General features: G+C 52.2%; 3 protein-coding genes across 13 annotated transcripts; 2 read left to right on the top strand and 1 right to left on the bottom strand.

Moving 5' to 3' along the window:
• Positions 1 to 61,407: 61,407 nt before the first annotated feature.
• On the top strand, positions 61,408 to 207,588 carry KSR1 (kinase suppressor of ras 1). 8 transcript variants are annotated; one of them, XM_027625717.1, is made up of 20 exons: positions 61,408 to 62,006; positions 140,527 to 140,667; positions 163,841 to 163,988; positions 168,087 to 168,546; positions 171,388 to 171,392; positions 173,924 to 173,984; positions 176,128 to 176,211; positions 177,742 to 177,803; positions 177,904 to 178,010; positions 181,033 to 181,201; positions 183,137 to 183,178; positions 184,929 to 184,983; positions 185,831 to 185,879; positions 186,926 to 187,305; positions 189,497 to 189,593; positions 192,576 to 192,709; positions 193,395 to 193,526; positions 194,682 to 194,817; positions 199,811 to 199,944; positions 205,015 to 207,588. In XM_027625717.1, exons 1-20 carry the CDS (start codon positions 61,776 to 61,778, stop codon positions 205,016 to 205,018), a joined length of 2,631 nt encoding a protein of 876 aa, XP_027481518.1. In that variant the 5' UTR covers positions 61,408 to 61,775; the 3' UTR covers positions 205,019 to 207,588. The 8 variants fall into 8 exon arrangements, with proteins under 8 accessions (XP_027481518.1, XP_027481515.1, XP_027481517.1 ...); XM_027625714.1 differs by having other exon boundaries at positions 204,642 to 207,588; XM_027625716.2 differs by having other exon boundaries at positions 203,352 to 207,588.
• Positions 207,589 to 216,751: 9,163 nt separating this feature from the next.
• LGALS9 (galectin 9) lies at positions 216,752 to 232,850 on the top strand. 2 transcript variants are annotated; one of them, XM_027568201.2, is made up of 11 exons: positions 216,752 to 216,919; positions 221,317 to 221,408; positions 223,822 to 224,023; positions 225,101 to 225,211; positions 226,393 to 226,488; positions 228,278 to 228,313; positions 228,893 to 228,943; positions 229,548 to 229,589; positions 230,249 to 230,337; positions 230,457 to 230,619; positions 232,030 to 232,850. In XM_027568201.2, the coding sequence occupies exons 1-11, from the start codon at positions 216,881 to 216,883 to the stop codon at positions 232,174 to 232,176; spliced, it is 1,068 nt and encodes a 355-aa protein (XP_027424002.1). In that variant the 5' UTR covers positions 216,752 to 216,880; the 3' UTR covers positions 232,177 to 232,850. The 2 variants fall into 2 exon arrangements, with proteins under 2 accessions (XP_027424002.1, XP_027424003.1); XM_027568202.2 differs by lacking the exon at positions 226,393 to 226,488 and having other exon boundaries at positions 216,754 to 216,919.
• A 1,659-nt stretch (positions 232,851 to 234,509) lies between these two features.
• On the bottom strand, positions 234,510 to 272,847 carry NOS2 (nitric oxide synthase 2). 3 transcript variants are annotated; one of them, XM_027567746.2, is made up of 27 exons: positions 272,674 to 272,847; positions 271,164 to 271,337; positions 264,032 to 264,116; positions 263,169 to 263,291; positions 261,546 to 261,694; positions 257,721 to 257,883; positions 256,858 to 256,949; positions 255,762 to 255,903; positions 255,529 to 255,668; positions 254,017 to 254,191; positions 253,822 to 253,923; positions 250,392 to 250,586; positions 249,304 to 249,386; positions 248,774 to 248,918; positions 247,798 to 247,902; positions 246,842 to 246,891; positions 246,265 to 246,439; positions 245,103 to 245,235; positions 244,034 to 244,112; positions 243,048 to 243,229; positions 240,743 to 240,906; positions 239,609 to 239,816; positions 237,761 to 237,848; positions 237,213 to 237,334; positions 236,804 to 236,952; positions 235,700 to 235,894; positions 234,510 to 235,110 (listed from the first exon to the last, which is right to left on the bottom strand). In XM_027567746.2, the coding sequence occupies exons 2-27, from the start codon at positions 271,271 to 271,273 to the stop codon at positions 234,991 to 234,993; spliced, it is 3,474 nt and encodes a 1,157-aa protein (XP_027423547.2). In that variant the 5' UTR covers positions 271,274 to 271,337; positions 272,674 to 272,847; the 3' UTR covers positions 234,510 to 234,990. The 3 variants fall into 3 exon arrangements, with proteins under 3 accessions (XP_027423547.2, XP_027423548.2, XP_027423549.2); XM_027567747.2 differs by lacking the exons at positions 271,164 to 271,337; positions 272,674 to 272,847 and adding an exon at positions 266,756 to 266,890; XM_027567748.2 differs by lacking the exons at positions 271,164 to 271,337; positions 272,674 to 272,847 and adding an exon at positions 265,520 to 265,614.
• Positions 272,848 to 282,099: the final 9,252 nt, after the last annotated feature.

The raw sequence follows: 282,099 nt of genomic DNA, 5'->3' as shown, positions 1-282,099 counted from the left end.
GGGGCTCACAGATCTCTTGCCCTCTGTCATTCTTCTTCAGACCAGGGGACCCCCACTCCTGGTTCTGGAAGGAGGTTCCTCCTCTCCCCACTGCTTCTGGCCAAGATGCCCTGAACCCTTGCTTGAGTCCTCTTTTCTCCCTTTATCACCTCCAGAAACCATCTCAGTTCTTCTGAGGGCTTAGGCTCTTCAAAAGCTTCATTTATTAAACATTTTTAATTAAGGGCGCCTGGGTGGCTCAGTCGTTCGGCGCCTGCCTTCGGCTCAGGTCATGATCCCAGGGTCCTGGGATCGAGCCCCGCGTCGGGCTCCCTGCTCCGCGGGAAGCCTGCTTCTCCCTCTCCCACTCCCCCTGCTTGTGTTCCCTCTCTCGCTGTCTCTGTCTCTCTCTCTCTCAAATAAATAAAATCTAAAAAAAATTTTTTGCTATTGATTGATTAAAGTATAGTTGATACTTAAAAGAGCTTTAGGTGACTTCTGCTTCCTTCCTCTTCCTCGACCCTCTGCTTCAAGCCTCAAAACTGCCTGAATGAGGGAAAGGGAATGGAACAGACAGGAAAATGAATGTTGGTGAGTAGACCAAAATAATGCCTAGCCACATGCACTGGCCCATTTAATCTCACCACAATCTCCCGATGTTACCCTCCTTTTATCGACAGGGAAACTAAGGCTTAATAATATCACATAACTGGGGAGCCTGGGTGGCTCAGTCCATTTAAGTGTCTGACTCTTCATTTCAGCTGGGGTAATGATCTCAGGGTTGTGAGATGGAGCCCTGCGTCGGGCTCTGTGCTCAGTGGGGAGTCTGCTTGAGATTCTCTCTCCCTTTGCCCCCCCCCCCCCCGCCCCGTTCTCTCTCTCTAAAATAAATAAATAAATCTTAAAAAAAATAATAACATCACATAACTAACAAGTGTCCTTCCCACATGCAAAACCAAACCACTGTATAAAATGGGTGTGCCCTGGGTGGGTGAACTAGACTCCCCACTTTTTCTTGTTAGTATGAAAGAATGCTGTATTCAGACAGAATCTTCCACGAGAAACCTGGAAGTGTGTTTCTGCTCCAGTTGCAGGCGCCCCTGGGCACTTCTGTGAGGTCCCAGGCCCAGGAGCACATTCAAAGGCCCCTGGTCTGCCTGTGGACCTCCAGGCCCGCTCTAAGCCAACCCCCACCCCCACCCCCCACCTCCCTCAGACCTGGATGTGACACTTCTTGGTGCCCCGTCTTGTGGATTGCCTTGGAAGATACTGGCTTCACATCACACACAGCGCGGCTCATCTTGTGAGGCGGCAGGGCCCCACTCCTGGATGCCCTGTCACGGCCAGATCCCTGGCTTCCGATAGGGTTTGGAGGCCAGCCTACCCCCTGCTGCCCAACCTCTCCCCTGCATCCAACGCAATCAGCCTGGCTGCATGGGGCCAATTGCTTTAAATAAATGTTAATCCTGCTCTGAGCTAGATTGGCAGGGCCTTTGGGAAGGGCTAGAAGGAACAGGGTTACAATTGTCACACACACCCCACCCAGAGCCATATATTTTTTTTTTTTCTCTTGGGCCAATCTTTTCATTGAGACTGCTGCCGTTTCATCCCCTTTTATTCATAAAAGTGATGTTTCAGGAGACGTTGCTGGCCCCCGGGCTTCCGTGGCTGGTCAGTCTGTCCTTCATTTATGTAAACATATATTATTAATATAATATTGTACATTTTGATATATAGCCATGTAGTAAAAGCATATATGGGCAGACAAGAAGGATCTACAGTAACTTGAGAGTAGGGGTTATCTAAACAGGGGAAGAGGAGAAGAGCTTTCGATTTATCAGAGTTTTTTCCTGTTTGTCTTTTTTTAAAAGAAATACGGAAATTGCAAAAAAAAAAAAGAAATTGGAGCAAATATGGCATGATGTTAATATTCGTTAAATCTTTGTAGGCAAGTACGTGGGTGTCTGTCATAGTATTTTTTGGTACCTTTTTATTGAAAATATTTCATCATTAACTTTGATTAAAACTGATTGAAGAGAGCACCTAAGTGACCACTCACCCTTTCTTTGACTCTCATCTCCCACCCACTCACGGGCCAAACCTTTACTGAGGGCTCACCCTACTTGATTATGTGCAGAGGGCACAGAATGACAGAACTGAGTGGTTTCCCACCCTCGAGGAGCCCACTGTCCATTAGAGCAATAAACGTGTGAATTAAAAGAAACAAATGACCAAACCTCCACAGTATGGCAAATGTTTTCCTGGAGGTATGAGGTACAGCGGGAGCAAATGTAAGGAAGCCTGACCTACTCTAGAGGAGGAGAGGGAACAGGCAGTCAGAAGCTGCCGTGGGGACTTTTTTAAAAATTTTAATTTAAAGATTTTATTTATTTATCTGAGAGAGAGAGAGAGAGCGCCGCGCGCGCATGAGCAGGGGGGAGGGGCAGAGGGAGAAGCAGACTCCCTGTTGAGCAGGGAGCCCGATGCAGGACTCAATCCCAGGACCCTGGGATCATGACCCAAGCCGAAGGCAGAGGCTTAACTGTCTGAGCCACCCAGGCGCCCCCTTTTAAAAAAATTTTAATTGTGGTTAAATATACAACCTAACATTTATCATCTCAAACATTTTTAACTGTACAGTTCAGGGAATTAAGTACATCCACACTGTTTTGCAGCTATCACCCCCATCCCTCCGTAGAACTCTTCATCTTGAAAAACTGAAACTCTATACCCATTGAGTAATAACTCCCATGCCCCCCTTCCCCGCTTCAACCCTGGCAACTCTTCTGTCTCTGTGAGTTTACTACTCTAGGTACCTCATGTAAGTGGAAATGTATCGTATTTGTCCTTTGGTAACTGATTTATTTCACTTAGCACAATGTTTTCAAGGTTCATCCATGTAGTAGCCCATGTCAGAATTTCCTTCCTTTTTAAGGCTGAATAATATTCCAGTGTATGGTTACCCATTCATCTGTTGATGGGCACCGGAAACACTTGTTTCCACATTTTGGCTACTGCGGAAAATGATGCTATGAACATGGGTGTACAAGCATCTCTTTGAGTTTCTGCTTTCGATTCTTTCTGGTCTATTGCTGGATAATATGGTAATTCTATTTTTAATTTTTTGAGAACTGCCATACTGTTTTTGAGGGCTGCCACGCCATTTTACACTCCCACCGATGGTGCACAAGGGTTCCAATTTCTCCACATCCTTATCAACACTTGTTTTTTTCATTCTTTTTAATATTTACTTATTTAAGCAATCTCTACACCCAATGTGAGGCTGAGATCAAGAGTTGCCTGCTCATGGGGCGCCTGGGTGGCTCAGATGTTAAGCATCTGTCTTCGGTTCAGGTCATGATCCCAGGGTCCTGGGATCGAGCCCCGCATCAGGCTCCTGCCTCGGCGAGGAGCCTGCTTCTCCCTCTCCCTCTGCCTCCCTCCCTGCTTGTGCTCTCTCTCTCTCTCTCTCTCTATCTCTGCGTCTCAGGTGAATAAATAAAATCTTAAAAAAAAAGAAAAAGAGTTGCCTGCTCTTCCGATAGAGCCAGCCGGGCGCCCCTGGCTTTTGTTTTCATTTTTTTGACAGTAGCCATCCAAATGGGTGAGGTGGTATCTCATTGTGGTTTTGATTTGTATTCCCTTAATGAGTAGTGATAGTGAGCATATTTTTACGTGCTTATTGGCCATTCATAGACCTTCTTTGGAGAAATGCCTATTCAAGTTCTTTGCTCATTTTTAAATCGTGTTGTGTGTGGGTTTTTTTGCTGAGTTGTAGGAGTTCTTTACCTATTCTGGATATTAACCCCTTATCAGATATATGATTTCAAAATATCTACTCCTTTTATGTGGGTTGCTTTTTCTGTTGATTGTGCCCTTTGATGCACACCACGGAGATTTTAAAGGGTGGTGGAAGTCAGCCTGTTAGGGCAGCAGTGGAGTGAGGGGAAGGTGTTCCAGGCACAGGAAACAGGCTGTGCAAACACACAGGGGAAAGAAAATGTAAGCAAAATGCAAGTAGTCGAGTCTTGCTAGAACATGTGCAGAGGGGGTAAGAAGCGGGGAGAGGTGAGGCTGGAGCATGCCCAATCACAGTAGGCCAGCTAAGCAGCTAGGACTGTGTTCTACCGTACTGCTAGGTTCAAGGAGTGCTCCCAGGACCCCTGCCTCAACAGCACCCAGGGGGAGCTTGTTAAATATGCACATTCATGTTGCCCCAACTCTGACCTACCTCTGGAGTGGGGCCCGCACAAGGCCCTGGGATTTTTCTGACATTCAGTCAAGTTTGAGCACTGTGCAGAGGGCAATGGGGAGCCCCCGAGGGGTCGGGCTAGGGCGCTGGAAAGGCTGTTCTTCAGGTTGGGGCGCCCCGCCCCGTCCTCCTGCCAGGCCCCGCCCCGTCCCGTCTGCGCCTGCGCCGGCCGGCTGCGCTCACTCGCCCACCTCCGTGGAGCCGGGGTCGCTGAGTGGTAGCGTTGCAGCAGCCAGTCCCGCATTCCTCTCACTTCCCGCCATTGTCCCTGGTTCCTGTGGCCGCGTCTCCGCACTCGCCCCGGCCGCCCCTTGGCCCCGAGGAGTGGTGACTCATATCCGTTCTCCGCGGTGACATAAGCCTCCGCGCTGCGTGGCCCGCCCTCCCCGGCCGGCTCGGGGCGCGGGCGCCGCGCGGCCCTTCTCGGCCTGCAGGGGGCGCCAGAGCCCGCAGCGCCTTCCCCCCGGCGCCCGCACCCGCCGCACCGCGCCCGTAGCCAGCACCCTGCCGGCGCGGAGGCAGGGGGCCCGGGGAAGGCCTCTGACCCTGCTCTTCCCCACCACCTCTCCGGCTCGCGGGAGCCAGACGCTGACGGTCACGGACGGGGAAACGGAGACCTGGGGCAGGGGTGTGCCTTGAGCAAGCGGCGCAGCCGGCACTGTCCGCCCCCCAGGCTCCTGGGTTTCCCACAGACCCGCAGGTGTTACTTTTATTCCCCTCGCCTCACCAGGTGCCCCTCACCCCGACCTGCGCTCCCCAGCTCCTCTGCACACGGTGCTGGCAACCCTGGACCCATATGCTCCCCTCTGCTTTCCCTTCCAGGTTCCAGAGAGGCAGGGAAACTCACTCCAGTCCGGGTATTTGAGGTTATTTCACAAGACCCAAGGCCAAACAAGGGCGCCTTCCTTTGGGAAACACAGAAGGAGTCATGCGAAGGCCACACAGTCAGCTGGGGCGCGCATCACACCCGTCCCACCTCACACCGCTTCACTTCCTTCCATGCGGAATGCGACCTGCCGGGCCCAGCATCTGTCATGGTGAAAGGACTCAGTAAGTGGTGGTTCTTGCTGTTACTCAGCAAGTTGCCTACCTCTTGGTGCCTCAGTTTCCTGGAATTAGATGAGCTCATACATGGAATGTGCTCGTAGCAGTGCGTGGGGGCCTGATAAGCACCTACAGCCTTCCAGAACGTGGCCTCCAGGAAGGCAGGGTCTCCTCCATTCTTTCTTTGTGCACTGCTGTATCTCTAGCACCTAGAGCAGTATCTGGTACAAAGTAGGAGCCCAGTAAACACTTGTCGAATGAATGAATGAAGGAATGTTAGCTATTATTACTGCCTAAGCTGATTTTACTTTAGGATTTAGACCTGTAAGGGCAGGTCTGGAGGAACCGAGGCGAAGACTCTTGAGAGTCTATTTGCACAAGGGATAGAGGGCTCGCTGGGAAGAAGTCATCCTAAGGAAAGAGAGTTGAAGGGGATAAGAGAGGTTTGTAGACAGGGCGAGAAAAGGGTGATTCAGAGGAGAAGATCCTTGGTGCTCACACCTGAGTCCCAGAGGCACTGCATAAAGGAGTGGACGGTTTCATGAACATGCCAGAAGGAACATCAGCACTGTCAATGGTGGCTTCTTGAAAGTTTGGCTTTATACTTCCTATGGACACTGAGGATTTGGTTTTTTAAAAAAGTCAGCATTTTTAATGTGGGTGGTTTAGTTCTGGGAAGCATACCTCCCAAGGCAGAGCACCTGTGAGACACCTGCAGGGCATTCCCAGGAACATCTGCAGGAACTGTTGGGGACAGAGCCAGAGAAAGCTGATTACTGTTACATGTGGCCAAATTTCTGTCAATAGACTGATGGGGGTTTGGAGGGCTTGGGCCAGCACAGCTTGGAAGGGTAGCCCTGTCAGGGCTGTCTTAGTGGGGAGTGGGCGTGCTATCTGTGGAAGTGTTCAAGCAGGGGTTGAACTACCTCTCTGGGGGTTAACATAATGGGCATCCACCATCGGATGAGAGCTTAGACTAGGTGGACCTTAAGGTTGCTGCTCTGAAGCAGAAATAGTGAAGCAGAGGGGTGCCTGGATAGATCAGCATGAGACTCTTGATCTCAGGGTTGTGAGTTCAAGCCCCATGTTGGGCGTGAAGCCCATGCTGGGCGTGAAGCCCATGTTGGGCATGGAGCATACTTAAAAAAAAAAAAGAGGAAGGAAAGAAAGAGAAAAAAAGAAAGAGAAAAGAAAAGAAAAGAAAAAAGCAGAGGGCATTTCTGAGACCACCCAGTACTGGTTCTGCCACCATGATGCCTTGGGAATAGATGCTCATGGGGAATGGCGTTTGCCATGAATTATTCCTGGCTGATTTACGTCCTGAGGAGCAGGATGGCTCTGACCTAAGCTTGCCCTTCCACCTCATGACCTGGCTGCCCTTGATGAGACAGTGAAGTGTAGTGGAGGGAGCCTCCAAGAGTCTGGAGTCGCCAGATCTGGGTTCAAATCCCACCTCCACCACTTCCTCAGCAAATCCTCTTACTTCTCTGAAACTCAATTTCTTCAGCTATAAACTGAGAATGAAAATATTTACTACTCAGAGTTGCTGCAAGATGATGTGTTCACAATGTCTAGCACGTAGTAAGAGCTTAAAGAACCTCCATTCTCTCTGTCTTGCTTCAGCCCAGGGGCCAGGCTTTGCCCTCTTGGAGAGAGATGAGATCATTCTTGAAAAGAATGTTGAATGTTGAAAGGGTCAAGTGGGATCTTGGGCAACTCCCTTAACTTGCCCAGTCCCAGTCGATTCCCTTTTAAAATGGGGAAAGTGGGAAGGGGTTTCTTCAACTACAGCTGGCAAGTCCTGTAGCCTTTCCTGGATGTGGAAGAACATTGCAAACCGCGAACGCTCAAGGTCACATCTTAGCTTTTGCTCTCCAAACCAGTTGAGTGTTTCCACCCCTGAGCCCCACCTCTATTTCTAGCACGCCAGCGGTGGTGGGAGGTGGTGGGCTCTGACATCTCCCCAAACTCATTAGAACCCCTGCTCCCTCTCCCATTGGCTTGTTTTGTGACACTGAGAAGTCTCTGAGTCACAGTTTTCTAACCTCGGAACGAGGACAATGACAGTGGCTTTGCAGGGTTGCTGGGAGAGTTGAATAGTGAGCGCTATGTAAATGTTTACTAAATCACTAGAAATGTGGATGGATTAAAACAGACCTGTGTAAATAGATAGACGCATAAACAGATATGGAGACTGCAGCTAGATCAAGCCTTCCCTTCCTAAACCTCCTGAAAACTTCTCTGCCAAACTCCGCCCCTCCCAGTTCTGGCCCCCACTTCCTCTGACCACACCAGTGAATTCAAGGCTTGGGGACTATGAAGGATGGTTCTCCTTCACAGAGAAGTGGAAGACATTGAAAACCACCCATCCAACTGTCATCACTGCAGACCCCTCCTTTGTGGTAGCATCTTTTAAGACGTTTACATGCAAAAACTCCTATTTGTGTTCTTTTTTTTTTAAAGATTTTATTTACTTATTTGAGAGAGAGAGAATGAGAGAGAGAGCACACGAGAGGGGGGAGGGTCAGAGAGAGAAGCAGACTCCCCGCCGAGAAGGGAGCCCGATGCGGGACTCGATCCCGGGACTCCAGGATCATGACCCGAGCCGAAGGCAGTCGCCCAACCAACTGAGCCACCCAGGCGCCCTATTTGTGTTCTTTTAACAGCCCGGAAGAGGTGATAGGAATAACTGTCAGTCACTTAATTTCATGAAAGGGAACCAGAGAGACATGGAAAGTGCTGGAGTTTCCCCTTTGAAGCCCCAATCAGCCAGCCTGGAGCCGCGAGTTCCCATCATAATAATCACCACTACTTAATGGGTGGCCCCTAAGTGCCAAGGACTCACACAGCTTATCTAGGGTCAGGGGTCCCCTTAGGTCAGTGTGAAACCACCATGTGACAGCTGAGGAAACGGGAGTCAGCCAGTGAAGTGACTCAGGGACACAGAGCCAGAACTGCTGAACGGGGATTCCAGACCCAGGTCTAAGGATGCCAAAGCCATTGCCAGTGGACTCTGGTGCCCTGACACTCTCCACTGGGGGAGCGAGGCCTGGTGCTTCTCCTGGGCAGGGTTCAGGCCAGACACCATGACCAGATGGGGAACAAGGGCCACCGGGACCCGCGTGCTCATCTTCACCAAACCTGACTGTGCCTGAGCTCTGCCTCTTGCACCCTCCGAGGCTCGCAGACCTGTACCAAAGGAGCAGAACCACTCTCTATAAAGGGATTTGCAAGGGACACCTGGGGGGCTCAGTCAGTTAAGCATCTGCCTTCAGCTCAGGTCATGATTCCAGGGTCCTGGGATCGAGCCCCGCATTGGCCTCCCCGCTCGGCGGGGAGTCTGCTTTTTTCTCTGCCCTTTTTGTGGAGATGCTGAGCATACAGCCTCCCCGGGAGTCTGAGAAGCTGCAGGAGGATCCCAAGAAGTGAGAACGGTGGCAGGCTGGGCAGCTGCCCTCCCCCCACCCCCAATCAGGGTCAGTCAGCAAATAAGAGAGAATATGTAAGCTACAGAAGGACCTGCCCTGCCTTCCTGGGCATTAAAAAAAAAAAAAAAGTTTGTATTAGGTATCTATTGCTGTGTAACAAATTACCCCCAAACCTAGTAGGTTAAAACAACATAAATTTATTATGTGACACAGTTTCTGTGGGTCAGGAATGTGGCAGTGAGTCCACTGGGTGATGCTGTCTCCGTCTCTCATGAGGTTACAGTCAAGGTGTCAGCTGGGACTGCAGTCAGCTGAAGGCTTGGCCGGGGCTGGAAGACCGACTTCCACGGTGGGCCGCTCTCATGGCGGTCCCCTGGAGCCCTCAGCTCCTTGCCCTGTGGACCTCTCCACTGGGCTGCTTGAGTGACCTCATGACATGTCAGCGTACAGCTCCCAGGGCAGGCGACCCAAGAGAGAGTGAGGCCGAAGCCATGGTCATCAGGAACCACTATGTTTACAATCTCTTAGTTGTCGCTCAGCTCCATCCTGTGTGAGAGAGGCCCTTGTAAGTGCGTGAATACCAGGAAGTGGGGGGCGTTGGGGGTCTCTTGGAAGCTGGCTACCACAAGGGACGCCGGGGTGCTACTGGATTCAAGAGGTCCCAGGAGCTTTACCAGGGTGCCCTGCCTTCCCAACCAGGTGGAGACCTCTTCAAGTTCACAGACAGCCTTCCACCTCCTGACTCTTCCCCAGAGTCCCAACAACACGCTGCCTCAGCATCCCCACTGGGAAACCCAAGCGGCATCCCCAACTACTCCGCCCAACGCGGAACTTCCGAATTTCCCCAGACCTTCTCGCATCCTTCTTCCCATCTCAGAGGTGGCAGCTCTGTCCTTCTGGTACTCAGTCCCGAACTCGGATATCATGACTCCTCTTCCCTTTGTCTCATTTGGCACGGCCCATCCACCAGCAAATTCTGCTGGCTCTGCTTGCTAACAGATGTGGGGGCCACCTGCGTCTCACCACCTCTGCTGCTGCCCCCTGGGCTGCACCCCATTCTCTCCTGCCCAGGTTACTGTCATTGCCTCCCAACCAGTGAGCCTGCCCCTGCCTCGTAGAGTCTGTCTCGCTGCATGGCAGCCAGAGCGATCCTGTTAAAAGCAGGTAAGGTCATGTCACTCCTTTGCTCAGACTCCTGCAGTGGCCCCCACTGACTCAGAGTAGAAGCCAGTCTCTGCAGTGGCCTGCAAGGCCCTGCACCACCTGACCCCCAGCTCTCCCACCTTCATGCCCTCGCCAACCTCACCTGTCCCCTCCGCCCCTCACCCCTGTGCTCCAGCCACACTGGCCTCTGCCACACATCAGACCCACTCCCCTTTAGCGCCTCTGCTGTTCCCTTCATCTGGGACCCTTCCCTCAGAAGCGGCCAGGACTAGTTCTTCAGGTGTCACCTTCTCAGTGGGGTCTTGCCTTATCCCTCCCATTTAACCCAGAAACCCTCACACCTCCTACACGCCCCACCTATCTTCCCTGATTTATGTTCTTCCGCTGTACTCCACATTTCCCCATCTGTTGCCTGACTTAGTTGTTTATCTGTTCACTGTCTGTTTCCCCCTTTGGAATGTCAGCTGGATAAGGGCTGAGACTGCTGTCTGTTTTGATCACTGTTGTGTCCACAGAGCCTACAGCAGTGGCTGGCAGGTTTTCAGAAAGTACCTGAATAAATAGCAGATCCTCAAGGATATGGTTGTCTTAGACCATTCTCCAGTTGCTTAGGGTTCCGGCTACAGTGGTTCTGACACTTGCCATGGTGAAACCTTGGGCAAGTCACTTCTCTGCCCCTTGGTTTTCCCCTCTGTAAAAGAGGGATAATAAAAACAAATATCCCAAGATACCGTTATGTGAATGCCATGAGCTTAGGGACCAGCCCAATGCTTGGCATATAGTAGCTCTTCCCAGAGAAGAAGGTGCCTTGTTCTGCATACTCTAAAAGTCTTCCTGTCCTGGTCATGGGACATCTGGGCCTCCAGGGCTCTTGGCCTCTGGGATTTTCCAGAACCGGATCAAGATCTCTTATGATTGCCAGTATTTTTCCACTGTGAAAAACCAATCTCTCTGAATTCTGCCCCTGAGAGTCACGGGAAGTTGTGAAAAGGCTCACGGCGCAGCCCTGTCCACTGAGAGATCCTGTCAGGAGAGAGAGGAACTCAGAGGACACTTCACCTCATGGGACCGCAGATCTTGAGCAATGCCCTCATCACCCACACACTAAATTACAGAAGTCACTCATTATATCTGGAGATACCTTGGAGGAAAGTTTGTCCAGAGTCCGCAGACTGGCAGCCAAGTGCTAGAGGGGACTCAGGGACCAGATTGTTCTGTCAGGCCTGCACCACATTTTGAACACAACAAAATCTGAATACCTGTGGGCAGGTCAGGAGAGTCAATGTCTGCAGACCCTGCCGCTCCCTACTGCCTCACACCCAGCCAGATTTGCATATTTGCTTTGTTTGCCTGGATCCCCCGAGCAGGCCGCCTGTGCACTTCACAGGCAAGACTGTAAGACACTGACTCCTTGGAAAATCATCTCAGCCTCTTGCTACTAGGATCGTTTCGGATTCCTATTTAGCCAGCAGTTAAGAGCACAGTCGTCCGTATCACCCAAAACCGTGGAGTCATTTCCAGGCCCTTCCTTTTTGATTCTTGACCTGCCCCCCCCCCCCCATTTTTCCTACTCACCTCCTAATCCTATCTACTTAGCTCTAAGAGGATGGGAGCCAGGCTGACTGCGCTCTTGTCCAGGACACCCTCCCTCTGTAATCTGCCCCATTGGCACTTGCTGAAGGTCCCTTGTCCTGCATCACCTCCATTGAGAGTTCCCTGTCCTGAGCCCCAACCATCCTAATCTGGCCACGCTGTCTGGATGGACACCTATCAGGGCACCTTTCCCTCTGGGTTGCACTGATTTCTTTTAGGATCTGCTTCCTCCACTGGACCATGAACTCCTTGAGGGCAGGGATTGTAAATTACTTAGCTTTGTGTACTTAGGGCTCGGCTGATGTGGGTACTCCATAAATGGGTCCTGAAACTGTAATAGAAGAAAGAATGAATAAATGAAGGAAGGCAGGAAAGCGGGAGAGAAAGTAGGAAGGAAGAGACTGATTCATTAATTTGCTCTTCGCCTTCCACACATTTGCTCAGCAGGGTTCTGCTGCTGGAAACGCCAAGCCCTGTCCGCTTGGATGTGTCCACCACACTTAAGAGGAATCGTGGGGGCATCTGGCTGGCTCACTCGGTAGAGCACGCGACTCTTGATTTCAGCCTTGTGAGTTCAAGCCCCACATTGGGCATAGAGCTTACTTTGGGGGGGAAAAAGACACAATTTTTTTTTTTTTTAAACTAACAACTTAAAAAGAGGAACCCTGGGCCTGGGCCAGCTGTACATGACAGTCACCACACCCCACCCCTGGCCACCATGTAACACCCAGCTTCTGCTCCTTCTGGGATTTTTGTTGTTGTTGTTTTTGTTGCAAATTTTATGATCTAACATATATGCCAAAAAAGACAAATAGTGTACATTTGGGTGAATTTTCAAAGTGAACACATCCATGTAAGCAGCACCCAGATCAAGAAAGAAAATGTAAATAACCCTGTTGCCAGTCACTACTCTCCCCGGGGGTAGTGACTTTTGTCACCACGAGTTTTCCTGCCTTTTAATTTCTATAAATATGATAATATAATATATGCTCTTTTGAGTCTGACTTCTTTTACTTAATGCTGTGTTTATGAGATTTATTGAGGTTGTGGTTTATTCATCCTCCTTGCTATATAAAATTTCATGATATAATACTCCACAATTTATTTATTCATTCTGCTGCTGATGGACATTTGGGTTGTTTCCAGGTTTGGGTTATTCAGACTAGTGCTTTTTTTTTTTTTTTTTAACGGAGGGGTGGGGGGCAAGGAGGGGCAGAAGGGGAGAGAAAGTCTTTTTTTTTTATTTTAAGATTTTATTTACTTGTTTGAGAGAGTGAGTGAGAGAGAGAAAGAGCACAAGCAGGGGGGAGGGGCAGAGGGAAAGGGAGAAGCAGACTCTCCGCCGAGCAGGAAGTCCGATTTGGGACTCAATCCTAGGACCCTGGGATCATGACTGGAGCTGAAGGCAGACACTTAACCAACTGAGCCACCCAGGTGTCCTGGAGAGAAAGAACCTTAAGCAGACCTCACACCCAGCATGGAGCCCAACACGGGGCTTGACCTCACAACCCTGAGATCATGACCTGGGCCAAATACCAAGAGTAGGCCGTTTAACCAACTGAGCCACCGAGGTGCCCCCAGACTGGTGTTTTCATGAGCATTCTTTTTTTTTTTTTTTACGATTTTATTTATTTATTTGACGGAGAGAGACAGCGAGAGCAGGAACACAAGCAAGGGGAGTGGGAGGGGGAGAAGCAGGCCTCCCGCTGAGCAGGGAGCCCGACGCGGGACTCGATCCCAGGACCCTGGGATCATGACCTGAGCTGAAGGCAGACGCCCAATGACTGAGCCACCCAGGCGCCCTTCATGAGCATTCTTGTACACATCCTGGGGAGCATGTACACACCTCATCTGTCTGGGTGGGAGTAGCTAAGTTGTAGGCGAGACGTATACTCTATTTTTGCAGAGACTTGCCACTTTTTGTTTTTAAGATTTTATTTATTTATTTGAGAGAGAGAGAGATCACGAGCAGGGGGGAGGGGTAGAGGGAGAAGCAGACTCCCCGCTGAGCAAGGAGCCCAAGGCGGGACTCAATCCCAGGACCCTGGGATCATGACCTGAGCCGAAGGCAGACACCCAACTGACTGAGTCACCCAGGTGCCCCGAGACTTGCCACTTTCCAAAGTAGCTGCGACCATTTCACTCCCAGCAGCAGCATGTGAGAGTTCTAGTTGCTCCACATTCTCACGGCTGCTTGGCATTATCTGTCTGTCTGTGTCCAGATATTCTGGTGGGTGGATTCTTTTGTTTTGACCACACATTCCATCTCACTGGCAATGTGCTCTGGCTCCCTGAATTTGGGGTGGGTTCTGGAGAACCAGCTCCTCTGGTCCTTGGCTCTCTCCCTGCAGTTTGGATCTATAGCTTGTGTCCACCCCTGCAGGTCTGTAACAGGCCTCTCAACTGTGTCGGAGGACTCCCTTCCATGAGGAGCACTCCACCCTCCGATGACAGTACCCTGCAGTGTGGACCACCAGGAATGAGGATGGGAAGGGAGAAGAAAGGCATATGGATGCTCTTCTTCGAAGGCCATACAGGCCCTTCTCAAGACCACAACTCACTTAGCTGGCCACCTGTGGGCAGGTGTCATACTCAAAACAGAGCGGGCATAACAAATAACTGAATAGGGGCACCCGGCTGGCTCCGTGGGAAGAGCACGTGACTCTTGATCTCAGGGTCAGGAGTTCAAGCCCCACATTGTGCATAAAGCTTACTCTAAAAAAATTAAATATAAGAAGTAAAATTGTAAAACTCATAGAAGAAAACATAGGGTAAATGTGTATGACCCTGGGTTTGTCATTGGTTAGATATGACTACAAAAGCACAATCAAAGGAAACAGTAGGTAAACTGGATGTCATCACAATCAAAAACTTTTGTTTTTCAAAGGACACTATCAAGAGAATAAAAACAACACAGAGAATGGGAGAAAATATTTGCAAATCATTTATCTGATAACAGGCTTGTATCTAGAATATATAAAGAATGCTTAGGGACACCTGGGTAGCTCAGTCGGTTAGGCATCTGCCCTCAGTGAAGGTCATGGGCTCAGGCTCCTGGGATTAAGCCCCGCATCAGGCTCCCTGCTTAGTGGGGAGTCTGCTTCACCCTCTCCCTCTGCCCCTCCCCCCACTCCTGCACGCTCTCTCTCTCTCAAATAAATAAATAAAATCTTAAAAAAAAACAAAAATAAAGAACTCTTAGAACTCAATAATAAAAAGACAGCCCAATTAAAAATGGGAAATAGACCTGAATGGCCATGTCTCCAAGGAAGATATAAAAAGAGCCAAGAAGCACATAAAAGATGCTGGACACCATTAGTCATCAGGGAAATGCAAATCAAAACCACAATGAGATATTACTTCACACCCACTAGGATGGCTCTAATGGAAAAGACAGACAATAAGAGGTGTTGCTAAGGATTTGAAGAAATCGGAGCCCCCCCTATACTTCTAGCGGGAATATAAAATGGTGCAGCCACTTTGGGCAATGATGCGGCACTTCCTCAAAGAGTGAAACACAGGGTTACCATTTGATCCAGCAATTTCACTCCTAGGTATCTACCCAAGAGAAATGGAAACATGGCCATTCAGAAACCTCTACATGACTGTTCGTAGCAGCAGTGTTCATAATAGCCAAAAGATAGAAACAACTCAAATGTCCATCAACTGATGAATGGATAAGCAAAATGTGGTATATCCATACAATGGGATATTGTTCTTATGAAATACTGAAACATGCCACCACATGGATGAATCTTGCAAACATCATGCTTCAGTGAAAGAAACTGGTCACAAAAGAACACGTACACTCCATGTATATGAAATGTCCCGAATCAGCAAATGTATAGAGACTGAAAACAGAATAGTGGTTACCTAGGGCTGTGGGAGATGGCAGGAGTGACGGTGACACCCATTGAGTAATAAGTACTAAAAACCATTTGAGGGGCACCTGGGTGGCTCAGTCGTTAAGCGTCTGCCTTCGGCTCAGGTCATGGTCCCAGGCTCCTGGGATCGAGCCCCGCATCAGGCTCCCTGCTCCGTGGGAAGCCTGCTTCTCCCTCTCCCACTCCCCCTCCCCCTGCTCGTGTTCCCTCTCTCGCTGTCAAATAAATAAATAAAATCTTAAAAAAATTAATTAAAAAAACATTTGGGGGATGGGAAGACTGTTCTAAAATTGTGGTGGCGGCAGCACAACTCTGTGAATATACTAAAATCCATTGAATTGTAGACTTGAACATGTTGAAGTGTATGGTATGTGAATTAGATCTCAATAAAGCTGTTATAAAAAATAATTAAAAAGTCATTGAAATCTTCACTGTTGTTCCTTGGGAAAATGCTGAAAGGGAAGGTATGGGTTAAATGGGTAGTTGCCCCGCCCCGCCCAATCACCAAGATATGTCTGCATTCTAAGCCCCAGAACCTGTGAATATGACCTGATTTGGAAAAAGGGTCTTTGCAGATGTAATTAAGCATCTAAAGAGGAGATCATTCTGGATTATCCAGGTGGGCCCTAAATCCAACAGCAAGTGTCCTTATAAGAGAGTCACAGAGGAGAGATCTGTAGGGAGAAGGCAGGGCTGCGTGGAGACAGTGATTTTTGGGGAGATGCAGCCACCAGCCAAGGGACCCCCGGAGAGCCCAGAGGCTGGGAGAGGCAAGCATTCTCCCCTGGAGCCTTCAGAGCACCCCGCCGGCACCTTGATTTCGGACTTCTGGCCTCCACAACTGTGGCAGAATGAATTTTGGTCTTTTTAAGCCATCAAGTTTGTGATGATCTGGTAGAGCCACCCTAGGAATCAAGCACAGGGAATTACTCGAATCATGCATCACTAAAGGCCCACTTCCTCAAGTGTCTCTGTCCTTCTGTCTTTCTATCTTTCTGTTCTTGCATGAGGGGCGCGGGCTGCCATTCTCCCTCTTGCCTCCCTCCCAACTCCAGTGCCTTCCGTGGCAAGCCACCTGGGGCTGCAGCACGTCCCCTGTCCACCCGGAAAGCCCCGGAGCTGGAGCTCTCCTGAGTGGTGGCGGGAAGAGGAGAGCGTGAATGCGCACCCCGCCTTTCCCCATCCAGACCTTCCCAGGGAATAGCCACACAGTTCTCCCAACCGCTCTTTGATTTCTCCCCACCCCTCTTCGCCAACGTCCTCCCCATCACTATTTGGCCTTTGAAACAACCCGGGAACCAGCCCACTTCTCTCTGTCCCTTTGCCTCTCCTTTGGGTTCAGGCCCCCAGCATCTCCCCCTGGACCACATGTCAGGTGTCCTGCCCCCCTCAAACCCTCTGTCTCAAGTCCACTCGGGCCACTCTAACAAAATGCTATGGTCCTGGTTCATGGAGGACCATACCCTCACTGCACACTCTCACTCTCAGGGGTGAAAGGGGCGGAGGCACGAATCCCAGAGCCCTCGGGACCTCGTCACCCCGCTAAGGCTCCACCTCCTGATACCATCACCTTGGGGGTTAGGATTCCATCATTTGGATTTGGGGGAGAGACACAAACACGGGGTCTATAGCCCCACCCTCCACACTTCAGCCCCAGACAGTGTTCCAGCAGCCCAAGTCGGAGCATGCTATGCCCCAGCTTAGACCCGCCCCCTCAGTGTCTCCCTCTGCTCTAAGCCTGTCTCCAAAGTCTTCAGCCCGGCTTGGGGGACCTCCTCTTCCTCCTCCTCCAGCATCCTCAGTGCCCCACTGCCAAGCACGCTCCCCTCAATCTCCTTGCTCTTGCACGAGTTGTTTCCTCCTCCTTGAGCGCTCGGCCACCCCCGCCCCCCAGCCCCCACACTAGCTCCTCCTCAGCCTTGGGCCCCAGCCAACACTTCCTCAGAGGAGCCTTGTCCAATCCTCTAAGTTTGGCTTAGAGGCCATGAGTGGCTCCTGCTCTGCATGCCCCCAGCACTGATATTCATCTCCAAGCTCGCCCATCATACACCTATCATACCCTCCATGGCGTTCTCTGGGCCATTCTCGTTCATCACTGGACCTCCACTGCCCAGCCCCGGAACCAGGCAGCTCGTATCAGCAGATACTGCTAACTTCATTCTTCAGTGAATTGGGAGAGCTGGGGAGGGGACTGTTGGCTCACTATACAAATTCAGAAGAAGGGCAATATGGAACAAGAAAAGAGAAGACTGGGGTGCCTGGGTGGTTCAGTCGGTTAAGCGGCTGCCTTCGGCTCGGGTCATGATCCCAGGGTCCTGGGATCGAGCCCCGTATCGGGCTCCCCGCTCGGCGGGAAGCCTGCTGCTCCCCCTCCTCCCCCTCCTCCCCGCTTGTGTTCTCTCTCGCTGTCTCTGTAAGTGTCTCTCTCTCAAATAAATAAATAAAATTAAAAAACCAAAAACAAAAGTCTTTAAAAATAAAAAAAGGTAAGATTGCCTGTGCTGAGATCATAATATAAACTAAAATTTATTAAGAATCTTATAAGCTTGGGGCGCCTGGGTGGCTCAGTCGTTAAGCGTCTGCCTTCGGCTCAGGTCATGATCCCGGGGTCCTGGGATCGAGCCCCACATCGGTCTCCTTGCTCGGTGGGGAGTCTGCTTCTCCCTCTGCCACTCCCCCTGCTTGTGTTCCCTCTCTCGCTCTCTCTCTCTCTGTCAAATAAATAAATAAAATCTTTAAAAAAAAAAAAGAAAAGAAACTTATAAGCTTTAGGAGCTTTTAAACACATTTAGTCATTCCACAAACATCTGAGCACCCGCTGTGGGTCAGATACTAAGAACATGCGTGTGGATAAAACAGTGCGGGTCCTGGGGCGCCTGGGTGACTCGGACGGTTGAGGGAGCTAGAGAGGCTGCTGACACACGTTGAGCAACTTTAGGAGAGGTAGGCCCAAGGCACCGAGAGGTGAAGCAACACCCAAGGCCGCACTGTTACTACCTGACAGAGCTGAGGCTTGAATCCTGGCCTGCCCGGTTTCAAGTAGCTCTTTTTTACACAGCCATCCTGCCCCAGGGATCGCCTTAGACAAGGAGCCTGGAGTCCCCACGCAGGGGCCTTTCTTTTCAATCATAAGGCAGTGAGGCTGTTCTGTCCACAGACGAGGCTTTGGTTGGCGGCTCTGTAAATGGAAACACTGCCCTTTGCTCTGGGAGACTTCCTCTAGCTCTTTTAAGAAAAATTCCTCTGCCTTCCAGTCCTTCCAGCCCTTGCCAAGGACCCTTCAGCCCTAGACTGAATTACTGCTTGATAGACGAGGTCAATTTGGCAGCAGCTGGGACCCAGAGTCTCACAGAGCCGTGCAGTGACCAGCCCAGGGTTCACGGTCAGTGGCCAGGCTAGGTCGGGAAGCTGCTGGCGCCTTTCCTGGGCTCCCTCCTCTGCCTGCCTGCCATCCCTCCGGCTGGCTGGAGGGCAGACAGAACAGACAGGAAGAGCGCAAGACAGTCTGGTGGCCAAGCCACACACCGGCTCCTGTCTGGGCCTCTGTCCCTGTGTGTCAGGCAGCCAGGCCTTCTCCGCAGGGCCCCGCCACCTCCCCATCGCACCCAGAGGATGCTCCTTCCCATGCCGTGTCTGCTCAGCATCCACCTGCTGAATTATTGTCTAGCACGTTCGGTAGGGGGCTTTCTTTTAGAGTTCTTTGACCCTATTTTAGCACGTGTCTGGGAGTGAGGTCCCCACACACAGCACCAAGTAATTCGGACACTGTGTACCTGGAAATGACATCAGATCCCACAGATCAAGGGCTCAGTCCGACACAACTGCTTCCCCCATCTCCTCAGACACCAGTCACAAGCCCCAGGCTGTCAACGTGCACTGCAGACTCATTTGCTAGAGTGGCTCACAGAGCCCAGGGAAACACCTAGTTTCATTTATCAGTTCACTAACGGATATGATAAAGGATACTAGACATAGAGATACCTGGGGCAAAGTCCTGAACAAAGGAGCTTCTGTCCTTGTGGAGCTTGGGGCCCTGCTCAATGGCACAGGAAAATGGCCTGGTTCCCCAAGCTTTCTGAAACGAAGGAAAAGGACCCACAAGTTGTCCTTTTGGGGTTTTATGGAGGCTTCACGACGTAGTCATGATTGACTAAGTCATTGGCCTTTGGTTGATTCAACCTCCCCAGAGGTCAGGTGGGGGGTGGGGCTGAAGGTTCTGATCCTTTAGTCACAGGGTCGGTCTTCCTGCTCAGCGGCTCCCACCCTCGGGTGGGTCCAAAAGTCACCTTCATTAATAACAAGTCACCCATGTCACCTTCACAGTTCTGGAGCATTTTCAGGACTCGTGAAGACCAAATATGTCTGAGAAATATATGAGTCGGCTGAATGACCAAATATGTGTTTCTTAGAAATCATTAGATCTCAGGGGTGTTGTGGGTTGAATTGTGTCTCCCCAAAAGACATGTCCTTGTCCCGACCCCTGGCATCTGTGAATGTGACTTCACTTGGAAATCGGATTTGTGCTGATATATTGGATTAGTTTGGACCCTCCATCCAGCAACTGGCCCCCTTACAAGAAGAGGGAAATTTGGCCACAGAGACATGCACAGAGGGAAGACACACGGGGAGGGCCACGTGAAAATGGGGGCAGAGACTGGAGAGATGCAGCCACAAGCCAAGGATTGCCAACAATCACCAGAAGCTGGGAAGAGACAAAGTGGACTTGCAGAGAGAACAGGGCCCTGCTGTCACCTTGATTTTGGATGTTTAGCCTCTGAAACAGTGAGAGAATAAATTTTTGGTGTTTTAAGCCACAAAGTTTGTGAAAATTTGTTACGGCAGCCCTAGGAAATGAATAGGGGGTCAGAGAGAGAGCTGACAAAAGTGTGCTGGTAGCACGGAACCACAGAAAGACCTAGACAACCAGAGGTTCGCTTCTTAGCTGTGTGAATACGTGCAGGTTACCCCCCTACTCCGAGCCTGAATTTGTATGTAGAGGCAGTCAGCAAATTTTAGGAGTTAGCTAGAGTCCTTGGCCCAAAGAGAAGATGGGGCTGGGGGTGGAGAGAGGATGAAGATGAACACTGTCTTTTTTTTTTTTTTAAGATTTTATTTATTTATTAGGGAGAGAGAAAGCATACACAAGCTGGGGGAGGGGCAGAGGGAGAAACAAACTCCCCGCTGAGCAGGGAGCCCTGACTCAGGGTTCGATCCCAGGACCCTGAGATCATGACCCAAGCCGGAGGCAGACGCTAAACCAACAGAACCACCGGGGCGCCCCCAAGATGAACAATGTCTTTATTTATTTATTTATTTATTTATTTATTTACTTTTGAACACTGTCTTTAAACACTGGAAGGCTTCATGAGGATAAGGCACTCAGTCTATTCTGTGTGCTAAAGACCTCGGGAGTGAAGAGAAACTGAAAAAGAGAACATCCCATCAAGGAGACCCCCTGCTAGTGGCAGGCGTTGCGGGGAAGGGTAGCGAACTCCCTGGGACTAGAGAAGACCGCCAAGAAACTGAAAACCTGTCAGTGAGAAAGTCCCCACTGGCCAGAGGGACACTTTGCTGTGACAGGGCCAGGATTTAACCCCAAAGCCCCTTTTCTTAACGGATGTGGGAAACAAAGGCAGAAGGAAATGTAGATAAAATGAAATGTCCTTATAGGGGCGCCTGGGTGGCTCAGTCGTTAAGCGTCTGCCTTCGGTTCAGGTCATGATCCCAGGGTCCTGGGATGGAGCCCCGCATTGGGCTCCCTGCTCTGCGGGAAGCCTGCTTCTCCCTCTCCCACTCCCCCTGCTTGTGTTCCTGCTCTCGCTGTGTCTCTCTCTGTCAAATAAATAAATAAAATCTTAAAAAAAAAAAACGAAATATCCTTATAACCTGCAAATTGATTATTTGTTCCCCATTGTCAGTGTCTACCTGGGGCACTGGTGGGGAAATCTGAAGTGGGCGGTGTTATGTCCGGGGGTTGTCCTTGACCTTGAGGGTAGAAGGAGCCATGGCGCCCTAGGCATTGAGGATGCTATGAGAACAGGTATACGGGCTGCAGCCAAGGTGGTGCAGAAACAGGAGGGGAGGGGGGGAACACAGATGAGGTGAGGTGCTCCAGGAAGGCTGGAGGCGGATAAAAGCTGAGAGGGCGAAGAAAGAGGTCCCCCAGTCCTACAGCCTGTCAGGTCAGACAAATGAGCAGATGCAGGTTTTTTCCACCAACAAGTGGAATTAGGCGGTCCATGTCAGGCTGGAGAAGACAGGGAATTTCCCCCAAACAAAGGGAATTTCGGCAGCTGCTTGGGAATATTCCTTAAAGTCCCCGTCCCAAAGTAGACTAATCGCAGTTGGCTCAAATTATAGCCATTAACCCGGGAAATGAGGGAGAAGCCCCCATATCTGTTAGAAGGAACAGTGAGAGAGGCAGTGTCCCCTTCGTCAAGGAGGGCCTGGGTTTATTCGGAGGAGGCCTATTTAGATAATTATCATCCAATATATCAGAAGGGAGATTACTGGTCTGGTTACAGACCAAACACATTCTGCAAGAGGCCCTTAGGTCCAGGTCCTGATTTAGAGCCCTGGAGGCCTGGATGGTCCTAGGGTACCTCCGTCTGTTTGCCCTGTTTCCGGGAAAAGAGATCTAATTGATGGATCCGACTGAGGCTGTGCAGGGCCTTTCTTAAATTTTGCAATCTGAATTGTTTCCAGAGGTAAAAGGAATCCCAAGGGAGAATCCTTGGGAAATCCCATGGTCCTGGGGAACTGAAGACAAGGTCCATTACCAAAAATCCCCCCTGACTCCCAGGTGACATCCCACGGAGGTTATGTCAGAGGTTCTGGGTGTTAAAAGCCACCAGAGCTTGCCTCATATGAAAATTGCTATTAGGGGTGCCTGGGTGGCTCAGTGGGTCAAGCATCTGTTTGAAACAAAGAGAGGGCATCAAGTTTCTGGGTCTTATTACCATTCCGGCCATGGTATGAACTTCCAGCCAAAAGGCAGGCTTTCTCCTCCTCTTAGAGTAACCCCGGGCTAGAGGATTGCAGCCTGAGCAATCGGCATGAAAATGTTCCAATAAGACCGTACTCTTTGATCTGAGCCAAAGGCAGACACTTAATCGACTGAGCCACCCAGGCGCCCCACAATAAGGTATTTTGAGAGAGAGACCGCATTCACGTAACTTTTATCACAGTATATTTTTTATAATTGTTCTATCCCGTTATTAGTTATTGTCAATCTCTCACTGTGGCTAATTTAGAAGTTGAACTTTATCATTGGCATGTATGTATAGGAAAAAACAGTATGTCTAAGTTTTGGTCATATCTACAGTTTCGGGCATCCACTGGAGGTCTTGGAACTTGCCCCCTACAGATAAGGCGGGGCTGCTGTATTATGTTATTTTGATTACTGTAGCTTTATTATTTTTTTAACGCTTCAAGTTTTTATTTAAATTCTGGTGACTACTGTAACTTTATACTAAGTCTCTTCTTTTAAAGATTTTATTTTTAAGTAATCTCTACACTCAGTGTGGGGCTCGAACTCACAACCCCAAGATCAAGAGTCGCACGCTCCACAGACGGAGCCAGCCAGGAGCCCCTATAATACATCCTGAAGTCCGGCAGAGTCTGTCTGACTTCTGCGGTGCTTTTTTGGGAAGGGTGTTAATTATTGATTCAATTTCTTTCCTAGATCTAGACCTCTTCAGATGTTCGATTTCTTCTTGTGTGAGTTTTGGTACTTTGTATCTTTCAAGGAATTGGTCCATTTCATCTAAGTTATCATGTTTTATTTTCCTTTTAATGTCAGTGGGGTCAATATTCATGATTCTTGTTTCATTTCTGCTATTAGTATGCTTATTAGTGCCCCTTTTTCCTGAGCCTGGCTGGGAACATATCATTTTTGTTGATCTTTTCAAAGAACAAGCTTTGGGTTTTGTTTATTTTTTTCTACTTATTTCCTCGTTTTCAGTTTCATTGGTTTCTGCTCTAATTTTTATTTTTCTTCAGCTTGCTTTAGGTTTGCCTTGCCCTTCTTTCTCCAGTTCCTTAAGGTGGAAACACTGATTTTAGATCTTTCTTTTCTTGTAATATCTGCATTCAGTGCTATAAATTTCCCTCCAAGCACTGCTTTTGCTGTGTCCAACAAATTTTGATACTTTGATAATTGCCATTTTCTTTCTTTCTTTTTTTTTTTTCAAGATTTATTCATTTGAGGGGTGCCTGGGTGGCTCAGTCGGTTAAGCGTCTGACTTCAGCTCAGGTCATGATCCCAGTGTCCTGCATCGGACTCCCTGCTCCGAGGGAAGCCTGCTTCTCCCTCTCCCACTCCCCCTGCTGGTGTTCCCTCTCTCACTGTCAAATAAATAAATTCTTAAAAAAGAAGATTTATTTATTAGAGAGAGAGCGCGCGCAGAGGGAGAAGGAGAAGCAGAAGCAGACTCTCTGCTGAGCAGGGAGCCTGATGTGGGGCTCGATCCCAGGACCCCGGGATCATGACCCGAGTTGAAGTCAGACACTTAACTGACTGAGCCACCCAGGCGCCCTGATAATTGCCACTTTCATGGAGTTCAAAATTTAAAAAAAAAATTTCTCCCAAGGCTTCTTCTTTGACTTACGTGTTATTTAGAAGTGTGTTGTCTCCTCTCCAAATACTTTGGAATTTTACAGCTATCTTTTTGTTACTGGTTTCTACTTTAATTCCACTGAGGTCTGTGAGCATAACTCTAGAGGAACAGAGTTATATATCCTGGACATTGCGCCTGTTATGTTATGAGGACTCTGGGTTCTGTGATATTCTCAAAATGTGTTGAATTTTTGTTTTATTGGGCAATTAACTTCAAACCCTGCTCTTAGATGGCAGCCCAAATCTCAGTTTAGCTTTGGGTTTGTTTTTGTTTGTTTGTTTGTTTAAATTTTTCCTCAGCTGCAGTTGCTTCCATGCATACGTGGTTCAGAGGTTTAACCACACCTATCCACAGGATCTGGGGTTGGGTCTCTCCCTCTGTGCGTCTCTTCTGTCTGGAGTTGCTCCTTCTACTTCCCAGTAGCTGTGGTTCATCTGAATTTGTCCTCTGGTCCCTTAGGTCATAAAGACTGCAGGTTTTCTATCTGTGCTATGATAACTGTAACCTGCTCTCAAGTTCAGAAATAAAAAATGGGTAACTTCCTCCTCGTCATTCCCTAATGCTCCAGAGTCTACTTGCCTTTATTCATTTTCCAGGACCTTGAGGGTGTGTGTGTGTGTGTGTGTGTGTGTGTGTGGTCAAGAGTTGTTATCTGTGGGAGGGTCAGTTCAGTAAGATCTTAACTGATTATCCCGGAAGAAAAACTCCCCAAACCAACTCATGGAGAGGTAACATGGCCACCCAGCCAGCAAATTGAAGAACTGGCATTCAAACCCAGGCCTAACCAGCTCCAGCCCCTGCATGTACTTTGCATTATTCGGATCTGTCTTCTATTCCCCCAACTGAGAATCCCAGAACTTCTGATTGTTCAGGTGACAATGGTGGGGTCTTGCAGAGTCTCTGACTTTCCCTTTGCACAAAATCTATCAAAATCAAGAAGGGGATTTTACTTATTGTCTTTTTGTTTGTTTGTTTGCACAATCCCTGTCCTGAGAAAGGGTGGTGACCCAAATACGTCAGCTTTGAAGTTAGAGATATCTGTGTTCTGATCCTGCCCCTAACGCCCGGGTGACCTTGGGCAGGTCACTCCAGTTTCCTCATCTGTACAATGGGGGAAACAATGGTATTGACCTCAAAAGTTTGTGATAAAGATTAAATGAGATACTTCACATCAAGCTCCAAGTACAGTGCCTGACACGTCGTAAGCACTCATTAGATGAGACGGTCGGTTAGGGGTTCTTCCTAACTGGGGTCAATTGGGCTGCTCTGCGAGGTATTTTCTGGAGAGAGGAGGCAACAGGTCCCTGAGCTCAGGACCACACAGAGAAGACTCTGCCGACATCCCTGACATCTCAGCCTGAGTGGCACAGGGCCTGGAGATGGGAGGCGGGGACATGTTTGTGGGGAAAGGCCTAGAAAGAGTGAGCTCCCACCTGAGATGCGCAGCAGGCCCGGGAGGTCAGGCCAGCTCCCCGAGCTCTGCTTTCTGAAACACTGGTATTTTCACTCTGGTGAAAAGCCCAGTTCTCATCACAGGCTGAGCCTTGTGAGCAGAGGGGTGGGGACAGGCGTCGGGGGGCCCAGGAGGAGGGGGCTGTGAGCATGGCCACCACAGAAGGGCGATGAGGAGGAGGTTTCTGTTCTATTCCTCTCCAGTGGGCTGGAACGGTGTCTGGAAGGAACACAAAGAGAGAGGCAGGGAAGGCCGTGAAGGAGGAAGGGAAGGGACAGAGGGTGGGAGTGGGGGCTGGTGAGTGGGACTGGGAAGGCACGGAGAGAGGGCTGTTGTGGGGACGACAGGGGTGGCACTCAGTTCTGCTCTGGGCCTGGAAGCAGGCCAGCAGGCAGCCGCCAGCTCAGCGTGGCCAGCCCCTCTTGGGGAGCTGGCGCTGCATTGCGGCGGGGAGAGAAAGCAGGGCGGGGTGCTGGGGTGGGAGGGTGTGTCTCTGCCCACCCACCCCTTCCTCGCTAAGGAAACGTCCAGGCAGTGAGCACTGACCCTGCTACGCCCTTTGACCCATCTAACTTATTTAACTGGAAAAAAACCTGCCTGCCCAGACAGACTTGGGGATCATGAAGCTCAGAGAGGGCAAATGCGCCAAGGTCACCCAGCTTGTCGGTAGCAGAGCTGGGAAGCTCCTTGCCTTACCCCAGCTGCCTCTACCATCCCCAGCTGGGGCTTGGCCAGGGCTGCAGAGGAGCAGGGATAACAGACCCAGGGCCTCTCAGTCTTGTTCTGCTGCCCAAATCTGGGGGGCTCTTCCTGAAAGCTATCCTCTCTCATCATTCATTCATTCATGAGCATCCGAGGTGGTGTGCTGGACCCTGGGGAGACCACACCGAACAAGCTACATACGGTCCTTTCCTCCCAAAGCTCACAGGCTAGTGGGGTTCCTAAGGAGACTCCTAAGGAGTGATTTGGAGTAAATTTTAAATCCAGTACCCCCTCCCCCAGCTTCCACACACACACACACACACACACACACACACACACACACATCAACACACACCCGCCTGCTTTCACACACGCACAGAGTCTCTCAGCTGAGAACACGTTCTCCTGGGAGCCTCCAGGGTTCCTCACGCAGGCACTTGCTGCCCCGTCCACCCCTTGTCCCCACAGGCCTGAGTTTCTGTGGTCGATCCAGCTCAGTCTGGAAGCGATGCTGCCCTTGACTAACAGACCAGCTCCAAGTCAGACAATGTAAGTGGGGAGCCCCCGGTCAGCTGGACCTGAAGCCAAAGCTCTCTTCCTCAGGTTGATCCCCCTTCTCAAGGGCAAACCCTGGGAAAAGCATGAAGAGCAGTGGATTCCGATTTTTCCAGGCTGGGGGCAAGCCAGGGTTCAGCATTAGGAGAGAGGTAAAAGGAAGAGAGACACAGTGATTGCAGCCAGGCACCGTTCTGCAGGAGCTCCTCAAACCCTTCCTCAGCCCTGATGGGGACTCTGTGGTGGCATTCTCTTTGTATTTTACGGGGTAAGGAATGGAGACTCAGAGAGGTTAAGTAACTTGTCCAAGGACACACAGCTAGGAAGTAGTAGATCTGGGACTCCTGGCCCTTCACTACAATGCGGTGGCTTCTGGTCCTGTGGCCACCTCCTCTGTGCTGCAGACAGCACAGTGTCCTCCCCCTCTCCCTCACCCCTCCCACCTCCCCCCCCCCCCCCCCCCCCCGGCTCCAGCTACTGGACTTCGCTTCTTACCTCCTTCTCCACCTCACAGCAAGCGGTCAGAGCCATCTTCCTCCATAGTGCTGGGGAAGTTTTGAAAGAGAAGCATAGCCCCTTGAGACCACAACAGACCAGGACCCCATGGCCCAGGTGACTCTCAAACAGAGTCATTTACTGGGATACATGAAATGTCCTCTCATCGAGCCGTGTCATCCAAGCTACAGAGATGCTGGGCCAGAGCCAGTGGGGAGAGAAAGAAAGCTAAAGAGAGGGTTTGAAATGAAATGTTCTGATGGGGGCCAGGGCCTCTGGGGCTGCCCACATGGTGGGAGGCCAGACTCCTCACTGCCCATTCAGCCCCACCATGGCCGCTCTAAGCCTGGGTTATAAATAGCTGGGAATATATATGTTGGGCAGGGAGAGCAGAGTCTAGCTAGTTCCTGGGCTGAGAAACAGGGACTGGGGGTGAGGGGACAGTGGCTGGTCTGGAATCAGACTTAAGGTTTGCTGGAAAGATCTGTCTCCTCCAGCAGCAGCTGTGAGAGATCTGGGTCTTGAGCTGCCCCGGGGTGGAGACTGCCACAGGGCCCTGGGATTCACACACACCCCGCTTTGGGTATCCGGGGGTGCCTAAGTCCTTCCTAGGTGACCATGGACCCTTCACCAGGGCCAGGGTGCTCTGAGGTCTCTGCCAACGGGGAGGAAACTCACATGCATTGAGCGCCTACTAGGTGGCAGGCACTGGGCACATCATGATGTCATCAGCGAGATAAATGCATGAATAGCAACCACTTCTTGAGTAGCTGCTACCTCAGCAAGCCCATTGTGCACTTTACGTACAATGATATTGTTATGCTCTGACTGTTCATGTCAATAACACAATAATGCAATAACAGTAACACAAAAACAGAATGACACACAGTAACTACAATAACAGTAACTACAATTTATTTTTTTTCAAGATTTATTTATTTCAGAGAGAGAGAGCACGAGCAGAAAGGGCAGAGGATGAGAGAGAGAGAATCTCAAGCAGACTCCATGCGGCGTGTGGAGCCCAATCCCACAATCATGATATTACAACCTGCGCCAAAACCAAGATTTGGATGCTTAACTGACTGAGCCACCCAGGCACCCCAGTAACTACAATTTCTTGAGCACATTTCATGCTTCAGGCTTTGGCTCAGGCTTTACAGATCGTCATCATCATCATCAGGCTGCTATTTGTTGTCAACTCACGGCTGTTGTGTTCGGCATCTACTAAAGATTCGTTAATTAAATTTATTTGAGAGACAGAGAGAGCACAAGCGGGGGGAGGGGCGGAGGGAGAGGAAGGAGCAGACTCTCCCCTGAGCCAGGAGCCCGACATGGGGCTCGATCCCAGGACCCTGAGATCATGACCTGAGCCGAAGGCAGATGCTGAACCATCTGAGCCACCCAGGCGCCCCGATTAAAGATTCTTATTTGTCTCGAGTAACCTAATCCTTATATCTGCCTTGTGAGGTAGTTACTCCTTTTTTTTTTTTAAATGTCCAGTGCATGTATTAACTGCCTCATTTTGAACTTGAAGAGATACGTGGGAAGATGGTACCTGGCTGGTCATGAGATGGGAAAACAGCAAGATTCCTTGAGGTAGGTATTGTTACCCCCATTTTACAGATGAGGAAACTGAAACACACAGATTAAATGACTTGCTCAAAGTCACCTGGCTAGGAAGTGGCAGATGGAGATTTGAATGCAGGTTTCTCACTCCAAAGCTTAGCTCTTCCCACAGCACATCTCTGTCCAAGGGAGCAGATGTGGAGAAATGCTTGTTGGGTGAATGAATGAATGAATGAATGAACATGAATGAATGAATGAATGAATGAATGAATGAACATGTGTCTGCCTGAGATGATGGGTGGAATTTCCACGCCCTGAGAGGTGAAGCCGGTTGCTCAAGGTCACAGAGCCAGACGGCAGCAAAATGGGTGAGGAGTCCTGGCTCTGGTCTCTCAGTGTGGGCTTCCCTCCCAAACCTTCTTGCTTCTTGGAGTAGAAACAGCCTCTTTTTGGCAACCGTTTGGCCCTTACTCATGTCTGACATAACAGTAGATTCCAATTTCCAGGCCAACTCGTTTCCCACCCTTTAGGGAGCCTGGCAGAGGCCCAGGGCTGGGCGCTGCCCCTCCCCACGCAAGCAGTCGAGGCTAACTGGCCAGCCAGTCACTGGAGGGTCATTTTCTTATCTCCCCCTTTCCTCCAGGTTCTTCCCGCTGGAGGGCCCAGAGTTCCTGCTGGGTGCGGAGGTGTCCCCTGGGGGGCCTCAAGACTGGCTGGGCACCACCTCCCCGCCGAAACTTCCCCATGTCTGCCACTGGGGGGCTGTGCAGGGGTGTGAGGACAGCTCTGCAGCCTTGGGCAAACCAGAGGCCCTTCTCTGGGTCCAGTTTTACTCCTCCGCCAAGAGGGGGGGGATCCGCTGAGTTGCCTTCCAGGTCTCACTCCACTTCCTGGGCTCTCCGGTGATGAGCCGGCGGGGCACCTTCTGCAGCTCACTCTTGCCTGGGAGAAGGGAGCAGGGAAGGAGCCCGGGCCGCCTGCCCGGCTCCCTGAAGGGTGGGAAATGAGTCGGCAAGGAAACTAGAATTTGCTGTTAATCCAAGCACGAGGAAGGGCAAGACGGTTGCCAGAAAGAGGCTGTTTCTACTCCCAGCAGCAAGAAGGCTGGGAGGGAAGCCCGCACCGAGAGACCGGAGCCAGGACTCCTCACCCATTTTGCTGCGGCCCACCTCCCGCTCCATCTCCCACTTCCTCGTCTCCCTTCTCTCGGACACACTTTTCCAAAGAGCGTCTACACGCCCTGCTGTCATCTCATTTACCCTTTCGCTCTTGCAGGGGAGTTCCCTCCCCTGCTCTCCTGTCCCTGATCTCAGCCTGCATCCCCCACGACCGTGACCGTGACTGTTCTGCTCTGTAGCAGCTGACCTATCTGACCACTACCCGACACACCCTCCGTCTTCCTCTCGTCTCCAGCCCTTCCCACTCACTCTCCAACACGGGTTTTCTCCCAGACGTGCTTCAACTCTCCGGCCTTCCCACCCGCCCCCAGCCTCTCCTTCCCTCCCAGGGCTTCACCAGGACTCCCAAGACTGCATTCAGCAAACGCCACTCTTCCGAGCCCCTGGATCCCTAAGCGCCCTGACCTCCCACCACTTCCTCAGGGGGGCCCGCAGCCCCTCGGACACAAGACGCCATAGCCCATCATCTCATCCTCTCTCTCCCTAACCCAACCACCTTCCACAGGCGCCGCCCTTCGCCTGGTTGCTGGGGCAGAAGGGTCCGTCGCATTCAGATGTCCCCCCGCGGCTGCCCAGCCCCTCTCCCACACTCTCCTAGTCCACCTCCAGAGCCTCTTCTACAGCCTAAATGGCTCTCCGCTGCAGCGGCCCCACACTGCTCAGTTCCGGCCCTCATTTTCTCTCACCAGACCCTTTCTCCACAGAGTGGCCCGAGAGACTGCTTTAAACACAAATCCGATCATGACACCATCTGCTTGAAGCTCTGCATGGCTCCCCATGGCTCTCGGGAACAGTGCACACCCCTTAGCCTTGTAGACCCACGACTGAGCCCTTCTCTGCCCCTCCATCTCCTTCCCCTTCCAACTCTCCCCTATATAATTTGTCTTCAGTGATGTGTTTTATTTATCTATCTATCTATTTATTTATTTATAGAGAGGGAGAGGGGGGCGGGGCAGAGGGAGAGAGAGACTCCTATGCAGGCTCCACGCCCAGAACGGAGCCATAGGAGGGGCTCGGTTTCACGACCCTGAGACCATGACCTGAGCTGAAATCAAGAGTCGGACGCTTTACAGGCTGACCCACCCAGGCGCCCCTGTCTTCAAGATTTGACAAATGGTTTTATTAAAGTGTAATTTATATGTAATAAAAGTCACTCATTCTAGGTGTAGAGCTTGATGAATGTGGGTGATTGAGTACGGTTATGTGCGCGTCGCTGTTACCCTGAAGGTCCCCTCGGGTCCCTTTGCAGCCCCTCTCCCAGACCCAGGCAGCCGTGGATTTACATCATGTCATTATCGCTTTGTCCTCTCCAGAATTTTACATAAACGAAATGATGCCGTTCGTAATCAATCTGTGTTTGACTTCCTACATTCAGGGATCTGTATATACTACTGCATGTGTTAACATGTCATTCTTTTTATGGCTGAGCAGGATTCCTTCGTATGAATATACTACAACTGGTTTATCCGTTCATCTGTCAGTGGACATTTGCTCCATCATTTCTGGCTAATATGAATAATGACGCTGTGAACGTCACTGTACTAGTCTTTGTAGAGACCTGTTTCCATTTCTCTTGGGTAAATACCTAGGAGTGAGATGGCTGGGGCGCATGGTGAGGGTGTGTTTAATTTTATAGGGCGCTTTCATACTGCTCTCCGAAGTGGCCAGAGTATTTTACGTTCCCACCCACAGCATATGAGTGCTCCAGCCCCCCCGCCTCCTCTCTGACATTGGATACGGTTAGTTCTGTCTCACATTAGCCGTTCTAATGGGTGTGCAGTGGCACACCATCTCCTGATGACTGCTCATGCTCACGGACTTCTCGTCTGTGTTCTGGCTGTTCTTGGAGTGTGCCTGTTAAAGTCTTTTGCCCATTTCTTAAACAGATTTTATTTTTAAGTAATCTCTACACCCAACATGGGGCTCGAACCTACAACCCTGAGATCAAGAGTCTCATATTCTACCGACTGAGCCAGCCAGGCGCCCCTTGCCTGTTTTTTATGGGGCTCTTGCTCTTGCACGTTTTTCTTTTCCTCTTCCTTTTTTTGGTTTCCTTTCTTTGAGTCTTAACAGATCTTATTTTTTAAATATTTTATTTGTTTACTTATTTATTTGAGAGCGAGAGAGAGAGAGAGCCCTAGCAAGGGGAGGGGCAGAGGGAAAGAGAGAGAGAGAGAGAGAGAATCTCAAGCAGACTCCACACTGAGCACAGAGCCTGCTGCGGGGCTCCATCTCACGACCCTGAGAGCATGACCTAAGCTGAAATCAGGAGTCAGACGCTTAACTGACTGAGCCACCCAGGCGCCCTCCTGACAGGTCTCTATCTATGCTTTATATATGCAGTTCTGGCAGGTATGTTTTGTAAATATTTCTTCCGGCTCTGTCACCTTAGTGGCTTTTAAACTGCAGATTATGATCCATTACTGAGTTAGGAAATCATTTAGTGGGTCAGGACTATCCTATATTTTTTGAATAAAGTAGAATAAAATAGTCACTTACAGAAGGCGCTGCACACAGTAAGGCTAAGTATTGCTTCACACACTTCCAGTTGTATGCGTGTGTGTAAAACCGGGTCATGAAGTAAAATGAATTCCTTCCCATGGTCATAAATGTTTGCAAGCCTCTGCTCTAGCTCCATAAGTACTCAAACTATGTATGTTTAATGACCAAAGAAGCAAATGAACGGACTGGCCGTAGCCTCGGAAGGTTTCCCAATCTGCTGAATTTCTCAAATCATGGCATTTTCAGTGCCTCCAGCAGCAGCTGCAGGAAGGGGCTGAAACACTTTTCATAGCCAACTTCCTTTTAGTTGAGACATTCCTCTCCCCCGCCCCCCGCCCCCGTTGACAGCTTCTTTTCAGTCAGTCACTGTTTTCCCAAGTGTACACCTGATGCAAAAATCCCTGTGACTGGGCGCCTGGGTGGCTCAGTCGTTAAGCAGCTGCCTTCTGCTCAGGTCACGATCCCAGGGTCCCACATCGGGCTCCCTGCTCCGCGGGAAGCCTGCTTCTCCCTCTCCCACTCCCCCTGCTTGTGTTCCTGCTCTCGCTGTGTTTGTCTCTGTCAAATAAATAAATAAAATCGTTAAAAAAAAAAAAATCCCTGGGATTTCTCTGTGTGGAGAAGTGAGGGATGACTGGGAAGCGGTAGGTCAAGTAAAGGTAAATGATTGCCTTTATTGCAGGACTTCTCAGAGCCTTTAATTTGCTAAGGGACATTGTGGATCTCCAAGAGGGAGACAAAGCTGGCATCATTCCCCAGGTTTATTTGAATACAAAATCTTTCCTCAGTCAAATGTGGAAATAACTCAAATGTCCATCAACTAATGAATACATAATCAAAACGTGGCACATCCACACAATGGAATATTTTTCAGCCAGAGAAAGGAATGAAGCACTGACATATGTTACCACATAGCTGAACTTTGCAAACAGTATGCTCTGAAGAAGCCAGACACAAAAATAGCACCAATTGTATGATTCCGTGTTTATGAAATGCCCAGAATAGGCCAATCTATAGGGACAGAAAGTAGATCAGTGGTTGCCTAGGGCTGAGGGAAGTGAGGAATTCGAGGGCAATAGCTGAAGGGCAGAATTTCTTCTAGAAATGATGAAAATGTTCTAGAATCAATTGTGGTGATGGTTACACAACTCTGAATATACTGAAAACCATTGAATTGTACACTTTTTTAAAAAAGATTTTATTTATTTATTTGAGAGAGAGAGAGCACATGAGAGGGGGAAGGGTCAGAGGGAGAAGCAGATTCCCTGCTGAGCAGGGAGTCCGATGTGGGACTCGATCCCGGGACTCCAGGATCATGACCTGAGCCGAAGGCAGTCGCTTAATCAACTGAGCCACCCAGGCACCCCCACTTTATTTTTTTTTTAAGATTTTATTTATTTATTTGAGAGAGAGAGCATGAGAGAGAGAGAGAGAGAGCATGAGCAGGGGAGAGGGGCAGAGGGCGAGAGAGAAGCAGGCTCCCCAACAAGCCCAACTCAGGGCTCTATCGCAGGACCCCAGGACCATGACCCAAGCCGAAGGCAGTCACCTAACTGACTGAGCCACCCAGGCGCCCCGAATTGTACACTTTAAATGTGTGGATTGTAAGGTATATAAATTATATCTGTACAAACCTATTACAAAAAAACAGGTTGCTTTTTGAAGAGCTCGTGTTTTAAAGAATTTACTTGGGAAACAAAGATCCAAGACAAGCCAACTGGGTCCCCCTGGTGGCCTGGAGGACATGGTTCACCTGTGATTCTTGAACTTCCCCCCACCCCCCGCCCCAACTTAAGGAAGTCAATGTGATTTTCTTTGCCAAGAGAGCCAGAGTCAGAGTACTGTCCTGCACAGTTATATTCCCTCCTGATGGCACAGGGACAGAGTCAGGACTGGGTAAGTGTGGAGCACGTTTTTATCCCCCATTCTGACCTGTGCAGAGAGGACAGGCCCTTGGGTGCTCATTTACCAGCTTCTCTTGGGAGCCTCCGTCTGTGCTGTGCTGGTCCCATGGGCGCCCTCTGTCCTGAGAGGGAAGCCAGCCCAAAATAGCACAGGCTGGGACACCAGTTGGGAAACCAGATGGGAAAGTCTGGGGCTTGGGAAGGAGCAGATCAGGGTTTCATTCCCTGTTCTGCTGCCTCTGTGTGTGACCTTGAGTGCAGTGTGCAGTCTCGGCTTTCCCTTTACTACTTGGGAAAAGAAGAAATGAGTTTCTGCTCTTCTTCTTCAACAAGGCTTCTGGAGGAATCCAAGCCGGAGATTGTTAAGGTTGGAAGGGACGTCGATGCTTGAATCTGCTAGCTACTCTTCCCACCAAGCCGACCTGCTTGAAGCCTTCCAGTGCCAAGGAGCTCTCTACCTTCCGTTTCACTACTCAGTAGCTGGGGCTGGCAGACACCCTTCCTTATATTGGACTGACTTCTACCAGCTCCTTCCACTAGCCTTCATTCTCTCCCAAGGACATCATGGAATGTGACTCATGCCTCTGCTATGATGCCCAGCAGAGCCCACCTCACTGGGCCTTCTGACCTCCCTAGGTGCCAGGAGGCCACTCCCCATCCAGAGCAAGCTTGCACCTCCCTGTCTTATGCAGGGTCAATACCCTGCACCATTCTAGCCCCAGCCCGCCAGCCAGTCCCTCGCCTCCCTGTCCCCCAGGCTGTCCCTCGCCTCCCTGGCCTAAGCCCTCTGTCCCAGCCTCCCATGGCCTCTCAGACCTGCTACTAAATGACCCCTTCGCCCACTCCCCTTCCCAGATGCACTTTCTCCTTGCTGCTCGGGTGCACCCTCTTCTGATCTCTGCAAGGACCCCACAGCAGCCCCCTGGCCCCTGGAGGCCCCTTCCCACCGCACCTCTGCAGAGGGGGCCCAACACCCTGGACTGCTCACCAAGGCTTTGGAGATAGTGACTGTGCTCATCTGTCTTGCGTTCCCATCCAGTGGTGAACCCCAAGTCCATCTACCTCCTCCACACTGCCCACCCTCTCCAGGAGTGCAACTCCTTGAGCTGACCCCAGACCTCCAGCATGGCCTGACCAGGTCAGCTTGACCACAGCAGGGCCGGGCAGAGCAGAGGAGCACTACTTGTCTCTCCTTCTGGAAGCCACCTTCTGTTAATGTCCAGATGACTAAGGTCACAGGGAAATCCCTTGGCATCTAGGAATGCCATCCTCCCAGTCTGCCTTGTTCTTCCATGCCTTGATGGGTATGAAGTGTCATCAGATGAACTCTCCAAGATGACGGCTCCCTTCCTTGCTGGGTGACCCCACCAGGTCCTCCCTTGCTCCCCAGCTCCCCAGGCCTTCATTTTCTCCTCTGTATGATGGGAAGCTGGGCTCTGTCACTGGCAAGCCTCTCTGGCTCTTTGGGGCAGCTGGTGCCCAGGTCATCCTCACCCCTACACTGGACATCCTACTGGTTCGGGGGTCCCAGGCCACCGCCATCCCTTGTGTCACTGACCAGAAGCAGCCCCATCTCGCACACGGCTGCTGTCTCAGTGAGTCACTGCACCACGGCGTGTTTATTAGGATGGTGGGAGCTCATTTTGCCAACTTTGGAACCACGGGAGCCGGCTAAGTTTAGAACAAGCCTTGAGCGTGAGGACGCCGTGTTCCTTCTCCTTCTGGCAAAACACGAGACTTGAGCTATTCTTTTCATCTTCATTCTCCCAGACAAGTCCTAGGCTTTATTTACCACTAGATCTGTCTTCTCCCAACACAAACTCCTCTGTAATTAAGGGGGAAAACACCCCCGTTCATCCTAAGGTTGAAAAACATCAGATCACTGGAATGTTTCAAGGAATATAACAAAGGTTCTGAAAAATAGGATGCTTTTCTACCGAAAGCAGATGCAAATCTACTTTCTGTGGATGGGCTTCATGAGATGCAGGGAACCCCCTATATTCTTATGTGAATGTGCTTTTACCTGGGCAAAGGGTCCATAGCTTTTATCTGATTCCCAAAGGCTTCGTGACTCGTGTTCAAAACCACAAATCTCAGATTTAGAAAAAGATGGCTTCCTGGCACCTGCATCATAGAGTCCTCCCCAGCTTTGGGGTTTCCATGATTAGATATTGGACGACTCCTCGGGATCTGCACTGGGAGTGGAACCCTGGAGCCTGAGTCAGGTTGGACATGCCTCAGCAGCACTGCTGGGAGGAGAAGCCTAGGTGGAGGGGAGTGACGTCATGCCTTCCGTCTGGAGGGGAGTGACGTCATGCCTTCCGTCTGGAGGGGAGTGACGTCATCAGGGGAAGCTGGGGAATAAGTCAGAAGGGTCAGGGTGAGCTCTTCGGGATTAAAAGGGTGATGAGAGGAAGCAACAAGAGACCAGCTGGGATGTAGTCCCAGCTAAGTCAGACACGGAGATGGTCCAGTCTTAGCATTTAAAGGGCCGCGCAGTGTTGGTCTGTCCACGCACCTTCATTTGCCCCACTCAGTGATTGCCATTGTCCATCCTGGAGAATGAGCGCTTGAGACTTTATGGCCCACATTTATCCTTCTGTTTGTTGCCTTAATCAAACGAACTCCTTCCTGTCACTTGATCCCACTGTCCTCAACTCATATGTCCTGCAAACATAAGGTACATGGCCTTGACATGACAATTCATGTGAAGGCAATTTCCTGTGTAATTGGGAAGGTAAGTCTGCTATCAAAAGAAAACAAGCGGGGTGCGTGGGTGGCTCAGTCGGTTAAGCGTCTGCCTTTGGCTCAGGTCATGGTCCCAGGGTCCTGGGATCGATCCCCAGGTCGGGCTCCCTGTTTAGTGGGGATTCTGCTTCTGCTTCTGCCTCTACCCCTCCTCTCCGCTCATGCTTTCTCTGTGGCTCTCTCATTCTCTCCCTCACAAATAAATAAATAAAATCTTTAAAAAAAAGAAAACAAATGATACATTCAGGTGTTAAAAATGCCCGTGACCCTCGCTTATCTACACCACCACTGCATCCTCTACATGCCTCTCTCCGCCCCCGCCAAGCTAGGGGAGAGTTATATGTATCCTGCCATTAGTGTCTAGGGTGTGAAAGAGAGGGGGGCGAGTCTTCCCGGCTAGTAACCCTCCGTGCTCAGCGAATTAGTCCCATGCTAACACCTCCGCCTTCCACTGCGTAGTCTGGCCACTTAACTGAAGCAACACATCCTTGCCTCTTTAGTCCTCTTTAGTCTCCTTCAGTCTGGAGCAGTTCCTTAGTCGTCCCTCGACTATCATGATCTTGATCCCTATGAGAGTACTAGCCAATTGTTTTGTAGAATGTTTCTCAATTAGGGTTTGCCTGATGTTTCTTTATGGTTGGACTAGATGATGCATCTCCGGTGGGAATGTTACTCAAGGACAGCTGTTCTCCTGCAGCATCCTATCCTACCAGGTGGCGTGATTTTTGAATTGTCCCATTACTGGTGATGTTCACTTTGACTCTTGATTAATGTGGTGTCAGCCAGGCTTCTCTGCTGTGAATTACACTTTCTTTCTTTGTAACTAGTAAGTGTTTTGTAACAATGTAAATATCCCATTTCTCCCTAAGCACTCAAGTGGTGTACTTATTTATTTATAACCGAATGGATTCATTGCTTCTTATTTTATCCAATGGGTTATAATCTCTTACTCTCATTGTTTATTCTGATGCTCAAATTTTCCGCAGATTTGGATCGTGAGAGCTCCTTCCAGCCAGCGTCTGTGGGCTTTTGACAAGTCCCCATCATTCTTAAGTGCCTCCTTGCCTTCTGGTTTAATAAGATATTTTAGGTTCATCTTGTACTTTCCCAGGCTCAGCCTTGGGATCTGCCATTTCTCCATGGAGTTCTAATTGCATTTTGTGCAGAGTGCATTTAGAAACCAAGCTCTATGTCTTTGGGGGACACACACTCTCTCTATCAAACATCATGAGTTTAAACTTTTTGAAAGTTTTATCATGGACTCTGAAACAGAGTCCTCTCCGGAATTACAACTTCTCCGGCCATGTAAGCCTGGAGTCACTGGGAGTCATCTTCCTACTACTGAGTAGAGTAAGATCCTGTTGAGGAATGAAGTCAAACAGAGGCAAGTGGACGTGAGAGGGAGAAAAACAGAGGTTCCCATGGCACTATTAGATCTCGCCACACCCGAATCCCTTGAATTTCTTGGTTAGGTGAGCCAATATGTTTCTTTTTTGTCTAAGGGTAATGCAAATCAGGTCCCTTGCAACTGAAGGAGTCCTGATCAATATACTAAATAGCTTATGAGAGGCTTACCTGTAGCTTTATGTGATGGGATATAGGCTCCAGCTTTCAAGGTGTGTTTGCCTGCCCTGTATGGAGAAAGGGGAGTTATTTCTGCCCGGTCCCCGGCCATCAGTGCTTGAGGCTGTGACTACACCACCACCTAGCTCCCTAGTGTCACTTTCTCCTCCGCGTGGACCTCTCTCACTTGGCTGCTAGCGACCCGGGAAATGGTGCTGTGCTGTCCCACAGACCTCAAGAAGGAGGCAGTGGAGGGGAGACTATCAGCTCCCTCGGGGGTCTGGGCCAAGCCTGGGCACTGGTTGCCCTTCTACGTCCCAGGCAACGACTAGGCTGCAGTGGCCAACCCAGCGTTCTTGGAGGTGTGGCGAGAGGGGGAGGCAACTGCAAGGTTGGACAAACCAACCGAAACCCAGACACAGACAATGACCGTACCAGAGGAAGCCACCCCCGAGTCCCAGCCTCAGCCTCACTGGTAGCCTCCTTCTCCCTCCTGGGCATCTGCCCTCTTTCCTCCTCCCCAGGTAGAGAGCTAGAACCTCTGGCCTCTCTGCTCTGGATCTACGTTCTCTATACCCTTTTCTAGGATGACTGATTGAGGGGCTGCCTGGCTGCTTCAAGAGACAAAACTCTACTCCTCCCACGACAAGCTAGGAGAAGCCAGGTGTCGGCAACCATGCATGACCAAAGCCTGAGGGTTTCCTTCTCCTTCTGGAATGACACCGGGGGCTCGGCACAATCGTCTAGGGGTGCTCAGCGCTCCCCACCCAGTCCTAAAGCCTTCGTCGCCAACAGGAAATGAAGATAGGCCTCAGCATCCTGCCTGCAAATAGAGATCTGATCCCCTGGGGACACTCCTGGACAGAAAGCACGGATACATACATGCTGCTCACACCACGTGCACGCCACACCCACATGCTCACACACTCACACGCACATGTACACTGAACACTCTTCTCCCCACAAACAGACAATTTTCAAAGCAGTACAGTTTATGTCTATATACCAAGCAGGGTTGGGGATCTGGTCCCTAAAGATACCACCAGTGAGCAAAATTCCCATTTGTGTACATTCGAGGCAGCCTTTTATGGCCATCCTTGTCCTTTCCAAAATAAGATTTGGTCTAACCCGTGGTCAGCCAAGGGTCTCCCAAACCAAGAGGGGCTATTTTAAAACTCATCCTCCCAGGGCACCTGGGTGGCTCAGTTGGTTAAGCAACTGCCTTCGGCTCAGGTCATGATCCTGGAGTCCCGGGATCGAGTCCCGCATCGGGCTCCCTGCTCGGCGGGGAGTCTGCTTCTCCCTCTGACCCTCCCCCCTCTCATGTGCGCTCTCTCTCTCTCAAATAAATAAAATCTTTTTTTCTTTTTAAAAAAGATTTTGTTTATTTATTTGACAGAGAGAGACACAGAGAGAGACGGAACACAAGCAGGGGGAGTGGGAGAGGGAGAAGCAGGCTTCCCGCGGAGCAGGGAGCCCGATGCGGGGTTCCATCCCAGGACCCTGAGATCATGACCGGAGCCGAAGACAGACGCTTAACGACTGAGCCACCCAGGTGCCCCTAAAATAAAATCTTAAAAAGCAAAACAAAACACTCTTCCTTCCCCAGCACAGAGGACAAGGAAGCTTTGAAGTTAGTATTTTTTCCCCATAAGAAAATGTTTCAAAAGTTTCAGATAAATGTTTGAGACATGGCTCAAGGGTAAAGTACCTGGGCTTCCCAGCCCCTTTCCCTTCCTTCCCCTCTAGGGATCTTTGCAAGTAGGGAGTTGTCCCAAACTCAATCCTCTTGGGACAAACCCCAGGGCACAAGCCTGAGGGTTTCCTTCTCCCTCTGGAATGACACCCTTCCCCCTCCCCCACCCCTGACTCCCCACAGTGTGGCTCTCTCCTTCATGTTAGCAATCACACACCCTTCCTCATCTAATTTGTTCAATCTTATTTGCAAATGTCATTTAATGCAAGCTTCTTTCTGGGGTTCCTGGAGAACCCCAAGTGGTCATATCCTACAGATGTGATGGCTTCTGTCCGTCTAGGTCAATGGCAAGAATGCAAATAAGATGTGCCTTGAATTCTGCCCTGGCCACTTCCCAGCTCTGGGGCTCTGGGGCAGTTGCTGAGCCTCTCTGAGAATCAGTTTCTTTGTCTTTTTTTTTTTTTAAAGATTTTATTTATTTATTTGAGAGAGAGAGAGAGAATGAGAGATAGAGAGCACGAGAGGGAAGAGGGTCAGAGGGAGAAGCAGACTCCCTGCTGAGCAGGAAGCCTGATGCGGGACTCGATCCCGGGACTCCAGGATCATGACCTGAGCCGAAGGCAGTCGCTTAACCAACTGAGCCACCCAGGCACCCAGTTTCTTTGTCTTGAACTTTCTTCTCATTGGACTCTTGTGGGGATTAACTGGGATGAATGTTTCATTCATTCCAAAAATATTTCCTATTAGAGTGAGTGACATGCGTTGAGTATCAAGCATAGAATCCCTACCTTTGGTTTAGTAGCCTGCATTGAAGCAGGTGAGGCCCGACACACACACACACACACACACACACACACACACACACACACACACACACACACCCTCAGTAAAGTCATAGGCTCTCCTCCCTCGCCAGACCACGAAAGATCTCTTTGTATTGATTTCACTGGAAAACTTCCCATTTCTCTGAAGTTTCCCAGGAACAAACAGTCTCTGGTGTGGTTTTGCAAATTAGTACATCCCTCTGCAGATGGCAGGCCTGAGATCAGAGGAGTACACCATGGGTATAAAGTCACATGGCAGGTTGGTGGGTGGGTGACAAGGATGGCGCCAAATCGGGTTGAAAAACTCTTCTGTCTGGACCCTCCTGGTCCACGCTCTTATCTTCTCCCTCCTGGTGTGCCTAACTTTGCTTCAGCTTGCACCTGCTCAGGACAGAAAGAGTGTATGTGGCAAGTCCAAGGGCAGTGCAGGTGCGGCTGGATCCAGAGCTCCAAAGAGGTCTTGAGGGCATTCTCTGTCTCATGTCTCTTTTCTGCTTCCCTCCCTCTGTCGGTTTGAGTCCTCACCTGACCTTCATGTGGCAAGAAAGATGTCCCAGGGCAGCCCCAATTCTGTTTCCTACTTACTTAGCACCTCCGTGAAAAAAGACTTGTCCTTCCCAGTAGATTCAGCTCTCAAATCCAGGGAAGACCTCTGATTGGCCCTGCCTGAGCACGTGCCCATTCCAGAGCCTGTAGATCTGAACGTGGGGTCAGGTCTGTCTCCCTTTGGGAGCTGGGTGAAGAAAGGGCAGGGCCAGCTCACCGTCCCTCGAAGAATGAGTTTCCTGCTGGAAAGAGGGCTGTGTTGCCACAAAGGGGGAGGGCCACAGGGCAGACAAAACCAGCAGGTGTTGCCCATGGAAGCCTAGGCTTCTAAACCCATTAGTTACTGTGCCCACAGCAGCTGCCCGTGCCTCTCCCTCTTAGTCGGAGAAGCTACAGGAAAAGAAGAGCATGGTTGTTGGGGTCAGGTAGATCTGGGCACAGAACTGTGTGACTTTTTTTTTTACATTATTTATTATTATTTTTGAGTAGGCTCCATGCCCAATGTAGGGCTCGAACTCACAGCCCCAAGATCAAGAGTCGCATGCTCCACCGGCGGAGCCAGCCAGGCACCCCCAGAACTATGTGATATTAATCAAATTCCTCAACCCATTGGGAGCTCAGTTTTCTCATCTGTAAAATGAGGGTGACAGTTCCTACCTCACAGACTTGGAGGATTAAACAAGTCAACCACCAAGTCCAGTACTCGGCACGGAGGAGATAATCAGTCTACATCTGATCTTGCCTTTGGTTGCAGGCCTTCAGCTTGACTTCTGGGTCTCAACTTCCTGGACCCAGACCAAGTTGGTCTGTAGGTGGGGGACCACCTGCTCCTCCCGTCTAGACTGATTTCAGAGAGGGCCTCCCTCCGGGGGTCGGGGGGGAAGCAGAAGATCTCACCAGGAGATGGTGCATGTGGTTTTGTGTTTGTTTGTTGTTCCCATCTTAATGAAAAATGTGCAGATATTGCACTCACAGAACGAATAGAACCTTGACATACGGGCCTCTATTTATGTGCCTGACTTAATTAATCGTGTTTCATGTTCCATCATTTTCTATTACTAAGAATGCTATGTTTCTTGGGGACTTTCCTTCTTCCTTCCCTCCCTCCCTCCCTCTTGCTCTTTCTCTCTTTCTTCCTTCCTTCCCCCCATCCTTACTTCTGTGCCAGGCTCTGGGCTAGATGCTGGGGGGCTGGTGCTGAACAAGTCAGACATGCCCCTACCTCCACAGAGCTTACAGTCCAGTAGGGGACTTAGATGTTAAGTGACACAGTCATTTAAAAGCATCTGTAACAGGTGCTAGGAAGGAGAAACACATAGGGCTTTGAGAAAGGACTTGACCTTGCGTGGCGTATCCAAAAGGGCTTCCTGCAAGAGGTGCCATTTGAGCTGAGTTCCTCAGAATAGGTGGGGTTTTCAGGGGAGGAACTGGTTGTGGAGTTTGAATGAGGTGGGAGTTCCTGCAGCAGAAACAGTGTCATGAAGAGGTCATAAGGGAAGGAGTGTCTTTCCTTCTAGGATAAGACGGAGGGCCAGAGTGCCTGAAGGAAGCAGGGCGCTCAGCAGAGCAGCTTAAGACCGGGGAGTGGACAGGGGCCAGATCATGCAGGCCCTAAAAGCCACACTAAGGCTTTTGGTCTTAATTCCAGAGCAACAGGACTACAATGGTTCAAGGACTGCACTCTGCTGGGAGGTGGGAGCTCTTTCCAGGAAGTGGCACTTGGAGGTTTTGCTTATCATTTCCAGCTTGGTGACGAATAGTCCATTGCTTTGCAGTCATCAAGCCGAGAGCGCGATGGTGCGGCATGCACTCTGCTTTTGCTATTTCCCCTGGACTCCTCCGCTTGGGATTCCCTGCACTTTCCCCTCCAACCCAGCCTTCAAGGGGCTCAGAATTTAGGGGGAAGCCTAGGTGGGAGATCACGAAACAGGTGCCCAAAGTGTCCTGTGGTACATGCTGTGAGGTGTGTAAGGTTCTGAGAGGCCAGAGGAGGAGTCTAATTCCTCCTGGGGAAGCAGGAAAGGCTCCCGGGAAGAGGTGTCCCAGGAGCTGAGTTCTGAAGGATCAGTAGGAAGTGAACCAAGCTGGGTCAGGAGAAAGGAAGAGATGCAGGCAGAGGCCTGGGCTGGGCCAGAGAGGGCCTGGGACACTGAGGGGACTGCAAGGAGGTGTGGGAAACTCCAGGTAACAAAAACGGCTCTGGGGCGCCTGGGTGGCTCAGTCGGTTGGGCGTCTGCCTTCGGCTCAGGTCCTGATCCCAAGGTCCTGGGGTCGAGTCCCACATCGGGCTCCCAGCTCGGCAGGGAGCCTGCTTCTCCCTCTCTCTCTGCCTCCCTCTCCCTCTGCCTGCTTGTGCGCGTGCGCTCTCTCTCTCTCTCTCTGTCAAATAAACAAAATCTTTAAAAAAAATTTCAGTCCAATTTAGACAACAAAATGCATAGACGACTACCGAGAAACTATTTGAGAACAACTCAAGCCAATGAATATTTATGGAGCATCTACTAAAACAAAACAAAACAAAACAAAACAGCTCTGGGGCCTTGCCCCTTCCCACCCTAGAGGATGCTCAGCAGTCTAGGGACAGCAAAACCTTCCTATGCTGGTGCCAGGCCTCTTTTCTGGTCCTTCTCCCCACCCCCACCCCCAACCTCACCCTTGAGCCCTGGGGCCTGCTGGCCATCACCCTTCCTGATTATAGTTAAGTCCAGGGTGGAAATTTTAGCCCTTAGGCACAATTCAGCACTGTCGGAGGGGAGTGGAGGGGAGCGGAGGGGAGGGCCTTATAACTATTTTTTTTTAAAGATTTTTTTAATTTATTTATTCATGAGAGACAGAGAGAGAGAGAGGCAGAGGGAGAAGCAGGCTCCCAAGGAGCAGGGAGCCCGATGTGGGACTCGATCCCAGGACCCTGGGATTATGACCTGAGCCGAAGGCAGACGCTTAACCATCTGAGCCACCCAGGCGCCCTGGCCTTATAACTATTAATGTCTGACCAAGGACTGAGCCCAGGGCTCCTGACTCCAGTCCAGGGATCTCAAAGGAGACTGATGAATGATTGGTTTAGAAACTCATTCTTTAAGACGCTAGCTACAGATATGCATAACAAAGGATCCGGATGATAGCAGCAATGGGGAGGAGAGACTGTGGATATTCTTAAGTTTCTTTTTTAAAATCTGCGCTTTCTGGGCGCCTGGGTGGCTCAGTTGGTTAAGCGACTGCCTTCGGCTCAGGTCATGATCCTGGAGTCCCTGGATCGAGTCCCGCATCGGGCTCCCTGCTCAGCGGGGAGTCTGCTTCTCCCTCGACCCTCTCCCCTCTCGTGCTCTCTATCTCTCATTCTCTCTCTCTCTCAAATAAATAAATAAAAAATCTTAAAAAAAAAAGAAAATCTGCACTTTCTGAGTTGTGTGTAATTGGCAGGTGCTGGTTTTGTGATTAGAAAAGTAAAAACATAGGAAAAACTTTGTAAGAAAAAAAACCGAAAATCAAATCATATCTACTGTAAAATCCTAGCGTTTTAATAAAATACGCAGAGAAGAAAGAAAAGAAATATGCTAAAATGTTAATAGTAGCTGGCTCTGAGGGCGGAGCCTGTTAGACTTGCCTTTTCTGTCTCCCCCTTTTTTTTTTGTATGTGCACGTCCAGATTTGAATGTGTTACATGAACCTATTCACCCACTAGCCCCCTAATCGGTCTCCCTGCTTCCGTGGCGTGGCACTGTGCTGTAGGAAGCCCCCATTCTCTGTGCCTAGTGAACTCCTACTCATCCATCAGTACCCAAGGGTCACCTCCACTTCTTAGGGAGGACTCCTGGGGTGGGTACTGCGGTGTGTCACCCAAAAGTCCTCTTCAGGATTGGGACCCTCATTCTTCCAGCTGCTGCGCGGGTTGGAGGCTGACTCTCATACAGGGGTCTCTCCGGGAGCTGTGTGGGGCAGCCTTCGTCCACCGCCTAGAGAACTGGAGGAGAGGAGGGATGCGTAATGAAGACCCAGGCCCCTTGTCTTCATTCAGCGCGCCTCCGAAGTGCTGTCTCTGCCCCAGAGCTCCCTGAGATCCGCTGAGACCCTTGCTATGGCTACAACATGGTTTTCTCCCTCTGCCCAGTCCTGTTGCCTTCACTCTCCCATGGGTGCTGGTCCCTAGAGTGTCCCACCCGAGAATCTTCTCTAACCAGAGACACGCTTGACCTCCCAGGCTAGGGCAGCCCCCTTTATCACATGCTCTCCCAGAGCGTATGTCTCCTTTGTAAGTTTTTAATCCATTGTGCTATCAGGCTACTGTCTGTTTCCTCCCCTGACAGGAAAAGTCACGCGCATTCCACCACATGGGCGCATGGTTAGAAACATTTGTTGAATGAATAACCTTATTAAGCACCTAATCTAAACCCTTAGGAGGCCATCAACTTAACTTAGGGCTGCAGAATGTCTCTCCCATTCATTTGTTCATTCAATAAATATTTACTAAGAGAAACTAGGTCTCTGTCTCTCAATGCTCAAATAATTCCAGATGGTTCTAAGATGTTTACATGTAAGAAAATAAAGCCAATCAAGTTCTAGAAAAAAGACAAGTTATAGAAAATAACTTCGGAAAGTCGAGGGCCTCCATAAGCACAACACACAAAATCTGAAAAAAAAAAAATCACATAAAATTCTAAACCTTTATAAAGCAAAAATAAAGATAAACAAAGAAAAACAAATCAATACAGAATATTTGTAACACCTTCATAAGACAGGGGCCGATCCTTCAAATACACCAAGAAAGCTTACAAATCAAAAAGAAAAAAAACCCACAGAAAAATGGGCAAAGAATATGAAAAACTATGAGAAACCTTATTTATATTCTAAGAAATGTGCACTAAACAATAATACAATATAATCTTTCTAACAGAATTGAACAAGCTAAAATGATCGACAATATCCAGTCTTGGCAAGAATGTGGATAAACAGGAATTTCATTCAAAAATTGTCATGAGGTCTCCTAAAATTAGGAGACCTCCTAATATGGAGGTCTCCATATTACTGAACTGGAGAGCAGTTCGGTAATATCTATCAAATTAACAGCATTCACCTCTTTTGACCTCACAATCCTACCTCTGGGAATTTGTCCAAGGGCATGAATTTGCACTGAATGTACAAATTAGAGCAATGCCACATTGTAATTGCAAAAAAGATAGGGGGCAAGTCTTCATCAGTGGGGAATGGTTAAATTGTGATCAATCCATACAAAGAAGTCTGAACATCTGTTTTGAAGAATGAAGCATCCACGTACTGACATGGGAAGGGTCCATGACATATTAAGAAGAAAAAGCAAGTTTTGGGGCACCTGAGTGGCTCAGTTGGTTAGGCATCTGACTTTTGATTTTGGTCATGATCTCATGATCTCAGGGTCATGAGATGGAGCTCTGCATCAGGCTCCCTGCTCAGCGGGGAGTCTACTTGAGGATTCTCCCTCTCCCTCTCTTTAAAATAAATCAATAAATCTTTTTTTTTTTTTTTAAAGATTTTATTTATTTATTCATGAGAGACACAGAGAGAGAGAGCGAGAGAGAGGCAGAGGGAGAAGCAGGCTCCCAAGGAGCAGGGAGCCCGATGCGGGACTCGATCCCAGGACTCCGGGATCATGACCTGAGCCGAAGGCAGACGCCCAACCATCTGAGCCACCCAGGCGCCCTAAATCAATAAATCTTAAAAAAAAAAAAAAAGAAGAAGAAGGAAAAAAAAGCAAGTTTTAAAGCAGGCATTTCCCATTTTTGGTGGCCGGGGAGATATTGTGGGCATGTATGTGTGTGAGAGAGAGGGTTCTTAGTGCGTGCACAGAAAACACATCAGGAAGGATGTAGCCCGAAAGTGTATCGATGAAGGACTGATTACTGGCAACTTTTACTTTCTCTGTCGAGCATCGCCCTTGTATTTGAGTTATTGATAATGAGTCTACATACCTTTTGAAGTCCTAGAGAGGAAATAGTATGCACGAAGGTCTGAAGCAATGAGACGCATCTGGGGAAATACGCTGGCCCAAAGGAGGATGGCAGGATGAGATGGGGCCACAGAGGAAGGTGGCGGCAGGTGGCCCAGAGCTCCGGGGCCGTGCTGAGGAGTGCGGGGTTCGCTCTGAGGCAGCAGGTTCCCTGCATCCGCACTGGGAGGTCCTCTCTCCGTGGACTCCCGTCCTCCACCCACCTCTGACCCTAGGAGTCTCCAGGGCTCAGTCCAGCTTCCCAGTCTCTTCCTCTCTCCCTCTGTGGTTTCATCCACGCTCCTGGCTATGAAAGCCATGTTCATAGGAGCCCTTCCCACATCTTCTCTCTTGCTTGATCCCTTCTGGGCACAGGCTCAGTTGTAAAAGTGCCTCCTGGACACCAACATCTAATAGGTGTCTCAAACTCATCAAAACCCGACTTCTTTTTTTTTTTTTAAGATTTTATTTATTTATTCATGAGAGAGAGAGAAGCAGAGGCAGAAGCAGGCTCCCCGCCGAGCAGGGAGCCAGATGCGGGGCTCCATCCCAGGACCTGGGATCATGACCTGAGCCGAAGGCAGACACTCAACCATCTGAGCCACCCAGGCGCCCCAAAACCCGACTTCTGACTTGTAGCCAGCCTCACTCTCGTGCTCCTGCTTCAGCCTTCAGCTCAGTTAATGGTGCCCCCATCCACCCGGTGAGTCTCCTTGATTCCCCTCTTTCCTTCCCTGGAGCCCTCGCCCCCTTTCAATCCCTCAGCAAGGTCGGCCTGCTTCATCTCCAAAATCAACCGCAGATTGTCCCTTTGTCTCCATGACTCCTGCCGCCCCTTGTCCAAAGTTCGGGAAAGAGCCAAGAACAGACAAAAGTATTCAGAGCTTTCCCTAGGGAGTCAGCCCACATGTTTGGCAGAGCCTCAAAGGCGGGCAGGGGTGGGAATGCTTTCAAGTGGGAAAGGGGAGGAGGCTTCAGGTGTGCCCCGACTGGAGGCTGTTGGTAGGGGAAGCCAGAGGAGGCTGATAGAAGCAGGGCATCCCGTGCGCTTGGTTAGGGATGCGTCTTTGGTTTTCAATGGTTGGTCCTAAGTGGGGACCAACAGGGGTGAAAATTAAGGAAGCTGGCAGGTTTTTTTTTTAAGATTTTATTTATTTATTTTTGAAAGAGAGAGAGAGAGAGAGAGAGAGAGAGAGCATGGGGCGGGGGACAGAGGGAGAAGCAGACTTCCTGCTGATTGTGATGCTACGGTCTCCATGTGGGGCTCGACTCTGGGTGTGGTCCCAGGACCCCAGGATTATGACCTGAGTCAAAGGCAGATGCTTAACCAACTGAGCCACCCAGGCGCCCTAACAATTTGCGACATTTTTAATTGCGAAAAGTCGTGCTTGCTCAGAGTCAAATAATAAACAAGAGTCAATATGAAAAAACCAAGTTCCCTAACCATTGCCATTACAGGGGCAGGGACCCCTGTAGCAAGTATTTTTTTACCTTTCTAACTGTTTTTTGTTTTCCCTTGGATTTTTTTTCCTCTATAGCTTAAAATAACAAGCCTATAAGACTGTTGCATGATTTTTCAGTTTTAGGATTATTTATTGACTTTAAACTGTACAAAATGAGGATTTAGCCTTGAGTCTTTCCTTGTCCTCCACCACTAAGACCCCTTTTCCAATCCTCCAAACGCCATCATATTCTACTTTTACTTAGATTAACATTCAGTACTTACACCGTTACGACTATGGACATGCCAATCATAGCTGAATGGAATGGTAACGGATTATGATTACTTTTCCTTTCCTGTATCATTTTCTTATCTCAGGAGTTCATCATTGCCTCACTTTTTGGTTTGGTTACTTCTCAGCTTCCCTAAATCTCTTACTACTGCTCTACCAGCTTTCCAGCTCCCAAGATTTTATAGCTATTGTCTCTTCTACTGGAGAGGAAAAAACATTCCTTTACTGTAGTTCTAGCAGATTTGGGGAAGGGAGTAAAATTAAATGCAAATATTTCCTCGCCTTCTATGGCTTGTCTCTTCACAATTTCTTTTCTTTTTTTTTTTTAAAGATTTTATTTATTTATTTGACAGAGAGAGACACAGCGAGAGAGGGAACACAAGCAGGGGGAGTGGGAGAGGGAGAAGCAGGCTTCCCTCCGAGCAGGGAGCCCGATGTGGGGCTCGACCCCAGGACCCCGGGATCATGACCCGAGCCGAAGGCAGACGCCTAACGACTGAGCCACCCAGGCGCCCTCTTCACAATTTCTTAATGCTGTCTTTGGAGATGCAAAAATTTTGAATTTGGTTTTTTATTTTTAAAAAAGATTAATTTATTAATTTGAGAGAGAGAGAGAGTGCACGCATGCACACATCAGCAGGGGAAGAGGCAGAGGGAGAGGGAAAGAATCTCCAGCAGACTCTCTGCTGTGTGTAGAGCCCAACGCGGGGGCTCAGTCTCATGACCCTGAGATCATGACCTGAGTTGAAATCAAGAGTTGGGTGCTTAACCAACTGAGCCACCCAGGTGCCCCCCAAATTTGGAATTTTAAAGAAGCCCAACTTATCAATTTTTTTCTTTTATCATGTCATATTGGTGTGTACGTGTGTGTGTGTGTGTGTGTGTGTTTTAAGTCCAGCTGCTGGGAAAGAAAGGGAAGAATCAAGAATGACTCTGAGGCTTTTGGCAGAGCAAGGGGCAGGATGGTGTCTCCATCTTCTGAGATGGGGAAGACTCGGGGAGCAGCAGGCTGAGCGTGGGGGGATCAGGAGCTCCATGTGGACACGCTGAGTTGGCATTTGTCTGTTAGAAATCCACATGGAGATGCGGAGAGGTAGGTGGAATTTGGAGCCCAGGGGCAAATTCAACTTATAGATGAGATGGCCAGGTGAGCCCAGAGGAGGGGAGGACCGAGCCTTGCCTGCCCCAGTGCTCCGTGGTTAGAGGCTGGATGATGAGGGAGACCCAGCCAGGAGACTGAGAAGGAGTAGCCAGTGAAGTGCAGTTAAATCTTCCTAAATTTCAGTTTCCCTGTCATAAGTAGGGACTAGTAGTTACAGTACTTCCCTCATAGGTGGCCCTCAGGATCCTGGGCTATGCGTTAAAAGTGGTCAGAACAGTGCCTTGCAAGTAATAAATGCTCAGTATATGTTAGCTAAAAATCTGCACCTTATCTCTGAGCCTTGTAAAGAATTGCTCAACCTGGCCCACTGGTCTTAGCTGTGAGGCGAGAATGTCTAGGGGGAGGGTTGGAGCCTGTGTCGACCAGGTTGTCCTGGCACCTGGCACCTGGGGCTGGTGGAGGCTCATCACAGACCTGGCAGCTTTGTGTGATAGGCTTAGCTCCCAAAGGGGAGGCCTAGACACCCTCGGGGACAGGGCCTGGATGAAGACTATGATTAAGGAGGGTGAGTGTTTCAAGTCCTTGTAAGTGTGCATTAACCAGAAATGTGACCTTGTTTTATGCTCCTGAGCTGAGTCCCTTCAGATGCCCAGGCCACAGGGAATAGACACAGGTTTGCTGCAGTTCAGCCTCCATAGAACGGGGATGATCGGCAGGTATGTAAATAATTGTAGGAACTAGTATCCTTCAGCAGCCCCCTTCCCTTCTAGGCACTTCTCCACCCACCCAGCTCTCTCTAGTACCACCAGGGGAATAAGAACATCAGTCCGAGACAACAGACTCTTCTCCAAGGATGGTATTTCAGGGACACAGTTGTGTTTATGGGGAGCCGTAGGTGGCAGGAGGGAACCTTTCCAAGTCTGTCTTCTGCCTGGGACTAGGTTGGTGCTGCCTCAATTTCTTGTAAAACAAGTCCCCCCAGCATATGAAATCCAGCTTGAGAAAGATCTTTATGCTAATTAAATGGGTTCATTTGGTTCAATGATGAAGAGTAAGTCGGAGGTCATTTGGCTTGTGATTTGGTAGATCCAGGGGCCTAGGCTACATTTTGGTTATTCTGTGAATGTGGGGCCGACCCCCAACAATCAATTTCTCTGGGTTTAAACCCAAGGAGTACCAACCACATCCCGAAGATGTGGAGTTCAAGCAAACTAATATAGGTGAAAGGACTCAGATGAATTTCAAAAACAATGGAACAATAAAAAAGCCAACACGTTATCATTTATCATTAGTTATATTACAGGTGTAGAAGTATCTCCTGGCAGTCAGATCCTAGGAATTTCTGAACCTGGCGTCGGTTATGCGCTGGATTACCTGGAGGCAGGCAACACAGCAAGGGCACTGGAAAATGAAGATCTCAGCTTCCATGAATTTATCTAGAATTTTGCAATTAGAAAATCTAGGGAGAAAAAAAGCCATTTTCACTTTAGCATACATGCAGATTTTCTGTTTTGTGGTCTTATTTTTGTTCTGGCTCCTATTTGTGGGAATGGGCACCATAACTTTTCAGGGCTTCGACCCCGGTGGGGATATAACATTATCTTTAATTTCTAGCCATTTCCCGCCACCTTTCAAACAACCTGCAAACACAGCCTCCAGCCCTTACCTCCCCGATTCCCGTTCGTCGCTCCCTTTTGCAGCCTGTGATCAGTGGGAGGCTTCTGAAATTGGAAAATTGTATCAGAGCTGTGGAAATGATTGGAACTAATATAGTGTGCTTACAGTGCCAGGCTTAGAGGCTGAGGGCTTTTCATGAGCTGTTCACTTAATTCTTGTGACAGCCCTAGCCAGGCAATTATACCGGAGAACCTAGAGGCTCAGAGAGATAAAGTGATTTGGTTAAGGTCACATTATGAACGAGGGTTAAAATGGAATTTTTTTTCAAAGATTTTATTTATTTGAGAGAGAGAGCAGAGAGAGAGAACATGGGGGTGGGGAGAGGCAGAGGGAGTGGGAGAAGCAGGCTCCCCACCAAGCAGGGAGCCCCACAGGGGACTCGATCCCAGGACTCTGGGGTCATGACCCGAGCTGAAGGCAGACGCTTCACCAACTGAGCCACCCAGGCGCCCCTAGAAATGGAATTTAAACCTAGGTCTGGCCTCATTCCACAGTGCTGGCCCTTGACCATTAACCAGATGGGGCCAGGAGATGAGCTCCTTCTGAGTCTTTACTTTATGGAACTATGTGACACTAATATAGAGCCCCATTTACTTCCAAATCTGTATTGTCAGATTCTCTGCTCAGGTTATTTTCACATATACATATAATAGATGTGAGTATAAATTGAATAGGAAAGGGAGTTGCTTTGAAAGAATCCAATAGGATATTTAAGTGCCTCTCAGGAAATTCAGTCTTGCAAAAGCACAACAGCATTCTTAAATTATTGGCTTTATCTTGTTATGTGACATTGGCAAAGTTCCTGATCATTCATGCAGCAACTGTTTATTTAGCACCTGCTATGTACCATGCACTGTTGTAAGTACTAGGGATGTAGGAATGGGCACCACTGCTGGCTAACAAGTCCCTGCATAAAGAAGGAAACAAATCCATAAGCCAAGCAGGTTGACAAATAGCTGTAAGGCTGAGGAGGGCACCAAACAGGGCAGCATGACCCAGTACCAAGGGTGGGAGCGGCTGCTCTGGAGAGTGTGGCCTGGGGGATCCTCTGTGGGGAGGTGGACGTGAGCTGAGAGCTGAAGGGGTAAGAAGACGCTGTGCATCTGGTCAACTGGAGAGCGGGCACGAAGGTGGCAGTCCTCACAGGTCCTGGATGGAGCTCTGGAGCAAGCTGATGGACAGGATGAGGGGCTGGCAAGGAAAACCAAGCAACAGCACTCAGAAAGGTAGGAAGAAAAACAGAGGTCTGCGGGGCACGGAAGCCAAGAGAACTGTTTCAAGATGGCGATGTGGCCATTGCTTGAGAGGCTGTCTCTCATTTGGGATCATGGCCACCACTGGCGACCTTGAAATGGAAAGGTTGTCAGGCTGCATGATGGAGACCAAGCTAGACTGGTAGGTTGGAGAAAGCATGAGAAGTAAAGAAATTGAGTGTAGACAACTCTTCGAAGAAGTTGTGCTATGAAAGTTAGCAGAGAAACGGGGCAGAAGCTGGAAGGGCATTTGGGGTAAAAGCAAGGGGTGCTGGCCGGTCTCCCATCCAAGATGTTCTCTGCCCACTCTGGGCTCTGCAAGGGGGACCCTTTTGTACTGCATCACCTAGACTGTCCTGCTAGAATGTGCCCAAACGGGTTCAGCCAAGAGAAGGCAAAGGCAGGAGAGCCCTGTCTCCTATGCTGTCCCCTCTCACGTGGCGCAGAGAGCACTATTCCTTCCCCTGGTCTTTCTGCGCTAGGAGTTGCCAGCCCTACCCAGCGCTGCTCATCTCTGGCTGCCCCAGCATCCTTGTTTGCTCCCTTAATGTTGTAAGTGGCCCCTTCTTTGAGGTCAGTTGAACCATCTGAGTGAAATTTTGCTTCTTGCCAGGACCCTAACTACTACAGAGGTCTGCTTGCCTGTCTTCCTTCCTTCCTTCCTTTTTTCTTTCTTTCTTTCTTTCTTTCTTTCTTTCTTTCTTTCTTTCTTTCTTTCTTTCTTTCTTCCTTCCTTCCTTCCTTCCTTCCTTCCTTCCTTCCTTCCTTCCTTCCTTCCTTCCTTCCTTCCTTCCTTTCTTTCTCTCTCTCTCTCTCTCTCTCTCTTTCTTTCCTTCTTTCATGAAGGGAGATACCAGAACATGTTTGTGTGCAAATGAGAATAACAGGGCAGAAAGGGAGAAGATGCAGGAGAAAGCAGGATACTTGCTGGAATGGAGGCCTCAAGCCTGCTGGAGGGGATGGGTACCAGGGCACCTCTTCTGTGGTCACAGGAGGATGGGTGGGGAGCACAGGACTGTAGATTTGGTCTGATGGCCTCTAGTTTCTCACTGAAGGATGAGCCAAGAACATTAGCTGACAAGTGCAAGGTAATTGGTAAAGATAGAAGAAAGCATGAAATAGCCATCTCTGGGACGCCTGGGTGGCTCAATCAGTTGAGTGTCTGCCTTCGGCTCAGGTCATGATCCCAGGGTCCTGGGATGGAGCCCTGCAATGGGCTCCCCGCTTGGCGGGGAGCCTGCTTCTCCGTCTCCTTCTGCTGCTCCCCCTGATTGTGCTCTCTCTCTCTCTCTCTCTCTCTCTCTGACAAATAAATAAATAAATAAAATCTTTAAGGAAAAAAAAAAAGAAAGAAATAGCTATCTCTGAGAATGGGAAAATGAACTTTCTAGGAAAGGTTGGTAGGCTTGCCAGGCCTGAGAACTGCCAATTTGAGGTTTGCGGTCATGAATTTAAAGAGCAGCCCATCAGCAGAGCTGTGTTTTTCTCTAATATCGTTCAGCTGCTCTGGCACGGGCCTGGAGAAGGTGGAGGGCTGGGTTTTACAAGGGCTGGGACTTCATTAGCCAGGTTCCTCTGGCGGGAAGAGAGGGCCGAGTTCACGGAGGGGGCTAGCCAGGGACTGGCCATCATGATGGATCGAGGACTCTCCGTAGGGCAAAGAGGGAAGGAAGGCCGAGCGCTGGGGATAGTGGGTAAAGGTGACAATGGGAACAGGTGGCAGGGTTGATGAAGCACAGGGGTGGGGGGAAGCTGGAGCCCACAGCGACAGAGCCGAAGGGTGTGGGAGATTGGTACCAGAAGCCACAGGATGCAGAACACACCCTGGTGGCTCAGAAGGGCAAGGATTTGAAAGTGGAGGAGGGGAAAGGGTCAGGAGAGTAGAGGGTACCCACATCACCTCCTGCCTTCCCTGGATGCGTGTCTCTCCACCAGGCTGCCTGAAGAAGTACATGGCAACCGGAGTGACTCTAGTGCCAGGGCTAAAAGGGACCCTTCTCAACTCGGCTCCTTCTTGTGACCTGACCCAGAGTGGGTTCTGACCACGTGACACCGGTGGTGGTGATTTCTTCTAGAGCGAGCACCTAAGGCCACACAGGGTTCCTCGAGAGAGGCCCTGGCTTCTTCGCCTATAAAATGCAGTCCAGGAGCGCCTGGGTGGCTCAGTCGGTTAAGCGTCTGCCTTGGGCTCTGGTCGTGATCCCAGGGTCCAGCCCCGAGTCGGGTTCCCTGCTCAACACGGAGCCCTCTTCTCCTTCTCTCTCCCCCTCTGTACTGCTTTGTGCTTGCTCGCTCTCTCTCTCTCAAATAAATAAATAAATAAAACCTTTAAAGAAAATAAAATGCAACCCATCATTTGTTTATTCAGTCACATGTAAGCACTGTTGTGTGCCAGGTCTGTCTATCTCCTTTACCTCTCTGGGGCACCTTGGAGGGAGAGATGATTTTTTTTTTAATTTAAATTCAATTAATTAACACAGTGTTTTACTAGTTTCAGAGGTAGAGTTCACTGATTCATCAGTTGTCTATAACACCTAGTGCTCGCTCCAACCCGGGCTGAGGGAGAGATTCTTATGCTCATTTTTATGGATGAGGGAGCACAAGCTCAGGGAGGTGAAAACCTCTCCCACGATCATACAGAATCTGTCTGAGTCCAAGGAGACTCATTATCCAGTCAGGGAAACGGGCAGGGGAAGAACCAAAAATACAAGGTGTGTGCAAGGTTCTGTGGGCATTTGGAAGTTAGAAAGATCGCTTCTGTTGTGGGAGAGGGGGTGGGGGGCTCCACCTCCAGGACGAGTGGAGATGTAGGTGGGGGAGGTAGAGAGGAAGCACTGCAGGCAGAAGTGACAAACTGAGCAAGGTCCCCGTGACATGACACTCCCCGGTGTGACCGACGACTGTTGAGTAAAGACAGTTAGGAGCAACCGCTAAGCAGGGCTCCTAAGCTTGTCTACAGCCCTTGGGGTTCATGGATACCCTCAAGGGGACCCCACAAACCCCAGGAAGCTGTTTCACAATTGTGAGATGTGTATTTTTCTTCCCGGACAGACACTTTTTATTGTCATCAGATTCTTTACAATTGGGACATTTGACTCAAAAAAGCCTTGAGTGGCACATGAACTTGGACAGGGCAGCGGGGCCTGGGAATGAACGACTTTGTGGGCCTTCCTTGTTTCAGGCATTGCTACTTCACCCTGAGGTCAACGGAAACCCTGTGTGGTTTTCTAGCTGGCGTGCCAGATGGCACAGGCCTTAGGAAGCACAGCACAGGTTACTGTGAGCTTTCCTTTCAAAGGAAAGTCTGTTTATAAACTATAAAGTGATGTGTCACTTACTGCTCTGTTCCCACAGGCTAGCACAAGACGCAGGGCATCGCCTATTGGGGGGCTCAGTGAATCTTTGGTGAATGAATGAAAGAATGAATGAATGAGCCCAGGGAGCAGATAATGGAGTCCATCTCTCCAGGGTGCATTTCCCGGATAGTCTGAGGGTAAAATCCGTGAAAACAAAGCTTCTCCTGTACTGCCCTAGGTTCTAAGAGAAGCCTGCCACCTGCCAGTCAGACAATGCGGGGCGTGGAGGTGGGAATGGGGCGAGTGGGTGTGGCCACGCCTGGCTGCAGGGTAAGGCTCCTCCGACAGCGCCCCCCAGTGTCTTAGGAGAGGCAGCGGCCAAGATCGCTCAAACCATTTCTTTCCTCCTTCCGCGTTCAACCCATCGGCTTGTCGGGCCTCCTGTTTCTTCCGTATCCTCCTCGCGCACCTGCGCTTGATTCTGCACCTGTGACCCCCCTTGGGCCACTGCAGCAGTCTCATAACCAGTGCCCCTGCTGTGTACCCCTGCGTCTCTCACATCCACCCTTCCAGGGGTCGGAGAGATGTTTTAAAACACTTAAAATTGTCAGGAATGTGGCTTTCTTTCCATGTGCTTAGACAGCTATGCTTCTAAAAACTTGAACATACAAGTCAAATGGGGATCTTGCTAAAATCCAGGCTGCGATTCAGCTGCTCTGGGGTGGGGCTGGAGACCCTGCATTTCTAACAAGCTCCCAGGCGATGCAGGAATCTTGGACCACATGAGGAGTAACAAAGACTTAGAGAAGATTCCAAACTTCCTGCCCAAGTCCTACTTTATTGGACCCCTTCCCAGCAGTGCCCCCGTCCTCTCCAACCCCTGTTCTTTTCTGCTTGTGCTGTAGCCACACTGGTTCATTCTGTTCCCGGAGTGTGCCAAGTTGTTCCTGCCTCAGGCCATTTGCACGTGATGTTCCCATTGCCTGGAATGCCCCCTTCCCGGAGTTACACATGCCTTGCTCCTCCTTAGATCTTAATTCGAAAGGAGTCAGAGCGTGCTTCTCTGACCACTTCAGCTAATGAAGCACCACAGATCCTGGGGACTTGCTATCAGCTATTAGCTTTCCCCCTTCAAACCACTTATCCTTCCCTGAATTTATTCTGGTAATATATTTGCTGACTTGTTAACTTTCTGTCTGCACTCTCAGGTTTGTTGCACGGGAATAAGGACTTGGTTTCCTTCACTTGTCCTATCCCAGAGCCTGGCACATGGCAGCTGCCCTTCTCGTGCCTGCTGGGTCTAAGCGTGAACTTGCCCATGCAGCCGCGTGGTGTTGAGACGCACGCAGGGTTTTGCAAGCTTCGAAGACTTAGTGTGCCCATAACGCAGGTGCCTGAGGCAGAGGGGAGGGGGAAAGGAAGGGGAGAACTCTCCGTACTGAGGATGCCACAGAGAAAGTCTCAAGAGCCTGGAGATGAAGTTGAGCCTAAGAATCACCATGTAATGGATGAATTCATCAAACCCGGAGAGACTCACTCAGGAGGGTGGGAAAGGAGAGTAACTAACATTAGTTAAGTGAGTTAACTAAGGCGCTTGGAACAGTGCTGCCCACAGTAAGCATTTAACCAATAAATAAAAATAAATACGTAGGACCCTTCCTCTGTGACCCTCGCTTTGCAGATCTCTCTCTGTCCATCCTCACAACACGTGACCTCCATCTTGCAAATGAGGGGAAAGACCCTCTGAGATGAGAGAGGGCTTGCCTGGGGTCAGACAGCCATTCCCAGCCAGAACTGAGAACCCCGCTCCCTGAAACAGCTCCAGGGAAGGTCGTAAACGCCACACTCCCCGTCCCTCTCCCTGCTCTCTGCTGCATCCAGGCACCTGTTACCATCCGCCATACTGGGCATTCATCCCACTTCTTTCTTCCTTGTCTGTCTTCTCGCGCCAGAATACAAATTCCCTGAGGGTGAGGATTTTTGTTTTGTTCGCTACTGTTTCCCTGAGCCTAGAATAGGGCCGGCCACCTAAGTAAACACTTGAGGAGTACTTACTGAATGTTAAGGGGATGAGCGGAGGCATTATTTGTAAAGCCTAGCTTTCTGCATCTCTTAAGAGTCAGTTCTGTAAAGGTGTGGCCGAGGGGACACCCGAACCTTCCCGAGAAGGGCGTCAGTGCCTCCGAGATGGAGTGGGTAGGTAGGCAGTGCCTGACTGACTGCTTCCAACGGATCAGAAGGAAGACCGCGTCCACAGAAGAGCGCCCAGCTGCGCGGATCCTGGCGAGACAGCAGCCAGGGAGCTGGGGTTTGTCCAGTCTCCAGCCCCAACACCACTGCCAGGCAGGCGGTTACTCTCCTCAGGATCTGGCTTCCTACCCAAAGTGGCCCTGGGGGGAAAATGTGTCAACCAGGCCCCAGTGGCAATTACAGCTCGATGTAAATGCATCAATAGGCACTTACAGGAAACCTCCTGTGAATTGAGTTAGAGTGAGTCAGTCACTCAAGCCCGGCAGCTCTGGCTGCTGAACAAACAGAGATTCTCGACCAGCCCAGCTGGGACACACTATGGACGGTCCCTGGAGATAGTTCTCTGGGCCCACTGCCCTTCCTCTACACCAACGCTTTCAAAGTTCAGGACCCCAGACCCACGGCAGCCGCAGCAACAGCACCCGAGGACTTGTTAGAAATGCAAATTCTCCAGCCCCATCCTCAAGCCACAGAATCAGAAACCTTAAGGGTGGGGCGTCTGGGTGGCTCAGTCATTAAGTGTCTGTCTGCTTCGGCTCAGGTCAGGATCCCAGAGTCCTGGGATCGAGCCCTGCATCGGGCTCCCTGCTCCACGGGAAGCCTGCTTCTCCCTCTCCCACTCCCCCTGCTTGTGTTCCCTCTCTCGGTGTGTGTGTCTCTCTCTCTGTCAAATAAATAAGTAAAATCTTAAAGAAAAGAAAAGAAACCCTAAGGGTGGGGTCCATCATTGCCTATTACCAAGCCCCCGGGAGATTATGATTCACACTCAGGTGGAGAACAACAGGTGCACAGTTCCCATTCAGGGAAGTTAACTACTCTTCTGTAAGGGCCGTGGGCTGGGCTAAGGTAACAGTCAGTCAGAAGTGGGGGGCTTCATAGATACAGAACAGGGAGTCCTGTTTTAAATTAAGTGAGGAGTGGGAGGGGGCAAGAGTTAGGGAGGAAGCCTCCTGTGTTTCAGAAAATTGTCAGAGGAGGGGTTCGTTTGCAAAAGCACATTTTAAAGTTATCATAGTTTTGTATTTTAGTTTTGAAATTTCAAATGACATTACAGGGAGGTTTAATATAAACTGCCACCCAGCACTATGTGTAGAGTTCAGGCAGGACTACAACGCTGGGAACCTACCTCCTGTACAGTTCTCATTCTTCAAAAAAAGGAGGGGAGAGACAGACAGAACAGACAGGGAGAGAAAGGGCCCAAGCCTGGGCTGGCCTGAAAGATAGCAGAAACTCAGCACAGGATGTGCCTGAAGAATTCACGAAATGGGTTGCACAACTTCATGGAGCTCCTGCTGTGGGCCATGCGCTGTTTTTGGCTCTGGGAAGAGGATTCAAAGATAAATTAGCCAGCAGCTTCTGCAGCCAAGGCACTTACAAGAGAAAATTCAGAGATACTCCTTCTGGATAGCAGATGTTGGAAGTATGGAATTGTGTGCTTTTGATTCGAGTCTTGGCTTTTCAGTTTAGCCGAGTAAGAGGGCACATGTGAACCCGGCAGGAGATGGGGCGTGGAGGGGAGAGTGCGGGGATGGGTTGCAGCTTGAATGCTGAGCTAGAAGGCATAGACAGGCAGGCACACACAGGTTAGTAGGGGTACTGTGCCTCTGTCCACAGCGGGGGTCTGGGGCCGTGGTTAGGAGATCTGAGGTTGGCTTGTAGCAATTACTAGCATTTATCCAGTGACAAATGTGTCAGTAATCAATTTAGGTCCATACATTAACTCATTCTTTATGTGAACCCTAGGTACTATTATCACCCCATTTTCACTGATGCAGAAACTCAGACACTCAGAGGTGAGCTCACTTTGCCCAAGTCACACTGCTAGGTAGAGTGTGAATTTGAGCCCAGGCTGTGTGCTCGGGAGCACTCCAAGCCCATGACAAATCAATGTGCCACCCCAGGCGTCTGGTCTCGCCTGCTGGGTTGGGGTGGCTGAGGGATGGGATACTTATTTTGGTGGGTAAGTAAGTTCCTGAAGAAAGCCCTGACGTCTTTCTCCAGGCCTGAGAATTCCCTTTGGCATAGACAATCAAGAGTCCAATGCTCTGCGAACCAGCTGGAGGACAAGTACTTTAGGCCCCTTCCCACTAGATGGCGGCCCCTAAACCCACATAGAAATTCTGGAACCTCCACTGTCCCCATCTTCCAAGGGTTCAGCTGCGGCCGCAGAATTGCAGGAAGCGGACCCTCCGGGCCCCTGCCCCGCCCCATCCGGGGGTCGTGGGAAGCCCCCAGGCTGAAGGCGGGAGTACCGTGTGTAGGGGGGTATCGGTGTAGGGGGGGCCGGTTGGGGGGGTGGGTAGGGCGGGGGAGACGAGGCTCCCCCCCCCCCCCCCCCCCCCCGGCTCTGGGCATCCGGGGGAGGAGCTGGCGCGTAGCAGCCACTCCCGGGGCGCAGGGGCGGGGCGGTGTCGCACAGCCCGAGCCCGCCGCCGAGGGGGGAAGCTCTGGGCCGCGGGGCGCGGGGCTCAGGGCACCGGGCGCGGATCCGGGCCCCGAGGGCGCGGGCCGGGCGGCAGGTGCGCGGCGCGGACTACAAGTCCCAGCATGCCCAGCTACCCTGACCCGGCCCCCGCTGCCACTTAAAAGCTTCGGGAGCCGCAGCCGTCGGGTCGCCGCGGCTTTCGCTTTGCCGCCGCTGCTGGGCGGGCGGGAGGAGCGGGCTCGGCGGCCGGTTGTCCTCGCGTCCGCGTTTCGGCTGCGCCGAGGGGCGCCCCTCGTCCAGCCCTCCCGGCTCGCGGATTCCCTCCCGAGGCGCCCGCGCCCCCCGGGCTCCCCGCCTCGGCCACCCCGCGGCCCCGATGCCGAGGCATGGATAGAGCGGCGCTGCGCGCGGCGGCGATGGGGGAGAAGAAGGAGGGCCGCGGCGGGGGGGACGCGGCGGCCGCGGACGGGGGCCCCGGGGCCGCAGCCAGCCGGGCGCTGCAGCAGTGCGGCCAGCTCCAGAAGCTCATCGACATCTCCATAGGCAGCCTGCGCGGGCTGCGTACCAAGTGCGCCGTGTCCAACGACCTCACCCAGCAGGAGATCCGGACCCTGGAGGTAAGGGGGCCGCGCGCCCGGGAAGCGGCCCCCAGCACCTCCCTCGCTGCCCCGGTGCACTCCTTCCCAGATGCATCCTGGAGCTCGGGCCGCCCCCTCCTCTCCTTCCTCCACTTGCTGATGAGGCGGCTTGGGGACCCCCCAGGACCAGCTCCTCACCTTGGGCGGGATTGGGGGGGAGGGGCGGAGTGGGAACTGGGGTGGAGGCTGGAGGCGCCCCTGGGCGGGGTGGGCTGCGTGCGGGCATCCCATGCTTCCCCATCTCTGCCCCCACCCCGTTTCCATTTTGCGGGGCTGCAGGACTCATTCTCCCACTGAGTCACACGCTGGACTTTTCCCTGTGTGACTGTGAGGAGCAGCCGTGGGCCGGGGTGACGAGGCGTGGGGGGTCCCCCTGAAGTGTGGCCACAGGCCCGCCATTCTCTGTCTTCCCCTCACGCCCCGGACTCGGGCTTGTTCCTTCCTTTCCTCTCTTCCAGGATTTTTGTCTGCCGCTTTTCAAAACGTGTTTGCTGAAACTGCATTTTTTACTGTTCAGGCATTTGGTGCTTTCCGTTCGCGCAGCCACAGCATTTCTCTGCTCAAAATATAATTACCCACCGACTCCCCCACTCCTCCTCACACACTGGATTTTGGTTTAGGGAGGATTGTGCTGGGGCATGACGCTTTTGGTGGGAAGATGACACTATTTAAGGGGTTCTGGAGGAGCTGCTCTCCAGTGTAAATAAGAATAAGATCTGCAGGCCCTCCTCCCTCAAATTATAGCCGGGAGGTGCAGTATTAAAAGGATTTGGAAGAACCAGTCAGAAGGGTGGTTGGGTTCTCAGAACGGGGGAGTCTTCACCCTCCCCCATACACAATAGAGGGAAACTAGTGCATTCCCAACTAGCTTTTGTCCAGAGACTCGAAAGGCTGCGAAATGCCAGGCGCCACTTCGTTGCTACCCCATCTTGAAGAAGTGCCTTCTTTCCGCCTTGCACTGGTACATCTGGCCTTCTGCAGATCTGGGGATGTTTTGTTTTATTAGAACCTTCATTTCTCAACCTCCCTGCACCCCCCAACCCCTTATTGCCGATTGCCTCTGCCAGTCAGGGATTTGAGCTCACCAGAAGCCCGAATCCCTGTTTGATCCAGAATGCTTGGGGTTGACTTCTCTCCTGCAGTTCTGTTTTCTTAAGAGCTACAAAACCAGGGACATTGGAAGCATCTAATCAGTGCTGGCTATTCCTTTTGTTCTGGTTGCTATAGCAGTGATGACCAGGGCTTTGCTTAAAAAACAAACCAACCAACAACCCCCCCCCCCCCCACCCCCCAGCTGTCCCTTCTTGCATGCACGCTGCTGTTTTCCAAGTGGTGAGAGAAACTGGTTTCTTGAACACAGCCGAATGTGTTTGCCCAGCAGAGTTCAATTTTTAAACTGATACAATAGGGGGCCTGTGTGGCTTAGTTGTGGGAGGAGGGATCGTCGTCGGGTAGCATGTGTCTGGTTGGATGGCTGTGTTACTGAGATGAGAGAAAGTTCTCTGTGTGGGCCTCTCTCGGATTGTCCCCCGTGTCTCTCTGAAGAGCTCCTGGTTCACAGAGTGGATACAGGAGAACCAGTTACTGTTCGTTCCCTGGAAATGGTGCCTTGCCCTCTAGGTACGCTGACTTCCAGGGTTGTTTTGTTTTGGCAAAGGTATGGCATCCGGACACCCCAAAGCATCCAGCTCTTTGGGTCTCTGGGCTGTGTTTATTCAGAGGCCAGAAACCCACGCAGAGGTCCAAAGGGAAAATACCCAGCTCCCTGTTGTCTCTATTGTGATGGGGATTTGGGTCCACCCCACTCCCTGAAAAGGCAGGACCTGGTTTGTTTTTTGGGATGGGAATTTAGACCCCAGGAACTGGTTCCCTAGGGCTGCCTCCAGCTAGTTTGAATGAGTCTCTTCACCCTGGAGGCCTGAGCCTCCTAACCTGGACAGGGAGGTTGGAGTGGATCTCTTCAGGCTCTTATGGCTCTAAATTCAGTGGTTTAGTAAAGGGCGCTCAGTTGGGTTGAATCAAACGTTTGTTACACATGCCCCTGTTTAAAAATAGTTCCAAAACCCAGATTTACCAAACTGATCAAATAGGGGGGAAGTAGTCAAAGAATTCTGCTTATAGGGACAGTGGGCGGACAGCTTTGAGTTCAGGTTTGGGGGTCTGGGTGACCTTGGGCAAGTCCCATGACTTCTGAACCTCAAGCTTTCCCATCTGTAAAATGGGGATGAGACCACAGAAACCTGCAGTGTTGCGAGTCTGTAAGTCCGTGTCTTACTACCAGAAGATTCTGCCTATAAACTTTCCCGAGGGAGGGTTCAGTGGCATTCACGACCCAGGCCACCTTCAGGAGAAGGTACTTCGACAGAGCTGGCTCTTATTTCCTGGAGGTGGGCGACCCAGGCCAGGAGACAGTCCCACCAGCATGTAGTGAGGTAAGCGGGGCAGTGGTGATGTCCGCTCTAGCTTTCTTTTCTGTTCTGCAAGCTCCTCTCCCATCGTATTCCAGGCCAGGGCCCCCAGAGCCTATGCTTGCAACACTGGATTCCTGGCTTTTGAAGAAAGGGGCCGACCAGAGGGGTTGGCTTACGCAACTGCGCCCGACTTCTCCCAGGATGTTAGGAACCCCAGCACGCTCTGGCCTTCGTTCACTAAGTGCTTGCTGGCAGAAACAGCACGTGGGATGCCCCTGGAAGTCTCTGACCTGGACTCAGCTGCTGGTGCCCGAGATTGCAGGCTGTGATGATGCGCGGGGGTCAGCATGTCCAGCTGCCCTGTGAGGACTTTTCTCTGTGTAGTGGTCCTGTTTGGATTCGACAGAGTGGAAGGAGCCAGGGTTTTTTAATGTTTGCCTCCTACCTGCTAGCCAGTGTGCTCGACCCTTCTCAGTCTCCTAATATTTCCTGGAAATCCACCAACCTTCACCACACAGTTTCTTCTCTCTAGATGGGGAAGGAGGAAGACAAAATCTGAACTCAAGAGTCTGAATTTGTAAACAGTGAGGCTACTTCATCCTAGCGGAAGCTGGTGCCCTGGCTCCATCAGACCCTCCTAGGGGGTCTGAGAACTCCACCGAGGCAGGATAGAATGTTCTCGTTCCCAGATATGCTCACACTGGGACACCTGGCTGGCCTCACAGCTGGGCCTGGAGTCCCAGGCCAGTTCACTCCCTCACGTATTCATCCTTTGGGGGCCGAGTCTGTGCTGGGCTCTGGGGAGAGAGCAGTGCCTCGTGAAGATTCATGTTTAGTGGCATGGTAACTTTGCCCTTTTCTGCCTACCTGCTAGTACTTTCCAGAAGAGGCCAAGGCCTACCAAGTCTCCTACCTTGTGCTCTTATGGAGAGAAGTCCCTCCTCTACAAGTGACTTAGAGAAGGGAGACCCCAAGGGATCTTGCCCTTGGGCCTTTCTGGGAAGGTGACGTTGGAGAGCTGTGGTGTAGGTACAGTCTGCACTTGGGCCGCTTTGGCTGAGGAGTGGCCCGGGAGACAGGAGGCGCCCACGGGAGGACTTGATGCTACTCAGAAGGTCGGTGGGGTTTGCCTTTCACCCAGCTTGATTGTGGGTGACGGGTGACGCAGAGGTTAGAACCCTGCTGTGTGGAGTACCTGAGCTCTCCCTGTGGTCCCAACCTCCCCCCCCCACCCCAGAACTGCTGGAAAGGAGAGGGCTGCCCTTTGTCCTCACAGATCAGGCCCTTGGGTTTGCATGAACATCCGTTCACTGGACACACCTTCAGTTATTACTGGTTCGCCTGCTGAGCTAACTGCAGCCACCCTGGCAAGGATTCTGAGATAGGGAGGATGCTCTCCTGGTCTTTGGGGGACACTTTTGAGTCCATTGGGGAGCCAGGCAGGTGAACCGTTACTGCGTCCGGTAACGTGGCTTGCTGAGTGCTTAGGGATCAGGAATATGACCGAACGGTTGGCCAGGCTAACCTTCTGTTGTTGTGGGAAATATTCCCAGAGTCTTGGTGTCCCAAATTATGTCCCCAGCAGAACTGTGAGCGAAAGCTGGTTTCCCTTTCCCCACCAGCCATTGCTCCAGAGTGGGGCGTTTCTCTCCTTCTGCTCCGTTGCCAGAGTTCCAGCCTCCTGCTGGAGGGATGCCGAGATGGGGCACTGTCCCCTCTGGTGTATCCTTTTGCCTTGGCAACTTTTTCCCTGGTGGAACTTGCCCCCGGCGTTCCTCAGCGGTGGCCTGGAGAGGATGCTACCGTTTTCTGAGGCTGGGGAGGGCTGGGTGGTGCTGGAGGAAGGCCTCACCCGAGTCTGCAGCCCAAGTTCATGTGAGTGCCAGGAGGCCGCCGGTTTGCTGCCTGGGGACACTAATGGGAAGGCCTCCTTCCCCTCTGGGCCGGCCCCGCATTCTGGGGAGCTGCATTCCCCACCACAAGTGTTCTGGACCTGCCTGCTGGCCATGGTCTGGAGAGGGACTGCAAAGGGTCTGGTCCTCAGTGACGGTGTCTGCAGCTGTGGGGGGGATGTAGCAACACCTGCGACCAAGCCTCTTTAAACTGTGCTTTTTAAAAAGTATACGTCTTTTTCAGAACAGACGGATTGGAATCTTCTCTCGCATTCAGTTCGAAGAGAAAGCCATGTAGGCTCCTTTGGGGTTATGGGAATGGCCTGCCCGCACGGTGGGGGCAGACATGGGACAGCAACAGTCTTGTTCACCTGTTCTGGGTCGAGCACTCTGCTACGCCCTTGACTTATATTGCCTTAGGAGGGTTTATTCTCATTTTGCAAATGAACACATCACGGCTCAGAGGCCTTAGGAGACTGAGCGAGTAGGCGCCCGGACCTGGGTTGCCTGGTCTCCAGAACTGCATTCGGAACTTTGCAACTGCTGCTGGCAGCCGTGCTGGCCCTTCTGATCAGGATCGTGGCTGCTGAGCCCCGGAAAGTGGCCAGTAACAAAACACGGGCAGCGCAGGGGTGTTGGTTGGGTGGCTCCGTTCCCGAAGACTGGGCCTGCTGGTGGCCACCCCAGGCTCTGCAGCCTCTGAGCTGGGCTTGGGTCTGCTTCCCTGAAGTGCAGCCCGGCACATCCTCCAAGACAGGTCTGTGATGCAACCAGCTCTGGGCTGGCGTCACTGAGAAACGAGAAGCTGCCTGGAGATCAGCTTGCTCATAATTTTTTTAATGGATACCTGCCTTATTCTTTCTGAATAAACCCTCTGATGTGCAGACTATTCTTTAGCTTTCTACTTTTTACAGAAATATCTTAGAGATACACATAATGGTCTGTGTTCGGTGTAAAAATGAAAATACGGATGAACAAAAGAAAAAAAAAACACCCATAATGCCACCTCTCAGATCTGGTTAATTCTTATTAACGTATTGCTGTATATTCCTCCAGTGTTTCTGTCCTCTGCATTTGCCTACAGACGTGCATGTATATATTTGTGGAGCATGTCATGTGTATTGCTTTATAATGCAGGATCTTCTCTCTACATCAGTACACACAGATATACGTCATCACTGTCGGCGGCTGTGTTGTGTGGTCATACCATCAGTTCATCGAACCAGTCCTCCTAGTGTTGGCCATTCAGGCTGTTTTCAGGTCCTGCTTTTATAAATCCTGCTGCAGAGAGTCGCTTCCTAGAAGTAGAATTTGCTGGCTCAAAGTATGCAATCCGAATCCTATTTTTTAAAATCTTTAGGGCATAGGGGCGCCTGGGTGGTTCAGTCAGTGAAGCGCCTGCCTTCAGCTCAGGTCATGATCCCATGGTCCTGGGATCGAGCCCCGCGTGGGGCTCCCTGCTCAGCGGGGAGTCTGTTTCTCCCTCTGCCCCTCCCCCCTGCTCGTGTGTGCGTGCACTGCCCCCCCACCTCATGCTCTCCCTCCCTCAAATAAAATAAAATAAAATAAAATAAAATAAAATAAAATAAAATAAAATAAAATCTTTGGGGCATAATATAGTGCCCCTTCCCCAACATGAATGCCAGGATTTATAAAATGTTAGCCTTTATGCATTTACCCCTTTGCCCCTGCATCTGCATCTGCATCCACCGTGAGATCGAGGACTGTGAACAGGAGACAGGAAGGACATGGTCCCCGAGGCTGAGGTACTGGGTTCTTTGTCAGAAATTACGGGTTCTAGTTTTGTAGCTGCCGTGGCTGAGGTTCTGGGGTACGTGTCAAGGACTGTGGGTTCTAGTTTTGTAACCACAAAACTGCAGCAAAGTTGGGAGGGTGCTCGGGCTGACCAATTAGAAGAGGGAATGTTCTTTGGCCCAAGACAGCAGAGGGGGTGCTGGGTATCAGGTTGGGCGCCTCTGTGCGGTGAGGTCTTTATCCCCAGGAGCTCATGAAAGTCACGTCACTGAACTGGAGCCTCGTTTTCCTCACCAACCACAAATACTGATCAGATAGCTATTTGGGGTGTCTTGGCAAGAGGGTTTCAAAGGATCTTGGGCTTTCCATCTGGTCCAGCCCTGTCATCGTGCAGGCAGGTGAGGAGACTGAAGGCCTGAGGGTGAAGTGACTCGGCAGGAATCCCATGAGAGAATTGACCGGGTGGAGGAGGGACCGAGCACTGGGCTGGGATTCAGACCACAGGGGCCATGTAGACTGAGGGCAGCAGCAAGCTTCCTACCCGTCCTGTGCTGCTGGGGTCCTCCACTTCCAGGAGTTTCCTGCAAAAGCAAGCAGCTGGGTTTGCCTTCCCAGCCCTGATCTCGGTGTCTTGGGGACCCTGGGCAGTGGAGAGATTCTTGGGGAGCAGCTTGGGGTATCCTGTGCGTGGGCCCACTGGTTTTTTTGAAAACCAGTCCAGCCAATGGGCGGGCTCAGTCAGAATGGTCTCTCTGAGTCTTTGAACCTGACTATGTACTTTCAAGGGCTTCTTATCCTTCCACTGAAAGATCTCCTGGGACTTGGGTGCGTGTGAACTTTTACTCCTGTAGGGCCTGCTGCTTGTCTTAAATTTGTGCAGATGTTGCGTTATCTGCCGCAATACATTGTTGTTGGTTTTAATGTCAAGGTAACAAATGATGTGCTAACACTTCCAGAAGATACAACCTTTTAATCCAATGTCTTTGCGTCCATCTTGGCTTTCTGCCCTATCGCAGACCCCAGGTAGAGATGCAGAGGGGTTCTCTGGGGATAGATGCTGGGATCAGAAATGCTTGTCATTTGTTCCTAGGCGTGGCTGTTTCTCATCTGCATCGAAAAAGCCTCAATTTGGGCTGCGGCCACGTATAAAACCTATATATTTATATACATCTCTATTTCTCTGCCATTCTGGCCTTGGTGGGCAGCAGTGTGCTTTAACTGGGCGGATTGCCTTTCAAAATAATGGAGCTGAAGTATCCTGTTTGCTTGCCATTTTTCTCCCCCTTTTCACTTTTCCACCCACAGAATAATTGCAAGAATGAATTAAGACTTGTGTTTAAAATTAAAAAAAAAGAAAAGAGGGGAAAGAAAGCATACTGAAGTCCGTGGAAAGACCAGCTGCGGTTAGGAAAAGTAACTTTTTGCACAGGACAAACTACAGACTCCACTCTGTAACATTGGTGAGGGTTTTGCTTTTCTGGTGAGATAAACTGCTTATAGAGTGGTGGGGCTTTCTTCAGAATGACACCTGGAAGGTTTTGAGTCCCAAGGGTTTGGTTTGGGCATGGTAGAGCAGGACCAGCTTTATTCATGGTGCATTCAGAGTTTTTACTGGCTGGGGAAAAAGTTACAGGCATATGTAAAAAGTGACTTGAGTGTTCTCCATCATTGGGCGCTGTCTTGAGAGCCCCCTCCCTCCAGTCTGGGGCCCTTGAGAGGGCTTAATGCAGCTTTTCCTATACGGTATCTGTGAAAGAGCCCTTCTGGGGGTTGAGAATGTGCCACATCAGCCCTCTCCTGGAGATTCCTGAAGATGATTAGTGTTTTAAAGGCTCTGAGAAGTCCTGCAGCAAGTGCTTCCAAACTTATTATTTATCCAGGGCTCTTTATTCCACTGAACATAGTTGGGGAAATACTTCCTTAAGCCATGAACAGGGAAAGAGGCAAGAAAGTGAAGCCTTAGTTTCAGCTAAGCTTTATGTTTTTATGATGTTGGGGTCCCATTTGAGATTTCAGTTTAAATCAGGTGGGTTGAGGAGAGGTTGGTGACTCCCTAGACTTACCAAGCTGTGTGGGGTTGCCTTTTGTCGAGGGAGGTGCTTTCCAAAGGGAGGCAGAGTGTGTTGTGGGCACCACACTAGCACTTAAAGATTTATTTCACTTAATCCTTCCAACTAGGTGAGGAAAGCAGGCCCGCAGAGGTCTGGGTGCCTGGAGTCCTTGCTCCTGCCCCTGGCCCTGCGTGCCAGTTTGCCTGGTGTCAAGGGCGTGCTCACTCAGGGTCTACCAGGAACCTTTGACCTTGCCAGTGGGCAGAAAACAATCCAAGAGAAATGCAGATGGCTGTGGGTGTGTTTGAGCCTGGGGCTGCTGAGGGCAGGGGAAGGGCTGGGCTTTAGACAAGGAATGCTTTTTAAAACAGAAAAGGAAATGCTGGCTCAGAATGGAAAGGAAAGGAAGCAGCTTCCTGTTTCTGTCGTGCTGGCTTTTTGTGAAAGGAGGAGCCCTCTCTAGCCCCTTGGCCAGTAGAGGCCTGGGTCTGCCGGGGCCACTGTAGGTACGCTGGACGCACTATTCTCACACCGCTGCCTGAGGTCTCAGAAGTAGAGGGCTGGTTTCACCCTTTTTCATTTTCTCCAGATTACTGATCAGATGGATGTACGATTAAGTGACTGTCCATGTTACAAAATGGATGTATCATAACAGCAGACTTTTTGCAAGCTTACTCCATGCCTGGCCCCCCTGGTAGGAGTTTTATGTGCCATTTACTCCCCCCAGCAACCTTGTGAGGAAGGTCCTATTGTTATCCCCATTTTATAGAGGAAGAAACTGAGGTACAGAGAGGTTAAGTGACTTGCTCAGAGGCACACAGCCAAGGAGAGACCAAGCTGTGACTTAAACACGGACAGTCTTGATGACCTGCTTGTACTGCCTGCCTTGCATTTGCAGATTCCTTTCTCATCCTCCTGAAAAATCCGTTGGCATAGAATACTTTTTTAAGACTCTGGTGGCTTTGTCTGGGATCCAGAGGGCAGCCCCAAAGCCTGGGCCAGGCCCTGGTGATTTTTAGATGAAATGCCTGGGTTTGAGTTTACATGTTTTGAAAACTCTATTATGGAACTGTTCAAACATGTACAAAAGTAGAGAGAATGGTAGGGTGAACTCCCACATAGCGACCCCCCACTTTCAGTAATAACCAGCTCTGTCCAGTCTTGGGGTCATCTATGGCATTTGCCCTCTTAAGTAAGCCTGGTTTTGGGAGTGGTGGCGCTGGGCGGTTGGTTGGCCTTAAGAAAGCAGAGTGACCTGGGGAGGTCTTCTAGTCTAGCCCTCTGCCTCCGAGCAGAACCGTACCTACCCCAGCAGGCGGGAGGAACCTCTGTACTTTTTCCCATGAAATGACTGTCTCCGTTTCCTCCGGAAGCTTGCTCTGGCTTCTAGCAGCCCACACGGTGCAGGGAGGCCATGCCGCCAGCTAAGCCAAATCTCCTGCCTGCACCGGACACCTGTTCTCAGATGATGAAGTCCAGGAATGGTGCATCGCCTTCCTTAGTGCCACCACTGCCCCGTGGGCCACCACAGCCCGCGGTCACACTGTGGCGGTCCCCATTTCCAGCCCACTCATCTCCCTGACTCTAGTATCTCTTCTGTCTTTTCTCTTGCTTTATCCACATACCACGAGATGTGTGTATTTCAGCCAACATTTATTGAACACTGCTAAGGGCGGGCCCAGGGAGAAGAGTGGGTGAGGAAGGGCAGACCCAGTGTCCAGAAGCTCCAGGCTTGCTTGTCCTTCAGGCTTCGTGTCTCATGGTTCTGCTCTGTCCTTCCTGACGCCTGGTCTTACTGACCACCTCTGGCTTCTTTTCTTTGTGCTTTCTTGCCCCCCCGAAAGGTGGTTTCCTTTGTCATCTTGTTTTGCTTCTTGCTCTATTCTCAAAAGCATTTCTCAGGTGCCCTGACACTTTTTGCTAGCTGTTTCAGATCTGGATTGGCCTCCCCAACACAGTCATGATCCGGAAAGGACAGTCTTGAGCACTAAGGAGGACATGAAGGGGTACAGTGAGGACCTCAGGGTGTGCATGGGCTCTGGGGGGGCAGAAGGTCACGTACACGTCAGGACTCTTCTTGCTGGCTCTTGGGCAAGTTCTTTAGCTTTCTGAACCTCAGTTTCCTTGTTAGTTAAAAGGGAATAGGAATAGATTTCTTTTGGACTCCTGTGAAGTGTTGGCTGAGATAAGGAAGGTGGGTTGGACAGTGCCTGGTACTTAGAAGGGATTCAGTACTTTTTTTTTTTTTTTTTTAATTTATTTGACAGAGCACAAGCATGGGAAGTGGCAGGCAGAGGGAGAGGGAGAAGCAGGGAGCCGGATGTAGGACTGCATCCCAGGACCCCTGGATCATGACCTGAGCTGAAGGCAGACGCTTAACCGGCTGAGCCACCCAGGTGTCCCTGGATTCAAAACTTTTTAACCTCTCTCAGCACTGTTTGGTCATTTTAATTGCCGCATGATATTCCATCCAGCGGACATGCCGTAATTTGCCAAAGCATTTCCCCTATTATTGGACATTTCGGTTGTTTCCAGATTTCTGCTATTATAAACAATGTGACTGTAATCATCTTTGTACAGGCGCCTCTTTATTTTTGTTCCAATTCTGAATTCATTTCCTTGGGATAATTCCCAGGAATGGAGTTATTGGGTCAAAGAGCCTGGATCCTTTTCGTGATGGGAATTGCTAAACTGTACTCCATTTTTATGCTTTTCGAATGATAGCTATCTTAAAAATCGTACTCCTGGGTACATATCTTGTTTTTTTTTCAATCTTCTTGGGCCTCTGTTCTTCTCCCCCATTTTTTCTTTATTTTTATTTTTTGGCCTTGTTAAATCATTCCCCCCCCCTTTCTGTCTTTTATTTAAAAAACAAAACAAAACACCCAGATAATAATGGACAAGTGAAATTGTAAGATATTTAAAGTGTGGAAATCTTTCCCCATCCCGAATTTGCTGTTTATTTCTCCCTTCTGTCGATTCATTCAGTGACTGTTGAGCATCTCCTATGTGCCATGCACTGTTTTAGGCCCTAAAAAGAAGCAGTGAGAAGACAGAGTGGTTCCTTTAGTGGAAATAGAAAGATCAGAGCCAGCAGACAGGGAAGGGGGCCTGGGAAAAAGGAATCTGGAAGTGGGTGAGAGTGATGGGGGCAGGGAGAAGGTTGCTGCTTTAGCTTGGGTGGCCAGGAAAGGCCTTCCCAGAGGTGACACTTGAGCTGAGTCTTGAACAGATGAGAAAGCAATGGCATTACGAAAACCTGGGTGAAGAGTATTCCAGGCCGAGGGACCGACTTGTGGAAGAGTCCTCAGGCAGAAATGAGCCTGGTGTTTTCAAAGACGGGAAAGGAGGCCAGGGTGCCTAGAGGTCAGTGGGAAGTGGTGGTCCATGCAGACCCTGGTTGGCTGTGGGTGACACGCCCTGAGGTCAGGGTTGCAGGCAAGAGTTTGGAAACAAGACTGTTTCCCTAGAGTTGGACCATGGTAAAGACCTCATGTACTAACTCAGCAGGTATTGCCCGCCAGTTACATGCCAGGCAATGTTCTGGGATACCAGAGTAATAAGTAAAGAGTAAATAAGAAAGTCGGCTTCTCGGAGGAGTTTGTAGATGAGTAAACCACTAGAAGGTGCTGGTGAGGGTGTGAATGAAAGCCCGTCAGGCCGCATAGTGACTCATCTCTACCTCCTGAGGTGTGCAGGGACTTGGGAAATGTTTCTTGATTTGAACCAAGCTGTGCTGTGTGCCACCAGCCTTCACTCTGCTAACTGAAACTCAGTTCTCTCCTGTAAGGCCTGGCAGCCTCAGCCTGCCAAGTTGGGGGGTCAGGGGGGGACCCTGGGCCTCTTGCAGGGAAGGGGCCCTGAGAACTGAGGTTGCCAACTCGGAAGTGGGGCTGCTGATACCAGGTATGAGTATCTAGATGCCACTTATGGGAAACAAAGCTGAGAAATAGACATGGGAAACCCCCTTCTTGCTGAACGACTCTGCCTGGCCCCATCCTTCCCAGACCAGGGACTCTGACTTGTGAGTCTTTTTGGGAATATAGACTAGAGGACACTGTGCTTTTCAAGGTTTTCTTCCTTTAGGGGAGAGCAGAGAGATGGAGGGGGCCAGTGAGGTCCGAGCAGATGGTCCGAGATACTCAACCTCGGGGCAGCCTAGAATATATTCACTTAGTGTGCTGTGACCCTGTGGCAGTTCCAGGAACTGGGCCTGTGGAAGCCGTTGGCTGCCATTTTGCCTGGAACAGGCTAGACGACTCGTAAGCTGTAGGGTGCTCTGATAGCATCGAGTTGGGGGTCAGCTTTGACCAGCTCCTTGCGTTTCTAATCTATGAGTCTATTGCCAACTGGGAAGGGAAGGCCAGACCCTAGGAATATGGTGTCTGGGGCTCCTCATGCCTTCCTCCCTCAGTAACAGCTAAGCAGAGGCAGACTTGCCCAACTTCAACAAATCAAGCTTTTTACAGATGTTCTCTCTGTTAACTCTTCAGTAATGATAACTTTACTAGCCCACTCTGTGGATGAGGAAATAAGGCCCAAAGTCACACAGTAATTGGTGGAGCTGCGGTTCAAATCTAGAACTGTCCGAGTTCACATTCGTCTTCATTTCTCTGCACCCTTCCGAAATCTGCTTGACCTGGGGTCTTGTCTGGAGCAGAGGGGTCAGAAAAGGCTTTGGTGACACCTGGCGTTTTGGAAGAACTAACGCTAGGTGGAAAACGGTTTGAAAATCTCTCCTTTTCCGCACCGTTTGACCTCAAAGTTGTAAAGAAGACAGATGAGACCCAAGTGGTTGGAATCCAGATTAGCAGGTGACCATTTGCAGCAGAAAGGAGGCACAGCGGGAGGTGGATGGCTCCTAATGGGGAAGGAAGATGGGGAGAGGCACATCCTTGTGTGGGGGAGGGTAGGGGGAAGCGGGTTCACAGCCAAGGCTCTTATCTGAGTCCATCTCAAAAAATTTGGCTTCTGTTTCAAAAGCGCTCTGGTTAGAAAGGCAACGTAGTGGGTCCCACTTGGGCCTGGTGCGGACAACTTGTAGGCACAGTTGGATCTCAAATGTTGGTGGTGAATTTCGGGAGAAAGAATTTAAGTCCCTGGGGAGATTCCTCTTGGTGGCCCTGATGCACCCTGGCCCAGGGGACAGAACAGAGCGAGGAAGAATCCATCAGCAAATGGAAACTTGTCTCTTCAGGAGACAGGAAACTTTTTATGTGTGGTTGATCTGGTGGTTTAGGAGGAGAGGTGAGCAGTAGAGACAAAGCACTGGGCCAGTCTTGCAACGGCATCTTTGATAATTTTGAGAGTTTTAGGAAGTAGTTAAAAAAAAAAAAGTAAAAAGAAACCAAAAGCCAAAGATGTCGTTTCTTCCCCATACCTGTGAGCGGCCGGCCACGCGGGGCTACGATTTGCCATGTGACTGGTGGAAACTGGTTTGTTTGCGCCCCCCGCCCACCTTGGGTCCCTAGACCAGAGGGGGCTTCTGACTCTTCTTAGAAGGAGACTTAGGTGGCCTCAGATGACCAGCCCTTGTCTTGGGCATCTCACAGCTTAAACTAAACTTCCTCTCAGGCCCTGTTTGGTTTAAGCAGTTTCCTGGTGTGGCAGGATTTGTTTTTTTAGCGCCCTGCTGGTCAGAGCCCCAGTCCCACTTGTCACAGCTAACGGGCCTCTGTCACCCCGTGGTGCCAAACTAGGCTGGGCTTGCGTTCTGAAAGTCACACTTGCTGTTCTGAGGAAGTGGAGCAGGAGTGGGCTCCTGGGGTCCACTGCCTGGGCTGGCCACTCCTGCCTCCTCTTTCCCATTTTAATCACAGGGTAGATTTCTCTCTCTCTCTCTCTCTCTCTTTTATTAGAGTAAATTCTGGGGATGCCTGTGTGGCTCAGGTGGTTAAGTGGCTACCTTTGGCTCAGATCATGATCCCAGGGTCCTGGGATCGAGTCCCGCATCGGGCTCCCTGCTCAGCGGGGAGCCTGCTTCTCCCTCTGCCTCTGCCTCTCCCCCTGCTCATGCTTTCTCTCTCACTGTATCTCTGTCTCAAGTGAATAAATAAAATCCTAAAAAAAAAAAAAGTAAATTCTGCCCCTGATACGGTGGTCGAACTCATGATCCCAAGATCAAGACTCGCATGCTCTACTGACTGAGCCGGCCAGGCGCCCCCACAGGGGGGGATTCTTGGTCTTGTTCTAGAAAGCTCTGCTGGCCCATACAGCGCTGCTCCTGTATTTGGATAAGAGGCTGGGAGGGTGAGCAGCACCTTGTAGGTAGGAGCACAGATTCTCGGCACTTGACAGCCTGGGTTCAAGCCCCACCCCTTTCCTGGCTAGCTGTGCATCCTTGGGCAAGTGGTGTAACCTGTCTGAGCAACAGTTTCTTAAAATGGGGATTATAACAGGATTGTTGTTCACAGTAAGCGAGATGAGCTGTGCAAGATACAATGCCTGGCGCAGAGTAAGAATCTTTTTATATTTGTTTTTTCCAGCAAGTATTTAATTAGTGGGTGCCCCCCCCCCCCCGCCCCGTGGGCTGGGCACTGTTCTAGACTTGGGGAAATAACAAAATGGGCAAACGTATCAGCTTTGTAGAACTTCGGTTTTGGTGTTGGGCGATGGTAAGACAGTAAGTGAGTAAGTAAAATAGATTGATAAATTATGACTGTGCTGTAGAAACCATGAGAGCAGGATAGAGCGCCAGGGGCAAGGGGTGATACAAATTTTCTTTTTTCTTTTTAAGATTTTTATCTACTTATGAGAGAGGGAGAGCATGGAGGGGAGGAGCAGAGGGAGAGGGACAAGCCAACTCCAGGCTGAGTGCAGAGCCCAACGCGGGGCTCGATCCCATGACCCTGAGATCATGACCTGAGCCGAAGCCAAGAGTTAGACGCTTACCCGACTGAGCCACCCAGGCGCCCCCAGGGGTGGTATGATTTTAAGCGACGGGTCAGGATGGCTTTGCAGAGGAGGTAATACTTGAATAAAGAGCTCAGAAGGGTAGAGCGAGACGCCACGGGGATACACCTGGGAAAGAGCTTTGGAAGCTGAGCACTAGCCAGGGCAGAGGCCCAAGGGAGTGAGTTGGAAGTCCTGACGCACCTCCAGCTGGTGCCCTGGGCAACTCCCAGGGAGGTGCCGCGCTCGGGGGAGCCCGGAGCCCGGCAGCTCGGAGGAAGGGTGATGGGGCCAGAAGGCTGTGAAGCGTTCCAGGGCCATAGGTGGCTCTTCAGCGGCCTTGAGTCCATCCTGTAGAATCCTCTAGGGATTTTGAAACTCAGCCCTCATTTCTTACTACAAAATGGAGTTTGGGGATAGTATACGCACGAAAGCTGCTCCCAAAAGCTCTGTTGCTGACCTTCTGGAAGCGTACTGGGAAGCGGGTCCTGTTTCTGATGCGAGGGTGGGCAAGCTGTGGCCGCTTGGATTCATCCCACAAACGTCCACGGAGCGCCCACGAGAGTGGATCGTGCCAGCAGGGCTTTCTCTCCTCATCCGTAACACCAGGACAGTAGATAACTCTTTGACTCGATTCATCCCTCCAAGGGAGCTTATTCTAAGGCAGTTACTCCGCGGAAAAGAAATGCAACATTTATGAGGGTATGTGCATTATCTGTAATACAAAAAAGCCCCCCCAAAACAGATGTCTAGCGGCAAAGGGATAGTTAAACAGGCCGCGGTAGAGCACACAATGGGTTATTACGTGCACGGGTGCTCTTAGGAAGACGGGGTGACAGCATGACCATATTTATGATTATTACATTAAGTGGACATATACAGAATGCAAAATTGCATGTGCGCAGCGTTTGTAGTTATATAAACACATGTAAAAATATATCTGCCTGTGGAAAGATCTAGAAGAGAAATGCATTGTGTGTGTGGGGAACTGTTTTTGGAAAAATTCCTTTATTATCATTACTATTTTAATTCATTCATTTATTAAGGTAGTGAATGTTTGAGGGCCTCCCACCCTTGATACGGTGGTGGGCCTGACCTGAGCCCCCTGGTGCAAGGTCCCACTTTGCTCAGCCGCCTTACCTTCTCAGTGCCCTGGGACGGAAGGCTAGCAGCGTGGTTTGATGCAGAGCTCAAACCTGCCGGGGTAAAAATGAATCTTGGTCCTGCGCTTTTCCCCAGGGTGTTCAGGCCTTTGTTGAGCTGGTCCCGGATTCGGCTGAGAGGCAGAGAAATTTCCAGAGCCTCCACCCCTCCTGAGGGTAGTGAACTATTCCCAGCAAGCAGTCCTGTGGGAGCAGAGCCTGCCTGGCACCGAAAAGGCTTCCCGGGTTTTGGGGATGTCGCAGAAAGGAGAACCACTGTTGTGGGCTCTTTCTCTAGGTGCCAAACACTCAGGTGGTAGACCTTGCCTGTGAGACACGGTCCTGGGAAGCTGGTGGTTGGCTCAGAGAGACTCTTGTGGAAATGTTAGACAGCCACTTAATGGTGCTTGCTGCCCACACTCTGAGTAAAGTGCTCTGGGTGTTTGGACGATGGATGGAGGTGATGAGGAGGACATTTATGACAAAAGCAAACATTGATTGAATGCTCTCGATTCTGGGCTCTTAGCCAGGACCCAGAATACCACACCCCACCAGTCTTTCCAGCCGCTCTGGGAGGTTGGTGAGTTCTCACCACCCTTACATAGGAGGGAACAGAGGCCCAGAGAGGTGGGTTAGCCTCCTGACGTCACAGCAGTGGGGACAGAGGGGAGCCAAATCAAGATCTGGCTGACTGCAGAACCCACGCCTTTGCATTTTCTGTGTCACAGCACGCTTTGGCTCCACAGAGACAAGTGTCACCTGTGGACCCCTCTCTGCCTCCCACTCCCACCCCCCATCCGTTCCTCCCAGAATGCCATTGCCTCTCCCCTTGGCAGCCCCTCCACTCAGCACACCACATGCTTCCGGGACAGCCTTCTTTAAGAAGTGTGATTAGAGCCCTCCTGCGTTAAAGGAAGGATTTCCTGTCTCTTTTAAGGACAAAGACTGTGTGTGACCTCTTCACCCAGAAGTTTGAGGGCCCTAATACAGCGCTTGGCACATCGCAAGTGCTGAGTAATTAAATGAGGATTATTGTAATCAGTGCTAAATTAACCTCACCGCATTCCTAAAGAAATAATGTGCATCAAAAATAATAATAATAATAATGATGATGATGATGATGTGCATCCATGCAGAAGGCTCTCCAGTCCAGAAGTTGGGGAAATGGCCTCTGGAACCAGACCCAGACAGCCTGGGTTTGAATCGTGCCTGTGCCATCGCTTGCTCCTAATCTTGGTGATGTTGTTATTTCTCTGGGTGTCAGTTTCCCCATCTGTGCAATGGGGGCAGTCATAGTACGGTTAGGGCTGCCATGAGGATCAAATGTGTAAACGTGTAAAGCATGTGGAGCAGAGCTTTGCCACAGTAAGCACTTGATGAACGCGAATTACTGTTCTTTACCATTCCTGTTACTGTCCCACACAAGATTAAACAGAGCTGGACTTCTAGGGAGACTCCCCACATCCTGGATGTGGATTCTTACCCCACCTGTGGCTGCAGAGTACTGGTGAATGCCATGGACCTCCCTGCTGATTCTCCACCGCTGTCCTAGGGCTCTGTCGGTGGATCATTTCTCCAAGAAGACTGGATGCATGTCCGGTGCGGGGGGGGGGGGGGGGTGGCGGCAGGGAAGGCTGGCGTGGAGCCAGACCTGAGTCCTAGCTGTGTCACTCTGTGAGCCTGGATAGTCCCGCTCGGCTTCAGGGAACCCAGTTCCTAACCTGGGAGGTGAGGACAGTCATCGCTACTTCATGGGGTCATGATTGGGGTGACAAGAAGAGGATCCATGCCCTAAGACACAGGGCATTGCAGGGGCTCAGCCCATGTGCCTCTCTCATGCTGGAGGGCGAGGGCCTCCTCAAAACTGTGTGAGTACCCCCCTGCCCCAGCCTGTACCAGTGAGTAGACCATGGCGTGTGTCTCCCAGAGTCTGTGCCAGTGAGCGAGGACAGGTGGACAGACGTGTGGGACATGTAGGTTGTAGATGCAGCCCCGAATCTGAGTACACCTCTCCTCCTCACCCCCTGCCTTGTCTCTGCTCTTCCTTTTGTTTCTTCTGGGGCAGGTGCAGCAAGGTGAGGAAGGTGTCCTCCCAGTGCAGGTGACAGATGGGCCACTGGGAGCCTCCCTGGCCCTCACCCTGCTCTCCCTGCTCAGACCCCAGACCCTTCTTTCCCTGTCGAGCGCCATTGGATGCTTGGGAGTGGCAGACACTTGGACTGTGGTCCAGGCTTCCCTTCAGAGGTGGTCACCCCCGGCCTCTGCTGGTGGTTTCTCCTGCTGGGTTTCCTGGGTGAGGGATGGTGGGTTCTGGCCGGAAGGAGGAAGGGCTTCAGAGGGCGGTGAGCTGCAGGTGCAGGAGAGAGCTGCAACCACGGATCGAGACTGTTGAAAGGAGCGTTGTTCCCAAGGCTCTGCAAGCACAGGTGGGGTGAGAGTCTTACTCCATTGGGGTGTGAGGATCACCGACTCCTAGTGGGCTGATGGTTGGGGGTGACTGCTGGCATTAGGGGCAGCCTGTGCTGCTGGGGGCATCGGGGCCCAACTCCATCCTCTGCAGGACAGAGAGCCATGCCGGCCGGGGGGTGGTGGGTGTCGTATGCGCACGCGAGCCTTGTCTGTGGGTGAGTCTGAATGTAAAGAGGATCTTGCTGAAGTTTGAGGGAGAGATCTAATGATGAAGCGTTCCTTTAAAAATGTAAGTCTGCTCATGTCCGCCCGCTGCCGAGAGCCCTTTAGCGACTCCCAGTCTGCTTGGTGTAAAAGCCAAAGTTAAGGCTAGGGTTTCTCCCCTCCTCTCCATTCTCACTTTGCCCCAACCCCATTGGCTTCCTTCCTATTCCTTGAACACACCAGGCAGGCGTCCTGCCTTGGAGCCTTAGTCCCTCTTGGAATGTTCTCCCAGGTGCCCACAGGGCCTGCTGCCCCTCTTGAGTGAGTGAGGTCCTCTCTGATCACCGTGGGTGAAAGTGCACCCTCCCTGCTGCCTCACCCCCTTGGCTCCATGTCCCTCCCACGCCTTCTACTACCCACAAGCGCCATGTGCCTGTGATTGCCGTCTTTCCTCACTAGAATGAGAGCTCTAGAAGGGGAGGGATTTGTATCTGTTGTAGTCATTACTCAATTCTCAACAGAGTGAACTCTTCAATAAAATTCAAATGAATGGAAGAAAGAAGAAAGTCAGTGATAAATCGGCCAATGCCTTGGGGCGGTTTGGCTGTCGGAGCCCAGTGGGACCCACTGAGTAATTTCCAGTTTTGGAAAATTGGAGTCATTATGACACCAGTCAAGCCTCCAGTGGGTCTGGGTGAGAACTGTCTCTTAGATGTGCGTGTGTGCGTATGCGCGTGGACGTGTGTGTGTGTGTGTGTGTGTGTGTGTGTATGTTCTGTGTCTTCCAGGGTGGTGCTGGGTGTGTCCCAGGCTTCTGAGACTAAGCTTGTGGCTCTGTGCTACAGGTATGAGGAGCCCCTTATTTAGGTTCTCGGCATGTGAGTTCAATAAAGTTATGTGCATGAAGGCACTGGGAATTTGGATTAAGGACCCACGAGGATTTAAAGAGTTGGCCCCAAGGATGTTAACTGCAGCATTATTTCTACCGACAAAGATTGCAAGTAACCTAAATATCCAATATCCTAAACATACAACCTTGGGATGTTGCATAGCTTAAGTCGTAGCGCATTTAGACCTGTTGGCCTTCAAAAATGCCAGGGAAACATGGGGCGCCTGGGTGACTCAGATGGTTAAGTGTCCGCCTTTGGCTCAGGTCTTGATCCTGAGGTCCTGGGATCGAGCCCCACATCGGGCTCCTGGCTTGGCAGGAAGCCTGCTTCTCCCTCTCCCTCTGCCTCTCCCCCTGCTCATGCTCTCTCTCTCTCTCTCTCTCTCTCTCTCTCTGTATCTCTGTGTCTCAAATGAATAAATGAAATCTTTAAAAAAAATTAAAAAAATAAAAATGCCAGAAACTCGACAAAAGTTTACTCCTTGCTAAAGTGTTCGTAGTATACCATTAATAGAAAAAAAATAGGTTTCTAAATTGGTATGACACCAATTAATTATTAAAAATGAAATACGTGGAGGAAAAAGAGAAGGTCATGCATACACTTGTTAATGGTGGGTGGCTTGTCCCTGAATTGTGGAATAATAGTTAATTTATCTTCTTCTTGGTGTTTTTCTTTCCCAATTTTTCCTCAGTAAATAGGCATTTCTCATGAATTAGGGAAAAAAGTCGTGTTATAAATGTAAAAATATTTTGGCTGGATTTTCATGTACTTTAAAACGTGACAAACATGTCTCGTGTTTTATTTTTATGCCTATCGTAATGTTTTAACCATATGATTACCCAGACCTTGTCCCCAACTTAATGCAAATATCTGCTCATACGATGTGGCTTGAGTCTACAGATCAAAAAATAGATTTTTTTTTCACATGTGTGAACTAGGAGCTTGAGAATGAGGAGGGATAAAATAGAAAATTCACAGAGCAACCCGTTGACAGGCTCTTTGAAATAAAATTATGTGTTCTTAAAAATTATCTAAGACCAGGAAAGAGAACGTTAGATCCTATCAGCTCAGTTATGAGTGACATAAAAATAACAGACAAGTGCTTTTCCTCTGTGACTTTCTGTGCCATTTCATTCTGAGATTGTTAGACTGAGCGTCTCTTCTAGACGAAACTCTTGTTGAGGAACCATTTGAAAAGCCTGAGGTGCATCGAAAAGGCTGTGATGTGCTGCCCAAACCCCTTTCAGAGGTCACGCCCCCATGCCAGCTGCCAGGGGTGATGGCTACTGACAGCTCATGGCTGAGTCCCTCCCCGGGATTGGTCTTCAGCTAAAGGAAGCTTCCTCTCTTTGGTTGGGGTACCGAGGCTGACCCCTTGCCTCCATTTGGGACACCTCAAGGGGCCGTCCCAGCTCAGAGTTGCCCATGGGTCTGGCAACCGATGTTGTAGCCCAGCTGCCCCTCTGCCCAGGCCTGCTTACCTCATGGGGTGGACTGCTCCTTCAGGCACACCTCCACTTCAGAGTCTGCTTCTTGGGAAACCCTACCTCAGACCCTGATTTTCCAGTGAGGAGGGTGTGGAGAAGAAAGTGGGACACTCCTCCCAAAGTCTGGCACTCCTGGCTGAAATGAGAAAGAGCTTGGCTCTCAGAATTGCAGTCTGGTGTCTCCTTTTTCTCTTACTCCATTGAGAAAGAGTGGCTTTGATTCTTTTTTTTTTTTTTTTAAGGTTTTATTTATTTTAGAGATGGGGAGAGAGAGAGACAGCATGAACGGGGGGGGCGGGGGGGGGAGGAGCAGAGGGAGAGGGGCAAGCGGACTCCACGCTGAGCTCAGAGCCCAGACGTAGGGCCTGATCTTGGGACCCTGAGATCACGACCTGAGCCGAAATCAAGAGTTGGATGCCCAACTGACTGAGCTGCCCAGGGGCCCCTAAGTGGCTCTGATTCCTGGGGTCCTCAGTAAAACCCAGAGGCTGCAGACATTGGTCTGGCTACCTCTCCAGCTGTGTCTACCCCCCCCCCCCCCCCCGCACATGCACCTTCTGTGGCTGCTCCCAGAGACTGGCCCTGACCACTGGGGACAGGCTGCCTGCCACAAGCTGTGCCCTCCAAGGGTTTGTGGGGCTGGCCACACGGGTCTTTACCTGTGCCCAGGCAGATCTGTCATTCTCCGAGGCCAGAATCTTTGGCGGCCCTTCGCTTGCTGCTGTCCAAGCACCCAGTTTTACCTCGACTCTAACAAACTCTCAAAATATTACCAAACCCGGTGGCCTTTTGTTGATAAGTGGATGGACAAATGGAGGACGGTAGTAGCTCCTTAGTGTTTAGTTGGGGGCCACTCCTCATGCCTGCAGGACAGAGCTGCATTTCTCCAGTGTGGCACCTTGCCTGCCTCTCAAGTTGAGTGTCTTCTCTGGCTCCTTCTCCCCATCTGTTGAAGCTTAGGGCGCAGCCCCATGGAACTGTGATCTCCCCTGGGCTTTGCTGTTTCAGGCCTTCAAGCTTCCTCTCCCTGGAATGCCTGGAATTCCCCCTTGTCTCAGGGGATGGCCTCTCTCATCTGTTTCCTTTCTCTTTCCTGGCCGGTCTTTCTCCAGCAGGCAGTGTGCTGGGCCCTGGGCCCTGGGCCCTGAGCATCTTGGTTTTTTGGGGGGGGGGGACTTCCCTTGTCTTTGTTCCTTTGTGGCCCCCTGCCCTGTGAATGCTGTAAACTTCTCTCCTGCCCTTTCCTCCCTGTGTTGGCGTGGTGCATTTCCTAGCTGGCCCTCTGACCTCCAGACTTGCTCTTGCAAACCTATCGGGAAAGACATTTTGATCATGTGTTCCCGGCGTGGGTATTTTCACCTACAAGTTATATACATATACTGCTGTGTGTATTGTATCATGTGCATTATAATAATACAAACCTCTCTACAAATGGGCTTTTGAGAGGATGAGATAAGGAATGTTCTCTTTTCCTTATCAGAGGAAAGGGCCTCTGAACTAGAATTCCTGAACTGAGAACTAGCTGGGGGAGTGCCAGGGATCGTGTCTCCCCTGCCTTCTCCAGTGCCTGGTACAGATCAGGTGGACTTAGCTTCTTGGAGGGGAGTTCATGTTTGGGTATGAGAAGCACTTGCCAAGAAGCAGACAGTGCAGGGAAGTGTGGGTGTCCTGACGGTCTGAGTCAGTCTCAATGTGTGTGGGGGGGTCCCCGTGGGGATCCATCCCCCCAGGAGGTTACGTCCTGTTCACAACTTCCAGAGGGTGATAATAACACTACTAACACTTTCCATTTGTTTGGCAAATATTTACTGAGCACCTAATGTATTCCGGATGTAGCACGAATTGGTGGTGTAGAGGAAGATGCTACCTCGAGTCCCGCCCTCAGGGAAAACTGACCAGGTGCCCAATTCCTGTCCAGCGTGATGGGGAGGCGCCTGAAGGTACACGGGGTACCTGTGAGTGAGGGGGTTGGAGGTCAAAGGTGACTCCGAGGAGGAGATGGTTCTTGACTGAACCTTGAACCTTCCCAGTCAGAAGGGCACCGAGAATATTCCAGGCGTCGGGAGCTGCATGTGGTGTATGGCCGTGGTAGCGCATCAGGAGTGTACCTCACATCTGTAAAATACGTCTCAAGATCTTTGGAGAAATTTATGCGACTTGGTCCCTATACTACCAACGCTCCCTTCCCTGTGGGATTCAAGGATTTATCCCTACTCTTACAGATGTGGAGACATCCCAGAGAGGTTTAGGAGACTTCCCAAAGAGGGCTAGTGGCCGGGCCTAGATCAGAACCCCCTCCCTATGCCCAGCCCACCTCCCTAGCCCTGTGGCACCACCCCTGCCTGCTGGAGGGCTGGCTTGGTCTTCACAGCGAGGTAAGTGGGGAGAGGGTCCGCTGCTCCCTTGGGCCATTGTGGAACTGGCTCTCTGCCAGGTGCGGGTGGCGGGGGAGTGAGGGTGTCAGGTCCCTTGTGACACAAAGCCTTTTCACCCAGGCTGTCACCTTGGCTTGGCGTCAACATGGAGGTCATCAGGGCCCTTGGTCTGGAGCCGAAGCGGAGAGGGCCGCGTAATGGATGGATCCTGGGCCCTTGATTTATTTGCAACTCCTCGGGAAACGCTCCCCCCTTCAGAGTGTGGGAGGGAGTGGGAAGTCACAGGTCGGATTGGCCCCCTTGCAGGCAGAGTAGATTTAGGGGAAGTCCAGACCCTTGCTAGGGGGCAAGTTCCTGTGGACAGGGCTGTGTCTTGCTCAATGGGCGGGAACGGCCTTTGGAGCCCGACTGACCTCAGTTTGCCACTTGCTAGCCCTGTCACTTTGGACAGGTTACCCCCAAAGCCTTGACTTCCTCCTCTGTAAAATGGGTAACAGCTGACTCTCCCCATAGGACCGCCGTGAGGCCGCTAGGTGCCACGTGCAGAGAGCTTAGCAGCCTGTCTCGAATGTTAAATCCAGCTGTCTGGTAAACGTTCTCCACATGTTAGCTGTTGTCTTTACCTTCCGTGCTCCCAGTGTGCCCGGCTCGCACGGGGGTGCTGTTTGTTGGAAAGGATATATGAACTCGGGTTCGTTAGCATTTATTAAATAAGGAAGTATTAAAATTTGGATTGAGTTGTTTCTGGCCTCCCATAAATGAAACAGGCGTGGTAGATTTTTACTGCCGGGAAAACCGTCCAGTTTTCTTAAACTCCCCATGGCTCTGAGGTTTTATGATCCTTCTGCACAGCCCTCGAGGATTTTCTTCAGCGTAAACACACCAACAAGGGTGGTGGTTTACAACCAGAGTCTGGTTTGGCTCTTGGTGCCTGGCTGCTGGCTGGGTCTGGGATCTAAGGCCGTCGAGCGGGTAGGTGTGGTGCCTGGCCGCTGGCTGGGTCTGGGATCTAAGGCCATCGAGCGGGTAGGTGTGGTGCCTGGCTGCTGGCCTGGAGACACCAGGGCAAGTGCTTTCTCCCCCCGATGTACATGGTTATGACTGCGCAGTGGCAAAATGTGGAACTCGTCCCGTGGGTTTGCTGGGTGGTGGTTTGCCAGGCGGCGGTTAGCCGGGAGGACACCTACCAGGGACTCGGGAGTGGCCACGCAGCTGACAGTGCCCTGGAGCCTGCCCGCCCGCCTGTCTGTCTGTCTGTCTGTCTGTCCTTCTGTGTGCCCACAGGCTGGAGGCAGCAGCCCAGGGGACATGGGGGCAGGAGGCTCCAGACGTGGGGGCTCCAACCTTGACTATGCCCTGTGACTCCCACCCTGGGACTTGCGGTTGAGAGAGTGAAAGGTGGAGAACACTGGCCTGCACCTGGAGGCTTGGCTTCTCTTCCTGTCTGCCACTCACTTGCTGTGTGGCCACAGATAGGACACTCAGATGCTCTGGGCTGCAGCTTCTTCAGCTGCAAAATGGGGAAACTGGCCCCCTGGGTACTTTCCCGATCTATGATGCCAAAACACCCTGGAGGATTGCCAGGCACTGTTCTTTTTTTTTTTTTTTTTTTTAAGATGGGCAATTCATGCGTGTGGTAAAAGATATTGAAAGTTATAAAAGGATATAGAGTCAAAGCAAACCTCCCTCACACTGCACCCCACTGCCCCTCCCCCCAGTTTCCCTTATCAGAGGCATTTACTTTGAAGGTTTTAGTGATTTTCTAGGCATATGCACCCACCCTTAAAAATTTTTAATTGTGAAATATCATATACTCAAGCATATATAAAATGTATGTGCAGTTTAATCAACTGAACACCTGTGTACCTACTACTCAGGTTGAGAAATAAGAGAATTGCCAGCGCCTCAGGCAGGAATCATCCTGTTCACTGTTCCTCATCGCCTTTACTCGCCTGAGCACGCTGTTTGTTCTCTCCTGTGCTTGCTTCTGCTCTTGTTCTACCTGGGAGATCGGCTCACATCAGGACATGTAGAGCTAGCTGTCTTGTTCTTTTTAATAGCTGCATAACATTTCCTCTGCACGGATGTGCCCTTATCTTATTATTATTGTTATTTTTTACCGATCCCCTCTTGCTGGATATTCAGGGTGTTTCCAATCTTTTGTCATTACTTACAATGGCTGCAGTAATTTTTCGGGCTTCCAGGAACCACCGTTAATGAAAAATACGCTGTAAGAGGTCTTAATTACATCAGCCTCCCTGACCTGCCAGTCATTTCTAGAACAACATGGAAATGCTCTAGCAGGAAGCCCTCCATGGCTCTGGGGTCCTCATGCATGGACGTCCTGGGCCACTCACCTGGAACCAGCGCTTCCTGTCTGATGCCTCCCTTTCCCCAATGCCCCTCGGGCCCGGGTCTTGGGGAGGGTGGGATCTCCAGTTGGGTGTGTGCCTTGGTTGCTGGCCAGAAGTGGTTGCTGGGGAGAAGCGCATGGATGGGAACGCAACTGCAGGCTTCCCTCCAGGCAGAAAAGTTCCTTTTCTTTTGATTATGCAATGTCCCTGCGAGGGGCCCGGGTCTGCTCTTCTGCTTTTCTTCTGCAGAAAGGAGTGAGGCAGGGGGGCTGGTTCAGGTGCTCCAGCCCAGGCCCGTGTGTTTTTGAACTGCTCCTCCTCCCGTTTCCTTTCCTGCTTCATCTGCTTCTTCCTCATGTCCTTTTTCCTTTTTTGTCCTTCCGTTTCTCGTTCTTCATCCCCACACCGACCCCTTTGAACCAAAATCCCTGGGAAGCTTGAATCCACGTGTGCAAAAGTTCTGGCTCTTCTCTCCTTTCTCTCTTGGTTCTGTATGTGGACAGTCCTGGGGCGCCTGGGGGGCTCTTGGCCATGATCTCAGGGTCGTGAGGTCGAGCCCCGCATCAGGCTCTGTGCTGGGCATGGAGCCTGCTTAAGGTTCTCTTTCCGTTTCCCTCTACCCCTCCTCACCTCTCTCTGTCCCCTGTACCTCTTAAAAAAAAAAAAAAGATGAATGAGGACAGTCCCTGGTGTAGAAATTGTGGGGTGGTGTGCACTGAAATCCAAGGCCAGTGAATGGGCGGCATCAGGGCCTTGGCGGCCTTTTGCTGCTTCTTTCTCCTTTTGAGCAGATCTTCTGCCTCTGGTCTCTTTACTTCCTCCTTCAGGGTCTGTGGCTGTGACATAGGGAGGACAGACCTGCCCAGCAGGTCATGAACAGGCAGCGGAGGAGATGACATCCTCTGGATTTGGAAGGGTGAGGGCCTGGGAGGTGGTGGAGTTCTCAGGGGGAAGAGGGGATGCAGGCACCTTCTCAAAGTGACGATGCTCCTTGGGTTCACCAGTCTGGGCAGAAAGGTGATGACCTAGAAGCTTGTCAGAATTGGTTCGGAGAGGCCAACAGGCCTAGGTCTGGAAGCATTTTTGTAGTTGTGAGTCTGCATGGACCTGTGTGCTCAGAGGGCAGGAAAGCACGTAGCAAGCATGTGGGCTCCAGAATCGGCTTGCCTAGGTCTCTCCAGGCTCTACCTCTTGTCAGTGCACTGGAGGGACCGTATAAAAATTACTGCGTCTCAGTTTCCGCCTTCGTGAAATGGGGCTGTTGGAGCATGAAATGAGATTATCTTATAAAGCGTTAAGCACATCGTAAATGCTGTATGTTAACAGTTATTACTGTCTTTTAGGTGGTTTCCGAACATTTCAGGCAGAGCAATCATCCTTTTCTCCCCCGCTAGTGAAATTTTCCGTGGAAGTGCTCCAGAGTGCACTTTGCAACTCTTAGGTGTAATTGAGTTGTGCCGATGGGTACCACCTTTGTGCCTGGTACTTTGACAGTTCTTATGAAAACTGAAGATGTATATTAGGGTTCAGCAGTCTTAACGCCTGGGAATCTGACATCTGACACAAACCATGCCTGTATACACACAGGTGTATGTTCACTGTAGCTTTGTCCATAGAAGCAAAAAGTTAGAGACCCCTAAAAGTGTCCAGCAGGAAGAGAAAATTGGATCATTTATGAAATACTCTATGACTGTGAAACGGACACGATAGATCTATGGACTGTCTTGGAATTATTTCCATGGTCTGTTAGTGTAAAAAAAGTGTAAGTGTAAAAAAAAAAGTCAGGCAGAATGATATATATGGTGCATTCCTGTTTTTTTTAAAAGCTTATGTATGTGTCCATACCTCTTTGTACAGATGTGCACAGACCCAGAGAGAACTCCATCACTCACCAGTGCCTCCCAAACTGTTCACAGGGCTTGACTTTTGGGGGATGGAGGGGAAACTGGCTTTTTTTACTCTAAGGAGTTCTTCCCTGCCCATGAAAGACAAGTTCTTTGGGTGATTTTGCTTTCTAATTGTTTTCCTGCAAATTAAGAAGAGGCAGGCCATCCTAGAGGTAAGGATGGATTTGCCCAGGGGTGCACAGGTCTTTGCTCTTAAAGCTAGCCTGTGAAAGCAGAGGCCCCTGGCTCCTACCTCGTTTGGCCCCTAGGCAGGCTGGCTCTGTGGGCTGTGTTCCTGATACACTCGGCTCGCCATCTGTTGAGGAAGCAGTTGTGAGGCTGTTAGCTGTGCCTCCCTCTCAGTAGGCCTCCCCGAGGTGATGGGATCACCCCTTAATTATTTACAGGGGTCAGCCACCTCATGGAAGTCCCTCGCCGACAGGCGGATGAGTTGCATGTCGCGGGGAAGAGGTGGGACCAGGCGCGTGCGTGCCACAGCTAGGAGTGGGTGGCCTTAAAATAGAAGTTCATGAAGCCTCTAGCAAGGTAATTTTTCACACTGATAATCTCGAGATTGTGGTTCAGGGGTGAACCAAGCTCAAGATAGCCGGCCCAGTGCACATCGGGCCAGTTTGCTTTCCCGGCAGTCTGGGGAGGGAGGGGCCTGCTTAGGTCACCTCTGCATTGCTTTGAAATCTGTTCAGAGGTATGCCTGCCTGTTCCCGGTGCCGACCCACTCCTCTGGGAACTGCTGGGGCATCCAATGGCAAGATCCTTCTCCAGAGTCAGTAGACCTGTGGCCGAATACCAGCCCTGCCTCTGGGCCATCATGTGACCTTGGACAGGCCACTTCTCTTCCCTTGGGCTGAATTTCTAACACTCCTAAATTAAGGGATCGGATGAGGCCAGGCGCCTAGTCTCTCAGCTCTAGAACATTCTGTGAATAGTAATACGCTAACACGACACGCTGTTGCAGGGAGAGGGTATGAGCTACACAGAGGCCCAGAAGTTGAGGCACCAAGTGCTTTAGTGCTTGCCACCAAGCCCTGGGCGCCGATCCTGATCTTCCGTGTTTACATTGAGACTCACCTGGAATCAGGAGGTGATGGGACATGTTTCGAGCCTGAGCTCCCCACCTGTGAAATGGGACTAACACTACTTGCCTTGCAGGGTGATGAAGATTCGTGAATATATGGTTAAATTCCTGGCCCATGCTAGGTGCTCATCAAATGGTATTATACACTTAGTACTTGGCATTCCCAGCCCTGCTTTTTGTCTTAGCTGGAAAATGTATGCCATTTTGTAGGGAGGGAAATGGGGATTACCTTGCTTTAGCGATGCCACTTCATAGAAGGCATTGGCACGGAGCCTTACTGACCGTTCCCAAAGCAATGTGTGTTCCTTCATCATTCTGATTAAAGTTGGCATTCACTGAACGTTTACGGTGTGATGCACGTGGCAACTCTAATCTTTTATTCCTCAGGAAACCCTATGAAGTAATAGGGACTACCATCCCCGTTTTATAAAGTAAGCAGTGGAGGCTCTGGGGAGTTAAGTGATGTGCCGCAGATCACACAGCCAGTAAATGGTTGGTGAGGGCAGGACTGGAGCACGTCTTTCTAAAGAGAGTCCTCGTCTATAACCATCAATGTGCACTTTTCAGAACGGGGAGGGGACCAAGAAAAGTGGTAAAACACCTGAGTCAGACAGGAAATCATGCACTTGAATTTCTCAATGTGGTAGATTTTCTAGGAGACATTAACAGTCAGCTCTATTCCGTGCTTACGGTTTGTCAGACCCTGCAAGGTGGTGGAGCCCCATGGTACATTTGATTCAGATGTTTTCTGTCTTGTTTATTGCAAGTGACCTTGAATTACCTAAGACCCAGGGAAATGTGTTCTTAATTTTGCCCTTTTAACAATGCTGATCTCCCCTCCTCTAGCTCAGATTTAAATAACCCTTCTGTGTTGTCATGTGCTTAAAAAGCAGCATCATAAAAAAATCCCAACCCCAAACTCTCTGTAATTACGGGGTAGAGTGGAGAGGCAGGTGCGCTGAATGGCGAATAATGCGATCTGCAGAGCATTTTTAAGTTGTGCTGGTTATATTCAGTGGCAGGGTTGAAGACTTGTGCCTGCTGCTGGAATAGTCGCAAAGCAAAACAGCCCCTGCTAAAGCCAGGAGGTTTGGCTGTTTACTGCCTCTAATTTGGGGCACCCGAGGCTCCCATTCTGTGGTGTGAGTGGCTGGCTGGACGCTCACGGCCTCTTCCTCCGCCTGGCCGGAGAGAAACAGAGCTGAGGCCCAGAAATGCTTGCTGGTCACCGTGAACTGGAAACTGGGCTCCTCTTTTCTCCTGTCGGACAGCAGGGGGAAAAAAGTATGACAAGCTTCCAGGAACAAGTCAAGATTTTTTTTTTTTTTAAAGGCCCTTTAAACAAAGACTGGAAATCTGAGAGTGAAATTGCGATGGGGTTTTGGGCAGGGAGCATACAGGATTATCCCTGGGGAGGTGGGCATATGCCGGGATGGGATGTAGGAGGTGCATTTTTGCCAGCTGGCCGAGCAGGTGAGCACCGTGGGCCTGTCGGAAGCGAGGAAGAGGAGGTGGGAAGGCGTCGGCAGGTGGCAATAATTTGGGAGCTCAACCTGTAAGTGAGGTTGAGGAGAATGCATCAATCCCAGGTGTGAAAGCAAGTGAAAAGGTTGGATTTCACCTGCCTAGGGGTCCTGGGCCTGGTCAGTGCCTTAATCGGACCCCGGCTTGTTGCCACTCCAGCCTGCCGTGACTCTACAGGGTTAATGTTTCCTTCGAGACCAGTCTAGGGACTGATATTTTGGATTCCAGAGACGTGAAGGAACAGGTCTTTTAATTTACATTGAAAAGCAATAAAGAGCAGGAAGGAGATTTCTTGCATTTGCATTTTTTGATAGCCAACTACGTAAAACGGCTCTTGAAGGAGCTGTTTCCCTGATCTTCCCCCATCGAGATCGATCTTGGTTGGCAGCCCTCTCCATGTGCATGTCCTGATAATGGGGGCTCCTTCTCCGGAGCGCCATTGGGCGGTGCCCCTTCCAGGTTGTCCAGGAAGCCAATTTTGGACCCTGGCCTCTGACTCAGTGCGGCCTGCTGGGTGGCTCCCTGAGCCTGGGAGGCGGCCCTGGCAGTGTCCCTTGGCCCAGCCCACGAGCAGGTGCCCCGGGTGATCCTGCTCTGACTCTGGTCTGCGGCCTGAGAGACGCAGGGAAGGGGCTCCCAGGCAGCGCAGGTCCGAGGTGGGTGCAGCCCGTAAGGGCAGTGGCGGCGGCGATCCAGGAGTGAAGGGAGGGAGGGCTTCCTCTGGGTGGAGGCCTCAGGTGTGTGGAGTAGCTGTGAGTTTTGCTCAGAGCTGGAGGCCAGGGTGGGTTTTCTGGATGTCTCCCGTATCCCTTGGGTGGGGAACACAGTTGGAAAAGTTGAGCATGGTTTTGGAGAAGGTGTCTGTTGGAAACCTTGGTCTTTGCAGGGCAGGAGTGGGTAGGTTTTTTTGAGAAGAACGAGTGCCTTCGGGGCAGAGGGGATGGGGGGGGTGTATTCGGGAGTGGCTCCACTTCCTCACCCTCCTCCCTGCCCAGGTCTCTACTGATCTCTCACTGCCTTGGCCTGATCCAGTGTCTTGGCAGAAAAGCAGTTTATTTGTGCATTTGCCCTTGTGTGGCTGTGTGTTAACTCAAGAGGAGACCAGTGGCCCCCTCCACACAGAGGAGGTGAGGTGCAGCGGACAGCCTGGACCCCGGGGTTTGAAGACCTGGGTCCTGGATGGTGACTTAGACCTGTTTCCTGCCTCTCCCTGGGACACGGCCCCCTCCTCTAACGAGACAGGCTCGGCGATCATTTCTAAAGACCCCTCCAGCCCCGAAATTCTCTGAACGGTGTCCAGTAAGACCGTGCCTACCAGGTTAACACATGACTGCCAAGTGGGTATTTTAATCACTGCAATTTCACCGAGGGTTCATTGCTTCATCAGTCCTGCAGTGCCTTGGAACCTGAGTTGATGGTGGGTCTATGGTGGGAACAATCTGGAAAATGCATCCTTTTTGGGTTGGAAGGCCATTGCCTGGAAGCCTAATTTAATGGCTGGATCCTATGTGAACAGATAGTAAATGTTTCTGGAACCTTCTAGGCCCTGCCACTGCCCCATGAGGACCCCCGGGTTTTGGCTTGTAGGGACCTCATGGGCCAGTAGTCTGGCTTGGCATTTTGAATCCACTTTGGCCAAGCTCCCAGGATAGGCCTGTCTCTCCTTCAGTAACTGCGGCCTTATTCTGGGTAAGAGATTGAGGCCCAAGGGTGGTGGTTAATGTTTGCCCGAGGGGATGTCTTATCTCTAACCACCCAAATGTGACCAGAGAAAGAGCCAGGCATGACGCATCTTTTGTTTGTCTCCAATTATGTTTACTAAGATGGGCGGGGGGAGAAGGGTGTATACAAGCGATCCTTCTAGTTAATGAAACCCCAATTGCCCTTAAAATTAGAAACCTTAAAACCCATGAGTTGAATAGAAAAACCTCTTTTCTCTGTTTTGTCCGGCCTTATAGCTGATTCTAAGTCTTTGAAAAATCTGTCACAGCCAGACTTCCTGGTCCCCTTTCCTCACACACCTGGGCTCAGGGAGGCCTTGGTACGGCACTGGGGCTTCCTCTGGGTGGGCCCCTGGTGGACCAGGCCTGAAAGCAGGAATGCAGACCGGGACTGCGTGGGTGCCCTGGTAACCGGCAAGTGAGGCCTGGGGACCTCAGGTTAATGGTTAAGGCCTTCGTGCCTTTCGAGATGAGTTAGTGGCCCTCAGGATTCCCAACCCCCAGCCGGATGTAGGGGCCTTTTCCTCCTAGTAGTCTTTCCAGCTGAGTGAGGATGAAGAATGTCTGGAGGGGCTAGCAGTGTGGAAGTGGGGAACGTGGCTCTCTGGGGGGCTAGTGAATCTGCTGGAAGCCACACCCCTCCCCTGTCATCTTGAGGTGAGGGTGGGAGCAAGCCAGGTGAGGATGTTGAGCATCCTGGACCTCTCCTGCAAGTTCTGCTTCTGTTTGGATAGTTTTTTTTAAAAAGCCCATGTTTGTTTTCATGGTTCTGTAAACAGAAGGCATTCGACCCTCACTGCTCTGGTATTTTCTCTGGGGGCAGCAGCAAGTGGTCTTTTCCTCGCTCCCGTGGGGGAGAAGAGGATGTGGAGCTGCTCCCTGAGGCGGGCAGGTGGGCCGGCGTTTGGTCTTCTGCTCTCAGTTCCACCTTCATTTTTGCATGGGGGACAGTGGCCATGCATCTGGGCTAGTCGTGGGCCTTCTTCATCATCCTACGCCACTCCTAACCATCTGCACGAAGGTCTGCATGAATGTGAAGGGCTGGCAAGTCCCTGGGCAGACGCTGAAGCTGGGGTCGGTTGAGTGACCAGCACAGGGGCGGGCCGTGGGCTTCTGTGGCCTTGGGTGTGGTTTGCCCTCTTTCCATCACTGGGTGAGGCGTCCCAGTATCTTTCGCTTCTCAGTATTGCTGTCCTTTCTGGAAGACTCGGCTTAGGACAAAAGGCAAGGTGGGCACCCCAGACCATTTTCGGTGATGCCCAGATGCAGCGTGAGTTGCCTTAAGTCCCAGGAGAAGCCCTTCAGTGGCCTTGAGGAGAAGGTCTGAAGCCATCTCCCTTTTTAAGAAGCAAGGAGCACAGGACCAGGAAGAAATGGGCCTCTCAGGATCCCAGACGTCCGCCGAGAACAGGGTCCGCCAGATTTAATGACATTGTTTGGTTTCAGTTATCCTTGTTTTTCTGGAAATCTTCTCTGTCCGGCACAGATAAGCGTCCCCTTTGTAGCAATTATGTTAATTTTTAAAAAGCGAGTGGGTTTAAGAAAAAACAGTACTAGCGCTGGGAGCAGTAGGCCAACGTGAAAACCACCGTTTGTGGAACTGCTTGGCTGCAGGAGGCTCAGCAAGAGGGAAAGACCTCTTTCTGGGAAGTCTGGGAGCGTCGGCGTGCACACACCAGACCGTCAGGGTGGCGCTTTCTTTCCGGGGTGGGCAGACAGGTTTGAACAGGTTTTGCTGCAAAGATGGGGAGAGTGTGTACATGTGGTTACACGTACGTGTGGGTACGTGTGCGTGTGTACATGTGTCCTGTGAACATGTGCGTGCATGTGTGTGTTTGCGTGCAAGCGTGTGCGTGTTTTTTTCCCAGCAGCTGTGGTACTTTGCCCTTAGACTTGCCTCCTGACCGACTCTACTTCTGCCCAACCTTGTGGGACAATTCTGTTTGGGTGATTTTAACCACAGGGAAGCAGCCCAGGAGTTCCAAGGAAAAAGCCCGATTGGCCATATCCCTTTTTAAAACTGTCTGAGATCCTGTTTTCCAGACAGCCTGGTTGCTCCCAAACTTGCGTCATTCCCAGAATTGCTTGGGGACCTTCCTGGGGACAAAGCATGGGACCTGCCCCACCCCGCCCAGCAGGACCTCTGTGTGCCCCAAGGTGATCCCGCTACACACAGGTGAGCAGCTCTGGCTGCCCATTAGAATCACCTGGAGAGAGAGCTGTGGAGGATTTTGAGGCCTGAACCCCACCCCAGAGAAGCCCAACCAGAATCTGTGGGGTGGGGCCTGGCACGGGGACTTAAAAAACTGTTGTTGGTCCTGGGGAAACTTTACTCACACCCGGGAGTGCTCACTGTGATGGAGCAGAGGGATCCATGAGGCATTAAAAAAAAAAAAAAAAATTAGTGTGGCTGCAGAGGATACGTCCGGTCCGAGTTCATTCAGTTTCTGGAGGATTTCTGCGGGAAAATAGAGAGGGGCAAGCAACCCAGGGTGAGAGGGAGGGGGGCCCCGGGGTCATCAGGAATGCTGAGGTCATCAAAAGGGCTGTTGCAGGTTTGTTCGGAGCGAGAAGAGTAAGGACCTGGTCGGCCTGCAGCCCAGCCAGGGCAATGTGGTGGGGGCCGCGGCAGGAAGGCAGAAGCGAGGGACAGCTCACGGAGTGGGGGCTGCCCTGATTTCTGTTAGGCTCCTGGGCAGCAAGAGGGGTGACCCGAGGCAGAGACGGCCGGAGCGAATCCCACCGCTTTCAGTGAGGCTTCCTCGCCTCGCCCTCGGGAGGGGACTCTCTGGACCCTTGGGAACCTGGCCATTCCACTGTTAACGGTCAGTCTGTGGAGCTACGAAGAGAGAACCAGGCTCCTGGACACTGGAGGGCGGCCAAAGTCATCCCAGTTTTTAAGAAGTCAGGAAAAAGTGAAGCCCTAGTCTGGTGAGCTTGGGTTCCATTTCCAAGGAACTCCCAGAAAAGTGTTCCTGAGCAGCCGTTTTGTGAGCCGGTGTGGAGCTCGGTCTGGAGCTCGGTCTGGGTCAGGGTGATGACCACTTTGTTTTCTCAGAACAAAAAGCACACCAGGCTGCCCTTTCCTATTCTGGTAGGTAGCCAACTGCCAGGTCGGGGAGCGCCTCAGGGCTCTCAGCAAAATATTTGGTAAAGCACTCACGATGCCTTCTTCATGGGCTCCCCGGAGCGAAGCCCGGTCTGGCTCAGGTAGGCACTCGATAATACATCTGTGAAAATCCTTGTGCCGAGATTCAGAGGGACTGGCTGGGATACAGCCGCGTGGCTTCGGAGTAAATTCATCAGCTAACCCAAAGCAGGGTCCCCTGAAACGTGACGTAGAAGGCGTCTGCTGAGGCTTTCTGCTTGGAAGGGGGGCAAAGGGGATTGACGGTTTGGCAGGTACACAGCCTGGGGAGCCCGGGAGGGGAGAGGGGAGATCAGGGGGGCTGAAGTTATTTGCTGTGTCTGTGCCACCTCTAACCCCTGACCCCGCCAGGCCTTGACCCCAGCCCCTTCGTGAGTGTTAACTCTGAATCCTTGGCATGGCCTTACCGGGAGATCATGCTTGGGTGAAACTCCAGGATGCAGAATTTAGACCAAAGGCTGTGCAAGTCTGTAAAAATAATTGCTGGCGCTTATTGAACCCTTCCTATTCTATGCATCTCTCATACATTATCTCGTTTAATCCTCGTGGCGGCCCCACAGGCAGCATTTAGTTTGTTCTGATTGCTTTGGCAGCAGGACATTGACTAAGGCTATAAATTAAATCGTCATCGCAGGACATTGACTAAGGCTATAAATTAAATCGTCATCATCATCATCATTGGGATTTATCCTAATTATCATTGCAACAATCACTGAGCACTTCCTACATGCCAACCACTACTAAATACTTTGCATGCATCGCCATTAATCCTCATAATAACCCTATGGAGATTTGGGGACGATTCTCCTTATTTAGAGGTGGAGGAACTGAAGATCGGCTTGACCACTGTCGCCTATGCATGCAAATTTCTTCTTTTTTAAGTTTTTATTTTTTATTTTATTTTTTAATAAGTTTTTATTTTAATTCCAGTTAGTTAACATACGGTGTCATATTGGTTTCAGGCATACCATAGAGTGATTCAACACTTCCAGACATACCCTGTACTCATCACAACAGGTTCACTCCTTAATCCCCATTGCCTATTTCCCCCATTCCCCCCACCAAGCTCCCCTCTGGTAACCATCCCTCTGTTTCTTGGTTTGTCCCTCTCTCTCTTCCCCCCCCCTTTGCTCATTTGTTTCTTAAGTTCCACAAATAAGTGAAATCATGTGGTATTTGTCTTTGACTTATTTTGCTTGGCATTCTACTCTAGCTCCGTCCATGTCATTGCAGATGGCAAGATTTCATTCTTTTTAATGGCTAAATAATATTCCAGTGTGTGTATATATTTGTATGTCTGTGTGTGTGTGTATATATATATAACATATATATATATATATATACACACACGACATGTTCTTTATCCATTCATCAGTTGATGGACACTTGGGCTATCTTGGCTTTTGTAGATAATGCTGCTACAAACATAGGGGTGCATGTATCCCTTTGAATTAGTGTTCTTTGGGTAAATACCCAGTAGTGTGATTGCTGAATCGTAGCATAGTTCTGTTTTTAACTTTTTGAGGAACCCCATACTGTTTTCCACAGTGGTTTCACCAGTTTGCATTCCCATCAACAGTTTAGGAGGGTTCCCCTTTCTCTCCACATCCTCACCAACACCTGTTGTTTCTTGTGTTGATTTTAGCTATTCTGACAGATGTATGTGATTATGCATGCAGATTTCATGCAGATTCCTAAAGGTGTCCATGGGGTTGGAGTGGTCCAGGGCACTGGGTTTGGTGAGGGTTGTGGGCTGGATTCCTGCCGCCATGCCTGCCTCCTGGCCGGGCGCCTTAGTGCAGGGCCCAGACCGCATGGCGGTAGGTAAGGGCCCTGCAGATGAGCAAGGCTGAGGAGCTTGTCAAAGCTGCACAGCAAGGAAATGGCAGAGCTGGAATTCCAAGCCTGGTCTGCTCATTCTGGAGCTGGTGCCCCTAAGCAGCACCGAGGCGAGAGAACCGTGTGCCCATCAGAGCCTTTCCGTGTGGCCTGGACTGTCCCAGGGCTGGCCCTCGGAAGAGGTCCTGTGAGACAAGGTGGCTGTTGTTGAAGGGCCTCTCTGCCGATTCTGAGAGCCTTTGACCCAAGTAAGGCATCTGGGAAAACTTAAGATCGTAGAATCTGACATTTCTCCTCCACGTTCCTTCCCTTTTCCTTTCGCTGATTTAAAGTCAACTGCACCCTCTGCTCCCTCCCCCTGCCTTCCAGCCCTGGAGAAAGGGCTGCTTGACTTGTGGGGGGCTGGGGTGTGGATGCTGGGAGGGGCGGGCTGGCCTCCAGCCTTGGGAGGAGGACCGTCTCACAGGTGGTCATGGTAGCCGGTGGGGTGACCATGTCACTGGTCAGGGCCTTTTTCTGGGCAGATGCTCGTTTATCATCCATTGCTTGCCCACAATCGAGCCGGCACGCTGAGCCAGCACACTGAGCCAGCACCTTCTACCCGACTGTGAGTCATCATTATCATGACAGAGATGTCTGACTATAGGCCTTGGGGGCTGGAGAGCAAATGGCAAGAACGCTGCAGCAGCCGCTCAGCCTTGGAGGAGGGGTGGGGCGGGCAGGGGCGGCCTTGGACTGAGTGAGGGGCTGTGTTGCTGTCTCAGGGAGAAATCTGTGCCTGGCCCTTCCCATGTCTTCTCTGGGCCTGCAGGGCTGGCAGCAGCTCTGGTGGGGATAGTAACAATGAGTCCGTATTACTTGGAGGCGGCATCATGCTGGCTCACCCTCCCTGGGTGTCAGGCCCCATGCTGAGTGCTTTATGAGCATTTGCTGGTTTAATCCTCCAAACAACCCTTTGAGGTGGGTATCGATGATTATTCCTATATTGCAAATGAGAAAAACTGTCTCGGTAGTTCTGAGGAGGGTGTCTTGAGGGAGGAGGATGCTGTTATTTTGTTTAGGAGAGATTATGCTTTCTTCTAAGTCTAAAGCAGAGGTTCTCAACTGGGGCCATCTTATCTTCCAGGGGACATTTGGCAATGTCAGGAGATAGTTTGGTTGCCATGGTTTCGGTTTGCTACTGTCCTCTTGTGGGTAGAGGCCAGGGATGCTGCTAAACATCCTGCAATGCACAGGACAGCCCCTCAAACATAGAATTGTCCAACCCAAATGCCAATAGTGGGAGACTGAGAAACAGACCTAAAGAGAGTTAGAAACGGTCAGTATTCAGCCTTTCACCCAGTTTGATATCATTAACTTCTTTTTTAAAAAAATTAATTTGTCAGCGAGAGAGAGGGAGAGAGAGCAGGAGCAGGGGGATCAGTAGGCAGAGGGAGAAGCAGGCTCCTCGCTGAGCAAGGAGCCCAACGCAGGGCTCGATCCCAGGACCCTGGGATCATGATCTGAGCCAAAGGCAGACGCTTAACGGACTGAGCCACCCAGGCGCCCCTGATATCATTAACTTCTGCTCGAACCCTGCTTGCGGTCACTGGTACAGTTCACCATCTACTTCTGGTCATCCCACTGAACACGAGGTAGGATCGCACCTGCTGCCTTCGTAGAGCTGGGTGGAGATATGACTTATGTTGGCCAATAACACGTAAGCAGGAAGTAACGTGACATTTCAGAGTGGAAAACTTCAGGAGCTCAGGTGCAATTTGCCACATTGCTTCCTCCTTACTGTGGCAACCATCAGAGCTCCCAGATGGTGGAGGTGCCTGCAGCCCGCCTCCTGGACTAAGGAGGACCAGGGTAGAGCTCTTGGTCAACTCTGTGCATGTACAGTGTGAATGAGAGCTAACCTTTGTCATTTACACCACTAAGATTTCACGGCATAGCCTATCTGATGCTGACCGGTGTAGTCTCAATAGAACAAGAAGAAGCTAGGATTTGGATTAGGCTGGTGGCATGTGTTTTCCATCTGTCTGGATACTGTGGACAAAGGCTCAAGTATCCAGTATTGGAGGATTGCATACTCTGAAGATGTTGTGCTCAACCCATGGGAGGTTTAGGGATGCTGGCAGATTGCTTCATAGAAGAAATGGGAGTTTAGAAGATCTGTCAGGCCCATCCGGACCTTTCTGAGGTCTAAAGAGCTCAAGTGACGTTGCCAACCATCTGTGAGTCCCTGGCTGAAATGCTCACCCAACTCGGGGAGGGATCTTGTCAGTTCCTGGCCTGGGAATGCTCCAAGGGCAAAGTCCATCTTTACCTGCCTGGGGCTTCTTGCAGCATCTGGCACAGTATTGTTTGTCAAGTGAGTTGGGTGGGGGGACAGGGTAGAAAGTGCCAGATGGTGTGCAGCTGGAGGTCTTGGAGGGTTCTGGGGGAAGAGGTGACCTGAGGGTCCACAGCGCCGGCTTTCAGGGGTGGGGCATGGGCTGGGTGTGTCTCACTTTCTCTGGGTTTCAGAAGTGCAGGAAACACCCCAACCTCAGGGTCTCCGTGAAAAAGGGATACTGCAGGGTGGGGTGTCCTCCTGCAGCTGGCCCTGGAGAGGACCTCTGGCGTTGCCCAAGCAGGTACTGCCTTACCTGACCAGCGCACATGGCCTTGGAGAGGGTGTCACTGTACAGGAATTGCTCTAGAGGCTCCTTAGTGGTGCTCATCTCCCTCAGAGGCTCGGGCAGTGATCGTGTAGTGCCAGGAGCAGGCTTCTCCTGGAACAGAGCCAGCGCCCTTCCCAGCCGCGCAGAACAAAGTCAGCTTGACTCCTGCTCCCAGGTGCCTCACTCTTCCCACCGACAGAAGGGGCCTGATCAGGAGAGCCTGCCCCGTCCGCCTTCACCGAAGTGGCCCTGGAAAGCCAGGGACAGAGGTCCTTACAAGTCAGAAAGGGAGGAACGACATATTAAGTCTCTTGCCATTCTGTTCATGTCTTCAGAGGAACTCTTACCCTGGGGGACAGGATGGGAGCCTGGGGACGGCTCTGACGGTGCTGCCCAGTGGGTACCTGCTGGCTGTGGACAGGGTCTGAGCTGGGAACACTCGTCAGTGGGACTGTCTGTTTAAATCCTCAGGTTGCTGGCTGGAGGGGTCTAGTGTTGCCCCCTGCAGCCCCGGCCTCCCCATTCCAGGCGCTCCTCGCTTCAGGAGTTGGTTCTCACTGTGTGGCCTCCATAGTGCACCCCCCTTGCCCAGCAAGACTGCCTTTCCCACAAGCCTGCAGGCCTGCAGGTGCATGGGTGTGCTTCCTGTAAGTCTGCTCCTTTCCCCTCGCGCTACGTTCATTCATCCAGGAGGGACTGGTTCTTAATCCAAGAAGGTGCCAGCAGTGTCCACCTCAGCTGGGTGATTCATTCGGATCCGGACAGCAGAGGTTTAGTGTTGTTATGACAGGTAACATGGCATAGAGGCCAGGAGCCCTGCTCTGGAGCCCGACTGCCTGGGTATGAATCCCAGCCTTGCCATATGCCCTAGCTGTGTGACCTTGAGTGAGTCATTGATCTGCCCGTGACTCAGTTGCCTAATTGGCAAAACAGGAGTGATCACAGTACTTAACCTCCGTAGCGTGGTGGTGCAGTTCGGATGAGCCAGTGTATTTAGTGTGGGCGAAATGCTTACAGCCGTGCCCATACACCCTAAACAAGGCAGCGGTTCACATTTTTTTATTGCTCTTTCCCTCATTTTGTAGCCAGGTCGTGACGTGATCAACAGGTTGCCGTCAGCCATGCTTCTCCCCAGTTCTTTGATGTAACCATTGTGTTCTTACTCTCGCTGGAAGCACCAAGCAAACATAGTTCAAGTCTTAGCCCCCCCCCCCCCCGCCCCATGCGGGGTGTAGGACTCCAGACCTTGGGGACAGCTTTGTGTACGCTTGGTTTTCTTGGTATTTCTCTCAGTTTTTCTCTTCCCAGAAGATAGCCGCCTTTAAAAAATGATGCGTTGCATAAACAGCGTTACGATTTTTAAAAAATTGGCTTACTGCCCCTGACCTAACTGAAGCTGTGTTACCTCCATGCCTCCTCCCTGTCCTCGTCGCAGGCAGATAGGCATCTAGTAAGGAAAGAGCAGACACACGTTGGACAGTGCTGTCTCCCCCACCGCCCCAAATATAACACACCAGAAGGTGGTAGAAGAGTAGTGAATTTGAGGTCTGGGGTCTGGTGGGCTTTGGCTCAGGGTGGCCTTAACCCTTGCTGGCCGGGCCTTCTTGGGCAAGTTCATTGGACTGTGTGGAGCCTTGCTCTCTCCCTCACATAGCTTGGGAAGAAGACTATCATAACTCCTGGCTTTGTAATAATAAAAAGAGGTAGTATAGGTAAATATTCTAGTTTAGTGTGGTTATTGAACAAAGCATACTCTTTTTTTTTTTTTTTTTTTTTTTTAAGTAGGCTCCATGCCCAGCGTGGAGCCCAACCCTGCACTTGAACTCACAACCCTGAGATCAAGACCTGAGCTGAGATCAGGAGTCGGACACTTAACTGTCTAAGCCGCCCAAGGTGCCCCCAAAGCGTACTCTTTATTAGAAAAGCTGTGCATGTTTACCATAGAGGTTTTACTGGTTGCCTGATACTTGGTCGCATGCATCTAGCCAGATTTTTCCAATCCGTGTGTGGGGTTGGACATTATTTCCCTTTTGATTGTATTTTTCTGGAAGCAGCCGTCTCAGGGGCTGACAAGCTGCGAGCCCCTGGAGTCAAACTTTACCCTTTGAAGTTGGTTAACTTGGTGTTCTTTGGGATTTGCTTAGCTGAGAGGCTGCCCAGAGGCCCCGCTGAGGGTCAGCTTTTATCTCTTGTCGTGGGGGCCGGGGTGGGGGGTTCCCCTAGGCTGAATTTTTCTCTCATGTGGTCTGGGTATAGGTTCAACTCCCTGGGGGACGGTGCTGCTTCGTGCTTTGGGTTCTGCAGGTGTCATGGAAACCCCCCCCAGCCGTGCCCAAGCCCGAGGAAGAAGGAGGGGAAAACTTTTTCACAGCGGACAAACAGGTATTTCCTGTCGGCCCCCAGCTGTCAGAGAAATCAGCCCCCTTGGTAATTCAGAAAGAGGAGCCCCACCCATGCCACTCCCCACCTGCCGAGGGTCAGAAACTCCCAGGATTTAATGAACGGGACAGCTGCCCTGTGTGATGGAACTTTATGTAATAGTGGAAATGTTCATTCTGCTCTTTCCTGTATGGCAGCCATTAGCCACACGTGGCTATTGAGCCCCTAAAAATGTGGCTGGTCCATCCGGGGACGTGCTCTAGCTGTAAAAATGCATGCAGATTTAGAAGACAATGTGAACCAAAGAATGTCCAAGATCTCCTTACTTTTTAATATTTTGTATGTTTTTTATTACGCATTGGAGTGATTTGGGGGGATATGATTGGTTAAATGTCATTGCAATTGATATCTTCTGTTTCTTTTTATAACGTGGCTACTAGCAAATCTGAAGATCCATGGGAGCTAACATTACACTTTTGTTGGGCAGCGCCGTTCTGGAGCGTAGGCTGGTAGCTACTGTCCTGCCCCACGAGGGGTTGACTTGCCTTGGAGAGGGGAGAAGTGAAACCCACCTGGGCACCCCCGTAATCCCTCCCTGTGCCCCAGTACCTCCTGCTTCCAGCCCTGCCCCAGGGCAGAGTATGCACAGAGACAGCTACCCTGGTAATACCTCTGGGGTCTTGGGCACAGAAGTCAGGTCACGGAGGGAACTTCTCGCAGAGTGGAATGGCTTAGGGTGGACTTTGCGGGGGGGTTGGGCCTGGAAGTGGGCTCAAGGGTGTCCTACTGGACCTGATTTCATGAGCCCTGGCTGGGATCCTGGCTCTGAGCAGTTAGAATAATGGCTAACATTGATTGGGTGCCTGTGACAACCCCAAGCCCTGTGCCTCATCCCTCTGAATCCTCCCACCGGTTGGGAGGGTCCATGATGCCCATTTTGCAGATGAGAATCACAGGGACCAAGCCGTAGTGTATTGGCCCAAAGTCCTGCTGTCTGGTAAGTGCCAGAGCTGATGGTGAAACCTGTCTGACTCGGGCTCTTTACCCCACTCCGCTCCGCTCTCTGGGCTCAGTCCCTCTTTTCCCTCCGAATCTCCGTGTCCTGCTGAAAACAGAGGAGCTGGACACTTGCTCATAGGAGGTGCAGGAAGGGGAGGGGGTACCACACAGGCTTCAGACCAGGGAGCCCGTCCTGGAGAGAAAACAGGTGCACTTGTCTCCATTGGGCTCTTCTTTCTGTGTTAACTGAGAGTTGGCCTGGATTTTGAACAGCCCCATCAGAGAACCCAGGCATCCAGAGGTCGGGTGGCCAATCCTGATGCCCCAGCAGATACTCTGCAGAGCTAGGCAGGGTGAAGCCCAGGTTTCCGTGTTCCTGGCATTAGGGTACGACCCTGCTTTCCAGGCCACATGCCTTTTAAACATTGGATAAATATTGGTTAAAGAAGCCAGAGCCCTCTATTAGGTGTGTGTTGGGGAGGCCCTGGGTTCCACCCCCTTGTCCAGGGGCCAGGGTGGGGGGCAGATTTAGTTCACACATAGTGGGGGGGGGTCACTGTATAATCCTAACTTGGGAGCCTGAGGTACAGCCCCCCTCACCCCCGACCTCCCCACCCCCACCCAAAGTGTCCAGGGCATTGGCCAGTCCCTATCTCCACCCAAATCCACCTGGGCCACTTCCTCACTGTTTGCTCCGCCCTGACCTGAGATAACACGGTGGTTTTCTCTTTTTCCACGTTCGTTCCTTCTGAGGTCCTTCTGAGGGCCGTGAGTCGTGGCAGAGCCGAGTCGGGAACCGCCGTCCCTGACTAGCCTTGTGCAGGTGGCAGGGGTTGTGCTCTCCCCATGCTCTGGGTCTCACTGGGTCTCAGTGACCTCATGCAAGTCACTTTGCCTCCCTGAGCCTCCATTTCCTCATCTGTAGAAGGGGAATGTTGGTTATGAGAAAACACACCCTGAAGAGAAGTGAAGGTTGAGAACATGTCAGAGGACTTGGTGAAGCGTGTGGTACCACCATGAGTGGTCATTTTATCAGTCGGTGGCCATTTTGCAGACAGGAAGGAATTGGAAAGAACACCAGAGCTAGAGGGGCACCTGGGTGGCTCAGTTGGTTAAGCGTCTGCCTTGGGCTCAGGTAATGATCCCAGGGTCCTGGGATCGAGTCCCGTATCCAGCTCCCGGCTCAGTGCAGAGCCTGCTTCTCCCTCTCCCTCTGCTTGCCGCTCCCCCTGCTTTGTACTCGCTCGTGCTCTCTCTGTCAAACACATAAATAAAATCTTAAAAAAAAAAAAACAAAAAAAACCCAGCAGAGCTAGAGAAATCCGAGCCCTGACACCGAATAGCTGAGGAGCCTTAGATTTGGGTATCCCAGGGAATGTGGCCTCCCAAGCCTCAGTGGCCTGGTCTGCAAAGTGGGGTTTCTGCAGAGGGTTTAAAGGAGACTTCATGTGCCTGGCTTGTGCGTAGTAGATGCTTAGCCGCCTCTCTTCTCCCGAATGCTCGGGCCGTGCTATGGTCTGCTGAGCCGAAGGCTGTCAGGGGAGTGCTTGTCTAGCTCCTTTTTAAAGTGTACAAATACCACTTCCTGGCTCGGTTCTCGGCAGTGGAGGAGTTTCATCCTTGAGCATCCTGCAGCCTCCCAGGCAGACTTCTGGGCCGGCATTATCTCGGTACTGGCAGCGCTCTGCTCCAGTAACAATGTGGCATCTTAGCAAATCATGGAGTGCCTTCCTGTCCCCCATCCTCACAGCTTTCCCTGCAGCGGGCTGGATGGCCATCGTCCCATCTTAGAAGACAGGTTCTCAGCAGGTGGGGTGAGCATACCTGTGCACATAGTCCTTGGAAGAACAATCTTGAAACTCCAAAAGAAGCCCTTGCTATCAGATTCTTTGCTGTTCACTTCTTTCTTGGAAAAATAGTTAGGAGGGTGGGATAGAGATTTTATGGTCCATGTTGCTCTTGCAGAACGGTTGCCTGGGAAGAGTGGACAACCGGCGTGTGGTGGGGGCAGCTGGCTGGCCGGAAACTCGCCATTGCTAAATCCCCTGCCACCTGTAGGGAGCTGACTGTTGGGTGTAGATACCATCGTGATGACTTAGAGCCAGGAAGGGTCTCTGCTTTTATTTTCCTCCTGGCCTGAGTGCTTTGGGGATTCCAGGCTGGTAAAGTGAGCACCCGGGAGTAGTTTTGCTCGCCTGGGGGTGAGGGGGGGTGCAGGCTGCCTGTAGTCTGCTGGGAAGAGGTTTTAACACCCATGAATGGGTGGGGGCATCGGTGGGCACTTGGGGACTAGAACTCAGAATGGAAGGACAACAGCCTGCCCTCCCGATCTGTCAGGTTCTACTCATGAGGGACCTGTGGACGGTTGGCTGGTTTCCTGCAGGACCCTGGCGGAGTGCTGGGCTGGCAGGACTTGGCCGTGGCTTGGTTGGGGCATCTCTGTAGAGAGAATGTGTGCTTTAAAGGCGGCTTTGGTCAGCCATGAAGGCTTAGGGCAGGGGAGGGTTCCTGAGTGAGCCTTGGGCAGTACCCAAGCAAAGTTGCCCAGGGAATAGGGCACCCCAGCCAGCCATTAACCTGTGTCTTCCATCACTGTGGTTAGCTGCAAGCTTCCAGGTTTCTTTGTTTGTTTTTGTTGTTTCTTTTTTCTTCAATGCCCCCAAACGTGGCAGTTTTCAAACTAGGTGTTAGGTAAGGAAGGACAAGCTCAAGCTCACCAAGCAAACACCTGCTCACCGGGGAGGTGGGGGGGGGGGGGTGCGGAATATGTGGATTTATACAGCCTTTGTAGGAGAGCAGAACCCGAGACAGCAATTTTTCAGCATAAAACAGTAAAGTGGCTCTGTGCAGTCTCTCGCTGTCTTGTGTGTGTTCAGTTAGCTTGGGCCCATTCTCAGGGCTGGGAGCAGGTTAGACCCTAGACCCACTGTCTCCTCATAGAGGTCCTGGCTGTGGACCGGGCTCTCAGCTTTTTGCTCCGAAAGCCCAGCAAAACATCCACCTCTTTCTGCCATACTGACTTTTCTAGTGCTTTCTGAGCTTCTCCTATTTTAGGTCTTTGTCACTAATCTGTGGAGTAAATGTGTATGTCCCAAACTATTTCCTTCCTCCAAGGAGCTTACAATTCTGGTTGTGGGAGATAAGAGACGAATATACTTGAAGCCTCTAAGGAAGAATGTAATGCGCTACCTTGGCCAGTTTCTGGCTGAACACAAATGTGAACATCACCCCCGCCCCCGCCACTTCTCTGAAGAGAAGGGTGTGGGGCACCCTGGCTGGGGTGGGGGTGGGATGGTAATACGGTAGCAGGAGATTCAGGTTCAGTTCAGATATATTGAGTACCCACAGTGGGCTGGGTTTGTTATCCGGACCTCATTCTTCTTAATTTTTTATTTTTAACTGTTTCTATTTTAAGATACAACAGAGTCAGAAAAGTACACAAGGCATAATGGTACAGCACCGTGCATGATCACAGAGTGAGCACCCTTATAACTACTGTTCAGATCAAGAAATGCAACCTTGCCAGCACCCCAGAGGTCTCCCTGATCACGACCCCTTCCTCTTAACAACCCAAAGTAACATTGGCCTGACTTTCATAGTCGTCGCTTCCCTTGCTTCTGAAAACGATTACATTATCATCCATAGGCATCCCTAAACACCGCCATTTAGTTTGGCCTGCTTTTTGGACTTTCTGTAGGGAGAACCAGACTGTAGGTATTCTTTAGTATTTGGCTTTTTTTTTTGCTCAGCATTGCATTTGTGAAATGTAGGCATTTTTTTGTTGCATGTACCTGTTACCCATTTCACTGCAGTGTACTATTCCATCGAGTGATTAGCACAGTTTCTGTTCTCCTGTTGATGGACATTTGGTTTGTTTACAGTTTGGGAACGTGACCCCCCCCAGTCCTGCTATGATCATTGTTGCACGTACCTTTTGGACGCGCCTGTGTGTACACACGTGTGTGTGCATGTCCTCCTGCTTTCTGTGGGGTGTACCTGGTGGTATAACCGTGTCATCTTGTTTCTTCTTTACATCGGCCCCTGTCAGCAGGTTGGGGAGGGTTGGCTTGGCTCAGCAAGTGGGCATCTTGGCTACTGTCCTGCCTCTATACTCCTTGGGTTTTCTCTGAGCACCTAGTGGGGCCATATCACCTTTCCCGCTTGTAAAGCCTGAGTTCGGTGCCTGGGTAACTCTGCAGGTGGACTGAGTATCATGTGACAGACTGGTCAGGAGGGGGAGTGGACAGTGCCGGGGGTGCAGCCTGTCCGTCACAGTCCTCCAGGGGGACCCGAATGCCCAGCCCCTTGAAGCTTCGGTGTCTGTCCCCAGTGTTTCCTCCTGACTGGTGTTGGCACCCCTCCAGCATCCCCAGTGGAGAATAGTCAGGAAGGCCCAGACCTCAACTGAGTCTCCTCTCCTGCTTGCAGTGCAGCTAAGCTCTTAATGTGTTTTCATCAAAGCAGAAAGGTCCTATTGTGGCACTGACGCCTTTGCCATAAAGCGCTTTTTGTTTCCTAACAAAATTCCAAGTTGCAAAAGCAAGTCAGCTTAGCAAAGACACAGTGCTAGTGAATGGCCACTTGCCACTCGCGGCAGCGAGGCAAAGCTCCTGATAGATCACGGGGGTGGGGAGCAGCCTCTGGTTTACTGAGGCACCCCAAAGACACCAAGATACTTTGCAGGCTTACTTGGAGTAAGATATTTAGGAATCGTTCTGTTCGTCCTGGAATTACAATCTGATACTAATGTGTCAGGGTTCACTTGGATCCGTGTTTAGAAAATCCGGATAACACTGGGTTAAACAAGTAAGGGGGTTAGTTTTCTCATGAAACAAGAAGTCCAAAGGCAGGCAGTCATAGGGCTTCCTGTTGACTCCTTGTGTCCTTTTGCTGTATCATTCTTAGTGCATAGCCTTTTCCCTCAGGCTCAAGATGGCTGCTGCAGCTCTGGGCTTCACAGCTGCATTCCAGGCAGAAAGAAGGCGAGAGAGAGGGTGGAAGCCGGTTTTTGCCAACTGACTCTTACTCATTTGAATGAGGAAAACAAGCTTCCCAGAAGTACCAAGCAGTAGGCTTCCCTTTACGTTTCAGTGGCTAGACCTGGGTCATGTGGCAACCACCACATGGGAGCCCGGGGCGGGGGGCGGGGTAGGGCATGCTCTCTATACAAAATTAAGGGGCCCTGAAGTTCTGGAAGAGGGGAGGGTGGATACGGGAAGGCCGCTAGCTGCAGGTGCTGTGATGTGCGGGATGGCGTAGGAAACAAGTTCACGTGTCGGGAAGTCCACTTCCTTGGTAACACACTTACTCCTGTGAGCACCGAAATGTGTTTTGATCATTTAAAACGGTTCCAGAAGGTGCGGACATGGTTAACGGCATCAGATTTTTCACCGTGGCTGGGGAGCCTCCATCCCTCTCTTGGGGTGTGGTCCGAAGGGCTGCTTGGCCCACGGCAAGTCTGCGTTTTGAATCTTGGGGCTGCTTTGTGGCTTCTCCCACTTGTTCCGTCATTGCTGTCACATCTTGTGGTCTCTGTGCAGCACTTGCCTCTAGATGCTTTGGTTCTTTTCACCTTCAGATTGCCTGCTTTCTGTATTTTGTGGACGGGAGACCCCGGGTACCAGATGCGACAGAAGCACGCGCAGATGGAGGGTGGCTCTGGGGAGAGCGGGAAGGACAGGTTAGCTCCAGCCTTCAAGCACAGGCTCGGGATAGTCCGCTCAGAGGCCTTTGCTTTCTTCTGGCCAACGAGATAAGAGAATTAATGATTATACTTTAAAACAAAAACAAAAACAAACTAAGGACAGTTTCCAGTCCTATCCTCCCATCAAGGTGATACTAGGTAATGGGATTTATGTGGCTAACTAAGTGCTGGTTTTCTCATCACCACTCAACTAACTTCCTCCTTGCCTCCTCTGTCTCTCGGAATGTAAAACCCCATTTTATAAGCACAACCTCTGTAAAACGTATTTTTTTTTCCCCTGACTGAGAGACCTATCCCATTCAGGCAATAAACAAAGGAGAAAATCAAGAAGATGTGGCTGTGTGACTTTAGACAGGTTACCCAGTCCCTCTGGGTCTATTTCCTTACCTGTAAAAGGAGGATAAATATTAATTGCTTTGGCGTCATTTAAAGAAGTAAATTAGAATGAGTTAAAAAATGGAATCGTTGGCTAGCACATAGTAAGTGCGCAATAAAAACTGTTACTGACATTGTTGTCATTATTATAGAAGGGGTGTGTTCAGTGTGGGATCAGGCTGCCCAGGGAAAGTATCTGGACAGACAGCAAGCTGAGCCATATTTACCCGATGACAGAGATAAATCCATTGTTTGGACAACACTAGGGACCCAACAATGGATATCTTAGTGTGTCTTTGCCCCCTTCCCGTGACAGTGCAGAGTGGAGTTTCTTTTTCTTCCTTCCTTCCAATAATTTTATATCTGGCTATAAAACTAGGTATGTGTTCCTTGTGGAGAATTTGAGAAATGTAAAAACATAAAAGGGAATTTTAAGATCCCTCTTAAAACACATGTACCTATGTGTGTGCATGTGTGTGTGGAGACAGAGAGAGACAGAACTTTATTTTTTTAAATATTTTATTTCTTTATTTGACACACACACAGAGAGAGAGAGAGAGAGAGAGAGCAAGCACAAGCAGTGGGAGGGGCAGAGGCGAGGGAGAAGCAGGCTCCCCGCTGAGCAAAGAGCCCGATGTGGGACTCCATCCCAGGACCCCGGGATCATGACCTGAACTGAAGGCAGATGCTTAACTGACTGAGGCACCCAGGCGCCCAGACAGAACTTTAAAAAGGTTCTGGAGGTGTGGAACAGCTTGGATGGATTAGCTTAGCAGCAAGGTGAGGCAACAGCTCTTACCTTTTCATTTCTAAAGCATTTCATGCTGGGCGGGGAAGCTGCACTTGTGAAATTTGGCATGAACTTTAATATTCTTAAAGTGAAAAGGCTGAAGGTACTTGCTTTGAAAGCACTCTCTCTGGGAAGTGTAGACGTTACTCAGAATAGCATAGAAGTTTCTAGTAATCCTGGTGTTTGCAGTCCGCCCACCTGTCCATCTGCCTTCTGAGTGCCTACTCCCTACAGGCACGGTGTGCCCTTGCCGGGCCCCCACGGCGTGTCGAGGGAGGAGACATCTGCGTTAATCACTGAGGTTCTGTGCTGACAAGTCTTGTGGGAAAACGGAAGTGGGAGCAGGAACCTGTTGGCAAGGGTGGGGAGAGATTAAGACTGTGATTTAAAACGGGAGAGAAGGTGTATCAGGCCTCCACCAGGCAAGGGACACGGTCTCACCGGGAAGGTTCCACATCCTTTGGTTGTGGCTGCGGTGGCCAAAAGACTGGAAAGAGCCTTCAGGGGAGCAGACGTTCACTGGTGCCTGCTCTGGCTGGCGTCTGTGGTAGGACACATGAATCAGTAACCCTGTGTCATGTTTTAGAGCTTTAGATACAGCCATTGGGTGATTCCGCCCAGGTCACGCTGCCCCGAGGTGGCAGGGCTGGCCTCAGCCCCAGGCTGGCTTGACCCTGAAGCCCTGGACTGCAGAACTCCCCTCTGGGCCTTGCAGACTGCTGCTGCTGGTGGGCAGGGTAACGGCTGACCAGAGGCGTCCATAAATAGTGGCTTGTGGCCATCAGCAGATGGAAAGCCTGGTCGTGGTTCCCCTGCAGAGGGGTGGTCCTACTCAGAACTGAGGCTTTGGACTAATCATAATAGTAAATGACCTGGGCGGCCCCCACCCCTTAACAACCCCCAGGGACTCCATAGCCCTCAGATGTGGGAGACCTGGGAACCCCTGCCTGTCTCTGCGCCTTGGGTGCCCACTGTCCAAACGTGGGTCCCGGCCTGCCCTGGGGCTCAAGTGTGGGGCACTGTTGGGGGTCAGCTCCCAGAGGCAGGAGGACAGGAAGTCCCTTCAGGGTTGTTCAGTTCAGCAACACTCTTCCCCATGCCCATTTTACAGCGGAGGAAATTGAGGCTTGCTGAACCCCCAGCATTTTGGTGCCTCTGTGGGCATCAGCGCGGTTCTCTCTCTGACTTCCTGGCCAAGGGAGGTTTGATGCCAGGAACAAGGAGCCAGATAGTGATGGCTGGTCTGTGCCATGCTGAGAGTCACGGGACTCCAGCTGTCCCTGGAGTGAGATGTCCCCTCACTGTACCCGACTGAGGCCAGAATGGAGGGCCCTTCTCTGTGGGGTCGGCAATGTGAGCACCTCGCGCGGCCAGGTTGTTGTGGGGAGACTGGGGGATGGCTAGACCAAATGAAAAAGCAGAAGGGCCACTGAGCTTTATGATTGTTCAAATCCTGGACATGGGTGGGGGGTTACGGCAGAGGTGAGGGACCTGAGCCAGCACCGCAGGAGAGCCCGTGGTACAAGCTTTGAACCTGGGCCCCGGTGATGGGGAAATCTCTCGGGCTGCCTCCAGATACTGGGTAGAGGGAGGTCTCAGGAACCGGACCGATGGTGCTTTGCAGATGGCGATGTCAGGCGCTCTGCGGAGCTCCTTGTATCTAATTATTTCATGTCACCCCAGCACTCCTCTGAGGTAGGCAGCACTGTCCCCATTTTACATACGTGGAGACAAGGTTCTGGGGAGTTACGGACCTTGGCCAAGTTCATGGAGCACATAGAGTTTGACTTCCAAATTCTTCCTACCTCGCCATGACAAAATGCCCATCGTATTCGGGATGCACTCCTAGATCCAGGTGGTGTCTGGTGCTTACCACCGGCTGGGCAGAGAAGCAGAGCTCAGGGAGGTAGACACCACCCTTAGGTAATGGTTCGGGCACCCCTGCAGGAGGGAGGGTTATGTTTCTCTCCTCCCGGAGCAGGAGCTTTGGAAAGCTTAAACCTCTGAATTTGTGGCCTGGAAGCAGAACAAGTTAATATTTGGAAGGGCTTTGTTTGAACTATTCCTTGCACTTGCTGAGTGCTTTGCCCACCAAGTGTTTGTTAACTAAAATGAAGGTATATAAATAAATAAAATGCTAATAACACCCCCACTGGCCCGGAAGTCTCCTTGTCTCCTTGTCTCGGCTGGCTTCTCCATGCAGAGCTTGCACAATGGAGCTTTGTTCTTCTGCCCCTTTTTCTGCAAGAGGCCTCTGCGTGGCTGACTCACAGGCAGGAGGCCCGGCTGTGCTTGCTCGAGTTTCCCAGGCCGCTGCTGTTTCCCTCCAGGGGCTCCCGGACTGGGAGGTGACCCTCCGTTCCGTGGATGGCGGGGGATGCCGCCTTCAGCCTGTGGTTCCCTGTTTCCCCAACAGGCAGGAGAGGGTGAGACCCGCCCCCACGAGGGGACACCCAGCTGGCTGAGAGCAGGTCGAGAGAAGGTGAGCTCTGGAGGTGGTGTGATATTTTCCATTTGCCTGTCTTCTAAGTCACTACATCGCTGTGAGAAGGGAGCTGGTCCGGAGGTGCTGTTGGACCGTCTGCTTTGGGACTTGGGAAGTTCCGTGGACAAGTCGGTCTTGTGAAGTGGGATTCCCAGCCTTCCAGCACCAGTGGCTGCCACCGCCCCCAACAGTGCTCACCACAGCGGTTCTTAACCCTGTCTGCACATCACCTCGGCTGCTTTTATTTTGTTTTGTTTTGTTTTTTAAAAGATTCTATTTATTTATTTTAGGCGGGGAGGAGGGCAGAGGGAAAAACCCAAGCGGACTCTGTCCTCAGGGTGGAGCCCGACTCGGGGGCTTGTTCACACGACCCAGAGATCATGACCTGAGCCAAAATCAAGAGTCAGATGCTTAACCGACTGAGCCGCCCAGGCATCCCTCCTGGGATGCTTTGAAAACATACTGATGTTGGGGGCGCAGCCCCAGCCCAATTGACTTCGTACCTCTGAGGTGGGTCCCAGGCACCCCATCCCTATACTCTCTCCCAGTGATCCTATACACGATGAGGGGCCGGAACACCCGTTAGAATGCTAGAGCTGAAAAGACCGTTCCAGTCGCTTGTCCCTCCCTCGGGTTTACCCCCAAGAAGGACAGTGAGTTGGCGAAGGCTACTCTGGTAGGGTCAGACTGGGTTAGAACCGGGTCTCCACTGTGGGACTCGGGCTTTCCCCCAAGCGCTGACTGCTGCCTCATTACTCCTCATGCCTCTGGTTATGGGAAAGGCGGGCAGTCGTTTGGCATGATGTTGTTAATAAATTGTCTGCTTGTCACCCATGCTGGTAGGGAGACCAGGCTTAGCGTCGCATTGTCCAGGAAAGCTTGCCAGTGGCTCCCAGCTAGTGTTTAGTCTTCCCATCCTTCTCTGCTCCCTTTATCTCGCGTATTGTTGACATTGCATCCTTTCACGTAGCATTACAGTTACTTATGTTCTGGGCTGTGAGCCTCCCGGGGTTCTCGCCATCGTTATAAACCCGTGCCTGGACAGAGCAGGCATTCAGGAAGTGTTGATGGGGTGCGAGGGTGGATACCTATCCAGGAGCATTCCATCGTTCTTCTGACCCACTGGGTTCAGTGGGTCAAGGCATTTACCCTTCTGCATCTGAATTGCGTCCAGATGAAAAATGCATGGCCAGGCAGAGTCAGGAAAAACAAGACTGGGAAGGGGCTGTGTACTTGATCACAGGAAGATTGGCTTACCTAAAATAACAACCGTGGCTCCTCCCCAGCCCTCCCTCCCCCTGGCCCTCCTGCCCAGTGCTCTTTCTCAGTGGGCAGATCTAGTGTAAGTGTCGCAGCTGGAGTCCCTGGCTTGTGTTTGGAAATAAACAAGTTGGCCCCTCCCTCTGTCTGGGACTTTCCTTTATCAGGAGATATTCACAAGCCATCACCCAGGATGCAAGGTTTCTTTCCAGCAGCTGGAGAACTCTGGGGAAAACAGGGAGGGCTTGTGATGGGTCAGATACCCCCAAACTGTCCTCCTCTGTGTTCTTGGTGGTTTTTGGGGAGGCTTGAGGGGATGTGGATGCAGAGGACTCCCCCTACCCGCCTCCCTTTTGCAGGGTGGCCTGTCTCCACATAGCAGCCAGGCAGCCTTCTGGGGAGAGGAGCTCAGGCTGAGGATATTCCTCTGTGTCTGCTGTAGCTGATTCAGAGTATTCAGGGGCATGTGCATGCTGGGTGGGGGGATGGATGTGGAGGCCGATGACATCAGCAAAGTAAAATAACAGTGATTCAAACAAGTTAATTTTTCTTACACATAAAAGAGGTCTTGAGGTAGGTAGCCCTGGGTTGGTGTAGTGGATCTGCAAAGACATAGGGAAGTCACATTCCTTCCAGTTCACCCCCTCTGCCATTCCTTTGCCTCATGTTCCAGGATAGCTGCTAGAGCTCCAGCTATCAAATCATCTTTCCAGGCAGTGGGATGGATGAGGGACTGGGGGGAAGGGATGTGTTCTTTAAATATTCTTTTTGAGATTGCCATATGACACTTGCATTGACATGTCATTGGCCAGACATCAGTCATACAGTTACACCTAACTACAAGAGAGGATGGAAATGAAATGAGCCAAGTAAAAATCAGCATTCTGTTAGGAAGAGTGGAGAGTGAGAAGTGGGAGACAACTAGATGATAGAATAAGGTTCGCTCAGACCTGCTGAGTTTGAGGTGCGTCTGTGCCTTGCAGGCAAGCCATCCCTTTGGGAGTTGCACAGATGGGTCTGGAGTTTGAGAGAGGGGTGGGGCCCAGAGTTTCTGGTTAAGGAGGTGTCAATATATACAGGTGGTGGTGGGGGTCCTGGGGAGGAGGGTCCTGTGCCTTCAGAAGCAGAAGGACAACAGGAAGCCAGGAGCAGGCAGGCAGGAGGAGAGGCTCGCTGTGCTACCTGTCCTAGTGAGGTCAAGCAGATGCACGTGGAAATAAGACTAAGTCTGTGGGCTTCTGCAAGAGCAGTCCCAGTGAAGTGGAGAAACTGAGACCTTTGGGCCTGAAGGAAGAGTAGGGAAGGTGGACGTTGGAGGGAACGTGTTTTCTTAAGGTCAGAAAGACTTGAGTGAGGGTTTAGAGGCTGCAGGACAGCTCGACCCCGCTTCTCTAACCCCCCACTGCCTTCAGAGGGAAGGAGGTGATGAGTTCCAAGGCGCAAGGAGAGGCACGCTGAGGGAGTTCCAGGCCAGACCGTCTGTGCGCGGGTCAGCTCTTCTGGCTTGAAGCAGGAAGACCCGGGAACTGGGAAAGAACGAGCGGTTAGGTAGAAGCAGGGTGAAAGAACTGCTAAGCCACAGGAAGGAGGTTCAAACCCACACCTCTGAGGGGATTCAACCCACCTGCATATTTAGTTTTCTCCAGTAGCAATTAAAGAAGCAGAGCAGGATCTGTTCCCCAGGATTAGGAGGCACAGGCCGGGTGTCAGGAAAAGGCAGGAGGCTGCGGGGTCCTGGGCGGGGGTGATGGTGGAGTTCAGGCAAGGTTCAGTTGTATTCGGTGCTCGCTTTTCTAAGCGGCAGAGAAGGATGGGACTTGTTTTAGAACTATTCCCATTAGAAATGGTGAAAAAGCTAAAAAGTCTCAGCCCGTGAAGTTGTAAATGTCAGGGCATTTTCCTGTCATTGCTGAGAATCTGATCATCCTTGATAGGCAGAATTGAGTGCTCTCAGTCACCCAAATCAGTGATTCAGAAATCTTGGCTTGCATTAATTTGTAGGCCATTTATTTAATATCAAACTGTACCCACTTGTTACTTTGGATGGGGCAGCGTATCGTCAAGCAGGTTGTGGACTGCACAAGGGGCTGAGAGATGCTGAAATCCACACTGCCCCCATTTGCCAGGCATGTGCCCTGTGCATGACTGTGCTTCGTCGCCATAAAGGGAGGGGCACCCTCTTTCGACTTAGATCCAGGGCTAGTTCTCTGGCCCTGACCTTGGGTTACTTAACCTCTCCATGCATATTTCTTCTGTGGCGAGGACAAATAAGTTACTACAGGTAAAGTGCCCAGAACTGTGCCTGGCACTTGTTAGGCACCGTGTAAGGATTGGCTGCTGTGATTATATTTAATTGGGGAGTGATTTGAGCCTCCTGGCTCTCCTTTTCTGAAGGCGTATCTTGTTGGGTTTGTCAAAGCCTGGCATTTAGAAGGGGTTTGGGGGGGCGCCTGGGTGGCTCAGATGGTTAAGCGTCTGCCTTCGGCTCAGGTCATGATCCCAGGGTCCTGGGATCGAGTCCCGCATCGGGCTCCCTGCTCCTTGGGAGCCTGCTTCTCCCTCTGCCTCTCTCTCTCTCTCTCTCTCTCTCTGTCTCTCATGAATAAAAAAAAAAAAAAAAAGTTTTAGAAGGGGTTTGGGGCCCTTAATTGCTTACAGTTTGGTCACTGAGCTTGCATTTCCCTTCAAGGATTCTTTCCAAACCGTAAGCTTTCCCAGAGTGCATCTGCTTACTCTTATGGCAGCTGACCTTGGCATTGCTGGCACCTTCTTCATCTGAGAGATGATGTAGTGGTTGCGGCCAAGGACACACCCCAGGTAGGCTGGCAGAACTCGCTGTGCTGAATTTTGCCTAAATTGTCTTCTGAAATGTAAGACTGGAGAGCTAGAGGCAGGTTCCAAGGAGAATGATAGCAGCGCTCTCCAATCCAGAACTGTCTCTGCAGAGGGGGGGGGCCTCAACCCTGCAGTATCCAGGTCTGCCTTGGAACTGGAAGCTGACTTCTGGTCCATTTCCTCATTTTGGACACAAATCAGACCACACAAGATGCATGAGAACAACATTAATGTCTTGGGCTGTGACCAACAGCCTAATCCTGGTCATCACCATCTTTAGGAGAAATTTTCATGTTTTCTAGATTTTAGGACAGATACCTTTTCAGAGTGTAATCTTTCTGAAATTGAGATGCGTTGTACACTGGTCTAATGCGACACTTTGTTTTCTGCAAATTCTCTTATTTTATCGGCGGTGTATTTTGTAAATGTTTTACAAATTCCTGCCTCACCTGAGTGCATCCAGAATGAATTTTACACTTGGTCCATAGAGAGGGATCTGATTTTGTTGACTTCTGAGAGAGAGCTGATGGGGGCCACCCCTGCCGGTGTATCAAGTGGGTGCTTGGTGTAAGTGAGCACAGTTAGTCTTTGAAGGGACCTGAAGCTTCAGAGTGGTTCAGTCACTTGTTAAAGGTCACATATCTGGAAAAGAATGGGTCCAGGATTTGAGCTCAGCTCTGTCTGACGTGTGGCCCTTTGTCCTCTGCAGACACATCTGTTCTTCTTCTGCCTTGTGCTTTCTGTCTGCAATGCCCCCTTCTCCCACTGAAAACCCACCTATTACTCTTTCATTTTGGATCACGTTATGTGTTTATAAAGAGAACACATGTTCTTAGAAGAAGTACAAAAAGCCTCAAAATGAGATACGGTATTTCCAGTGTTTACATTTTCATATATTTATTTTGCTATAAACTATACATTGACCTCAGCGAAGCTGAAAAAAGAAAAATCATGCTTTAAAAATTGCTTAAGGATCAATTGGGATTATATTGTAAATGTAGTTTCCTTACCTTGAGCTGTTACCTTGCTGTAATATCGTGGGCATCGCCCATGTCATTAAATATTCTTTGAAAATGGGATTCATTTTTTTAGTTGCTGCAGCTTTCTGCTACATAAACACACCGAAGTGTAGTTACCCACTTCCCCATGGTTGGCTATTTTAAGTTGCACTTCCGTGAATAGCCCTCCGCGCATGCTTAATTGTTTCTGTAGGATGTATTCCTAGAAGTGGAATCGCTAGCACAAAGTGTGTGCGCCCCTGAGTAAGGCCACTGCCTGGTTCTCAGCAACCCCCCGCCACGCCAGGAAGGCTGGCCGTGCTGCTCAGCGCTCCCACCGCAGCCCACACCCGGGACCGTTTGGAGTGGCTCTGAGGCATTGCGGCAACCCCATTTGCTTTCCTTTTGCATTTCCTCACTTATGATTAAGGTGGAAGGGTTTGTTACAGTTGTGCGGGTCTGCAACTTTCTTTTGAGATGCGCGTGCATGTTTCCTTAGCCTATTTTACTGACTCTGTCATGGGCTGCTCCTTGTTCTTCGAGACCCAATTCAAAGCCCACCTCTTTCATGACCCCTTTCCTGCTACCTGCCATTTCTCTGAAGCTGAAACTTTCTTTTCTTTTTGAAAGTTTTATTTATTTATTTGAGAAAGAGAGAGAGTATGAGTGGGAGGGGCAGAGGGAGAGAGAATCCCAAGCTGAGTGCAGGGCTCCATCTCACGACCCTGAGATCAAGACCTGAGCTGAAACCAAGAGTCAGATGCTCAACCCACTGTACCACCCAGGCGCCCCTGGAAGTTACTTTTATTTTCACCTCTGAATGCTCATAGCAGCTTGTATCTTGAAACAACTTGTCAAATACCCCTTTGCATTATAACTTGATATCTTTGGCCCCTACTAGATACCTTTGGTCCTTATTTGAGGGTGCGAAATGGGTCTTACTCATTTCTGTATTACTTAAGAGGGCCTGGACAGTGCTAGGTAACTAGCAGATGCTCGATATTCTTAAATGGATGGAGGGAGGGAGGGAGGGAGGGATACATACAGTTCTTAAAAATTTAAAAAAGGGGGGGCTGGCTCCACTGGTAAAATCTTTTTTAAAAAAAAAGATTTTATTTATGTATGTATTTATTTATTTATTTAAGAGCGAGAGAGCATGAGTGGGATGAGGGGCTGAGGGAGAACAGACTCCCCACTGGGGATGCAGGATGCGGGACTCGATCCCAGGACCCTGGGATCATGACTGGAGCCGAAGGCAGACGCTTAACGGACTGAGCCACCCAGGCGCCCCCGGAGCATGTGACTCTTGATCTCAGGGTTGTGAGTTTGAGCCCTATGTTGGGTGTAGGGATGACTTAAAAATAAAAAGTCTTGAAAAAAAATTTCAGCAAAATGAATCTAATGCCATCTTATCACAGTGTATTCTTCCTTTCTTCCTCTTTCCTTTCTGCATCAGTGAGGTTTTGTTCCATCTGATACCTGTAGGGCTTCTGAGAGAAGGCCGGGCATGGCCGCCCCCACAGGGCTCTGCATCAAGTAGGACGCCGACGGTTGGCTGCCCACCCAGAGTTTTCTCCCCATCAGCTTCTGTTTTCCTCTCTTGACAATTTAAAATGTAATATTCTCACAAATCAGCTTACACCATCCGCGCATGGTAATTCTAGAACATTTGGAAAACGGAAAAGTAGAAGGGAGAAAGTGATTACCTGTGGCCTTCCCACCCAGACTCGGCAGGCGTGTTGTTGACGTCTCTGCCATGTTTTCTGTGAGCTGCAGTTTCCAGGTACACGTGCTGTAGTCATCTGTCAGGCAGGAGAGTCGCACAAGAAGACTCCCTGTGTTTTTGTAAAATTGTTCAGCGGTTTTGTACTATTTTAAGTGGTTTTACCATCACCTCTTCAGGCCCTGCTTCTGTTGGTGGGTCTTTGGATTGTTCCCACTGTGTCCCCCTCGTGAACAGGGTGCCTCATTGCTGCTTCAGCTGCGCCGCCAGGGGGACAGTACCGGCCCTTCCCCTCACTCTCCTCCCTTTGTGGCTGGTGCCCCATGTGCCTCTCGGTTTGTGTTTCTCAGTACCCGTGTGTAGCAACATATTGAGAAATGGCTTCCTTTTCAGGGGGAAAACTCAAGTGCTTGAGCCTCGAGGAGGCCACACGGGAGTGCAGAATCATGGCCTGCGGGTGTTGGGGCCTTGGTGTCGCATAGCCAGCCCCTCCTGCCCGCCAAGGCTTAGGGGTGCAGAGGATGCAGCAGGGAGGGAAGGCTTAGTTTTTGGCGGGGCCATAGGCCTGGCAAAGCTGCTGTCCCCGATAATAAGCTCTGGTCACTCTCCCAGATCCCCCTAGGAGTTTATAGTGAACACCCGGGTCCATTTTCAGATCAGTCCTGGGTGAGTCCTAGGAAGCTGCTGGGATGGGAGCAGTTCTGGAATGATCTTCAGCCCCGCTCCTCTGAAGAGCTATTCAGGGCATGCCTCGGAGCTGCATGGGGCCCTGCTGAGGGGCTGCAGTCACAAAGGTAATGTGGCTCAAAAGTTCAGGGCTTGGGCTCTGCCTAGTTTCACACCCCACCTGACAGTTACTTTATCTCTGTGTCGTACTTTCACCCCACGTGGATAGAATAACACCTCCTCCAATGAAATCAGTTAGCACTTACAAACTTTAAATAGTCCCTAACTTGCTAAGTAAAAATAGGGCACCAGAGGCCTGGCTAAGCTTCTTGCTCTAGCAGCAGGTGAAACTCATAACTTCTGTCTTCCAGCATCGAGGGAAGAGCACTGGACAGGAGACCACGGAGTCTGTCCTGGCACCTGCCTTTTGACTTTCTATGTGACTAGGTCATGGCCCCGTAGGAGATGACCTTGAAGGCCTTTCTCATCTTAGAACACTCCAGGATTTTGTGGTTGAACAGATATCTCAAGAAGGGGCCAGTCCTACCAACAGCCCCTCCTGGTTGGTGTGGTCCTCGGTCAGGCCCAACTGCAAAGACTGGTGGCCAGGAAGAGATCCAGGACCGTTTGGGGTTTGCCTGGAGTTTTCTCTGCATAGGCGAGGTCGCCTCCATGTGGAGGGTGAATTTAAGTGTTTGGGTCACCGGGGCAGGGGTCATGGGAGAACCAGCCTCCTTGGGGATGTGGGGCAGGTGCTGTCCTGCCTGCGGAGTGGGGCTGAGGTGTGGGCTACCCACGCCTCTGCTCTCTGGGGCTGCAGTGCACCCCTGCTCGCAGAGCTCACTGCTTGCCCTGAGGTCTGTGTGTGAGCGAAATCGCGTCTTATGCAAGAGCTGGTGTGTATCTCTCTGCCTTGAGCTGTGCTGTCGTAGAAGAGCTCTCACGCTCTGGGCACCAGCAGGAGGCTCTTGCTCTGTCTCTTTCTGCGGACAGGTAGGAAGGAATAAGATGTGGATTGCAGGCCCCTGAGGAGGAGAGGACTGTGTACTCTTCCAGGCTCCACTGGTCCTCCAGGCCTTCTAGAAGTTTCTGGCCCCCTACCGGGAGCCTCACCTGGGTTTGTGCACCGTGTAAGTGATGTGTCTGCCCCAGTGCTGGTGGAGCACAGTGGGTAGGGTTTGGTGTGGGGTGGCCTAAAATAAGATGAAATGCAGTGCATTGAGTCAGGAGGGGCGGCTTGGGGCATTAGGGCCTCCTGGGTTTAAGTTGGCTCTCAACCCAAGACCTTGAGTTGGTCATCTGAACCTCTGAGTCCCTGTTGATAAATGAGGATCCTCACGCCGAGATGCCCAGCCCTGGCCTGGTTCGCAGTAGGTGCCCCTAACACCTGGCAATCGAGGTCATCTAGTCTGTGCTTAGAGCACGGACTCAGCAGTTCAACTGCCTGGGTTTAGATTTTCATTCTGCCACTCAATAGCCTTGTGACTTGGGACTGCTCCTTGGCCTCAGTTTACCCGTCTGTGAAGTGGGGATAGTGTTAGGGCCTCTCTCATAGGCTTGTTATGAGGCATCAGTGACTTAATATATATGAAGTACTTAAAGTGGTGCCTGGCTCCTAATTAGCACCTAGTCAGTGTTATGATCTAATTTCTTCAATTAGTTGTGGTCTATTGATTTTGGGGAGGGAGGTTGGCAGCGCACTTGCTCTGCTTGTTTGGAAATGGGTCCTCTCTCTGTTCAGCTGGAGCTTGTCCAGGGTGGCGGGTGCACATGTGTGCATGCATTCTTGTGTGTCTTTGTCTTTGACTGTGTCAGAGAACAGCCCCTGTTAACAGCCTGTGTGCCAGGCCCGGTGGCTGCTCTGCCCGCCCCTCCCATGCGCTCCTCAGCTTGCTTCCTCAGGTTGTATGCATCTTTAAAAAAAAAAAAAAAGACTTAATTTTTAAATTAAAAAAAATTTCTTTAAAAGATTTTATTTATTTATTTGACAGAGACACAGCGAGAGCAGGAACACAAGCAGGGGGAGTGTGAGAGGGAGAAGCAGGCTTCCTGTCGAGCAGGGAGCCCGATGTGGGGCTCGATCCCAGCATGACCTGAGCTGAAGGCAGACGCTTAACGACTGAACCACCCAGGCGCCCCTTAATTTTTAAACTTTTTTTTAAAGTTTTATTTATTTATTCATGAGAGACAGAGGGAGGAGAGAGAGAGAGAGAAGCAGGGAGAAGCAGGCTTCCCGCGGAGCAGGGAGCCCGATGCGGGACTCGATCCCAGGACCCTGGGATCGTGACCTGAGCCGAAGGCAGACGCTTAACCATCTGAGCCACCCAGGTGCCCAATTTTTAAACTTTTTAAAAGTAATCTCTACACCCGGTGTGGGGCTCAAACTCACGACCCTGAGATCAAGAGTCGCGTGCTCCACCGACTGAGCCAGCCGGTTTGCCTTGTTCTTCTGCTCAGTCCACTTGCAGGGGTTACATAGCACAGTCTGGCTTGTGTTGACCTGCTCTTGACCTGGAAATCAGGTGAGGGTGAGGAAGGCCATCCTCTGTGCTCAGTGTATTCTCGCCTCACCTGGCCTTGTCTTCGTCTGCCCCCTTCGAGGCACACATGGGAGTAGCTTGGGATTTGCCGTGTAAATGGACTCATTCAGGAACACTTTTAAGAATCTTAAAGCAATAAACATGTCAGAATTTAACTGCCTTCAAAGATAGTAAGATACTGAAATTTTTTTTTTTAAGATTTTATTTATTTGAGAGAGAGAGTGTGTGTGCGCATGAGCAGGGGGGAGGGGCAGAGGCAGAGGGAGAATCAGACTCCCCGCTGAGCAGAGAGCCCTGATGCGGGGCTCAATCCCAGGACCCTGAGATCATGACCTGAGCTGAAGGCAGACGCTTAACCGACTGAGCCACCCAGGCTCCCCGAGGTACTGGAATTTTTATGATAAAGATGATGGGAGCTGAGCTTAGGGCTAAGCACTTTACATTTCCCTCCCATGAAGATAGTGCTGTTATTCCCCCATTTTACAGATAAGAGAACTGAGGCATAGAAAGGTTCACTTAAGTTGCCCGTGGTAAGGCAACTGGACAGCAGGTAGAAGTGGGATTTGAACTCAGGTCTGTCAGGTTCTAAGCCCAAGCACTTGACCAGCGTCATCATACTGCCTCTGGCTGGCATTCCTGGGATGACTCCATAGTGACTTTCTGTTATCTGAGCCCTTTCTCACTCTCTGCTAGTGATCATGTGGATGATGTGAGCCCAGTTAGCGCTGTGTCCGCTGAGGCGTGCAGGGCTCAGGGGAGAAATTCGGTCGTCTTTGGCCGTTGTTTGTTGGAGAGGGTGGTCTTCTGCTGCTCCTGTCTCCCAGAGCTTACGTCACCTCAGCCCCCCTGCAGTTTCATCCCAAACCCTATATATATATATATCATGTATATGATATATATGTGTATGATATATATATGATATATATATAGACATAATATCTCTGAGCCTTTATTTCCTATTGTAAATGAATGTGTGTGTGTGTGTGTGTGTGTGTGTGTGTGTGTATTTTTAACCTTCTTCTGCCTAGATAAAATGAGAGCTATGAAGATTTTATAATGAGGAATGCCGTGGGTAATTGAATGGCCATCACAGATCCCTTATGGAAAGAGGTGTGGGTGACGTGGTCAAGCTGCCCCCCCCAGACTCCCTTCCCTACTGGGCATCTGAGGAGTGATCCCAGCAAAACTCAGTGTTGCAGGAGTGCTTGGTTTTTATCTATTAACTTAAAGTCCTACTGTTCCCTCTGGAGGCTGGGGCTGGAGGAGACTACTTCGCGCTCGGAACTATTTGTTTCTATAGCTGGTCATTCTCCTTGCTCCATGGGGAGACTGCAGATGTGTCAATAGATCAATAATCGACACCTGCATTGGGACACTTGCCTTTTGAGGTTCCCCCAACCCCCTGTCCCAGTCTGCCTGTCAGCTGTCAAAGCCCAGCCTTTTCCACCATTAAGGTTACAGAGAAGGGAGATGGGGACAAATATTTGCTGTTCGCTTATAGCACACCAGCTGCTGGACATGTATTATATTGTTTTTGTCTTCACAGCCATGTTTTGAGGCCCCCCCCCCCGCCCCTGTCCCACCACCTCATTTACAACAGGAAATAAAGGCTCAGAGACATTGTGTCAGTTGCTCATGTTCCCTTAGCTGGTAGGTCCCTTAGCTTAGCGTGGGGGTGAGATTTTTTTTTTTTAAGATTTTCTTTATTTATTTGACAGAGACACAGCAAGAGAGGGAACACAAGCAAGGGGAGTGGGAGAGGGAGAAGCAGGCTTCCCCCTGAGCAGGGAGCCCGATGCAGGGCTTGATCCCCGGACCCTGCGATCATGACCTGAGCTGAAGGCAGACGCTTAATGACTGAGCCACGCAGGCGCCCCTGGGCCCACTCTCCTTAACAGGGTGGCATGTTTCTGCACAGACGTGTTGGAGAGGACCAGACAGAGCCAGCAGCCCTAAGCTGGCTGGTTAGGGCTTCTCTTGGGTCTGGCCGCTCTGGCGAATGCAGCCCCTCATCTAGCCCCTGTCTGTCTGACCCACTCCCGGAGGCTGTGGGGAAGCTGGAGATGAACTGTTACAGGAGTGGGCTTTTGTTCTCAGTAGGTACAGGGTCCCCCTCTGCCTGAGAGGAGGGGAAGAGGAAGAGCTCAGGAGTTGGGAGATAGCTGGGAAGGAGCTGCCTACGGCCCGAGGTGGCTTTGCAGAGCCGGACATTTGGGGAAGGCCCGGACAGGTAGCAGGCCCTCTCCCCCGCGAAGCACCCAGTGAATCAAACAAATGGGTGCTCTGCTCTCTTGGCTCTCCTGCTGGAGGAACTCAGCTCTTCAGTTTCCTGCATACCACGGGGTTGGTGTGCCAGACATTCCCTGGACAAGCAATCAGGGAAGTCTTGTCTTTAGAGTAAAACTGCTAATAAACCATCTCTAAAATCTGCTCCTTCCTCTACACCCACGATGCCACTAACGAAATTACCTTTTGTTCTTGTCATTTGCTGAATTGCGGTGGCTTTTTAATTGATTTTCCTGCCTCTCTGGTTTCCCCACACCCACTTCAATCTGTCCTCCACATGGTTTCCAGAATGATGATCATTCAGGAATGCAAATCTGATTACGTGTTTTCCTTTGCTTCCCTCTCCATGCCTGTGAGAGCGAGTATAGATGCTTTAGTGTGACCTTCCGGGACCTTCCAGAACCTTCCTGGATCTGCATGTGTGGGCCCTGCCCCCTGGCTGACTTTCCTCTCCTGCTCTTTCCCATCCTGTCTACTCTTTGGCTCTTGGCTCTATCTTTTCTTTTTAAAAAAAGTTTCTGTCAGGCGCCTTGGTGGTTCAGTTGGTTAAGCGTCCGACTCTCAATTTCAGCTCAGGTCATGGTCTCAGGGTCATGAGATTGAGCCCCCCCATCAGGCTTGGCAGTGGGCGTGGAGCCTTCTTAGGATTCTTTCTCCCTCCCCCCACCAAAAAGAAAAAGTTTCTGTCATCACTCTGGTCTTTGCTCATACTGTGCCCCCCACCCGATGTGCCGTCTCTGTCCCTTACCCTGTGTGCCATGCCTCATGGCCCACCCCAACCTGTTGATGCCTTCCCAGGATCATAGCACCACAACCCATACTTAGACCCAGTCTCCTTGGGATCCCACAGCCAGTACCTAAACCTCTCTTGTAGCAGAGGTGGCACACTCCACGTGACATCAGCTGTCCCGGACTGGTGGGTCCAAGAAGCCCCTATCATAGTCCCAATCAGAGGTTTCACGTGACTGGCGGATGAGACAATATACATAAAATACATAGTACAGAGCCTGGCACGTAGGACTATCCGATTTAAAAATCAGTGCAGGGTTATAGTAAAAACAATCTTGGGATACAAAAAAATTACTTCAAATTTTATAGATCATAGACCGACCTAAACAGAGATTAAACTATAAAACTTACAGAGCATAGGGGAGAACATCTTTGTGTATGTGGGCTTGGCAAAAATTGCCCAGGAAATGAAAAGCACAAACCAAAAAAAGAAAAAGAAAAACGGGCAAATTGGACTTCAGGAAAACATAGCTGCTCTTTGAAATTTGGAAGGACTTTTGGAGGGATGCCTTTGGATAGCATGTGGTCCCAAGAAGAATGAAGGGATACTTTTTCCTTTTGTAGGTTTTCTGGAAGCCAACAGGAAGCCTTCGGCTTAGAAACATTAAATTAGAAGCTTTAGAAGGAGGTTTGAAATAGCGTGGGCTTAATAAGCATAAGCAGCAAGGACCACGTTCCTTTGCAAGTAACAGAAAATGTGACTTCAACAAATAGGCCGTTAGGTTTCTTCTATAGTGAGAAGGTTGGGGTTAAGTGGCTTATGTGTTGACAGCAGCTGAACAGTGCTGCTATCTCTGGTTCTCTGGACAGCTCTTAGCAATCAGACCTTTAAAGCAGGAAGGAGGTGGTGGACAGCCCCAGAGAATGCCCCCCTTGTGAGGCAAGCAGACCCTTCCCAGCAGTCCAGTGGATGGGTCCTCTCGTCCCAGTGACCAGAACTGTCACACATAGCTACAAGGGAGGCTGGACGTGGCTCATCACCACAGCCATGCTGGGACCCCCATCCCATGGGAATCTAGGCTGGGGCTCGTGCTAGTGTGATGTGAAGTCAGCGTAGAGAAACACTGACTCAGACCAGTTCATCACTGGGCACGGTGACAAAACTCAATCAGTCTGTGAGTGAGGAGCAAGTCAGGAATGGGCATTAGGTAGGTCATGAGCAACGCGTGAGGCAGAGGCTGTCATCATTTGGGGGAGCTTGCCATCCCATTAGTTGACCTCTGGTTGTCCGTGGCACTCACCTGCTCTTGACCCTTGCTCCCTCCATAATAGCCCTTTATCCTTTTCTGTGGTGACCGAGTTGCTAGGCAAAACAACCTTCTCCTGCAAGAAAAACCTTCTATATCCCCAGCATATGGCACAGTATCCTACACACAGCAGATCAGAATCTGAAGTGCCTCACCCTCCCCTGTCCCTTCCTTCTAGAAGCTTCCAGGGGACCAGGTCTTCAGGATAGTTGAGGGGGTGGTCCCATTGGCAGGACTTCACCTTTGCATTAGGTTGTGCCCTCTGCCTTTTTTTCTAGGTCCCAGTTTAGTAATTCACACCCATGTCCCCTCCAGTATTAATGCCAGGACTTTTCTGGGATTACCTTTTGTCCTTGAGGGGTTATGGACTAAGCCATGCTCTGTGGGCCTGGTGAGCTTCAGTCAGGCAGATGGAGTTGGGTGTTTGAACCGAGACAAAGGCTGCGTCATTTAGGAATCTGGTTTGTGGGCAACACCTGTACTTGCCCTCCCCTCGATTTCCCAGCAGAAGCACCCAGCATTGAGACTGTAGGGGTGATGCTTACGGGTGGACACATCTGCTCTCAGTTCTCTGGTGAGACCTGTTCATGGATAAGTCTGTTGCCTGCACTAGGTGACTTGGCATTGTGTCACAGTGCCTGGCATTGGGAAGAAGTCTCCTGGCCACTTGTTGCACAATTATAGATAGAGGTTTATATTATATATAGAAGATTATAGATAGAGGTTCTCCTTCCCTTCCCTTGTGCAATCACTTGAGGCCCAGGGCAGTTAGGGGAAGCAGGTGTCTTGCTTTCTCATGATTTAGTCCAGTTTGTCCGACAGCCCCCCCCTCTCCGCCCGGGACTGCCTGTTCGAAAACACACAGAGTCCTGGGGGCTTACAGGATTGAATTGGGGCACAAAGCAAAACTGGAAAGATCGCCCCGAGACACCTGCTTCACTAGCTTTCCAAGCAAAAGGTTGCTTTCTGAAGAGCGCATGTATTTGATGCCCCCATGGCTTCTCAGGTGGAGGCTGTCTGAGGATATTTAGGTCAGGGAACTGCCTTCCTCTTGAAACTCTTTCTTGTCAAGTCTCATGACCGCAGTGGAGCCTGCAATGGAAGAGGGGGTGTTGCTGAGAAAACCCCCGTCTGGAGCCATCCATGGCCTGGCTCCAGCTCCGTCTTTCCCAGGAAGCTTTGTGCATGCCTCCTAGTCACATCCGTCTCTCCTTTCCCTGCATACTCAGTACCAGGGCAGTGACAGCCGGTGATGTTATCCAAGGGGCTGCTGATTGCGCGTGCTTCTGGACGGGGTCACTGGCCCCCACTGCTGTGCCGGCCCCAGACGGGTACTCACGTCCGTCACCAAGGCCGAGGACAGATCCCATTTGGTCTCAGCCTGGGCCTGAGGCTCCCATCTGCAGCCTGTTGTCAGGCCGTGGAGTCAAGGAAGGGCAGGGAGCCCTGAGTTCCCAGCTGTGGCCCTCTCTGGCCTCCTTGGGAACGGCTCCAGTTGTGGTCTGGGGCAGACTTGTTTGTTTGTATTTGAAGTTCCCTGACTCTGAGTTTGACGTCAGGGCAGGGTTGCTAGTGGGAGGCTTGGCGGGGAAATTGTCTCTGCACAAATGCACACGGCTGGCAGCTTCCCCGGGAGAGCACAGGCACGGGACAGAGCCGGGTGGAGGATGGCTGGTTGCAAAATGCCCAGGCTGGGGATTGAGGTCACTTTCTCTTCTCCTCACCCTGCTGGCTTGGCACTCTTGCTTTTTCTTCCCCTTGCTGGCCAAGAACAGCCCCACTGGGTCCCCTCGAGGGCTCCGGGAGGCTCAGCAGTGCTGGGGACCCAGGGCTGCCCCTGGTGCTCTTGCAGCTGAGGGCCGTGGTCGGCCCGGGCCTGTGTGTGGAGCTGTCAGCTGCGTGACGACCTCCAGAGGCCTCCTTACATTCTCAGAAATCATTTTGCAACATATTGGCCATGGTAGACAGAGCAGACGGCTTAGCTGGCTGGGCTGGCAGGAAGTCTCCAGAAGTGCCCTCCAGCTTTGGGGAGGGGGTGGGAAAAGTAGGAGGACTCTGGGCATGGCCAGAGGTGCCTGGGAAGGAGCAGCAGTTTCAGGAACCATCTAGGGAAGATGGGAGTAAGTTTCAAGAGCTTTAGCAACTCCCTGAAGTTTGGGATGGGGTGGACAGGGGCTTGGCACTAGCCAAGCCTGCTGTCAACATCTTCTTAAAGAGTACGGTGTTGCCCACCTGGAGGAGGGAGTCAGGGTCCCATAGGTGTTAGCAGGCTGGAGGCTGGTCCAAAGTGGCCATACCAGGTGCTTCTCACCTCACTCTGCAGAGATGCTGGGATATCCGTGAAAGGGGTGGCTCTAGGTTACTGGGCAGGGTGGTGGCTAGTTTTAATGAATTCAGAGCTGGTGTGGGGCCGGGGAGCGGGTGTAGCCCAGATGACAGGTTTTGCAAATTAGGATCAGAGGTGGTGGCCCGCTTGGGTGATTGGAACACATTTGGAGAGTGGGGAAGGCTGTGGCTTTTATTCAGAGGATTCAGTGCCTGCTGCGGGCTGGGCATTGCTGGATTTGGGGCTTCTGACCACAAGAGAGGTAGGTCCTGCCCACCGGCATCTCGCTTATGCTGGCCAGGACTGCTTGATGAGCTAAGGGGGTGGGTCGCGGGACTCATTATTTTGGGAGATGGTATGGTACAGCATTGGGTTGAGCTCTGAATACCTTCTCTAACCATGGGATTCAGGAAAGTTGCAAAGGTCTTGGTGCCCCAGTTCCTCATTTGTAAGATGGGAATAATGAAATGCACCTGGAAGGCTCATGGGTTTAGCATATATGGTTTGACTATTTGTGAGTGACCCTAAGTGATGGGCCATACTTGCCAGCGTGCAGAGGTTGGGCTCAGAACTGCACACTGCTCTTTGCAGGGTGGGCGGGTGTCCCTCAGTCAGCGAGTGAGCCAAGCAGGCTGCCCAGCATCCACGTCTTGACCCAGCTCTGTTTTTCTCGACTTGATGTCGAGTACACAGTACTTCCTACCAAGAGTCCAGAAGGGTCCACGGTGTCTTCATTTATGCTTGACTGGGGTTTTTGGGGAGAATGATAGATGCTGAGAGACATTGCAGCTTTGGGGTCACGTGAAGGTTGGGATTATGTGTCAGTCCTGTGCATTCAGGGGTCTCCTGCAATTCCCACCTCCTGGAATTTTCAGTGAGAATCCAGGGAGAGGAAGTGATAAGTTACTACATAAATAGAAGAGATCATTCTGATTACTAGGGCTGATAATTGAATAATGACATGATATGCATAATTGAGGGAGCCCGTTGCTGTACATGGGAATCTGGCGTCCATGCCTGTCGGTGCCTGGGATTCATGTGTCCATTTATCTTTAATTATATTCAGTTATCATTTAGCCTCTGTCACATCTGTCCCCATAGACTGAACCACCTGCCCTGCTTGAGCCCTGAAAACCTGGCGATACTGAGAAGGGCGAGTGTCTGCTCCAGTGGCCAATGCCTGAGTCAGAGTTAGGGTTACAAAGGTCCTGGCATCGGGCTGCTTCCATAGCCTGGATCACAGATTTGGTGTCGACCAAATGGGGTCCTCCCCATCCCAGGCCCTGCAGGGTCCGGTGGATTTTGTTTTGCAAAGTTAGTTGTCTGCAAAGCCTTGTTTAATGCAAAGGTTCAAAAGCCTGCGTAAAGAGCAATCCAGATGGCACTGGCCAAAAGTCTTGACACTCCTCCTCCTCAAGGCTGTGCTTGTAGGCTGAGCCGGGCTGATGCTAAGAGCATCCTATTTAGTGAGCACTTCATGTGTTCTGGCCGTTGGCCTAACCACCTTGCATGCATGAATCCCGCCGTGAGTTTTCAGCGGTGCTGTGGAACATGCGCTGTTTCCTCCAGCCTACAGGTGAGGAAACTAAGATGAAGTAAACTAGTCACGGCCGCACTGCTGGTAAGTGGTGATACCAGGCTGCTACATGGGAGGCGTGGCTCCCGGCCAGTTAGAACAGGTGCCGGTGGTACACAGTAGGCGTGGGTGCATGTGTGACCCCGGGTAGGATGTTTGCCTGGTCATTACCAGCGCACCACCCAGCCAGTCAGGCACAATGGCTGGCCCCCGTCCCACTGCCCTGTGGAGCCTGTGAGAGATTTCTGCTGGGACCACCATTTCAGCCGGGCTTGCCCTCTCTCTTTTAGAGGTGGGGCAGCTACCAGCCCACCCCACTGTGGCTGCTTCCGAGGGATGTTGGGACTCTGGCTGCAGAGGAGTGCGTGTCCCAGATCAGCCGGGCTCGGGTTGCCTGTGACAGCTGGGATGCTCTCGGAAGGGTGAGCTTGGGAGTGGGGGATGCCTACACAGAGGCACGTTTGGATGAGCTTTGAGCAGAGCAGACATGGAAGGCCTCTCAGGTTCCTGGGCCCCTTGCAGTTCTGGGAGCAGCTTCCTGTTCCTGCTGTCCTGGTAGCATGTGCTTTGGGAGCTCTGACAGGTGTCTGCTCTCCAGGGATGTCTGACAGCCCCCCACCACCACCCCCACAGAAGCCAGGCTTACGGCAACCTCCGTTTGGGGGGCCTGTGTCGGGGTCACGCTAGAGCAGCTAGAGGGGCGGATTCTGTTATATTTGTGGTTGATCGGGATGCCAGATGATGCAAGGGGCACTCTGGAATTGATGCTGCCCCACTCAGGCCACGCCTTCTGTTGCTGCCACGGATGTGTGAGCGCTCGAGGAGAGGGAGGGCTCGTGTGCGCTGGAGTCAACATGTGAGCCAAGTCCTGGCCCTCTTGCCTTTAAAATAAATGTACTGGGTCTGTGAGTTCCACCAGTGTTGTGAGGATCAGTGCCAACCTTCAGGGTCTTCTTTAACCCCGGTCTCTGAAGTGGGTAAAATCCTACCCACATCTGCCCTATTGCCCAGAGAGGTCTTAAGAGAAGCCGAAGGCTTGGCTTGGCGAGGATGCCGCCCACGGAGCTCGTGCTTTCCTTCTTCCACATGATTTGCTGAACGTTTTACCTCCCTGTTTTCTCATGCAGATCTCTACAACAGCCTCTTGAGGTAGATCAGTCCCATTTTACAGGAGGTAAAACTAAGGCTGACAGGCTAGATTTTCGTCCACTCACAGAGGGAGTGTGGTGGCAAGGGGCTGAGAGGCTAAGCCCATCTGTCTTGAGCCAGAGTGCTGCCTGCCTCTTGGATATGGTTGGAGTAACCAACAGTAATGTAGCAGAACCTGTCTTTTTTTTTTTTTAATTTTTTATTGTTATGTTAATCACCATACATTACATCATTAGTTCTTGATGTAGTGTTCCATGATTCATTGTTTGTGCATAACACCCAGCGCTCCACGCAGAATGTGCCCTCTTTAATACCCATCACCAGCCTAACCCATCCCCCCACCTTCCTCCCCTCTAGAACCCTCAGTTTGTTTCTCAGGGTCCATAGTCTCTCATGGTTCGTCTCCCCCTCCGACTTACTCCCCTTTATTCTTCCCCTCCTGTTATCTTCTTCTTTTTCTTGACTTATTATGATACATGTCTTTCTCTGATTTACTTATTTCACTCAGCATAACACCCTCCAGTTCCATCCACGTCGTTGCAAATGGCAAGATCTCATTCTTTTTGATGGCTGCGTAATATTCCATTGTGTATATATACCACATCTTCTTATCCATTCATCTGTCGATGGACATCTTGGCTCTTTCCACAGTTTGGCTATTGTGGACATTGCTGCTATAAACATTGGGGTGCACGTACCCCTTTGGATCCCTACATTTGTATCTTTGGGGTAAATACCCAGTAATGCAATTGCTGGATCGTATGGTAGTTCTATTTTCAACTGTTTGAGGAACCTCCATACTGTCTTCCAGAGTGGCTGCACCAGCTTGCATTCCCACCAAGAGTGTAGGAGGGTTCCCCTTTCTCCGCATCCTTGCCAACATCTGTCGTTTCCTGACTTGTTAATTTTAGCCATTCTGACGGGTGGGAGGTGGTATCTCATTGAGGTTTTGATTTGGATTTCCCTGATGCCGAGCGATGTTGAGCACTTTTTCATGTGTCTGTTGGCCATTTGGATGTCTTCTTTGGAAAAATGTCTGTTCATGTCTTCTGCCCATTTCTTGATTGGATTATTTGTTCTTTGGGTGTTGAGTTTGATAAGTTCTTTATAGATTTTGGATACTAGCCCTTTATCTGATAAGTCATTTGCAAATATTTTCTCCCATTCTGTCGGTTGTCTTTTGGTTTTGTGGACTGTTTGTTTTGCTGTGCAAAGGCTTTTTATCTTGATGAAATCCCAATAGTTCATTTTTGCCCTGGCTTCCCTTGCCTTTGGCGATGTTTCTAGGAAGAAGTTGCTGCGGCTGAGGTCGAAGAGGTTGCTACCTGTGCTCTCCTTTAGGATTTTGATGGACTCCTGTCTCACGTTTAGGTCTTTCAACCATGTGGAGTCTATTTTTGTGTGTGGTGTAAGGAAATGGTCCAGTTTCATTCTTCTGCATGTGGCTGTCCAATTTTCCCAACACCATTTGTTGAAGCGACTGTCTTTTTCCCATTGGACATTCTTGCCTGCTTTGTCAAAGATGAGTGGACCATAGAGTTGAGGGTCCATTTCTGGGCTCTCGATTCTGTTCCATTGATCTATGTGTCTGTTTTTGTGCCAGTACCATACTGTCTTGATGATGACAGCTTTGTAATAGAGGTGGAAGTCCGGAATTGTGATGCCGCCAGCTTTGCTTTTCTTTTTCAACATTCCTTTGGCTGTTCGGGGTCTCTACTGGTTCCATACAAATTTTAGGATTATTTGTCCCATTTCTTTGAAAAAAGTGGATGGTATTTTGATGGGGATTGCATTGAATGTGTAGATTGCTCTAGGTAGCATTGACATCTTCACAATGTTTGTTCTTCCAGTCCATGAGCATGGAACGTTTTTCCATTTCTTTGTGTCTTCCTCAATTTCTTTCATGAGTATAGTTTTCTGAGTACAGATCCTTTGCCTCTTTGGTTAGATTTATTCCTAGGTATCTTATGGTTTTGGGTGCAGTTGTAAATGGGATTGACTCCTTGATTTGTCTCTCTTCTGTCTTGTTGTTGGTGTATAGGAATGCCACTGATTTCTGTGCATTGATTTTATATCCTGCTACTTTACTGAATTCCTGTATGAATTCTAGCAGTTTTGGGGTAGAGTCTTTTGGGTTTTCCACATACAGTATCATATCATCTGCAAAGAGTGAGAGTTTGACTTCCTCTTTGCCGATTTGGATGCCTTTGATTTCTTTTTGTTGTCTGATTGCTGTGGCTAGGACTTTTAATACTATGTTGAATAGCAGTGGTGATAGTGGACATCCCTGCCGCGTCCCTGACCTTAGGGGGAAAGCTCTCAGCTTTTCCCCATTGAGAATGATATTCGCTGTAGGTTTTTCATAGACGGCTTTTATGATATTGAGGTATGTACCCTCTATGCCTATACTCTGAAGAGTTTTGATCAAGAAAGGGTGCTGTACTTTGTCAAATGCTTTTTCTGCATCTATTGAGAGGATCCTATGATTCTTGTTCTTTCTTTTGTTAATGTATTGTATCACGTTGATTGATTTGCGGATGTTGAACCAGCCTTGCAGCCCAGGGATAAATCCCACTTGGTCATGGTGAATAATCCTTTTAATGTACTGTTGGATCCTCTTGGCTAGTATTTTGGTGAGAATTTTTGCATCGATGTTCATCAAGGATATTGGTCTGTAATTCTCCTCTTTGATGGGGTCTTTGTTTTAGGGATCAAGGTAATGGTGGCCTCATAAAATGAGTTTGGAAGTTTTCCTTCCATTTCTATTTTTTGGAACAGTTTCAGGAGAATAGGTATTAATTCTTCTTGAAATGTCTGATAGAATTCCCCTGGGAAGCCATCTGGCCCTGGGCTTTTGTTTGTTGGGAGATTTTTGATGACTGCTTCAATTTCCTTAGTGGTTATAGGTCTGTTCAGGTGTTCTATTTCTTCCTGGTTCAGTTTTGGTAGTTGATACATGTCTAGGAAAGCACCCATTTCTTCCAGGTTATCTAATTTGCTGGCATAGAGTTGCTCATAATAATTTTTTTTTTCTTATTACAAGCAGTTTTATATATGGTGACTCACTTGACCCCCACTTGCATAAAATGATACCCTTTTTATAGGTGGTGAGATTGAAGCTGAACTAAGGGGGATTTCCCCCAAGATCCTTGATCTGGGGGGGGGACACTTAGTGAGCACCTCCTTTGTACCCTTGTGGCTGGTACTACCTACCAGCTGTTAAGCCCATTGGGGGCGGGAGTTGAGACTTCACTTCCAGCCCAGGGTCCTCCCTGGCGGCCGGAGAGCCCATGACTCTTTTCCTCTTGCTGCTGGTCCCGTTGCTGAAACCCCAGGTGCTTTTCTATTCGGGAAAATTTATATCTTGCGGTTTTGTGGTTAAGAAAAAATGACATCGCTCCTGAACGGTCCCCTTGTTGGCTCCTGGGGCTGGGCTGGCAGGCCCCCCACTGCGGTTTGTCTGGGAGAGTAGTCCCCCCGAGTGCTTCTGCGACTGTGACCAACTTTCCAAAAAGTGAGGCCGACTTGTCTTCGCTCAGCCGGAAGCTGCTGCACACCGGCTCCCTACGTCCTTTGTGAACGAGAATAGCTTGGCGACTTGAGCAGAAACCAAACCTGTAGGTGTCGTTTTCTTTACGAGCTCCGGGAGAGAGCAGCCGCCGGGACATCAGACCTGCTGGCAAGTGGGTCACCACGCTCTGGGTGTCTTCCGCTTGCCTTGTCTCAGCACAGCCAGCCAGGCGTATGGGTGGCTAACTGGGTGCAGTGAGGAGTCCCTTCAAGTTCTGCATCGTCATACCCAGGGGACTGCCTGGTGCCGTCTAGCGGGGATCTCTAGTAGCCTTGAAGAACAGAAGCTGCTCATTCCTCTTCAGGGGGACTTGCTTTGCTTTTTGAGACTCTCAAGCTCCTGAGTGACCCCTTGTGCAGTTGGCCTTTGTTTTCTGCGATCGTTCTGGTAAACAGGCATGCCTGTCAGGACTGCAGTATGTATCGTGCGTTCATGTGTCCATTCATCCAGCAGAGGCTTTCCAGGGGCCAGCCTTGTGCCCCAGGAGCTCTGCTGGTTCCTAGTGGGGGCCCAGAACACAGACCAGGCACCTGACCTCGTGGAGTGTGCAGGCTAAGGAGGGAAACGGCTCTCGTCGGGGAGGCGGGCAGGGGGCTGAGGAGCAGGGCTCCCTGCAGGAATGGAGTTCTAAGCTGAGCTATGGCCCAGGGGTCACGGGGACGAGCCTTCTGGGCAGAGGGCCTTGAGGCCGAAAGGGGCTGGATATGTGGGAGGGGGCTGAAGTCGAGAAAGCCCCAACCCTGGCTCATTGCTGAGGTGGGGTTGGCCAATCTTCATGTTGACTTGTGACGGCCAAAGTCATCTGTAGAGTGGACGTGTTCTTAATTGGCTCCCAGGGGTCCGGTCCTCAGTTCTCACGCCAGTGGCAAATGGCCTTCCCAGCTGCTGCCGTGAGGGCCTGCTGCCCGACCTCTGGGACTCTGTCTACTTATTTGATGTTTGGCCCTGTCTTGGGTCAGCTCTTTGAAGCTTGAGGTTGGAGAGCAGCTTGGATGGAGGGAAGGAGCGGCTGTGAAGAGCGCTTCAACGCGGGGATGAGGCCACGTGTGTCCTTGCCTCCTTCCTTCCTCAGGCTGTTGTAAGCAAGCGTTGTGTGTCGTAATAGGCGTGTGGGGACAGTCCCAAATGAAGTGGACACCGTCCCTGCCCCAGTAGGTACTGATCTGGGGACTTATGTAGCCTCGGGTGTTTTCTGTACGGTAATTCAACCCCCCCAGCAGACCACGGGCTCGAAGTCACCACACCTGTTGTAGGGAGGAGAGAACCACAACTCAGAAAAATGAACCGACTTCCCCAAGGTCACATAACTGTTAAGTGGCAGAACCTACATTTGAACCCCAATGTGGTTCAACTCCGGAGCCTGGTGCTCTGTCTGCTGCCCTGGGAACTCACGTCTGTTGGGGGCGACCGGGTCAGAAGCGTGAGTATGAGGCCACCGTGATAGGGGCTGCTGTTGCGGTGTAGACCCCACGTGTGCAAGGGGAGATGGGGATTGTGAGTAGGCCTGGGAGGTCTCGCCCAGCCCGAGGACACTGTGGCCGGAGGAGGAGGGGACTCGTAGCCACTGCAGGCAGTTGGAGCAGAGGCCCAGGGGTAGGAAAGTACTAGAAGTCTTTGAGAAGTCGCTCCTAGGTGAGTGTGCGCCTGCCCGGCAGGGTGAGCCAGGGGTGGTGTGGAGTGATGAGCCTGGGAAGGAAGGTTGGGGGCCCTGATTTTGGAACTGGCCTCTGGTCACTCTGGGAGGGATGGATCGTTATGGGGGGAGGCTGGACGAAGGACCTGAGTGCCTTTGCTTGACCCTAGAGGATAAAAGCGGCATTCACATCTTCTTGTTTGTTAACCGTGCTCTGAAGATGTTCCTGGGGGCTCAGTTCCACGATGGGACAACGGATGCACTTCTTGCGTGGTGACCCGGGGTTGTCAGGCTCAGCAGAGAGTGTTCCATTAGCAGTGGCACTCGGAGGTGTAAAGAACGTTTGATTAGCCATGTTAGCTTGGGGTATCTGCAAGGTGTGTGGTGCAGGAAGGCCGGGGTTTGCCTCCGTGGAGGTTTCTCTAAATATTGAAACTGGGAATTGAGTGGAATTATTTTGTTCGGACTCAGTGTTCCCTCCCTGGCCATTGTGCCCACTTGCCACTGAGCCACTGAGCCACTGAGCCCTCAGAAGGTGGCAGGACTTGGCAGCTCCCTGGTCCTCCTCTTGAGGCTGTGAGCTCATTTCTGTCTGTTCTGCTCACCCTTCTTTTAATCAGGCCCGAGCTGTACTGAGGTTCTCAGCCTCTCTGAGAGGGAGGTTCTGTTGTCATCCCATTTTCTGGAGGAGGAAACTGAGGCTTTTCTGGGCGTGGGGGCTCAGTAACTCATCCAAGGTCACAGGGCTAGGGGGTGCCTGAGCCCCCGGATCCCAACCCAGGCAGTCTGATTCTAGGCTGGAAGCCTCCTAAGTGGAAGGTGACTCATTCTCCATAAACCCCCACATCTTCCGTAGCCTAATGTACTGACCCTTCCCCCACCTCTCCCTAGGCAGGAAGCCCTTCTTCTTCTTCTTCTTCTTCTTTTTTAATAAAGGTTATTTATTTATTTATTTGACAGAGAGAGAGAGAGATAGCGAGAGAGAGAGCACAAGCAGGGGGAGCGTCAGGCAGAGGGGGAGGGAGAAGCAGGCTCCCCACTGAGCAGGGAGCCCAACGCAGGGCTGGATCCCAGGACCTTGGGATCACGACCTGGGCCGAAGGCAGACGCTTTACTGGCTGAGCCACCCAGGGGTGCCCCCAGGAAGCCCTTCTTATATCTTAACCCCATTCTCTGTCCTGACCAGTGTTGCCCATTGCCCTCTGGGGATCATAGTCCTTGGGGTGAGGCAGTGTCACCTTGGGGTGAGGAGGGGGTCATGGGCGGCTCTCCAGCTCTTCTGTTGGCTTTGTCAGATGCTTCTCCTCTCCTCTACCCTCCATTTCCTACTTCACTGGTGTTTGAATGACGGCAGTGGGGGCGGGGGGGGGCATCCAGCAGGCTCCTGGGTAGAATGCTTGGGGCGGCCTGAATGACCCAGCCTTTTCTTCCCTGGGCTCTCACAGGCGAAGCTGGTCCGCTACATCTGCAAGCAGCAGCAGTGCAGGCTGAGTGTGGCTCCTGGTGAGAGGACCTCGGAGCTCAACAGCTACCCTCGCGTCAGTGACTGGCTGTGCACCTTCAATGTGAGGCCGGCGGTGGTGCAGGTAAGCGGCTTGTGGCAACTGTGTAACTGTGGTTGGGAGAGGGGGGAATGGTTGGGTGGGGGGTGTCAAGCAGGGGGACCATACACAAACCCAGGGACTAGCTCCATTGGGACTGTGACCGCAAGGCCATGCTCTCTACTCTCCAGAGGGGACCTGGGAGGACAGCGGTCGTGGGAGGGACCCAGGGTAAGGGTGGCTCTAGCCTGTGTCCTGGTGCCACTGCTTAATGAGCTGGACAGCCTGACCACACTGATGGTTCATTGATTCTCCATAAGGACAGCCTGCCAACATTTCTGGAAACATTGGCTCTGTGACAGGCACTGTGCTAAACACTTTGTCTAGATAATCTCACTTAATTCTCTCAAAACCCCGTGAAGGAATTACTGTCATTATTGCTATTTCATACCTGAGGAAATGAAAGCACAGAATGGGTACGTGACTTGTTTGAAGTCATACATATGACTTCAGCAAGTGATCGCTTTGGGATTTGGAAACAAGAGTCGGAGTTTAGTTTTCTCTGGTATCTGCTGTAATGTACTGTTTTCGCTGCTCGGTACCCACTTCCCATCCATCCAGCCTCCCTCCCCTCCCCCCCAACCAAATAACTATAATCAGCCAGTGAGCATGGAGAAGTGTATCCTACGGCAGGTGTCAGGGGCACAGGGCCCTCTTGTGAGGCATCAGTAAATCAGTGTGTAGCAGGTGTAGTTCACCCAGTGAGGTCTTTTAAATCCCTTTGATTCTAAAATTAAACGTTGTCTCTTGCTATTATTTTAAAAGCAATATGAATTGATTATTTATAGACACTTTGGAAAACAGAGGAAGAAAAAAAATCACATATATATTCCTATGACTCAGCGAAAGTCCGTGATCATTAAGATATAAGATCATTTTGATATTTCCTTCTAGTTTTCTTCCCCCACTAATACTTAAGTCTTTTTTAAATTTCTAAGGGGTCAGACCCGTGCTGTAAGGTAGTTACTAGCCAACGTGGCTACTATGTACTTGGAACACGGCAAATCCACATTGAGACGTGCTATAATTTCAAAGATAGAAATCCAAAGAGGCGTTGAATTCTGAAGACTTTGTGTAGAAAAAAGTAATATATTAATAACTTTTCATATTTAGTATACATTGAAGATGACACTCTTTTGGATATAGTAAGCTAAATAAAATGTTGCTAAAAATGAATTTCATATAGACTCACTTTTTAAAATGTGGCGACTCAAAAATTTAAGTATGTGGCTTGCAATGTATTTCTCTTGGGCAACACTGGTTTAAACCATCCTGAATAAACAGTTTTGTTTTGCTGTTATCATTTGCTGTTGCTAACCAGCATGTTTTCTTTGTACTTTCACACTTAATAACCCCTCTTTTAAAGTAGCTGCATAATGTTTGATGGTGTGTATGGGATGTGGTTTATCAGGCAGAGGTTCATCCCAGTCCTTGGCTATTATATATAACACAGTGGTTAATATGATTTATGCATCTCTTTGTATATTTAGGAATTTTCCCTAGGAGAGATTTCCTGGACAGGAAGTGACGTGATCATAAAAGGTCCTGTCATGAGGAGGAGTGGGAGTACATGGGGGTAAACGGGGGGACCCACGGGGTGCTCTTAACACGTCACAAGTGCCTGGCCTGGCCTGGCCCCGGCAACCCTCATATTTGTGGTGCACACCAGCAGTTACAGAGCTGGCAGGAAGGGGCTCTTGGGCGGCTCAGCCATTGGGCATCTGCCTTCGGCTCAGGTCGTGATCCCGGGGTCCTGGGATCGAGCCCCGCGTCGGGCTCCCTGCTCCGCGGGAAGCCTGCTTCTCCCTCTCCCACTCCCGCTGCTTGTGTCCCCTCTCTCGCTGTGTCTCTCTCTGTCAAATAAATAAATACAATCTTTAAAAAACAAAACAAAACACAAAGCTGGCAGGAAGGAGCTGGTCTTTGTGAAGGTTGAGTTTCCTGGGGCTTTATTAACACTTACGCATGCACATGTGTGTGAGGAGCCACGTCTCCCCACCTGCCAGTCTCACAGCTTTCTGCCACACAGGAAGGAGATCTCAACAACACATAATGGTTGTCCATGGTGATGTGTTTAAGATCATGGACTTGGGAGCCAGGGAGAGTTGAACGGTCGCCCCTGCCCCCCAGCCAAGCCCAACCTGTACCCCACCCCTCCCCCAGTCCCAGAGACGGAAAGGAGCCTCTCCTCACACCTGGAGGGTGCCGGGGCCCCACAGAGGTAGTGACTTGCTCAGCGTCTCGCCAGCATCATCCCTTACTTGACAGACAAGGACCACAGGTTTGGAGAGGCCGAAGGGCTCTGTGATGCTCTCGAGGTTCAGACCCGGGCCTGCTGGACTCCAAACTGTGCCTTCTAACTTCCTTTCTAGGGCCTGAGCCACCTCTGGCAGAAGGCTTAGCTCCTGAAGGCATTTTCCTTGGAGCTGCAGAGATCTGGAGTGTGCCGGACACCCAGTTCTGCCCATGTCCGTCTGTGAGAGAGGAGCCAGGCGTGCCCAGTGCAGAAGCCGGCACCATGGAGGCTGGCTGCAGGGGCGTTGAGGCTCCTAGAGAGCCCCGTGGGGGCAGCTGGGACAGGGGTCTTGCAGCCAGGCCCAGAGGTGTAGCAGATACTGCGCTAGGTGGTGTCTGAGTCAGGAGGTCGTGAGTGATGCAGCAGAGCTAGTGGAAAATGATGGGCTGGCTCATTTGAAGGCGGGGGCAGTCAGGCAGGCGGGAGAGCCCAGGCGCCAGATGTGGTTTGGGAATCAGGCTGCTACCCGGCCTGGGGGACTGGGGTAGAGTGTGAGCAGAGAGCTCGGTGGGAATGACGGGGTCGCGGTGAGAGGGCAAGAGCGTCTCCAGCTGCCCAGTGACCTTCCCCGGTGACCTGGAGATCACGAGGCGGCTCCGAAACGTTTCATGCCGAGCTCTTGTTCTTCCCCTTCCATTCATAGAGACATGTTTTCTTCCCACCTCTGCCCACCTCAGAGAACGGTAGCACCATCCCCCTAGCTGCCCAAGAGGCCGCCCCTGAGTCTTCCCGTGCCCTCCCTCACATGTTCAGGCCCTTAGCCAGCCCTGTGGGTTCTACCCCTGCCCCCTCCCCCCGATCTGCAGACCTGATCCCCTCTCTCCATCCCCAGTGCCAGCCCCGCGGTCAAGGCCAGCATTCTCTCTTCCCCAAACTCCTGTAGCGGCCCCTTAACTGTCTCCCTACTTGATCATCCATCCGCTCCGTTCCACTTCCACACAGCAGCCAGTGTCCACAGAAACATGAATTGGATCATGTCATTTTTCAGTGCTTCCCATTTCTTTCTGAATAAATGCCCGATTCCTCACCCACTTGGGCCTCTGCTGGCCCCCCTGACCTGATCTTGCTCACTCTCTCCTCTTTGCTCCCTCTGGTCTGACCTTTGCACTCCCTCTTCCTCCCCCTGAGTGCTTTCTCCTTGGCTCACCCTGTGGACATTACCATAGTATCCAGTCCCTTGTCACCTCCTCTGAGCAGTCTTCCCTGATAACCTGATCTAAAGATCACTCCTACCCTTTGTTTTCTACCAGTGCATCTTGGCTGATTTTTCTCGACGACACCGACCGCTTCCTGGAGTGTATCTAACTTATTTGTTGTATGTGGTCTGTCTGCTGTCTCCCACTGGAATACAAGCTCTGTAACAACCCAGCGAGCGTTGGGCTTGATGTGACAATCGAGAGGGAGGAAGGGTGAATCTCATTATTACGTGGTGGGTGTCCCAGGAGTCGAGGGTTTGGTCCTGAGTGGGTGGAGACGCAGGTTACTCCAGGGTTTGGCTTTTCATGCCCTGCAAGAGAAGCCACTCTAGAATCATAGCCCCAAAGATGCACCTTCCCAGCTCTGCCCAGCTACCCACGAGTCAGCCTCTAGGAAGAGCCCCGGGAAGGTTGGTGCCCTCGGGAAGGCTGGGACAGGCCAGTGCCCCAAGGAGTCCTTGGGCCTCTCTGGCACTCCTGACCATACCAACACACTTCACTCATTAAGGGGTTGTGCTTCCGGAAGCCTGGCTAGCCCCTCGCTGCGAGGCCTCTGTAGTCTGTACGGGGCTGCGCCATGACCTACGTGCCTCTTGTGCTCCGAAGCACTTGCTTGTGAAGGTCAAGTGCTTAGAGAGGCACAGTGGTGTTCACTGGGGTGGAGGAGAGAAAATTTAGGCAGTTCCTCACCTGCTGTTACTCCTGAGTGAGAACCAGCCCCACAGAGACTGCTGGAGGTTTGCACACAGGTAGGTGGAAATAGCCATCTGCTGAGTGAAAAGCAGCAGGGAGTCAAAGGAAGGCTGGGAGAGCAGGGGCTGGTTGGAGGCAGTTTTCTGAATCAAGCGGCCGGGGGAGTCAGCTCAAGGCCTAGGAAGGGCAGCAGGAGGACAAAAGCTGGGCCCCGGTCTGCCTCCCACCCCCTTGCCGGTGGCAAAGCTCACTCACGGGCCTCCTCACCAGGAGGTTGGTGGAACTGAGGCCAAGGACATGGGAGCCGGAGGGTGGGCCGGGCCGGGCTGCCTGAGAGTACCTGGGGCATGGGCCAGCAGCTTTCTGCATGGGTTTTAAGAATCACAAAGAACCATTGGCTGGGAATCCATATGGTTTCCCCAAACTCTCCAGACCCCTTTTCTCAAGATTATTCTATTTCTTGCCTGCAAATCTCAGGTTGGTTCTTAGGCCCAGGCCAGAGTATGCTGAAGGTTGGGAAAAAGGGCTGTTTACCTGAGTAACCCCAGCCCCTGCTGATCAGAGAGGGGGCCTGCCTCCACTTGGCTCTGCTCCTGGAGTCTCTCCTTGTACTTGGCGGGGGGCACAGTGCTGGGGGCCCAGAGTTAGAGCAGTGTCCTGGCACAAGACTCTGACACCCACCCTACCCTGCTCACCCTAGACCCTGATGGGTCTTGTGTGCTTGTAGCCGGAATTGGTTTTAAAACTTCCACCCATCAAAGATAGGTACAAATCTCAGAAACCAAAGCTCCAAACAGCATAAAAACCCATGCTTTGCCCAAAAAAAAAAAAAAAAAAAAAAAAAAAAAAAAAAGCATGATCTCAGAGATAGAACCCTTTCACTTCTGAATGGTATCTGAACATTGCTTGTTTTCTTAAATAAACGTTTTATTTTGGAATAGTTTTAGATTTACAGAAAAATTGCGATGGTTGTACGGAATTCCTGTATATGGCCTTCACCCAGATTCCCCCATCGTTAACGTCGTACTTTACCGTAGCGCGTTTGTCAAAACTAAGAACACAATGTTGGTACATCACTGTTAACTAAATTCCAGACTCTCTTTGGATTTCACCAGTGTTTCCATTAGTGGCTTCTTTCAGTTCTAGGAGCCAATCCAGGATAGCACATTGTTCTTATTTACATACAAATTTGTTTCCTTTTTTTAATTTTTTATCATTGCTAAAATGGGCTCGTACGGTATTTTTTTAAGTCTTAATCTCATCTCTGTTAGCCATACAAATCCATCTCATTCCTCTTTAACAGAGACTAGTTACCAGGAAAGATTTCCTCAAGCCAGCTTAGCAATGACTGTGTGAGGGGTGCCCATCTGCACACATAGAGGCACACGCAGAAGGCTTCAGCCTGTGCCCAGAAGAGTCCACGTGCCCAGCTGCACGGCGCCTGGCCTATGGGAAGCCCTTGGCAAATTATGTGCTGGGTGTGAGGGAGTGACCGAGGGGGGAATGAAAGTCATCGTAGCATGGAGGCTGGAGATGGAGACTTTAAAACAGGGTCTTATCTATGTGTCCTTTTTTTTTTTGGTTGGTTTGTTTGGTTTTTAGGATAAAGGATCTGAATCATGAAGTCTGGCAGTTAACTTTGCTGTGCTATCGGTCCTGAAGGGCCCCAGCACTGGTATAGCCCATGGTGGTCGGAGGTGTCCCTTTGGCCTCTGCGTTCTCTGCTTATCTTGACCTTCCTGGGAAATCGTGCCTTTTTGCTACATGAAGAGAGGGACTGGATGCAGACGTGGCCCCAGGCTGGTAGTGGCCCTTCCTGGTTTCTGGTGTGGATGAAGGGCCTCTGCTCTCCTCCTTCCCTTTCTGAGTTAGATCTCAGCCCCCTGCAGCTCCAGAGCCCGAGGTGGGTGCTTCTGACATACATGACCTTTGATTCTAACTCCTTTGGAGACAAGACAGCTTGGGAGACACCTTTGTATGTTTACCCAAAACCATCAGATCTTCCTCTAGAGCAACACTGTCTAGCAGCATTCTGTACTGCCCTACCCAACCTGGTAGTCACCAACCACACGTGGCCACGGAGCACTTGAAATATGAGTGCGACGGGGAGGCCAGAATTTAAATTTTGTTTTACTGTAATGAATTTTCACGTAAAGAGACATATGGCCCTTGCTGGTGCTGGGCAGTGCAGGTGTGGAGCCTGCCCTGGCGGGACCCCATGCTCACAGCTGAGATGCTAGAGACGCCCCACCCCCGCCAGCCCCAGGAGCTCACAGGCTGCGGTGGGACTTGCCCAGAGCCGACACCAAGCGCCCTGATGGAAGGCAGCCTGGGATGGGGTGGGGGGAGCAAGCCGGCAAACCCACCCTGGGAGATGGGAGAAGGACCAAGAGCGGGGAGGGCTTCCCTCAGAGCTGGGACCTAGGCCGTCGGGAAGGGCAAGAGGGCGGGATTGGTCCCAGCAGAGACCCTGAGGGCTGAGGGCGCTGGTTGGGCCTCACAGGAAGTGCTCACAAAGGGCTTGGCCTGGGGAGAGACTGGCCAGCAAACGGTCAGCTCATGGAGATCTTCGTGTGGGGGGATTTGTCTGGAGACCAGTGCAGTGCCTGTGTTTGGACGAGAGGGAGAGAGAGAGAGAGAGAGAGAGAGAGAGCACTAGAATTCTTTTAGGGAAACTAAAAACCCCTGCCCGTGAGAAGGCTGGGTTCATCACGAGGACAGTGCAGGGGCACCGCGTGGGGAGGGTTCCCCGAGCAGGAGAGCGCCTTCGCCCTCCGCCCTCCCCAGACACCTAGAGTCACACACTGTGACTCCTTCCACCCTCACCCCCCAGACCTTCCACAGGTGAGAAATCGCAGCTTCATGGTCTGGCTGCAGCTGGGGGGGAAATGATTTCAGAGCCTACTGGTGCGGGGCCATCTCCCCCCCCCCCCCCGCCGCAGTTTCCCTGCTGGAAGTTGTTAGAGGAAGTGGTTAGCGCTGGCTGGGATCAGTCCTAGCAGAGAGAGGTGGGCGCTTCAGAGGCTGGGATTCCAGGGCCTAAGCCACGGGCCACAGGCTCCCCGGGGGAAGGTCTTGCTGGTGGCATTTTCTGAACGGAAGATGCAGGCAAGTCCGGTAAGGGGTTTTTGTTAAGGCCCGGACTGGGCAAGTTTCTCTCTCCCTTTTCCTCTACTGCCCTCGCACTCACTCCCATGTTTAAAATCAGGCCTTCTCTTGGGGACGGGGAAGAAAGCTACCTGAGGTCTGCCACCATCTTGGTTTCCCATTGGCTGGGAGTGGCCATAGCTCCGTGTGGGCCCTGGCGGGTGGGCTGTGTGAAGCCACAAGCTGTGGAAGATTAAACCGGAAAAGTGAGCTGGTATTTGGCTCCTGGGTTCAGCTTTAATGCACATGAATCCTGCTGCCCTTCTGCCCAGCCTTCCCTCATGTCCGTCTTCCCAGCATCCTCACCCTCTCCCCCTGGGGGGCCAGAGGCCTTGCTCTTGGCAGCTGGGAGCGGCCTCCGAATGCAGCCCGCACTCTCACTGGATCTGCACCGGCTCTGACTGCCTTGCAACTGAGGATCTGAGGTGTCAGTCCCGGCCCAGCGGGATGGGGAGACGGAGGCCTGGGGGGGTGGGCTGGTGTGCCCACGTCACCCAACCAGTCAGGAGAAGAGCTGGAGATGGGATATGGAAGGAAGGAGGCATTTTGTGTATATATCATCCTGTTTAATCCTTACACCCAGGGGAGCGGGGGGAGACAGCTTGGTCCCCATTTTGTAGCTGAGCCAACTGAGGGTCAGAGAGGTTGAGTGACCTGTCGGTGCCATACAGTGACATGATAGCTGGGTCAGGATTTAAACTCAGGTCCCTGTGATTCCAAAGCCAGTCTCCCTTCCTTGACTCAGCTTCTTACTTAGATTAGCCCAGCCGGGGGTTACTGTATGCAATTGTACGATTGAATTAAACTCTTTCAGGGCGCCCGGGTGGCTCAGTCGGTTAAGCATCTGTCTTCGGCTCAGGTCATGATCCCGGGCTCCTGGGATCGAGCCCCATATTGGGCTCCTTGCTCGGTGGGGAGCCTGCTTCTCCCTCTGCCACTCCCTCTGTTTGTGCTTTCTCTCTCTGACAAATAAATAAAATCTTTAAAAAGAAAATGAATCGATCTCTGTCTCTCTCTCTCTCTCCCCCTTCCTTCCTGCCTTGCTCTGAGATTTCTTCCTCTCCTCCTCCCCCTCTTTTCTTAATATCCATTCATTCGACATCCATTGGTCACTTACTTAATTACCACAGGGGATTAATTGATGAACAAAATACAGTCTTCTCTGGGGGCTTATTGGGGGGTGGGATGTACACATCTACAAATAACCACCATGGAAACAGGCTGACGGGCCCCAAGGGAGGAAGGGCTGAGACGGGGCCCCATACAGAGCTGAGGGCCTTCCTGTGTCGTCTCCTGTTCACCCAGCCATGCACTCGTTTGGTGTATACTTAGCTTCTATTAAGTGCCAGGCCCTGTTCTGGGTGCTGTGCGTGAGTTCTTATCCTTACTGAACTTGCATACATCCCTCTTTCCAATAGATGAAGTGCTTTCTTTTCTGGTTCTGAGCCAGAGTGCCCTCTTTTAAGCTTTGAGTGTGAAATTGCCCCCGGTTTCTAGAAACCTGAAAAAAACTGGAGCGTGACTGTTCTGGTTAGCCCTGTGCTGGTCGGCATTTATGAATAGTGAGCCCATCTCCTCAATCCTCTGGATTTCTGGGCTGTTGAGTTCAGTGAAAACCGACTAGACTGGATCCCGCTCCATGCAGGCAGGACTCTGGCTATTTTGTTCGCTCTGTCCCTGCTGCCTTGTGTCCTTGTTGAATGAATGACTTCAGATCAGATCATCCAACGAGTTTTGGTCCCTTGGGCTGAGGGGTCTCAGGAGCATTCTCACCTGGGCTCGTTGAGGGTTGTATTGCAGGGGCCATGAGGGGAGGTGTCTGGGGGCTGCCAAGGGTGGCTGAGGTCGGGGTTCCTGAGCTGGCTCTGCTCTGTTTGTTGAGGGGCCGGACTTGGCATGACTGTATGCCTATAGCCCTGCTGTGGGATGACTTTGGCTTAGAGGGTGCCTGAGCTGCCTCCGGGGCCACCCAGCTCCTGCTGTCAGTTTCTGTTCGGTGTCCCCTCCTCCGGGATTGGCCTCAAAGGCAAGATTGCTCTAGAACACATCTAACCAGCCAGATGTATCATTGGGAAATTCTTGTGTCACACTGTTTTAATTATTGTAAACAAAAGCCCCTTATTACCCTTCTTTGGAAAGAAAATCAATATATGCATTTTGGTGGCTCGGTTCTCATCTGGACGCTTTTGGGCAGGTGGCAAGATTGGGGAAATAGACAGCCCAGAACCTGGTGTTGGGAGGCGGACAGAAAACTTGATTTTGCCAGTAGCTCATGGACAAGTCCCTTACCTCTCAGCCTGTTAACTCGTCTGTCGGTTCTCTAGCTAGAAACTGAGCAGTCATTTCTCATTCCTTCTGCTTCCTTACCTCCACATTTGATTAACTAGCAAAGCCTGCTGGCTCTATTTCCAAATCCATATCCCAAGCCCACCTATATCTCTTTTTCACTACTGCTCCCCCCTCCCCCGCCCCAGGCCTAGCTACTGCACGGATTTGTGCAGTAGCACCTACATCACTCTATCTACTCTTGCCCTCTCCTTCATTTCATTTTCCATAAGCCAAGAGTGATTTTTCTTAAAAGCCAGATCCGATCATCTCACTTTTCTGAGTACAGTCCTTCGTTTAGTGTCTTGCCTTCAGCATAAAATCCAAGCCCCTTCACCATTACCTGCAAGGCCCTGAAGTATTTGGCATCTGCCTCCTTCTTCCACGCTATTCCCTGCCCCCCTACTCTTTGCCTTGTGTTAGAACACGTCAGGTTTCCTGTCATAGCCCAGGGCCTTTGTATGTTCTGTTTCCTCTGCCTGGAAATTTCTGTACTCTCATGGCTAGGATCTTTAGAAGTCGGCTCTTCAGAGAGGCCACCCGGGCTAATATTAGATGCCCCCCATGTCTCAGCATGCTCTTTCCTTTTTAGCATTTATTCACAAATTTCAGTATTATTATATGTATTAGTTATTACTAACTGATATATTACATACTTTAGTTTTTTTTTTTATTCTGTGTTTCCTACTAGGATGTAAGCTCCCTAAAGAAAAGGAGTACGTATTTTGTTGGCTGTTGTGTTCCTAGCCTGGAATAAAGTGCCTGGCACGGAGTTGGTATTCAGTAGCTGTCTGTCGATGAGATGAATGAAGGGGAGGGATAAATAGATGGAGGAATTCATGCTACGAGGGCACATAGTAAGTACTAAGTACAAGCTGTTATATTCTCCTACTAGTTAGAACGTTTGCGTAGCAAGTTCCAATGCCGACTGGCTTACACTAAAAACTTTTGTCAGCATAGGTAATAGAAGTCCAGGGAGGTCTGGATGCAGAGGCTCAGGTGATGCTGTTAAGAGTATACTTCTCAGCCAGGCCTAACCCACGTGGCAGGCACCAAGGGTACCAGCAGCTAAGCCTCACTTTCTTCCTGCATGGTGGTGGTGCTTGCCTGTGATCCTAGAACTGTAGCTGAAAAATCCCACAGAAGGCTGTGCATGGCCTGCCTTTGGTCATGTGTTATACCAGAGCCAAGCACAGGGCTAGGAAGCTGAAAAACTCCAGTTAGCCCACACTGGGCATGGCTTAGCCCTTGAGCAGCATGGCGGAGAGTGCGCGGGCTCTGAAGGGTCGGTTTCACCTGCGCTCCGGAAGTGGATTCCTGGAGGAAAAACAGTTCTGCTGATGGAAGAAGAGACGTGCATTAACATACTCACACCCCCAGATGGCAAGAAAGGTTTTACTGCAGCTGCTGTGGTCCCCACCCTCACCAGAGGCTCTCCGTGGGGCTTCACAGAGCTAATCATTGCTTCTTGGCTTTTTACCTTTCTTTTTTTATTAATATCCAGTAATTTACCTGGATGTGCATTTTCAAAATGTGAAAAGTATATAAATTAAAACAATAATTCTACCATTTATTGAAGATTTACATGATCTTACTACTCTGAGGAAATGCTATAAACATTTTGGTGCACTTCCAGTCAGCCTTCATTTTTGGCTTTTCTTTTCTTTTTCTTCCTTTTTTTAAATGAAGTTTATTCATGAATTTATGCTATAAATTCTTTTTTTTTTTTAAAGATTTTATTTATTTATTTGACAGAGAGACAGTGAGAGAGGGAACACAAACGGGGGAGTGGGAGAGGGAGAAGCAGGCTTCCTGCGGAGCAGGGAGCCCGATGCGGGGCTCGATCCCAGGACCCTGGGATCATGACCAGAGCCGAAGGCAGACGCTTAACGACTGAGCCACCCAGGCGCCCCAAATTCTTTTTTTTTTAAAGATTGTTTTATTTTTAAATAATTCCTACACCCAGCATGGGGCTTGAACCCACAACCCTGAGACGCATGGTCGCACGCTCCACTGACTGAGCCAGCCAGTGCTATATAGCCTCTGTGCTATATAGCCAGCCAGCCAAGTATAGCCTCTGTGCTATACTTCTTTAGTGAGTGTTCCCAACATGCCTGGGGCTGAGCTGTGAGCTTTACGTGAAGTGTCTCTCATTCGATCCTCCGAGTAACCTTATGAGATGATGTCTTACTCCATCTGGGCTGCCATAACAAAATACCATAGACTGGGGGCTTATAAGCAACAGAAATTTATTTCTCATAGTTCTGGAAGCTGGGAAGTCCAAGATCAAGGTGCCGGCAGATTCAGTGTCTGGTGAGAACCCACTTCCTGATTCATAGACTGTGGTCTTTCTGCTTTGTCTTCACATGGTGGGCGGGGCCAGGCAGCTCTCTGGGTTCTCTTTTATAGAAGGGCACGAATCCCATCATGAGGGCTCCACCCTTATAACCTGATCACTTCCCAAAGGCCCTACCCCCAATACCATCACCCTGGGGATTAGGTGTTGAGGTGGGGGCATGAATATTTAATCTATAGCAGGAGGCAATGCTTTATGCCCAATACGCAACTAACAGTGTCACTTACCTGAGGTCCCCTAGACGGTACATGGTGTGACCAGGATTCATATCGAGGACATCTGGCTCCAAAGCAGGGGTCACAAAATACACACCCAGAGACACACACACATTTTAAATTCTCATAGATAGAACCATGTGGTACATTCGCTCTGTGATGCCTGAACACTTTGCCTTTTTCAGAATTTTATTTCAAAGCAACATTTTCTAAATCTAATTACAAGCGTCCATTATAAGAAAATTTGAAAATAAAAAGGCTCAGAAAAGCAAACAAAATCCCCCCCACAACTCCACCAGCCACTGATAGCCAGCCCCTTCTTTTACATTTCTTTTCCCATTGTACATCAAGTAAAGTTCACTGTTCTCGGTGTATCGTTCTAAGAGCTTTGACAGCTGAGCCTCATTTTTCATGGTTGTCTTGGGTGCCATCTAGGGCATTCGCTGTAGTTCATAGGACTCCTCCGTGGTTGTCCAAACCACCCAGCCCCAAATGTGTGAGAGCTCCAGGAGGGTTAGGGGTAGTTGGAGTTCATGTGGGGGTGGGGGTTCCCCAAATGATTCACCGGGAGGAGGGAAATGATCGTGTTCCTTGCTGACTCAGGTCAGACTTTCTGGAGGTGAGCAGCAAGGCGGAGAACACCTCTCTGTCTGTGGCCTGGTATCCCGGGTATCTGGGTCCCCAGGTCCCCAGGCCCCTGCAGTGAGGCCCGCCAGAGCCTGAGTGTCTCACAACCAGCACCTGCTCCGGGAGGTATGTGCTGACTCCCCAGCTCCCAGGCACAAACTATTTTTGGCTACGGTGACTGTTCACTGCAGTCATGAAAACAGAAACTCCTCTCCCTGCCTTGTCCTTCTCTGAGACGCTGCACCCGGGGCTGTGGCTGCCGGGGACCCAGGGCTTGGGCCCCTCACCATGCATTGCCTGTGGAGCTGGGTGATGGCCAAGGCTGCAAGGGGCACGGGGACCCCACCACCTGTGGTCCTGCAAGAAACAGGAAGCCTGGACCAGCCCAGGCTGGAGGGTTGCAAGGTAGGTGCTGGGGTCCAGGATCAGGTGGCCCTTGTACAAGTCCCCTGAATGAGTACATTTCGCTGGTCTCCAAGTTCTTACGTTGCTTACTGTCTATAGAGTATGTCTGGAGAGATCTAGATTGTGATTTCCATTTCATTGTTTCATTCCCTGACTTTCTTGTGGTACGTGGCTGGGGAACCATCAGGATCTTACTGGAATAGATCTTCCCGATCCTTCTAGTGAGTGAATGACTTTTGGCTTGTTCGTGCTTTGGGTTTGAACAGGATACATACTTGTTCTGAGCCTGCTCCTTCTGTAGGGAGCTTAAGGAACTGAACTTGTACAGGCAGCCCAGCCCTGCCTGTCAGTGCTTCTGGTCACCCAGGCCAGCGAGGCCGAAGGGTGTAGAGGGTGTTGAGTGCTAGCTTTGGAGTTACATGGACCAGGGTCCAGTCCGGGCTCCGGCGCTCCCTGGCTGTGTCTTGAGTAACTTAATCTCTCTGAGCCTCACTTTCCTTAGCCACCAAGCAGCTGCGCACAGGCCCCTTCATGAGCAGTGACAGTACTAGTGGTGGTTATTTTTATGACTAGACTGTTTGTGGAAAGAGGAAGCAGAGCAGCTGAGTAAGAATTGGCGTGCCTCCGCCTGGGGCAGGTCTTAGGCTGCATCGTAGGACCTGGGTGTTTGGGTGTAGTTGGTGATGTGGGGCTTGCTGCTGCTTTTCTAAAAGAAGGAAAGGGGTGCACTGTCATCAGTGGGCATGGGTAGGGGTGGACAAGAACATGGAGTTGGGAATTTCTGCCCACTTGCTATCTTTTAAGCCACCAAGACATAAGGGACTTGCAAGGCTCTGGTGAGGCCCTGAGCCCAGAAGCCCATTGCTTCTGGATTCCGTGGGGCTCTGGGCTCACGAGGCAGGCACCTGGCTTGGCATCCCTCAGGCTAGTACCTTTGGAGGTGATTCTCAGGGTAGTCCTTAACTACCTCTTAGAATCTGGCAGGAATGCAACCTTTACATCTGGGTGGGGAATGCTCATAATGAACAACAGTGAGCTCTCCCAGGGGCCCGGGTTAGCCTGGTGCTGGACGCTGGCAGGGGTGTCAGGAAATCTGGGCCCTGGTCTTGGTGCTGTTGTTCAGGGTGACCCAGGCAGGTCCCCTCTTCTCTGTGGTCCTCTGTTTTCTCCTCCATAAAATAAGTGTTGGACTAAATTGTCTCTAAGGTCCCTTTTAAACCCTGCCCTTTGACCTTGGCAGAGGAAGGATTTATCCTCTCCTCAACCTCATGAATATCCATTAGGCCCTTTCATGCCCTCAACCCCTTGGGTGGCACCAGCAATGGCCTCCTTGGCTTGAGTCTTGGCCATCCACTTGGGCTGCACTGGGTTCCCCTACTTGGAGGCCCATTCTTGCTGTGGGGCAGGAGTTGTTTACAGGGTTTCTGGAAAACTACAGAGATCTCCTGAAAGATCTTGGTCTCCCGGTTGGATGCCCATGGGGTAGCATGGAAACAATGCAGCCCCTCTTTTCAGGTGGAGCGGCATGGTTCTCAGGTCTCCGGCCTGGGCGCACTTTCTGTGGCCCAGCGTAACCCCCACCCAGACAGATAGACAACCCCAAAGGACAGACTGCATAATTGCACGTTAGCACGTGTCCCTCTGGTAGAGGGGTCTGTGATTTGGCTCTTGGCCCCCAGCTGGGGCCAGGCACGTGCCAGGGCCCTAAGCAAAGCTGACGCGGCCTGAGGCCTCTCCGCCAGTCTGGGTGTGCTCTGGCGTGGTGGGCCTCGCTGGCTGAACTCAGCTCCCGCCCTGCGGGTTTGGAGGAGGAGGAAGTTGAAGACTGGCAGACCTGTCTGGGAACCCTCTTTTTAATGGTGTGTTTGGATGGGGAGAGCTGAAGGGGGCACCAGCCAGCAGTAAAGATGACCGCAGGCGTGCCCACGCCCAAGAGCCCCTGTCCGTCCCTTTGCCCGCAGGAGAGCTGGGGTTTCCCATGGGGAGATCCATTTCAAACCAGACCCTGCTCCCTGCACCCTCTGCGTGGGATTAGCAGGCATCCCAGTTTGCCAGGTACAGTCCCAGTTTAGGGCTATTGTCCCCGGACGGTTACAACACGCCCCCCTCCCCCTCTGAGGTGTCCCTGTGGGGAGGGTCCCTCATACACCCACCCTTACTCAGTAGCCTCTCGCCATGCAGCTGCTGGCCTGGCTCACATCCCCATTGCCACCCTGCTTGTCGTGCTCTGACCTCCTTTGTCAACCAAGGATGCCAGGGAGGGCCTGCAGCCCTGGGGAAGCTGTGCGCCCCCCCGCCCTGCCCTACTTGTGCATTAAGGGACTTTCCTGTTTGCCAGTTCCCCAGAAGTAAAGCGTCACCCAAGGGTTCATGTAGCCCTCTGGCTGCTAGCAAGCCCTCCCCCTGTCCCACTTGGACTCCAATCTTACCTTTGAATGTTCTCGTTTTTGTTTGTTTTAGAGTATTCCATTTCTGACTTGAGGTTTACTCTGGAGTCTCGAGGACAATAGGCCTTTTTTTCCCTCATAATCAGCAAACATCCTGGGTGTAGAGGACCGCCCCTGTAGATGCCCACGTGTCTCCTGTCTCCATTTTGGAAGTAGCGTGTGCGGAGGGGTAAGCGTACAGCCCCAAAGCTGTGTGTGTGTGTGTGTGTGTGTGTGTGTGTGTGTGTGTGTGTGTGTGTGTGTGTGTGTGTGTGTGCGCGCGCGCGCGTTCCTAACGCTGGACACGTCTGGCTGTTTTCAAACCACAGCCAAGGAGGAGCAGTTTTGGGAATGTGTGTCGATGATATAGAGGAAAGTGACAAAATGCAGGTGGCCTAGATGGCAGGTGTGTGGGCCTCCCTGGGAGCCTCTCCTCTGTGTCCCCTTCTGTACCTTGTGTGCTGGGGGGCTGGAGGGGGAGAAGACCTGTCAGTCGGCACAGAGGGAGGTGGGAGGGAAGGAGCAGCGAGGCTCAGGGCCACGAGGAGATGGAGCCCAATAGAGCTGGTATGTGTTTGTTGAGTGGCTGGATGACCCCCTGGGACCAGGGGTTGCCACACTGTGCCCCATGGGCCAAGTTCAGCCCACCACTGTTTTTTGTACAGCCTTGTAAACGAAGAATGGTTTTCACATTTTTAACTGCTAGAAAAAAGAAGAAGACTGTTTCGTGACACGTGAGAATGATAGGACATTCAAGTTTCAGTGTCCATACTTTTATTGGAATGCGGCCTCACCCATTTGTTGACGTATTGTCCAGGGCTGTTTTGGCGCTCTGATGGCAGGGTTGAATAGTTGTGACGGAGACCAGATGGCCTGCAGAGCTGAAGATCATTCCCTCTCTGTTCAGGAAAAGCCTGACAATCCCTGTTCTAGGTACCTCGGGGCTCCCGGGAGACACAAGACAAGCTCTCCAGGAAGGTGGGGCCAGCCCCTGGCGTGACAGCACATGCCACCAGAAGCTGGAGATCTGGTCCCAGGCAGAGTTAGGAAGCACTGGTGTCCTCCAGAAGGCGCGAGGAGAACGTAGGGCCTAGAAAAGGAACGTGGGGGAGAAGACCCTGGGAGGCCACCTGCAGCCAGAGCTCAACCTAGCTCGGCACAGGGGTAGGGCCGGGTGTGGAGCCAGGAAAACCGGATGTGACCTGTGATGCCAAGTAAACTCTGCCCTGGGCAAAAGGGCTCACTTGATAGAGCAAGCCCTGGCTGGGACTAGGAAGAGGTGGTCATGCCTCAGCCTTCCCAATCAGACTGGGTGGTCTTGGGCAAGTTACCTACCCTCTCTGAACCTTATCACCCATCTCAGGATGTTATGAGGACTGTTAAGTGCTGGCCTCTGCAGTTCATCTAGCAGAGCCCCTGGCCCATAGGAGATGCATAATAAATGCTCATCACTTGCCCTTTCTTCACCTCCTCAACTTCTCTCCTTTGACCTGTATTCCTCCACCTCTACATCTTACCTACCCGACCGCTGACCCATCTTTCTGAGGCTTTTAAGCCCAGACATACCAATGCATAGGCCAGAGACAGCCACTTCTTGGAGATTCCAGCCTGGCTCCCCACTCTGAAAGCCCCCACACTGTCTTGTGGGAGGAAGGGAGGCAGGTCCAGACTTCTCCTGGGACATCTGGGAGCTTGGGCTAGGCTGGGGTTGAGCTGAAGGAGTGTGGGCCTCATGGGAAGACAGGCAGGGGTCAACCCCAGGGTGCAGCCCTGCCCTACCCCAGCCAGACTTACCTTCTGGGCATTCTCGGACACTTTCTGCCCTGGGCTACTTTAGCCAGACTGTCTACCCTGCAGCCTGTCTTCTCTCCTGGTCCCCAGCCTGAGAAATTCTGATTTGATTGGTCTCAGGTGAAATGTGAGCGTCAGGATCCTTTAAAAGTCCCCCCGCCCCCAAACCAGGTAATGCCAGGGTGAGGCCAGGGTTGAGAGCCACTGATCTAATTCAGCCAAACCCACTCATTTTATAAATGATGAAACCAGACCCCAAGAGAGGGGTAGGGACTGGCCCAAGGCCATGGGGCTTCCAGGGAGCAGGTCTGGCCCTTCCTTCACTACGTTGTCCGGCTGGGAGGAGGTGGAGAGAAGCCTTCCAGAAAGTGGCTGGCTTCTCCTGGGAGGAGGTTTTTCTCATTTCCCAGCGCTGAGATAGGAGGAGATGAGCCCAGGACTGGCCTGTAGACCAAGCCGGTACCCCGTGGACAAAGCTGTCTGTTGATCTCCATGGAAACCCCAGAAGGCTGCCCATTCCAGGCCCTCACTGTCTCAGCCCCACCTGTGCCTCCCAGAATTCCCAGCTGTTGCCACCTAAGTCTCACTGTCCCTCTCCCTCAGCCCCAGCCGTGCGCAGAGGAACATCTGGCAGGTGTTGCCTTGTCAACTGTAGGCACGTAGACTCCCCACCTGGGCTGCCAGAGAAACTCCCTTGCTCTTCCCCCTCTCTTTCCCCAGCTGCCCCGCTGGCCTCAGAGGGGTGTGCAGGGGTCTGCATCACCACCCACAGGGCTCTGGGGGTCCACCTCTGGCCTCTCTGGTGTGACCAGTCCCAGGGGAACATCTGTGGTAAAGGTTCCTGGCCCTTTCTTTAACCTGCAGCCAGGGAAGTTGGTGGGGGGGTCGGGGGGACGCCCCTGCACCCACACACCAGAAATCTGGGTTCTGCAAATGGACCTGGAGAGCTAGCAGCACTGACCCATCCTGCGCTCTGGGACCAGAAGGCTAGCTAGAAACACAAAGTGTAGGTTTGCTTCTCGGCCTTCCTTTAACCCAGGCCTTCACCGGAATTCTGCCTGGAGCTGCCCAAGGTTCTTGTATGTGGCCCACAAAGAGGCGTTGGAGCCCCTGGCATTTCCCTTCCTGACTGACCATGGCGAGTGTGGCCCACTCTCTGTGTCCGCCAGCACAGGTTTCTAAGTATAGACCCCAGGCAGCCCCGTGGCTGCTGGTAAGTCCCAGGATGCCATCTGATACTCATCCTGGCCCCTGACATGACCTGCTGCCAGTTGCTGAGGGGAGGGGACAGCTGTGTTTGGCCCGGCCCATCCCCGCAGCCTGCTCTAGAGAACAGAACCGGCAGGTGAATTACCATAGACCAGGAGTGACCTCAGCCCTCTACCAACCCTGCTGTCTAATGATCATCAGGAAGAATAACTTCCCATCACCTACTGGAGGACATAGACTGGGACTTGAAGGAACTGGCCAAGGCCGGGAGCCAGTGTTCTCTGGAGCTCTTGCTCTGTCCCAGGTTCTCACCGCCACTTCTGTGCTCAGGTGCAAACTGGAGCCTTGCCGGAGCCGGGGCTTGGAGTCCCCTGCACTGCCCGGGCAGCCCTGTCTTCCCTTCTTGGTTTCTAGTTCCTGGTTTCTTTTTAAACAGAACCTGGGATGGGGTGGGCAGGAATTCTCCTCGAGGCAATATGGACTCTCAGTCTTCACCCCCTCCCGAGAGCCTCAGTCCGGGTCCTTGGCTTTGAGACAACTTGTCATCTTCCCCATGCCTCCAGGCAGGTGGGAGACCCTCTGAGGACTGTGGGGCCTCTCAGGCTTGAGGGGGCTTCAGAGCAGCTTCACCTGCCCGTTTGTTGGCGGGCATGTGAGGTCACCTGCAGCAGTTGGTGAAACTCATTCCCTAATGTGCTTTCCATGTAGAGGTGATCCAGAGAAGTTGCGCGTGGTCTAAAAGACCTTCTTAACTCAAACTCGTCCATGCCTGTCGCTGCGGGTGGGCAGATCACATCCATATGTGAGGTTTGGGGGTGCCGAGTTATGGAGGGCCACAGCTGGAGGAGATACCAGGGCAGAGGGAGAGGGAGACTCCCCACTAAGCAGGGAGCCTGACGTGGGGCTCGATCCTGGGACCCCGAGATAATGACCTGAGCTAAAGTGAGACAGTTAACCGACTGAGCCACCCAGGTGCCCCCAAATCAGCTATTTTAAAATAAAGATCCAGTTTGTTTGTTGTTTTATTTTCTTCTTTTTCTTCCTTTTTTTTTTAGAGTAGGGGAAACAAGTGGGGGAGGGGCAGAGGGAGGGAGAGACTCTTAAGCAGGCTCCACGCCCCGCCCAGCAGAGCCTGACTCCGGCTCAATCTCTCACAACCCTGAGATCAAGACCTGAGCTGAAATCAAGAGCCGGAGGCCTAATCCACTTTGCCACGCAGATGCCCCCAGATTTCCCTATAGTAAGATCTGGTAACCCTCCCATTGCCTCCCCTCAGACCCCAACACTGAATGAAGGCAGAGGGTGGGGTTCTGATTAGCATTGTCCTTGCTGCTGTTGGGTTTCTTGTCCGGTAAAGAAGAGAAGTGTCCTTACTAATAAAAGATAAATCAAGAGGGCCACATCCCCGCTGGTCTCATTTCTTCCCACGGCCTGGCCCTGAGGCTTGTGTATTTGAGACCCTTACTCTACCAGGTAACTTGCTGACTGGTGGATAGCTTTTTTTGGCCGCAGCTTTTAGGGGAGAGTTCAGTGATCCAACCCTGGACGGGGGGAGGGGTTAGGGAATGGAAGGAGCAGTCAGAAATGATGACCCATGACCATGTGCTAGCACTTTTCATTTCATGGATGGACATGCACAGTTCACACCCTGGGAAGCTAGCTTTAGTAGAAGTTGCTGATCAGACAGAGGCAGGAGCAGCTCCAGTTTTAAGTGGGCCCCTTGGATTGGCTCTTCTGTCCCAGTCCCCGCCCCCCCCAATTTGTCTTCCCAACCCCTGGTTTGAATTGGAGCCTAAAGAGAGGGCAGAGGAGGAGGAGGGTGGTCTCTGCTGCCTCGGTCCTATGTGGTGGGGCTAATCCATGAAGCCTCATGGCAGTGGGAGAAACTTTCCAGCTAATTTGAAACTTTAAGGGAATAGCTTTTTTCTTCTTCTTCTTCTTCTTCTTTTTAAGGGAATGGATTTGAACATATTCTTTCTCTTTCCTGGGGGGGGGTCACTTCACTTTGATAAAGAACAAAGAATTTCCATTTCACAGTATAGTTGTGGTTTTTCTTTTTTTCCAGAAAGCGGGTAGAAATTAATTCCTTTAATTTACTTTGAAAAAAATTATTTCCCTCAAGCTAGCTGTTGCCTCCCAAGGCTTTGCCAGGTTGAGGAATGACAGCAGGGGAATAGTTGAAGGAACTTGGGATCCCACACACATGGATTTGGCCATTCCTTAGGTTGCCCTGCCTGAGGTCTCTGGGGCTCGGGCAGGTGCACCTCACTGCCCATCCTTGCTGAATTGTGCTGAGCCGAGAGAGTATACAAAGCACTGGGCACACTGTCCTGGCAGATGGTTTGTCATAATAAACGTACTTACTATGTTTGAGAACTGGAAACTTGGTGTGGGTTGGGAGGAGAGGAATAGAAAGGAAGAAAATCCCTATTTGCATGATAATTAGATTGGGGATTGGGTTTCTAGGCTGGTTTCTGAATCTCTGTTCTGGAGAACTGCTGAGTCATCACAGCCTGGGGGGAATACACATTTGGGGAGCGCGGAGAACACTCCGGGGGAGGGTGGTGGGTGGTTTTGTGCAGTTGTGTGAAGCTCCGTGTCACCGCCATTCGTTCTTGACAATATTGCCCAGTTGGCTTTCATAGTAGAGGGAGGGGAAAGATGTCGAAACTGCATTTTGATGAAGAGCCTCTTAGAGGCCAATAAAGACACATGGATTAAACAAAGCTGAGGCCTGGGGACGTTTATCTGACCAGGCTCCTGCCTGTGCTGTTATCAGCAGTTTCCTATGACGCTCTTGTTATATCATCTGGAGGGATTTCTGACAACCAAGGGTTTGTCCAGCCAGTGATGAGCTTCTTGGTGCTTTTTTCACATCTGTTTTTCCAAATTTCAGTGTGAATCACTCTAAAGAGCTATGAGATTCTTGTCCACAGTCCTGGAGATTGAAGAATATACTGATAAGACGAAAAGGTTGTGGGGGTGGGGGTGGGACATGGCCAGAGCCCAGGCCTCAGCGGTGGCCCGCACCACCAGCATCGCAAAAAAAAAAAACCCAGATCATTGCTCTAAGGACTCACAGCCAGTATCTCCGTCAGGTTCAGGTTCGACAGCTAAGTCTATGATTTACAGCCACGTGAATGGACAGTAACTCTTTCTAAAAGAAAATTACACAGCGAACTGACATCAGTGAAAATCAGCTTAGGTTCTGAAGAACTACAAGCTTTATATGAATCATTTGCTGTGGGATGTGGCCTCCCCTCACATTGGAAATCTGGAAAATAACGAAAGGGGCCAAAGAAGAAGAAGAAATACCCTGATCCCTAGCCCCACCCCTCCTTCCCTGCCCCCCCCATCAGGTAGCTCTTTGAGCTTTCTCTGTGCTAGGCCATATTATATTGCTTTGCAGTGACTTGGTTTTTTATGTCAGTTACCTGCAAGCCCCTGGAGGCCACAGACATGTGCTTCTGTCTGCTCCGAACTGGGTGTCACATATGGCTCAAAGCAGTCAGAACCGGAGGGGTTTTCTCCCTTCTTGATGAGAAGAGCGAGCACAAGCTTTGAAGTCAGGCCTTGATTCCAATATTCACTCTCTGTATTAGTTTTCTGTTGCTGTATAACAAATAACCACAAACACAGCAGTTTAAAGCATCCCCCATTTCTTAGCTCACAGTTCGGCAGGAGGAGAACAGGATGAAGGATCTCACCAGGCCCAAGAACTTAAGGTGTCAGCAGGGCTGGCCTTTTACCTGGAAGCTTTGGGAAGGAGCCATGTCTAGGTGCATTCAGGTTGTTGGCAGAAGCCAGTTCCTTCTGGCTGTAGGTCTGAGGCTCCCTTTTCCGTGCTGGTCCGCCAGGCGCCACTCTCTCCGAGAAGCCCCCCTGCGTCCCTTCCCATCTGGCCCCTCCATCCTTAGAGGCCACAGGGAGTCCTTGCCGCACCTGAGTCTCGCCTTTCCTCCCTGCTACCTTGAATCCTTGAGAGGTTTTGACTGAGAATTAAGTAAGGCGAGGTAGTAAGGTCCTAGACGGTTAATTCTTTTTAACCCTTCTCTCGTTAAGCCAGTTTTATTTGGAATCTATCTTGTCTAATTCCGATACAGCAAAATTGCAAAGGGCCATCTTTATCTGAAGTTCTTGTCATTCTAAGAAGTTGTCATGATTCATCATTTTTCTGTGCAGAGGCATAAAAAGAAACAAGCGGGCAACGTGCCCTCATCATAACTTTGGTTTTTTTTCTGTTCTTCCCCCACCCCAGCCCTGAAGCTTTGGTGTCTCAACCTCAGCTGCTGTCTCTGGGAGTGCTGGGGGTGGGGGCGAGAGCTAGCTGCCTGTGTCCTCTGACAGGTGGTGGCTTCTGGTCCCGAGGCCGGCCTGCCAGCACCTGGCCCCTGCCACTCAGCGGGGGAGCCCAGCCCAGGCCGGCCTGACTGCTCACCAGCTCCCTGCCTCTCCCTTCTGTGCTTCCTCAGGAGATCCTCAGCGAGCTCACGCTGGATGCCCTGCTGGACATGAACGAGGTCAAGGTGAAGGAGACGCTTCGGCGCTACGGGGCCAATGCCGAGGAGTGTAGCCGCCTGCAGTACGCCCTTGCCTGCCTGCGGAAAGTGACAGGTCTGGGTAGGTAGGACTGGCCTCCCCAGTGCTGAGGCCAGCCCCATCGGCTCCCTGTCCCTCCAGCGGGGCTGAAATAGCAGGTTTCTCTCTCCAGGTCTGTCCTGCTTCCCTGGGGCCACTGACTCGGGTGGGGCAAGTATGGCCCAGGGTTTCTGGGGCAGCTTGGAAAGGGCAGAGAGTGTGTGATCTGAGATGGAGGGTTTGCATCCCGACTGCTCTGGCTAGGATAAACCCAGGGAAGCTTCTGCCATCGCCAGAGACCCCAGTCCAGCCCACTGGGTGGGCCCTGTGTGATTACCCGTTTTGAGCACATCTGTTGGGCTCTGAACCCTCCCTCGGCTCCCTGCATTCCAACCCCCTCCCCAGCCCGGCTCACCCCCAGCCTGCTTCCTACCTTCTCCTGTCCCCATTGGCTGCTGGGCTGTGTGCTCAGAAGGCAGAAGCATGATGAGAGAAATTGTGTGGTATTTCAGCTGTGAGTGTGTACATGGCCGCCCCAGGCAAAGTGTGTCCTCCTGGCATTACGAGGAGTTCCTTGGGAATTATTTACAGGCTTTTTAAATCTTGCCTTGGAAACGGCTTTAAACGCCGTGATTTCACATTCCCAATACCATACCGATAAGGCTTTACAGTGAGCCTAATGAATGGAATTAGTCCCATTTTTAATGATTGGAGCCACCTGTCTTATTTCTGGCTGACTGAGGCTTAAGGAAGCTACTGGGTTTATAGTCTGCTTGATCCCTTCCCCCCCCCCCCCCCAGAGGTGATTGGGCTTGATTTCTTCCTGGACCCCCTTGTCCCAAGTCCTCCTCTGAACACAGAGCCCAGCATGGAGAGCTTCACTCAGTTCTGAAGACCTCGACAGGCCAGGCCTCCCAGCAGGGGCCACAGAATAAACGTGAGAGAGACATAGTCCACATTCTCATTCCCACATTTTACAGAGGAGATGGGGCCCAAAGAGGGGAAAGGGCTTCGCTGAGGACACCCAGCAGTGGGTGACAGAGCTAGGATTCCGGCCTCAATCTTTGTGGGTGGCTAGCTTGTTTCCACATTGTGGAAATTTAGAAGTACTTGCCACCCAAGCTGCGACTGGGGTGGGTAACTTGTCAGCCTTCCCTCCTTATGCCTGAATTGTAAAGAACTGTGGAGGAGCCAGCAGTCGAAGAGGGGAGGTGACCTATTTGTGTTGGGAAGGTGACTGCCCGTCCTAGGTGCCAAGCTAGGGGCATCACCAACTCATTAATCCGAATTTATGAAGCCAGGCACTTGACATGTGTGTAGCAGCACCTTTTTTTTTTTTTAAGATTTTATTTACTTATTTGAGAGAGAGAGAATGAGAGAGAGAGAGCATGAGAGGGAGGAGGGTCAGAGGGAGAAGCAGACTCCCTGCAGGAAGGCCGATGCAGGCCTCGATCACAGGACTCCAGGATCATGACCTGAGCTGAAGGCAGTCGCTTACCCAACTGAGCCACCCAGCCTCCCCCAGTGGCAACACCTTTTTAAGTGGTGGTGGGGAGAACCTCTTGTAGCTAGAGCATCAGCGGCATTGGGTGAGTTATCTGGGGTCCCACACTTGGCATGCCCCAGAGCTGGGTTTCTTCCTCAGAGGGGGCTTTTCTACTATGCCCCAGAGGAGGGCTCTGGGGAGGACAGGGTCTTTTCCACATCCTTCTCATCTGGTCTCAGCTTGTGGTACCTCTACGTCCGCAAGAGGGTCCTGGCCACACCTCACCCAAATGGGTCTGCCCAGTGGTGACCATACTCCTGGTGCACCTGCTGGGGACCGGGTGGGGACTGTGATCGCCCTGCCTCTCAGATCATGTGGTCATAGTCTTTATTGCAACTAACTGGGCTTGGTGAGAGCAGTCTTAATTGCAGTAAAGATGGACCGTGGAATCCATCTGTCTCGGCCCAGCACTCCTAGAATCTGTGGGACCTTGGTCTGTGACTTAACCCCACCATGCTTCAGTTTCCTCATCTGTACGTTGGAGGTCATAACACCATTCTCTCATTGTGTTGTTGTAAGGATGAAATGAGTGACCATCAAGTACTTAGACCAGAGCCTGGCGTATATTAGTGCTCTTTTCAGTATTAGGTTTGCGGGGTCCTGGAAAATGTTGAACACATTTGCCTTGTGGCCCCTGGTCTTACTTAAGAAAGGTGAGTGAAGGATGGTTCTCCATGCCAGTGGCCAGTGAACAAGGGAGATCATTTCTGCTGATGCTTTAGTCCCTAATCCATAGCACACGTCTCTAATCACTCCCCAGCTCTTCCTATTGAGTGACTCCAGAGTCATTCTCAAGAGCCACTGCCGGTTAACTGGTGTTGGCATGCGTGTTGAGACCCATGTGCCATCCCTGGGCGGCTCAAAGCAGCGGAGATTAAATGGGCAGTCTGAAGCGTTTGGGACTTGTTTCCTTGGGTGGCGGACTTGCGCGTGGATCATGGAACTCGCTCTTCCATCCCCTCAGGAAGAGATAGGCCAGAGCCTCCTGGAGGCCAGGCTCTAAGTTACAGTTGTGGCTGCAGGTTCTGTAAGAGCAAACAAAAGGAACACACGGACTGAGTCACTCACTCCATGGAGTGGATTCCTGAGAAGAAAGTCTTGAGGCAGTGAAGTAGGGGAAAAGGTCCTTGAGGAGGGGGGACATGTACAAAGAGCCCTTGAGCATTGTGAAGGCCAGTTTCTCTCCACCATCCCTGATCAATGCCTGTCCGGGCTGGGCTGGAGCACCTCTGATGACAGAGAGCTCTTTGGCTCATGAGGCTGAGCTGTATTTGTAGGCCATTCAGGCTGGACAGCCTGTCGGAGGAGGCCTAGTGCTGTGGTCGGGACCGAGGGCGCTGTCCCACCTCGCGCGTCGCCACCTGACCTTGTCAGCGTTCCTGGCCTCCCTGACGTGCTGGGAAGACTGAGCGATACAGGGCAGAAAGCACAGAGGTGGAATAACTCCAGTGTGGAAGTTCGTTTTGTCTTGAGTCAACGTCGACCTTCCCGTACTTTCCCCTCACTGGTAAAATGAGGAGGGAGGTGTCTTTTCCTTCCCCGCATTGGGGTCTCTGTAGACAGGCTCCTTTCTCGCTGCCCCCAAACCTTTGGTATCTCTCCATCCCATATAAGCTCCAACCTAAAGTCCTTGGCGAGGCCTCCGAGATCCCTCCTGAGCTGGCCTCTTGCAGCTCTCTAGCTTGTCCTGACCTCTCCGGGCACGAGGAACTCCTCGTAGTCACCAGAAGGTGGGCTCCCTGCCTTTGCATGTACTGTTTCCTCTGCCTGGTGCACCTGCTTCACCTTCTCCAGCTGGCTCAGCCCAAACGCCGCCACCTCTGGGAAGACCCCGACTTCCAGGCTAGTTAGGGTCCCCCTTCTCCATGCTCCCTCAGGGCCTGGGCGTCTCTGTCTCAGCACGCTGCTGTCCTGCTGTTTGGACTCTCAGAGCACAGTGGATGTCTTTTTTCATGGCCTGACACCCGGCATCCAGCATATGCTCGAATGAATGGACAGACTGGGCCGTTGAGTTGGAACTGCCCAGAGCCTCAAGGTCTCGGGGGTCCGCTGTGTGGGCAGCGAAAAGTCACGGGTGCCTCTCAGAAGGAATTGGCTATTGATCCTCTTCTAACCGGATTTCTGTCCTATAGTAAATTCCCAGGGCAGATTACTACTGAAGGTTGGTACGCCCCTTTCCTGGTGTTTGAATTTTCTTGACATGGAGTTATTCCCTTTGAGCACCCCAGCTTCTCCTTCTTGACTCTTAAAGATCAGTTACCACTTCCCTCTCTGAGGTCACCCATTTTGGGGTTGGGTTTCCCGGCTTGCTCCCCACAGACCTGCCAGCAAGAATCCTAGACGAGCCATTCTGTCTCTGGGCCTCATTTCCCTTCTATAAAATGGGGACAGTAATATCTTAACCGGATGGCCTCAACAGTCACAGACGACACGTGTGGTGATGTGTGTGCGCGAGAGGCCCATATAAAGGCTGCGAGTTGAAGCCTGCCGAGAAGGGACCGTGCAGCCCTGGGCAAGGTGTTAACCTTGGGGCCCTGGCCACCAGTAAGTCCCTCTAGCTCTGACCATCTGTGACCCCACTTCTTGGCCCACAGGAGGAGAGCACAAAGAGGACTTGGGCTGGAGTTCACTGGATGCCCGGCGGGAAAGTGGCTCAGGGCCTTCCGCGGATGCCCTCTCACCGGCCAGCCTGGCTTGGCCCCCAGGGGGCGCCCAGCTGGGCAGAATGGGCGGCAGCACCCAGGGCCCACGCTCCGTGTCTGTGTCCGCTCTGCCCACCTCAGACTCCCCGATCCCTGGCCCCTGTGAGGGCCTCTCGGACACCTGTATCCTCCTGCACACCAGTGGCCGGCTGACCCCCCGGGCCCTGCACAGCTTCATCACCCCTCCGACCACACCCCAGCTGCGAAGGCACACCAAGCTGAAACCGCCGCGGACGCCGCCCCCGCCCAGCCGCAAGGTTTTTCAGCTGCTGCCCAGCTTCCCCACGCTCACCCGGAGCAAGTCCCATGAGTCTCAGCTGGGGAACCGCATTGACGAGGTCTCCCCGATGAGGTGAGTGTTCCCGCCAGGCTGGTGCTCAGTGTGCCATCCACTGAAAGTTCTGTCTACGGTTTTCTCATCATAAAGGGAATATGGGCTTTATTTTCAAAGGACAAATAAAATCAACCGACCTAGAAGGGTGCAAAGTGTAAAGTGCCTCTGTGTCTCAGTCCACTCTCCGGGCTTCGTTAGCAGTTTGGACCGAATCTTGCCCACTAGGTTCTTTTCTGGACATGTGCGTGCACGCGCCGTCGCGCACACACACACAGAATGGTACCGTGCATCAGTAAGGATAGACTGGGTTCTGCTGCAGTAACCCCTAGTTCTCTGGGTCTTAAAATGACAAAGATCTGGGCGCCTGGGTGGCTCAGTTGGTTGAGCGACTGCCTTCGGCTCAGGTCATGATCCTGGAGTCCCTGGATCGAGTCCCACGTCGGGCTCCCTGCTCAGCGGGGAGTCTGCTTCTCCCTCTGACCTTCCCCCCTCTCGTGTGCTCACTCTCTCTCTCAAATAAATAAATAAAATTTTTAAAAAAAAAAATGACAAAGATCTATTTTTTTGCTCATGCCACTGTCCACTGTGGGTCGGCCTCATTCCAGGTCCCAGGCTGACAGAACAGCCACTTTCTGGAACACTGTCTGGAACATTCCACTAAGGCAGAGGGAAAAAGAATTTTAGCTGTACACACTAGTAATTACATGCTCTTTCCTGCAAGTTCCACTCACCATTCATGGCTCCACCCAAACAAAGGAACCAAGAAATGTAATTCTCTCATGTGCCCAGGTAGGGAGAACTGGAATATTTGGCTGAAACCTCTAATGATTATCAAATACCATGTACTCTATTCTAGAACCTATTTTTTTTTCCTCCAAAGGTTTATTCATTTATTTGAGAGAGAGAGAGAGCATGCAGACACGAGCTGGGGGAGGGCCAGAGGGAGAGGGAGAGAGAATCTCCAGCAGACTCCCACTGAGCACAGAGCCCGACGTGGGGCTCGATCTCACAACCTGAGCTGAAACCAAGAGTCGGATGCTTAACCAACTGAGCCACCCAGGTGCCCCTAACCTATTTTTTTCCACTTACCTTGATATCTGAGAACTTCACGTCCATACATCTTAAAATATATTACTCTTTTATGTAAAAAATGTTGTTAACCTATATACTTAAATAGGTACTAATGGTGACATAGTGCAAGACGCAGAAGCTTCCTAGCTCCTGTAGGTTGCAGGGGCTGACGGTGTGCGGTTCCCCCACCATTTTTCCTCCCTGTTCGCCCTGCAGAGCCAACCAGGTTACCGGTTTTGCATATACCTATGATTATTCAAACTACCTAATCTTTTTGACTTCATATCATTGCAGCGTATAGTGTTAACTATCTTCTCTCAGGTCACTGTCGGTTCTGCTACTGTAAGAATTGCCCTCATCAGTGTACTCTTGTGGGCAGGGCAGAGGGGAAGGAAGGAGTTTTCTTTTTTCTTTTTCTTTTTTTTAAAGGTTTTATTTATTTATTTGACAGAGAGAGACACAGCGAGAGAGGGAACACAAGCAGGGGGAGTGGGGGAGGGAGAAGCAGGCTTCCCGCCAAGCAAGGAGCCCGATGCGGGGCTCGATCCCAGGACCCTGGGACCATGACCCGAGCCGAAGGCAGACACTTAACAAGCCACCCAGGTGCCCCAGGAAGGAGTTTTCTTTGGGTGCTTCCTACCTTCTTGTACCTCTGAGGGTTGAGGACTCGGCTTTTCTCCTGACACGGGCTCTCCTTCTCTGGTCTTGGGTAGGCTTGCTCCCCGTGTCCCAGTGTAGGCTGTCCTGGGTCCCTCATGGGATGGGCCCTGGACATCTCTGATGGTTTTGAGTATGTCACCCAAGGAGAGAAATCCATGCTGTGACCTGCCCTGCCACTCCTCCTCAGGCTGTCCTGCTGGGGCCCGGTCCTCCCCCACATCCCCCAGAAGGGACTGCAGCCTTCCTCCCCCTTCTGGATCCTCCTCTCCCAGAGAGTATAACTACCATGGGGACACATGGATGTGGGTCATCAGAGGGCATCTCAGTGGGTAAACCCAATGCGTCTGTTTCTCATCTTCCCCCTAAGAAGAGCATCAGAAGGACTCTGGTCTCCTTCTGGGCTCTGGGCGGAGCATCAGGCAGATGCCTCCACGTCCTCAGATCCCACAGCTGGTGAGCTGGGCCTCACCCTGGGATTCTGAGTCGGGTCCACACAGAGCCACTAGAACTAGCCCTGACATGGACACTCAGGTCACCTTGTTGCTCTCAGTGAGCCCAGAGGGCGGACTAGGTGGCCTAAGTCTCCCCCAGTTTTCTTCGTTGCCGGGATAGTGGCACCCCTTGAGGAGGCTGGCGCAGGGCATGTCCCCATCTGGCCCTCCTTGAGGACCGCCTTTCTGTTCTCACAACTGTGATGGTCCTTCTGCTCCAGCCACCTCCCCGTCCCCTGCCTGGACCCTGAGCGCACCCCCCCGCCAGGGTTCTGGGCGGGCTGTCCCCGCTTGCGGGTGTGTGACCTGGGGAGACTGTGAGGCTGTTTGCTCAGTTGTGAAACGGAGCGAACCCTACCAGGCTGCGTGGCTGGCGAGGCTTAGACAAGCTAATGTAGGAAGCGTGAAGCGCAGGGCTAGCTCCAGTGCCCACGGGGGGTAATTTCTAGCCCTTTCCATTGAGGAACCGTCTCCATAGTCACGTGGCCAGCTTGGCCCCACGCACCAGGGACGCAAAGCCCTCACCTGAGCACGTTGCCCGCTCCCTCCTGGTCGGGGGGGGGGAAGGGGGGCTTCTGGGGAACATGCTGAGTCAGCATGGTGACATCATCCCCCCTCTCTCTTTTGTCTCCTGCAGGTTTGGTAAGAGTGATTCATTTTCATCCCCTCTGCCACCCGGGGGAATCGTGTTTGTGTTGCCGTCCCCGTCAGGGGTGGATTTCCTTGACCCTCTCTCGGCCTACTCGGCCTTTGCACCATCCAGAAGCAGAGGTGCTGGGAAACGCCTCACGAAATACCTCTCGGACAGGTGGCCTCAGCCCAGCCAGGAGCCACTCTCTGCGAAGCAGAGGCCTGGAGAGCATCTTGGGCCGTGGACGGTTCCCACTCAGGCCCTGTCTGTAGCTGGCCATCCCCACAGGGGACCTCTGGCAGGGAGCCTTGCGTGCTGGGCTGCTGCAGTCACCCAGAGGCGCGCCATCCGTCTGGTGTAGGTGGATGTCAGCTGATGTCTGGGACCCCTCTTCTCAGGAGAGAGGCAACCTGGAGGCAGGAATGTGACTTGACTCTGCATGAGGCCCCAAGGAGGTGGGAGGGTGTGAATGGGAAGGCCCCTTTGGGAGGGGCGGAGGGAGCCGCGGCGGCCCCTGATCCCTTTTTCCAGCCGTCCACCTCCAGGTTGGCAGCAGGGTCTTGCACTGGGCTGCTCTGTAGGGCTTCTCTCTCCCGAGGCAGAGCAGAGGGCAACAACCACGCCTCTGGGGTCTGCTTTGAATTGTCTCCCTGGAAATGCAGAGATGTCTGGTTTGGGCCTGAGCAAAATAGCCATTTATTTTTGTCCTATCCTGAGCTGGCTAAGCGGAGTGATGGAGCCGTCAGCAGGGTCTAAGTGACGGGGGGCGGGTGGGCAGAATGGCAGGCCAGAGCTCTGCCAAAATGAAGCTGGCTGCCGGCTAACCACGGGGCCATAGGGTGAGCAAGGAGGGAGGCTGCGCTGCCCCTTCCCCAGGACACGGGCGCAAACTTCAGCGCTTTGCGGGAGAATTGAGCACCCACATCCCTAGGACAGCCCATCCTGTCAGCCTCCCAGTTGCTGCGGTAACGCAGGAACCACAGCAGTGAGACTTCAGGGCGAGTGTTCCATCTAGATCCAGGGCACCGGATGCCTGGCCCTCGTGCTGTCTCCCCTCCCCCCTGCCCCATGCCCGCAGCAGACATGACCAGTCAACCACAGGGGGTATATGTGGTTGAAATCTCGTTTTTCCAGAGTCCCTTTCTCTTAGGCTGGCAGCCTAACCCCTTTTGGACCCAGGTGCTTTGCTGGCTTTGGCTGCTCCCAGGGACGTGGATCCCAGGAGGGAGTTGGGACAAGTCAGCCCCAGGGCAGACGTGCCAAAGAGAGCTGGGCTAGTGTGATGGTGGGTTCCTGAATCACCACGGGGTAGCAGAGGACCCTTTGGTCCTGATCAGACTCCCCTTGGTGTGGAAGAAGGAGTCAGCACCTGCAGCTCACCCTCTCTATGTGCTCAGGTATGTGGTACTTGGCATTAGGTGAACCAGCACTTAGTGAGCACCAGGTGTGTGCCCGGCCAGCACATCTGGAGAGGGGGCTTGTTGCTGACTCCGGGGACGGGAGACAGCCGCACATCCCTCAAGCACCATGTTCCTGACTTTTCTGGGTTATGGTTCCTTTTGATAACTGGATAACAGTTTAGACCCTCCTTCCAGGGAAAAGCCCACAGAGCTTACCAGTCCAGAGGGTTTCCCAGAACCCCTGAAGCCCCTCAGGACACAGGTGAGAGCCCGCCCTCCAGGGGGTGCTAGGCGGTGCTGAGTAGGCGCAGAAGCAGGACGGGGAAGAAGGGGAGGAGCGGGGGTGCCCAGGCAGAGATGGGGCAGGAGGCAGTGGGACATGTGGGCTGCCATGGAGGGGTCGCCTCCAGCTGCCCCTCCACTGCCTGACCTGTCAGGCGTGACTGGGGATGCAGTTCTAATGGGGAACCCAGGATTAGGGCAGGGAGAGCCTAGGGTGCCCTCCAGGAAGGCAGACGGAATGCTCACCTCAAAGCTCGTTCCTGAGTGAGACTCCTCTGGAAGCCGGTGGGACTGGCCCACGTGGGGCTCTGGTGAAGCTTCACCATGTCCTTGCTCTGCCTGCCAAGGTCTGGCACTGGAGCCTCTGAGAGCAAAATCTCAAGGTGCTTGTGTCTGCAAAGGTACTGGGGACGTTAACTAGCCCCAAACCCTCCGCCGTCAAGGGCCAGAGACAACCTACCCACTAAACAAGAGACCCGCATTAAGCCCTCGCAAACCAGTGACCTATGGATGCATCCGTGCGGGAGTGCAAGAAGTGGACATCGGTGGGGACTTCTGTCCTCACCGTTGCTTTGCCTTCTGCCTCTCGAGGCTGCCTTCCCCTGAAGCTAGGAGCCACACGGGGATGGTTTCCGAACCATGTGCGGAGACCAGGCAGTAACGTTCCCAGGAATAGCAGGGCCAGGCATGAGGGTAACTACGCTGCCCCGTTGGTCTCCCTGGCCTGTCCCTGGTTTGCATGTTCAGGGACACCTTTATCTCCTGTTCACTAAGTCTTCTCACCCACCCAGCCTGTGATCTGTGACCTAGAAGGCCACAGGCACAGGCCTCCTCGGCCGACCTGGACTCTTTCCCTGCAGATCTCCCACATGGATCCCCGCAGATGGTACGAAGGGATATCGGGCTGTCGGTGACTCACAGGTAGGTCCAGCCAGGCTGGGACTGGGAGGGGGCCCAGAGCTGGGCTGGGGCCTGCATGGGCCGGGGCCCCCACTGAGGGGTCGCTCTTCATCGCAGGTTGAGGGGGGGGGATTCGTTCTGATCCCTGTTTCTCGGGGCTTTTTGCCTCTGGTCTGTCCATCACCTCTGTGAACACAGCCCTGCACCCACCTGGAGCCCCTGCCCGTCACCAGTGGCTGTATGGGCTTGCTGGACCCTCCCCGACCCCACCCCTGCACTGAGGGAAAACACAGGTGTCGGTCTCAGGGAGGAGGAGCTGAGAGCTTCCTGCAGGTCCAGGGTGAGATCGTGTGACGCCTACAGCTGGCTGCACATCAGAGCCCATGAAGCTTTGAAACCCCAGACTCCCGTGGCCCATCCCTAAAGTTCTCGGCTTGGCAGTCTGGATTTCCAACAACTTCTAGGGACTCTGGCAGCTGGTGCGTGTCGGCATGGGCTGATATGGGCCCATGACATGGACTGGCCCGAAGGCGTGGCCTCGGCACCTGTGAGGCTGGTGTGTGTCACAAACAGCACGTCTGTCACGCTGGACAACCTGCAGAACAGCGCCTCGGGTTGCCTGTGCTCTGGCCGTCCCTGCTAAAGGCTGTCGGGAACACGACAGGGCACGCTTGTCAAGAGCTTTGCGACTTGTGGCAGCCTTTCGTTTCCCCCTGGAGCGTGAGCTGAGCTGCAGTGAGCCTGGGAGGCTGGCCCGGAATTCTTGCCCACAGGTGGAGACCCACTGGGGCTCTGGGGCCTGAGTAATTTGCCTGAGGTCGCACTGCTGGTAAGATAGCGGCTTGAGTCCTCTGGCCAATGCCCAGGCCCCTCTGGAGCCTCGTCAGGGCTGATCCCCGTGCACCGGAGTCTCGTGGAGGAGAGGCTGTGGCTGAGGCACCACAATGGGGACCCCTGGATGCATTACAAACCATTCTGTGTTATGATAGGCTCTGCTTTCAAAAAAATCTGATTCCTCCAACAATGTGAGTTCTTTCTGCCCCTCGGCCCCTCCACCCTGTGGACTGCCTTAGACTTTTTCTGCTTTTTCTCTGCCGGACACCACCCACTCAACCCCTGTCCTTCCTTCCAATCTATATCTTTCGTGTTTTTTTAACTTTTAAAATTTTGATTTAGTTTGGATTGAAAGACGTTCAAAAATCGAGAGGTGTAGAGGGTTATCCAGGCGCTCCCCTCCTGCTGCTGCCGCCCCCAGCCCTCTGGGTCCCCCTGTAGGCAGATCTTGGCGGTTTCTTGGGATATTTTTATACAAGCAAACACGTATGTGTATTATACACACTGTTCTATCCTTTGCTTCTTTTCTTGTAAAGATGGAGGCATCATTTACATAAAGCTGAGAGCCCAAATGCATTTTTACATATGGATAGACCCATGTGTACCACCCAGGTGAAGCTCCAGAGCATTCTAGCCCTCCAAAAAATTGATCTTCGGCCCCTCCGGGTCCATCGCACTACCACCCAGGGGTTACTGTTCACTTCTGTCCTCACTGGTTACTTTTTCCTGTATTTGAACGTCATATAGATGGAGTTATGTTGTACTTTTTTCCCTGATAATGTAATTTGGAGATCATTCCGTATTTGCGCAAAAAGAGCTTTCTTGTTTTGTTTTCTGGCCCCACGGTGTCCGATGGTGTGGTTGGATGGTACTTTGCATCGTCAGCCGTCTGCACACCTCAACGGCATAGGCTGCTCTCAGTTTTTTACTGCTGCAGACCCGCGGCGGGGAGTAACCTTGTCTGTACCTCATTTGACACCCGCGGGAGTTTCTGTACCTCATTTGACACCCACGGCAGTGTCTGTTGGATCAGTTCCTACAACGGGAATCGCTCGGCATGCGCACTTGTAATTTCGATGGCTGCTGCCGGAGAGCTGGCATCCGTGACCACACTGACTGGGATTTTGGCAAGGATTACATTGTGGCTGGGAACTCTGAATGCCCGGGAGCAGGCAGTGGGCCTGGGCATCCCTGCCCTGGGAGAGGGCACCGGTCGCTCCAGGATGAAACCCAGTCTCCTGGTTTCCCGGCAGCCCCCCCCCCCACCCCGCCCCGTCCAGGCTCTGGTCTCTGAGCCACGTGAGCGTTTTCCTGTGTCCACCTCCTGCAGGTTCTCCACCAAGTCTTGGCTGTCCCAGGTCTGCCACGTGTGCCAGAAGAGCATGATGTTTGGAGTGAAATGCAAGCATTGCAGGTGATGTGCGGAGGATGGAAGGGGTGGGGGAGGCGAGTGAACGCCATACATTTAGTTTAGTACGAGTCCTACTACTTGATTCATCTTGGCCTTAGGTTAAGTCAGAGTTCACGGGAACCCCTTTGGGAGTTCTTAAAGCTACTATTTATAATCCCATTCGGCATACTGTGGTGTAATCAGCCCTCTCTAGAGAGATGAAGGAAGCATCGAGCAGACATTCCCAGAAGAAGGGGAAATTTGAGGTGGACTTTGAAGGTTGAGTAGAAGTTTACCAGGGAGACCCAAGGAAGAAAGAGCATTCCAGGTGTTGTATCCTGTACAAAGTCCGAGAGGAATGGGAGGACTTTTCTGGAAACTCTGCGGAGTTCTGAAGTTTATCCTCATGTGTTAGCACACAAGTCGGGGAGAAGGGTCAGGCGGGGGTGAAAACAGAGATGGCTCATGGTGTTCACAGAAGAGGAGAGTTCAGGGAGAATGTTGCTTCTATACAAACACAGCTTTCTTGTTTCGTACCATTGTGCTTTCTGGTGGGACAGAAGGACAAAGAAGGGAACAGCACAGGGGGCAGAGTGTCCTTTGTTGCTTGCAGAGGATGGACCTGGAGTCTCTGCTCCTGGATCACTGCCCCTCCACTGCTTTGTGACCTGGGGCAAAATGCTTGCTCTTTCTGGGCCTCATTTTCACAAGTGGGCAGATGATTCCGGGTCCTTTATCTATCAGGATGGCTTCCAGATTCTGAGCTAGTGTGTGTAGGAAAAGCATTTAGGATCCCACCAGACCAGAGGCGACAGGTCTCACGCATGTCTGTTGGATAAATTGTGTTTTCCTGATGATTCCCCTGACCACCAGGGAGACGCCACCAGAACTTTCCACCAGTCTAGGTCTTCTGTGGCTCCTGGCTTTAAATTGGGGACCTCCCGCTCCCTTTCAAGCAATGCCTTTCACACGGAGAGCATAGAATGACCTCTGAGCCCCACGCTCTTCGACGATCGTGGTGTGAGGTTGGTAGGGCCCCACTGTCGACCCATTTGATTGTCGAGAACCCCAAGACAGGGTGCAGCAGATAGGACCAAACTGAGGGCCTAGGTCTTTCCATTTGGGCCCGTGCTGACCCTCAGACCATGTGGCCTGTGTTGGAATGCAGCGGGAGGGGCTGCCCCTTGCATCCCTGGGATCCCTTGGTCAGGTAGACACTCTCCTTCTGATTCATCTTTTTTGTAAGTTCAGATTTTGGTCTCTAGTTTTCTGAATGTGAGTGGAGGGTGTCCTTTTCTTTAGAGAAGAGAAATAGACGTGTGACCCACAACAAGTTAAAATGGGTATGATTAAAACTGCTTTGCTGGGCGGTTAGGCAGACAGTAGCTGCTAGGACGATCAACGTGGAATATTCCAGACGTCTGGGTTAGTGTCTGTTGAGAAGGGCGTGGAGATCAAGGCGGTCAAGAGTGAGTGTTGCCTGGAGCCCCCGTGCATGCCCTGGGAGCCCCAAGTCGCCCTCCGTGCACTGACCCTGCCGCCTTCTTCCCCCAGATTGAAATGTCATAACAAGTGTACAAAGGAAGCCCCTGCCTGTAGAATATCCTTCCTCCCACGTGAGTGTTCCACTCTTCTCTGCTTTCGGGGCTTGGGGTGGACTTTTCTGTAGCTTGATCTGCTCCCTGCTAATGGTTCCCCCTTTTCCTTTTTACCTAGAACCTAGGCTTCGGAGGACGGAATCTGTCCCCTCGGATATCAACAACCCAGTGGACAGAGCAGCTGAGCCCCATTTCGGAACCCTCCCCAAAGCACTGACAAAGAAGGTACACGGGCGGTGGCCCACGGGTCAGCTGCTTCTGCCGGGAGAAGCCCCCACCCTGCCCCGGGGCTCCTCCTGTAATGTGGGGGTCTGGCAGGGAAGTGGGGCATGTAACGCAAGGCCAGAGGGTGGCCTTCAGGGATCCTGTTGTTAGTCATTTCGTAGACTTCACGTTGATGTCCAAATCGTAGTTAATTGCCCGTGACCACCTTCCCCGGTTTAACGGAACATTTCCCGGGCACTTACTGTGAGTTGGGAACTTTTTCCATTGATCTTTCTTTTGATCTTCACAATGGTTCTAAAAATCACATACTCATCACATTTTAGATGAGGACCCTGAGCGCAGCCCCCCCTCCGTGAGCGAGGGGCAGGCCCAGAGCAGGGGTCCTCTGCCGCTACAACAGATTTGAAAGGCGAGTCTAACAGGCCTTTCGTGGCCCCCAGACACAGGTGCGCATGGTGTCTATAAGACGCCTGTGCTCCTGGTGGCTTCAGATGGCAGCCCCCTGGTGACCATGCAGCTGGTGGCCTCCCCCCCGGGCTGCTGCCGGTGTGGCTGTGGGTTTTCAAGTGTGTTGTGCCCCAGCCCCAGACCAGGGCTTAGCAGGCCCTTGCCTCCCTACGGAGGGGCATGCGACTGGCTTCTCCGTGGCTTGGGCCGGACTGGGGAGAGGTTGGGGCAGGGAGAAGAGAAGCAGGTGGTACGGCCCATTAACACCAGGGACCCAGAAGGTGCAGCCTGGGGGGAGGGCTGCTCCACATCTTACTACCCGACAAGGGAGGCCAGTGCCTCGGAGCTGACCGTGCGTATGGGCCCGCTCCTGTCCTCTCTCAGCCTCCCTCCGCCTGTCATTGCATTTTCCCCCAACTGGGGTGTTCCCACCAGGGATGCAGAGGTGGAGTGGAGAGGTGTAGGACCACAGCTGAACTCCAGTCCCGACTAGTCAGTCCCCTTTCTTGCCTCAGAGCAAGTCCCTAACGCCTCAGTTAGGGACCTTGGGTGAGTTCCCTTACCTCTCTGAGCCTCAGCTTCCTAGTGTGGAAAGTGGGGACAATCATGCTTCGTTGACAGGGTGTTGTAGGGGTAACGAGGGGACAGACGTTCACGAACTTGCTGGTCTGGAGCGGCGTTGTCCAGCCTGTCACAGACACAGACACACTTCCTCGCGAGGGACACTAGGCACCCCCATCTGCCCCTCCCACCCTGCCAGCATTGTCTTCTTGTCTGGCAAACACCCGATGAACCCCCCCCTTTACACCGTCCCCCCACACCCACACTTGTCAGTTCTTCAGAACTCACTCAGAGCCCCTCCTCCTCCAGGAGGCCCTCCTGCATGCACCTGCCCGGCCCTGACCTGACATAGTTCTGGGTGGTGCCTCCCCTTACCTCACCGAGGGCACTGACCGGCCGTCGTCCTTCCCTCACCCCGATTTATGGTTATTCTCATAACACGAGCTAAAGGTCACTGAGTTTTCGCCAGGCACTGCGCCGAGGGCCGTGCATTTGGCCCAGTCATCTAAGGGGCCGGCCTGTGTCTCCAGCCTCTTCTCTAGCTGCCCTTGCTCATAGTGGCTCTGCCTACTCCTGCCTCGGGGCCTTGGTTGCCACCCCCCCCATTCCCTCTGCCTGAAACACACTTCTCAGCATTTACACACTCAGTCCTCGGGGAGGCCTTGCCGGGATGTGGGCTGAGGACCTGTGTCCCCAGCAGGTGGCTGCTCTGGAGGGCGGGGCCTCATGGTCTTGCTCCCGCCTGGTCCCTGGTGCCTGCGTCGCAGTCCAGCACACAATAGGCAGTGCAGACGTGTTGGTAGTAAACACTGAGCCCATGAAGCAGCAGCCGATACCCCCATTTTATCGAGAACCACTGTGGCTCAGAAAGGTGGGCTGATTTGAACCAGGTCACATGGGTGCTGAGTGGAGGAGCCGGGATTCAACCTGCCTCGTAGCTACTCTACCTCCCCGGGCTGGCCCAGCCCTGAGGAACAGGGATCACTGCAGGGTCACTGCAGGGTGAGCAGGGAGAGGAAGGGCTCAGGGGACCCAGCTCCCTCCCCCACCGGTCTGTGGCACCAGGTGGTGGGGGCTGTCCCTGGACTGTGAGGCCCACTGTAGCTTTGGTGGGTTCTGGGGTGCCCTGGAAACCTGAGAGCCTTTAGGGCCTGCAAAACAGAAACCTGTAGAACTCAGCCTTTAACCTAATTTGGCACCAACTTTTTGTTTTAAAGATTTTATTTTTTAAGTAATCTCTATACCCAGTGTGGGGCTTGAACTCACAACCCCGAGATCAGGAGCTGCATGCTCCTCCGACTAAGCCAGCCAGGCGCCCCTGGCCCCAACTTTCTTGGCCAAGGAATTCCAACCCTGTCCCCTGAGGGATTGGAGTTTGAGTCCGGGAAATCGGTCAGGGCCAGAGTCGCACCTGTAGCCCTCTCTCCACTGGCCCTTTGACCTTGCTAGGCCCCTGGGCAGTCCTAGCCAGTAGGTCTGCAAAAGAGTGGAGGGAGCATTTATTAGACACCACTGTGTACCACACACTAAACACTTGTCAGAGACTGTATTCATTAAAAAAAAAAAAAAAAAAACCTCCTGTGTGCTCTGCTCAGAGCCGGGCACTGGGTGTATGATGAGCAGGCGCGGTCCCTGCCCTCACAGGACACACAGAATTTTCTGAAATTCTTCAGAAAACCCCCCAAGATAGATGCATTTGACAAAGTGCAAGTGCCCTGAGGAGGAGTGCTAGCTATAGGCGGATAAGGGGGAGGAGCGTGGTCCCCACTGGGCTCGAGAAGGGCTTCTGGGAGGAGAGTATGTTTGAGCTCAAGAAAGATGAGCAGGAGTACCTTAGGGGATGGGCATCAAGGTGAGGGTCTTGAATATTAGACCGGTACAGTGTCAGGATGCCCTGGGCAGACTTCCTTGTTTTTAGGCAGGGAGGGGAGGGTCTCAGCCTGGGGTATGGGAGGGGCAGGCCAGGCAGGGCGATGACAGTCCCTGCCCACTTCTGGTGTCTCTGGTCCCACAGGAGCATCCTCCGGCCATGAACCACCTGGACTCCAGCAGCAACCCGTCCTCCACCACATCCTCCACGCCCTCCTCGCCGGCACCCTTCCCAACATCATCCAATCCATCCAGTGCCACCACGCCCCCCAACCCCTCTCCTGGCCAACGGGACAGCAGGTTCAACTTCCCAGGTACCGCACCTCGGGGCTTTTGTGTGCCTTCAGGATGGGGTCCAGTGTCCCTTCTCAGCACGCGCCAGCAGGCTCAAGGTCAAACACTGCCAGCACTAAGAGCCTTTGCCGGGAGCCAAGCTCAAGTGTGTTACCGTATTTACACCTGATGAGAGCTCTGCGGTAGGTGCTGTTACCACACCCATTTTACAGATGGGGACACTGAGGTTCAGAGGAAGTGGCTCGCCCTGAGCTTTGTAACATGTAAGGGACAGAGCCAGGATCAAAGCCAAGTCTGTCAGGCATAAAGCCTGGATTCTCGACACAATCCCCGTACCTTCCCTCCTGTGCATGGGATCTCATGGGCATTGTTCACTCACAGCTTCTGAGCGCTCAGAAAGCCTGGCAGGAGCGCAGGGAGCTGGGGCAGGCCCAGAAGGCCTGGGAGAGGGACTCTGGGGCTCGATTGCTTACCTGCTCTGTGATCTGAATAAGCTGCTTAAGGGGGAGCTTTTGTTCCCTCTTTGTTCCCATAAAACAGGAGACCCCGTGAAGTTGGGATTAGGTTATTCCCACCGTGCAGATGAGGACACTGAGTCTCAGGGGGAGTGCATGCTCTGTAGGGCCAGGGTCCCCCGTCTCTCAGCCAGGCCCGGGGTGTCCCACCTCTCCAAGGTACAGAGCAAGGCCCACTCGCCTATTTCAGGATGAGCCCAGGCCTTGGCCCCTCCTGGCAGCTCCTTGCAGCTGGTCTAGACCCTCTGGGTATTTCGGTTGGTGGCCACTGGGACACTCCAGTTTGCTCTGGGCCCGGTCAGGTCAGGCCCCATCTGTCACTGGCCCTTGGGGCTCCAGGCCCGGGAGGACAGAGGCAGAGCTTTTTCTGTGCCAGGCGACCCTTAGCTGGAGCCACGTGCAGCCAGCAGGAGGCCAGGCAGCCTCTCTCGACCATTCTTACCAGGGTCCTAGGGATTTCTTTCAGGGGCGCTGGGAGACTGAGATTTTGTAGGAATCTTTTCTCTTTTGCCTTAACGTGTGCCTGGCTGGGGATCTCCTGCGTCGTCCCGAGCACACCCACCCCGCCCGCAGTGGAGCCATAGCCCATTGGAGTGACCGTCTCTTTGCATTCTGCTCTGCCATTATGCTCTGAAACTGGGTCTTTCGCTAAACTTCTAGCTTGGGTTTTTCTAAAAGGAAGGCCCTGTTTGAAAAACAATAGCCACAGAAAAAGTCCATTTTGTGATGTCAGCCAGAGCCTCTCAGCTTTCCCTGACGTCTGTGGGCTGGGCCCTCATTGTCCTTTGCACAGAGCCCTCACTCTGTCCAGGATCTATGATCTCGCTGGTCATGGCCGTGCCCGGGGCCCGGCCCTGTGGTTACCCTGGGGAAGGAATGACTCCTACCATGCACCCACTCTGTACTCTGGGGGGGGGCATTTCCATTTATGTCGAAGAATAAACCTGGGGAAAGGCCATCTGTACCCCTGTTTTACCATATGACAACTCTCAGAGTCCAGACCCCCAGCGCATCCCCTTTAGTCCCGATTAAGAGAGGTGGGTTTTTGTTCTGTTTTGGAGGGTGAGGTCGGGTTGCTGAGGCCTCAGCACCTCTGGGCATGAGTGTGGGGCCAAGGGAGGCCGCTCCTCTGCACAAGGCCCAGCCGGCTTTCAGAGGCACTGTTTCCTCCCCCTCGTGTCTCACCCTTCTGGGCTCAGACACACTTCACAGAGAAGTGAGCCTGGGAGGCGAATGGAAGGGGCCAGGCCTCTGCAGCAAGTCCTCCGGGGCCAGCCCCTTCCCTGCTGGGGGCTCCTGCTAGCACCCATTTCCTTCCAGCTCCCTTTCGCCTTCCTGCATGGGTCACCCTGCTCTGCCCCACCCTGTAACCAGCCCCCCTCGCCAAGCCCCTGCATTTGCTGTTCTGTGTGTGTGACTCACCTCCTCTTCTGTTTAAAGCTGCCTACTTCATTCATCATAGACAGCAGTTTATCTTTCCAGGTGAGTCCTCTGCATGGTTCCACTAACTGCACCTTGCTGTGAGCCCTCTGTCCAGCCCCCCTGGGCACCCCCTCCTCTCAGGTGCCTGAGTCTCACATACACCTGTTTTGACAGCTGTGTATCACGGCTGGGAAAGGGAGCAGGGTGGGTTGCCTTGAGGGGGATTCTTCACAGGGGCAGTGATCTGCTGGGAGGGCCCTTGGCATCTGTCCTGTTCGGCCTCTTGAACAGAGACTATAGGCAACCTACCCAAGGTCACACAGCTGGGAGGTGGCAGAAATCCTGTTTGCAGAGTGAAGGGAGAGACCTTTCTGCCGATGCCTTATGAGCATCCGATAGGATATCTTCCCCCTACATCATGACAAGGAAGCTACTTACAGAAGCTATCTTAGAAAGGGAAGCCAGGTTGGAAAAGTCTGCGGGTTTATACCTTCCTGAGCCTTGCTGCCTCACGCCATCTGCTGGCGATAAGATAAAATGCAGCTTTATTTTAGAAAGTTTCAAGGAGACAACTTTCAATCTCATTGATTCCCTTCCACAAAAATTGTTTTGCCCACCCGCTACGTGCCAACCTTTGCATTTGGCCATATTCCTGCCCCCAGGGAGTTTATGTGGTTAGTACTTATTTTTCCAGCTGAGGATGACAAGCATTTGTATAATTTAGCCATATGAAGTCTCGGTGTGTTTATTTTTTATTTATTTTTTTTTTTAAAGATTTTATTTATTTATTTGAGAGAGAGCATGAGAGGGGGGAGGGTCCGAGGGAGAAGCAGACTCCCCGCCGAGCAGGGAGCCCGATGCGGGACTCGATCCCGGGACTCCAGGATCATGACCTGAGCCGAAGGCAGTCGCTTAACCAACTGAGCCACCCAGGCGCCCTCTCGGTGTGTTTAGACAAAGACTGTAGCTAATTGTTTTTCTCCTGGGTTAAACAGACCTGCCTTGAAGTCATGGTATTTTGGTTAGTCCAGGCTTTTCTGTTCTCCAGCCCAGCTCCATTAGGGGAGCAACTTGGGGCATTTGTAAGTTCTTACAGGACTATCCACATGGCTTTGGCCAGGTGTGCGCAGGCTAGGAGGGGTCAGGGACTTTCAGTGCTAAAACTGGGAAAGTCCCGGGATCGGGGTCAGCCCCACCTGCCCAGTCTTCGGGTCCCTGGAGGTGTGGACTGTGCATTTCTTGCTCTCGCCTGAGAACGGCTCCGCCAGCCTCCCAAACCCAGAAGCCGAAGGGGCGGGGCCTCTGGCTCCCACCAGAAATGCCAGCCGCTGAGCCAGGCACCAGGTGTCACTAATGAGCCCCCTTAGAGCCCTGCCCTGGGCCTCTGCTGGCCTGAGCCCCCCACGAGTCTCACTGCTCTCAAGGGCTGTTGTAACCAGCTGCCGCCTCTGAGCAGAACCCCCCACGTCCAGTCAATAATATCCAGTTTGCTTTTACCACGTGCTCCTAGGGGGCAGTTTGGCCGCAGGGGAATGGGGTTCACTGGAGAATCTCAACCTCCTCCCTCACCTGGAGGCCCTTCCCAGCACCCAGCTGTGTGGGCAAAACCAAGCGCTGTGAAGGTTGCATCCGTGTCCCATTTGAGGAGTGGCAGTGGCCTGGTGAACAGGGACACGGCCCTGTGAGGGGCTGGCCGCTTGGGGAGGAGCCACTCCACTGGGTGGGCCGGCTTCACAAGCACTGTGTCCTTTGGGGGAGGGGGTGGAGGAAGGGAGTCTCAGGCCTTGTGTTTGCTTTTTGTTTCCTCTAGACATTTCAGCATTTCCACAGGCAGTCCCATCCCCTGATGCGGCGGACAGCACCCGGTAAGCCTCCCTATGCTGTGTTCTCTTTCTTTTCCATGGGGACTTGTTAAAGCTTGACCTGCACCCCTGGCCACCTCCCACCCCGCCTTTGTGTGTCTGACCTCCCGCTCTGGACGCTGCCGTGTACCTGGGCCAGCCGGGCGGGATACTCCTTGGGCTAATTGAACTCGCCCAGAGGGTTTTCTTAGCCTCCTGTGGGTGTACTCCGCATGGGGAGGGATATTTGTGAACCTGGGGCAGTCTTACGACCCAGGAGAGGTGGGCAAAGGCTCGGAGCTAGAGACACCTACTAAAAATAGCTCCTGTTTACGGAGCCCCTTCCCCGTGTCTGGCTCTGCTGAGCCCTTGACTCCCGTTTCCTCACATAGTTCTCAGCCTGGTGAAGGTAGGTATCGAAGTAGGTGTCATCCTTAATGTGCGGAGGCGAGAGCCCCCACCGAGAGGTTAAGAAATTACCTGAAGTCACACAGCTAGGAGGTGACAGAGCTGGTTCTCAAGTAGAAGTTCAAGTCCCGTGTGTGTGTGTGTGTGTGTGTGTTCGTTCAGAACCCTGTGCACCGGGCATCAGATTTGAAAGGGCCTTGGTGGTTCCTGCCCACCCCTCATTCCCCACCACCCTCAGGTTAGTCTGAAGAAGGCCGAGGCCAGAGAAGGGAAATGGGGTTTGGCCTCTAGCCTCCTGTCCGTTTCTGTGGCATCCATACTGCCTTTCCCGCATGCAGGGGGGTCACAGTTAGGATGAGGGCCCAGTAACCCTCTCTCAGACCTCACCGGGGAGTCCTCTGCCTAGCTGAGAACAGAGTGGCCCGCGCTCAGGGTCTCCCTGACGCACTGTTTTGATTCTTAGGCTCGACAACCAGCCAAAAGCAGACGTGTTGGAGGATCATGACGTGGAGGTGAGTGAGGATGACGCGCAGCCCGGAGACCCTGCCTTCTCTCTCCTCTCCTCCTTGTCTTCAGCACACACACAGGGGTGTGGGGAGCGTGTGGGTGCCAGGCCCTGGCAAGGGCCATCTTAGGAGCCCACTGCGGCAGGTGCCTCGCAGGGGGGAATGATGAGGAATGCAACGAAGCAGGCTTCTTTTTGGTTTTTTATCTTTGAAGCTAAAGTAAGCTCTCACCTCTCATGCTTCCCACCCTAGCCCGCGGCACCCCCAGGCCCAGCGTGGGAGACTCTAGTTCAGTCCGTCCGGGGTGGGGCCAGGCATCTGTATGATGTCAGAGCCCCCCAAATGATTCTGATCGTAGCGAGGCCCAAGAACCACTGTCTTAATCCTTGAACCAAAGTGTCAGCTGAGCCTGCGTCCCTGGCCATGCAGTGTGGCTTAGAATTTTTTTTTTTTTAAGATTTTTATTTATTTGAGAGAGAGAGAGAGAGAGAGAGAGAGAGAATGGTAGAGAGAGCACGAGAGGGAAGAAGGTCAGAGGGAGAAGCAGACTCCCTGCTGAGCAGGGAGCCCGACGCGGGACTCGATCCCGGGACTCCAGGATCATGACCTGAGCCGAAGGCGGTCGCTTAACCGACTGAGCCACCCAGGCTTAGAATGTTAACTGACTGCTTCACTCCTGCCTGGAGGACAGTCAGAAACCCAGTTTAAACAAGGGAATGCCCAGAAAGGATAAATGCGGTCAAATTCGTCTATGCCAGGGGGATGTTACTGCTTTTTCCCAGCGATTAGATGTCATTCATCAGTAGATCTCGGAGCATTCTCGGGAAGAAGGGCCTCAGGGCCCCCCTGGGCCATGCACCATGTTTTGTTGGTGAGGACATCGAGGCCCCATGGGGCTAAGGGACCTGCCCGGCGTCCACGGCAAGCCAGTGCAGAGCGGCGACGAGAACCTGGGCCTCCTGACCCCATGCCTCTCTCCTGGGGCTCTGGGGAGGGCGAGTTGGCTGACCCCAGACCCTCTGCCCCTCTTTCTGCCTTCCCCCTCCTTCCAGGCCGAGGAGCCGGAGGCCGGCAAGTCCGACGCAGAGGGTGACGACGACGAGGTGGACGATTTGCCCAGCTCCCGCCGGCCCTGGCGGGGCCCCATCTCTCGCAAGGCCAGCCAGACCAGTGTGTACCTGCAGGAGTGGGACATCCCTTTTGAGCAAGTGGAGCTGGGCGAGCCCATCGGGCAGGGCCGCTGGGGCCGGGTGCACCGCGGCCGCTGGCACGGCGAGGTGGCCATCCGCCTGCTGGAGATGGACGGCCACAACCAGGACCACCTGAAGCTGTTCAAGAAGGAGGTGATGAACTACCGGCAGACGAGACACGAGAACGTGGTGCTCTTCATGGGGGCCTGCATGAACCCGCCCCACCTGGCCATCATTACCAGGTAACCGAGCCCCTGCCCGCCCCCACCCTTTCCCCGGGGGCCCCGTGGTTTGCGAGGATGCTCTGGAGGACCAAGGTGCCAAGAAGAGAACCAAAATGGGGTATAATTTCCCCATCGGATAACCCGTCGTCATGAACAAATAAACAAAATGATGCCTAAGGATAGAGAGAGTCAAAGGCTCCAGAAAGGTGCAGAGTGAAAGCCAGTCCCCTTCCATCCCAACTGGGTGCTTCTCCCTCAAGGTGGACACTGTGACAGATCTTTATCGTGCCTTCTGTTTAAACACAGAAGTTTGTATATACTCACGTTTTTTAAACGATTCCTTTGGAAGAATTAGTACAGGCCCTCCTGGTTCGCACCTGCTTTCCCCAGGTTGGGTGCAGGTCTGAGGCCAGCCACAGTCTTTAACGCCCACCCAGCGTTCCTGGCACATCGTTGACCCCAGCCGTGTGCTCGTAAATGTGGAACCACCAGTTTCTGGGTGGTGAGGAGGGAAGCCCTAGTTTGTGGCATCTCTTCATTCCTGTGGTATAAATAAATACTCTTCCCACAGCTGATTTCAAGCTACCAGCATGAATCACTGAAAGTGGCCCGGGCTCTGGGTTCTCTCTCTGGCTGATCACAGGTCGCCCCCAGTTTATTTAGCCAGTCCTCTTTTGTTGGGCACTTTGCCGTAATGACCATGTTTATTTCTCTGTGTAGGTGACTTTCTGGGAGAGTATGTGCTAAGCAAGAGTATATGCATGTGATGCTCTGACATATACTGTCTGTTTCTACTCCAGAAAGTGCTCACCGATGTGTCCCCCCCCCCCCCCACCAACTTTGGTGTGTGACTGCCCATCCCCCCAGCACCGGGGGTGTGAGGCTGAAACATTTTGGCCCATGGCATTCAAAAAGTTGGTGGGTGTTTGCTTTTACAGTCAGGAACAGCAATAAGAGGTTAGTGGAGATATTTTGGAATATACATGGAGGTTTCAAGAAGAAACTAGGAATCACTTGAATCCTATCCGCCAAGAGCCCCCTCATTAATATTCTGACGACATTCCCTGTAGCCAGACCCTGTACTTTGGAAGAATCTTTCCCCCCCACTCAAACAAACTGCATTTACTAAGTAAAAATTTCCCTTTTGCCTGTTTATCAGAGACATAAAGCAGAACCACCAGAATTCCTGAGCAGTGTGATACCGCCCAGGTTGCCACATCAAGGGGACCAAATGCCAGCCCAAAGCCCGACAACGTGATGCTTTAGGTTACACCAGCTCAGCAACTCCCAGGGTCCCAGCCTCCAGCGCTGTCCGTCCATTCATCTGTCCGTCTCTCTTCACCCACCCGGGGCTCTGAGAACCTGAGTCTGCTTAAAGGGAATACATAGATCAAAATAGCAAAACGTTCATTACCAAAAAAAATTCACGTTTTAGGATATGTTGAGGGGATTCGAAAACAGACAAGGAACCATCAGCCAATATCCCAGACCCCTCAGCCAGTTCTCAAAGTGTCTGAGGCTCCAAGAATCCTATCTCCTTGGAGAGGTTTCCTAAAACCAGGCCCTTCGTTAGATGCCTTCCTGAACTTCTCCCGGGAATAGGAAATGAGCCATACATTCTCTCTGGGTCCTTGCTCACCCGGGTTTTAGGAGTCCTTGCAGGGGGAGGCCCAAACACTTGAACCTGTTGTCCTGTAATCACTGACACCTCGTGATGCCACCCCCTCCTACACACGCCTCTACTGTAATGAAATCTCTGTGATCAGAGAACAGTAAAAATGATCATGAGAATCATTATGGAGAGCCCCAAATTTTGTCTGCTTACAGTCCTAAAAGACCAGCTTCTTCGCTGAGTTTGAGGAGGCCTGTTTCTGCCTCGAATCCTCCAAGGCTGGGCTGCTCTGGGTTGCCAGGAACCTTGGTGAACTGGGTTTCCTGTTCTGGGGTGGGCAGGTCCGGAGCCACAGGGAGCGGGGTATGTGTGTGTGTGTGTGTGTGTGTGATTTTGTACACTCAGGCCAGGCCCAAGAAGGAATGGGTGTTGGGCTTGGTGGAGAACAGGGATTCTGGTGCCCACGGTCCCAGGGACAGAGAGAGCCTTCCGGAGGCCGGGGGCACAACTCTCTCCACAGCTCCTCTCAGGCTTCTGAGGGGTGGGGTTCGGCTGCACCGGCCCCACCCCTCAGCCTGACCCCACCACTCTCCACAGCTTCTGCAAGGGGCGGACGTTGCACTCATTTGTGAGGGACCCCAAGACATCTCTGGACATCAACAAGACCAGACAGATTGCCCAGGAGATCATCAAGGTAAAGGGTTACCCACTTGGTTCCAGGGTTCCTGGCCATCCCCCTGCTTCATCTCGTCTCTGAGCTGGGGCCCTCAAGGGTGGGACCCCATCTCCTTCCCTCTGTCTGTGCCTCACCTGCTTAGAACCAGGAGCTAGGCACCCAGTCGGTGATGACGGATGAGTTGGTTGGGGAGGAATGCAGGAGGCTTTAAAGACACGTGGCCTGAGTTCGAATCTTGGTCACACCAGTTGTGTGACTTTGGGCAGGTCATTCAGTCTCTGAGCCTTGGCCTGCTTCCCGCAAGATGGGAATTCCAACGTAGCCTCCCCCATTGGATTGGCACAAGAGCAGAATGGGGTAATCTGCCGAGAGCACGTTGAGGCCGGGGCCTGGCACGCAGGGAGAGGCTGCTAGAACTGATTAAGGGCGGGGTGAAAGCGCACACGCATTCTGCCTTCCAGGATCCAAATCCAGGTTGCATGAGGACTGGCCCTCAGGCAGCCTTTTTTCTTTCTTTCATCTTTTTTTTAAAGTAGTGAAACACAAATGAAAGAAAAGCTTCTTTATAAGTTGCTTTCTTTAGCACCCAAGCAGGCTTGGGTAAAAGCCAGACTGCTGCTGGGTCGGGGTTTCTCTTTTCTTGTTTTTGTGGAAAAGCTTGCTCTTACCAGCTCCCCCCAACTCCCTGTTCCCTGCCTCCACCCTTACCTTTCCTTTTTCTCCCTCCCCCCTTCCATCCATTGTGTGTGTGTGTGTGTGTGTGTGTGTGTGTGTGTGTAGCAAGGAAAACACAAAAATCAGTGACTTTCATGAGCAAACCAAGATTTCCACGTCACCAGGTGGCTGAATTAATGAATTAAACTTTTAAAGCCTCAAAATTAAAATAGCACATTTATGCCTTCATCTGCGGTAAGTCTCATTTCAGAGGAGCTGGAGGGAGCTGCTGAGTGTCACACCTGCTTCATAGTGTCCCCCAAACTCGTTGGGCCCTGCTCCCCTCTGTCTCCCCTGCTCTGCCCTCCTCCCTTAATTTAGTTTTGTCTCCTTATGGTCAGAACACTGGGGAGTCTGTGTCTGCTTGCTGACTGGCTGAGGTCAGATGGATGAGCTATCTGGAAGTTTCTAGGGGCAGACTAGAAAAGCTACTCAGAGATTTTAGAACTGCAGAGCCAGAAGCTCCCTCTCTGCTGGCTTGTTTGGTTTTCCTCTTGCCGAAAAGCTGTCCCCTGCCCCCTTCCGCTGGAACCTTCTAAGCCACTTCCTTTTGTACTCATCTTTGGTGTTTTGAGGTTCAAAATACAATAACAGGGTCCTGAACTTGATCTAGGTTTGTGATTTGGGGGCCAGTCTGGAGACACTGTGAAATTGTGAAATTGTGGGAAGGGCGGGGCGTCTGTTCCAGACCTGGGCACTTAAGTCTCTCTCTCTTTTTTTAAAAGATTTTATTTATTTATTTGACAGAGACACAGTGAGAGAGGGAACACAAGCAGGGGGAGCCGGAGAGGGAGAAGCAGGCTTCCCGCTGAGCAGGGAGCCCAGTGCGGGACTCGATCCCAGGACCTGGGATCATGACCTGAGCCAAAGGCAGACGCTTAATGACTGAGCCACCCAGGTGCCCCCATCTTATCTCTTGAAGCTGGCTTTTTGAGGCAGCTCTCTTATAAACAAGGCTCAGAGGGGACAGCAGCTTGTCCTCAGTCATACAGCTGGTCCCTGTTCAGACCACGTTGGGGTCTTGGGCCACTGAGGAAGGCTTGTACCTTGGTTTGATTTGGGAGATGGGCAGATATTCTAGGAATGACCTTCTTGCATTCAGGGTGGAGTTTTGGCAAGGAGCAAGTCACTCTTTCCTGGAGCCCTCTGCTTCCACGGCAGGGGGACAGCAGACCCCAAGCCCTCCCCATTGAGCGCCTGTGTAAATTCTTCTCCGACGCTCTCCAGACCCCCTCAGGCTGAGCTCTGGCCTCAGCTGAGTTCTGTCTGATTCTGCCTCACGGCTCATTCTTTCTACTTCTAAATGTGGTTTCTTGTTTACCATTTTACTTCTCACCCCAAGATACCTTGAAAGCCGCCGAAGGGCTCTTCATAGTGTGTGAAGTGCCCTCAACGTGGGAGGCTGGGAGGTGGCTTTACACGGGCCTCTTTCTGAGCTGGCGGGGAATGCCGTGTCAGTGGTGGCTTCCCGCCCCCATTCCCAAGGGCATCTGGGTACATGGGAGTCTTGGGTTTCATGACGACAGCTTGGCCTTGGACGAGACTGTGCTTGTGTCAGGTCACCCACATCCCATACACCTGGCCAGTGTTCACTTCCAAATCGAGGAGTGGTTAGAAATCCTCCAGCCCCGCCCCTTTCCCTTGGTAGATGAGGAGATAGGCTCAGAAGTCCAGTGTCCAGGGCCACACACTGAACTAGAACCTGAACCGAGATGGAATGTGGATCTGGACATAGGTAGTAGTCGAGGACTCCCTCTACCCCAGCACAGATATTAGGACCACCTGAATTCAGGGACTCTGTCTGTGGGAATTCCTCTCTGCTCCCCACCCTGAGCCCTTGCCCAGCCTGAGGGTAGAGGCTTGTTGTACAAAGCCTGATCGAGACCCTGTAGATCACTCAATTCCTGTATGACTTAACACGGGGGGGGGGGGATCATCGCTCTTTATATACTTCCTGCCCCCCCCCCCAGCTCCCCACCCGTAATCCACACTTCACACCTGAGCCAAGTATATGGTGCCTATTGGACAGCATGGTGACATGGACTAGCCTGGAATCAAACCTCAGCAATGCTGCTTAACTGCTGTGTGTCCTGGGGCAAGTGACTTCCCCTCTCTGAGGCTTGGTTTCCTCATCTGTACAATGGAGATCATCCTACTGCATAGGATTTTGAAGATTACTTGAGCTGACTTGAGTAGGGCATCGAGCTCATGGCCCAGCCCGGGTGGACGCTGAATCATTGTCCCTCATCTTCCCGCCCTGCTGACGTGAGGCTTGCTGTTTTCCAGGGCATGGGCTATCTACATGCCAAGGGCATTGTGCACAAAGATCTCAAATCCAAGAACGTCTTCTATGACAATGGCAAAGTGGTCATCACAGACTTCGGGCTGTTTGGCATCTCAGGCGTGGTCCGAGAGGGCCGGTAAGTTGGCTTTGGGTGTCCGCTCAGAACAGGGTGGGGCTGGGCAGTGCCAGCCAGGCCTGGAGATACAGCTCTTCCTGTCCGTTGCTGAGGGGCAGCCCTCCCTGCAGGAAAGTTCAGGTTCACTGAGGTCCTGTGGTTCTGGTCCAGAATCAGGTTTGGGTGATGGGGGGTCCCTCGCACATAGCACTTCATTCTCAGGCTGACCCCCATAAGAGGCTGGGTCCCCACTGGCTTGGGAAATGGGCAGATATTCTAGGAATGACCTAGGGTTCACAATCCTCATCAGGAAGAGGTGATGAGGAAGAGCATCAGGTTTTATTTCCCCAAATCTTGAAGGGTGGGGGTAGGGAGAAAGGCTTCTCTCCAAGAATCTGGGAGGACCTCCTGGAGGGAGAGTGGCAGTCTGGCTGGAGACCGAGCCCCAGGCCAGGTTGTAAGATACACAGGCAGACGGATTTCCTGGGATGGAGAATCCACTCCCTGCTAATACCGGTTACTGGTCCGTTTTCCTGGAAGAAGCTGGTTATCCCTCTTCCCCTGGTGCCTCTGCCAGTGCAGATATGCAAGCTGTTTTCTGAGCCATGCACGGGTGGTAGGCTGGCCCTGGGGCATAGGTGTGCTAGGCAGCCTTTGCTGCCGGCTGAAAGGCCCCGTGCCCTTGCCCTGGCTTCTTGGCCTCCAGGCGTGAGAACCAGCTGAAGCTGTCCCATGACTGGCTCTGCTACCTGGCCCCGGAGATCGTCCGCGAGATGACCCCCGGGAAGGACGAAGACCAGCTGCCGTTCTCCAAAGCTGCTGACATCTATGCGTTTGGGTGAGGCGGCCCCTGACGTCCCCCTTCCTGCGGCTCGAAGGCCAAGTGTGTCCAGAAGAAGGGGTCCTGCCGGCGGGGGGGGGGGGGGGGGGGGGGGCCGGAGGGGATTGTTGTGCTCTGAGTCCTGGCTCTGCCGCTTGTTGGCTAAGGGGCCACATCCTTGACTTCCTCTTCCCCCACGGTAAAAGGCAGAGAATTACAGTACCTCCTGTAAGGTTGCTTCACGAGGACTAAGGAGGCTTAGGTGTCAGTCACTGACAGTCACACCTTCACTAAGGTGACTCAGGTGTCAGTCTCACCCAATGCCCCATGAGGACGGTGACCAGAGCTCAGCATTCTCCCTCTGGGAGAACCGGGGGTCCTGCCAGCCTGCCTCTAGTGCCCCACAAAGCTGACCAAAAAAAATAGAATGGAAATATAACGTGAGCCAGATACAGAATTTAAAGTTTGCTCCCAGCCACACTAGAAAAAAAAAAAAACAGATGAAATCTGTTGTACTAATGTGTCTCATGCAGTAGATCCCAAATGTGATCTTTGCAACATGTCATCAAAACAAAAAATTAAGGAGTTATTTTACTCCCACAAAGTTTCCAGCATCTGGTGAGTATGTTATACCCACAGCACCCCGCAGGTCCACTTTCCACGTGTCCGTTGCTCAGTAGCCCCACGTGGCTAGTGGCCCCAGCACTGGACGGTGCGGGGCTAAGGGAGAAGGCCAAGATGAGCCAGGAAAGGTGAGGGAGCTTGGAGAGGCTGAGTGAGGGCCTCACCCTGTAATCTCGGGGTACCTTCCCTTGGGGTAGTCTCTTCTCCTGACGTGGGTGCTTGCACTGGGCTTGGTATTTGTTACTCCTCAAACAACCTTGGATGTAGGCATGAGCCCCACTGAGGTTCGACAGGATCTCTGTTCAGAGCCTGTGCAGCCTCAGACTTCCCACCACAAGAGGTGCTTTGGGCCATGGGTCTGCTTGTACCTGGGAGGAGCCACCAGGATTCTGTCACAGTATTTCTGGAAGCCTGGTCGGTGGGGAAAGCTGGAGGAGGATCCTGGATGCACTGGCTGGGTTCCCGGCACGGTGGCAGCAGGAGCCCCCCTGGGCGCATGAGCTGGGCCGGGTGGTTCAGCAGCTCACGCCGTGCGGGCGGTCCCCACAGGACTGTTTGGTATGAACTGCAAGCAAGAGACTGGCCCCTTAAGAACCAAGCTGCAGAGGCCTTGATCTGGCAGATTGGAAGCGGAGAGGGTATGAAGCGTGTCCTGGCCTCCATCAGCCTGGGGAAGGAAGTGACTGTGAGTAGCCACCTGTTCCTGGGGAAGAAGGGCTGGGGGTTGGGGGGCGGGCACACGGCGGGTATGCCCTTCTTCATTCAGTCACCTGAGAAATGGGGCCTGAAGGCAGAAGTATGCCAGGCAGGCCTCTTTGCTGTGCCCTTTATTACCCAACTATTTTTCTTTAGAAAAACCATTGTCTTAAAAAATAAAAAAAGACTGGAAAGAAATAACGGTCATGGTTTTAATTGAGTTATGAGCTGAAAAAGATAGTAGGGCCCTGTATGTTACTTACGTGAAAGGATATGATGAAATCCTCCCGCACCGAACACAAACGGGGTTTCACTGTGGCATCAAATGAATCCCTCTCCAAAGTGTTCTTCTCAACTGTTCAGGAGCAAATCGAAGTTTCCACAGCGTATTTGTCAAAATGCCAGATGGTAACACAGGTGCGGACCTCCTGCTTCCGAATACCATTGATGCTTTCTCTGCACTGCAGTTTATAAGTCTCCTGGCCCCAGCACAGTGGTACAAGGAACCCAGAGCTCCATGTTTTCAGTGCAGTCAACCATCCCCATGTTAGTCAGACAGGAGTGGAACGAATAGGCACCAGCCCGGATGTGAATAAGCTCCAGGCAGTATCTGGGTGGCCTAGCACTGGGAGTGCCTGGAGGGACCACCCAGTGTGGGTGCAGCTGAACTCTAACTGGGCTGTGAGCTTCTTGCTGAAGCCAGGGACAGTGCCGGTAGAATCACCGTGTGCAAACGGGGACGGGCACGGTGAGGAGGGCACCTGATCTTCCTTCGGGACCTGACAGATTTTCATATTTTCCTCCTTTGACTGTTAGCAAGCCTTTAGGGCGTCTTTGGAAGGCTCATTTATGACATGCCCGGGGCGCTTTATTCCTCAGTAGGACCTGCCATCTGGTTGAAGTGCAAACTGCCTGTACAGTTTGCTCCTCCAAGAATGACACCAGAATGCTGATCTGTAGCACCAACACCAGGCTCTTCTTTGGCCAATTAATAGCATCTCATCTGGGCTGTTGAGCAAGGCAAGTGGGTGATGAGTGCCACCCTGGTGCTCTTGGCCTCCATCTTTTCCCTGGCACAGCCCTGGACCCCTTAGGGGGCTAGTGGTAGGAAAGGTTTGGGTTCCTGGCTATTGAGTCGTTCAGATAGCAGCTAAAGCAGCTACTACCTTCCAGGTTTGTTTTGTTTTGTTTTGTTTTTAAGATTTATTTATTTGAGAGAAGGGAGAGAGCGTGAGTGGGGCAGGGGGCTGGGGGGGGGCCGGTGATTCAGAGGGAGAGAGAATCCCAAACAGATTCCACGCTCAGTGCAGAGCCCGACATGGGGCTCCATCCCACGACCCCGAGATCATGACCTGGGCCAAAATCAAGAGCCAGACACTTAACTGGCTGAGCCACTTAATTTTTTTAAATACATATCTTTTTTTAACAAAATCAGGATCTTAACACATAGCTGATTTTTTAAATCATGACCTTTTTTCCACGTGGTCTTTTGTTATGCTTATTACCTCAAATCATTGGCAAATTCTTGTTTTTAAGCCTGTCTACCCTTGTGTCCTCTGGCTCACACCCTCATGTAACTACTTCTCTGTTGTTGGACATTTAGGTTATTTCCAATTTTTACCCATTACAATAAAGTCATGAGGGACACCTTTGTATAAACCAGAGTGTGCCTAAATATTTGTTTTATCTGAAAGAAAAAATACCAAGTTGCTTTCCTGGCAGCAATCTGTTCTATCTCCGCACACTTAGAGTGGTAGGTGCAGTCTTCAAGAGGGGGAAGGCCCAGAGCAGAGTATAGAGCCCACCAGAGGCAAGGGAGTCAGAGTGCAACGCTGGCTACAAATCAGAATCATCTGGGAGCTTTTAAAAATACCAGGATCAGGGCCTCCACCAGAGAGAAAGATTTAATTGGCTTGGGTTGGGGCTAAGATTATAATTAACTTTTTTAATCTTTCATGTTCTGTTCTGGAAGGATTTCTTACAGTGTGGGGTTACGGGTCCTTTGAAGCCTCTTAAGAATAGATTAGGGCCAGGGAGCAGGGAAGTAGGGACAAAGAGAAAATGTTCCAGCAGTCAGCTTCTGGTTCATGAAAGTTGACTTTCCTATCTGCTCTTTTTTTTTTTTTTTTTTTTTTGAAACATTGCCATTGGAGGGTAGGGAGGGTGTAGGTCAATGGCAATAAAAAGTGATTTTGAATCATAGTCAAAAGCAGGGAGTGGCTTCTGGGAGGCACCTTTCTCTGCCCCTCCAGCCACACTGCTGTAAGTTCACCACCAAGTTTCTGTGCCATGGCATCCACAGTGAGTAGTGTGCACAGGATGACACCAAGAGGCCAGAATGCTTCTTAATGAAAACCAGCAGTCCCCTACCTTAGGTCACTCTCCAAAAGACCAGCTTCTTGTTCCAGCAGCTTTTCACTCCCTGTCCCTTTGCCCCTTCTTCTCTGCTCAACTTCCATCAGCTTTCCCTTTATCCTTTTATTAAGATTGATTTTGTGTTGACATGATTAAATCATCCATGCTGTGTCTATAGATTGAGGCTAAAAGACAACAAATATGTGTGTGCTGTTATCATAGATTGTAGTTGCCATTAGCGGCTGATTAAGCAGTTCACTACATGTTCTTCTTTGTGGGTCCATCTCTTTTCTTTCATTCTGTCAGTTACTCAGAGGCTCACAATTTTGTTGGCTTCACATGTGGACCGTGGTTTTCTTGTGCAGCTTTAGGTTTTTCCTGTAGTTTCTAATTGTCTTTCTTTTTTTCTTGCCAAGAATGGTCACAAGCACCACCTTTACCATATTCCTGAGGTCTTGCAGCTCCTACATACTGCTTATGGAATGGAATTTGTTCCATTCTTTTCAGGGCCCACGGGTTTCTTGTAATATGGATACTGGAATTATTTAGGCCTACTGTAGTGCTGTCATCCTTCCATTTCTTTTCATTCATCCCTGGTTCAGTACTAGAATTTCATGTATCTCATGTCTTCCCATTTCTTTATTTGCATTCCAGCAAAATGAGAGTGAACCCTAAAGGAACTCCCTCCCAGTGGGTGCATAGGAGATCATCTTTGAATCCTTACATGCCTAAACAAGTCCTGATTTTGTTTTCACACCAAGAGGTTCACAATAATCTTCTCTAAGAACATGAAATTTTTGCTCTGCTGTCTACTAAGTGTCCAGTGCATTGCTGAAAAAGCTGATATTAATCTTAATTCTCAATCTTTTGTAGATGCCCTATTTTATTCTCTCTGGGAACATCTAGGATCTTCTCTTTATCCTTGTTACATTGAAATTTCATTAAAATATGCCTTAGAATAAGTTTATTTTTCTTGGTTTGATACTCTTTTTTGATACCCTTCACTGGGCCTTTTCAGATAAAGATTCCAGTTTCTCTCAAAAGTTTCTGGGAAATTTTCTTTTATTATGTCTTTATTATATAGTTTCCTGCCCTGTAGTTCCTTTGTTTTCTCTTGTGGAAACTCCCATTGGACAGAATTTGGTTCTTAGTGAGCTTCTGTGTCTTTTACCTTCTTTAATGTTTTCTCTTCCCTACCTAAAATTGAGATTGCCATTGGAGGGTAGGGAGGGTGTAGGTCAGGGAATTTGTAGGTCTGGGGAATTTCTAGGATTTTATCTGCCAGTATTCCTAACTAATGTTTTGTTTCAGAAGTTGTATTATTAATTTCAATCTCTTCCTTATTTGTTGGTATGTTTTTCATTGCACCCTGATCTTGTTTTATGGATAGAGTAGCTTCTACACACACACACACACACACACACACACACACACACACACACACACACATTTCTCACACACACACACACATTTCTCACACACACACACACATTTCTCACACACACACACACACACACACACACACATTTCTCCAGAGTCAGTGTTCTGGTCAGTTTATCTTCGGGGTCTCTTGTTTTCCTGACCGGGCAACCCCACAAGGTCTAGTTGTACTTGAGAACAAAAACCTGAGTTGCTGAGCCTAAGTGGGTGAGCACTCTCTGCCTGGTTGTGTAGGCAGGCCTATTTTCTCATGGGAGCTCTCCTGAATTGAAAGGCTGAAAGGTGTGCAGTAAATGTGCAGATCCAGACAGTAGGCAGCAAGTTACCAAAGTGAGAGGAGCTTTACTCTCTTTCTCTCTCCCCCTTTTTTTCCCCCCTAAGTAGGCTCCATGCCAGCGTAGGGCTTGAACTCATGACTCTGAGATCAAGACCTGAGCTGAGATAAAGAATTGGACGCTTAACCACCTGAGCCACCCTGATGCCCCTTGGCGGGCAGTCGGGACACGTGTTCTGCTGACTCTCAAGTGCTGTACTCTTTTTCATCCTTCTGGTCACTCCCAGCCTCCATTCTTGTAGCACGGAGGCTCCCACCTCTGTTGCAGCCCCACCCCACATATATTCTGAGCATCTTACATCTCCTCTGCTTTCCATTTCGAAAAATCTACAACCCCATTTCTTTTCTGTTTTACAATTTATTTATTTATTTGAGAGAGAGAGCACAAGCAGAGGGAGCAGCCGAGGGAGAAGCAGGCTTCCCGCTGAGCAGGGAGCCCGATGTGGGACTCGATCCCAGGACCCCGAGATCATGACCTGAGCTGAAGGCAGATGCTGAACCGACTGAGCCACCCAGGCGCCCCTACAATCCCTTTTCTGATCTCTTTCCTATTAGCTGTTTGTTCAGCTTTGTTCCTGGTATTCCAGGGCAGTCTAAGAAGGAAAGAGGGGAGAAAGCTTAGGAGCTTTGTTTTCCACTGAAAGCATGAGAGCTTTTCTGAGATTCAGTTATTTCTCAGCCCTACTCCTGGACTGACCAATCTTCTTGATATGGGTAGGCTCTTCCGGGGACCACCAGATGGAGGTGGTCCCAGCTGGAGAGCATCGAAGGGACCCTGTGCAGAGTACCCGAGCTGTGCCCTCCTCCCGCCCAGCCAGCTCTCACCCCCCACTCTTGCTGGCTCTGTTTGCAGGAGATCCTGTCCGCCTGCTGGGCTTTCGACCTGCAGGAGAGGCCCAGCTTCACCCTGCTGATGGACATGCTGGAGAAGCTGCCCAAATTGAACCGGCGGCTCTCCCACCCCGGCCACTTCTGGAAGTCTGCTGAGTAAGTACCCCCTCGGTGGGCCTTTGCAGCCTCACCTGGTGTCTTAAAGGGCACCGTCCGCCCTGTCTGCGTAAGACTTTGATCTGGGGAATACACAGAGCAGATTTGCTGGAGTGGACTAGACTCATCCCCTTGCCCAAGAGATCCTAGGATCTTGTTTATTTCAGAGACTCCTTCTGAGACACGAGCGTCTCCAGTCCTCTTCTGTAAAAACCCACATATCCCTGTTATCAGAGCAGTGCTGACGCTGGGCCCAGGCTAGGCCTGGACAAGAGCAGTCTGCCTTGGAAGGGGCCAGATAGGGCCAGTTGGAAGCCAGAGCAGCTCTGACTTAAAAGGGTGCAGACTCGAGATGGCTTGCTAGCCCCCAAATCAGCCACCTGGGATGGGGACCACGTGGCCCGGGTTTCTGTGCGACTCTAATGCTGGAAATCCATTTGCCTTCTGTTTAATCACATAGTCCTTTGTGCCCCTTGGTACCAGGCAGCCTTCGCGCCTCTTATACGTTCTGTCTCATTCCCCTTTTGCTCTGTCCCTCTGGCTCGCTCTCTCCCTGAGCACTCAAAAGCAGACCTCTGCCCTGCCGCGAACCCCTTGTGGGAATCTGAGGAAGTCCTTCGTTCTAGGCCTCAGTTTTGGCAGCTTTAAAAAGTGGGGCTGGGGCCAGATCAAGGAGTGGGCTTCTAGCGTAGGGACTGCGTTAGGCTTTGCAGGCGAGGAGGGAAGTTGGAGTCACAGCGCCGTCCCTGGGATTTGTGGCGTGCCCAGCAGCAGCGCAGAGCTGTGATAGTACCAAGTATGGCCTGTGTCGCAAGGACTCAGCTCTGCCGTTTGGTGCAGGAGTAGCCAGGGACGGCGCGCAAACTGGGGGGCTGGCTGGGCTCTAATAAAGCTTTATTTATGGATGCGCCAACTGGAATTTCATGCAGCTTTCTTTTTTTTTTTTTAAGATGTTTATTTTATTTATTTGAGAGAGAGAGAGAGCACAGGCAGAGGGGGAAGCAGGCTCCCCAGTGAGCAGGGGGCCCGATGGGGGACTCGATCCCCGGATCCTGGGATCATGACCTGAGCCGAAGGCAGACGCTTAATGACTGAGCCACCCAGGCGCCCCTCGTGCAATTTTCATATACCATGAAATCTTCTTTTGATGTCCCCCCCCGCCAACCCATTTAGAAAGGCAGAAACCATCCTTAGTTTGTGGATTGTGCGGAAGCAGGTTGAGCAGCCCATTCATGAAAAGACCCCTAAATAATAGGAATGGTTTTAAACTTTTTTAAGGCAAAGGGCACTTTCTAAAAGTGTGCTCTCCCCCAGAGTCCCATTAAATAAACCAGATAGAGTGGAGCTGCTCTTGGTAGTTGAGGGGACAGGAGCCTGTCCGTACAGCCAAGGTGGCTGCTGGGGCACCTGCTGTCCCATCACGGAGCCCCTGGGGGAGGTGCACCTGGATCTCCTACCTGCTGCCCAGGTGTGCGGCAGCATCTGTCCTAGTCTAGAAAGGGCCAGTTGGCAAATATTTTAGGTTTGTGGGTCATATGATCTCTTATCATATGTTCCTGGTTTTTTTGGGTTTTGATTTTTTTTGTAACCTTTAAAATGATCAATCTTTCTGTGGCTGGATTTGGCTTAGCTATAGTTGGCTGGCCCATCTTAAACCAAACTGGGTTTCAAGCTACAGGTGAGGGGGGACCCAGCATGGGTCACCCAACCAGAGGATGCGGGTGGGAGAACTCACTGAAGAAATGTGATAAACTGCTGAGTTAGGCCATGTGCACGGACGGCCTAGAGGAATGACAGTTTGGGGTTGGGAATACTGTTTTTTAGAATGCCACCTTAGTGTCCATATTAAGATGGGTCAGAGTCTAGTGCAACTGGGGTGCAACAGAATGTTGCCATTGGAGGTGTGGGTTCTACCCAGCCATTGCCGAGTACCTGCTACACAGCTGGGTAGATGGAAGGCCAAGGGCAGGCCTCGGCCAGCCGGGAGCTTGCAGTGTAATTGGTGAACGGATGAGGGAATGGCGCTAACATGCTAAGTGCCGTGACAAAGAACAGCCTTTGTGGGAGCACGCACAGGGCCCTGTCTGCCCGCCCAGAGCTTGAGAAAGGGTCTCTAGAAGAGGGCTTATTGGAACTGGGTTTCCAGCAGGAGCTACCCTGGCAGAGGCCAGGAGACTGGGGTTCCCCTGGACTCGGGGCACCGTGTTGAATATCCTGGGCCCTGGTTTTGTCCTCCACAGAAGAGAAGGCTGCGCTAGGCGGGTCCGGCATTCAGGAGATGATGATTCCAGATTCCCTAAAGACTATGTAGCCCCACCTTCTCATTTCACAGGTGGGAGACAGAACCACAAATGGGCGTTGCTCCCTGCCCAGAGCCACCCGTGTTAGCCACTGGGGAGAAAAATGCCAGCCGACCTGAATGAGCCCCTCAGTCAGTGCTTCCTGCCGGTCCATGATTCCTCCTTCAACACATTCCGCCTCTAATTCTCATTTTCTCGTTCCTTTTCCATCTGTCTCGTTGCTTTTTTATTTCTGGGGGGTGGCGGACGTTCTGGCCTGTGCTGCCACCCCCCCCACGCCCTGTCATCCTGCTTCCTCCCCCACCCGTCTGCTTCCGGTGCCATCACCTGGGGACTGCGCTCCTCCCACACTTGGCCCAGTGGTCGCGCGCCTCCCCTCCCGGTCGCTGGCGGAGCCGCCACTACGGGAAAGGGCGTGACAGCCACCTGGACTTTGAGAACTCCTGTCCGGCTCTGCAGGAATAGCGTGTCTTCCGTTGTTCCCCTCATTCTCTGCCTGTTTGCACCCTGCTTCCTGTTCTCTCTCGGCATTCGGCTTCCCCATTTTTATCTGGTTTGTTCCCCTAAGCCAAAGTGATAGTCTTGTAGGCGAAATGGCCACCGGCAAGGGTCCCGTGGGCTTGTGGGTCTCTGGCCGGGCCGAGCGGAGGCCCATGGCACCTGGCAGCACCCCTGTCCACCCACTGTGGCGGGTGGCGGCTCGTCCCGGGGTGGGAGAGAACTCGGAGCCTTGGTCCAAGTCCAGGGTGCCCTTTGACCAGAGCCTAAAGAAGGGAGCGCAGTAAGCAGAGAGAGTGAACTTTCGGCAAGTCTGTTTTGATAGTCAGGGTCTGAGGGGCCATGGGTCCATCGGCCAACCTCTGTCTAAACATTCTGTGACTGTCCCGGGGGAGCTTGGGACGGAGCTTAGGACAGGTGCTTTGTGCCGGGTCCCTCCTGAGCTCGCTGCGCTGCCAAGCCTGGAATGGAGCAGGGACGCCTTTTTCCCTCTCTGCAGGGAAAGTGGGTCCCCTACCCTCTGCCCTGGCCAGGCCTCTGTCGCTCCCCCTGCCCCTCCATGGGCTCGGGTTCTGACTGTGTTTTCCTCTCCTCTCTTTCTACCCATAGGTTGTAGGCCTGGCTGCCTTGCATGCACCGGGGGCTTTCTTCCTCCTAATCGACACTCAGCACCGTGACTTCTGCTCAAACACAAACTGACGTGCGGGCACTAACCCAGGGGATGCGATCTCTGCCGCTCCAGGCATCTCTCCCGAGACTTCTTCTTTCGCTTTGTTGTTTTTCAAACTGGCCCCCTCCCCTCTCCACGGCCTGCGTGTGCTTGAATAACTACTGTCCACGAGGACCTCCTAACAGACCCCCCCACCCCGCCCAGCAGAGGTGCCTCCCCCCGGATGGGACTTCATTCTCTAACTCTTCCTCTGGGGGGCAGCGCCCAGGCGGCCCTGTCTCCCCACTAACACCTCCGTGAGACCGACGCGCGCCGCCCCCCAAGCACATCGGCCTCCCACTGGCTGGGTCCACAGTGCGGGGCAGGGCTTTTGCTTGGCTGTTAACCTGCAAGGTTTTGTCCAACAAGGAGTGGGATGATTTCAGAGCTGCCCAAGGCCAGCCCTCTCTGGGAGGGGCCTGGGGAGGTGGACACCAGAGTCCCGTTGCTCTGAAAGACACTACCTGGGAAGGGCTTTGTCCACAGCGGTGCCCTCAGGAAAGTGGTCCTAAAACTAAGGGGGCCTGTTGCCAAACAATTTCACTGATGAGAGCAAAGCTTCTGCTGCCAGTCCCCACAACGTTACTCCCTTTACAGACAGAAAGTACCAGAACCCAAGTCAGTGTTCAAGAGTGTGGCTGAGAGGCCACACACAGTCACTGTGCTGCTTCCCAAATGCAGGTCTCCGGGGTCCCCCCAAAGCAAGTCCAGGTCTTTGGAGGCATGTTCTGAGAGTCTGCGTTTCTACTGCCTCCCGGAGGGTCCTGATGCCCCCCTCCCCACAATGTTTGGGGACCATTTCCAGAAGGATTGTGTGAGGCCACTCTCGGCACTTGGGGTCCAGTTTCTCTTTCTCCTGGTTGCACTCGGAGCAGAGCCCTCCTGGGCCGCAAGTGAGAAAGTAGCTCAGTCGAGCCCGCGGCAATGACAGCCTGCCAGGTGCCGGGGACTCTGCCACTAACCAGCTCATGTCCCCCAGGAGGGATGTGCCAAGTCTTTGCACCCCGGCCAAGTCTGACCAGGAGCAGCTCTGCCAAGGCTGTTGGCTTGCAGCCGTTCTTGCTTCTTGCTTCTTGCTGGGGCGGGTCCTCTGTGGAGCTTCTGAAACCGGCCCGCTCCTTACCTAACATTATCCTGCTTCCAGTAAAGACCAGCGTGGCTGTAACCCATGTTTTTGTTCCTCTTTGCAGCATTAACAGCAGCAAAGTTGTACCCCGGTTTGAAAGGTTTGGCTTGGGTGTCCTGGAGTCCAGTAATCCAAAGATGTAGCCAGCCGTACAGTTTCTCTGCCGATTTCTTTCTTTCTTAAACGTGTTTCTAAAGCATCCAAACAACCACCATGACACAAACGAAAACACTCTTTGAAACATCGGTCCACCCTCCTAAGTGCTGCAGACCAGGAGTGTGAGTCCTCCACTCAGACGTTCATCCACAAAAACACCAGGAGATAGAGCTGCACCTGCTGTTTCTTAAAGTCATATCACCAACAACCAGACCTGCCCCGACAGGCAGCGAATGTTTACATGTATGTTTCTGGGGCGTGAACTCAATGCTTTACAACAGGTAATAATACAGAGTGGTCCGCAGAGGCTGGGATGGTGGAAGCGGCCTTCCCCTCCGGAGGACCCTGGCGGCAGTGAGGAAAAGGAAGAAAAGCATCCTGACTGTGGCTGTTCTCGGGGTAGGATGGGGACCACAAGGTTTGACCTGGACTCTGCTTTGGCCCTAAAGCCTATCCGTGGGGAATGTCCCTCTGTAGGGTTCTCCTCCTATCCTAACAAAGGGACACTGTCCCTTTTTTCCTCTGGCAAAGGAAACCCTGGCTAGGAACCAAGCTGGATTATGAGGGTCAGGAGTTCCCAGAGGGCTTGGGTTCCCTTTTGACCCCAGTAACCCAGCCCATAGCTGCTGGAAAAGTCGAGACAGATTAAATCCAAATGATGTCTGGATTGATCCAGGGGTTGGTGGCCAGGGTTTCCAGCACCTGTAGAGAGGTCTCTTTCACACAGCTTCCAGGAAGACACCAAGGAGATGGCCCTCAGGGCTTCAGCTTCTTAGACACATCCCGGTCCTGGCTGACACTTGACCCCAGAGCTAAGGCCCAGCCCGGCAGCTGCGTGTACCATGAAGCCTTGCTCAGGGAGAACAAAGAGGGGAGGGGGAGGGAGAAGTGGCAGGCAGCGGGTTCCTGAGCCCACCCTCCCAGCCACAGGGTGACCTGGCTCTTCAGAAGCCCCACCAGTCATGCCAAGGTTCTGGAATTGCCCACCCCTTCTTCTCCAATCCTGTTGGAAGCCCATAGCCACGCCTGACCCTTCCACTGTCCTTGCTCTGAGCTCTTAGCTGAGACGGGAGGCCTGTGCCCCTCCACGCTGTTGATCTAGACCACCCAGTCCACCAGTCCTCAGAGCCTCCCCTGAACCAAGTCAGGACCATCTGTGCCTGTATATTTGCACCAGAAGGAGGGGCTTGACTGGGGGATGTCCGTGGTGTGAGCACATCCTGCCTGTCTTCATTAGAAGCTGTCACCTAAGGAGAACAGTTCCAAATGGAAAAGAAGCCTTTAGTGGGCGTTACGCCATGTTAGGCTTCAAACCAGGACTGACCAAGGGTGATGAGGCTGGAGATGTGGTTGGATTCAGACCCAGAATCTGTGTCCATATGCCCTGAGCCAAGATGGGGGCATGTGGCCCTCCCATCCCTTTCATTTACACCCGCCTAGCAAAGCTCCCAATCTTCAGAGCCTTCCCTGGAGTCTGGCCAAAATGTCATACGAAGCAGGCCACTGCCTAGAAGTGGTAGGGCTGCCTTCCTGACTCCGGGTCAGGCGCCCCTCAGGTGGGCCACCCTCGCCTGGAGAGCACAGCTGTGCAGCGGTGTGAGGTGTCTGGGCTCCCGCTGCCCCTCAGCGCCCCAGACCTGAGCTCCTTAACCCTTCCCAGTCAGGGTGTGTGGGGAAGACCAGAGCTGTGAGCCAGCTGGATTCAGCTCTGGGTGGATCTTTCCTCTTCTGTGGGCCTGCTGGCTTCACCCCCTCATCCCTTGGCCTCCCCGATGGGTGTCACGCCTGTGGGTCAGTTCAAGAAGGTTTCATCGAGCACTGACTGTGTCTTGAGCAAGTGTAGGGGACCCCGCGATGGGAGCAGTCACGGTCCCTGCCCCTAAGGAACTGACGCTCAGCCAGGAACCCTGAGGGGTTGCTGAAGGCCTGGAGGACGGTCCCTTCATCTTCAGGACCCCGGACAGCCGCCCAGCCCTTGGCCTAGCCTCTGGGCTGCCTGTCCCTTAGGAGAAACGTGGTCCCTTCTCCCTGTCAAAGTGACTGTGAATTGAGGTTGGGAAGACGTGCTTGCCCTTCTGTGTGCTCTCCCTGTCTGCCATGGAGACACATGAAGGACGGCCAGATACTGTGAATTCAGCGCTCACGGCCAACTGTGAAGGGGATGGAGAAGCTGGGACAGCCTCCTTGGCAAGAGCTCTGGGAGCTGCGGAGGTCCCCACCAGGGCCTGAGAGTGGAGCCCAAGCTTTGGTCCTTCGCGGCACAGCCTCAGTCCCCAGCATCCCCTCCAGAACCCTAGGGCCCGTGCCCCCGTTGCCTTTAACCCCCAGAGCCGCAGCCCCTGGCTCTCCATCCAGCTCAAGATCTTCAATCAAGCTCCCCCATTGGTAGCGGGCGGTGTAGCAACGTTGACCTCTCCGTGTCACCGAGTCCAGGGCGCTGGAGTCCCTCTGTCCTCGTGGCATTCTTGTGATCCGAGGGGCCAGCCGCGTGCCCTGCACGCCTGCACTGCTGTTCCACGTTGATTAGGGGGCCTGGTGGAGACACAAATGTGAAGCCGTTAGGGAGCTCGTGTGATGCTTCAACGTTAGCCCGAATTTCATTAGTGTGTGTAAAGCCCGCCTCCTCCGTGGCCACAGGCACACACTTGCTTTTTTTGAATGTGATGTAAAATCTGTACAGTAAAAGTTTTTATATTTTCTATCAACTGCATTTGTCTTCCAGAAATGCTATTAATTTAAATTAAAATGGTTAGTATTAATGAATGTGCTGTATCCGTTTTTTTGTCACTGGCAAGAACACATCCTTTGTGCCAGGCCAAGCCTGGGTGTCTGGAGTTTGTGAATAAAATTGTACCAAGGTGTCTGGGGCTTGTGTCTACTTGGGTCGGTTCCAGATGAGTGTGTGGAGTTAGTCGGATGGATGGCATGAGGGAACAGGAATGGGGGTTGGGGGCCGGACCCCCTCTAGGCGCTCCTTCCAGAGAAAGAAGGCGTCCATGGACCTGGAAGGCAGATGGAGGAGTGGAGACAGAACGGCATCAGACCCATGATGCACAGAGGATGGTCATCCAGCCTCCAACACTTAACAACTCATGAGCAGACCCAGACCCAGTGTCTCCTGGGCTGAAGGTGTCTTCACCTCGTGGAAGCTGTAGGGGGTGGGGAGTGGCGTGCTCATTTATCTGACTCTTATTTCTAGGAGCCTCTCCTTGCCAGTCATGTAGAGAGGTGCTTTGGGGGTTGGAGGAGGCAGGACAGATGGAGGAGAAGGGGAGCCGGCATTTGCAAGGCCCTCCTCTGAGCCAGGGAGGTGCTTTCTATCCATCATGCCACACACCCCCCGCCCCACTCAATGTAATCCTCACAACCACGCCAGGAAGCAGGAATTGTGATGTGTCAGCCAAGGAAACCGGGGCACGAGAGGTTAAGATACCCAAGATGACACAGCTGGAAGGTGGCTAGTCCAGGACGCAGCCCATGGCTCTGACTCCAGAACTTCCTCTCTGCAAAAGTCGAGGGACGGACCAGACGTTTACTGAACGCCTGTGCTCTGAAGGTGGCGCTAAGTGCTGAAACAGATAAAAAGGTGGTAGTCCCCTTGCCTTCAGCCCCCAAGTGGTCCGAGGAAGGGGTCCCTCAGTCTGCCTGGCAGGTTTCATGAAGGAAGTGGCCTTGGAGCTGACTTTTACAGTGAGTAATGTGCCTGGTGCAAATAAACAGGAGCAGGGCATTCTACCCTGTGGGAATGGCATATGCAAAGGCTCAGAGGTCTGGGAAGACATGGTATGCTTGGGATATCATGAGTATTCAAGCTGTTGCACAGTGAAACTGGGGGAGTAGATTGGAGCCAGAGAGGATCCTGCAAGTGCCAAGTCAAGGAGTTTAGACTTTTAGGTGGCAGCCCTGGGAGCCATGGGAGATTCTTGAGGAGGGGAGGGTCATAGTTACATTTGTGTCTTAGATACATAGGGACTGGAGCGGGGCTGAACTAGAGGCAAGGGGATGATGACCTGAGCTTTGATTGGTTGTGGGGAAGAGGTGAGCATCCAGGGTAACTCCCCAAATGTCTGCCCTGCTGCTAATAGAGTCAGTCACGGTGAGGTGAGTCTGTGGGTGAGGAGCGGGGGTTGGCGGGGTCAGGCTCAGGGGCATCCAGGTGAGTGCTGCATGGGCAGAGGGCCATTGCCCGACAGCACACCTTGCTGTAGAAATGAATAAGGGCAGGGACTAGAAAAATTAAAAACGTGACCTCGTTCTTGAGGACCCAGTGGTAAAGCTGAGGGTCCCCAGTTTATATATAGAGACTTGGGGGGGGGTGCTTTTTTATAACTGCCATATCCAGCATGTTTTCCCTAGTGATTTTATCTGGTAAGATATCTAGCTGCTAGGTTTCTTTTTCTTTCTCGATAGGCCATTTTTATCTTTTCAGGAGGTGCTAAATAAAAGCAATGGAAGTCTGTTTCCCCAGGGCCTGAGAGGGGTTAGGTTAGAGGTTAGCAAGGGCAGTGAGGCTCTGGTGGGAGACCCTTTGAGATCCCTGGTAGAGACGAACCATGAGAGATGATGGACTCTGAAAACAAACAGGGTTCTAGAGGGGAGGGGGGTGGGGGGGATGGGTTAGCCTGGTGATGGGTATGAAAGAGGGCACGTTCTCCATGGAGCACTGGGTGCATATGGAAGCAATGAATCATGGAACACTACATCAAGAACTAGTGATGCAATGTATGGTGATTAACATAACATAATAATAAAAAAAGAAATACTCAGGGGAAAAAAAAAAAGATGCCTGGTAGACTCAGAAAGGGGGAGGGAGCATTGGCACACGGGATCTTTGCCACATGGTTTAATATTTAACATTCCCTAATTACCTCTGTACCCTGAAATCCGATTTTTGTATGCTATTCCACTTGAGCAGACCTCTGCAGGAGTAGATGGTTCCAGATTTGGGCCCAGGAGAGAGAGGAGTTCCTGGGATATAGGGAGGGTTAGGGGCAGGGCTGGCAGGCACTAGAGGCTGGTGTATGGAGGAGGGAAAAGGGGTACCACCAGCTGCCAAAATGATGGGAGATGCCAGTGCAGCTGGGTCCTTGGGAATTAAGTTTTAAGCTGTATCCTTGGAGGAGAGCTTTGTAACTGGAAGAATGAGCGCTCTTTCCCATGCCCTAGTGCTAGGCGGAAAAGATGCAAATATAATCCAGCCTGCAAGAGCGCATATCTCGAAACATCCACAGGAGCTTTGTGTTTTCAGAAGCGAGACCCTCAAAGTGTGTGTGACCCCGAAATGGGCCCCCGTCCTGTGCCAGAACCCTCAAGGGGCCAGTTGAAAGTAGTGGTTGAGGGAAGTAGCTCAAACATGCTCTAAGGGCCAAGTACCAGCCGGTTTGCAGAAGGGAGCACGGCAGGCAGCCGATCCCGAGGTGCGAGAGCAACGTGCCTGACTTAGGATGCGGCCGACACCCAGCGAGAACTCATGCTTGTTCTAACATTTGTTCTGAGGAGGGGTGAGGGCTGTAGGGAACTGGACAGTGTGCTCTCCGCCACAGCCGCCCCCAGCCCTGCTCCCTTGTTGCCTCCTGGGAACACGAGCCCCCAGCTGCCGGACCTTCCTTTTTGTTTGTCATTCTTCTCGTGTGTTTATCTTTAAGAGGAGCTAGGAGTCTGAATTTTTACGTGAAATCTCTCAATTTCCAAAAGTTGGCTTGCATGTTTTTTATTCTGTGTGTAGGACAACGAAAGCAGTGTGCAGACGCGCGGCGGCACATTCTGGCTCAGCTGTGGCTGCCGGCCGGAGGCATCAGGGGGAGCCTGCACGCTCAGCCGCCTCCCTGCGTGCTCTGGAGGCATGCTCCGACTCACCATAAACCACGGCCCCCCTCCCCAAGGCCCGGGGTTGATGGTGGGAGCCTGACATGTCATTGGACTTCAGGGCAAGGGGTGTCCTCTGACGGTGCCCGAGTCAGGGAGATGTGGGGGGTGGCTTACCTACCAGAGCTCAGGAGTCCAGCCCCCCCGCGTTAACAGCTCTTCACTTTGGCAGTCCCCAGCCCTCCTGCAGATCCCGCTGTCCTCGACAGGGCTGCTCAAGGAAGCCCTGACCCTCTGTTCCCCTGTCTGTTCCAGAACACATCACCACTGTCCTCCCAGCTGAGAGCTGCCCAGTGAGAGGCCCCTGCTTACTGGTGGGTCCTTAAGATGTCTTTAGGCAGAACTGAGACACAGATGATGTAGAGTCCCAGAGTGAGAAAGTGATTCTCTTTCCAAGTATCTTTCAATCCGTCTGGGGATCTCAAGAAGAAAGGCTCGTAGCATCTAGAAGTAGTCTCTAGCTAATCACCACCCACGAGCACCGATCTCCCCTTTAACACAGACTGGGCCCGTTGTAGACTCAGAGAACTTTAGGTGAACATTTTCCAGGGGGAGCTTCATAGCCTTCTCCCCCCAACTCCCACCTCTTAAATGTCATAAAATATATGTAATTATCATTTTAACCGTTTCACTGTGTGGTACCTTAAGGCCCAACCCCAGAAATTGCACAATGTCACTTCTGAATTCTGTTGGCCACGTCAAGTCATGAGCCAAACCCGATTCGGAAAAGGAGACTCCATCGCCTTTTTTTTTTTTTTTAAGATTTTATTTATTTATTTTGAGAGAGAGCATGAGCAAGGGGGAGGGGCAGAGGGGGAGGGAGAAGCAGGCTCCCCGAGGAGCAGGGAGCCTGGTGCGGGGCTTGATCCCAGGACCCTGGGATTATAACCTGAGCTGAAGGCAGACGCTTAACCGACTGAGCCACCAGGCGCCCCTTGACTCCATCTCTTGATGGGAGGAAGAGAAAGTCACATTGTGAGCAGTGTGGACCCAGGGAAGCATGACTCTTTGGGGGACATTATTGGCATATACCATCAGAAGAGTATCTTTAGAGATCCTTCATGCTCTAGCCCCTAGGATGTAAGCTCTCAGAAGGAACAAGGTCTCCTATGTGGACTAATTCTGGGAAGGAAAAGCCAGGCCCTCTCTGTTGCTCCCCAAAGCTGCCTGGAATGAAGGGATTGGTGAGGGTGGCCCCGTGACCGCACACAGACTAGATGAAGCAGGCGCGGGGGCATCGGCTCAGCAGGTCAGCAGCTGGAGCCTGGTTGCTCAGGCCATCTCTTCCACTGACACCAAAATGGTGGAAGGGGCTGCTGGGGGAAGCTGGGGGAGCACAGCTGACCTGGTTTTTATCCTGGTTTGGCTGCTCATTGCATGTGTGGGGTGGGGCACTTGTCTGATGCATAGATTCATCAATGATTCAGCACGGCCAGGCCTGCCAGGAGCTGGACCAGAGGTGACAGATGTGAAGTCCTTGGCCCCCTACCAGGCAGACAGCACTCTGGTGTCCATAAACACTGCCTCCTTTCCTGGGGAGTGTTCCTGGTACATGAAGAGGGAGTTAGGTCCTAAAACAGCTTAGGGAAGGAAGGAGGTAGCAGGAACTGGGAAGGGGCAGGGCCGGGGCTAGGGCCAGGAGCTATAGCCAAACCAGGTTTCATCTTCCAGGGGCAAGCACCCCTGGCTGCCAGCCCAACTATCGTCTGTCTTCCCGGCAGGTTTAGGAACAGAACCTGAGAAGCTTGAACTTCAGGCAGGGCTCTTCACTGCATAGGCAATGGGTTTGCCTGGCCACAGGTGTTCGTAACATTTGCAAGAGCTAAGATGTATTGAATGAACTGGTTTTTTGTAAAGATTTTATTTATTTATTTGAGAGAGCAAGAGAGTATGAGCGAGGTGGGGGAGGAGGAGGGGAGGGCAGAGAGAGGGAAAGGAGAAGCAGGCTTCCCACTGAGCAGGGAGCCCAACGGGGGGCTCGATCCCAGGACCGCAGAGATCATGACCTGAGCCAAACGCAGACACCCAACCGACTGAGCCACCCAGGCGCCCCTTGAATGAACTGATTAACACTACTGTCTCCTTCCCTTCTAACTTCCCCTCTATCATATGGCCTCTTGAATCAGGTAGTATTGGAAAGGCCCATTTGCATTTTGGGGATCGGACTAAGAGAGTTGTCGAGAAGGGCGCCTGGGTGGCTCAGTTGGTTAAGCGACTGCTTTCGGTTCAGGTCATGATCCTGGAGTCTCAGGATTGAGTCCCGCATCTGACCCTTCCCCCTCTCATGTGCTCTCTCTCTCTCTCTCTCTCATTCTCTCTCTCTCAAATAAATGAATAAAATCTTAAAAAAAAAAAGAGTTGTCGAGTTGGGCATATGTTTCTTCTAGGTTTAGTGGGATATATTCGTGTGGTTCACAGCCACTTCTGTGAATAATTCAGTTATTCCCACCCGTCCCAGTTTAGGAATGGCTTCTGGAACCCTCCTCCTGCCCATTGCAAAGATTTGGGGCCAGAAATACATCCCAAAGGAACGTGTCCCACGTTGCCCAGTCCCCAGAGCGCACATGCAGTGGAGTTCAAGAAGCAGGCCATTGGAAAGGCAGGATGACCTTTCTACTTCCTTTATGGAAAATATGTCAAATCCTCATAACACAAAGAAGCAAACAGTGTGCAGCCAAAAAAGTAGGAAAGTATTATAGTGCCAGGAAATTAATAAAAAATATTATTTTTCTGGATTTTATGATGTTTGGGGTATTTGTTAACTGCAATGGTTTGAATGTTTGTGTCCCCCCAAAATTTGCATGACCACCTTCATCCATTTTGCCCACCAGGCGTTTTTATTTATGGAAGTGGTGGTGGTGTTCATTTATGGTGATGACATGAGGTTTGCTTTTATTTATTTTTTTAAATTAATTTTTTAAAAAGATTTTATTTATTTGGGGGGGAGAGAGAGAGAGAGCATGGGGGCAGGGGGCGAGGGGTAGAGGGTGAAGCAGACTCCCCACTGAGCAGGGAGCCTGACGCGGGGCTCGATCCCAGAACCCTGGGATCATGACCTGAGCCGAAGGCAGATGCTTAACGACTGAGACACCCAGGAGCCCCTATGTTTAGTTTTTTAAGGAATCACCAAACTGCGGTGTTGCATTGGTCTCAGCCAATACAGTGATGCTGTGGGCTAGATATGCCTGGGGCACTCACCGACCTCACACCACTTGGGGTGAACCCCCACACACACCCCCTCCGATACTTCCCCCATCGGAGCTAATGTTGTGGTTGGACCAGCCCTGTGGTGGAGCCAGCTCTGGTGGTTCCTCTTATGATTGTGAGACACCCCTCAGCAACAACCATCGGGGAAGTTTGAAAACATGAGGTTTCTCAATCACAAGTCCAGGAAGGTGCACGGCACATGGGGGCCACCCAGGGATGCTGTAGGGAGAGACAGAGAGAGAGAGAGCGAGAGAGAGAGAGAGAGCACGGACCTGGAGTTCTGCCTTTATTGGGGTCCTCGGGGGTGGCTAGGAGGGAATTAGGGTGCAGGAAGGGAAAAGCAGGCTCACTCATGGGCCAGTTATCTAGGCTCTCCAAAGCTTTCTAAAAGGGGCATTTCAGGGGCACGTGAAATGGGTGCTCAATCAGTTAAGCGTCTGCCTTTGGCTCAGGTCATGATCCCAGGGTCCTGGGATCGAGTCCCACGTCGGGCTCCCTGCTCAGTGGGGAGTCTGCTTCTCCCTCTCTCACTCCCCCTGCTTGTGCTCTCTCTCTTTCTCTCTCTCTCTGTCAAATGAATAAATTTTTTAAGATCTTAAAAAAAAAATAAAAGGGGCACTTCATCGATGGGGGCCGCCTGGGGGCTGGAAGCTGGTGATGCATTTATTCGAGAAAGCCGTCTATAAAGGTTGCCTCACCACACGTGTTAGTTTCCTTAGCAGCCTCACCATTTTCAAGCCCACAGCAGTGCGCCAGGTTCCTTCCTCCTCATCCTCCTCAACACTTGTCATTTTCTGCTGTTCGGTAGTGGCCATCCTCATGGGTGCGAGGTGGCAGACTCACAGTTTGAATAGATCCTTCGATCTACGCTGCAGAGATCACAGAGCTCCAGACAAGCATTTGGGACTTGGAATAAAAAAGCTCGGAAGGAACTTTCTGGAGGACGGCCTCTCACCCCCTTAAGACCAGAGCTAGGCCCTGGGAATGGAGGGTGGTGACCACAGGGTGATGCCAAGCTGTCTCGAAATGCCTCCCTTCTGTCCTAATTTGTCTGGAAACGCATTGGCCTTTGGGTTTGGTTGTCGCCATCCCCCCCCCCCCCTGCAGGGTGGGAACAGGGGACCCTAGGACCCTTGTTCCAGGGCTGTGACTCACCTCCAAGGTGAATGGTGATACCAAAGTGCTTGTCTGCTGGACCTCTAGCTGTCCCTGCATCTCCCGGGGCTTGGGGGCATTTTCGGTTTTATTAACAGGACTTTATTGAGATAAAGTGTTTCTGTGGAGTAAAAGGCACAGATCCTAGTTTGGGGGCTGAGTTTTTATATCTGTAAACCATCCATAGCAAGTTCCAGAATGCTTCCAGCGCCCAGGAGCCTTCTCCGTGTCCCTCCCAGTCAGTGCTGTCCCCGGGTCATCGCTTTTCTGACCTGTCACTGAACTTGATTTAAATGGAACGGTCCCAGCACGCCTGGTTTCATTCACTCGGCCACGAGCTTCACTGAGGTTCTTTCCTGGATCCGTGGCTCCCTTTCGTGGCTGAGGGCGGGTCCACAACGTGGTTTTTTTTTTTTTTTTCTTTTTTCCCCACTGGTGCATATTTGTGTTGTTTCCAACGTGGGGCGAGGATGAATAATAAAGTGGTCGTGTGTTTTCCACTTCTTTCCGGTAAATATCTAGGAGGAGACGAACCAGGACAGAGGAGAGGCAAATATTTGACTTTATGATCGTCCACCAAGAAGTTGCCCAAAGACAAGTTCCAGCTGTTCCATATTGATCCCACACAAAACTGTCGCAGTGTCCCTGTGAGGACTCCAAACACCTTCCCTTCCTTTCTTTTGTCTCCTTTCTGCCCCAGCTGCTGCCTGCCCCTTAAATTCGGTCGAATTCTGGTTGGTCCAGGAATATAGTGGGGGTGGAGGGTGGGCAGAGGGGACACAGTGGTCTCAGTCTATGGGGGCCTCTCGAAGACGTCAGTCTTTGCAAATTCTGGTGCATCTCGGCAAGGCGCGGGGTGGAAGGCGGGTGCAGAGCCGTGAATGGCCCCACAGCTTCTCCCCACTCGGTGCCTGCACGACCCTTCACTTCTCCTCCAGCTTGGCCGTGGGCTCTCTCCCCAGCACATTGCGGGGACCCGCTTGGCTTCAGGTAAGTTGCTTGTCGCCGCTCCCCTGACACAGCCCGTCCTGTCACTAGGTGCTGAAGCCACTTAGATGCAGTTTTTTTCATATGTCCCCCCAACCCATGTCTCGTGACATGTTTTTATCATGTCTGAGACTTCTCTCCTCATTCTAACGCCCGGGGCAAAAAGGAAGAGGCGAGACGAGAAGAAAGAGAGACATCCGTGGAGAGGGGACCCCAAGTTCCCGGGGGCACCGCTATCCTCTAGGGGAACAATTCCCGTTCCCGTGTCTTCTGGTTGGAAAACACTTCCTTCCACGCGATTGGGTCGTCATATGATACATAGCATTTTGAAAGGGAAAAATGCTTTTTCTGAGAACCTAAGTGTCCTACAGCTTAGGTTGCCACTGGTGACCTGGGTGACCCTGGGCATGTCCTTTAGACGCAGAGCCTCAGTTTCTCCGTGTGTAAACGGGTACAAGCCAGCCTTCCGCCACGGCCCTGCACCCGGGCGATGCCCATCAGACCGCCCCACTGTCTTCTGGGCCCTGAGAGCAGGCACACTCAGGGGACATGGCCACACACTTATGGAGAGTGTCATCTAGAAACTTGCTGAGTCAATGGAGTCAGGCTCTTTGAATGTATATGAACCAAACACAATTCCATCTCAGGAGTGGAGCCCAGAAGGAGGCAGGAGGGGAAAAGTTCACTGGGCCGGGGAGTGTCTACTTCCTTCTCCCTGGGTCACACCCCCAGCCCTCCCTCAACGCCCTACGTGCACTTTCTCTAGACCTACTTCCTCTTGCTCCTGGCTCCTCCCCATCCCCATCCCCATCCCCATCCCCATTGAGTAATTACCAATATGCTTTAGTTTCTCTTTCCTGGTTAGCTCCTCCCAGCGCAAACCACTGCCTGGCTGGGGTGAGGAGCAGCGGTGGCCGCAGAGGTGGTGGAGAGATGGCCTTCAGCAGCTCCCAGCCTCCCTACCTGAGCCCAGTGAGTTCCGGGGCGGTGGGCAGGGGTGGTGCTGGCCCCGGGCTGCGCTGGCGGCCTCAGCCAGGAGGACGCAGCTCTGGGTCTCCGGGAGATGACCCTTGGGTGGCAGCAAGGGAAGAGCGCCGCTGTCCCAAAGAGGACACAGGAGGAAGGGCAGAAAGCCAAGCGGGGTGAATCCTGACACAACTTTCTCTCCTGCTTCTCAGGGCTGGCGAGCTGATCGTCCTCAGCATTTGTGCCTTTGACTAGTGTTCACTGAGCTCCCCTGGGAGCCTGTCCCAGGTGTGGGAAGTGGGGGGGGGGGAGGGGGAGGGCGGCAGGGGAGAGGGGAGACGGGCATAAGTAATAAATAGAAGAGTGATGGCTTGTTTGTATGAACAGGGAAGTAGGCAGGGTTTCTGGGGGAGGCCAGCATAGCATGCCTGGGCGACCCTTCACAGCCCAGCATGGCACTTAAGGGCACTTTCTTTGGAGATGGCCTCCCTGGCTCCAGCCATTTACTAGCTGGGCGGCCTCAGGCAAGTTACTTTTACCTCTCTGGGCCTCAATTTCCACATCTGTAAAATGGGGCTCATCCTCGAGCTTACCTCCCAGGGTTAGGTAAGGATGCGCGAGGCAGCATATCTGGAGTGTTTGAACAGTGCCTGGCACGCTGGGGGGGTCCTTTGGAAGTGTTTCGTATTATTCATAGTCCGGAGGCAGCAGGGAAGTCCTCCTGAGGAGGTGTCTGCTCCCTGAGGCGTGAGTAGACAAGACAGAGGCAGGCCAAGGGTGTCTGCAGAGGGGTCATCTCAGGAGTGAGAAGGAAGAGGGTTGTCCCTGCAGCATGGGGCTCAAAGGGCTGCCTTTTGTACCCTTGGCCACAGACGTGTAAGTTCTGTCTGCAGATGGCCTTGTCTAAACCCCATGAGCCTTACTATTCCCACATCATACATGGAAAACTGAGACTCAGAGAAGTTGAGGTCACTTGTCCGATGTGCCCAGATGGTAAGTGGCAGATAAGGGAGGTAACTTACCTTACCGCCAGGAGAGGGAGGTGCTTACAGAGAGAGCACCTCTGATAACAGAAGGTAGGCAAGCAGCAACCCCGGGCCCGGAAGGCTTGTGTCCTGGGCCTTGGCAAAGAGCTTCCCAAGGAGCCTGGGCCAAAGGGCTGACAGAGCCCTTCAGTGAGTGGGGGCGGCGGCGGGGGGGAGGGCGGGGGCCTAGGGTGGGCAGCAGCTGCTGAAGCAGGGAAGATGCTAACTCCACACTCAGCAGGGGCCCTGGCTGGGCCTGTTTCCTCCTCACTGCCAGCAAGGTCAGGGGGAGGGTTGCTGGAGGAAGTTGAACCAGACCCTGTTGGTTGGCCCTCCATGGGGCTCTCAGGGTCAAAACATGTCACCTTAGGCTCGTTCTCTATCAGCTGGGCAATCCCAGAGATCCTTCCGGGCCCTGACATTTCATTATTCTGGCTAGGTTGTACTTTCCAATCCTTGCATTCATAATGTTCAAATCAGAAGGAAAATTCTCCTATGGGCAACAGTGAATTAAAACAGGGCCTTGGAGTCCAGACAAGAGAGAGGATGATGGGTGCAGCCCCCCAGGCGCCGGGAACACCTGCCCACCCACATGGGTGCCCTCTCCCAGGCGGCCCACTGATATCCAGCTGTGGAAACCTTGCTTCCTCCAAAGTGTGGTGGGAAGGTCATGTAGCCGGGCTGCCTTGGGAGTCTGGCCTCCATTCCTTGCCCACGCACCACTGGGTCAGCCTTTTCGGAGGTCCAGGGCGGAATCTGGAAGCACAGTCAGAACAAGCCTCGATGTCTTCCCCCGTCTGGGGAAGCGCTTGGTGAGCCAGGAGCGAGGATTTCTGTGCTTCGTCGTGAGAAGCAGCCTGTATGACAATTAAAAGCATGGGCGCTGGGGTTCAAACCCCACGCTATCACTGACCAGCTAAGTGGCTTTGGGCAAACTACCAAATCTTTTGTGCCTCAGTTTCCTCTGTAAAAGTGGCACTAATGCTGGGTAATGAGGTGACAGGGCAGGTTAGCCACCAGAAGGGCCTCAGAACCTCTGCGGCAGCAACACCCTTTGGCTAAAAGTCTGCCGCAGCCTCCCGCTGGTGAGCCCCCTCCAGCCAGCTGGGCCCCCTTCGTGACACTGGGCTTCCAGAAGGGGGCTGCCCACCCTCCCGCCTGTAGAGCCTGGCGCCTCTGGACAGGAAGAGGAGGAAAAAGTCCTCAGCCTCCAGGCACAGGAAGGAACTGAGAGCAAGTTCTGACCCAGCAGAGGAATTAATTCATCCTGATGCAAACAGTTGCCATTGTCAAAGACCACAAACCCAGGGCTTTCTGGGTGGCATCTCATCAAACCCTCTCAAGAACACTGTCAGGCCAGTGCTGTTGCCCTACTGTTCCGAGAACGGACCTGGGGTGCAGACAGGTCAAGGGACTTGCCCAGTAGGAGAGCTGTTAGTTAGCACAAGGAGCTGGGAGGCAAACCCTTGTCTGTGGGACCATAAATCCAAAAGTTCTCTCTCTCTCTCTCTCTCTCTCTCTCTCTCACACACACACACACACACACACACACACACACACACACACACACACACACACACACACACAAAGTCCAAATTCCACAGGAGCTTTGGCCCACCAGGCTTAAAACAACACAAATTTGTTTTCTTACAGTCCTGGAGGTCAGAAGTCTAAAAGTATCAATAAGGCTTCAGGGAAGAATCTTTTATTGCCTTTTCCAGCATCCAGAGGCCACGCACCTCCCTCGGCCGGAAGTCCCGCCCTCCATCTTTAAACCCAGCAGCTTCCTGCCTCTGCTCCCCTGCCTCCCTCTTTGAGGACTCTGAGGCCCACCCAGATAATCCAGCATAACCTCCCATCTCAAGAGCCTGAACTTAATCACGCCTATAAAGTCCCTTTTGCCTTGTAAGGTGACATACAGTATCCACAAATTCCGGGCATTCGAATGTGGGCGCCTGGGGCGGTGGAGATGGGGTGCTAATTCTTCAGCCCACCATGCCTCCTTGGAGTCAAGCAGGGTTGTCAGTGTCTTTGAACTCATCCACACATATTTCATCCATAATAAGTAAGTGCATGTATGTGGCCTCCCCCACCCGTTTTGTTATACAAACGGTGTCAGTACATATCAGTTCTCAAAGAATCCCCTTCTCCCTCTTCTTCTTCTTTTATGGAGGATACAGGAAATCCATTGTATGGAAATACCATGATTTATTTCACCATTTTCGTCTTGGTGAACTTTTACTCTTTTCAATCCTTTGCTGTTACAATGCTGCAGTGAATAAGCTTGTCTGTAGGATTATACTCAATTTATTATTTTTTTAAAGATTTTATTTATTTGAGAGAGGGAGCACGGGCAGGGGGGAGGGGCAGAGAGAGAAGCAGACTCCCCGCTGAGTGGGGAGCCCGACATGGGGCTCGATCCCAGGACCCTCAGATCATGACCTGAGCCGAAGGCAGACGCTTAACCGACTGAGCCACCCAGACTGTCCAGATTATACTCGATTTAAAATAATCTTGGTTTTCAGAATTTGGGGACACCCACCATTTAAGACATACTGAAATCTCAAAACCTTTCTGGGGAAACTGTTGCTTGGGATTAACCTGTACTGCCCGGTCCCCACGATCCGTACACTTTCCGCCACCAACCCAGCCTTCTTGCTGTGCGCTTACAACGCCCCTAACCACACTCTGATTGTAGATCTTTACACCTCAGCGTGGATAGGCTTCAGAAGGGAGGGCGGCATGCTTGCCAGGAGTGTTCCCCTTCGCCTTTGAAGCATTATGTCTTGCGACAGGATGAAAGGCTCTTAAGAGATTTTCAGGCCTCGACAGATAAATGAGGGGAGTATGTTTTCAGAGAAGTATGCCCCGCTGGGCCATAAGCTGTGTCAGGCTGACTCTACTTCTCCAAAACCACGGACATGGACCGAAACAACAGAGGGAACTCAGAGAAGCAGAGACGTTGTGCTTTGCTCAAGGTCACCGAGGTCTTTAATGGCCTGACCTGAGGAGCAGCAGAAGTCGCCTCTCCCAGATGCCCCTGTCGCAGTCAGGCTGAATGAGGTCCCGGTGCCCGTCACTCCCCTGAGCAAGGATGGGCTTCCTTGGGTTCCGAGTGGTCAGGTACATGCTACTATCTCCTCTTAGAAGCTGTCCCTTCCTCTCAGACACTCAAGGGCGGCCCCACCCCATCCTCTCAGAGCCCCCCAAGTCTGTGGAACCACCTGGACTCAGGTCTGCTTCCTCACAGGCCCGGAAGATCCGTGAGGCTGAGGCGCCCCCGAACGGGGCCCACACCCAGGCCGCTGCTAGCAAGTCCTGAGGGGAACATGCAAAAGGGGGCAGGCCCACTGACTGACCAGCATTTTCTCCCCGCAGAGCATCCCCTTCTCCGGGAAAATCCAGGGGGGTCTCCAGGACGGACTTAAGATCACTGTCAATGGGACCGTTCTCTACTGCACTGGAACCAGGTACCGGGAACTGTTTCTTCTCTCCAGACTCGGCCCTTAGCCAATCATGGCACCCGTCAGCTCACCCAACGCCCTCCGAGCCATCCGTGCCTGGCCTAGGGGATCCCAGGTGGTCTGCACGACCCCACTGGCATCTGCCGGACGCGTCTGGGCACCATGAACATAGACGCCCCACAGACTTAGGGAGAGCAGGAGCTCTCCCTAAGTCTAAGGAGGGGAGGGGGCCAGCCCAGAGGCAGATGATTACGCTCTGGGATTGAGCTTTCTACACTGTAGCCCAGAGCTGCAAAATTCTTACTTCCTTCATTTCTCATAACTGCAGAGCCCTCATTTCGTTGATCTAGACCTATTTCAAACTTGTCGTCAAATGCATTTTGGTCTCTTTCAGTTTTGAGGTCTTTTCTGGGAAATACTAAGTCCATTCAAAATACAAACACCCTTTTCCTGCCCCCCCCCCCCACGCCTCCTTCCCAGGGGGGAATTTTTGGGAACAGGGAAGAGCTTGCAGTCTCCTCAGAGGCTGGAGGCCCTTCAGAAGCTCACGCAGCCCTGGCTGACTTCTGCAGCTGTGCAGGTGGTGCGGGGGAGCGGGGTGTCGCCCAGTTTGCAGGGTGTCTGCGTCCACGGGGGCTGCCTGCTGAAGTCCGCGGCGCCCACGAACGCCCCTCTGGACACGTGGTCCTCTCTCCCATCACCTCGCAGGCGCCTGGGACCTCCTGGATCCTTTCACACCGCTCCCAGGCCCAGTCCTACCTCAGCTCAGCACTTCTCCATCACGGCTTTCCCTGCCAGGTGGCCACGCTGACCGTGGCACTTCCCCGAGAGCCCCAAGTGCCCCCGGGAGACCCCGAGGGAAGTGAGGCACCAGGATCCCCCTAAACCCTGCCTGCAGGGGACTCTGGGATCTCCCCTCTGAACTTCCCTCCTTTCTCCCTCTCCCCCTGCCTGCCCCTCCTCCGGCACCAGGATGGCTTTCTACTCCCATCCGGTACCCCTTCCTGCAAAGCTTCTGCACTCATCCTTCCCCGGGGCAGGATTTTTCTAAGGACTCTAGGAATGAAGCTGGAGGACCACAGAGGGGAAAATGCCCCACCCAGAGACATTTCAGAAAAATATTCTCCGTTTTAAGAGGAATATAGACTTAGATTTGCTGCTTCCAGAGTCCCTGGGAGCCTCCTTTCCCAGGGGGAGGGCTGGCTGGGCTCAGGGCCGCAGCAGTTTGCTGGCTGAGGGTTCTTGCTGGCTGAGGGTTCTCGGAACAGCCTGGTGTTGAGGACGACATCCAGAACTCACGCTCCTCCAGCAGGAAATCAAGCGGGCTCTGCAGGAATTGAACAGAATGTCTCTCAAGGGCTGCCTCTGGGCTTGGTGCAGGGCCTGGCCTTGTGGGGGCTGCGGATGACAGGAGAGCACTGTGGTCAGCTGGAGAGAGCCGAGCGAGCCCGAGAAGCAGGTGGCGAACCAGGCTCACGCTGAGTTCAGGGAAGGCTGGGGTAGACAGAGGTGCCTCGGAGGAGAACCTCAGACTGGAACTTGGTTTTAGGACCCGAGGGAGCTCTGTCTGGGAAAAGGCAGAACAAACATTTATTGTGCCCCTTTTGTGAGCCAGGCCTTTTGGAAGGTTTTTTTGTTTTAATTCCTCACCTTAGAACCATAGCTGTACCCAAAGGCGGTTTCAATGGTGAGGGGCTTCCTCCGAGGACAGAGACAGGAACGGACATTTACTCAGATGGGGGCTTCCTGAGCACCCCCTCATGAAGCATCCCCAAAGGAAAGAAGTCACTCAGCTCCCAGGCTATGGTGTGTGGTTCAGGATCATCACAAATGACAAGCAGTGTAGAGCTGGGGTCCAGGTCCAGGCCTTCTGACTTCAGGGCCACCACTTCACATGTCACATGTGGGACACACGCCAACCACCAGTGAGAGACAGACGTACATACTGAAAGCTCTCGCGCTCGGGGAGCTACCATTTATTCGATGCTTCTCTGTTAGTACCTAGCTCTGTAGGCATATTCCATCAACTCCAGATGTTCTTTAAATTTATTTGCTTCTTTCCCAATTGAGCCGATGGGGACTCGCTCTCACTTCCAGGCACATTTCTTGACTTCCCTCTGATGCAAATCTGAATCCGTGTTCAAGCCCTGTGCTTCTTGTTGCTAGCGTCAACATTTTTCTTTACCCGTTTTCTACGTGTTTCTAGAAAACCACACTGTAAGGGCAAAATGCAATCATTGCACAAGAACACACGAAGTGCAAATTAGGTGAACAGAAGGGATAGCCACAAGCTAAGGATGGGTCCAGACCTGCCGTGCAAGTTCAAAGACGGGAACAGTCCAAGGCGCGAGGCTCCCTCACCACCTCGGCCGGCAACCAGGCTGCAGAATTACCTACCATCTGATTGCCCTCTGCCTAGGTTTGCCGTGAACTTTCACAGTGGCTACAGTGACAGCGACATTGCCTTCCACTTCAACCCTCGGTTTGAGGAGGGTGGCTATGTGGTCTGCAACACGAAGCAGAACGGGTCCTGGGGGCCAGAGGAGAGGAAGATGCATATGCCCTTCCAGATGGGGACTCCATTTGAGCTCTGCTTCCTGGTGGAAAGCCAGGATTTCAAGGTGAGCAGCAACTCTCTGCAACCCCCTTCCCGCTGCCTACCTCCCAGCCCCATCGGGTGTGGTGGTGACTAGTCTTTATAAATCACATGAGCGTTTTTGTTTTTTTTCTTTAAGATTGTATGTATGTATGTATGTGTTGAGAGAGTGCAAGGAGGGGCAGAGGGAGAGAGAGAATCTCCAGCTGACTCCATGGGGAGCACAGAGCCTGATGCGGGCCTCGATCTCATGACGCTGAGATCATGACCTGAGCTGAAATCAAGAGTTAGACGCTTAACCGACTGAGCCACCCAGGCGCCTCCATAAAGCACATGAGCCTTTAAATAATCACATGTGCAATGCCGTTAGACGGAGAGCAGGACCTTTCCCTTGTAGGGGCGCTCTGATGGCCACAGTCTCCTCACACTCCTTCCCCTGCATCTACGGGCTCATCTGCTTCTTCTTTCACTCGGGAAGTAAGAACTAGATACATCACCATGGTGCTTTTTGGCCCTGCAGGTCTTTAAAGTTCCAGTTAATTCCATTCCTCTGCTGTAACCATTCCTCCACGCAGGTCCCTGGTAACATTGGTTTTTTGGTAATATTATCGCAGTCTTTATCCAGGTTCTACTAACGGCTTAGTGTTACATGGTGTTGCGAGTTGCATTAGTAAGCAGAATAGTGTCTCTGGGCTTGGGAGATGGATGGGGGTGAGTATCCCCATGTCTGTCCTTTTCTGTGCGAGCATGGATGTGCCCAGCTCCTCAATGTACAACCCAGGGTCGCCTCTCCTCTGCCCCCATGAACATGTTTATGCATATTTAAAGAACACCTCCGGGGAGTTAAGATTAGAAAGATCAACTGACTGCAATAAACAAACAACCCTAAGAACCAAAAAGCAAGTAGAGACTGGGATCGGATGCACTTGGATCATAGGCCATGCTTACAACTGGCACAGCTCTGAAGGCTGGTGCCCCTACCCCCAGGGGACAGATGTGGAAACCAGACACAGGGCTTAATTCCCGGGAGCAGGGGCTCACGTCCCCCCCCCCCCATCTTGGCCTGAGAGCCCTCTCCTGGAATGTGCATTTGTCTTGGCAGGTGACGGTGAACGGCAACCATTTTATGCAGTACTCACACCGCGTGCCCTTCCACCGCGTGGACACCCTCTCCGTCACCGGGGCTGTGCAGCTGTCCTACATCAGCTTCCAGGTCAGATTGTCCACCTGGCACCTGTCTCGGGCTGAGTGCAGGGCCCTGTCTAGCTGCACCTGGGCCCCACTGGGTGGGCCCTATGGTAGCAGCCAATCTCCTCCCCAGGTGACTCTGGCGATGCCCCTCCAACTCCCCTGTCCTGTCCTCCTGTCTTTGTCCAGAGCACTTGTCTCAGTCTCCTGGACTCCCAGGCCGCTCCTCTCTGTCATTTTCTACTTCCGCCATGCTTAGGAAGCCATGTGGCTCCAGAAAGAACTTGGGAATCAAACTGAATCTAGCTCAGCTCTGCGCATTGTCATCAGCTGTGGGATCTTAGGCAAGCAACTTTGCCTCCCCTGGCCTCAGTTTCCCCATCTGAGAAAGGGGCATAGTCACTGCTGCCCCGTGAGTTATAGTGCGAATTCAAGGAGGTAATACATGTCAGAGATCATGACACGGCCTGCACGGGCCCACGCTAGGCTCTATTTGACCCTCTCTGTGTTTTGACATTTTCGAATGTGTTGCCGGCATCTAAAAGGTCAGGAGGAGAAGTTTTGCATTCTGGAGATGGATGGCGGTGCTGGCTGAGCCACAGTTGTGCATGTTCCCCATGCAACTGAGCTGTCCACTGAAAATTGGTTGAGAAAGTAAATCTTAGGTGTATTTTACCACAGTCAAAAAAAAAAAGGTCAGGTGGTATCACATGGAAATCTGGATTTCTGGCTTTTTTGAAAACTGGGAGGATAGGGGTATGCTGGGCCCACATTCCCACAGGGCCCCAGGACGTTGGGTTGGAGCTGCTATTACCACTTCCGGGCTTTGTGCTCCCGGAGGTGAGAAAAGCACACAACACGCCCACAACCGATATTCTTCTCTTTTTTCTCCTAATCTCTCATATTCCCTCCCGACCCAAATTACTCCCCTATGGGCCTGAGGGAGAGAACGGGGCAGGGGAGAGGAGAGGGTGGGGAAGGGGACAGAGATGGAGGGGAGTGGGGGGGCGGGGGGGGAGAGAACACGCTGGCCTGCTGTCCCTCACTGGAGCATACTCCTCCCCTCTGTCCCTCCACGTGATCCTGAACACCCTCCCCTCCCCTCCCTGACTGGCTTCCTCCCTCTGGCCCAGGCCCCGGTCTTTCCGCGCTTCCTTGGCTCCATTAACCCTTCTCTTCATGCCCTGGTGCCTTTTGTTTTAACAGAACACCCGAGTAAACCTTACTCAGCCTGCCTTCTCCACGGTGCAGTTCTCCCAGACTGCCTGTTGCCCCCCCAGACCCAAGGGGCGAAAGCCAAAAGTGAGTTCAATGTGGAGGTTTTGGAGGCTGAGCATCTCAGGAGAAAGGACAGAGGGTCCAAGAGGCTGGTTCCATCAGAAAGGCCTCATCATGCCCACCCAAACCTTCCCTGTCTCCGCCACACCACCTGGCCCAAGCTGGGAACCTGGGACTCGGCTTTGGGTTTTCCTTCCCCTCCTTAGTCTCCCTGCAGTGCTCCCACACCCCTTCCTCCTGGAGCCACAGCCTTCTTTGGGCCAAGCCATCTGACCCCTGACTACAGCGACCCTGGTCTAGTTCCCTGCTTACCCCACCCACACGAGGGTGACCCTCCTCTACCCAAATCTGATCGCATCGTCTCCCTACTTAAACATCCCAAAGGTTCCAGGTCCTTCTAAATAAAGCCCCGATTCCCCAGCAGGAGGTGTAGAACCCTGCCCCACCCCCCCAGTCTTGCCCCAGCCCACCTCTTAGCCACACCCCCTATCCAGGATGCTCAGGCAGCCTCCACTGCTCACTTGAGGCTTTCTGGGGCCACCATGCTTTTTGCACCTGCAGGCCCGGTGCTGACAGCACCCTGCGCCTCCCCCACCCCCTTCAGCCGACCTTTACCAGCCCTTCAATGCTCTGCTTAAATGTTGCTCTTTGGGAGCATCTTCCTGTACTTACATGTCTGTCCTTGTCACTCCAGCCCCCCCCACCCTCTGCCCTATACCCACAAGCCCCTCATGGACAGGGATTGTGGCTTGTTCATTTGTGGATCCCCAGCACTTTGCACGGTACCTGAGCAAGCAGTAGGGGCCCCAGGAATGTGGAGTGTGGCTTGCACAGCCAGCAGAATGGGAGGCGGGCCAGGGCAAGAACAATCTGCGGCATGGGGACAGGGTCTAGGACAGGAAGGGAAGCAGGGTCTGGCCCTCCCTTTGGCCACTGGAGCAGTGGGGGCTAAAGGAAAGGGTGCCTCTCTACCCAGCCTTTCTGTGGTCTCTCCTGGCCCTGACAGGGCCTGTGCCTCCTGCCATGCTGACTTCAGGACCAGGCAAGCTCCAGGGAGTCTTTGCAGGGCAGCCCAACTTTGGCTCTGGCCTGGGGAGGACAGGGTATGGTAGATAGAATCAGCCAGAACTGGGTAGCATTTTGGATTTTATCCCTTGCTACCCAGAGGGGCTTGGGCAAGCTGATTAGCCTTTCTGAGCCTCGTTGCCTCGCTAGTGAAACCGGAGCTGAGGATGCATCCCTTGTAAATGTCCGGAAGCCAGAGCCTGGCACACAGTAGGCCTTCACTAAATGCTTCACCTTACGAATGAAATATGGCACCGAAGTAACGGTTTTGTCTCTGGGAGCTAAGGGGAGCTATATGACTCTCCCTCTGGTGGAGACAATGAGGAAGTCCCTGCTCCTCCAACCCTGACAGTGCCCCCGCCCCCAAGCCTGATGTGTCCCCGGGATGGGGGTGGGGCTGAGAATCTGGGCACCACACGCTTGGGAGCAGGAAGGAGGGAAGCATGAGTCTGGGGAGGGCTTTTTTTTTTTTTTTTAAGATTTTATTTATTTGACAGAGACACAGCGAGAAAGGGAACACAAGCAGGGGGAGCGGGAGAGGGAGAAGCAGGCTTCCTGCTGAGCAGGGAGCCTGATGCGGGGCTCGATCCCAGGACCCTGGGATCATGACCTGAGCCGAAGGCAGACGCTGAACGACTGAGCCACCCAGGCGCCCCTGGGGGGCCTTTCTTACGACAGCCTCTGTCAGTGTCTCCCCTGCACGTAACACTAACATTAACCGCTGTTTGGATCTTCTCATCCCCTTCAGTCTACAGGCATTTGGCCAGTCAACTCGGCTCCCATTGTAAGTCTCTTGAGTTCTCCTGGGATCTTCTTCATTTTGCTTCTTCCTGCGGGTTAGAAAGAGGAGGCAGGGCTGGGCACCGGGCCTCTCCCATGGGGGGTGTGTGGCCGAGGCCAACCCTGGCCATCTGCCTGGTGGTGGGAGGAAGTGGGGCTGGGGGATTGGCTGGCCCTCATGGATTAGGAAACAGCCTGAACTGCCACTCTCTGCTCAAGCCCCCTGCCCTTCTGTGAGCAGCTACAGGAGACAGAGGCCCCCACACTCACTCCTTCCTCCTGGAAAGTGAGGCTGTGCTAGACAAAATCCCCTGAGAAGAAAGATGGGCCACAGGCCACAAGGGCAGCCCTATTTCTTCTCCAAGTAGAAGAAACCTTTGCCCCTACCTCATCCACCTGAGGGAAGAAACACCTCTAACCCGCCAGTTTTGCAGGGCTTGGTGGGTGGGGAGTGGTTGGGCTTGTTACATGCATAAAGATGGCTGCCTCTCACAAAGTGTGTGTTAAGTGGTGCCCTCTGGTGGCAGGTGGTGGTCTTCACGCTGGGGAGAACGGGTTCAAACCTGAGTTTTCTTTCTTGCAGACTCAAACTCTCATCCACACCGTGCAGAGCACCCCTGGACAGCTGTTCCCTGTAAGTCTGAAAGCTCTGGTTGGGTCACAGCCTCACCACGTCCCCCTTCCCCAAGGACTGAACTCAGTAGTCCCAGAGGAACTTTCTTCCCCCGGGAAGAAGGCAGTGTAGCAAGGAGGATGGGGGTGTTTGGGGTTGGGCCCTCCGCTCAAAAGACATGTGAGTAAAATTCCTCTTGGGCCAACAGAGATTCCGGGTCAGGGTGGATTTACCCAGTGGCTTAAGAAGCAGGCTCCCTTAGGGACCAGCAAGAAAATGGGCTCTCTGTTACTGAAAGGGGAGTGCAGTGGTCCCAGCGTCTGGGTATGAGGCCCTGTGTCCTGAGGACAAGCCCTGGGATGTCACTGCTGGTCACAGGCTTCCACTGTGAATCAGATGGGAGCACTGGCGTTAGGGAGGCTGCCCGTGGAAGGGTTGAAAGGCAAGCAGGCAGGTGGCCATGATGAGGTCAGGGAGCATGGCAAGAAGTTCCACCAAGGCTGACTTGGGAAGGAAGGTGAAGGGGTGAAGCCAAGGGCCTCACAGTGGGGCGTCCCCTCTAGGATGTGGAGGGGTCCGCGTGGGTATGCACTCCCAAACTGAACTTCCTGGTCTCTTTCAACAGAATCCTATCACCCCACCTATGGCGTACCCCACCACAACCTATGTAAGTGGTTTCTCTGGGAGGGGCAGAGGCCTTGTCTGTGTCGGGCCGAGTGGGAGGTGGTGGGCAGCTTACAACATCAGGGCAGTCCTTTAGTAAGCTGAAGTTCTGGAAACATCCAAGGGAATCAAAAGGCTGTTGAAGGAAGCTGTCACCTTTAAAATTGTCCCTTCACCGTGAGCCTATTAGAGGGCCATCCTTCACAGCCCAAGTATCCTTTTGTGTCCGGCCCAAGTTCTTTTCACGACAGCGGAAGCCGGTTACTTTGAGAAATGCTGGAAAGTTTTCCTTTGGCATTTACTGAGCCAAATAATGATATCGTGGAGTTCTTTCTTTTCTTTTCTTTTAAGATTTTATTTATTTATTTGATAGAGAGAGCGCCAGCGCACAAGTAGGCAAAGCGGCAGGCAGAGGGAGAGGGAGAAGCAGGCTCCCCGCTGAGCAGAGAGCCTGACATGGGGCTCGATCCCAGGATCCTGAGATTGACCTGAGCCAAAGGCAGATGCTCAACCCACTGAGCCACCCAGGCGCCCCTGTTTCTTGAAAATATATTACTCACAGGCGTGGCTGTCAAACTCAGTTGACAGTTCAAATTCATGGAAATTGGCACAAAGCTCGCCCCCACACAGCTGACCTGCCCCCTCCCCTCCCCCCACCGACAGCCGATGCCTTTCTTCACCTCCATCCCGGGTGGACTGTACCCCTCCAAGACCATCTTTGTGTCGGGCACCGTCCTGCCCACTGCCCAGAGGTAAGCCGTGGCTCTCAAGAAGGTCCTTCTGGTCACCCCCTGGCTCTGGGCAAGCTGGGAAGGGTAGGGACTCAGAGCTCAGGGGGCCGAGGAGGTCCATGTGAGCTGCCCACCCCCAGGTTCCACATCAACCTGCGCTCCGGGAGTGACATTGCCTTCCACCTGAACCCCCGTTTTGATGAGAACGTCGTGGTCCGCAACACGCAGATCAACAGCTTTTGGGGATCTGAGGAGCGAAGCCTGTCCCGAAAAATGCCTTTTGCCCGAGGCCGGAGCTTCTCGGTAAGGGGCCTCGGCCTGGAGCTCAGAGGGGCTCAAGGGGCAAACAGAGCGGGGTGGGCGGGGATGGTAGAGGGCGTCAGGGGGCCCCTCGAACCATATAGGAGCTGATACCTCTGGGGCGAGGGCTGGTCTCAGAAGAGAAAGTGCCCCCCAGATTGCTGCTCTCCTTGTCCTCCCGCTGCTTGCACATGAGGGGACAAACTCACCAGTGCAGGTCACCGGCCTGAGGTCACGCCGCCCATAAGTGCCAGGTGGGCCCCAAGCATGAGCTGTCATTCATTTATTCATTCACTCATTCATTCAACAATCGTGGACAGATCCCTGGAAATAACAACAGGTCTGTGCAGAAAGCAAAACAGAATCATGGGCTCGACTGAGCTCTGGGACAGGGGCCACGCTGCCTTAGATGGGGACAGCAGTCAGAGGAGGCCACAACGTCAGCCAAGACCTAATGGACAAAAGCTGCCCGCCTCACAAAGACCCGAGGGGGGCGTTCCTGGGGGGCAGCAGGGAGGGCAGCTATCACTGCGAAAGCAGAGAGTCACGGCCAGGCCCCGTCTAGGGACAGGGAGGCTGGGCTTCCGAGTAGGACAGACAGGTGTGGGTGGTATGGCTGGAGGCCCGACCCCACAGAGCAGGCGTTCTCACCCCCGGCTCCCCGTGCAAATCACCTGAGGAGCTTCAAAAAGAAAAGGCGATATCTGGCCCCACCTCTGCCCGAACGTCCGTGTCTTCACATATGCCTTGATACTCCTCACCCAGCACTGACTGATGGAGGGCCTTGAGAGCCACGGAAAGAAGTTTGGGTTTCAGTGCGGTGTGTTGGTGTGTTTCAAGCCGGAGAGGAGTAGACTTTGATTCACAGAGAGCTGTGTGACTTTGAGCAAGTGACTTAACGGCTCTGTGCCTCAGTTTTCTCATCTGAAAAATGGGGCTGATAAGAATCTCCATCTCATCGAGGTGTAAGGATGAAATGAAATAATGTCTGTGACAGGCTGAGGACAGGGCCCGGGGCACAGTAAGTGATGATGTCTTAGCAGACGCGGTCCCCCTGCCTCCCGGAGAGTGTGTGGGGCGGGAAGGACAAGTCAGGAGGCTGCCCTGCGGGAATGCAGGCGTGGAACTCTGCTGTGTGCCGGCCACTGGGGACGTGGATGGCCTAGGCCGGTGTTCCTGCCCCTAGAGGCTCGGGACTCGGTGGGAGACTGAGGATCGGGTGGGGGGCACCTGACGAGAAGGGCTCAGGGTGGGCGGGGGGAAGGCAGGGGAGGCTTGCTGGTCGGGGAGAGGCTGGCGTGAGGCTTGCTTAAATCATGCTTGAGGAAGGCAGGTGGGTGGAGGGAGACACGAGGCTGCATTTAGGTCGGAGGACTTCCTGAGGGGCGTGCCAACGACGTGGCCTCTCTTCAGGTGTGGATCACGTGTGAAGGCTACGGCCTCAAGGTAGCCGTGGATGGTCAGCACCTGCTGGAATACTGCCACCGCCTGAAGAACCTGCCCGCCATCAACAACCTGGAAGTGGGGGGCGACGTCCAACTGACCCACGTGCAGACCTAGCTGGGCTCCCCGGCCCTGGGGATGAGGGTGCGGCCGTGTCGCCTACTGCCTCTGCCCCTCACCTCCCTCTTCCCTGTCCCTCTCCCTGTCCCTGCCCCTGCCCCCGGCTTTCCCAGCCTGCTGGGGAGCTGGGGCTTTTCTGGAGAGAAGGTGTGTTTGGCTCTGCTTCGGGCTACAGCCACCCTGGCGTGGAGGAGGCACCTGGGGGGGGCTGCCTTCCTCAGTCAGGGCGGCGCCCAGGGCTGCGGCTGCCCAAATCCTACCGGCTGAGGCGAGGCCGGTGGTCCCTGCGGGCTAAGCCCCATGTTCAGTCCCCTTGACAGAAAGGGAGGGTCCCGGGCCTTCCCGAGCTCCCAGACCAGGCCCACACCCTACGCTCTCAGCCACATTCCCACCCCCACCGATCCTCGCCGTCTCAGCCCCTGGAGGCGGCCTCCTGGGCCCTTCCCCTTTCTCCTACCTTCAACCTTTCCTTACACCTGGGTCCCACCCTCCCCACTCCAGGAAAGATAGCCTGACACTCCCCTGGTCTCCATCAACTAACAGCATCTTTCTCAACAGGGGGCTCTTCTCTTTGCTCTTTCAAAGAAAGACAAATGCTTGTTGGCACATACGTATGGGGGGGTCATTGTGGTTATTAAATGGGTTTGGAACATTTTGGAGTCTCTGGAACTGGGGAGGTTCTGGGTGAGGGCAGGGGGGCAGAGAGCATGAGCTCACTTTGATGGGGTGGGTCCTGACATCCACACCTGCTCCCAGGGGGGTCCCCACAAACCCCCCACATGGGTGGGAGAAAGCAGGTTGGGCTCGGGCCTCCTGGGCGGGCATCTGTGATGCACGAAGCTTGGTAACAGGTGAACCCAGCAAATAGCCTCACACTTCTGAGACGGGCCAAGGGCTGGGCCGGAAGGCCAAATGGCAGGGCTGGCTCGTCAGAACCCTCCGTCCCAGTGGGAGGAGGTGGCAGGCGTGGTGTCAGGAGAAGCTGACTCAAGCTGACACCTGTCTGTGTTGTTCCACTGCGGGTCCTGGTGTTTGGGGTTAGGGTGTGGTGAGGAGAGTGACTCAGCGTGTCGGCTGCTACCAGCCACTGGGGCAGGGCAGGGGGCCGGTTCCGTGTCCTCATGATGCCAACCCATCCTGCTACCTCCACCAAGAATCCAGTGCCTCTGGAACCAGGCTGGGGCTCCGAGCATCGTCCTGGGACCAGCAGCACCTGGGAGCCTGTCAGGAAGGCAGAATCCCCGGCCCTGCCGCAGGCCTCCAGAATCAGTCCGCCTGGGAGCAAGATCCCAGGGGGTTTGCGTGCAGCTGAGAGGGGAGAGGCACCGGCCTGGGTGACCGTGTTCTTGAGCACATTGTTCAGGTGCGTTGCTGGGGCACTGGCGGCCGGCAGGCCTCCTTCTCCCCCCTCACCCCCTCTGCGTAGGGGCGAAGTGGGCCAGGGAGCCAATGAAACAGAGGCCAAACCCAAGCTGGGAGCCTGATTTTCTCAGAGCCCCCCACTTAGCCCCTGGCTGCATTCCTTCCTTATTCTAAGAGAAGGAAACATGGCTCAGCCCCTTAAGAAGTCTTCCCCACGGAAGACACGTGTCCTTCACTCACTGCCACGTCTTTGACACACAGTCCGATCCCACCTGCTTTGTCACCCAGGTGCCAAATTATTATTGGCCCAACTCTCCTGAAACAGGCAGCCCCAGAGCCAAACATGGCGACTTTCTACGAGGGGATTGTTGGTCAAGGCCTTCCCTGAGGAGCTGGCATACCAGGCCGTGTGAGGTGCGCCCCGGATCAGGGGAGCCCCGTGTGAGGTGAGCCCCGTGTGAGACGGGCCCAGGGTGAGGTGAGCCCCGTGTGAGACAGGCCCAGTGTGAGATGCGCCCAGTCTGAGGTGAACCCCGTCTGAGGTGAGCCCTGTGTGAGGTGAGCCCGTGTGAGGCGAGCCCCGTATGAGGTGAACCCCCGGTGAGGCGAGACCCGTGTGAGGTGAACCCCCGGTGAGGCGAGCCCCGTGTGAGGTGAACCCCCGGTGAGGCGAGCCCCGTATGAGGTGAACCCCCGGTGAGGTGAGACCCGTGTGAGGTGCACCGGTGTAAGACACAGCCAAGGCCCCACAGGCAAGCCTAGCCTCCTCACCACCCCCCATTGCAGGACTATAGGTGTGCACAAAATTCCACAGGCCGCCCCATACCTGGTGGCCATTTCAAGAAGCAGCGTGGCCAAGCTACTATATCCCTCTGTGGGGGATTTGGGTCCAGGTTGCACCACCCACCAGTCCCCAACTCTGTAGAACGGAGTTGCTTTCCCTACAAAACACCCCTGCACACATACAATGTGGTTAAAATAAAATGCATTTCATATAAATATCTCCATCAAGGAGTCATACGGGGAAGGCCCAATGGGCCCTTTAGAGAAGACTGGGGTTTGTTTTTTTTTAAATACAGAGTTATAAATAACTGTACACAGGGTGCCTAAATACAGGGTAGCACGACAGCGCCTCCTGTGGTCACTCAGAGTGGTGCAGTCAGAAGAAGGTTCCATCCTTTTCACCCACCAGCCGGGCCTGGCACTGACGATTAAGTCTTCAAGGGACCTGGGAAGGCCCAACTCTCCATTATCCGGGAAGGGTGGGCTCACGGGCGACAAGAGGTTCCACTCAGTCCAGGCTGCTACTACTCAGTAGCAGGTCAAGTATCGGGTTTGGTGGGGAAGGAGACATGAGGCTCAGGCATATAATTTCCTTCCATCTCCCCAGGCCCTGTGACCTCAGATAATTGAGAGTTGGCTCCATCAATAAGTTCTGTGGCAGCAACTTTAACTTCTCCCGTGGGCTGTTGGAACTCTGGGATCGCTGGGCTGCCTTGCTGCCCCATCTTTTTTCACCTCATAGGGAAACACAGCGCCAAAGATATCTTCATGATAGCGCTTCTGGCTCTTTAAGGGAAAACAGAACCAGGGTGTCAGCTCTGCCGACCCAGCCACCTCTCATTCATCAGGTCCAGGCAAGGACGAGCCCTGGGGCTCCCCCAGCTTCCTTATCCCACCTACACTCATGAGCCATCCGCCTTCCCAACTGTGACGCCTAGAGTTTAACTGAATCCCACTAGACTAACTCCCATCAGCACCTGCACTGCCATGAACTGCCCGAACAGCTCTCCGAGCCTTCCTCGTACCTGTCCCCCAAGATACTCCAGGAAATGGGGGCTCTGAGATAAATACGTTTGGAAAATGCTGCATACTTTCTCCCAGTCTTGAGGAGTCCCGATGCACGGTAGCGTGTTAGAGGCTCTGGGGAGTCTTGTCACCAAGCAACGTGTTGCCTTTGTTTAACTGAGCGACTGGACCAGGAGAGACGGGTAGGCCTTCTAAGAGCCCATCTAGCTCGGACCTCCAGCCACCTCTAGGGTTCCTTTGAGTTTCAGGCCTATCCTGAGCCTGACTCCCCTAGGCCTGACTTTCCTGGTCCTGGCTCCCCCACCCGTGGCCTTGAGCTGCATGCTAGCCCACACACCAGATGCCGTACCTTAAGCTGGAAAAAATAGTCCTCCACCTGCTCCTCACTCAGGCTCAGCTTGGCAGCCACCAGGAGCTTCAGGGTATGGGCCACATCCCGGGCCATACGCACGTCCCCACAGACATAAAGGTGGCCATGCTCCTCATGGAGCACGCGGAGCACCTCGCTGGCCAGCCGCTGCCGCAGGATGTCTTGAACATAGACCTGAAACCAGAGGAGATGGTGGGTCCAGGCCCCTGCTGCCGGCGGTGAAGCCTGCAGTTAGGTCTGCTGGCCAGGAGGAGGCAGCGAGGGGCACGATGGGCTGCAGGGCGGAGGCCCTCCCAGCCAGAACCTTGCCGCGGGGTCAGGCTCAGGATGAGGGGCACTGGCATCCTGCCCAGCTCAGGGCCGGGCTGGGGCTCGAGAGATGAATGTTGGCCACCGCCCCGCCCTCAGGAAGCTGACCATTCAGTGAGGCTCCTGCATTGACTTCGAATTCATCATGCTTCAAAGAGGCATCTGTCAAATCACTTCCCCTGCCCAGGTTCTGAGACGCACCTGTGTACACCCCAGAACAGGAGCCTCTCCGTGCAGACCGCTCGTGGAACCCCCAGGGTAATTCAGAGCAGGGCACAGAGTACTGGGCTCCCCAATTACACAGAAGTCTAGGAGCCTCTGCTCTTGTTCCCCACAAGATGCCCAGTGACCCCAGCACTGGACACAAAACACTGGGCCTGGGAGGAGCCCAGACAGAACAAATTCCCAAGGCCTGAGGCGAGCATCTATCCTGACTCCCCACGTTCATGGGGCTAAGTGCCCCCGAGGGCAGCAGGGACCATCAGCAGGGCGGTGGAGCCTGGGCCACGTCATCCCAGGCAGGTGTGTATCCCAGGCGAGGGCTTTCAGCCAGCTGGGTGCTGGGACTAACCCACCGTGTGACCCTGTTTGGTCCTCAATGTCTCAGGGCCCGTCTCTTCTCCTGGCAGAGTGAATGCATTGCTGTGACGGGTGTGGGACTGTTTTAGAGCTCAGATGCAGGCTCGGAGAGCGAGGGGCTTGTGGGGAGCGGGGGCGCCCACTAGTCTGGGCTTGTAATGCTCCACCCACTGCATGGGCAGCTGCCGCATTTACCTTGGGCTGGCCAGGCAGGCGAGAATAGGCTGTGTGCACCTCATGCAGCACCCCATTCTGGGCCATCTCCAACATCTCTTCCCGATACAGGTGGTCCTCATCTGGGCGGCGGCACCCGAATACCAGGGTCATGCGGCCAGCCTGGAGCTCTGCAAGACCCAGTGGGCTGCAGTTACCAGGGTGGCCACCAGAGGGCGAGGTATGGGTCAAGGCCTGCCCTGCCCGACAGACAGCCGACTTGAATTCTCATCTCCTGCCCGCAAATCTAGTATTGTACCCCCCTTTACAGATGAGGAAACTGAGGCCCAGGGCATTCAGATCATTTGTCCACACAGGCTGAGGCAAATGGGAGAGTGGGCACAACCCCAGGGAGGCCCCAGGGAGATGCCAGGGAACCCCCTAACTGTACCTTTGTGCTTGGTGTCATGGAGCCGCTGCTGCCAGAAACCACGGAAGGGGGCAATGCCTGTGCCAGGTCCGATGAGGATGCAAGGATGGGAGGGGTCCTCGGGGAGCTGGAAGTTGCCGGCACTGAAGGGGACAGATGGAGAGGCTGAGTCCTCAGACACCCAGAGATGGATGAACACGCTGGACAGGGGCTGGGGAGCTGGGGGTGCCGTGGGGGCAGCGGGGTAGTGTGGTGGGGGTGGAGAAGACAACGAGCTCAAATGTGATTTCCCAAGTCCTGGAGGCTGCTTTGTTTCCCCTGTCCAGACACACCCTCACCTCGTCGTGGGCTCCTTTTGGAAAAAGGCGGAACCTCATTGTACTCCGGGGCCCCCCCACTGCTGTCCTCTCTGTTCCTACCGGAGACCTGGCCATGCTCTATTGCCAGGGGATAGAATGCAGAGGCCCAGTGTGACCCCAACGCCTTCTTCAAGGGCCCAGATCCCTCCCTTTCAAACCAGAACTCCCAGGGGCCAGTGGCACAATGGACAGAGTGGAGGGGGTGCTTACCTTCTCAGGAAGCAGGGTACTGAGTCTTGGGGCTTCAGGCTGCTGAGCCATGTGCTACAGACACCATGGTGCAAGGGACCTTGGCCATCTGCAAGGACAACACAGACTTGACCAACATCATCCCCCACCTCCCCCATCCCAGGGGGCGAATTGTCCCAGAGGCTCCCCCCAGACCAATGAGCCTCCTGGGAGTGTCCACTCAGGCTCCCTGTGGGCTTTAGGGAGGGGGCAATTCTTCTCCCGGTTCTGTGGTCCACCCTCTATGCAGCCAGAGCTGGGGAAAGCTGAAAGGTGCATCAAGAGCGGGCCAGCTTCTCCTTCTGCCACTCCAGGAACAGTCTCAGAGAAGGCATGTGTACAAGGTCACTCAGGTGGCAGTAAAATCAGATGACAGCTCAGCTTCCCTGACTCCTACTCTAACGCTCCTTCCAAGAGTTTCCCCAGGGACCCTCCCAGCCCACCACTCAGCTCCGATGGCAGTCAATGCGCCACCGTCTTCATGAGGTAAAGCCCTTGCTGGTAGGAGCTCTGAGTGATGGACAGCTTCCTGAGCATTCTGGTCTGCTCTGACACCCTGCCTCCCTGGGGGCCCCTCCTGGGCCCGTGGAAACCCCCACTTGCTCCAGGTTACATTCCCTTCCCAAAGGCCCGGCATTTAAAGCTATCCCAACCAACCTGAGAAGAACTCTCTTTTTCCCTCTGAATGGGATCTGGCTCTCACAAGATGTACCCACCTCCCCTCTCGCTGTCTGAGCCCTGAAACTTGACCTGCGAAGATGTTGTCCAGCAGAGCAGGCAGAGTCTGCCCATCATCTGGAAACTGCGTGACCGTGCTATGCACCCAGCTTTGCCAACCCAGGCAGTGCTCAGTTACAGAGGGCAGGACAAGGGCACAGTCCATCCAGTGCAGTAGCCAAGTCCAAGTAGACAAGGTTTTGGACCTCCCAGTCTCTGTTAGCCCATCCCCTATCCTCTGCCCTCATAGCACCCCGTGCTTCTTAGCACCCACATCATGACAACTGCCTATTTTGATGAGTCTCTCTTCACTACCCCCTCTAGACGGGAAGCTCCACGAGGTCAGAAGCTACAAGTGCTGTGTTTCCACGCCCACCATCATGGCAAGCACAGAGAGATATGAAATAAACCATCACTGAGTGAGTGAGCAATCAAGGCATCATCAACCCTGCACCCGGCTAGACTATCAGGTATACTAAGAATCACTGGGCTCCCACTAAGTACCCGGAGGTGCTTTCTCCATGTGATCTCATTACATTGTCCCAGCGGTAGTAGGACCGCAGAGTGAAGCAGGATGGACCCAGCAGCAGGACTGCGTGGGTTTGAATCCAGTTCCCTACTTGCTCACGGTGCAACTCTGGGGCTTAACCTCTTTGTGCCTCAGCTTCCTCACCCTAAAATGCAAACAGTACCCATCTCATGCGGTTACTGCTAATATATATATACAGAAGGTTTGCTTAGCACCCGGTTCATAGTAGTCTCTGCCACACACCTGCTACTGCTATTAACACTCTGGGAGGTGGGGTTTTTTTTTTCAAGATTTTATTTATTGATTTGACAGAGAGAGACACAGCGAGAGAAGGAACACAAGCAGGGGGAGTGGGAGAGGAAGCAGCAGGCTCCCCACGGAGCAGGGACCCCGATGCGGGGCTCGATCCCAGGACCCTGGGATCATGACCTGAGCAGAAGGCAGACGCTTAACAAATGAGCCACCCAGGCGCCCCTGGGAGGTGGGTTTTTAACTGACAAGGAGACCACAGCTCAGAGATGTTGAACTGCCGCCCAGTAAGTAGCAGAGTTGGACTCTGCTCCAAAGCCTCTGCCAAGCCTTACCTCGAGTGCGGTATGTGAGCACAGCCACTGTGAGGTGGACCTCCGTGGGTGTGTGGTCCCTAGAGGAGCTGATGGAGTAGTACCGGGGTTTCAGAATAGGGAGCTGGGAGAGTAGGAAGCCAGCAGACACCCGCAGGGATGGGAACTCCTCTAGCACCTCCAGAAATGTGGGGCTGTTGGTGAACTTCCACTTGTTGTATTCTGAGGGCTGAAAGCCAAGAGCAGTGTGAGTGACTCAGGGCACACGCTCACAGGGAGGCAGGAGGCTGTCACAATCCAGCATTCATTCATTCATTCACACGTTGGTTCCCTCAACCAACACGTCCAAGAGCCAGGTGCTGTCCAGGGTGCTGGAGAGAAAAAGGGTGCCTTTCCTGGAAGCACTCAGGCCCGTGAGTTGCATTTATTTAATTCGTGTGCTTAGAACTTCACCGTCAGCCACTGGTTGGCAGCAGTCAAATCCTTATTATAATCTAATTTTGGACCGGGCTTTGGAATCATACAGACCTGGGTTCGCATCTTGACTGGGTGCCCTTACTAGCTGTGGGATCTTGTCCCAATCTTAACCTTTGTGACATGAGGATAGCGTCACCTCCCTCATGGGAACGTCATGAGAACGAAATGAGAGCATGTGTGCCGAGTTAGTACACTGCAGCCACAGGATAATGGCTGGAATAAAGGTAATTAGTGAGAAAGATGATGGATAGGATGCCATCCAGTGCCGTTTGCAAAAGCACGGGCCTAGAAAGTTGCCAGTGAGTTAATGCATTCTCTCGTGTCCATGTCTCCATTCATCCTCACCATCCATCCTCCAGCACTTCCTAAGTTCCTTGCTTATGCCAGGTCTGGGGAATATACAAAGACAAGACATAGTGGCTCTCCTTTTCTAGGTAATTTCTAACAAAGTATGCTTTGGTAGCATCCTGCAGACACTCAGAAAAGTTCAGTTCACTCAACACAACTGTGTGCTAGAGATGGTATGGGAGAGGATACTGACTTCCCACCAGCTTTGACGAGGCTCGCTTTGGGAAGGTGGGTCGGATTCCCCCTTGGAGGTTAAAGACCAGCTCTGGGTTCTGGCTTCCCCTGACTCTGGGACCCTGCCCTTCCTTCACCCACTGGTCCAATCTTCACCTGGCACAGGATCTTCAGCCTCTGCCTCTCGGCCTCTTCCGTAGCCAGCTGTGCCAGCCTTCGGAGCAGCACCTGGGTAGGGGGGGTGGTGATGTCCAGGAAGTAGGTGAGGGCCTGGCTGAGTGAGCATGGGGGCAGCCGTTTGTCTCTGACCCAGTAGCTTCCTGGACAGGGAAAAAAAGGAGTCAGAATGACAAAAAGGCCCTATTTCAGTTTCCTGAAGGGTCATGAGGCCTCTGGGGAAGACACCCTCCACCCTACAGCTGCAGGGGAGAGACACTGACTTTCTAGCTCCAGGAACTGTGAAAGTGTTCATGTGCCCAGAGGTAGCGCTGCCAGGGAAGGCCGATCAACAGCCCTCCAAAGGGCACCCAAGTTGACATGATCCTGGAAAATCAACTATGCACCAGAGTTCAGTCCCTCTCTGGTTCAGACCTGAACTATAGTAAAACACCCATAGGTGAACTACAGACTCACAGTGACTAAATTCACCAAAGACTGATATACACCCCAGAGGCCAGTTATTCATTTAGAGAAAAGCCCATGACTACAGTCCTCTGGGGCTATACCAACAGGTACTGGGTGAGCAGCAAATCAGCCCAAAGTGTCAAGTCCCAAGGAGTCCCAAGAGGCAGTATGCGGGGTGGTCACAGTGTGGACCCTGGAGCCAGCAGACATGGGTTTGAACTCTGGTTCCTCACTTAATAGCCAGGTGATTAAACCCTCTGAGCCTTGGGTTCCATCTCTGTAAAACGGATGTGATAACAAAACCTGTCTCCCTGGGTTCGTATGAGCATTGAACAGAATGGTGTATATATAATAGTACAGTGTCTAGTACACACATGCTCAATACACGTTAGGTAAAAATAGTACTATTGCGTTATTTCATCCAGACCCAAGGCCTGAATGGACCACATCTGTCTTCCTAGAGTCACAAGGACATCTCTGTCTCCTCGCTCACATTTCTCCTGGACGGTGGGAGACAATGCTATACTTTGCTTCTCTGACCCCCACTTTCCTGATGTGGTCACTCTCTTTGGGGGGTACACATTCTTTGGAGGCAAGATTATCACTAAGGCCAGCGAGCTATTCCTATGGGCTGGGAGGCTCATGATGGTTGATTTCATTAGCTCATCTCTCCCAGTACCCACCACCACTGTGCTCTGCTCCCCACATAGATTGAACCTCACCAGAGCACGGGAAGGGGGTGCTCCAGGCCCTTGCGAGGACAGCGTCTTCTCCCAGGTGAGGATGGCCAGGAGGAGTCTCACTCTCCTGGTCACCCACAGTCTGCCCCTGCCCACTGGCCAAGTGAGATGGGGATAAATAAGACCCTCAGTGGGTGAGCCGTAGGTTAGAATGCCTTGAACATGCAAGGGGGTTACGCACTTTGGAATCCAAGGAGACTCTCCCTTCTCTGAGCTTCTGGACAAATGTTCATTAGCCTGTAGGAAATGAACATTTCTCCATTCCTGCATTTATTTGGTGCCAGGAATTGTGGTGAAGTTTGCATGTGTATCTGTTCATTTGGTCTTTACTACCACCTTACGAGGAAGGCTCTCCTATCTCCATTTTAGAGACAAAGAAATAAAGCCTCGAGAGGTTGGCTTATAGGCCCAAGTTCACACAGCTAGTGATGCTAGTCCCCGATGGCTCAGGGACTCTAACCTTCGAAGCTCAGCATTTTTACACTGTTCCCACATCTCTCCATTATGTCATCAGGTGAAGTGCACACACACGTTTATTGTGGGTCCTGAAGAGACAAGGCCTATAAAATGCTGGCATCTAGTAATTACCGAACAAATACCAGCTGCTACTGTGATGAAGAAGGAAAAAAGAAGAAGGAGGAGGAGGAGGAGGAGGAGGAGGAGGAGGAGGAGGAGGAGGAGGAGACTCTTGCCTATCTGCCTCCTGTACTAGGTAGTGAGCTTTCTGAGTGTGGACACTGAGTCTCATTCGTTTTTGTAGCCCAGGGCCTGCCTAGTATATAGATGCGACCAACTGGTTAAAATTTTGATGCAAAAATAAATGAATCCATCCATTAACAAAAAAGTGGCTGGGTGAGCAAAAGAATGAAGGGAAAGAGACTCCCCAACCTCTGCGGTTGGGCAGAGAGCCCCAAAGAAGCATCCCTTCTGTTGGCCAAACTGCATCAGCATGGGCTTGGGTGGCCCACCCACTCAGCAGGAAGGACAGGGTTAGGTGCCCACAGCCCAGGCACGGGACCAGCCCATCAGCGGAGTTGGGGGGCTGCCGGGGTGGGGAGAGGGGGTGGGATGCTGGGGCCACCGTGCAGTGGTCTTACCACTCTCACTGAGCCTCTCCAGTTGCACAGGCTGGTGGGGTGCAGGGCCATCTACCACTCGCTCCAAGATGCCTCGCACCAGGGCCGGCTGGTTGCCCGGGCAAACCCCGAGGTGCTCTCCGGGCATGTAGCTCAGCCCGTGGCTGTCCTCACAGGAGAGCTCCACCAGGAGGGTGGTGCGGCTGGAGAAGGGAAAAAGAAGCCTCTGGTGACGCCACCAGGATTTCCTCCCGAGCTCCCTGATGGGCGGGCTGACTTTCCCAGGAAATGTGCCCTGTTTTCATTTTCCTTCTCAGTTCGGTGAGCACGGAGTGGCTTGGGTTGTTGGCATCCCCTGGAGCTAGGGTGCTCAAGAGGGCCTGGGGCCCACCGGGGCTGGGGTTTCTCTGTGGGGAGAGGGTGGGTGGCCCCCTCCCTGGCAGCACTCCCAAGCCCACCTGGGCTTGACCACACCCTCCACCTAAAGAAAGCACCCCCTGGGAGATCTGTGGTCATTGGGACAAACCTTTCCTTGTCCCCGGCTCAAATCTGGCTCTTATTAGAACAAAGCCCGGTTTTCCTAATGAACGGGGGAGGACAGCACATGAAAACAAAACCTACACGGAATTCCTAACACTTGTTTCTCCTCACAGGGCAATGTCCTTCCCTGCCAAAAATGTTCTTGAAAGTTCTTAAGAAAGAGCCAAATGGTTTGAGTTTCTCTTTGCCCGCCGCCCTCCACCTTTGGTGAAAGGGTTTAGTGACAAAGGACGGTAGTAAAGCAGATGCCTCGTTCTTAAGCTGGAAGACCGGCCCACAGTTAATGGAGACCAGACCTAAAGGCACCGAAGGTCACAGGGGTTACCGGCCAAGCTGGTCCTACCCAGGACATCATGGCTAATGCCAGTGCACACTTCTCTCCTTTCAAAGACTGACTTGCTCTGGTCCTTCCTTCATTATATTAAACCTGTGGAACATCACCCAAGCAGCCCCGCGGTCTCCCCTACCTGGATTGGGGACTCTGTAGATTCCGTTGTGATTTGAGCCTCAGGGTGAACACGTTCTTGGCGTGCATACTGCTGAGGGCTGTGGGGAACAGAAAGGATGAAGTGGCAGAGTGGTTCTTAAGCGCTGATACGGGTCAGCCTCCCTGAGTCTGAGTCAGTTATGCCTGGACACTACCCCTTGGGCATCCCGCTGTGATGGTGGGGTAGAGTTTTCTTTTGCTGTTTCCCTGCCATGTTTCTGAATCACAAATAAAGACACTTGGTCTAACAGGGGTGTTTGGGCTGCTGCTAGGGGGGGAGGGGGATGCATTAGGTGCCCAAAGAGGGGCATTTCTAGGCCACCCCCATGGCCTGGCATCTGCGGGAGAGCATAGTTGAACTTGGGGGTATCCTAAACACACAGAAAGCTACACAACTACTGTACTCGTGGTACCAGAAAAGAGGAATCGTGGAGGCCCAGAGTCCAGAAGCCACCGTTGCGCAGCCTGGGATTGCCTCCACAGGATGTTCTTTACAATACTTGGCTGCTGTCAGAGCTGGACAGCTGGGGCTCAAATCCCAGCCTGGCCACATGCTAGCAACCTGCTTCACCTCCCCGAGCTTTAGTTTCTTTGTGCCCCCCCTTTTTTTAAGTAATCTCTGCACCCAACATGGGACTCGAACTCACGACCCAGAGATCAAGAGTCGGATGCCCCCACCAGCTGAGCCAGCGAGGGGCTCAGGTCCTTGGGCCCTTCTTGCAAGACGAATGTCAGGGCTCGCTTAGAGTGGGCAGGCGAGGAGCGCAGCACAGTGCCTGGCACTCAGGAGGCCCTCAGTGGGTGCTGGCTCCCCTTTCTTCTACCACCCGCCCGGGGCTTCCTCCTGAAACAGCCTCCCTCAGAGATGAAGCAAACTCTCCTGCCTCGCACCCCAGCAGGCGCTCGGATCCAACAAGAGAGAGAGCCTGGCAGCCCTAGGCCAGCTGCCTCCGTTCAGAGGGTCCTAGTGGTCGTCTCGACCACAGACTCTGGGCGCAGAGACCTCCACCCCAGCAGGAAGGGCCCGTGCAGTGCGGAGCAAAAGGTACCTTTGTTGAGGTCCAGAGGCTGCGAGTCCTGCACGAGCCTGTAGTGCTGTGGGTCCCAGGTCACACTGCAGGTGTAGAGCCTGGGGATCTGAATGTGGTGTTTGCCTCGCACATCGAACATCTCACAGGCCGCCTGGAAGAAGAGGGAGCAGACCGGTGTTAACCACGGTCACTGTCATCCTCAATGACGTCATCCCCATCAATGGGGCCACCATTTTGTAGGTCCTTACAAATCGGTGAAGCGCTTCCTATAATTACGAAGCACGTGGGTCAGACTGGGCCACTGTGAGGACTCAAAGAGGTGGCCAGGCTCGGCACAAGAGTTGCTACTACTATTCGCATGGATGTTAATACTGACAGTATCTCACTTTACCCACATGCCCACCCCCTGAGGCTGGGTAACTCCCACGCTGCTGGTGTGGAGTCACATGCAGGCCGTGTGGGCCTGGGAACCAAGTCTGCCCTGACTCAAGCTGGTGCTCTAAGCACCACTGCTGGGTCAAATGCTCTGCTTACATGAGGAGTTTGGTTTTTTTTTTGTTTTTTTTTTTAAGATTTTATTTATTTGAGAGAGAGAGCGAGTGCAGGGAGGGGCAGAGGGAGAGAGAGAATCCCAAGCAGATGCCCTGCTGAGCACAGAGCCAAAATGGGGCTCAATCCCATGACCCCGAGATCATGACCTGAGCTGAAATCCAGAGCTGGACACTTAACCGACTGAGCCACCCAGGCGCCCCAATGAGGAGTTCTTTAAATCAGGGGCGTCAAGCCACAGGGAGCAAAGCCCTACTGAGATTCTGACACAGGTCCAAAGACTCCACTGCATGGTCCCTGTCCCCAGGCTCCCTGTGGCTGGGAGACTGAAACAAGGCAAAGTCATCGAGGGGTGACCTGGGTAATCAGAGGGGGAAGGAACCAAAGTTCCTGGAGGACGGGAGGTGTCTCAGCCCTCTTCTCCTACCCAGGGATGCATGCTTCAAGTGGAGTTCTGGGGGCACTGAGGGAGAGCAGCAATGACCTGAGCCCTCAGGCCACACCTAGGACCGTGCCTGTAGGACCAGGCAGGGGTCAGGCTACCCAGGATGCCTGGCACAGAAGTCCTGGGCAGGAATGGGCTGTGGCCTCCCCGTCCCTGCTGTGGGGGCAGCTCCAGCTAAGAACTGACCTTGAAGGTTTGCACGGCCCAGCTGCGGAAGGCTTCCTCCTGTCCACTGAGCTCGTCCCCTTCCCCTGTTGGGGCGAGCTGAGAGGCCCCCAGATGGGACAGCTTCTGGTCGATGTCATGAGCAAAGGCACAGAACTGAGGGTACATGCTGGAGCCGAGGCCAAACACAGCATACCTGCCCGAGGAGGACACACACATGGAGGAGACTGGAGTGAGCTCACCCCTGCAAGCATCACATGGCACGACCGGCCCGTAAGCCAGCCTCAGACACCCCCACTCCAGCTGGGCACAGGACCGGTCAGTGCACGCCATCTTCAGGTCCTCTCCAGCTCCCAAGCCACAATTGTCACCAACTCCCACGACCAATCCCATGCTCAGCCTGCAGACCTATGAGAGGGACTTAGTTTCCCCGGTTTGACCCTCGACACACTCTGAGGACAGGCTCTCTTTGTGCCTGGACATCTTGGACGAGACTCCCCCCTTATACACAACCAGTACCCTCCCTGGAACCCAGGTCCCAGAACCCTTAGGTCCATAAGGCAGGGCTTGGACAAGTGCGAGTGGGGAAAAGCCTTACCTGAACTTGTTGGTAAGCTCTTTCAGCATGAAGAGAGATTTTTTCAGTTTCTAGAAAGAGAGAGAACCACCAAGTTCTCAGGACAAGATTCATAAAAGCACTGCTTTTACTTTTCTTCTGGTGGCCCACTTCAAAACCGGCCACATCTGGCAGAAGAAGGTTTAGGATCCACAAACGGAAGTCAGTTTACTGGCTGGGGCTCAAGGACCAGTTCAGCCTTAGTAACTCATGTGGGCCTGTAGCGCCGAATAGCCCAGGCCCATCCAGCTCTGGTAGAGAGAGAGCCCGGCATCTCCAGGAGGTCTCCTAATGGAGCATAAGCCTCTTTTCCTGTTTGGAACCTGGTAAATATGACAACTGGTCCCGTACTCTCTAAGATAACCCTGATTTCCAACGAACTCAAGATAACTTTAGGTGAAATATGATACAGTGTCAAATCATATGGTAAGACATTCTCTTTTCTGTAATTTTTTTTTTAGTTATTCCTGTTTCTATTATTATTATCGTCTTTCTGAAAACTAGGGAGAGTCTCAGCTTGGAGCTCCTGGAGCCCGAAGACCTCTAATACTCGGCCATTGCTCATTTTAAAACACAAAGCAAGCTATGCTCAGGCAACAGCGTCTAGCAAAAATTCAAGAACTGTGGCTTTCATTGGATTTATTTTTTGTCGGCTTTCCATTGGGGATGATACAAAGTTTCCTTTACACATGAGTTTTTGAGTTTAAAAAAGGTGGGTCAAACTTACTTAAAAATATAAAGTACGTCCTAGGAAAGGGGTCACATACATATGGTGATAATTACAAAGAAGGCAGCCAAATGCTGGGGCTAGGGCAGCCCAGAGTGATCTGAGCACTCACTTCCACATGTCCTCCACGGGACAGGCTGAATCGCCCAGATCCTTTTCTTGGCCCCCTCGGGCCCTGGCACCCCCGACCACTGGGACCCAGGCCACCCACCTCTCCGTTGCCGGGGGAGTCTCCATTCCCAAACGTGCTGGTCACCACCAGAAGCAGCTGCTCCTCCTCCAGATGACTCAGCTTGTACTCGTCCATGCAGAGGACCTGCAGGGTCCCAAGGGAGAACATCAGCCCTCCACGCCATCCCCAGACACCCTGTGCTTCCCTTCCCCCACCCAGGCCAGGAGCCCCCCTCATCATCTGTTTCCCCCAGGCCCAGCACAAGCGTGGCACAGAGGTGGGTGCTCCACGAATCCCCATCAAATAAACCCCCATGAACACTTCACTCCCCATCCTCCGGCCCCACGCAAGCCCCACCGCCAGCACGTCCACAAGCCGGGGAGGGCTCGTCTCCGAAACCCTGCAGGCCCCCAGTCAAAACGCTCCCACTGCTATTTTGAATTCTGAAGTGTGTGGACGTATTTTCCACAAAAATGAGATGAGCGTGTTACAAAAATGACGATCCTTTAATGCCTCGGGGATCCGAATGCTTCGCCTGAGGCTAATCTCAGGTGACACATGTCACCGCCTCCCTGTTTGATGCACGCCCACGTGACGTGGGAAGTGTCCAAGAAGGACAAAATCCAACACTGACAGAATGAATGAGCCACCCTCTGGGGTTCTGTTTTATTTCCTATTCATCCTTTGCCCCCCTCACGTTTAGCACTGTGCCCTGTAGGGAAGGTGTTGAGTAAATAGGAATAGAATCCATCTACAGGAGCTCACGGATATTGAGACTTGGGTTAGGAGAGCATTTCTCAAAACCGTGTTCCCTGGGACACCATGGAAAAATTGTGTGCTATGTAAATTTGGGAATCCCTGGACACACATCTATCCTTCTGTCACAAATTTACAATGTACGATCAGCACATCCAAGGCTCTGGGACATGCAGAAGCAGGGCAGCCATTTTAACCTTTGCCAACTTGTCTATACACAGGCAGAGAAAAAAGGCCCATGTCCAGCTGAGCCGGCTACCTTGGGGTTGAAGGCACAGCTGAACAAGGCCCCCAGGTCCCGGGCCAGCGTTTCTGACTTTCCTGTCTCCGTCGCAAAAAGGATTGTGGCCCTGACCCGGGACACCATGGTCCTGCGCATCAGCATGGAGGCGAAGAACACAGCTCTGTGTGGACAGACAGACAGACACTGTGCTGACTCAGCCTTCCAGGGGAACATGGGGGCCCCAGGAGAACGGGAGAGGGACAGTGTTTAAAGTGTGGTAGGATGAGGGAAAGGAATGCACGTTTCTTACCAGCTCCTGACCCTGACCCGTGGCCCTTCGCCTCCCTTCACCCGCTCAACCCACTACTCAGCCCCTGGGGAGAATGGAGGACCGGGAAGGTCGGGCCAATGGTGGCAGGTGACCCCCCTTGGTATCTGGACCCCTGCGAGCCATCCTCCATAAAGATCACCATGTCTCTTGGTTCCCTGCCCGTCGAGGCCGAGAAGGGCAGCGCCTGGAAGGAAGGGCTGCAGTTCAGGCCTCAGCACCGACCGCTCCCACTTACTTAACCAAGACTTTGAACGGAATCTTTCTTCTCCGGGGTCTCCGCTTCTCGTCCTGCCAGGTGTGGGTTTTCCAGGCCTCCACCTTCAGAAAGGAAGGCACACGTATGTGAGGGCAGGTGGGCCCTGGCTCGGCTCTGGTGTGGGAATGCGAGGGAGATAGAGGACCCTTCGTGCCCTCTGTGAGGCGGGGGTCCCTGAATGCCCCACTGGGGAGGACGGGGGCTCTGTCTCCCTCGGAGCTACAGCCCCAGTGGCCAGCTTAGAGCTGCGCACACCGGGGTGTCTGCTGGCTTATTTTCCATTAGTGTCCACCCCAGAAGGAAGAGGCCCCACTTCGCTTCCACCTTTAGGGTCTAATTACTAGGCAGGTCATATGATGTAGCGTCCAAACCGGGTTCCTCCTTTGAGAGGAAAAGGAGGTGCTACCACAGCAGGTACAAACTGTCCCCAGCAAACAGTCACCCTGATTTGCTACTTAGCATCTTAAAGTAAGGAAGCTCTTCCTCAAGTCAAACCAAAGTTCTTTTTTGACAAAAAATGAACTGGTGTCAACAGGCAATGGTGATAGAGTGCGTTCTCGGTTGGGCATCCACCAGTTTGTGGGATCCTCCTATCGTGGAGCTAATAATGCTCATCGCTTTTAGAGATGAGAACAGCAGGGCTCATGTGGGTGAAAGACCCACCCAAGATCCTACAGCTAGGAAGTGGCAGAGTCGCCTGCAGGCGTATCTGACCCGGGGGCCAAGCTCTTCACCATCATGGGCTCTGACTGTCTACAGGTGGGGGTAATGGTGGGCAGCCTCAGAAGCGTAAGCCCCAGCAAAGCAATGGGCCCCTGAAGGTAGAATAAAAGGTCTCTCCTGAAGTCCCACTCTCTGTGGGAACAAACGCTGCTCAGCATCCATGAGTGCAGCCTGAAAAGCAGAGGTCTCTGTGTCCCCGCCATGCCCCGTGGGTCCTGCACGAGTGAGCGTGCACATGCGTGCATCTGTGCACACGCACGCGCATGCACGCGCACACACCTACAGACACACTCTCTCCACCCCTGAGCTCCCAAGACAGACAGGAGAGGAAAGCCCTCCCTTACCTGGTAGTAGTAGAAAGGGGAGAGGACATAGTTTAACATCTCCTGGTGGAACACAGGAGTGATGCTCCCAGAAATCGGGGGTACCAGCCAAATCCAGTCAGCTGGGCAGCCCCCTCGGGAGCGGTACTCGTTCTGCATGTACTTCATGAAGGACTCTGCAGCTGAGTGGTGGTCCATGATGGTCACATTCTGCTTCTGAATTAGAAGGAGGCAAAGAGGGGGGGTTGAGGCAAGGGATGGGGGAGTCAGGAGCATGGTCGGTCGGCTGCGGGGCTCCCAAGACGGACTGTGGAAAGGCCGGGCATTCAGTAAAATGGGATAGCCATTGCCCCTGGCCACCTCCTTGCTGCTAAAAACAAATACCCAAGTGGAAGGCACTTTCGGAGCCTCCAAAGGAGCCCCAGAAAACACCATAGCCATGGTAGGCCCACAGGTCACATGGTGGCCCCTCCCTCAGCCCTCTAGGGACAGTGTCAGCTTCTCAGGCCGCATCTACAAGTCTCCCCCAACTCCTAACAAATGGCTCCCTCTGGATGCTGATAAATCCAACCACGGAGTCTTCTTGCCACTTGTTAGTAGAGAGTTCCAGGAGTCACTTCTCCAAGAATGTGGCTCTCTCAGCCAAAAAGGAACTAGACATCTCTGGAGAGGACTGAGTGTTGGTGGGGGGACCGTAGTGTATGGAAGATAAGTCACCACAATGTCCCACATCCTAAAATTGGAAGCCAAGGGTCTGAGCCTTCCTGGAATGATCCAACAGAGGCAGCCACACCCCTCACTGTCTGGGGCAACTCATCGAGTCAAGAGACATTTGTTTAATGTCATGATTCAAACCGTGGCTTCTTATTGGCAGTGTGACCTTCAGCTATTAGCTCCTGAACCTACTAAGCCTTTAAAGCACAGAACATGCACAGTAAGCATTAGCTGCCATCCTTACTTCTGTCTGCTAGGGCAGTGCATCAGGTACTGGTAGTATAGAGGTGAACGCGAGGCCCCTTTTCTGCATTAGATTATATTCTAAGGAGGGGAGGCAGTGGAAGTTGGCTGTCCATGTGGTCTGCTATGAGATATAATGGAGGAGAGTGCAGGTGCTGCTGGGGAACGGAGGGGGTTGAGCTCAGACACAGACCTGGGGGAGAAGGAGGGGATTCCAGAAGCTGCTTCTAAGTGGAGGCAAGTCTTTTTTTTTTTTTAAGATTTTATTTTTTTATTTGACACAGAAAGAGAGAGAGAGAGAACACAAGCAGGGGGAGCAGCAGAGGGAGAGGAAGAAGCAGGCTCCCTGCTGAGCAGGGAGCCCAACATGGGGCTCGATCGCAGGACCCCGAGATCCTGACCTGAGCCCAAGGCAGATGCTTAACTGACAGAGCCACCCAGGCGCCCCATAAGCAGAAGTAAGTCCTAAGAGATGGGCACAGTTAGGCAGGGCATGGGCATTCCTAGAGGAGGACACTGCCCGAGCCAAGGCGGGAGGCGCAAGAGCAGCCTGCTGATGGAGGGCTCATTGCGTCTTTCGAAATCTTACACATCTACAAGCAGGTGCCAGGCCAACTATAAGCTCAGAAGCTGATGACTGTAATAATAACATAATAAGGACAATAATAACAATAATAAGTACAATAAGACTAAGGCCTACCGAGTGTTTGCTAGGGACCAGGTAGCACAACTCAGTGTTGTGCCTACATTTTCATTTAATTCTTACAATAACCTAGTGCGGAAGGCCCTACTATTTATTCCCATTTTTACAGATGAGGAAGTTTATCCTAAAGGAGGGTGATGAGGAAGTCCTGGAGACTCTCTAGCAGTGGAGGGACGTGCTCAGCAATGATCAGGAGACAGTCGAGGATCAGCAGATTTTCTGGGACATATTGGCATTTTGCAGTGACAGGCTGGTGCACAGAGCCCCCAGGAGTCAGGATGTGTGTCCACGGGCAGCAGGGTCCTTCTGAGCTGGGCCATCCCCAGGGGGCTCTTCCTGTTCCGCCTCAGACCCCCTCCACCCCCGCAACAATCAATCACAAGCTTGACCTTCCTATGGGGTGACCAGCTCTGGGAAGCTGTGCAATTGTAAATATTTACTGATGTTCGTTTAATGTCAACTCCCCACTCCTCTCCACAAGGAAAGGGTTTTTGTCTATTTTGTTCACCACTCACATCCTTGGCCAAGCCTAGTGCCCGGCACATGCAAAATGTTCAATACGTTTTGCAGAATGAATAAAGGACTATCTTCCTAGTGGTCTGGCTTCCAGGGCATCTGCCAGCTTTGGGGAGAGGGTTTCAGCCTCTACAGTACTATCTTCACACATCCCCTGCCTCCTTCCCAAAAGGAAGGGGAGCGTTCATATGAGTCAGAGCAGCGGACAGACCAGAAGGCTCAGTCCCACACAAGTACTAACCCGTGTGCGGGCCCACGGAGTGCGTACAGTTGCTCAGCAGAACAAGGGCAGCCCCTGCTCGTGTGGACACGGGCTCTCATTCATTCAGTACATATTTCTTCCCGTATCTACAATGGCCAGACATTCTTCTATGCTCTAGAGACAGAGTAGTGAATAAAAGCGACAAGGCCCAGCCTAACAGAAAGGCATGAAGTACATGTACTATGTGATGTCAGGAGCTAGTTAAGAATTATGAAGAAAAATAAAGACAGAGTTGAAGAAGAGAGAGGGATGGGATGGAGGTGGGTTAAGGGTGCCGTCTTCCATGGTGTGGTCAGGAAGAGCAACTCTAAGGAGGCGACCATAGAGACCTAGATGAAGGGAAGGAGGGGGTCATGGGATGATTTGTGCGAAGGGTCTTCTAGGCAGAGGGAAAAGCAAGTGCAAAGGCCCTGAGGTGGGAACCATCTTGGTGACTTTGGAAAACAGCAAGAATTCCAGAGTGACCGGAAGAGCGGTAGAGGACAGAAGTCTGACTGGAGTGGCTGGAGGACGAGGCTATGGAGGGAGACCTTTCAGCGGGTTAGCTGTAAAAGGAAGCAGGAAAACAAGGTAGTAGCTGGGGGACTTACTTGGTTAGCCGGTCATTTCTTTCTTGGAGATGGGACCTGTTACAGCCTATTGGTCACTGCTGAAAATGATCCAGCAGAGAGGAAGACACGGATGAGACAGAAGAAGGGGGGCAGAATTTTTAGGAGTAAAGTCCTTGAGGAATGGAGAGGGAAGAGGATTCAGTGCTCAAGCTCGGGCAGAGACAAGTCTTGAAAGGTAAGGAGTTGCCTGTTGCTAGAAGCACTCAAGTTTACACTAGAAGACCCAGTGTGAGTAGGAGGGCTTATCTGTCTGCATCCCCAGCGCCTATATGTGCTCAATACTAGTGTGATGCATATAAAAAAATGGACGACACTGTCAGGGGAGAACCAAGCATGAGATGAGCGGTTGGACCAGATAACCTTCTGACCAGAAAGTCTCTAGACTCACAGAACACGACGTACCTGGAAGCTGTGGAGCACAGCGACATTGATCTCAACGACAGCCCGGTCCTTCCAGAGTGAGGCCAGCTTATGCGTTTCCAGGCCCATCCTTCTGCCCACTTCCTGCAGCGGCAGAGTGATGAGGTGAGTTGGTCCTCATAAACCCCCTGGACAGACCCACATCTGCAGCTGGCCCCGCCGGCCGGGCCCCATTACCTCCAGAATGTTGTAGCGCTGGACATCACAGAAGTCCCGGACCCCGATCTCCGTGCCCATGTACCAGCCGTTGAAGGGGCACCCTGGGAACTCGAGGCCACCCACCTCGAGCAGCATGTTGGCCACTGCGGGCAGGGCATACCACTTCAGCTGCAGCTCACGGAACCACTCATACCTGGCAGGGAGGCAGAGCCAGTGGTCACTGGGGCCTGCGCCATTGCCCACCCTCTCCCTCCACCCCCACCGACAAAAAAGGCTTCACAAAAAGAGTCAAGCAAGAAAACCCCTTCCCAACTCCAACCGGGAGAAGGGAATGGGGCACCGTAGGTATCATTCATTAATTACGCATTCATTTACCCACTCGTCCATGCAAAGATATGTTAAGCAACAAGCATGTGACAGGCACCATGCTAAATGCGGAGAACCCAACATAACACAGCGGTTAAGGACTCTAGTGTCGGAAAGCCCAGGTTCAAGTTCTCCTTTACCGCTTATCAGCTGTGTGACCTTGGGATGTGAGTTAGCCTTTCTGAACCTCAGTAACCCCACCAGTAAAATAGAGATACTAGCACCAAACTCATGGGTTTACTATAAAGGTAATGGTATCACTAGTTTGTAAATTCATTTGTTCCAGAAATATTTATAATCGAGCACCTACTACATGCCAGGTACCCTTCAGATGTTAGGGATATATAGCTGAACAAGAAAGGCAGGATCCCTATTCTCAAGGAGCTTACAGACCTGAGTCTAGACTATAAACAAGTGAACAGATGAATAGAAAAATAATAGCAAGGTGATGTGGTAGACAGAAGGTGAGAGTAGCTGCTCTAGACTGAGTGTTCAGGATAGGCTTCTCAGAGGCGGTGACATTCAGGAAATACTTCATGGTAAAGAAGAAATGAACACTTTAAATTTCTGAGGAAAAGGAATGTCAGGCAGAGGGAACAGCGAATGCAAAGGCCCTGAGGTGGGACTGAGTTCAGCGTATGCAAGGGACAAAAAGAAGAGTCCAGCTCAGTGCCTGCTACACAGTGAGTCTCAATATAAGGCATATAAGGAATTTTTGTGATGATGATTGCTGCCCAGAGCAGAGGCTGAACCAGATGAGCTCCAGAAGTCACTATGGCCCTATAGATTCACCACAATAAGAAGAGGGGTAGCTGAGAGAGTTGGCAGGAAGATAAGAGGCCTGGGCTGCTCAGTGTGAGAATGATAGAGCCTTTTGAGGGTTCCTCTCCCAAGGTCACTGCTTTCCAAGTTCCTAGGGACCATCTGTCTAAGCCTCTGCTTCCCCCCATCATCAACATATCCTCCTAAGTCTGAGGCCCAAGACCCAAGTCCGGGGTTGCCGTGCAAGCGTCGACAAGGCAAGCCTTGAGAGCCAGGCCTTTTGCACACTGCCTGCTGCTGGCTGGGCTTTGGGGGCAAGGAGGGGCCTGAGGACTGAGATCTCCCCAAGGAAGGGATGGAGCATGCACGTTGACACACATCCCAGCAGCCCCGCTTGCTTACTTGGGATGTTCCATGGGCACCTCGAGCACAAGGTCAGGTGGAATTTCGAAGAACTCAGGGTCTTGGCCGTCCGCCTGTAGCACCAGAGGCACCACATCGAAGCGGCTGTACTTGGGCTTCCAGCCCAGGTCGATGCACAGCTGGGGGCAAGACAGGCCCAAATGAGTCTCCTGACCCAGGCCCCTTGACCCCTCTGGCTCCACTCTGTCAGCTACCAAGGCTGGATCCCGTACCTGGGTGAACTCCACGCTGGCGGGGTCCCCCAGGATGGTGCCGTCCGGCATCTGGTAGCCGGCATACCGGATGAGCTGAGCATTCCAGACCCGGAAGTCATGCTTCCCATCACTCCGCTGGGGAAACACAGTGATGGCCGACCTTCCCCGAGACAAGGACAGTGCCATTCACTCCTTCGCTTCAGTGGGGGCTCCCAGCCAGCCTCCCCAGGTCCCCCTCTGCCCTCTGTCTTCCCGCTCCTCACCCCACTGCACCTGAGCTCACTGAACCAAACTCCTACAGCAACACAACATGCCAGGCTCTCACTGGCCTCAGTGTAATCTTGCCTCCCTTCCTGACATACCCTCTCTCTCTCCTTCTCCTTCTGGCGCCTCCTCTTCCTTTGAGACCAAGACAGGGACCACCCCTTCCAGGAACATTCCCCATCCCTCGGGTGGGGTTAGCTGTCCCAGCCTTTTCCCTCGCTGCACCTCTCTCTCATGCAGTCCAGTTAGGGGGATGCTTGTCTAGAGCCGGGCATAGGTTCACAGTGGGCTGGAGCAGGGTCCTAGGTCTTAGCCACCTCTGTATTGCCCCCACCTCGCTGCCATGCCTAGTCATGGGTCGGGTCCCCATTATATGGGCGCTGTTTGCTGAACAGAAAAGTGAATGAATGACAGAATGGGCTGTTCAGTCCTATCAGCCTTGACCTCTTTGGTTGGGGGTAGGAGAAGGTAAGGTTTGGGGCGGGGGTGGGTACTGATGAGCAGTGACTCTCCCGGTTCTAAGAAAAATGACACATTGGAGCCTTGAGCTGCAAAACTAACCTCTCATCCCTTCTAAAAAGCAGGGAGTCTGACCTTCAGCAATGAAGATGTTGCTTCTTAAAGACCCCCCATGCCCTCCAAATGGTGCCAAGTCAGAAGGGAACCAAGGACACGGGCTAGGAAGAGGGACTAAGCTCAAAGAGGCTTGCCGAAGAAGCGTGTTTCTTTCTCCTTCCTCTTTCTCCCTGGCTTCTGCTGGAGAAGGCTCCCCTGAGCCCACCTGCGTCCTTTGGCTCAGACTCCAGGGCAGGGTGGGCCCCAGCCGCAGCCCCGGGAAAGGTGCACTCACCTGATGTTGCCGTTGTTGGTGGCATAACGCAGGTGTCTGCAGATGTGCTCAAACATTTCCTTGGCAGTGGAACAGCTCCGGGCATCAAAGACCTGCACACAGCCCACCCAGCCCAGACCATCAAGGACCGTGAGGACAGAGGGCCCAGGGTTGATCAGAAGCTGAGTTACGAGGGACCGGGGGAGTGGCCTGAACGTCGTCCACCACCCAAACACCAAGCAGAGGAGAGCGTTCTCTTCCCTTCTCTGCATCGACACCTCCCGTCTCAGGGCTCCCCCGTCCAGCCTTTCTCCTGCTCTCCTGGGGAAGCCCAGGCAATCCCTCTTGGAAAGCCCTATCAAAACCCAAATCCCAAGAGAACCTGACTTTCGAGCATGTGAATGGGGATTCCCACAGCCCTAACCTAGGGCCTCTACAACATCAGCACATTTTACACCAGGCTCCCAGCATGTTTTCTTTCAGCCCATGTTGGTTTCACTGGCATTTCTCATCAACTTCCCTGTCCCAGCGATTTCCATATTACCCAGCAATGAATGATCCCCCAAGGTAAAGCCTCCTAGAAGGCTAGGATAAAGACAGTGTTTCCCAGGAGCCGAGGATTCAAACAGTCCTCTACCGAGGCACCAGGGTCTCAACAGGTCGTTCGGTTTTATGTCTGTGTTTAATGTGAGACAAAAGACCTGCTAGAAATCCTGTGCTGAAATCAGATTCTAGACTTCCCGGGGGGAGCCCTACGAAGCCCCATCTCAAGGTCACGAACGTGAAGAGAGAACCGGGGAGTCCCGCCCGACTGCTCAGAGCCACCGGCTCGGGGCCTGCCCGCCTCCCCGTTTCCTTCCCTGCCCCGGTCTAAGGAAGGCCACCTGCAGGTTGGACCACTGGATCCTCCCGATGCAGCGGGGGGCATTGCGCCAGGCCTGCTTGGTAGCAAAGATGAGCTCATCCGCTGTCAGCTGATAGGTTCCTGTTGTTTCTATCTCCTTTGTTACCGCTTCCACCCTGGCCAGATGTTCCTCTATTTTTGCCCTGGGGAACAGGAAGACAGCAGGAAGATCAACAATAAGATGGCCTTAGATAGGATTCATTCAATGCACAGAAGCAGGAACTGAGCTCGGCTACCAGGAGGGGAAGACGTCCCTCATAGAGAACCGTTCCCCTCCGGGGCCGGCTTCACAGGTGTGGGACCCCAGCCCCGAGCTCAGAAGGGCTCCAGGCTTGGCTTAATGCTCTCTTGTCCTTGTCTTGAAATTCTTCATCATTTCTGAAAAGGGAGTCCACATTTTCCTCTCTCTCCACCGACTCCTGCCAGTTACCTAGCCGGTCCCGATCCCGATGGCACTCTTGTTTCCAGGTGCTTTCTCTCCAATCCTATTCATCTCAGCTTGGCAAGCATCTGCAAGGAGTGCAATCCTCAGACACTTGAAAGACTGGAGAAAGACCCATCGAGTCAAGTCACAGCCATGTCCTGCCTTCTGGCCACCATCCCACGGTCCAGAGATGAGCAGTCCCTCCCATGCCAGCTCCCGTGTACTGAGTACTCATTCTGAGCCAGGTACTGGGCGACGCCACCCACAGTCGGGGTCTCACTGAGTCTGTGAGGGCAGCGTTTTTGTGTCCATTTTATAGTCTGGAATATGAAGGCTCTGGTAGGCTAAGTACCGGCCCAGGAGCATAAGTGTGATAAAGAGCAGGTAGGACTCAGATTCATGGTGCCCGATGCCAAGCCCCAGTTCTTAACCTTCCACCCTTCACTCTAGGGGGGAATTGCAAGCACAGAGATGTTGAGGGCCTGCCCACGCCTCTCTGAACTGGGATGGGCATTCAGGACCCAGCCTGCAGGGCCGCAGGGCCTACTCAGGAAGGAGCCCTCCACAGCGTGGTCCAACCTCGAAGACCCCCCTTGAGCGTGCTTTTTCTCAACCTCTGCCCTGCTCAGCCAGCCCTCCCAGGGGAAATTTTTTTTTTTTAAGATTTTATTTATTTATTCATGAGAGACAGAGAGATAGAGAGAGAGAGAGAGGCAGAGGGAGAAGCAGGCTCCCAAGGAGCAGGGAGCCCGATGCGGGACTTGATCCCAGGACCCCGGGATCATGACCCGAGCCCAAGGCAGACGCTCAACCATCTGAGCCACCCAGGCGCCCATGGGAGATTTCTAAACTCTTCCTCCTCACCCCTCCCAGGCTGCAAAAATATCCCCCAGGGAGGGATTCAGTCAGAGAGGCTTTGAAACACAGACACACAGACACACACACACACACACACACACACACACACACACACACACACACACACACACACACCCCAACCAGGGAGGGATTCAGTCAGAGAGGCTTTGAAACACAGACACACACACACACACACACACACACACACACACACACACACACACACACACACACACACCCCAACCTCGAAATTTCCAACACCAAAGACAATTTGAAATGGCAACAAACAACACTATGTAAGGAATGAACTCCTGATTAAGGAGAGTGGACGACTCAGAACAGAATGGCCTTTCTATGGACGAAGAGTGTCTTGACGGCTCTTCCTTGATTAAAGAAAAAAGCTCAGGGGCACCTGGGTGGCTCAGTCGTTAAGCGTCTGCCTTTGGCTCAGATCATGATCCCAGGATCCTGGGATCAAGCCCTGCATCAGGCTACCTGCTCCTTGGGAGGCCTGCTTCTCCCTCTCCCACTCCCCCTGCTTGTGTTCCCTCTTTCGCTGTCTCTCTCTGTCAAATAAATAAATAGATAATCTTTAAAAAGAAAAGAAAAGAAAAGAAAAAAGCTCAGAGACCAAACATTTGGGGCTCTTCATCTGCAAGGACACTCCTGGCATAAGGATCTGCTGGATGAGGTTGCTGTTGCCACACTGGGAGCCCTACCCGCCCCCCACAAAGCTTCTAGCAAGACTCCCCACTCTGAGCCCGAGCATGAACACCATAGTAATCACCAGAACACGGATACCTTGAGCCCACTTCCTGGTGTTAATATGTGACTATGTAGGAAAGCGTTCTTCACATTTCCCCCCAATTTTCCTTTAGAATTTTATATTTTACCACTGTTCTCATATAGTCGCATTTCCGAGGCACTACAGATGCTAGAATGCCTATGAGTTCTGAAAAAAAGAGTGTAGCTTTTGGTATCAGTGAATGGATCTGAACAGAACATTCAGCAAGTTACAGTTTCTAACTATACAATCCTTCTTTCGCTAAAGACCGAACCCACCAGCCGTCTGCAACTCTGTGTGATCGTGGGGATGGACTGCCGTTTGTCACTCACACCCCCCAGGACCTCTTGATGGGTTCCAGGTTTGGACTTGGGACTGAGAAACGGGCCTTCCATCTGTGAGAAACAAGTGGATTTGAACACCACCAAGAGCAACCCGGTTGCTTCCCCGGGCTAACACCCACCCAGTGCCTTCCAAATGCCAGCAGGACCTCCCAGGTCCAGCTTGAAGTTGGAACCTTCAAGGTCAAAATGCTGGATGCTAGACCACAGGTTAAAAGCAGGGGCTCTGGTGCCAAACTGCCTGGGTTCAAATCCCAGCTGTGGGACTCCCAAACATCTGACTTCAAGCAAATTACTTCATCCGTGGGCTTCAGTTCCTGTAAAATGGGGGAGTTCCTACAGGTGTCTGTACAATGGGGAGGATCCTAATGATACTCCTTTCATAGAGTTGTGGTGAGCATTGCTCATAAAGCACTCACGCAGGGCCCAGAACACACTCAGTGCCTAGCGAACGTCAGTATTGATACCGTGGCCCAGTGAGGCCCATCAGGTGAATTCCCAGACCCTGAAAGGCTCATTAGTCATTGACAGAGCTGACAGCCCAAGGATCTTGAACGTCCTAGCCACAAAGCACTCCTATAGAGGTTGTGGTTACATAGCACATAGGGCAGCCAACTCCCAACAGGTTACTCAACCCAGCTCTACATCAGAGTCACCAGAGGGGATTTTAGGGAACACAGAGCCCTGCCCTCTCCACGCTTCTTGAGATCCTGATGCCCTTGGCCCAGGGTACCCTGGCATCAGCATTTTGCAAAGTCCTCAAGTGACTCTATGCACAGCCAGGGTTGAAATCAGCAGCATCCATGCCGTTAATCATCATATATTTTACGAAACCCAGGAATACAGAACCCCGCAGAGTTCAGTGCAAAGAGTATGACCTGCCCTCTCCAAGTCAGACGGCACGGATTCTAACTGGGACTGGGCTTCCCTGCTCACCCTTGGTAGAGGAGGGTTTGACCAGGGGGTCCCTGAAGTCCTTTCTCTTTCAAACATTTCATAATGAAAGGGTGCGTATCAGCTCATTGTCAAGGTCACTCAATGTGAAGACGCTGTCTACGCCAGGTTCTGTTCTCACTCCATTTTTACAGATGAGGAATTTGAGGTGCAGAGAGGGTGAGCAGATTGCCCAAGGATACAGAGCTGGTTATTGGTGCAGCCAGGATTCAAAGTCAAACAGCTACACTTCCTGGCCCACACTTTTAACCACTATTGCTATGCCTCTTTTTCTTACGATTATGAGAACTGACTCTGGGGTCTTTCCCCTTGGAAAACTGTGCTTGAGCCCTGGCTCCATGGTGAATCTGGGAAGGGAAAGGGCCTGGGGTCAGAGGGAAATGACGGGACACCGAAGAGCTTGGGGAAAGGGGGCCATAGCGATCCAGCCCAAATGAGACTTACTCTTTGAAGGAACCGTAATACTGGTTGACAAATTCAATAGCTTGAGGTAGGAGCTCGTCTGGGGGGGTAGGCTTGTCCCTGGGTCCTCTGGTCAAACTTTTGGGGTTCATGATGGCTCCCAGACAAGCCTTGGACTTGCAAGCGAGATCCTGGGAAGAGAGAGGCAGGAGGTGAGGGGACTGCCTGACCCCTCAGGAAGGTGTTGACGGGGATCCTCCTTGTGGGCCAGCTCTCCTGGCCACCTCGTTCCACTCCAGCTGCTCCAGCTTCCTGCTGCCCCTCTCCACCCCTGTGGCACCTCCTCCTTGGGGTCCACCAAGCTTTCTCACCATGCACCTCTCCTTTCCTCTACTGGCTGACCCAAGTGGGTATGAGCCAGGGTTATTCCCACCACCTTGGGCTCAGTCTCTGACTCGGCTCCCCGACCAGACTCAGACGCAGGGCCAAGTCAACAGCTTGATCTCTGGGACTATCTCAACTACCTTCTCATTTAAAGAGGCTGATGTGGCTCCTGGGAACACAAATGAACCAAAGGGAGAGGATGCAAATCCTAAAGTCAGAGGATGGCACAGAAAAAATGCTGGAAGGAAGTATACACAAATGTTAACTGTGGTAATTTTTGGAAGGTATGGGAAATCCTTCCACTTTCAAGGTCTTGAAATTTTCGATTCCTTTCTACTTTACAATCAGAACGCTTTCTTTTTTCTTTTTTTTTTTTTTTAGATTTTATTTATTTATTTGAGAGAGAGAGGCAATGAGATATAGAAAGCACGAGAGGGAAGAGGGTCAGAGGGAGAAGCAGACTCCCCGCTGAGCAGGAAGCCCGATGTGGGACTCGATCCCGGGACTCCAGGATCATGACCTGAGCCGAAGGCAGTTGCCTAACCAACTGAGCCACCCAGGCGCCCCCAGAACGCTTTCTATAGTTAGAATAAGACACTTAGGAGAAGGAGCCTTGAAGGACACTTACTCCAACTACTCACTAGCTGCTTGAACTCCTCTCCAATCTCCCTATCAAATAGCACTTGAATCCTTCTAGTGACAGGGAGCTCACCATCTTCCGATGTAGCTCAACCTAGCTTTAGGCAGTTCTGTTAGAAAATTCTCCCTGGGGGCACCTGGGTGGCTCAGTAGGTTAAGCGTCTGCCTTCGGCTCAGGTCATGATCCCAGGGTCCTGGGATCGAGCCCCGTGTGGTGCTCCCTGCTCAGTGGGGAGCCTGCTTCTCCCTCTCCCTCTGCTGCCTCCCCTGTTTGTGCATGCGCACTCTCTTTCTCTAATAAATATATAAAATCTTTAAAAAAAAAAAAAGAAAGAAAGAAAAAGAAAGAAAAATTCTCCCTGTTACTATGCAGTCTCTCTAAAAAAGACTGAATTTCTTCCTGTGATCCTTTATCCCATCTCCTGGACTATCCAGCAACCATCAGGGGACTACCAGGGGGCTGACATCATCTATGTCCTTCTGTTATTTGTGCAGACCACTGGGCCTCTGTTCCCAGTACCCTGTGCCCAAGCAGATCACTGTCTGGTTTGCCCAGGGCGACATCATTTGATTTACTAAAGGCCCAAATGGCTTCCCCAGCTTGGGACGAAGGTGGTTCTCCCTGAGCCGCAGACTTCTCACCCCCTTGGCCTTGTGGTGAAGTGTGTCTTGGAAGGTCATCCCGCTGCCCCAGTTTTTGATCCTCACATGCCGCGGGCAGGCCGATGGGGGCACATCCAGTTTGATCAGGGATTCTGGAGACGTCTAAGAGGGGGAAAACACCAAGGATTTACAAATGCCTCCTCCCTGGGGCCCCACAGGTCTCCCCTGGGCCCTATTTTGGCTTGGGGTGGGCGGCTATGGGCGGAGACCCAGGGCAGGATGTGGCTCTGTGTCCCTCCTCCTTTCCCGGCAGCCTGGACACCTGGGCCTGTGCCTGCTAAGAGCTCCAGGTGCCTGGGCCGTGGGCCAGGCTTCTCTCCTCACCCAAGACCCTGCCAAATGCTCCCTCAGTGGAATTGCAACAGGAGGGACTGAGGTGAGATGCAAGGGAGACTACTGTCACAGCCAGTACTACAGAGAACAGAACTCAGGACAAGGAAGAAGATACCACTGCTTTCCCTGGAGTTATTTAAGAATATGGAAACCATCTTCTATCCCACCCCCCACCCATTTCTCTGTCCACTTCTCTGGAACGCTAAGGTCCAAAGCTCTTAAGAAAGATGGAACCTGGGGCCTAGAGGCCGGGGGTTGGGACTAGGGCTCAGCTGCTGAGTCCAGGATTACATTGGCTGGCTCCATGAATGGTCGGCCCACACCGGCAAGCGATCCAGGGGCCATAGCACCACAGGTGCCACTATTCCTGCCCACCACGGATCATCCCACTCTCCCAAGGCCTTTCCTCACCCCTACCTGTGCCCCTGGGGGTCCCCAGCAGGCTGCTCAGCCTACATCTGCCTGGGCGAGGGAGGAAGGGCCTTCCCACACCCGTGTGACTCACTGACCTTGACCGTCCCCGTGAGGGACTGGGGGGACTCATTCCGGTGCTTGCCGAGGCCACGACACTGGGGGCCATCCTGTGTCACTAGACTGTGAAAGGAAACAACCAGCACGAGTTAGAGTATCTACGGGCAGAGAGGGATCTTGGAGCCCCGCCTGCCAAGCCCGCATATGATGGACGGGAGCACTGAGGCTCAGAGGGTGGGAGTGAACTTCTCAGCTGCTAGTCAGGAGGGTGTGTGTATGTGGTGGGGGACGCAGCCGGTCAGACCCAGTCGCCCCACCATCATCGCCCTCCCCCTCCTCCTCTTCTCCTGCTTTCCCCCTACAAAGTGCGGAGCTAAGCCAAAGCTAGCTGCCCAAACAGTGATCCACAGAAGCTCTGGGAAGATGCCCCCTTCAAAAGCCAAGTACAAATGTGGGAAGAGACTGGGTGCACAGAGAATGGATCCTTCAACCCTGCCCTCCCAGGCCAGCAGCACTGCCCAGTACCCACTTGTCTGGAGGGACTTGGGCTTTTTACGTAAAGCCCCTGATTTATCTTGGTTTATTTATTTATTCTAAATTGTTATTATTTACAGTAAATGTTGAGCATACACGAGTAGAAAGAATGCTGTAATAAGTCCCCATGGGCCTTTCACTCAGATTCAACCCCACCCAATTGCCAATCTCGTTTGAACTCTACTCTCCCAGCGTCTGCTATCATTTCAAAGCAACTGAAACATCATGTCATTCAAAAATATCTCAGTAAGGATATCTGGAAGTCAAGGACTCTTTTAAAAAGTATGTTGCTTATATTTAATTTAATTTTATTTTTAAAATATTTTATTTGTTTATCTGACAGAGAGAGAGAACGAGCGGGGGGGGGGAGTGTGAGAGGGAGAAGCAGGCCCCCTGCTGAGCAGGGAAGCCCGATGCGAGGGCTCAATCCCAGGCCCCTGGGATCAAGACCTGAGCTGAAGGCAGATGCTTAACCGACTAAGCCACCCAGGCACCCTCTCATTTTCCACTTTATACATATTGGTAATGTGTTGGAATGCGAAGAATGAACCTGTGTTACTTTAATTATTGGGAAAAGTAATGACTATATATTTAAATTAACATTATATAATTAACTACATACTTTAATAGCACTACATGATTTGTAACTATAAAGAGATAGTGTCTCTTGAAGCGACCGTAAGTACGTATCAGAAAGCAACGTCTATCTGAATGGAGTGATTCAACAGCCTTGTGAAGGACCTTCCATGTGACCCCCTGCCATCACCCCGCTGGTCTGAACTGGGGGCCCCGCCAGAAAAAAGCCAAAATAGGGGCATCTGTACAGTCAGAAGGGGTAAGCCATGGTTGAGCGATCATCACGGGGCTCCTTAAATCGGAAGATGCTTTGAGGCTGGGGTCCTCAGTGAGGCAATGCCTCGCTGCTCTTGATCTTTTGCCTTCACCCCTCACCCCCACGTGCACAGTGCTTGTTCTTGCCTCCTTTTACTTACTTGTGGCCACTGGACTGGAGAATTTGAGAAGCGTACTGGTGCACAGTAACGTTTAGATGGAGAAACACTGTCTGCACACTTCACATAACTACTGCCTGCAAATATTAAAAAGCTACCTGAAAATCCACTCTACCGAGGGTCCACAGTCTGCCTGAACCCACTGCCTATGGCTGCATATTTAGATTGTGTCCAGTTTCTCCACTATTATAAATAATGCCTCAAACTGTGTACATGGTCTGATGCCGCGCGGGTGCACGCGTGCAAGCATAGAAAAACACCTGGGGGAGATGCCAGTAAATATTAACAGTGACTAGCATTTTAATGCAGATGACAGCATGGGCGATCTGAATTCTCCTTTATAGGTTTCTGCATTTTCCAACTTTAACTATGACCATGCATTCCTTCATAATTAGGAATCTTTTTTTTTTTTTTAATTTGAAAAGCGAATCAACAAAGCTATGCACAGTCCCCTTCTCCCCCAGGTAGCTAATTTCTTTGGGCTAGCTGCTGAGAGACGGGGGAGCTGGAAGCCAGGTGAGCATACTAAGGATCTGGATACTTGTCGCCCAATTACTGCACAGTCTATTCCAGACACTCCTGCCATTTGGCTAAACCCACAGCTATGCTCAGCCCTGTTTGGTCCTTCGTGGGAGCAGTGGACCCTTAAGAACCTGCCATCATAAAGAGTGCTGGAGTGTGGTGCTTGGACCCAGCAACTATCCACAAGCCTCGGAGTGACTGAGGATGGCTGAGGTCGGAGCTGCGGTCTGTGGCTTGTTTGTGGTAACGGGGGTCCGGACTTCCCTTGCAGTTCCCACTCCTGACCACCGCCACTGCATACACGGGGTGGGGGTGGAGGCGCTCTGGGAAACGGGTCTAATTCGTAAAACAAGAACCTCTCTGCTCTCTTAATCCTATCTGTCCTAAAGCGTGCAGCAGCTCCAGTGCTGAAACATCCATCCAGAAAGTTCCCAAATGCTGAAACATCCCCGATTCCTACTCCTGCCCGCATAGACGCCTCTCCTGGGAGCACGCGGGGCTTCCCTGGGTCGTTTGTGGCTACTGAACTGCGACCTCTGATGCGTTCTAAACGAGGAAAACACTTGATTTAAGTAAATCCGCATCGGAATCCTACGAGCATTCCATCCCTCACACTTTGACGGAAACCCGGGGGTTCGAGCCCGGTCCCGGCGCGGGAGCCGCCCGCCACCCTCGGACCCGGCCCGACGGGAGTACCTGGCTCGGCGGGGGCCGCAGGCGGGCTGCGGCCGCAGGATCCTGCGCAGGAGCCGGCAGAGCCGGGGCCGGGCGGCCTCGCACGCAGCGCCCAGCCTCTCGCGCATGGCCCCGGCGTGGGCGCAGCTCCCAGGGCGCCCCTCCCGGAGCCGCCCCGGCCCCTTTAACGCCACGGGACCCCGCAGCCCCCGCCCCGGGGCGGAGCGAGCGGGGGGAGCGGGGGGAGCGAGGGGAGCGGGGGGAGCGGGGGGAGCGGGGGGAGCGGGGGGAGCGGCCCCACCCCGGGCCTCACCCTGCGCCTGGCCCCGGGGCCCGACGGTCGCCCCGCGCCTCGCTTTCCGGGCTGCGTCCCCCGGCCTTCTACACCCCTCGGCGTCCTCAGGGAGGTCGGCCTTTGGGGCGCCCCTGGACCATCTCCGTGCCGGGATCACCGGCCTCCGCGGCCGGCCTCGGCTTCGTTTACTCCTCGTGAAATAACAGCAAGGTTTATAATGATTCCCACTATACGGCGCTTCGAGTTTGGAAAGCCAACTTTCTTGTTATTTCATCCACCCCTTACTAAATCCAGTCCAAAAGGCGGTTCTGTATTGTTTCCTCGTGATTGAGAAGGCAGCTGGGGGCCAAGAGAAGTTAAGGATCCTGCGCCAGACCACACGGTAGCTCCCCAGGCCACAGCTCAAGCTCTCTTATCGCACTGGGCTGCCCCAAGGCGTGCTATTTCTCTTCTGCATGTTCTGTGTGGTTCCAGGAAGGAAGCCAAAGGAAGCGCAGGGCTGGGGGTGACGTTTAGTGGGAGACATGGTGGGCTCCGGGGTCCTGGCCCTTGCTACCTGTAAGGCACGGTGCCTCGCGACTTTGCTCCATCTGTGAGTAGCTCCCAACATTGGAAGCAGGATCCAGGCAGGGACAGAACAGTAGCCCTCAACCTCAGAGTACAGGTGGCCCTCCTGCATGTACTCCACTACATTTAATCCCAAACCCAAATTAAAGTGGAATGAAAGAGAGTACCTATTTATTCGGAGCCAACTGCAGCCTGGCTAGCAACACTCAGCTCAACTTTGTTCAGAATGCTGTTTATCTTCATCTGGATGTTGCCTTTGTCTCTAAAACACACACACACACACACACACACACACACACACCATGCTCACTTCCTAATCATTTGTTTACATAAAATAGAGAACTATGAGTCACATATAATAGGTTCTTGGTCTTATTACATCTGAACAGATTTGAAAATTCCTTTTTAAAATCAAAATATATTAATTGGCTCCATTGCCTTCAGGATAAAATCCCCTTTGTACTGCTACTTCCTTTTCCAGGAACATCTTCCCCACGCCAACCCCCTCACTGTATGATAGCAGTCCAGCTGGGTCTCCCTCCTCCCCAAGGCCTTCTCCCGCCCCACCCCTCCCCACACTACCACCAGGCCAGGAACCCTGTGGTCTCCGCAGAAAAGATCCTGGTGCACCCACATTGCCTTCTAACCTCCCGTCTATCTCTCTGCCTACCCCACCTCTGCAACCATATAGAAAGCTCTTTTAACATCCCTTTCTGCCTGCTGAAGCAGAGGAAGGCACCGTTTCCCCCATCCATTCCCTCCCTGACAGCAGGAACTCTGTCTCTTTTCTTGGTCCCTTTCTCAGCCCATAGTAGGCCCTCAGGGAGAGCCTGCTGAGTGTAGAGGTTATTATTTTGGACTTGGTTCAAACCTCAACTTACCACTTCCCAGGTGCCGACCTTGAGGAAGTAAGTCACTCAACCGTGTAAAGTAAGGGAAATAATAGTTCCTGCCTCAACACTGACCCCATAAGGACTTTATAAGCCTTGTTATTTTTAACTGCTGTGTATGCAGTTAGTAAATGACTCTGCTTATTGTTTCTTTAATTGATAAACAGAAGGGCTTCACGGCCATCTCTAAAACCCCCAGCACCCTGCCAGGTAAGTAGCCCTTGGTGAGTAATTGTTCATGGGCTGGGACAAGCCCAGGACCATGAAGTGGCAGCTTGGTGTAGTGGTTATAAGCCAGACTGCTGGGTTTGGCTCCTGGCTCTGTCATTTTGCCAACTGTGAGATCTTAAAAATTACTTTAATCTTCTAGGCTCCAGTGTCCTCATGGCTACAGTAAGAGAATAACAAAAACTCCTTCCTCATGAACTGTTGGGAGGGATAAATGAATTAACGTGCAATGTTTTCTCCCCATTCCCTCTAATAACCTGTGTGAGTCCTCCCCCCAGCTCACCCCAGCTCAAGAAGACGAGTTAGCTAGTTTGCCTCAAGTCCACCTACAGCTCAGGTTTCCTGAATGGTCCCAAACCACAAGTCAGGAATAACTGTCAGTGCTGGTAGAAGGTGTGGGATTCAGGGCTCAAGGCTGTAGGCCAGGGGGATTCAGGGGGATCTCAAAAGATAGGGGGTGGGGTGGGTCGAGTGGGTCTGGATGAGCGGAGGGAGGAATGTGCTGTGTATGGGCACTGGGGAACTGGGCAGGTGGGATGCCCCCCTCCCCGTCTGGGAGGGGTGATCATACAGAATGCCATAGTCAAGCCTCAGTGTGGTGACAGGCCATGGGGAGCCACTGCAGACTCTGGAGCAGGAGCATGGCTTGCTAGAAGTCAAGGTGGAGTAAGAGAGGTCAGAGCCAGTGTGAGGGGCTGCAGCCGGGAAGTGAAGAGAAGGAAAGGACGCATGGTTTGGCGACCTCCTGAGACTGTGGGAGGAGTAAGGAAGTCTGCCCCGTTTGCCTGAAGCGCCAGGAGGACACCTAGAGGCTCTCCAACCCTGCGCTCTCACCTCTCGGTCTCGTGGCCACCACAGCTCAGACTGCCTGGTTTCCAGAACACCCTCCTCCAGCTCCAGCCACACCCACAGGGGGACTGCCTTGCTCAAGAATCTGCAGTGGCTCCCTGCCTCGCCTCTCCTATGGCGGCCCCCCAAGCACAGTCATGCTTGGTTCTGTCTCTGAGGGTTTGCCAACCCCCCCACCCCCTTCCTGGAATGTCTTTGCTACTTGTCTTCATCCCCCCGCCCCACATTCTACCCTCTCTGCAGGCCCACCGAGCCCACCTCACTTCTGGGAAGCCCTGAGAGGGGACCCTGTTTAACATTGCTCAGCCTCATCCTCGCTGCCCTCAGCAAGAGCAGTGACAGCTCCTGCCGATACCATTTATGGAGCATTTCCTCTCTGCCAGGCACGGGGTGAAGTTGTTTACATGTGAAAACTCACTGAATTCTTACCATGACCCCAGGAAATAGGCCTTCCTGTCCCCTTCTTGCAGATGAGGAAACCGAGGCTCCGCGGCTAGGGGACTTGCCAAAGGCCACAGGACTAATAAGTGGCAAAACCACCTGCTTATCTCCAAGCCCCTGCTCTTAAACTTGCTGCTTTTCTGTGGCCTCTGGCAGGTGTGCTCAGGGTGGCCCTGCTGCCCACCGGAGTCCACGGGAAAGCTTTCTGGGGCTATGGGGCTTGGGGGCAGCCCTGTGCAGACTGGGGCTTTGTTCTGATTCATAGGATCCTGTTATTGCAGATTGACTGGGGGCGGGGTGAGGACGTGGATGAGGAAATCAATGCCCAGTCATGTGACCTGGGGGAAGTCCCTCCCCTTAGGACTTCTATTTCCTCATCTGTAAAATGAGACAATAACTCACACTTCACAGAGCCGCTGTGGGGATCAGGTGAGATGCAATGCAGGTGAAGTGTCCCGTATAACCTTGGCACGGAGTTACTCAGTAACTTGGGGCACATGGTCAATGATAAGAAACCCTAACATTAGTTGAGTTATGCTATGTATGGGCAACTCTGCTAAGTACTCTCTATGCACAGTCTCGTCTCATCCTCAACATACTATGGGGCGGGTCCCATGGGTGTCCTCATACTATGTCTGAGCATCAGGGAGGTTAACTTGCCCTAGGTCACACAGCTGGTGAGAGACAGCCCAGGGCCAGCTCGTGCAGCCTGGCACAAGGCTTGCCTAACATCCCAGTACTCTACACCAGGTTGATACTCAAAATATCGAACCATTCATGAGGCATACACACCAGTGAATCCGAACAAACATCAGCCAGGAGGCCGCCCTGGTTCTAACCACTGAGCCCCACTGCCTCCCATTCTCAAGTCAGATATTCCGTATTCCCTTCCTATCTTCTTCCCCCAGAGACTCCAGAATCCCCGAGGGGCAGGACTCCGCCATGTCCCTTCCTTCTTCACACAGTATCAGGCGCAACGAGGTGTCCACGAAACAGTGGCTGCACTAAATTCCAACAGGGACATCCAAGAAGCCACGGGCGAGGACAGATCTCCAGTGAGAAGCCAGAGTCAGGGAGAGGAATTCTGAGCTGGTGGCGCAGAGCAGGGAGAGGGAGCCCAGGGGAGACGAGCGGTCGGTGGTGGCAGGCCAAAGCTTACCTGGAGGGGACCCGGCTGGCTTTCCCCACATTGTTGTTGATGTCTGTTTCCTCGGTCAAGTCGAACCGGTAGGATTTGGCCTTGAACAAGAACTGCCAGGGACAGGCCATCTCTACGGCTTTGCAGACCTGGTCACTTGTCTGGATTTAAACTCCAAGGTTCTTCACTGTGGGGCTGACGAAGGGGAAGGAGATGGTGTCAGGTTAGGAAGAGTTGGCAGAACTGAGCCTCCTCGATATGGTTAGTTTATTACAGAATCAGTACAAGAGCTGACATAAACAGTCTTAAACACCCACTTCATCCCTGCTTGCAACCTCTGTTCCTATTTTGAGGTTGGATTTGGGGATCCATGGACATGGGTTTTAATTCTACAAAGCCACACAACAATCTAAAGGAAAGACTGAACCCCATAGCTCAGCGAGGACAAAGCACGTATCCTTTGAGCCTCCTTAATGGGATCTGCTGGCCCCCCTAACCTCGGGCAAGGTGGGGAGGAGCCCACCTGCGTTGAGACGTGGATGCCTCATTCCCAGCAGTCTAATTAGCAACTGTCATGTTACACCTGTCATTGGAGAGTGCACTCAAGTCGTAGCTGCCTTTAAGATTTTACAGCTGTTGTCAACCTTAACCGTCTGCTCCTTTTTTATGGGGGGGGGGAGTGATATTTGTTTGAGACTCTTTGTGGAATTGTTTGTGAAAAAATGTACTCAGCCCTCAACATTTGAGACCACCTTCTTTAAAAAAGGTGAAAAAGGGACAGCAAAGTTGGGGCACCTGGATGGCTCAGTCGGTTAAGCGTCTGCCTTCGGCTCAGGTCATGATCCCAGGGTCCTGGGATCGAGCCCCGCTTTGGGCTCCCTGTTTTAGCAGGAAGACTGCTTTCCCTCTCCCTCTCCCTCTCCCACTCCCCCTGCTTGGGTTCCCTCTCTCACTGTGTCTCTCTTTATCAAAAAAACAAAACAAAACAAAGGGACAGCAAAGTAGAGGCCCAGGTTGGGTCTGGGCTTGCCCCCAGCATGCCTTCTCAATGGCAAATCCCTCCGCCCTAGGAGGCAGTGTGTGATGTGGCCTGTGGAAGAATCTTAGAGGCCCCCAAACCTGGGTTCAAGTCCTGGCTCTCCTAGTTACATTACCTGGATCAATTTATTTACCCGAGACTCATTTCTTCATCCGTAAAATGGACTTAATAATATTCATCTTCCAGGGAAGAGGTGCCCCTTATAAGGACTGGACAGGATAATCTGGGTAAAAATTCTTAGTGGATTCCTCCCCGCTCTCCAATCTGAATTTTCCAAAGACGGTTTCCCTTGAAATGTAGCAAATTTTGCAGGAAAACTATCTGAGTGAGATGCCCTTTTCAAATGGCCCAACCTCCTTTGGGCATTTCTTAGATTTTCCACCAGTTTATCTCTGTAGGCAGAAAATTCTCACAGTTTTCAGGGCCTTCCCGGACAGGAAGAAGCAAAACCCTCTCGAAACAGTCGCTTCGCCAGAAATGAAGACAACTCACCTCGCAGCTGGTTGCCCTGCCTCTGCAGAGGATGGACAAGCACACAGGGAGACTTGCACCTTGACGCCTTCAGAACCACCTCTAACCCAGTGCTCTTGCCAACGGTGGCTGAGAGGTCTCAGAACAGTGATGCCAACTTCTCTGGGGCCAGAGAGTCTCAGGCTCAACTGACTGCACAAAGTTATAAGAGCACTGGCAGCTAGATGTATTTATACCCACCCCGTGTCATCCAGAGAGCCGTTTTTGCATAAAGGTCTCTTTTTGTTGTTTCCAAAGGGAGTGTCCCCGGCTGGGTGTACAGTTAGCTAATTTATGATGGGGCTCCTGGCCTGTGGGTGACCTGACCCTGCTGTTACATCACTCTGTGTGGGACATCCTCAGTAAATCCAATGCTTCCTGGTCCCAGGTCCATGGCGGCAGCTCGTCAGTGGGGGCGGGGTGGGGAGGGTGGGGGGTAGTCTGATAAAGGAGTCATCGTGGAGCCGGGTTTTATTTAGCCAAGCCACATTCGTCTGGCTTTCAGCATCTGGGTCCTTTTTTCCCTCAGCAGGGAGCTCTCTGGTTAATTCCTGTCTGGCCTCTTAGTTTTCCAGTCTGTGGCAGGAGTCCAGGAAGCTGGGGAGTATTAACAGCATGGAACACGCTGGAAAATGCCCAGGTTACAGAAGTCCGGTGATGCTAGATGATGCCAGTGTTCCAAACGGGTCACTGAAATATTCAGCTTGCGGTTTGGGGTGGGGAAGGAGAACCGCGGGCACTGGGAGACCGCTCAGATATTGGTGTCGCTGATGTCTTACCCTTCAGCTCTAAGTAAGCTATGGTAGGACGGCAGGTAGAATTATTTTCTACAGGGGAAAAAATTCCTGTCTTATAACAGAAATTCTTTTATAACTTATTCTATGGAAAATTATCATTTCTTATGATTCCATTTATTATAGTACTTCAAACACAGTATTCCTGCATGGTATGAATTGTTCACCATGATCTCACCATCCTAACATATCACTGTCGCCATCCATCCATCTCCTTCCTGCCCATCCCAAATTAAATGCAGCATTATAATGGATCGAATCTGTGTAAGATAAACTGAGTCCCAAAAAAGACATGAAGAGAAGCTCAAAGATCTTTGCTGAATGAATGAATGAATGAAAAATAGTTTTTCTGCAATGAGTTTCAGCATATCAAAGCCATCCTTCTTTCAGGCTTTAGCCAGTTCCATTCAGGGAAACCAATCTGCTTGAGGAAAGACCTGAGTCCTTGGGCTCAAGGAGTGCAAAGCTTAGAGAAAAGAATGATGGAAAATTCTGGTACAGTGTGATGCTTGCAGTGATAGAGGGATGCCATGGTTGAGGTAGCTGAATCTACATTGTTCAGAGAAGGGTCGCAGGGGAGAGGACACCAGGACAGGGTTTTGAGGGATGATTAGGAGTTTGCCTTGCTCTAACTCTTATTCCCTCTGTTTCCACATCTTCTGGCTATTCTTGCAGCAAATACATATATCAATTCCTTTAACTCCTCCAGCAATCTTCTGAGATGGCTACTATTATTTGCCATTCATGGACTCCTCTAGAATCCCATCGAGCTGGCATCAGAGCAGCGGGTTGGTTTTGCTTAGGAAATGCAGTTATTCAGCTATTCGATCTGTCAAGCATGTGACAGTTGGGCTTTGCATGCATGGGCCGGGAACCCCCAGGATGTGTGTGCATTGCCCTTCACTTGAGGGGGGTGCCCCGGCTCCATCTCAGATGCTCTCATCCCCCGATGAAGAGGACCCCTCCCAAATGCAGCTCCTGGGAGTGTCTCCGTGTCCTTGTTGTCTTGTTGTCAGCTGGCCTGTGCAAGAGGCCCCCCTTCACGGGACCCCCTGAAGTGCATGGTGCTTCTAACTGCCCAGCCACCCGTGTGTGTCTGTCGCTGCCTGCGATTCCTCCCCTCTGGACAGGCAGGGAAACTGAGGCACCTGGAGTCTCAGGGGCGTCTGTGGCAGATTCAGGATGGAACCCAGATCCCCTGACTGTCTCCCCACGAAGTCATGAACCCTTGGGGGTCGGGCCCAGGCTGTCCTCATCACCCACGATCCGAAACACCTACTGATCGGCGCGGAGTGGGCACTCAGGAAGCGCTAGCTGAGCGCTGAGTGGTATGGAGCAAAGGGGCTCTGGAGGGGCCTGGTGCAGAGCGGAGAGCGGGAACCATTTGTCCCCCTGCTGTTCCTTTGCGTTCTGCTCCCGTTACCAGCCTGAGTGTCGAGGCTGCCACGACTGAGCGTCTGTGTGACCCCATAAAAGCCACCTCCCCTGTCCAGGCCTGACTTCTCACGCCACCAGTGGTGGCCGAGATTAAAGTGAGGGGGTGAGAACCAAGAAAATGTTTTGTGCTATGGAGCAAAAAACGCAGCCAAGCGAGAATCTGTGGGTCAGAGAGTAACAATTTGCCTTTTGACAAAGAGCAAGTGGGTGACCTGACCTCTCCTCCGGAGTGCCCTTCCTTGGAGGGTCAGCACCCACCCCCGACATAAATCCCCAACTCTCTTTCTCTCTCTGTAACATTGCATTCATTTATTTTTTTATTGGGATAAAACTCACCCTGGGCGGGGGGGAATCACCATTTCCACCATTTTCAAGTGTACATTGTCAGCGGTGTGTAGTATATTCCTAATGCTTCGTATATTCACAATCACCACTATCCCCACACTCTCTTAGTCCAACAGCGAGGAGGGGAGTCAAAATAGCAGTAAGGTTGGTGACACACAGAGACGTTGAGAGATTCACCAGGGTCACACAGCGGGGAGCCTCTGAGCCGGAACACAGGGTGGGCCCTGGATGCCCTCCCCAGAGCTCCCGTCTGCACGCGGGGTCCAGGGCTGGCCCCATCCTGGAGGTGTCATGGATTTCCCTCTCTGATATCTGGTGGCTTTCTGGGGCCTGAACTTGGCCCCACTCACCCAACAGGCTGCATTCCTGGGCCTCTTCTGATGATGGACGATGCAGGTGAACGCTGCCGAGGAGAAATCAAAGAGCACCTGAAGGGCAGGTGGGGCCAGGTGGGCCCCGAGGAGTGTGGGAGTGGAGGTCCTGAGGCCTCTCTGGAGAAACACCCGCCTCCCCTCATTACCAGCATGTCTCGGGCACTGAGCCGACAGCAGGCAGCACTGGAATGTCTCAGCCTCATCATCTTGGGACTGAGTTCCCATCAACTAAAGTCAGTCTGGTCCTGCACCAGGTTATAGAGATGGTTCAGCTTCAGCTGGGCCTTGGGAGACAGCCACCTTGAAGCTCTTTCTACAAAAATAACGATTCAGAAAGCACACTTCCTAAGCAAGGCGCTTACATGCATCAACCGTTCAATCCACAGCACAGCCTGGGAGGTGGCTGTTATGACTTGCCCCATTTTACAAACGGGCAAATTGAGGCTCAGCAAAGTTGAGCGATCACACAGTTAGGCAAGTGGTGAGGTTAAAACCCTGGAGTTCCAGCTCGCAGGCCGAGATCCCCATCTGCACCTCTGTACCTTCTCCAACTGTCAGGCCCCTGCGAAGGGCAGAACCAGGACAGACAGTGCTCCAGGGGACTCCCCACCAAACTGGACAGCCAGAAATGCAGTACTGAGTCCTCCCTGTGCTGAAGCCAGGGAGCCGTCCCCTGGGGGACACTGTGCTGACCCCAGTGCTGCTCAGATGCTGAGGGCACGGGGCCTCCAGGGGACTCAACGGGGCTGTGATCCTTCAGGCAGGAGAGCCCTGGAAGGACAGAAAGACTGAGCTGGGGTGAGGGGACAGAGAAGGGCGTCCCAGGCCAGAGGAGAAGCCTCAACCTCCACTGCTTCTAAGTGAGAGCGATGATGTCCGTTCTCCCAGTAGAGATGCTGTACCTCTCTGAACCCACGGGATTCCCACCGTGTGCAGGAAGCTCCAGCTCACTGGGACACCAGTAGGAATAAAGCAATAAGCAGGGTGTCAGCACGTGGTTGTCATGGTGAGCAGAGTGCTTGAAAGGCAGGTCGTGTCACCTGCTGTCCTGGTGGCCAGGACGATTCCGCGGGGCCAGGCGGTCTCAGGCAAGTGCTGTCGTGGCTGATGGCCGGGTGACGGCCTTTCTGCAGGGCCCTGTGACAATCAGGCTTCCCGTCCCCGTGCTGTGCGCATGTGGCTGTGAGGCCAGACGACTCTATGCTGCTCCCAGCTCAGCCAGGTGAACTTGGCCAAGCCCCCAGCCTCAGGTTCTTTGGCTGCAGCGAGAGCTTCTTCGTATGGTTTTCCTGAGGATTAAATGAGATCCTGTCTTCAAAGCGCCAGGCACCCAAGAGACACTTGGAGCTCCCTTCCTAGCAGATGGGGAAGCTGAGGCCAAGAGTATCTCATGCCCAAGTCTCACAGCTATTTGTCCTGGCTTGCCCCTTCTTCCAGTCCAGAAGGGCCCCGACCTCCCTTGTGCTCCTCTGGGCCCTGCTCCTCCCCAGTTCACTGGTACCACCCCCCTTCCAGATGGTGACACGGCTCTCTTGAGTGTCTTGTACCCTCAACACTCTGTACACAGTAGGCGCTCAGTAGCTGTCCTTACTGATGATGCTAAAGGCAAGGTCCACATCTGGGTAAACCTGGGTCAAATGACAGGTGTCCCAAAGTGTGGTCAAGGGTACCTAAGGCAATCCAGAAGATGTTTGGGGTGGTACGCTTTTTTCTGTTAACACTTTTTATTGATGTGATTACTGTCTGCGACCATTGACTGGTTTTTCACTTGTGGAATATGATAAAAATTTATTTTAGAAATATATTTTTTAAGTTAAAAAGGGAGTCGTTGTAAGAAAAAATATTTAAGCAAAGACTAGTGTAGGTGGTATGCAGGTGTGACAAGAATGATGGAGGTGGAACACAACTGCAAGGAAAACACACGAGAAGGCAGGCAAGTTTGACTTCTCAGCAATTGTGTGTGTGTGTGTGTTGCACGCGTGCGTGCGCAAGCGGGATAGACTCATGGCAAGTCACGTGTCCCCTCACCTTGCTACCCTAAGGCATCAAGTTTCAAACAGACCCTCAACCCCAGAGCCCCATGCCATTTGTCGACTGACCACTGGAGGGTGTGAGCCACACAAATTCCAGCCACTGGGTAGACTGGGGCTCTGTGGCTATGTATCACCTTGAATGACTTGGAGGTGACAGAAGCAGAGGGATTTTTGCTGGGAATGCCCAGGTGGTCACCAGGGGTGGACAGACCTAAGGTGGCCCAGACGATGGAGGACTTCGCTTGCTGAGTCCCTGGAGTGTGACTCATGCTGGCTGGCTGGGCTGGTACAGTGGGTCAGGACCTGACCAGCTTGCGGGGGTATTCCAGCCAGGAATTTTCTTTAAGAGTCAGATTCCTTGCTGATGCTCCCCAAAACATTCTTTCTTCTCTGCCCTTCCATGCTGCTTCCTGGGTTGAGGATTAATACATACAGTGACATCCAGGCAGCCCCTGAGGTATGGTACTTTGAGAGGCAAAGATTCGGTTGCAAAGTAGTATATTTGGAAGGTGCAAGGGACATCAGTAATCAAATGCGGAAGGGCAGGGCGCCTGGGTGGCTCAGTTGGTTCAGCATCTGCCTTTGGCTCAGGTCAAGATCCCAAGGTCCTGGGATAGAGTCCCACATCAGGCTCCCTGCTCAGTGGGGAGCCTGCTTCTCCCTCTGTCTGCCACTCTCTCCCCCCACCGACAAATAAATAAATAAAATCTTTAAAAAAAAAATGGGGAAGGGCAGGCAGCCATCAAGCGCGCACTATTAAGCCAGTTACCACAATGGGCAACTGGAGTTTAACCCCACAGGGAAACAGAGGATGCAACGTAGAGCCCAGAGCAGTCCCACCTGAGGGGCCAGGCTGCTAGCTTTTTGCCCAGCAATTCCAGAGCATCACTGCCTGAGGGAGGAATCCCTGCTCCCAGGGGGGATTTAACTCCCCAAGGCCTGCTGTGGGCAGAGTGGCCTTCCTCGGTTCTGGAAAAAGCCCTTACGCCCAAAGATGCAGATGCTGATAGCTGGAATTCAGAGGGTGCCCTGGAATGAGAGATGTGGGGTGGACCATAGGCTGCGTGCTGCAGGTGGGGGAGGGTTAAGCCAAATGGGGGAGGAAGAGGAGTGTCTGGTCACTTTCTCCCCAACGTCAGCCTCTGAGGGTGTCGCATGCTGATCCAAGAAGAAATTCTAAATGCCTTCCAACCAGCTAAACGCAGCCTTCTTGGATCCTTCCCTGAAAAGCTGTCCATTTATTGGTTGGGCCATGTGAGCCCTCTGGGCCTCTGTTTTTTTCAATGGTGATTCTTGAAAGCCTTTACAGTTCTCATAGCTGGGCTTTTGGAGTCTCCCCCACTTCGTGGAGTACTTGTCTCTGGTGCTCTTGGGAGAGTCCCCTTCCTGACCAGAGCGCCCACCAAAAAGCAGGACAATAACCAGCACCTCCCACTCCAGACTCTGGCCACAAACATGTTCAGAGCATCACTGCATATAAGATGGTCATCACTGAAGAAAGGCATGCTGGTCCAGCTTTAGGGTCCAGCTTTAGGGTGGACCATAATATCGTCAAAGAAATGAAGCATATTAAGAATTTTTTATGACAAGATATGATGCTTATGGTATTGATAGAAAAACATCAGATGATAGTGCACAATGATCCCCACCACATCAAATAAAGGCACCGGGGAAAAAAACTGTGAGAAAAAAATACACTGATACACTGTGCCTGGCATATAGCAGGTACACAATAAACTTCTTTTATTAAGATATAATTCCCATGCCATAAAAGTCACCTTCTAAAATTGTACAATTCAGTGGTTTTTAGTATATTCACAGGGTTGTGCAACCGTTACCACTATCCTATTCCAGAACATTTCCATCACCCCAAAAAGAAACCCCATAAGCCATTAGCAGTCACTGCCCATTTTCTCCTGTCCCAAGCCCTAGGCAACCACTAATCTGCCTTTTGTCTCAATGGATTCACTTATTCTGGACATTGCATATAAATGGAATCATGCAATATGCAGTCTTTTGTGTCTGGCTTATTTCACTAAGCCTAACGTTGTCAAGGTTTATTCATCTTATAGGATGTATATCCCATTGTATGGACATACTAATTTTTTTTATCCACTCATCAGTTGATGGCCATTTGGGTTACTTCTACTGTGTGAATATTATGAGTAATGCTGCTATGAACATTTGCATACAGGTTTTTGTGGGAACAGATGTTTTCAGTCCTCTTGGGCATATACCTGGGAGTGGGATTGCTGGATCCTAGCGTAAGTTTATGTTTAGCTTTTTTTTTTTTTTTTAATATTTAACTTTTTGGGGACCTGCCAGACTGTTTTCCAAAGCAGCTCCTCCGTTGTATATTCCCACCGGCAGTGTGTGAGGGTTCTGATTTCTCCACATCCTCACCAACATTTGTTTTTGCCTGTCTTTTTTATTCTAGCTTCCAAGTGGGTGTGCAGTGGCCCATGGCCTTTGGATGGACAGATGGACGGATGGACGGATGGATGGATGTATGGTTGGGTGGATGGATGGACAGGTAGAAGTGAATGCCAGTCTCTGAGCCCTGAGCTCTGGTTCTGGTAGGAGAGGCTGCTCCCCAGTCACTGGGGCCTGCACTGAGTAGAGACACAGCAATCCGCAGCCTGCCCTACACTGTGGTTCCGGACACCCGCTCGGCCGCAGTTCTGGGTGGTCCCAAGCATGCAGGGGGCTTGGACTCCCTGAGGCCCAGGGACTGGCTCTGGATGGGGCAAACTCTGGCATACCTCTAGGCCTCAGTTTCCTCTTCTGTGAAGTGGAAATAATGAGCCCGGCTGGTGGGGATGCGCATAAATGGCCCGCACAGGGTGCAGCACATGATGGGTGTTTCCTTTTTCCAGGCTGTTTTTGCAGAGTTCTGTCCAATATGTGCATCGATATTGCCTCATTCAGTAACTCCTGGAAAAGAGCTGGAGAAGAGGGGGCATTGGAAGCGGGGGAGGGAGAGAGCCAGCTGACAGGGTCACCTAGGGCCGGAAGCTGCAGCAGGGGCCAGCCGATCACTGAGGGGGTGGGAGGGGCAGACATTCCTGGGAGGATTAACACTGGCCTCAGGAGGGGATTTCTTCCCAGCCACTTGTAACCTCAAGCTCTCCTGTTTTCCGGACCCCTGAGCCTCCTGTTTAGGGCCTCCCTCAGAGGGAGTGGGGAGCTGGGGCAGGAAACACCTGAGAAACGCTGGATAGAACTCAACCGAGGGGGACGCCTGGGTGGCTCGGTTGGTTGGGCGGCTGCCTTCGGCTCGGGTCGTGATCCTGGAGTCCCGGGATCGCGTCCCGCATCGGGCTCCCTGCGCGGTGGGGAGTCTGCTTCTCCCTCCGTCCCTCCCCCCTCTCATGTGCTCTCTCTCTCTCTCATTCTCTCCCTCAAAATAAATAAATAAAATCTTTAAAAAAAAAAAAAAAGAACTCAACCGAGGCTCCACGGGCAAACCTCACAGAAGAGTTTTCCAGATTCCAGGCCCAACCTTAATAGACAAGTAACAGCTACTAAGAGCCCCGCAGCATAGAGGATTTTAAGGAAAAAGTAGCTGCAGCCGCCCCGGGGCTCAGGATGCCTGGGGCATTATAAGAGCAATGACCTGTATTTACTGTTGTAGCCCACTCTAAGGCCAGCTCTCTGAGGCTGGTTTCTGGGTCACCTAAGTAACTTGTTGGTTGGGGCAGTTAAAAGGTCAGGAGAGAGAAGGATAAAATAAATTGTTGAAATGACTTTGTGGGGGGGTTGGTGGCAGCCATGGCTCTCTCTGCCCCCCGGAAGCTCTAGAATTATGGAGGGCCCCGCAGATGCCACTGTGTAAGTTGCCAAATGACCTCAGGGACCCTCCTCACGAAGGGAAAGGTGTGTGTATGGGTGGAGGGAGATCACACACTCTGTTTTACCAGAAGGGAAACGGGAGCGTGCGGTTGATTGAGAGAGGTGGAGAAAATGAAGAGAAACGCGGGCAACTTTGTGATTGCCACTTTGTTCCAGGCCCTTGTGTTGTCTACAATTCCATATTAATTGTTTTGTCGTGAGTACTTAACTCCTAGCTGGAGAGACCCCTTCTGGAAGCATCAGGATATCTGCCCTGGCGCGGCCACTTCTGCGAGGTTTTCTGGGCCTGGGTCTCCCTGCTGGGTATCATGTGACCTGGCCCAGTTGGCTGGACACCGTGGGCCCCTCTCCCTGGGGCAGCCGGTGGCCCTGGAGGCAGTGTGCTGGGCCCTCTGCCTCAGAGGATTTGAATGGGAGACTGAGGAGCAGTGGTTGATATAGCAGGGTGGGTGTCCAAAAGACCCCAAAGAGAGAAGAGAGGGCAGGGGGGCCAGGGGCTGAAGCCACAGTGAGCAGCACCCCGAGGTGCGGGAGTGCGGGGCGCATTGCCCCGGGCAGGAAGTGTGGAGACAG

This window comes from Zalophus californianus, chromosome 16, assembly GCF_009762305.2.
Source record: "Zalophus californianus isolate mZalCal1 chromosome 16, mZalCal1.pri.v2, whole genome shotgun sequence".
In the NCBI taxonomy this organism is placed as follows: Eukaryota; Metazoa; Chordata; class Mammalia; order Carnivora; family Otariidae; genus Zalophus; species Zalophus californianus.
The sequence above is the reverse complement of the archived record's forward strand: the minus strand, read 5'-3'. Positions and strand labels throughout refer to the sequence as shown.

Bases quoted from the DNA above. Each gene is read 5' to 3' on its own strand.
- KSR1 (XM_027625714.1), top strand. From the start codon at position 61,776: ATGGATAGAGCGGCGCTGCGCGCGGCGGCGATGGGGGAGAAGAAGGAG. The intron at 181,202-183,136 runs GTACCGCACCTC...TTCTGTTTAAAG, and splicing joins CAGCAGGTTCAACTTCCCAG to CTGCCTACTTCATTCATCAT. The intron at 187,306-189,496 runs GTAACCGAGCCC...CACTCTCCACAG, and splicing joins CACCTGGCCATCATTACCAG to CTTCTGCAAGGGGCGGACGT.
- LGALS9 (XM_027568201.2), top strand. From the start codon at position 216,881: ATGGCCTTCAGCAGCTCCCAGCCTCCCTACCTGAGCCCA. The intron at 228,314-228,892 runs GTAAGTCTCTTG...TCTTTCTTGCAG, and splicing joins CAGTCAACTCGGCTCCCATT to ACTCAAACTCTCATCCACAC. The intron at 228,944-229,547 runs GTAAGTCTGAAA...CTCTTTCAACAG, and splicing joins CCCCTGGACAGCTGTTCCCT to AATCCTATCACCCCACCTAT.
- NOS2 (XM_027567746.2), bottom strand. From the start codon at position 271,273: ATGGCCTGTCCCTGGCAGTTCTTGTTCAAGGCCAAATCCTACCGGTTC. The intron at 253,924-254,016 runs GTAATGGGGCCC...CTGCCGCTGCAG, and splicing joins AGCGCTACAACATTCTGGAG to GAAGTGGGCAGAAGGATGGG. The intron at 247,903-248,773 runs GTAGCCGGCTCA...GGGACCCTGCAG, and splicing joins GCTGTGCCTTCAACCCCAAG to GTCCTCTGCATGGACGAGTA.